The 288358-nt window shown below is 37.9% G+C and overlaps 6 protein-coding genes and 1 non-coding gene across 15 annotated transcripts; 3 read left to right on the top strand and 4 right to left on the bottom strand.

The window, feature by feature from the left end:
- The first annotated feature begins 10595 nt into the window (after positions 1-10595).
- On the top strand, positions 10596-36262 carry TMEM165 (transmembrane protein 165). Its single transcript, XM_041724397.1, has 6 exons — positions 10596-11040; positions 22294-22519; positions 30185-30360; positions 30899-31081; positions 34324-34429; positions 35286-36262. The coding sequence occupies exons 1-6, from the start codon at positions 10831-10833 to the stop codon at positions 35360-35362; spliced, it is 978 nt and encodes a 325-aa protein (XP_041580331.1). The 5' UTR covers positions 10596-10830; the 3' UTR covers positions 35363-36262.
- An 891-nt stretch (positions 36263-37153) lies between these two features.
- Positions 37154-170135, bottom strand: CLOCK (clock circadian regulator). Of its 9 annotated transcripts, XM_041724389.1 has the most exons (25): positions 169983-170135; positions 168731-168809; positions 141892-141978; positions 137607-137748; positions 117587-117679; positions 110869-110958; positions 108244-108303; positions 104499-104647; positions 101088-101179; positions 87643-87732; positions 81485-81605; positions 78210-78323; positions 77961-78079; positions 75716-75798; positions 74894-75000; positions 69250-69397; positions 68638-68713; positions 63188-63329; positions 60686-60786; positions 60073-60162; positions 56699-56851; positions 55653-55862; positions 54735-54940; positions 47872-48127; positions 37154-44964 (listed from the first exon to the last, which is right to left on the bottom strand). In XM_041724389.1, exons 6-25 carry the CDS (start codon positions 110913-110915, stop codon positions 44785-44787), a joined length of 2544 nt encoding a protein of 847 aa, XP_041580323.1. In that variant the 5' UTR covers positions 110916-110958; positions 117587-117679; positions 137607-137748; positions 141892-141978; positions 168731-168809; positions 169983-170135; the 3' UTR covers positions 37154-44784. The 9 variants fall into 9 exon arrangements, with proteins under 9 accessions (XP_041580323.1, XP_041580329.1, XP_041580322.1 ...); XM_041724395.1 differs by lacking the exon at positions 137607-137748 and having other exon boundaries at positions 54735-54937; XM_041724388.1 differs by lacking the exon at positions 137607-137748.
- LOC121474398 lies at positions 156538-156673 on the bottom strand. The gene has a single exon (XR_005983392.1). It is a non-coding gene; the product is annotated as a U4 spliceosomal RNA (small nuclear RNA).
- A 6408-nt stretch (positions 170136-176543) lies between the features above and the next one.
- PDCL2 (phosducin like 2) lies at positions 176544-205576 on the bottom strand. The gene is made up of 6 exons (XM_041723976.1): positions 205439-205576; positions 200120-200240; positions 199485-199575; positions 186153-186296; positions 180024-180232; positions 176544-176701 (listed from the first exon to the last, which is right to left on the bottom strand). The coding sequence occupies exons 1-6, from the start codon at positions 205442-205444 to the stop codon at positions 176544-176546; spliced, it is 729 nt and encodes a 242-aa protein (XP_041579910.1). The 5' UTR covers positions 205445-205576.
- A 3584-nt stretch (positions 205577-209160) lies between these two features.
- Positions 209161-236915, bottom strand: NMU (neuromedin U). Its single transcript, XM_041726664.1, has 10 exons — positions 236656-236915; positions 230198-230256; positions 222749-222796; positions 219364-219423; positions 218380-218409; positions 218236-218286; positions 216534-216608; positions 212828-212881; positions 211749-211788; positions 209161-209453 (listed from the first exon to the last, which is right to left on the bottom strand). The coding sequence occupies exons 1-9, from the start codon at positions 236744-236746 to the stop codon at positions 211753-211755; spliced, it is 504 nt and encodes a 167-aa protein (XP_041582598.1). The 5' UTR covers positions 236747-236915; the 3' UTR covers positions 209161-209453; positions 211749-211752.
- A 22431-nt stretch (positions 236916-259346) lies between these two features.
- On the top strand, positions 259347-259865 carry LOC121474051 (teratocarcinoma-derived growth factor 1-like). Its single transcript, XM_041726873.1, has one exon. It carries the CDS (start codon positions 259347-259349, stop codon positions 259863-259865), a length of 519 nt encoding a protein of 172 aa, XP_041582807.1.
- Positions 259866-273051: 13186 nt separating this feature from the next.
- Positions 273052-273456, top strand: LOC121473883 (histone H2B type 2-E1-like). The gene has a single exon (XM_041726665.1). It carries the CDS (start codon positions 273052-273054, stop codon positions 273418-273420), a length of 369 nt encoding a protein of 122 aa, XP_041582599.1. The 3' UTR covers positions 273421-273456.
- Positions 273457-288358: the final 14902 nt, after the last annotated feature.

Genomic DNA, 288358 nt, shown 5'->3' on the forward strand with positions numbered 1-288358 from the left:
CGTATACCCAGTTGTCTACTTAAGAACTCTATCTGATGTATAACAGATATCTCAAGTTTTGACATGATTTAAAGTTAGGTTCTGACTTTCCATCTCCCGCACCTGATCCACCTACAGTCTTAGGTGGATCTTAGTCTTACTTTCTCAAAGCAAAAATGGTAATGTCTTCCTTGCTTTTTCCCCTTCCTTCACACTCCACTAGCCAGTCTGTGGTTCTACCTTCAGAATACCTCCAGAATCATCCCTGTTATAATAACTCTACTCAAAAAATAAAATAATAAAATAAAATAAAATAACTCTACTCACTGCCATCTTGATCTGAGCTGCCCATCATTTCTTACCTAATTTACTGCAATAAACTCCTAATCTTTTCCCCTGCTTTCTCCCCTTATCCCTTATGGCTGATTTTCCACACGAGCCAGAGTGATCTTTCAAAAACCTATGCCAGATCTTTCAAAAACTTGTATTATCTCATACTCTTTGCAACAGCTCCCACTTTCTCTCAGATAAAAGCCTAAGTTCCTATAATAACCTCCTACCACCACCCCCCAACATGATCTGGCCTCCAGTCACCTCTTTCCTCATCTCCTATTTTTGCCCTCATCCACTTCCCATCCAGTGGCCTCCTTGCCGTTCCTTACACATCAGTCCTGTCCCTCTGTTAGGCCTTTGCACTGGCTGAGCCCTCAGCCTAGAATGCTTGTCCCTGAGATGGCTGCCATATAGCTAACTCCCTCATGTCCTTCAGGTTGCTGTATTAGTTATCTATTGCTGTGTAACAAAGGACTCCAAATTTTAGCAGCTGAAAACAGCAAATATCTGATAGTTTCTGCGCATCGGGATTTCAAGTGCAAATGAGCAGAGGGCCTTCACCCCAAGGATTCACTGCAGTCAAGGTGGCACCAGGGCTGAGATCTCATCTGTAGGCTCCCCCGAGGCAGGACCCACCTCCCAACTTGCTCGCCTGGTTGTTAGCAGGATTCAGTTCCTTGTGAGCTATTGAACTAAGGGCTCATGGCACAGTACCCAGGTCCCATCAGAGCAAGCAAGCAAGCAAGCAAGGGCATGCAAGACAGGAAACACCATACCTTTGTAACCTGTTCTTGGAAGTGACATCCCATTGCCTTTGCCATATTCTGCTTGTAAGAAGGCAGTCACCAGACCGGTCCACACTCAAAGGAAGGGGATTGTACAAAGGCAGGATGATTGGGAGGTGTGGATAAAGGGGCGCCATCCAAGGGTCTGTTTACCACAGTCACCTTCTCAATGAGGTGACCTCCTTACTTAAAGTTGCAACCTAGCCTCTCTCATTCCCACCCCCCTTTGCTATTATAAGCAATAACAAATATTTATTGCTTTGAGTCACTTCATTTTGAGGTGGTTCTATAGCAGTAGCCATCTGATGCACTCTTTTCTAAGAAAAAAAAACTCTACAATGTGCTTTTTCACTTATGCTTATTATTTTATTGTCTGTCTCTCCTTGTTAGAATGTAAAATATTGTTTTGTTTTGTTTTGTTTTGTTTTGCTTGCAGATATATCCCCAGCACCAGAAGAGGGTCTGGTACATAACAGACACTCAATAAATATTCATCCAAAGAATGCTTCTACTGTCACTGTTTTCTGCATAACCACTAATCTCCTGCTGTGACTTTGTTGCAGAATTGCAATAATATCTACCTTATGAACACCAAGCACAGTTTATATTCACACGTGGGAAAAGCAATGATCCAATTGTGTATTATATGACCCAGAAATCAGTAACAATTATGGTAAAGAGAAAATAAAATGAAGTTCGAGCAAAAGAAATGCTTAGTTATCCATAAGTTATTACAATCCCACCCACATATTTTTATCAGGTTTTATAAGAGAAATGCAGCATTTATGGGAAATTGGAATAAATACATTTGTTCTTCAAAATACTAAGATTAAAGCCCGTTAGTGAAGAGGAAAGTGGTTACTCTTCAACTTGAAGCCTGTATCTCTAACTCTTGTTTCTCCCTTACACTTAAAAAAAGTCAGCACTTTGAGATTTCTCACTTCTTGACTTCTAGACCTATTACTCTGTGGCCTGCTATAACTATGACCACCATTTTTTGACATGTGTTATAGATAAAATCTTTGAGGTTTATAGAAAAACAAGAGCCCACGCCAGAGGAAGTATATAATCCAATAAATTGGAAAGAACTTAATCTGTTTCTCTGTAATACTCCCTCAGTTCTGTGCTTTTTTTTTTTCCCCCTAAGATTTTATTTTTGAGTAATGTCTACACCCAATGTGGGGCTCAAACTTACAACTCTGAGATCAAGAGTTGCATGCTCCACAGACTGATCCAGCTGGGTGCCTCCAATTCTATGCTTATGAAATGGTGAGAATAAGTCATTTTTAGCGCAAAATATGCCCATGTTAATGATTGAAAAGGGTAGGTGTTAGTTCAATATTCCACTTCTCATTCTCACCTAATTGTTGTGGCCAAGTTGCATTTCTAATTCATCTTTCTCCCTTCCCATCTAAAATTGTCTACTTGGGATCCCTGGGTGGCGCAGCGGTTTGGCGCCTGCCTTTGGCCCAGGGCGCGATCCTGGAGACCCGGGATTGAATCCCACGTCGGGCTCCCGGTGCATGGAGCCTGCTTTTCCCTCTGCCTGTGTCTCTGCCTCTCTCTCTCTCTGTGTATGTGACTATCATAAATAAAAAAAAATAAATAAATAAAAAATAAATAAAATAAAATTGTCTACTGGAGTCTCCTTCCATGATTTTGCTTTTAAGACATGGAAGAAAACTTTAGATTTCAGAGTAATCATGCAATTCAGGACTACCTCAATTGGTGAGGGGCAATGAAATAGAAATGGATTCCTTTTCTTCTCTTCCATACGTTGGGGACTACAGTTCCGAAAGTAGAATTTATTAGTGGATGAGTGCCTTCCATGAAATCAAGCTCATAAACTTGGAGATGGAAGAGACATCAAAATTCTTGATTTTTCTAAATAATGTATTAATCTATTATAAATTTACCTGAGTCCATTTTGGGCCCCTTTTTCAGTAATATCTTTGGTGATCTTGTATCTTCAAAGTTTCTTATACAACTTCTGTCTTTTATAAAACTCTTTCATTCTTCAAAAGTTTTATTTTCCATTCCAGAATTCCAAAATGTGTAAAACAAATCAGTTTACCCTATCCACAATGATGATATTATATGCTTTAATATTCTTCCCTTCTCAGAACAACTTTCCAGATTGTCAAGTCGTTAAATTTTGTGGTTGTTCTTACTGTTGTTTGTTCAAATATTTTATTTATTTATTCATGAGAGACACAGAGAGAGAGGCATAGGCAGAGGGAGAAGCAGGCTCTTCACAGGGAGCCCGATCCTGGGACCAGGATCACACCTTGAGCCCAAGGCAGATGCTCAACTGCTGAGCCCAGGTGCCCCCTTAGTGTTGTTTTAGATCAGAGGGTCATGGGCTTTTAACTCAGATGAATTTTATTTGCATTCACTGGATTGCATCTTTATTGGGGTGTGGTAATTCAGATGCAGAAGCGCCGGATAGCCTGAGGATATGTCAGAAGTGAATAAGCATCTGAGTATGTCATTTTGGGCATGCGTGCTAATAAATTTTACTCATTCATAGGGTGTATTAGGATGAAAAGACCTATTAGGATGAAAAGGCAGTTGGGTATACGGATGGACCTTAAAACTGTTAGAAGAGGTTCACAAGGGAATGGTTACCTACAGGTGGGGCACTCCTTGTAACTTGCCCTACAATATCGAGGCCTACCTTTTGTTTTCATGGCCTGACAAGGTAAGTCTTCATTACCATAAAATTCAAACTCTTTTATAGTAAGTGAAACAAGAAAGACCTCAAGGCAAATCCTTCTACTACCTCACGGACCAATAGCACCCTGATTTGCCTATTAAAGGAGACAGTATTCAATTAAAAGTTCTGGGTGTAGTTAGAAACGTGGCTCCTTCCTTCATGTCCCACTTGCATAAACAGGTCCTTTGAATTATAGTCAAATCATGAGGCCACCTCAGCTGCTAGTACAACTTCCACAAGGTTTCAGGAAATGTTTTGCCTCATGTGTGAGGAAATATTAAAATGCCATTATATAAATTTATACTTCCAGTTAAATTCAGATTTACATAAAACTAATTTGTATGAGGAATTAAATCTGCTTAGAGATAAACTGTTCCACAAGAATCAACACTCTAGAAATACTAAAGTTTAATTTTGAAATAATTTATTAGAAAGTTATCTTAATGTTGTCACAGCCTATAAATCATTCTTAATGGTTGCATCAACAAAAAAGGTCTTTTCCAGAATGAAAATGATCTGTTTGAGATCTTGCATTTGCCGAGAGTGAATGTGAATCTTGCTTTCATTTATATCAGCTGAAAAAGAAACTGCATGAAATGAATTTATCTATTGAAAATGAAAATAAAATGACAGGATAAATTGTGGGTAACTTGCAGGCAAGCCAGAAAAATTTCACAATCAATCAAGATATCACATTAATGAACTATTATTATTTACTGTGTTACATAAAATTATGACACTGAAACTATTATTTTGCAATTTTTAAGTTCATATAGTTACTCATGTATCACTATTACCCCTATTGCATTAGTATCTTTAATTAACTGCGCTCTTTTCTCTGCCTTTTTTTTTTTTAATTTGAGGAGGGGGGAGGGCAGAGGGAGAGGGAGAGAAAGAACCTTAGGTAGGCTCCATACCCAGCACGGAGCCTGATGCCGGGCTCCAACTCACAACCCTGTGATCATGACATGAACCGAAATCAAGAGTCGGCCACCTAACCAACTGAGCCACCCAGGCCCCTCTTTCCCTATATTTTGAACAGAGGTCCCACATATTCATTTTGCCCTGGGCCCAGCATGTTTTGTAGCCAGCCCTGACCACAGGTAAGAGCATGACTGGTTTTTGTCATCAGCCATTATTGAAGGCAGTTTGTGGCTATGAATACTTAAGAAGTGTAGAAAAGAGCACAAAATACAAGAAAATGCATATTGTTAATGTGTTCTGTACAAAATCAGCTAGTAGACATTTAATCTATGTTAAGAGTAAAACAGTGTCATGGTATGAGCTGGAATGCAGAATTTTGCATAAGAAGAAATGTTCGTATTTCATGTACTTTTCATGGCATAGCTTTTGAGCTCTGCTGTCAAGGCATGGCAGGAGGGAAATAGAGGGTCTTCCATTCCATGGCTATGACTTCTCATTTTAAAGCCCTTCAGCTAGTCAAATAAATTTGTATTCCTCTATCCACAGGATTTTGACCTAACATCTTACTAATACTCAAATCTTATTTTAGTGAAACAGCATTGCCCCCACCCAATTTCCAACCAGCTCTCCATCCTGGATAGGATCACCAAACTTCTTGCATTAACTTGACAATGGAGGGAGCTGGGCCTGAGAGGATGTCCCCTAATCTGGGGGAAGGGTTGACGGGATGAAGGTTGGAGTCTCAGTCGCTATCAGGCTTCAATGGACCAGGCAATCACTTGCAGAGAGGAGAGGTATTCTGGGTTGAAGAGTTCTTGGTGAGTTAAAGACTGATTCTTGTCTTTGGCTGTGAATGAACTCAAGGCCACTAGGATGTGAGCAGAAAGTAGGACAAACTCTGTCTCTCAGAATTGGGCCAAAGACAAAGAAGGCATAGAAGACCCTTCAGAGCCACTCAGGCCAGGTGGGAGGAATGTACGAGTCTGGAATGAGGCTGATCTTCAAAGATGAAGCTATGACAGGATCAGAAATCTGTGGTTTTGAGCCAGACTATGTCTACGTCTATATCTCGATTTGTCTTTGTCTTTTCTTTTCATCCTCATAATTTCATTAAACTAATGCTTCATTCATATCAGACTGTGTTCTATGGCCAGGCACTATTTTAGACCTTGGGGATACTGTGAGCAAAACAGGTAGGACTCCTGCCCTGACCAAGCTTACATTTCAGTTGAAGAATATAGATAATAAATATAATGAGTAAACAATTAGAAAATCAAGATAAGTTCAGATAGTGATAAGTACTATGAAAAAATGAAAAAAACTAAAAAAAAAAAAAAAAAAAAAGGTGAGATAGAGTGACCAGGGTGAGGGGAGGGAGGGGTCTACCTATTTTAGATGGATGTGCAGGAAGGTCTCCCTCAAGGAGGTGTTATTTACACTATGGGAACAGAATATCTGAAGAAAGAGTGAGCCAAGAAGAGTAACAAGCACTGTACAAAGGTCTTGAGGGCAGAAACAAGCTTGGTTGGGCATGGCACATGAGGTAGAGAAAAGCCAAGGGATGAAATCACCCAGAAGGCAGGGGTTAGATGACACAGAACTTTAATTCAGAGATAGGGACTTTGGACTTTATTCTAAGGGCATTGAGAGCCATTAGATAATGTTAAGCACAGGAATGGAATGATTTATTTTCATTTTGCAAGTTCACCTGACTGCTGGTTAGATTACAGATGGGCAAGAGTGGAAGCAGGAAGACTATGACATTAGAAGCCTCTCTAAAGAGTCTAGGTGAGAAATAACACCTACCTTGGACAAGGTAGTTACTGTGGACAAGGAGATGGAAGGAAGTGAAGAGATTCAGACTCTATTTTAGAGGCAGAGACAACAGAACTTGCTGGTAGATTGGATGTGGGTAGGAAGAAATTAGTGGAGTCTAACAGGGAGGTGCTGGTTCCATTTACTGAGATAGGAGGACTGGGAAAGGAACAGGTTTTTGGAGGGAAACCAAGAGACCTGTTTTGCTCCAGCTTTGAAATGCCTGTGAAATCCTCAGATGGAGACAGCAAGCAGCCAGCTTGAGAAGTGGGAATGAAGCGGGTCGTTAACAGTCTTCCTGAATTGTCAGCCTGTTTGTGAAAATCTAGGGAAGTCTAAGAGTGGGCCTAGAAGGGCAGCCCCCTTTCCTCTGGATCAGCAGAGGTCCCCCTACAAGGCCCAGATCCCCATTATCTGAAGGTATTGTTGGTGGGCCTGTGGGTAGCAGTGCGCTTTCATTTCACATAGAGGAAGTTCTTCAGGAGTCCAGAAGGTCAAGCAAGTTGTTAATTACTATTTGTCATTTATCTACACATCAATTTGCCAGAGCCTTCTCTTTAATTTTGAATGATCTTCAGCTGACTCTTGGCATGAAGTTTCTGGTTTCTGTTTCTCATCATTCCCTGTCCTGGCTTCTCTAACCAGCCCTTCCTCTGTGGACTGTTCAAAGTAAAGTAATCCACTCCTTGATGATTTGGGGGTGCAGGAGAGCTCTCTAGGGAGCTCAGGAAATAGCTTGCCTCTTCACTCCTTCTGAAAAGTTGAGGAGGAAAACAAAGAGTGAGACAGGTGGTAGGGTTGGAGGAAAGGACTATAGGTCTGGTAGCCAGGGGTGCGGGGCTAATACTGAATTCCAGACTCAAGAGCTGTCTCTAGCCTCTCACAAGCAGCACTGGGCTCAGAGCAGCAGGGATTAATTCACCCTGTGGGCTGCATCTCCCGAGAGGAGTAAAGTGGCAGAGTTCCGCCCAGTATGCTAGGTTACTCTAGTCAAATAGGCCTTACAACATCAGTGTTAAAATGGTTACATCTCTGAGAGAGCCAGGAAACAGTCCTCCCCCTGGGAACCTGGAGTGGAGAAAGAGCATTTTCCTCTAATAAATAATGGAAATGTTCACCATTAATTGGCTGGTTTTATCTATTTCAATTTTCAGTAAGTAGGGCACAGTTAAATTCAACCAGCAGGTATCAAGCCCAATTCTGTCCCTCAATAGCTGCGTAATTTTGGGAAAGCCTTGTGACCTAAGTCTCAGATTTCTCATTTGTAAAAATGAGGATGCTGGTACCTCCCTTGGAAGATCATTCACTTAACATCTTCCATTCACTGCCTGGATCAGAATAAACACTCGACAGTGACTTACTACTAGTAGTGCTGTAATGATGGCCACAATTACCACGTTGGGAAGTCTGCTGGGTTCTAGGCATATAGAGAGAAAAGACATAATCTTACCATCTAGAACCTCAAGACTCAGTAAGGAGGTAGGAATCAAAAAGCATTAAAAGACAGTGTGACACATACGTGGTAGGGTAGGGTTTCTTAAGCAGAAGGGCGCCTGTCAGTGATTCACTGTAGTGAGACTCTGTCTATATAGGCTGAGACCAAAAAAAAAAAAAAAACCCAAAATACAAAAAAACATCTTGGAATTGTTAAGCCTCTCACATCCTTACTGGATAGGGGTCAAGTAAGTAGCTCCAGTTGTTTGCCAAGAAATGTACCAGGAAATCTATTTTTTAGACTTTTTTTTTTTTTTTTAAGGGAGATTGTCATCAGTGAAGTTAGAATAACAATGGCTTTAAATTCTCAGAGCGGTGAAGCCAGGGCTCTGATTAGCCCTCCTGATGGGGCAAAGAAGTCATTACTTTGGAATCTGACACCTGGGGCCTAACTGTAGAGCCTTAGGTCCTATGGGATCAAGGCGACACTGGGACAGGCTGCAGGGGCCCCTACTCAGGCCCAGTTCTGACACGGCACTGACCCTACTGTCGGGACAAGGCTTTGTCTGTTTGCTTTACTTTACTTCTGCTAAACAGCTTTGCTGCCTTAGCCCTGAGCCACCTCACATGCAACAGCCAGTGCCTTGGCATCTTGTAGCTGTAATCCATTAACCTCATTGCCTTGGCTCACTGGGAATTTGGCCAGGAGCACTTCCTGTTAAGAGTTCTGGAGGGTGGGTGGCCCACCCCAGAAAATAAGCCCAGCACTTTCCAGGAATCAGGGACACATGGCTAATTTTGCCACCTTTATTTACCCTTCCACTTCAGCCATCAGGCTGTCACTAGACTCCCTTTGGGGTACCTCTCAAGCACAGAGAAGGAGAGGATGTTAGAGGCCAGATAGTTTGGACTTCTGGGCTGCCTATGACTGGTGTGTCAGGGCTCAAGCATCTGCACTCTAGGGATGAAGTGGGAGGCACAACATTTGTACCCCAAACCGTGTAGGAGGCATCCTGGCTGCTTATACAACAAGAGAGGCATACGTGAGCTATGCAGTAGCGCGAAGCCAGGGGGAACGAATTCTGTAAGACGGCTGTCGGAGGAAGACTTCTGAGAGGTCAGGCCTGAGCAGGTTTTAGAAATAGGAGTAGGAGTTTACAGTAGTGGAATGGAGGAAGGTAATTACAGACGGGAGGAGCAGCACCCACCGCAGCTTTACCACCCGACGACACAAAGTAGTATCTTCAGGGAACTCAAAGTAGGTTTGCTCATTTTGCCACAGATTGTTTTGGTGGATTCATTTCTTGTCCCACTATTCAAGAGATAACTTCCATCGCTCTTCACAAAGTACAGCTTGAATCACTGTACGTGCATACATGTTAAATAGATATTGCTTGGCATGCGGTTAGCACTTCTCTTAGTGGAAGTTCTGGTAACTCAATAGCTCAACTTTTTTTTTTATAGATTAGCATTTCTCTTAGTTGAAGTTCTGGTAACTCAATAGCTCAACTTTTTTTTTTTATAGATTAGCATTTCTCTTAGTTGAAGTTCTGGTAACTCAACAGCTCAACTTTTTTTTTTTTTTATAGAAGATTAGCACTTAGTAGAAGTTCTGATAACTCAATAGCTCAACTTTTTTTTTTTATAGATTAGCATTTCTCTTAGTTGAAGTTCTGGTAACTCAACAGCTCAACTTTTTTTTTTTTTTATAGAAGATTAGCCCTTAGTAGAAGTTCTGATAACTCAATAGCTCAACTTTTTTTTTTGATAGAAGATGTACAACTCCTTTCAAGCCCAACCAATGATCATCCTTTCCTGCTTTCTACTCTTGCCCGCCGCAATGCCCATCTTTCAAAAGTCCTGAACAATTTCCTTTGTTTTGTTTTTAAAATTATTTTTAGAGAGAGAGAGAGAGAGAGAGAGAGAGGGAGGGGGGAGGGGGGGAAGAGGGGGAGGGAGCGAGGGGCTGGGGAGGGGGCGGGGCGGGCGGGGGCGAAGGGAGCAGAGAGGCCCCCACGCAGCGTGGAGCGTCACGCGAGGCTGGATCTCAGGGCCCAGGGGTCAGGACCCGAGCGTAAACCTCGTTGGAGGCTTATCCTGAGCCGCGGGCGCCCGGGGCAGCCGGCGGCAAGGGCCAGACCCGGCCCGGGAGCCGCCGAGGACGGGCGCTGTACGCAGCCTCCCAGATGCAGAGGCCGCCGAGGGCTTCCGGCCTGGGGACGCCTCGCGGGCGGACCGACGCCGCGCGAAGCCCGCCGTGCGGGGATCCGGCCGTGCCCCCGGCCCGCTGCAGAGGCGCGCTCACCGCGGCCGGCTGGCGGGGCGGACGCGGGCAGGTGTGGCGGTGCCCGCCGCGAGCGCCACGTAGCCCGGGCGCGCCGACGGGCCGGCCCCCTGGGACCCGCCGCGGAGGGAGGCCCCGCGTGGGGCGCGAGGGGGCGGCGAGGCGCGGGGCGTCACGCGGCCGGGGCCTCCCGGGCGCGCGGGGCCCAATGGGAGGAGGGCGCGGGCCGCACCTCAACCTGCCCGGTGACGTCACGACGCCGCGGCGGACGCCGGGCCAATGGGAGGCCGTCACGGGCAGGGGCGGGGCCCCGCGGACCGGGCCGGGCGGCGCCGAGGCAGTTGGAGTCCTGAGGCCGCGCCGCGGGAGCGGGGGAGGGCCGCGCGGACGGCGGCCTGCGCTGAGCCTCTCGCCGGGCCTCGCCGGGCCTCGCCGCTTCCCGCATGCTGCCGGCTGCTCGCTAAGCGGCGGCGGCGACGCGTGAGGGGCGCACGGCGGCGGGGCTCCGGCGCCCGCACTTCCTCCTGCGGCGCCGGTGCGTGGCGGCGGCGGCCGGCGGGATGGCGGCGGCGGCGGCCCGGGGGAGTGGCCGCGCATCTGCGGCGCGGCTGCCTCTGCTCCTGCTGCTCGCGCTGCTCTGGGCCCCGAGCGGCGGCCGCGCAGCCCCCGACGGAGAGCTCAGCCACCGGAACAAGGAACCGCCGGCGCCCGCCCAGCAGCTGCAGCCGCAGCCCGCGGCGGCGCAGGGCCCCGAGCCCGCCCGGGCCGAGGTGAGCAGGACGGGCCGGGGGGCGGCGGGCGGCGGCGGGCGGCGGCGGGCGGCGGCGGGCGCTTCCCCGGGTCGGCCCGGCCGCGCCCGCTCCCGTGGGGGAGGGGGAGGCGGAGGGAGCGCGAGCGCCGGGATGCCGCGGACGCGCCCCGGGGACCGAGTCTGGACCGCGGACAGCGGGCGGCTCCCCGTGTTCCCCGCGGGCAGCGGCGTCGGGCGTGGCGTGGCTGGGCCCGCTCGCCCCTCGCTCACCGCTTAGCCGCGTGCGGCTTTGCGGGCGCGTGCGTGGGCCACACGTGCCTGGGTCGCGAGGCGTGACTCTCCCCTCTTAGGGGCGTGCCCGGGTCGCGGGAGGGCGGAGCGCCGCGGCGGGGGGGATGCCGGAGCCGGGTTCGGGCGCGCCCCCTGCCCCCTCGGTACGATCGTCCTAAGTTACGTGCAGAGTCGCTCGGTCACTCGTACGCGGAACCCGGCGGGCGTTTTCAGATGCCGGTACCGGGAAGCTGGAGGCCGCGGTGGGAGAGGCTTGGCGCCCAGCCTCCCCGCCCCCCAGGCCTCCACTCCCGCCCAGGCTGCGTGTAGACCGTCGCCACCTGACTCATGTTTCTGAAATTGAAATCTGTTTCACTTCTCGGAAATCCTCAGGGGGTTGCCCCTGCCTACTGCCTTGAGCCCATCCTCTCGCAGGATGTGGAGATTTCTTCCCGATTTGGCCCCGAGTCAGCCTCCAGGCTCTTTAGACGCCACTCCCTTGCTCCTACGCAATATCCAAACCCCTCGGACTGGAGGTGTGCCATGTGCCCTGCGGCTGGTCTCCCCAGCAGACAGCCTCCCTGAAAAGGCTTTGGTGGGCTTGGGGCCCACGGGTCAGAACCGCACCCATCTTTTTTCTTTTTTCTTTTAATATTTCATTTATTTATTCATGAGAGACGCACAGAGAGAGAGGCAGAGACACAGGCAGAGGGAGAAGCAGGCTCCATGCAGGGAGCCCGACGCAGGACTCATCCAGGGTCTCCAGGGTCATGCCCTGGGCCGAAGGCGGCGCCAAACCTCTAAACCACCAGGACTGCCCTTTTTTTTTTTTTTAATTTTTTTTTAAAGATTTCATTTATTTATTCATGAGAGACAGAGAGAAAGAGAGGCAGCACACCCATCTTTCAAGAACCAGCAGATCCCTCCTCTCTGAAGACTTCCCTAAAACTTCGTGGTAATTTCTCTCTCCCGGTCACTCCTGGGCTCAGCTGCCCCTCTAGCTATTTCCACTTCTGAAGTTGAACTGAAATGCTGATTGGTGAAATGTATTCTTAGTGTTTATCTTCTGGCCCTCTGTCATTTAAACTCATTATCTATCATTAACTCAGTTTTCAATCGCAGTTACTGTGGGTTAAGTAACTCTGTGAGTGAGAGAGATTTTGAATGTAACATTCCAGGCCTTTCATCAGAGTTTTAGTCCTATAGTGATTTTTGGGATATAAATAGTGGTAGGTGTGGTTATTAATAATACCCTCCTAGACAGGAAAAAGGTCTAGCCTTGTAAAATAACGGCAGCAGTGTGTAGTGACTGTATTTAGGTGGTCTTAAGGATCCTTGCCTGTAAAACTGGAGATGGGACAGAAGGGACAGGCACGGTATAATATGATTTTTGTCTTTAATATTTTGAAATGCAGTTGACCCTTGTACAATGGGTTTGAAGTGCATGGGTCCACTTATACGTGAATTTTTTTTTTTTTCAGTGAAGTACTGTAAATGTATTTTCTTTTTTTTTTCTCCCCCCCCCCTGTAAATGTATTTTCTTTATGATTTTATCATTTTCTTTTTGCTAGCTTATTTTATTATGAGAACACAGTATGTGGTACATATAAGACAAAATATGTTACTCAATATCTGTGTATGTTATCAATAAGCCTTCCTGTCAGCAGTAGGCTATTAATAGTTAAGTTTTGGGGACCCCAAAGTCAAATGCAGTTTTCCCACTGTGCAGGGGCTCCATGCCCCTAACCCTTCACTGTTCAAGGGTCAGCTGGTGGTTCTTTTAAGAGTAATTTATTCTAAATTGTTCTATATTGTAGTAGAATCTAAGTCTCTTGTTTTAATTATATTTTCACCTAACATTTTGATACAGTTCTGGCTTTTTTCTCTGCAGTACTATAGCATGGTGGAAGAGATTTTTCTTTCATGTTTTCTAAACCATGTAATATAAGTTTGCTTTGCTTTTTTTATTGAGTTGGTAGAGGTAAGATATGGTCAGAGTTCAATTTAATAACTGGATAAGCAAGGGCTGAACATTGCTAGATATCTCTATGTTGCAACCGATTTGCTTTGCAGCTGCATCCAGTAGATCTTATTAAAGGGTAGGATATTTAAATTTACTTTTCTCATGCTACTGTGTGAGACTGGACTTCTGAAAATGGAGAGGGAAGAGTCTCTCCTTCACCATCCTGGTAGACATTCACGTGTAAGATGCATTATAAAAATGTTATATCTCAGGGTGCTTTGAAGCAAGACAACTGAACTTCTGACAGGGCTTTCTACACTGGGTTGGTTTGTTTTTCTATAATCAGGTAAAAGGAAGTTGGGGGAGTTCACGCTCTACTTTGAGTTACAAATAAATTACCAATAAACCCCAGTGTACAAACCCATGGAAGAGTAGTTGTTGACCGCTTGGATCTTTTCATTTATGCAGTTCATGCTTCTAGTGACTTTTTTTTTTTTTTCTTATTCCTTCCCTGAGCGGAGCATGTAATACAAGAAGCAATAAGTCCATTTAGTTGGGGGAGATCAGACAGATTTAATAAAAGTGGTTTATAATTTGCTGCATATTCTGGAAGTCCAAAGAACTGCTCTGGTTGCACAGCATGGTTGATAAAGCCACAAAAGCCTATTGCCTCGCCCAATACAAATTCTTGTTATTTTACTTCTGCTTTACTGTTTCTTGACATTTCTTTTAGTTATTATCTTTGAACTGTGAGAAGGCCTTCCGTGCAGTATTTTAAACTTTTTTTTCCATTTTCATGAGGTTGTACTCCTGCTCCATACAGCCCGGCCTTGCAATTCTAGCCCTTTTAAAAGAAGCAAAGAGAGAGGCTCTTCGGTGATTCCTGTCTTACTCATGATTGCTGTGTCAGAATGAAGTGATCATGATGTTACTGAGTTTATTTGGTGGTATTCTCCCATCAAAGAAATTAAAAAAAAAAAAATCGGTGAGGCTAAATACATTGAGTACATTTCAAATTTCTATTTATGAATACATTACAACACAGTATCATTTATAAAAATAAAGTTAAACTTATTAAAACAAGATGTATTTATAAAAATCTTCTAAATATATAGTATTCTAATGTGAACTCATGATAACAGAAAATAAAATACTAGCAAACCTAACCATTTACAAATAAAAAGACATGATAGTGAAAATTTATAATAAAATACAATCTTATCTTTTAATAGTCTCTTATTTTTTATTTTCTTAAAGATTTTATTTAGAGAGATTGCGTGGGCAAGGGAAGAGGCAGAGGGAGAGGGAGAGAGAGCATTTCAGGCAGATTCCCTGCTGAGCCTGGAGCCAGACACAGGGTGGGTGGATCTTGGGACCCTGAGACCATCACCTGAGCCGAAATCAAGAGTCAGTTGCTTAACTGACTGGACCACCCAGGAACCCTTCCAGTCTCTTAAAACTGGGTTTATCCGTGGTGTCAGTCACACATATATTTTTATGCACATTTCCCACCTTGTGGGAAAGGTAAAGTAATGGGGAGGGGACAGTTCAAAGCCAACTCTAAGCATTTTCCTCTAGATTCCTTTATCTCCAAGTAATTTCACCTCTTGTATGATGACTTGTTGAGTGGCTTTATTGCTGTTTTCTTGCAGGGAGACCCGTCCTTTTCCGGGTAGCTGGTCGTAGCTCCTGTTTTGCAGGAACATCTGCATCTTCCCTGGCTCGTGCAGCTGCCTGGCTGGGGTTCCCACGCAGGTTTCATTCAGGTCACTGCCGCCACGTGCCCATCTGAACTCTAGGGCTCTTGTTTGCCTTGTTGGCATTTTCATCCTTCTCCTGAAGATCATGAAAGCCCAGAAGAATACTTTCTAAAATGAGGGACTTTTCCCCTCCACCATTTTTCAATTTGGAACTAATTTTATGAGTAAAGATGAGTTTTATTCAGCAATTTTTTTTTCTTTAAATGAGCCCTGCTCTCAAGATGTAAATACTTTGTACCTGAAACCCACCATTTCAAATGAAAATACTGAAATGGTGGTATTTGCACGAAGGAGCACTGGTGTTTCATGACTGATAACACTGTGTCGCTGGATGGTGGGATACTGGACTTTCTAGCCCCTGTCCGTGGCTCGCCTGTGACATCTACACTTTCTGCCTTTCTCCACACGTGGGACGTGACCGCCATCCTCTCCGTGCCTCTCCCCTGTGACCCTGTGCCTGTCCTCTTCCCACCTCCGCTACTTCCCCCCTCCTCAGGGTCTTTATTCAATACTCACTTTCTGTCTGTTGACACATGCCCGCAGACTTCTCCTTTTTGGGAAAGATGGGAAAAAGACCATTAAATTTAACTACTTGACTGTATTTGTTCCTATTTTTCAGTTTTATAGACCAGATTTCTAACTAGGGAATGAGCTGCTCTTTCACTTCAGTTTAGTCTTCCAGTGTCTGGCTTCAGTCCCTATCTTTTCATTGAAATTCTGGGTTTGAAGGATTCCTACAACCTACCTACAACCTACCTACTCGCTACGGCCTGGGGTCTTTTTCAGATCTCATTTCACACTGTTCATCCTCCTTTAAGAACCCTACCCCATCTTGGCTGGATGACCCTCTGTCTTAGTAAGCTTACACCTCTCCTCTTCTGTTAAGTGGAGATAACAGCTCTCAGGTTGTTGAGTAGCAGGGTAAACCGTATATGTGAAAGTATTTGGCGGCTAGTTAGTAGCTCAGCGAATGGTGCCTTCCCTGACTTGACCATCTGCGGTGCTGTCCTCCCTGACACTGAATATCCACGATGGGTTGTGTTGTGTTCTGTTTATCCCCTACGTCCCCCTTCCCTAGGTAAAGACCTTCTCTAGGGCTTATTCTTTTTCCACTTAATCCCATCCCCCCTTCCGTTGAAAATCTCATCTACTTGCAGAGCATCTGGCTGATGGCCTCTTGGAAACCTTCACTTGAAATGCTTTTTACGGCCTCACAGTGAACCTGTCTGGAACCTTATCTTTTTTCCTCTTGCCCACATACTTTGTAGGAATATAAATAATTCTCCCAGTAAACTCAGCAGAAAAGCTTACAATCATCTTTGATCCCTACATCCCCCTCCTCAGCTTTTTAAAGTCCTCTTGATATCTTTCCTTTCCATCCTGCGCAGTTTTCCCTTCTTTAAATTGTCTTCAACATTGGTCTTACTTAATGCAGCCGCCCTCCTCATTAATTGGTCCAGTGGGTGGCCTTCTCTACTTCCTACCGTGATCTATTAGTCATATTTGTGGCTTCTCAGAAACTTTGAAGGGCTTCTTGCTTGCCTCTGAGCTGGTCTAACTAAACACAGGATTTTCAGTCTGAGTTCAATTTATCTTTCTCATCTTACCCCAGCCATTCATCTGAAGGTTTACTCCCTGTTCTCTGAGCATGCCTGTAACCTTTCAAATAGTCCTGGGAATGAGCTAAGGGCACATACCCCGATGCATCTTGAAGTTAGTCACTCTGTGAGTGACTGGTACCAAATCCTGCTGTGGCTTCAGGGAGGCTGATGAAATGAATTTCAGGGTCGCCCCCCGCTACACCCCCGTGGGCCAAAGGTTGCCCCACAGGTTGTTAATTCCTCCATACTTCCACGTAGTAAATAAGTACAGAGCCCTTACTTTCTGGTTGGACCTGCCTGTGGCCAGATATATCCTTCAAGGAATTAGTTCTCCATAAGCAGAGCAAGAGATTGGGTCAAGAAATTTTTGAAGCAGTGGACAACAGGTGTCTGTCGTGTGCATGAGAAGTACAGAGAATGTAGAGTGAAAAAGTATGCCTCTTCTTCCTCCTATATTCTAGTTCAGGGGTCAGCAAACTGCATTTTACCGCTGGCTCTTTGTTTTTATAAATAAAGTCTTTTATTAGAACAGAGCCATGCCCATTCATTAAAGTATTATCTATGGCTGTACTCAAGCTATAGCATGAGTTGGGTAGTTATTTGAAGAGACCATGTGGCCCATGAGGCTAAATATTTATGCTTTAAGAAAAAGTTTGTGGACCCCTGTTCTAGTCATTGTGGTTTCTTCCCTGTAAACACCCAGGGCTGAGATTTGGCATGCGTTAACAACTGTAATAAACTATATACCTACTTCCTATATGCATAATATGTGCTTTTTTTCCAATTTAGAAATACCCTACTGACTTCTCTTCATTGGCATAAATAAAACGTTCTAATTTTTACTTACATTTTATTTTATTTTATTTTAATTTTTTTTTAAATTTTTATTTATTTATGATAGTCACAGAGAGAGAGAGAGAGAGGGGGGCAGAGACACAGGCAGAGGGAGAAGCAGGCTCCATGCACCGGGGGCCCGACGTGGGATTCGATCTCGGGTCTCCAGGATCGCGCCCTGGGCCAAAGGCAGGCGCCAAACCGCTGCGCCATTCTGAGACATGGAGCGACCATCTATGTAACCAGTTCCCTGTTGATGGACATTTAGTTATTTTGTCTTTTATTATTACAGATGATAATATTACAGTTATAGATGTTACTAATACAAAAAGATTAAATCCTTGAGTGTTCCTACCTTAAACTTTGTTTCAGTCATGTATCTGCCATGACTGGTATGCATTCACTTTCACTTGAAGATAGTAGGATCATTGGACTGGAGTCGTTGGGGTAGGCCTTGCTTCTGAGGTTCTGTGTAAGTTGGAACTTGAGCAATCAAGGTAAATAATGAAAAGGAGGTAGGAAGGGGCAGTAGGACTGCACGATTGAAGGCTTGTGGTTACCAAGAGCTCCCCAGGCCCTTGTGTTGCACTGCTCAGAACTATAGCCCTGAGCCATGTGGTGCTTCTTAGGCACTTGAAATGTGTCTAGTCCAAATGGAGATGTGCATGAGATGTGTGTGTTAAGTAGACAGATGCCAGTGTGAAAAAAACGCTGTGTTTCCAGAGTAGTATTTCGGATGTATCAGGTTAAATAAGATATTATTACAAATAATTTCGTCTGCTTTTACTTTTTAAAATGGGGCAATAGAGAATTTAAATTACGTGGCCTGCATTATTTTTTACTGGGCAGCACTGCTCTGGCTCATCCTTCAATATGGAATCTGAGGCTTGTTGTTAAACAGTGAGTTAACATGACAAACTTACTTTAACAAAGATTAAACTGGTCATGTTGTGGTGTGCTATGGTAACTCCTTATAACCGAGTGCTAGGCATCACTCTCACAGCTTTACATGTAGTGGCCGTTTAATCTTCACCGTGACCGTGTCTGTGGAGCTACTACTCTTACCCGGCAGCTTGAGTCGCAGGGAGGTAAACTTCCGGGCCCGAGGGCAACCGGTAACTGGTAAAGCCTTGGCTCGGGCCCAGGCAGCCTGATACCAGAGCCACGTATTAAACCACTGCAGGTCACCCTGAAGGTGAGTTAGAAAAAAAAGGAGATGCTCCTGCTCCTGCGCAGTGAGCACTTAGGCATTTGACAGCAAATGAATAGAGGCTGATCGTTTCCTGGCTCTGTTATTAGCATTTTAAGTTTTAAATTGATCTCTGTAATACCTGGTGGCTTTAGCTTTACGTTCTTGTCACAATGGTGGTTGGTGTTTTAACACTATCTTTTTGGATATCCCAGATCAGCCTTATGTATAATAAAAGTTGCAAGTCAGTTTTCCTGTGTTCTGTATATAGCAAGTTCTTAAGAATATGTAGTTTTTTGTTTTGTCCTCATAAGGCAAGTTTTATTTTGTCCTTATTTCACAGAAAAACAGAGAGGCTAAGTAATGTGGCCGGGGTTTTATGGCTGCGAATTATAAAGCCACAGGAATATGTAGTTTTGATCACTGTTGTGTTTTTAAAAGCAAGCATTTCTGTTTGAGTTTAGAGCTAATTGGTCATAAACTGTGTATATTTTTTCCTAAACATTTTCTTGGAAAATGGTTGCACTAACAAGAACCGGAGTTGAAATGCGTTTTTTGTTTTTTGTTTTTGTTTTTGTTTTTGTTTTTTTAATGATGGCTTAATGATCCTTTGAAGAGAAAGGAAGCTCATTCTTAAAGGAACATCAGCATAGATGGAACTAAAGTAGTGATGGACAGAAAGCAAGAATTCCTTAAAAGGGTACTTGCTTCATCAAGAGCTAGCTTCCACAGCTGTCCTTTTGGTTTAGTCCTAACACCAAATATTTTCTCAAATGTTAAATCTCCCCAATTTTTAGCTGAGAGGTCTAGTTTGATAAATGCTTACATCTTGCTGATATTTACTGTGGAACTGGGACTCAAGTTTATGTCCCGAGTTGAGGAATGACATGCGGACTAAGAATGTAGGATTTGATTCTTTAACATCTCTGACGAGGACTTTTGTAAATAAAAGTACTTCTGTTTTTTTCTTTTTCTTTTTTTTTTTTTTTTTTACGATTTTATTTATTTATTTGACAGAGAGAGCACAAATGGGGGATCAGCAGGCAGAGGGAGAGGGAGAAGCAGGCTCCCTGCTGAACAGAGAGCCTGATGCAGGATTCCATCCCAGGACCCCCAACCAAGATCATGTGAGGCTCCAGGCACCCCAAAAGTTATTTTTTTACCCTATTAAATATCACGTGTTCTTGGGGTGGTTTTTTTTTTTCTTCTCTTTTTTTTATGTCTTAGGTTTGTAGAGATTCATAGACTTTAAAAATTAATTACAGATGGGCTGTTAGGATTGGAGATGTTTATTTTTTTTTTATTTTTTTTTTTATTTTATTTTTATTTTTTTTTTAAGAGCATTTTTTTTTAATTTTTTTTTTTTTTAATTTTTATTTATTTATGATAGTCACAGAATGAGAGAGGCAGAGACACAGGCAAAGGGAGAAGCAGGCTCCATGCACCGGGAGCCTGATGTGGGATTCGATCCCGGGTCTCCAGGATCGCGCCCTGGGCCAAAGTCAGGCGCTAAACTGCTGCGCCACCCAGGGATCCCGGATTGGAGATGTTTAGAAGGGATTTATCTAGTCCACAGTTTCTCAGCCTGGGAACTGTTGACATGTTGGAGAGATCATTTTTGTTGTGGGAGTTGGGGGTTGTCCTGTGCATTATGTCCCATCCATAGCAGCATCTGTGGCTTCCACCCGCCACATGCCAGTAGTTCCCCTTGAGCTGTGACAACCAAAGTGTCCCTGGACATGACCGAAAGACCCCTGAGAGACAAAGTGGCCCAGTTGCAGACATCGTGCACTCCCTGTGTGAGGAGGGTCTCTGGAACACTCTGCTGTAAGGAGGGAGCTTGCCGCTTCACCAGCCATCCAGTTCAGCCTCCCCGGGCAGAAATCTTTTCTCTGGTAAACTGAAACTGGCCTCCTAAGACTCCGCCTGTGCCTGTTTTCGTTCTCCCTCTTTGCTCCCCAGCAGAGATGACTTCTGCAGGCATGGAAGGTGGGCCCCAGTCCTTCCTAGTCCCTAATTTGATTGTTTTAGAACGGTGTTGGCAAGCTGGTTTTTTTTTTTGATGGACCAGATAGTATTTTAGGTTTTTAATTTAAGGTCTCTGTTGCATAATTTTCCCTTCCTTCTTTCATCCCTCCCCATTCCAGTCCCTCTTTCTTTTTTTTGCAACCCCTTAAAAATGTTAAACATTCTTACATGAGTTTCAGGTGTACAGCGTGGTGATGCGACAACTCTCTCCATTCTGCTCCCTCTGGAGTGTGGCTACTGCTGTCACTGCACGCCTACAGTCCCACTGACTGCATTCCCTGCGCTGTTCTTTCATCCTCGTGACTTATTCCAGAACTGGAAGCCTGTAGCTCCCACTCCCCTTCACCCATTTTGCCCATCACCTTACCTACATCGCTCTGGCAGCCATCAGTTATCTGTAATTCTGAGCTTGCTCTGCCTTTTATTTCTTTGTTTATTCATTTGTTTTGTTATTTTAGATTTCACATATGAGTGAAACCATACGTAATTATCTTTTTCTGATTTCACTTAGCAAATAGCCTCTCGGTCCATCCATGTTGCACATGGCAAAACTCACATCTTTTCTATGGTTGAGTAATATTCCAGTGTGTGCATGTGTGTGCGCGCGCGTGTGTATACACACTGTTATATCTTTATCCATCCTTCTATTGATGGACACTCAAGTTGCTTCCCGATTTGGCTATTATAAATAATGGTGCAATAAAGATAGGAGTGCATATATCTTTTCTAATTAGTGTTTTTGTTTTCTTTGGGTAAATACCCAGTAGTGGCATTACTGGATCATAGGGTAGTTCTATTTTAAGTTTTTGAGGAACCACCATGTGGTTTTCCACAGTGGTTGCACCAGTTTGCATTCCCACCAGGTTCATGAGGGTTTCTTTTTCTCCACATCCTCACCAACACTTGTTGTCTCTTATCTTTTTGATTGTAGCCATCCTGACAGATTTAAGGTGATACCTCATTATGGTTTTGATTTGCATTTCCCTGATGATTAGTGATGTGGAGCATATTTCCATGTGTCTGCTGGCTATCTGGATGTCTTTGGAAAGATAACTGTTCAGATCCTCTGCCCATTTTTAATCAGATTATTGAGGTTTCTTGGTGTGGTATAAATTCTTTATATATTTTTATATCCTCATATATACTAAACTTCATCTTAGCTAGAGCCATTTCTTGCTCTAGCCTGTTGAGAGCTTTCTGGATTCTGTTTTGTCCTATAAAATGTTAAAGGGATTTCTCTCAGGTTTCTGTTGGTTGAACGTTTGACAAACGTACCTGGCTCTCCTCCACTCAAGGTACAAATAAAAATTTGAATGAGATGTATCTAAGAATCTCAAATCACAAATATGTAGAAAATAAGGTAGTTTCAATATGTGGCTATTGCTGGTCTCTATTTCTTTTTAAAAAATTATTTTGTAGAATTATACTTGGACCTGCCTTGTAACATCCATCGGTTGGCGGTTGGAGGTTTGGGTCATTACAAATGGCTTTCAAGAATCCTTAGACAGTAAGTCAGTCCAATGACCACAACAGAAAGACTTTAATTCACATTCAAAAATAAAAGAATTTTAAGTAATGATTTTTTCCCCAAAACTAGCTGATACATATGTATGTTTTTTTATTTCAGAAAGGATTTACACCAGCTGCCCCGGTTCATAGCAATAAAGAAGATCCAGCTACCCAAACGAATTTGGGATTTATCCATGCATTTGTCGCTGCTATATCAGTTATCATTGTATCTGAACTGGGTGATAAGACATTTTTTATAGCAGCCATCATGGCAATGCGCTATAACCGTCTGACTGTGTTGGCTGGGGCCATGCTTGCCTTGGGCCTAATGACGTGCTTATCAGGTGAGTGTGTTTTTTCCTCCTAATGACTTTATTGAATTAAGGAGAAAGCATGGTGCCAGGGCATTGAGTCATTGACTCATTCGGCTGGTTAGGTGCACTTGGGTTGACAGCATTCCAGAATTTAGTCAAGAGAAAATGGTGTCGGTTACATAAATTACTAAAAACCATGTGGTACTTTTGAAATTGACTTTTTCAGCGTTTCACAGCCAAGGTCTGTACTCCTCATTTATTCACAAGTTTTTTTTTATCCTGGCTTTGGCTGTGTGTACCCTGGCTTTTTTCTTTTCAGTCCAGATAAGCTTATAGCTGATTATATCCTAGAAATAGGACTCAAGTCACAACAGAGGATTGCCGATCGAAGGACATTTCAAGAACATGTTGGAAACCAAGAACTGTCGAAGGACATTTGGTAATCAGGAACTGAGGAGTCACTTTAGGTTTATTGTGTTTGATTAAGCTGTTCTTACCCATTCTAGTAAAGGGATGAATTTGTTCTTAGATTTCCAGTTTGTGTTACTCTTGCATGGGCTTCAGTTTTTCAAAGAATTAGACCATGAGAAAGTAAACTTAACGCTAAATAGTGAAGCATGGTTGAGTCTCTGGTTCAGAAGCCACCCCAAGCCACCAAGCTGGGTGGAAAACCCTGACCTTGCCCCTGAGAGTCAGACTTGGGTTGGAACCTGACTGCTGTGTAGTGGCCTACTGGTAAGTTCCTTCACCTGTGAGCCTCACGTCCCCGTCTGTGGAATGGGCATGTTAATGCCTGCCTCGCCCATGGGACTGTGGCCTGGGTGTCGGGTGCTCAGTCCTACCCTCTCCACCTCTCAGACCTTGCAGGCCTCTCACGGAAGCTGCTCCTTCAAGTATGGCACAGATTCTCCTAATGGCTGCTTGGACGCCTGTTAAAGTTTATGTCGTTTTAATTCTGTCACAAATAAATATTTTACTGATTAAAATAACTTCACTACTTTTCACATTTTATGAGCTCATTTTAGCTTTATTCATATTTTCTAATAAACAATTTTTTCTTCAAAAGTACATTTTGATAGAGGAAATAGGAAGAGTGGAGCGAGTTGTTGGTGAAGTCCTGTGTTTAGAATGAGTTTGAATGATACCAGAGAATTTTGTTTTTGAAGCTTTGGCTTTGAGGGGAACTGGAAAGCTGGCCTTTCTGCCGGTCCCCACCTCAGAACCTGGTGCTCTGGGTCCCCACCGCTCCCCGAAGTGATAGGTTCCTTTTCCACAGCCCTCAGCTGTGCCTGCCCTGACTGAGTGCCCGCCCTGCCCTCCCTCGCCCGCCTGCCACTGGGGCTGCTGCTGGGCGCTTTCTCCCTGGCGCTGCCGGAAATAGGCTGGAGCCGTGGTCTGCCCACCTTCTCCTTGGGTTTCCAGAACCCTTTGGAAAAACTGTGTACCCTCTTTCACGTGGAAGTTATTAAAAACTTTTTACCATAGTTTAAGGAGTCGCAGAGATCTAATTTTTGGCATATTGTGTTAAGTAGAACTGTTAAGGTAGTCTTTTAAAATATATCAGGTGGGATCTAAATACCTTTAGCAATTTGATAACCACTGTCACCTTCGTTCCTTTAAAAATACCTGAATAAACTCTTCCTTAACATTTGTTCTTTCTTCCCATTTAATTCTAGAGAGAGAGAGAGAGAGAGAGAGAGAGAGAGAGAGAGACACAGGCAGAGGGAGAAGCAGGCTCCATGCAGGAAGCCTGATGTGGGACTTGATTCTGGGTCTCCAGGATCACACCCTGGGCTGAAGGCAGCTCTAAACCGCTGAGCCACCTGGGCTGCCTTCCCCTTTAATTCTTATTTTTCTTTCCTTTCCTCATAGAATTTTACCCTAAAGGTGATAACTTTCTCCTTCAAAATCTTTTACGGCTTTTGTTCCTTCAGATTTAGCTTGTTCAACACTGTCATTTACCTGCAGCACAAAAATGCGCATATCACTTGAAATTTTTTTTAAAGATTTATTTATTTTAGAGAGAGAGTGCATGTATGAGGGGAGAGAGAGGGAGAGAGAGAGAGAATCTCAAGCAGAAGCCCTGCTGAGTGTGGAGCCTGACACAGTGCTTGATCTCATGACCCTGAGATCACGACCAGAGCCAAAATCAAGAGTCGGAATGCTTAACCAACCGAACCACCCAAGTGCCCCATATTTTATTTTTCTTTATAAATTGAGTTTAAAAAGATACTGATGGTTTCCTTTAAGTCTCCAATGTTAGTGTTTTTACAGATTAAGTCATAGTTATTAATAGTAAACAGTTGATAAAAGCAAAATATATCACAAACCAAAAACATTTATATATATTTAGCTAATACATCACGCTACCTGAAACATTTTTAAAAGTTTGGAAGTGCATCTCTTAATGAAATGATAGAACTGTTTTTTCTTTCTTTCTTTTCTTTCTTCCTTTCTTTCCTTTCTTTCCTCTCTTTCCTTTCTTTCTTTCCTTTATTTTTAAGTAGGCTCCATGCCCAGCGTGGAGCCCGATGTGGGGCTTGTACTTATCCCTGGGGTTGAGAACTGAGCTGAGATGGAGAGTCAGATGCTTAACCGACAGCCACCTATGTGCCCCAGAACTGTGCTTTTTACATTAGTTCATATGAAGTAAGGTTTATCCTGCAGTCTAATCTTTATTTATTTTTAATAATAGAGGTAAAGGTGGAGAAGTTTTATTCACATAAATAAGTAGATAGTAAGGAATTTTGTTGTAACTGATACTTCGTTTATTGGACTCCTGAGTTTTTTTTTTTTTTTTTTTTTTTTTTTTTTTTTTTAAGATTTTATTTATTTATTCATGATAGACATAGAGAGAGAGAAGCAGAGACACAGGCAGAGGGAGAAGCAGGCTCCATGCACCGGGAGCCTGATGTGGGATTCGATCCCGGGTCTCCAGGATCGCGCCCTGGGCCAAAGGCAGGTGCCAAACCACTGCGCCACCCAGGGATCCCTGGACTCCTGAGTTTTAAGCTAAAATGATATACTAGTCTGTCATCAAAAATGTTTTTTAATGGTTTACCAGCTGAACAATTAATAACGCTCAATAAGATTACTGTTGATTTTGTTGAAAGCAGAGAATTGGAAGCCATCAAGTATACCAAAAAGTTTCTCTGAAATTTATCAAATGACTGTTCTTACGCGTTACTCCTTTACTTAGAAGGACCATGTTTAATTGGCTCTGTTTAGAACCGATTGAGAATATTGGGATACTGTTCATTTCATTGTACTTTTGCCAGTAAAGGATTTTGTTTAAAAATCGTATCACATCACATCTTTTCAGTACATTTTCGGCAGCGCTTGGCACTGCAGATTTAGCTCGCTCCGTTTGTGGAAGAATGCCTGCCACCCTCCCTGATTGCCGCAGCAGTTCTAGGAGGTCCCTAGTAAATCATCCGAGTCAGGCTGGCTTTCTGTCAGAAATCATCTGACTTGGTTTTTGAATTTAGGTGAACATGACCTATACGTCCCCATGACAACCATCTGCTTTGGCATTCCTCTGAAGGGGGTGATGGGTGGCTGGATTAGGCAGGGCAGCTGCTTTGAGAGTGGCTGGAGGATGAAAGAAGACCCCTCGGGCTTTAGGATTTCCTCTGATGCTCTCTCTGTCTTGGGGGAAATGCATTTGTTTACATTGGTTGGGGAGAGAAAAGAGACCTGATCTCTTAGTGAAAACTCACTCCTGCCAAGGCCAAAAAACCCCATTCTCATGCCGTGACCATCAGTTCCAAGGAACATAATGCCATTATTTCTGATGTCAGGACCTTAGCAGAAACTTGCCTAAGCCGGGGCAGGCCCGAAGCCCTGCGTCTGGTTTATGACGCCTTGACTGAGGACACCGGTCTTTTAGATGGCCTCTGCTGCCCGAGGATGTATATGCTCATCCTGTGAGGGAAACGCGCCACAGCCCGGGTAAAAGGCATCCTTGTAAAGGGAGCAGATGGCAGCTGGAGAAGGGACGTGAGGAAGGGGAGCCTGCCTGACTCCTTAGCGTCGAGCACGTTTGCAGGCAGAGGAGTCCCTTAGGAAGGAGCACCTATGCAACTTCAGCATCAGGAAATAGATTGCTCTCCGAAGTTTCATCCGCATCCCCCTGTGAAGTCTCTGCATCCTGGGAGCAGCTCGGTCCCAGGTTGGAGGTCATGCACTTGCGGGTCTCGAGTCTTCTGTCCACTGGTGGAGGGCTCGGCTGCCTGCGGGGGTGCTGGCCCTCGGTACCCCTGGGCTTCGTTACTGCTGCCCTTCGCCCCCACGCTGCCCTTCTCCCATTTCACTCTTTCTCCACCTGTAATCTGATGTCTGCTTCTGGCACTTTTTTGTAAAGATCACTTCAGTGATCGGCTTCCTCTCTAGAGTTCAGGTTCATTTCAGCGAGCCCCACAGACCACATTCACGGCCATTCCCACCTTTTTATTCTCTTGGCTTCTATGACGCTGTGTGTCTATAGTTCGATTTCTGTCCCTCCTGGAGAAAATTTCACGTCACCAAAGATTCATATGCCCCACACTTTTATCCCATTTTCCCCCCTTCACACTAATGTCCTTTCGCTGAGCTTCTCAGTGAATCCCACATCTCTCTCTTCACCCCACGTGAGTTTTCTTGGAATCTCAACATTGCCAAGATGTAGAAGGACCAGTACCTTTGTAGCTCTGTTCCGACCAGTTGCAAAGCCCTCACTTACGGAGAAGTAACATCTCACTGTGCCCAGAGCAAAAGTGCTTGGGTGTCCGAGGCAACATTTCCAAAGAGAGAAAATAGAGGGACAGTAACCTGGAGAAGAAAAATTATAAAGCCACATAGTTTCTCCTTGTAGAGATGTCAGGCAGAAAAGATGGCATGGGAGGTATCTGTAAGTATCCGTATCTGAAGATAGAAGGGAAACTGAGTTAGGAGACTTAGGATTGCTAGATTCCATTTTTGAATTTTAAAACCTTTTATGGAAAATATTTTACATTTACAAAGTGGCAAAAATAAAAGAGTGCAAAGAACACCTGTATACTTTTTATCTAGATTCACTGTTAACATTTTACTTCACTTGCTTTAGTGTTTGTGAACTGTCCGGCTATATCCAAGTAAAATTGTGCACATGTATGTACATAAGTGATTTATGTGTTTATAGATATATGTAACATATACATACTGTATCTATAGATACATAACGCATGTACATATACACATATTTTATATGTATATGCACACATGGACACTTGATAGGAGCTTTACCATCCCTGTTTTAGTTTTTTTTTTTTTTTTTTAAGATTTTATTTATTTATTCATGAGAGACAGAGAGAGAGGCAGAGACACAGGCAGAGGGAGAAGCAGGCTCCATGCAGGGAGCCCGACATGGGACTCTATCCGGGGACTCCAGGATCACATCCTAGGCGGAAGGCAGGCGCTAAACTGCTGAGCCACCCAGGGATCCCCCTGTTTTAGTTTTGTCAGTAGACCTGACACCTTCTCTGGCAGCTCTTCCCCTCCCGTAGAGAAGCGAGTCCAGGTTAGGTATTACATCTGGTTCTTAGTCTCTTAATCTGGAATTTCTGCACCCTTTTCTTGTGTTTTACGATGTTAACATTTTTTAAAGATTCCAACCCCCCCCCCCCCGCCCGCCCCTTTTAATGGATCACTCCTCATTTTGTGTTTGTCTGCTGTTACCTTGTGATTAGATTAACATTGTGCATTCTCGACCAGAATACTGTGTAGGTGTTTGTCCCTTTGAGAGTGTCCCGTCTGATAGAACAGGACGTCCATCTGTCCCTCACTGATGTCAAGATTTCTCTTGTATATGGTCTTTGTCTCTTTCCCTGCAACTAATATGCAGTCTTTAGGGAGAGTCTTTAAGACAATATAAATACTCTGTCCCCATGTTTAGAGTGGATGATCCTCATGTGATCTCTGCGTTCCCTTGGTGGCTGCACCACAGTGGCACTCGGGGTCTCATGCCCCATCCTTGTTCCCCATGGGCCCTGATGTGCTGCACTAATAAGAGCTCTCCTTCCCATCCCATTGGCTGGTCTATGTATTGTCAGTATAACCTGAGCAATTTATTTTTTCAGTGGGTTTTAGTTACTTAACTATATTGCTTCAATTGTCCCAGATTTGGCTGGAGGGTGCCCTTGCAAGCTGGCTCCTGGTCCTTGTATCCTGCTCCTGTCATCGTTTTTGCTCTGGCTTACTTTCCAGTCTAACAAGATAGTGCAGGTTCATCTTGTATCCTGAGTGTCGAGCCCTGGAATTAGCCGTTTTCCTGACAAGCCTTTTAGGGGGAAATGCTATTTGAAACCAGGGTCTGTGAGTAGAGTGGACTCGTTACTGAGATGTCTTTGCTTCGTTGGCCTTTTCAGTGGAGAGAGCTAGAAAATACATGTCTGTGTCGTGTGTTCATATGCAGATTTGCAGATATACATATTCATACATACAATTAAAACATACGTGTATACATAAGCATAGATTTGATGTATTTCTAACCATGATTTTAAAACCTTCAATTTTGTAATACAGTGAACTGGGAACATTTTACCTATGTGGTTGTACATTTGATGTTCAGGCAGATTTTAAGTGCTGTGTCCATTTTATTAAAAGAACATGTTAAATGAAGAGTAGTTGCGTTTATTATGTATGTGGAATCATCCTCTGGCCCTTCTATAGCTTTTAAATTTTAAACACTGCACTGATAATACTAGTGTAATTTATGTTTCACAATTAGGATTTGGAATCTTGATATGATTCCAAGTATAGTTTTTTGTATGAGTTACACATTTGTCCTCTTTTTTTTAATGATAGGAAAGAATGAGTACATTTTTTTTTTAAGAATGAGTAAATTTGAATAAATTTTAAAGCAGAGTAAGTTTGAGTCTGTCATAAATGTTATTTTAATATATGCATAGGAGTTATTTTCTTTTACAAGATACACTTAAAATAGGAGCAGAGTTTGGGTCATACCTATCATTTGAGAATCTTGTCATGATTGTTTACTTATAGAAGTTTGTAATTTAAAGATTTGTGATGAAGTATCACTTACATATGAAAGTGGTATAGCATCCAAGTTGTAAGACCTCAGGATCTTTAGAGGGCGTCAAAGTTAACTTTCTACCTGAAGTTCTGTGCCCGGCATGACATGTGGCAAGCCAGGCCCTGGCTGAACGTGTCTGGAGAGGAGTTCATTATCTCCCTGTGGAACACATGCCGTCTTCATCTGGACCATTGGTTTCATTGTGTTAGCTAACACTGGCTTGATCCAAGGTTCCAACATTGGTAAAGGGAAAGAAGTGGAATTATTTAAGGTTATTATGTGTTGGACTAGCTTCTTACGTAAAGATTAGCTTCGAGGTGGCTTCAGAACAGTGTTTTTTCTTTTTTTTTTTTTTAAGATTTATTTATTTTAGAGCGAGTGAGTGCGCTTGAATTGGGGAGGAGCAGAGGGAGAGAGATAATCTGAAGCAGACTCTGCAGTGAGCATGGAACCGGATGCAGGGCTTGATCCCAGGACCCTGAGATCACGACCCAAGGCGAAATCAAGAGCCTCCCCCTCTACCGACTGAGCCACCAAGGCATCCCGAGAACAATGTTAAATTATGATTTCTAAAGTTAACTGTTCTGTTGCTTGGTTTGCGATACGTGCTAAGTAACAGGACATACTGTTGCATTTTCTTCCAGTTTTGTTCGGCTATGCCACCACAGTCATCCCCAGGGTGTATACATACTATGTTTCAACCGCATTATTTGCCATTTTTGGCATTAGAATGCTTCGAGAAGGCTTGAAGATGAGTCCAGATGAAGGTCAAGAGGAACTGGAAGAAGTTCAAGCAGAGTTAAAGAAAAAAGATGAAGAAGTAAGTCATGGCAGTGTTAGATACCGGGACCAGAGAAGCACCCAGCTAAGAGCCAGCACTCCGAGCTCGTGGGCGGTGCACCCTCTCTGTGTCACAGGTGTGGGCTACACAAAAGGAGCTTGTGCCGGGTTTGCCTCCTAGAGCTGCCTGTGGTGGGACCCGGGGTGAGGTGGCCGGGAGGGAGGGACGCTGGGCTGATGCTGACCTCCAGGGATCAGGCTCCTCAGTCAGGGATTAGGAGCTCCCGCAAAGCAGGAACCATAGTTTATATTTGACATGTTTTCTCCCGCAGCATTTAGGATAGTAAGTGAGCAGTAAATACTGATTTATTTGTTGCGGAAGAATGGAAGAATCGAGAACATAGTGCTTGTTGTTGTGTGACATGGTTCAAAAGAAAAGTGTGAGGTCACGTAATTTTAGTTTCTTGGAGCAAATTCCAGAGGATATAAACCCTTTTTAAAAGAAAGATTAAGTGATTTTGTACTATTTTGATTTTTTTCCTGGGGTTAATGTTTCGCTTGCTCTCTTTTTAATTTAGTTTCAACGAACCAAACTCTTAAATGGACCAGGCGATGTTGAAACGGGTGCCAGCACAGCGATCCCTCAGAAAAGATGGCTGCATTTTATCTCCCCCATCTTTGTCCAAGCTCTTACATTAACGTTCTTAGCAGAATGGGGTGATCGCTCACAACTAACTACGATTGTTTTGGCAGCTAGAGAGGTGGGTAGTACTTGAGAAGCAGCTGCTTCTGTGTCCATGACGCTTAAGCACGGCAGTGTTACTTTGCTCCACAGGACCCTGGGCCGAGGGCCTGCTTCACACGCCAGACGACGTTAGACCTGAATATCCTGGTTCTCTTTAAGATGGCCCATCTCCGGTTTCGACAGTCAGATGGCATTCTGCGTCCCAGCGGAATTGCCATCTTTGGGCTTCTCCCTGACTCCTCCTCTTTCAGTTTTGCCACAATGATACCGTGGCCGTTGTCTTGACTTGGTTTTCTGTGTGTTTTCTTAGAGCTTTAGCGTTGCACAGGTTACGTTACAAACTGTCATTCGGTGGAACATTAAACAGCCCAACTGTCCAGCACATGAGAAATTAGTTCGTTTATTTACCAGTTTCTATGTACCCCTGGGAATACTCAGTCCTCGGTGAACAGAAACCTCAGGACATCAGATGGTCACAGTCCCTATCTCTGGGTAGGGCGGTTACAGTTGACTTGTTCCTGTATATCCAGTTTCGCTCCTCTTAGACCTGGAATGCTAAGGCCTAGGATGGTGAGCTAGAAGAGGTTTCCGGTCACTCTGTCCTCTCCTTTGCTCGAAAGATATGGAACCTGCGGCGCAGACACTGGGTATCTTATCCGAAGCCAAGCTCGTTGGTAGCCGGGGGCAAGGACTAGAAGCTGGAGCGCTCTCCCTTCGAACATTTTCTTGTTTTGGCTGTCAGATGTCACCTATTTAAAGGAGACCTTTGCGGGGGGTGGGGGGTGGGTTGTTTTTTCAAAATGTTAATCTTTTGAGAAAGATTAGTTTCCCGTGGGGCATCTTATGGCTCACGCAGGAAGGTGAGCCGAGGAGATGGTGGCGGAAAGCAGTGCTGCGGTTACTTCGCGGCTCTCCTTGAGCGGAGCCGACACCGTAACTGTGTCTTTTTTGTATGTTAGGTTGCGTCGGTTTTCAGTCCAGCGGTAGGATTCAGATAACACGCTCGATCTGAATTAGTCCTTAGCCCCCGGGAGACGCCTGCCGTGAAGGAACAAGTTCCTGAACACAGGCCCCAGTTTCAAACAAGAGTTGAGGGCCGGGCCGGACGGCTGGGCCGGGGCTGCTTTGTCGGACAAGCATCAAAACTGCTGTAAGGAAAATAATGGAGGTCAGGTTTTCACTCGGGCCCTGCATTTTAACACTTTCCTTGAAAATGCCACCGTGGTGGCCGTGCCCTACATCTCTCTCGATTTCTGGCCTTTTTTACTGGCTTTCGGGTTGCCAGGGTTGGGACCTGGAAGTACGGGACCTTTCGATGGTGGGGTGGCTGTGTGGGGTGCTGACCGGACGGCAGAGGTCCTGGCGTCTGGCCTGCTGCCGCCCGCGTGGGGCACTGCCTCGTGAAGGGCCCCTCGGCGGCCTGCACGTGCCCCCACGGCCCCGCGGGCAGAAGTGCCGGCCGGCCTGACGTGTCTTGCCAGTTGTTTGTATAAACCGTGCTGAAGCGCGTTGGCTTTAGTCTGAACGTCATTCCTGCTTCCAACACAGGGGCCTTTGAGAGGTTAATGAGGGATTAAGCCAAAAAACAAAACAAAAAACGAAAGGAGAAAAAAGTAGGGGTGAGGTTCCAGGATCAAATAAACTTTGCAAATAACAGACTTAAAACTTTGGTATTAAAGGAACTGTTTAATTTTACTTAATCCAGTGACTTTTCAGGCGTCAGTTTCAAACACGGTGACCCCGCCCTTGCAGGCGCCAGCTGAGGCCTCGGGGCCCCGGGGCCCCGAGTTGGTTGACGGCGCTGCGTGTGTCCCCCCCCCCAGCAGGTCCCCACTCCCCCAGGGCCCCCCCCCCTCAGGGCCTCACCTCCCGGCCCCTGGTTGCTGGGACCTCTGCCCTTCTCCCAGCCCAGTCGGCACGCAGGGGGGTTTGCTCTTGTAAGAGTGTCACCCCTTCCTCATTTCCGCCTCTCTTCTGGGTGCCCCCCACCCTGCCTCGAAGTGGCCCCTCTGCCTCGGCCACCCCTTCAGGGCTGCTTTCCTTCGGCCGCCTTCTCAGGTCCTTCCGCTGCTTTCCTCACCACAGAACTCAACGGGCTCAACTTCCCCACTTTTAACTCCTGTCCACACCTGCTAACCTTGCTTCACTCCTCCCACTGAAGTCCTGTTGGTATTATCCTCACCCAGAGAACCATGGGCAGAACTAGGGGTGTCGTGCCTGTACTTTCTCTTCCCTAACACCTAGCTCTCCCTCATCACTAAGGCCCATCAACTACACCGCCTCAGTTTCTCACATCTGCCCACTTTTCTGTGCCTCCAGGCTTCCACCCCAATCCAGGCAGTAGCCTCCCCCGTTGACCACCTTGCCTTTAGTCTTGTTCCCTTCCCTTCCAGTTCATTCTCTTCTGGGCCTGGCCACCGAAAACCAACCAGTGTCTTAAGCCTAAATTCTAAGCAGATAGATCAGGTCCTTCGCGAGCTGACCTGGACCTCTACCGGGTTTTGTTAGATGGTCACATATTCTGCAGCTGTCTCTTACTGGTGGCCTGTTGTCTTCTAGTGTGTTCTCTCCCCCACACAACAAAGTCAAATCTTCCTGTTTTGCAGGCCTGCCTTTTTTTTTTTTTTAATTTTATTTATTCATGAGAGAGAGAGCGCGCGAGAGAGGCAGAGACACAGGCAGAGGGAGAAGCAGGCTCCATGCAGGGAGCCCGACATGGGACCAGGATCAGGCCCTGGGCTGAAGGCGGCGCTAGACCACCGAGCTACCTGGGCTGCCCAGGGCTTGCTCTTCTGGGAAACCTTCACTGGTCTTCCCCACGGGAGGCACCTCCACTTTGCTGTGGTAGCAAGCGTTTACTGGAGGAATACTGTGTCCCTGGCGCAGAGTTAAAGCACCGAGGGTGAGGACGCGGTGAAGGGAGGCGGGAGGCGGGGTCTGTACTCAAAGGCTGGCCTCCTTTCCTCAGGATAGCAGACCCTGCCCGAGGCGAGGTCTAGGTGGAGTCTCCTCAGCACTTGTCCCTTGAGAGCTAAATACCACCTGTGGGTGGAGTGCACCAACTGCTTTTGAGCTTAGACATTTTTCTTCTACTTTCAGCTCTATTCCTAGAGCTAGAACACGTTCCATAGATTACACACTTGGATTTTCAGAGCTCGGTAGGCTTTGTTGTTGTTGATCTCCATTTGCAGTGGCTAATAGTTCTCAGGTAACCATTTCAACCGCTTTTAAATTAACGGTAGTTATACTTGCTTCTAGGACCCGTATGGCGTAGCAGTGGGTGGCACGGTGGGCCACTGCTTATGCACTGGATTGGCAGTGATCGGAGGAAGAATGATCGCACAAAAAATCTCTGTCAGGACTGGTAAGTCTTTGGTTTTGTATTTTTATTTTTAAAATTTTACTATTTCTTAAAGTAGGCTCCACATGGGGCTTGAACTCACTACCCTGATGCTTGAGCCATCCAGGTGCCCCTTTTGTTTTTTAAATTACAAAGAAAATACCATTTGTTTTACCTCTTAGAATTACTAAGAGATGAGAGAAAGAGGAGTTGGTTCTAAATTTTTACTTCTGGAGTTCGCTCTGTCTCTACAACAAACGGTGACCTCTTGGAGGTCTAGGTCATTGCCTCTGCTATTGCAAACATGGGCTGTTTTTCACATACATAGATGCTGGTAAAATACAAATTCATCTAAAAGCCTTACTGGAAAAAAAAATAAAAGCCTTACTGGATTTATTGTCGCTTTTTATCAGTATATTTAAGTAAAAAAATCAAGTTGGAAATAAAACTTCTTGGCCTTAAAAGTATGTCTTACAAGATTGGGATTCGTAGGTGGAGACCGCTTACAGATTCCACTGAAAAGCTCCTGTGTAGCTGGAGGCTCTGTTGCTCTGGAGCAATAAAAAAATCTCTTTGCTTGTTGGGAGGTTGTTGAAAGTTCCTTTTAATAACAGTTTTTTAAGAGGAGTTGGGGTTCCATTGTTGCTTGTCAGCACGGTCTCAGTTTTAACACAATTGTCATTTCTGGAAACCGCGCTGGAGCAGCACTGGGTTACTCCTGCCCATTCAGGCATAGGAAGTATTCTTTGCTGTAGAAGTGGGGTTTGGGTGTTTCTAATGATTTATTTTCACGGTTAGTTCACCAGATTAGAATAATGGGCAACAGCTCCCTCATAGAGGAATTTTGCCTTATTTCGTTTTTTTTTCTCTTCTCTTACAGTGACAATCATAGGAGGCATCGTATTTTTGGCATTTGCATTTTCTGCACTGTTTATAAGTCCTGATTCTGGTTTTTAACAAGCCGTTTGTTCATTTGTATTTCGTTTAAGATAGGTAACTCTTATGTTTATGTACATAGTGTACATTATAACTAAAAGTGACAGAAGACTGTATTTTGTAGCATTGATTTGTGAGTTTGACCTATTTAAATGAAAGTATTATGTCAAAAAAAAAATCATTGATTCTATTTGCAACATGGATTTTTAAAAGAAACCTGACCTCTAAGTGTGGATTTTTTTCTTCAGTACAATTATGTTAATAATATGGTCACTTTCTCTTTTAGCGTTTGTGGGTTTTTAGGTGGGAGATGGTATACACAGAACCACTGTGCAATGAGGTCTACCCTTGGTTTTCTTTCAGCACTGACCATATTTTCTCCTGGATCACTGAGGTGTTTTATGATATTTGCCTTAAACTTTTCCTTGGGAGGAATGAATTTTAGCTTTTAAAATACTTCCTTACGGGCAGCCCCCGTAGCTTAGCGCTGCCTTTAGCTCAGGGCCTGATCCTGGAGACCCGGGATCGAGTCCCACGTCGGGCTCCCTGCATGGAGCCTGCTTCTCTCTTCTCTGCCTGTGTCTCTGCCTCTCTCTCTCTCTGTCTCTCTCATGAATAAATAAAATCTTAAAAAAAAATACTTCCTTAAGCCAGAAAGCAGTGTAATCACAAGCCTTTTAAAAATTAGTTTTTTTCTTTTTTAAGGTAACGTGTCACTGTAACAGGATGAGAATTGTTTGCCAGGTCCATTCTCCCCCCCCCCATTTTTTTAAATTGGGTGAGAAACCCAATATGAAAACAGTCAATATTTGACAATGTGGAATTACTAAATTACAAGAGAATACTATGAGTGTATTCATATTTTTTCTATATTGAATAAACAATGTAACATACAGTGTAAATAAAAGCCATATGACCAGAGCTTGTTTTCCCTTGTGTGTTATATAAGTGAGCCTGTAACAATAATTTACCAAAGCAGTATTAACAGTTATAGACCAGCTTCTAAAGTTGATGTTACAAAAGCAGGAGCGAAGCCTCTTCTAAAGCGCTGTCTCACTTTATCCTCATACAGCTCTGGGACACAGTAGGTTCTAACAAGATTAAAGAAAAAAAGTTGTATAGTAGAGCGGTATATCAGCCACCCGGTTTCGTTCTAGGGCTTGTGACCACCAGGGGAAGGCGACCTCCTCACACCAGCGTTAGTGACACGCTTACGTCAGTGTAGTCTAACGATTACTGTTCTCTGCAAACAGCAGCGCTGCGTCTCCCGGCGGCTGTGTGCGGTTCCCCCGTGCAGCAGCCCTGCCAGGGAGTAAACAGCCTCTTACAAGTAGCAGTAGCACACACTGAGGAGTTGCTTTTGGAAACTTCTAAGGAGTTCTCCAGCCATCGTAACAAGGGCCGTTACAGGGTAGTAAACACGATGCCTGTGTGTGAAAATAAAACTCTTCAGAGAAATTTCAGGTTAAGTCCCCAGACTATACCGTTAGTCCCTCCCCTACTACTGCTTTCCATTGTTATACACACAGCAGCCAAGTAGTTACATTCTACCTTCTTCCTGGAACAAAAAGGATAATTTCTTGTTAGAAAGTAGCTGGGACCATCCCAGCCTGGGCCTAGTAGCAGTGGTCCGGCGGGAGAACCAGCTAGATACTTGAATAACAGCGTAGCTTTCTGAGGCACCACAATCTTGTAACAGGACAGAACTACTCAAAGAATTTGGTAGCTCAGACTTGAAGCTACAAGATACAAATGGCTAATACTGTTATACTCTACTGCTGAATAAAAGAAAAGAAAATGTCATTGGTATTGATTTTAAAATATTTAATAGTCTTCCTTTAAAATCCAAAATAACGTGATTCTTACAAGTTATGTGCCACATAAAGCAGGTGTTATTTTTTGAGAAATGCAGGTGATACTGAAAAACATAGCACTGAGGTATTTTTTATTTTTAAAATTGAATAAGGAAACAAAGTCTGGATCTAATTATTTTTACATTTACCAAAAGAAAACAAAACAAACAACAAAAAAACAACCAATGCTACTGCTTGGCTCTTTTGCTAGGATTTTAGGTTCTGAATACATTACAAAAGTCTATGGGAAAGCATTATAATAATAGTACATGTGGTTTTAAAAAACTATGCACATCATAACCTGGAGAAATGATCATACACCAAGAGGCCTGAGTGGAGGTAGGCTAATAAAAACATTTTACCTCTTCTCAAAGGACAGCTCTGAAAAACAAGTGCAACCAATTGTAACACCAAATTGAAATGGCAATCAATATTAAGTTGGTAACAAAATGATCCACATTTTATATAATATTGTATTTCTAAACACAGCTCATGAAAATCATCAGAAAACCTAATGTAGCACCATTGAAACCATTCGCTATCCCTTCTTGCTTCTGTGCAATTTAGGATTTGGGCAGAAGACAATACCTACCTAGGAAATGTCAGTCTCGTTTTTGTAAATCAATATGGATTTCAGTTAAATGTTTGCTTTAGGAAAAGTGTAGGTATTCTTAAGATCGGCTAGCCACTTATAACTCTACTCTTCTGGAAGTTAAGAACAATGGGCTACATCTAATTTTTATTTAAAACCAAGAACCAAGCAGTAAGGACAGAAATGTCAAGAGTCGCACACCAAGAACCACACAGAACATTAGAAAGAGTTTGGTGTATGTTTTTACAGCCACTAACTGATGTTAACAATTAAAAATTTACAAAGATAAAACTTTTTTTTGCACTAACTGGTTTCAGTACAGCACTGAATGTGACTCATCTTTGGGCTTCAATCTCTACATAGAGTGAATGTGCAAGTGCCATACCGAGGCCCTTCCCCAACTTACGCCATACTAAAATAGATCTCAAAATAATTCTAGAATGGTCTGAGAATTACAGCTGTTCTGGCTGACATGAAAAAAAAGAAAAAAAAAAAAAAAAACCAAAGGACATTTCCTGGCCAACTTTTTTTGCTTCATGATGATTGTCTAGTTACATAGAATACATCAGTCTAAGCATAATAGAGTTTTCCTTCCATTTTAACGCAAGTACTGGCACAACCCTTCCCAGCAGTGAATTTGCACCAGTTACAGACCAACTCAAAACACACATAAAACATTTGTCATTTTTAAAGCGATGTCACAGTTTGTTTCCTCAAAAATTTAAAAAGCATACATTTGAAAAATCACATTTTCAATGTAACCCTCAGAGTTAAACATTTTTTACAATACTAAATCCAACTTGTGGTTGACGTGCTTTAATTACCATTCTCTAAGGGGTTCGTTCCAACAGCTAGACAGTATGCCCTGTACCTGGCCTGTGAGATTCAGGAGCTGCTCGGGGAGCCCTGGCGTGGAGAATTCTGTTCCAACACTACTAGGTAAGGAAGTATCCTCAAATTTCTAGGCTTCAAACGGTCAGACACTACTGTAGTGGACAGTGCTGTGTATGGAGGACTTTTGTTCTTAAAGGACCAAGCAAACAGTATAGTGAGCATGTAACAGTATGCTATATAAAGACAGCAAACATTTTTTTGTAGAGAGTACAGTGCACATACATTTTTCCAACTATATTTAAGGACTTTAAATGGATTTTTGTATGGACATGATAGTGATGGCCATTAGAAGATGCTGATCGTCTTACTAACATTTTCCCAAATGGGCAAAACAGAGGCGATGTGTGCCATCAGTTCCATCATACTGGCCTTTGGCTGCGTTGGGGAAGCGATCATATAAAAAGTACCCATAAAATAGAAAAGGCAGCAAGTGAAACTAGAAAAAGGCTGGAGCTATACAAAGCAGATTTGGAAGGAGTTACCTTTATTTTTTCATTATTTAATTGAGAACAGGAAGGAAGTGCAAGGACCATCTGGCTTTGTCCCTCCACTGCCGTCCCGAAGTAAAACAGTTTTGGATTGGCCCAGGGAGAGTCCTCATGAAGGCTAGAGACTGAGCCCCAGATAAGAAGAGTCAGTTCTTTAAAAGATTACAAAGCAAACAAAACAAACCACAAATTAAATACATGACAATGTGAAATCACTTTGATGAGAAAACAACACGAAGATATTTTAAAATATAAATAAATACATTTAGCCATTTTCATTCAAGAAACCCAGAGAACTGCTTTCAAAGCAATTGCATCTTTAAAAATCACTTTCTAAATTCTTCCATAAATACTCACTATTTTGATTGTCACTTAATGCAGCACCTCAGTGTTTGCTGGTGGTGGTGATGGAATTCCACTTAAACAGTCTCTTCATAAACTATATCCTATTTCACTAAAGACTGTTTCCCTAGGAAAACCCAGGCAACTTACAAAATATTGTTAAATACTCAAAGCAGAACCTGCAAAGTATTATTTTATTTACGAAAAACAAGGAATGTAGTGTTAAATTACGACAAGGGGAAAAATATGCAAAAACAGTCACATGGAAAGAAAGTTTTAATTTTTAAATGTCCACGTTGGCTTAACTTCTTGTGAGCTGTTCAATACTGTTTTAAATATCCTGAATTAATAACTATACCAACGAAATTCATCCCCACAGTTTCCACAGGGGACATTTTAAAAATAAGACCAAATTATACTTTTCTTCAACCGAAGTAGTCTTTTTCTCAGTCCTTTTTGTGCAAAAATATTACAAGAGCAATTCAAATGGAAACACTGAAATGACATGCCAACATTTCAGAGCACATTTAAAACACCCAGAATAATTCGTGAAAGTATCGTATTCTAAAATATTACTACCAATCACTTTTAGGTTAGTTCTACACATCTATTCACACTGTTGCAATTTTCCTAGACCTCTGAAAATAAACAGGCTCATTGGTCTCTTTTGGTGTCCACACAATAGGCAAGATAGGTTTACAATAGTGTCGAAATGGAACTAGGCATCTACTATCTCCTGACTCCACCACATTCAAAACCAAAGTCAAAATTCATTTGGCTACCTTGAAATCACTCCCATAAACCTGCTACGGTTCACTGGATCTAAACATTTCTCAGAAATGTGTCATTTTAAAATTTCACCTAAGTGATGATTTGGGGATCCTTTAGAAATGGTAATGCCTAAGATAATAAACTTTATCAAAATGAATAGTTGCAATAAAGTGCTTGTTACATTTCAAAATGATGCTTTCAGACTGTGGTATGTTGTTTGAAGAGTGTGTGCTATTCCTACAGAAAGGATCCCCGGGCATGAGAGTTGGGTCCTCTCACCTGTCTCAGAAAGCAGCAGCACTATCTTTTGGTAGGCTGACGATAGGCACGTTACCCATGCGGATGAGGCTATGCTAGTGCTATGGCAAAAGGGGGAGTAAATTAGAAAAGTGGGAGGCATGTGGAGGGTTCCTACTATATTCATAGTTATATACAAATATATTAAATATGCTATAAAAATAGTCGACTCTTTTCCTTTGCATTTATTTCAGAAGCTCCTTTCAGAGGAATGCTCACCCAACCCAAACAAACTTAAAAGGGTCTCTTTTCTAATCACTATTAAAATGGCAAGTGCCTTTGTGCTGTTTCTTTTCCACTATTTGAAAATTCCAATCCACTTACTCCTGGCTAGACTCACTCAGCAATAGTAATATCCAGTGTTTATACCTTCCAACACTGACTCCCAAGGACTAAGAGTAGTAGGGTCACAGATATTGGAGAGGTTATAGACTTGAATGAGTTTTACACAAATGTTCACCAACAAACTTTCAATCATCAAAGAAATAGAGGAAAAAAAGGTAGAAATGAGCAATACTAGAGTAAAATGCTATTTGCATTCCACTTTAAATAAAAGGTTCACCTCACTGTAGTGGAAACATCAGAAAACAAATCGAGTAATATCCAGTTTACAATAATTTCACCTGTGTGGAGCCAGAGAAAGTACTATTTTAAGGGGCCCCTTCCTAAGGCTTCTTGAACAGACTCCTCTCCCTCTAGCACGATGCCCTGCACTGAGCTGCGTCCCTCCGTGCCCTGAACTAACTGCAAGCAAACAGCTTTAAGGCAATGACCAGAAGACTCTAGCACTTCTGAAACCAAAAACAGCATTTTCACTATTCTGCACTGAGGATTCTATAACATAAAACTATTCAGTCACTGGCATCCTTTTATTTCTAGTACATTCCTGAACCAGATTTAAGTGACAATGCAGAGCACAGGGCTCAAATCACCCCCTCAGCTTAGGACACAGTTCAGAGACTGAACGGTGGTATTTGCTCTTGTGCAATCCCCATCCCTCCTATTTGCTTTTTCTCCAATACATTCTACCCCAAAACCGGAGTAACTTTTGAGTGTCTAGGTTTGACACCACTCTTAGCAGCACTTTGATCCTCGCAGTCCTCACTCGAGTTGCTGAACAACATGACAGCAGTGCCACAGCCGTCCAAAGCAGGGTGACGGCAGAGCAGCAGACCTTTTCCCATTGCATCAAGAGAATTTCTTACCTAAAAAGTGCCACTCAGAATAAAATTATTTTCAGGAAAAAACGAATCTCCGTGAGAGTAAAGCAGAGGGAAGGTAAGGACTTTTAAGTAGCTGCAAAGTGTCTCTATTTGGTATTCATTACAGAGATTTGGGATTTTAAGGAACAACTTTGGCTACAGACATGAAGAACAGGCGAAGGCCGAGTCTTCATCAGAACACTCAAGTCTCAATGATGGCAGAGGGCGGGAGGGGTAGGGACAGCTCTGGGCCCAAGTGCAAGGAAAGCGGGAGGAAAGCACAAAAGGAAAGGAAGCAGCTGGTGCTTACTAGCTCTTCGACTTCGTACGGACAAGCAGAGGGAAAGCAGCCAGCTGTTCCTCTCTATTCAGCAATCAATTCTAAGCAGGGTGAAAATGAGCTGTGAGGAACAACAGGAATTATAAAACAACATTTTATCTAACTCTCCTTTCCAAATATTTATGAGGATGGAAGATACTTGAAGGAACTGTTGAGAATGTGAATAGTCTACCTACAGATTGGCCTTGTGGCTTGCCTTACGCTTTGCCTTCGTTAACCTAAGTACACAGTACTCACAGTTGACCATCTTTCCTTGTAAATATGGTATTTAGAGGATAAATCTTAATATAACAGTTCTTCAGATCTTCTGTGATCCATACCACTAGATATTGCCAATAAACAAATGAGGCACAACTCAGATATATATATGGAATGGCATGATAAGGTTGAGAAAGGCAATTTGAAAGGGGAGAAAATTAATACTGTTGCCATATTCTACTGTTGTCAATTCTGTCTATGTGCACCTATGCTCAAGTTACACACACAAACACACACTGACAACTATTCTTGACATTCATGAGAAAGTCAGAAATCTCTTCATCCAGATCATTTAGCTAGAAGAGGAGCTTCTTGATATGTTAATTATTGATTGGTATCTAGTGACACTTCCTTTGTAGAAGGGTAGGTACCAACTTTCTTTGGTTATTTTCTTTTTCACTCTAACTTCCTAATTTAAGTGTGGCCAGGTACAGTTGTCTATAGAAAGACAAAGTACATCCCTTCGGGAGGAGAGCAAAGTGGAGGACAGGAAAGTCTTAAGAACTGAGCTTAAGAGCAATTCTGTAGTAGGTTATTTTCATTGCTCAAAACCTTTTTCTGTTTAACAACCATAGTTCTGTTATACATACTCTTTTTAAGATCAATTTTGATTCATTACAGCTTGCTATTCTCCCTTTCCTCAATAATAATCTTTGATATTCTAATACGGTATTTCCATGAATCTTCCTTTGCTCTATAGTTGTAAATTTAATTATTAGTACCATAAAAATCTATAAAATGCTTTTTAAATGTAATTTATGTTGGAATTTATTACCTTTAGAATCTAATATTGCCAAATGAAATCTTAGTGCATGTTTAGAAAGCATGTGAGTTACAATATTCTAGTGTTATGGTGAAGGCAAAGCCAATTCCCACTCCTTTTTTCTTTGTGGACTATCAAGATCATATTGAGAAAATATTTACAGGTAGTTCTTAACCGTCTGTTTAGCTTGGAAGGAAGATGTTGATTTAGGAAAAACAGTTGTGTGATCACATCAATGACTCTGATAGTGTTAGGATGTCACCTTTTATTTCTAAGTTACTTCTACTTCCAGTCCAAGAGACTCAAAGCAGTCTTCATAGGAACTTAGGAGAATCATAATGGCACTGACACCCACATGCTGTTAAAAATGTACTAAGGTTTCAAAACTGCTACTGAAACTAGACAATGAGTTCAAGATGGTGAATTATCACCTGAATCAAAATCAAGGCACTATGGGTTTTTTTTTCCCTCAAATAACCCTGAATCATTTCTGACTAAAAGAAGCATTGAAATTGTGAAGGATAATAAAAAGATCCCAACAAATCCTAAAAGTTAAAATTCCCACCAGTGAGAATGTTAAAAAGTGCCTAAAATCTTTTGTGTGCAAATTTTACTCCTATAACTGGAACATTCTTGAAATGACTTTCAGGCTTATTGAAAGCCGTTTACACAACTATTTCCAACTATGAACTATATCAAAATATGTGACCAAAACTTCCAACCACCTAAAATCAGTGCAAATCCTATTTTCAAACATAAATGAAAATTAATGAAATGAGGGATATTTCTGAGTAACTTGGAAATCCTGTTGTTTCAATAATTTAACCTAGAAAAAAATATCCATTCCCAGCAGCACATCATACCTCACTGAACAAACTGTGACATCACAGCCAAAGTATGAACAAAAAGCCTTGTGCCCCGGAAAAGTGAGTAGAACACTATTGTGTTGTAAACATAAGGGGAAACAGAGAACCTACTAGTTTGCACATGGTGTCAGAATCTAAGGAAATATACCTAAGAGGAGATAATGCTTTCATGCAGCTTACAAAATGTTTTGCTTTCTCTCCTTTTATCCAGACACATACATAATTTTTTTTACAGCATCTGTACATAGAGAATTTGAACCACACAGCATTCTGAAATTACTATCCAATCATTATCTGAAAAGGGAGAGGAAAGGGGAAAGGGGGGAGGGGGCCTACTGAGTCTACTGGACCATTGTAGCATCATTGTAAGCAACCCCTGACATGACAGTGGTGTGTCCTCTGTAACACTCGAAAACAGGCACAGAACCACTAAAAGTTACTAACATTGTTAGTGCCTTTCTCATTGACTGGAGGTCATGTTTCATAGCTGAGCTTCTTAACATTTGGCAATATACTCTTTCCATCAAAAAAATAACTGGGCAAGTAAAACACTGTCAGAATTGGCTATGGCCCCATGGTCATCTCCTGCTGGCTGGTATTTAATATACATCTGTAGCACTAGGCAGCATTTTCCCTGCTAACGAATTCCAGAAACTACAACATTCAATACTGCATCTTGTGAAACTGCTGGAACTTTTCCTTCTAGCCTCAGATCATCTGAGCAACTGTTATGGGACAAGCCCTTCCTCCCCCGAGGTCCGAGAGGAGGAGTGTGCGCTACTGTGGCGGAACCTTGGAAGGATCGGTCACACTGTCAGTCCTGTGCCGGCTCAGCTGCTGCTGTTGCTGAGACTGGTGCTGCTGGTGATGCGACTGAGGGAAAGTGCTCTGTTGTAGTGGAAACGCAGCAGAGAGGATAAGCTGAGTTGAAGGATTCCCGTGGAGCAACCTTGAAGTCTAAAAGACAAACGCATTATACAATATGGCTTTACCCCAGTCACACTGATTACATTAAGATTTACTCAAGTTTTTTTTACCCTAGATAGGGACAGAATCCTTAAATTCCACATAACCTACATCCTTTTTGACCTCTTATTTAAAAACAATAGTTTGGAAAAGATTTATGAGGCTTCCCTTCTTTTTGAAAATACAGAATTTTTTATTTTTTAAGGAATCTGAGCTAGAGATCTTTTGTTGTAGAAATAAATCTACGTCTTGAGACAAACCACAGTTTTTCCCTTTATAGATCTTAAAGACCACAATTTTAAACACAGATTAAAATGTAAGCAGAGCCAAGAACACATGAAACAAATACTGAGGTCAAATGACAATACCTTCTGCACAGGCTTGTTCAGAGGTCAGAGCAGCACTTCAGTAGCTGAGAGCACTGGCCCCTGGGTTCAAACTCTGGCTAACCCATTTCCTAGACAGGGGACTTGCTCAAACTATTCTCTGGGGCTCAGTTTCTTGATTTAAAAAATAAACACAGTGCCTCCACATTGGGTTTATATGAAGATTAAATGTTAACATCACTATTATTTAGAAGTACCACAAAAATGAGGGCAAAGTTAGAGCCTTAAGTCCTATATGTAGGAGTGTGGTATTAAAAAAAAAAAACAAAAAACAAAAAAAAACAAGCCAAACAAGGACACAGGATCTTCAGATCAGAAGGTCTGGATGTGAATTGTGCTCTGCCATTTATTAACTGTGTAACCCTGGGCCAAGTCTCAACTCCTTGAACCTGTTTCATCTGATTACTATTTCTGGTGATACAAAGAAAATTAGCCCAAAGAAAGTGGATTTTTATAACGAATGTCCTTCCTTCCCACTGACAACACGACTTGATGCAGGGCTCCTAATCTAAACATAGGACTGTGATGGGAGATTTTTGCAAATATATATAAATGACATGTGTGCACCCACGCCCACATATAAGCATACACACAGAAGGACAGATCCTTGAACCTTAATCTTTGCCAAGGACCTAGAAAAGCTTTTTTTATTCTGGACTTCTGTGATTTAGGAGAAGTTTTTGTAACATAAAGAACTCAGGATATTTGTGAGCCTTACAGGATTACAACAGAGGCATATTTTGGAGCCGGAGGTTACATGATCAAAGACAAACTGTGTATTTACTATCTACACAGAAGCGTATTCTAAATGGTGCTGCTCATCTTATTTCTTTAGGGGGGTCCCATGTCTTTGGAATTCTTTCTTCAGAAGTGAGGGAGAAAAGAGTGTTCTTTCAAGGGCCTTTGTTCCCTGATAGATTTAGAAGACTTGATCTTAAGCAACTTCTTTAAGCTTTTGCTCAATTCTGAGTATTATTTCCTCTAGATAATAGTTTATAACTTGTTATAAATTATTGTCATTAATTCATTTGTAACAATAGCTAACCTTGTCATTAATAGCTGCAATACAGTCTTAAGGTCTAAGGGACTGTCAGTACGACTCAGAGATATTTAGGCAACTAATCTGTTTTAATTTTCTGTTATCACCAAGTTAAGAACTCTATTAGCACCATAATACGAAGGGTGATAAATCAATGACATATGTATGCCCCCGTATACAGTATAATACTGAATCTTCTAATCACACCGTATGTTGTGTAACTCTAAAACTCCCATAGTATGTATGTGGCTGGCCTGCATGGAATCATCTCCAGCACATATCTGGGCTAGCCTTTATTCAAAATTGCTCTCCGTAGGCCAGAAGGGAAAAAGCTGGGTTTCAGATGTCATAATCTGCTACTGTGTACTCCAGGGAGGGTACTAAGGTCCAGAAATGTATCCTGCTGAATTCCTAGCTGAGGATCACAACGTAGGTAACTTTCTTCCATTTCTTTATTTTTTTTATTTTTTTTTAATTTTTTTAAAAAATTTTTATTTATTTATGATAGTCACAGAGAGAGAGAGAGAGAGAGGCAGAGACACAGGCCGAGGGAGAAGCAGGCTCCATGCACCAGGAGCCTGATGTGGGATTCGATCCCGGGTCTCCAGGATCGCGCCCTGGGCCAAAGGCAGGCACCAAACCGCTGCGCCACCCAGGGATCCCTCTTCCATTTCTTTAGATAAGTAGATCTAGTCTACTGATACATGGGATATGTGATGAAATATGTGTCTACATATTTAATCTGGGTGTTTACTACATTAATCAAAACACTGCTCATAAATGACAGCTAGTTTTGTACCTTGTAACTATCTTCAGTGATTTACATGTATTGTTTACCCATGAGGTATGAACTATTAGCATCTCCATATTATAGATAAAGAAACTGAATTTTAGTAAGTAACCTGCCAAAGGTCACACAGTATGTAGCATAGCAGTGACTCAACCTCAGGGCAGCCTGACTTGAGAGCCCACACTCTCAATCATGATATACAGCCTGCCACAGTATTTCTCCTCTGACATTAACTTATAACCAAAATCATTATAAAATTTAATCCAACATAGTAATTTAAGATAATGCCTATAACTAATTCTTCTAAAATCCCTTTTGATACCTTTGCCATGTAGAAGTGGTGTGTGATGGGCCACTAAAAGGAGGAAAGAGTCTGAATTCCAGAAACTCTAGCTAGACAGAGTGCTATATACAGTGCTTTGATGTGGACAGCAAGTAGCTACTTATTCTATCTAGTAGTTCAGACAATTGGGTATGTCCAAGCAGAGCTAAAAGTCTTCCAAAGACCAAACAAGGGAAGAAAAAACAGCTAATTGGGACAAGCTTTCTCCCCTTCCAGAAATTTAACTTGTACAATAAGCTTTTATGGATTTTCAGATGACTTCCAAAACTGTTTTTTTAATGTCTAATTCCACTATACAGAAGTAAATGGGTTCAGGAGAGTTCCCCATGGGGAGAGTTACCTGTAAAAACTGCTGCGGTGGTTGGGTCAGCTGAGCCTGAGACGGTTGCTGAACTGAAGCGAGCTGCTGTTCCTGGGAGCTCTGCTGCTGCTGCTGTTGTGTGACTGACAGTGTCTGTGACTGCTGCTGTTGTGTAGCAAAAGTAGGGTAGGCGGTCACGACCTGACCCATGAGCATTGTGCTAGGTACCATCACTGCCCCACAAGCTACAGGTGCAGTTACTAATTTGGTCACGAGCTGCTGACCTTGAGAAAATCTGTTAATAGGAAAGAAAGGGAGTCAGAAGTATAAGGCATAGGTTATAAAAGGCAGCGGGCTGAACACTAAGATATATCCAATGATATTGTCAGTTTAGTTTTTAAAAGCTGTAGATTCCAATTTTGCTTCATATTTGTTTTTAAGGATTCCTCTGGGAATACCAGTAAAACAAAAATGTATATAGCAAAATGAAATGATCACAAAATATAAATTTTTTGGATATCCACATGCAAAAGAATGAAGTTGGACCTTTACCTTACACCACATCAAAAATTCACTCAGAATGGATTAAAGCACTAAACTTAACAGCTACAACTATGAAACTCTTAGGAAAAAAGGGGTAAAGTTTCATGACACTGGATTGGGCAGTGATTTCTTGGACAGGATGCTAACAGCACAAACAAAAGAAAAAAATAGATAAACTGGACATCAAAATTAAAAACTTTTGTGTATCAAAGGGAAAGAGAAACCCTTTGAGAATGGGAGAGTGGGAGAAATTATCTACAAATCATATATCCAATAAGGTGTTAATAACTAGAATATATAAAGCAACCTATAACTCACCAACAATGTGATTAAAAAATGGGCAAGGGTCTTCAATAGATGTTTTTCTAAATAAGATACACAAATGGTCAACAAGCAAATCAAAAGGTGTTCAACAGCACCTATCATTAGGGAAATGCAAATCAAAACAACAACGAGATACTATATCACATCCATCAGATGGCTATTATAAAACAAACAGGAAGTAACTAGTGTTGGTGTAGATATGGAGAAACTGGAACATGCACTGCTGGTGGAACATTACAATAGTGCTATTATGGAAAATGGTAGGACTGTTCCTTAAAAAATTATATACAGAATTACCACGATCCAGCAATTCCATTTCTAGATATATACGCAAAAATAACTGAAAGCAGGATCTCAGATATTTGTACACTCATGTTCATAGCAGTATGATTCACAATAGCAAAACAATGGATGCAGCCCAACTGACCATCAGATGAACAAATAAACAAAACATGGTACAGTCACAAAATGAAATATTATTTAGCCTTAAAAAGGAATAAAATTAGGACCCCTGGGTGGCTTAGTAGGTTAGGTGGGCAATTCTTGACTTCAGCTCAGGTCATGATCTCAGGGTCCTGAGATCAAGCCCCCCACAGGGCTCTGAATGTGGAGCCTGCTTAAGATTCTCTCCCTCCCCCTGTCCCTCTCCATTCTCACTCACTAAATCAATCTCTCTCTTTTTTTTTAAAGACGCTATTTATTCATTTATGAGAGACACAGAGAGGCAGAGACACAGGCAGAGGGAGAAGCAGGCTCCATGCGGGGAGCCTGACATGGGACCCGATCCCAGGACCCAAGGATCATGCCCTGGGCTGAAGGCGGCACTAAACCACTGAGCCACCTGGGCTGCCCAATCAATCAATCTCTTAAAAAAAATAATAATAAAAGGAATAAAATTCAGGCACATGCTACAACATGGATGAACCTTGAAGACACTGTGCCAAGTGAAATAAGCCAGTCACAAAAGACACACATATTGTACAATTCCATTTGATCTAGAGTACCTAGAGTAGTCAAACTCAAAGACTTATGTGTTTAGAAAGCAGAATGGTGGAGGAGGACTAGGGACTTATTGTTTAATGGATATAGTGTCTCAGTTTGGGAAGAAGAAAAAAGTTCTGGAGATTGATGGTAATGATGGTCACAAATGTATGAATGTACTCAATACCAATGAACTGTACATGTTAACATGGTAAACTTCATGTATATTTTACCACAATGAAAAAAAGTTTTAAACTTGTTAAAAAAAACATCTTTTTCCTTTTTATAAAATTACTAGGTACTTGGGAGTCATGTATGTGGCATGTGTCCATTTTGCTAATCATGAATAAACTTAGAGCTATCATAAGGGATTTTTATTTTTTATTTTTTTTAATTTATTTTTTATTGGTGTTCAACTTGCCAACATAAAGAATAACACCCAGTGCTCATCCCATCAAGTGTCCCCCCTCAGTGCCCGTCACCCAGTCACCCCCCGCCCCCCGCCCACTTCCCTTGCTACCACCCCTAGTTCGTTTCCCAGAGTTAGAAGTCTCTCATGTTCTGTCTCCCTCATAAGGAATTTTTAAAAACCTCTCTAGGCTTACAGATGATACTTATACTGCAAGTTGTATCTTATAAACACAATTCAAAATTAAATGATGTTCTAACAATGAATAAAAGTACCCTCAATTTATAAATTCATCAATGCAGCATAGTACCCATTGTGTTAGACTTCACTAATATTTGCTCCCTCCCCACCTTCCTTCTTCTATTTTAATAAAAAAGCAACAACAAAAAATGATGCCTGTTCAGGGAACAATATTATTTCTATTTGCCCCTTCTGTGCAATGAAGTTAGTTTCTAACATTGGCCATTACAGAGCTATGACTCCACTGTGAATGGACCAGGACATAACTGCAGTGATAAACTGTGTAAAGTATATAATGGTATTACAGTTAGCAGAAATGTACTTTATTATTTATGTGGTCTATAAAACAAAATAAATCTATTTTTGAATCCATACCAAATCTTTTTTTTCCCAGTTTTTAAAATTCATTCATTCACTCATTCATTTATGTAATCTATACAACCAAACATGGTGCTTGAAATCACAATCCCAAGATCAAGAGTTCCAGGCTCTTCTGAATGAGCCAGCCAGGCAGTCCACTGTTATCTAATATTCTGTTGAAGATTTTTACATCTAAATTCATGAGTGAAATTAGCCTGTAGTTTTTCTGATTTTGTATGGTCTTTGTCTAGTTTTTCAAACCTATCAGGGGAATTCATACCAAATCCTGAAAATAAAATACTCTATTTCATATACACTTCAGGACCAAATGAGTTACTTAATGCAAAAAAATATGTATAAAAGAATAAAAAATTCATATATGAAGAATTATGCCCAAAGATAAAGTAACATTTACAAAGTGGCTTAGGCACAGAAATACTAAATGCTCATTTCTTTGTAATCTTAAAAAAAATTGTCCAAACTGCTCTCTGATAAAATGTGATGAGACTATTTCATCCATCTCCAGCGCCAAGAGACATTCTTCAAACTACTTAATTCTCACTTCTGTGGCTTTGTTTAGAACACCTTTTGTTTAGAAAACTCTTCTGAGACTCCCTGACACACAAACACCCAAAGCCTACTCTTTAAGACTCAGGCCAACTAGATGGCTTCCCTGGGGAATTCTATCAAACGTTTAAAGAAGAAACCATACCTATTCTACTAAAGCTGTTCGGAAAGACAGAAAGAGATGGAGTAATTCCAAACTCGTTCTATGAAGCCAGCATCACCTTAATTCCAAAACCAAAGACCCCACACCAAAAAGGAGAATTATATAGACCAATATCCCTGATAAACATGGATGCAAAAATTCTCAACAAGATACTAGCTAATTGGATCCAACAATACATTAAGAAGATTATTCACCATGACCAAGTAGGGTTTATCCCCGGGATGCAAGGCTGGTTCAACGCTCATAAAACAATCAATGTGATTCATCATATCAGCAAGAGAAAAACCAAGAACCATATGATTCTCTCAATAGATGCAGAGAAAGCATTTGACAAAATACAGCATCCATTCCTGACCAAAACTCTTCAGAGTGTAGGGATAGAGGGAACATTCCTCAACATCTTAAAAGCCATCTACGAAAAGCCCACAGCAAATATCATTCTCAATGGGGAAGCACTGGGAGCCTTTCCCCTAAGATCAGGAACATGACAGGGATGTCCACTCTCACCACTGCTATTCAACATAGTACTGGAAGTCCTCGCCTCAGCAATCAGACAACAAAAAGAAATAAAAGGCATTCAAATTGTAAAAGAAGTCAAACTCTCCTTCTTCGCCGATGACATGATACTCTACATAGAAAACCCAAAAGACTCCACCCTACGATTGCTAAAACTCATACAGCAATTTGGCAGCGTGGCAGGATACAAAATCAATGCCCAGAAGTCAGTGGCATTTCTATACACTAACAATGAGACGGAAGAAAGAGAGATTAAGGAGTCAGTCCCATTTATAATTGCACCCAAAAGCATAAAATACACCTAGGAATAAACCTAACCAAAGAGGTAAAGGATCTATACCCTAAAAACTACAGAATACTTCTGAAAGAAATTGAGGAAGACACAAAGAGATGGAAAAATATTCCATGCTCATGGACTGGAAGAATTAATACTGTGAAAATGTCAATGTTACCCAGGGCAATTTACACGTTTAATGCAATCCCTATCAAAATACCATGGACTTTCTTCAGAGTTGGAACAAATTACTTTAAGATTTGTGTGGAATCAGGAAAGACCCCGAATAGCCAGGGGAATTTTAAAAAAGAAAACCATAGCTGGGGGTATCACAATGCCAGATTTGAGGCTGTACTACAAAGCTGTGGTCATCAAGACAGTGTGGTACTGGCACAAAAACAGACACATAGATCAATGGAACAGAATAGAGAATCCAGAAGTGGACCCTCAACTTTATGGTCAACTAATATTCGACAAAGGAGAAAAGACTATCCACTGGAAAAAAGACAGTCTCTTCAATAAATGGTGCTGGGAAAATTGGACATCCACATGCAGAAGAATGAAACTAGACCACTCTCTTGCACCATACACAAAGATGAACTCAAAATGGATGAAAGATCTAAATGTGAGACAAGATTCCATCAAAATATTAGAGGAGAACACAGGCAACACCCTTTTTGAACTCGGCCACAGTAACTTCTTGCAAGATTCATCCATGAAGGCAAGAGAAACAAAAGCAAAAATGAACTATTGGGACTTCATCAAGATAAGAAGCTTTTGCACAGCAAAGATACCGTCAACAAAACTCAAAGACAACCTACAGAATGGGAAAAGATATTTGCAAATGACGTATCAGATAAAGGGCTAGTTTCCAAAATCTATAAAGAACTTATTAAACTCAACAGCAAAGAAACAAACAATCCGATCATGAAATGGGCAAAAGACATGAACAGAAATCTCATAGAGGAAGACATAGACATGGCCAACAAGCACATGAGGAAATGCTCTGCATCACCTGCCATCAGGGAAATACAAATCAAAACCACAATGAGATACCACCTCACACCAGTGAGAATGGGGAAAATTAGCAAAGCAGGAAACCACAAATGTTGGAGAGGATGTGGAGAAAGGGGAACCCTCCTGCACTGTTGGTGAGAATGTGAACTGGTGCAGCCACTCTGGAAAACTGTGTGGAGGTTCCTCAAAGAGTTAAAAATAGACCTGCCCTACGACCCAGCAATTGCACTGCTGGTGATTTACCCCAAAGATACAGATGCAGTGAAATGCCAGGACACCTGCACCCCGATGTTTATAGCAGCAATGTCCACAATAGCCAAACTGTGGAAGGAGCCTCAGATGGATAAAGAAGATGTGGTTTATGTATATAATGGAGTATGACTCAGCCATTAGAAACGACAAATATCCACCATTTGCTTCAACGTGGATGGAACTGGAGGGTATTATGCTGAGTGAAGTAAGTCAATCGGAGAAGGACAAACCGTGTATGTTCTCATTCATTTGGGGAATATAAATAATAGTGAAAGGGAATATAAAGGAAGGGAGAAGAAATGTTGGGAAATATCAGGAAGGGAGACAGAACATAAAGACTCCTAACTCTGGGAAACGAACTAGGGGTGGTGGAAGGGGGGAGGAGGGCGGGTGTTGGAGGGGAATGGGTGACGGGCACTCAGGTGGACACTTGACGGGATGAGCACTGGGTGTTTTTCTGTACGTTGGTAAATTGAACACCAATAAAAATTAATTAAAAAAAAAAAAAAAAAAAAAAAAGACAGATTCCCAATATATGAAATAACTTCTTCAAAATATTTGTTTCCAGGTCAGCTATTTGGACTACCCACTAAAATAAGTCATAAATGGGTTTTTTTCTAGAATGGCTCACAAAATAGTGTATTATATAAATGTAAGCACTTGAGTTTTGAAATCAGATACCCAGGCTTAAATTAGAAACTACTCATTGCCCCCTTAACTACCTATAAGCCCCTGACCAAATTACTATAAACTCACTTTTTTCTTATCCTGGAAATAAAAGATCCAATACATACTTTTTTAAAAATGTGAGAGAGCGTATTTTGAGCACCTAGTAGAGTACCCAACAAACTCAAGAAAGTCAGCTACTTTTATTCCATAACATATATAAGCTATGGTAGTATAAACGTTAACCACTGTTACTGCATGAAAACTCATCAACATTTGTATTCAAATGATGAAAGTGTCATAATCATACATATATAGCACACATAGGCCATAAAACTCAAATAACTGTGTTATGGAGATTGGATTCTAAAATATTGGTGGAACATTTCTGGACAGGAAACAAATTTGTTGTTATTCTTTTATTACTATGTCCTTAAACAATGGACATATTCTGCATTTTTATTTCTAATTCAAGAACGCTGGCAGGAGTTAGCTACAAACTAAAATCATGTCTTTATAAATCAAATTAACTATTTTTTAACCAATCAGTTTCTACAAATTTGGAATGACTAACGCAATATGACAACCACCTGATCTGTCTGTCCTGAGTGAATGTAGTTACTGCGGCGCTCTGGGTACTGTTCTGCGGCATGCTGGATGGAATCTGGACCATGCCTCCGGCTGCCGGCTGAGAGATCACCATAGTGTTATAGAGCGGCGCTGTGAGAGTGCTCTGCGTCTGACTGGGAAGAGAAGTTTGCTGACTGTGCCCACTCAGTACATTTTGTTGACTCTGCTAGAAAATAGAAGACATTACAGATGAATTAAACAAAAAAATTTTTTTAGGAAATACACCACCACTATTCATCATTCCAACAATAGTTGACATGACCGAAAAAGAAGAGGCAGGACATATTACTCTGGGAGAAATCTAACTACAAAGGACCAAGACTTATAGTAACTGAGAATGAATTAGTCTTCAATATCTTGTTGGAATAGAAGCTATGAACTTGAGAATTTCTGTTAATGCCCAAAGTGAGTGACTGACATTAGACATCCTTTACAGATTTCATTTACCCTTGGGATTTACAGCCACAGATGTATACCAATTCCCTGCATCAAATTTCCTGAATTTTTATGAAATTCCCTAGAATACTGATTACATTATTACTACTCTAACAGTATATACTTCACCTGTAGTAACTTGTTTCCTGGTCAGCCTCTTTTGTAAGTTCAAACTTTTTAACATACAGAAGTAGTCTGCATGTGCATTTTAAATGAACTACAAAATTCTTAAATGTCAAAATACTGAAAACATTGATAATATCAGCAATTTAACAATTTTTCACAAAATATGTTAATGATCACCCTCAAAACTAAGCTTTCTAATTATTACTATTAAAGGTTAAAGTACGGAATGATTCCAGACAGATTTCATTTTTGTTTCCACAATAGTATACATTTCAACCACTGAACATTCCATACCCCACTGCACTTGATAACGTTACCTGACTTGATGTACTCTGTAAAGTCTGCTGTGGTATCATATGTTGAGTTGTGCCAATGTGTCCAGTATTCATTCCACTTTGAATTTGGTTAGTTTGAACGACCTGGCCCTGCATATTTATAGGTGCGAGTTGCTGGATGTTAGATGAACTTCCAGAAGAAAGTTGAACAGAACCAAAATTCAAACCAGGGGTTGACTGTTGTAAAAACATCTTTAAAAATAAAGATTACATTAAAGTGAACTTTGTAGATTAAAAACAAAGAAGAATGAGAGCAATTTAAAAAAAAATAGGAAGCAAAAACAAGCTATGAATTAAGTTTTTAAAAAGCAAATAAGAGGATGGCTAAGTCACTTTGAGTGAACAATTAGCAACAATAAACAATTACTGAATAAAACATAATTCATATTTGTTCTTCCAGTCATCCTAACCCTATTGTGTTTCCAATTGTCAGAAAAAGGCGTATAAACTTCAAAACCTCCACTTGTTTGAACATCTTACATATTGGGCATTGTCTGTTCTACTAGCTACCCAAAAGGTCTACGGACCTGCGGTTCTGCATCACTCACTGTTTATAATGTATGGCATTAGATAGAAGTAGTTTTAACTTAAAATTTCCCTACCCCAAAATCTAAGTCTCCTCTGAGAGATACAACTTTATAGTGGCCCTGTCCTTTGACCAAGTAAGACTAGTTCAAATCATATCTTCTAGTATTTTACTAAAATAATGACTGATGACTGATTTATAAACTCTGTACCTAAAAGTCTATATAAAATATTATTTTTCTATTACGGGTTTAAGCTTACTAAAAGTTAGACTGCTAAAGGAGACTCCAATCTGGAGAAACAAGGATGTTGATGGAAATACTCTTAGGAATGAATCTGACTGTAAATGCAATCATACTGAGTAGGTAACCACTGAGTATTTACTCAACTAAATTGATGAACTGTATCTCTTACTTATTTTTAATTAAGAAAAGTCAACTTGCCTAAGAAACTAAAATATAAATGGCTTGCTTTGCTTGTATTCAAATGTAATAACAACTTACTTGCAGCCCTTGACCATGGACCATTTGAAGTTGTTCCTGAATTTTTCTTAGTTCTTCTTGTTGTCGATGAATATTTGCTTCTATCATCCGTGTTCGTTGCTCTAATTGGTCTTTGAGATGCTGCATGGCTCCTAGTTGAGCTGAAAACTGAAACTGAAGTACCATGTATGGGAAAAGTGTAACATATTTTAGAATCACTTACTCTTCATAATTGGGAAAAATAAGTAGAATAAATAAATATATCATGAGATAAGAATGTTATGCCAGTTATCAATGTATTACCTAATTCACCCACCTTTGCTTGGCTGGACCTATAAATATTTGTCAGCAGACACAAACTTAGTCATGTCAGTAGATGGAGCTAGAGGGATACTGCAAAGGGAGTAATTATTACTGAAAAGGGAGATGACTTTCCAGCAACTCTTACTGGCCTCCTAATGGGATGCTCCCTTGCAAATTTTGCTAGTATCCCATCAGGTGGCTTCCTACTCTCCAGCCCTGGTCTGTGGCACCTCAGTGAACCGTTCTTCCATCAAGTGGCTGCTGCAGCCATATCAACCCCAATGGAAAGTGAGTTTCAACCTGGCTGGAGAAGAGTTTAGGAGGTTGGGAGAGTTTTCCAACTTGTTCCTTCTTTGCATAGTCTCCGTCTCACTAACTGCTCTTTACATCCATTTTCCTATATTCTTTAGAATTCTGTTACTAGTTAATAATTTTTAAAATTATTATCCCTATTTCAAATTTCTGGTATGGCTTCTGCCTTCTGACCGGATCTTGACTGATTAGAAGTACACACTGGCATTAGAAGACCAGAGCTCACGAATGCCTCGGTGGCTCAATTGGTTAAGCCTGCAACTCTTGATTTTGGCTCAGGTCATGATCGCAGGGTTCTGAGATTGAGCCCTGACTGCGTCTGGCTCTGAGCTCAGCATGAAGTCTGCTTGAGATTTTCTCTTTCTCCCTCTCCTTTTGCCCCTTCCCTCTCACACACGGTGCATGTGCTGTTTCTCTCTCTCTAAAATAACTAACAACAAAAAAAAAGACCAGAGCTCATATTGTGGCTCTACCATTTCCTAGAACAAGTTGCTTAATTTCTACCATTTAACAAATGAAAAAGTAGCCTGCTCCTAGAATTATTTATATCAAATTCTGTTATCCCTAGAATGTCCTCTTTGTATACACCATTAGGTTATAAAAATCTAACAGATAACTAACCATATTTTTACTCATATTTTCAACTGAAGCTGTTCTCAGACAAGTATGAAATGTAGGCTTACAAACTAAGTAATTATGAATGAAAAAATGCATACAAGAATGAAAACAGTTATCCTACTTCCAGGATTTTCAATTTTATTTCACTGTTTCACTTGAGTCATAAGCAGCTTCTATTTACTAGCTTGAAATTTAGCCACACTTAGTGATTCATCACTTAAGTGTATACATGCTCATTTAATTATTTCCATGAATATTTAGTTTAGAACATAGTTTAGCAGAAAGAATTCCAATTTATTGGAAAAGCATCTTAATCTTAAAATAGTCTCCTACAGGGGCACCTGGGTAGCTTAGTCAATTAAGTATCTGCCTTCGGCTCAGGTCACGATCCTGGGGTCCTGGGATTGAGCCCTACACTTTGGGCTCCCTGCTCAGCGGGGAGCCTCTGCTTCTCCTTCTGCTCCTCCCTCCATGTACTCTCTTGCACATGCTCTCTCTCTCGAATAAATGAAATCATAAAAAAGAAAGTCTCCTTGAGTGAACTGCATCTAAAAGTGAGAAATGCCCTCCCACCAAAAGATTTTTTCTCTATCTTCAAAAGTTTGTGTTGAGGATACTGAATATTACTCTTCAAAAGGTATACAACTCTGACTTCTGAGGTTGACAATCATCAGCTCATATCCTACATTTGATTACACTATGACAAAATATTTCAAATTTTGTACCTCAGCTCCCTCATGCCTTAAAAAAATATTATCCAAAATGTTATATTTATATCATATGATGTATTTTATCTTAAAAATTATTTACACCTTTGGGTAAACATTATATTGTCATCACTTAAAGGATTTCTATTAAATGCAAACAAAAGATACAAACAGAAGGCACAGTAACAGGAAATAAAAAATAAAAGGAACTAAGAGGTAAAGTGGCTTTCTCACTGAACAAAATATGAGATCTGACACTTATTAACATTTTTGACATAGTAGACATTATTAATTTCATGAAAATATCCCTTAAAATGTTAAGAAATAGTCATTCAGTATCTTGAGATGAGTGAACAAATAATATTGAAAGTACATCTAAATATTTACATAAAAAATCTGTTAACCTTCAGAACAAAAAGCATTTGAGGACTCAATGTTGATAAAAACTATTATGACTACAGATAATACTTAAGCACCTTACATGATCATGTTGCTGTAAGTCAAGATTATGATGTTTAGGTAATTTACAACACTGTCAATATATTTGTACAGGTCTCATATAATGGCTATAATTATGTACATATAATTTAAATAATAACCATATAAGATAAAGGTATTTTTAGAAAACCATTTTTACCTATTGTTAACTATCATCATTTGAAATACTAAGTGAAGATATATTTAAGCAAATAAAACAGTTTGGATTATTTTTACCACTACCTAGTATTTTTAATGTGTTTGAGGCACTGAACGAATGCAGAGTCATAAATTACAAGTTGGGAAGTTATAATCAGAAGTAACTTCGTGTCCCTTTTGTAATACCTCTCCTCTGTCTTGCTATAGGCCCCTTCAGGACTCAGCCCAAGCAACAATTCTTCCAGAAAGTTTTCTTTCACTTCCTCAGGCTGCATTAGGAGTCCATCTAATGCACTCACATATCAGCCTATACACCTTAAGCACAGACTACATAACATTTGCAATGCAGTTCTATGTCATTGCTTCTAAATGTTTAACAGTATACTCGTATTTGTACTGCCGGCACCTGCAATAACTCAAGGAACTCAATAAATGTCCCATATACAAATGAATGGATACATGAATAAAATTACTCGATTCTTCCAATATCCATAGGAATAACAAAATCGACAGCTATATTTCATCTTTAATATCTTTCTGTCTGTACTCTCAGTGGGGGTGTTATAGCATATAAACCAGGATAATTTTTTGTTGTGCAAAACTGTCATGCATACTGAAAGACAACTAGCATCCCTAGCCCCTGCCTATTATGGGTCAGTGGTACTCCACAATCACTGACAATCAGAAATATCCCCCAGACATAAATGCCCACAGGTGAGATTCACTGCACTAAAAATATATAGATTTTTAAAATCTTTATTAGCTTAAAAACAACTTATCATTTTAAAATACTTAACTCAAACAAATAAACAAAAATACCTGGGACATGCCTTGTGGAATTGGTAAATTTGCAGCTTGAGACATCGCTGGCTGTGTTAACGACTGACCAACAGACTGGGAATTTATGGACTAGGAAGCAAAATAAAAAATAATACTAGAGTGACAATTACTCCCCTCCATAAGTACTTCCACAGAAATACCACATGGCATCTTTATAACTGAACTACAATTTGCCTCATAACATTTTTAGCTGAGTACAGGTATGCACATCTTCCCCTCTACACTGGACATGCCTATTCCCTATTTATCCTTTTATCTTCTAAGACATCTGCCACATTATTTTGCATGGGCTTTCAAGAAAAGTCAAATGGACATAAAAGTGATTAGTATTCAAAACTGGATATAAAATGGTTTAATTATTAACTTTTCTTAATTAAAAGAAATGTCTAACATTATACCTGGAAAACAAGCAAAAGGAGTATGTTTGAGAACTATTTCACAAAAAGGGAAAGATTGCAAGTGTTATTTATCAACAGCTATTTTGATCTTTATAGAAAAGGATAATGAATTAATGAATTTCTAAAGATTTACATGACTTCCCCCTCCTTCTAATAAATCTTTATTCAGAAGAATATTAAGTAGGAAAGTTTACCTGACTACTAAATGATGCCCTCCTTGGCGCCATCTTTTCATGAGATGGTAAATGTGGTCTGGGAGGAGTGCTAGTGTCCGTTGGGATCTTTGTTGGTGTTGCTGAGGTTAGTCAACAAAAATGAAATAGTGTTAGTACTTTATAAAATGTAATTCCCAAGGATTAATCTCAAAATGGATTTTGGTGAATAAAAATAATATTTCAATTATTTTTCTAAATTATTTTATAAAAGGGAAGTCTGACAATAAGAGGATTCATTTTGATTACTTCTTTCTTAAGGACAAAGAAAATCTTTGAAATAGGCAAACTTTAAGCTTAAAAATGGTTACTAGTCGGGCAGCCTGGGTGGCTCAGCGGTTTAGTGCCGCCTTCAGCCCAGGGCCTGATCCTGGAGTCCTGGGATCGAGTCCCGAGTCAGGCTCCCTGCATGGAGCCTGCTTCTCCCTCTGCCTGTCTCTCTCTCTCTCTCTCTCTCTCATGAATAAATAAAATCTTAAAAAAAAAAAAAGGTTACTAGTCCCCAAACTCAATAGTAAAAAAACCTAGTAACTCAATTAAAAAATGGCCTAATGACTTGAATAGACATTTCTTCAAGAAGATACACAAATGGCCAACCAGAATATGAAAAAATGTTAAAGGTCACTCATCATCAGGGAAACACAAATCAAAATCACAATGAGATACTACTTCACACCTGACAAGATGGCTATTATCAAAAAAAACAAGAAGTGTTGCTGAGAATGTAAAGAAATTGGAACCCTTACACACTTAAAATTGGTGGGGGATATGAAACGGTACAGTCACCGTGGGAAACAATAATGGAAGTTTCTCAAAAAATTAAAAATAGAACTATTTTTAGAACAAATATATGTGATCCAGCAATTTCACTTCTGAGTATTTATCCAAGAGAACTGAAATCAGATCTCGAAGAGATACTAGCACTCCTATGTTCACTCACTGTAGCACTATTCTTTATAGCTAAGATGTGGAAACAATCTGTCTACTGACAGATGAATGGAAAAACAAAATGTGGTAATATACGTACAATGAAATACTATTCAACCTTTAAAAAGAATGAAATTTTGCAAGTTATGACAACTTGGATGAATCTTGAGGACATTATGCTAATAAGCACAAAAACCCAAAGATGAAAAGACAAGTACTACATGACTCCATTATATGAGGCATCTAAAATACAGAAATTCATTGAATCAAAGAGTAGAATGGTGATTGCCAAGGGCCGTGGGGGATAAAAGAAAATAAGGAGTTATTAATGAATGGGTAAACTGTTTCCGTTAAGTACAATGAATAAGCTCTAGAGATCTGCACTACAACCTACAGTCAACAATAATGCATTGTATGTTTAAAAATTTAAGAGGGTAGACTTCACTTTAAGCATTCTTATCACAGTAAAATAAGTAAAACAAAATATATAAAAAGAGAAAAACAGCTTCAAAGGGGAAACTTTTTTCTCCAACATTTCAGAAACTCCATGTTTAACACCTCTAATGGTCTACTCACAGTGTTGAGTGGTTCCAACAACCTTTTTCCTTACATAGTTTTAATACCCTGGGAAATAAAAGTGCTAAACTCTTTAAACAAAAAAAGGTCACTAATTCAATGATAATTATACAAGTCTTCATTAAAAATAAGAACTAAAAATAACTTTCAAAAAGCAGGCTTAAAAAAAAAAAAAGAGTGGCTGGGTGGCTCTGTCAGTTTAATCATCAGCTTAGGTCATGATCTCAGGGTCCTGGCTTTGAGCCATACATAGGTCAGACTGTCTGCTGGGTGGGGAACCTGCTTCTCCCACTCCTTCTGCTCCTCTTGCAACTTGTGCATTTGCACTCTTCCTCTCAAATAAAAAAAAATCTTAAGAAAAAAAAAAGCAAACTTAAAGAACACTGGCTGGTTCTACCAGTAAATAAAGGAATAAACAGTTTTGCTTTTTTATTTTTAAGGGATGGTTAAAAGCAACTTAACAATACCAACACTACTACCTAAACATTTTATAGGCTTCTTTATAAACTTAATTCTTTGTTAAATGTGAGTGACATGCTTTTTGCTCACTGGAAGGTTAGTATATTTCAGAGAGGCAAAAATTTATCATTTTGAAGTAGCATTTCACCCACCTTCCCACTTGTCTCCCCTCTGGCAAGCAACCAGTCTGTTTTCTATATTTAAGAATCTGGTTTTTTGTTTTTTCTTTGTTCATTTGTTTTGTTTCTTAAATTGGTGAAGTGGATCAAGATCTTATCATCATGATGAGCACTATTCATAGAATTGTTAAGTCATCATATTGTACACCTGAAGCTAATATGACACCATGTGTTAATTATAATTCAACTAAAAAGAAAAAGATTTTAAAAGAGTACTTCAATCAATACTACAGTAAACCTTTCCATATAAAAAATAAAGTAGCATTTGATGAAAAATGCTGATACTAGTAACACATTAGAAGTACTCTCTTGAGAGAAAGTGCTTTCAAGCTAGGATACTTACAGGAAGGGTCTGAGACTGCTGTGTGAGATGATTTTCTTGAACTCCGGGAGGAAGCAGACGGGGTTGGGCTGTGATCAAACCTTTCCAAGGCTTCCTTGAGACTGACTGTGTTTATACGATTATCAGACCCAGAATCTTGGCTCTAAAGAGACAGAGTAAAATAAATGTATTCTTGAGATTCAGTTCAGAGATTCCAAATTAATGATACAGCCTGCTACCCCTTCCTCCCCAAAATCAGTTTTTACCCACAACAAGGCAAAGGGACCTGTGTAATATTAGGTAAGGAAATAAAAGTTTCTTTTCTATAGCCAGAAAATTTTGGCTTTATTCTCTATTTACAGAAACAGATGTGAAAGAATGAAGCTATAGTCTTTCTCAATTTATACCATATATAAAAATTAACTCAAATAGATCAAAGACCTAAGCATAAGAACTAAAACTATAAAACTTGTAGAAGAAAAGGGGAAAAGCTTTATGACCCTGGATTGGGCAGACTTCTTGGATGTGACACTAAAAGCATAGGAAACAAATGTGCATCAAATGACACTATAAATAGAGTGGAAAGGCAGCCCATGGGATGGGAGAAAACACTTGCAAACCACTTATCTGATAAGGGATTAACACCCAGAATATATAAAGAACCTTACAATTAAACAGCAACCTTCCCCCAAAGAATCCAATTTAAAAACAAAGGTCTTACAAAGATATTTCTCAAAAGAAGATACATAAATGGCCAATAAAACACATGAAAAGATGATTAATGTCACTAATCATTTGGGAAATGCGTATCAAAGCCGTGAGATAACCACTTAAAACCCATCAGGATGACTATTATTTAAAATAAAAAAACACAAAATCACCAGGTTTGACAAGGATAAGCCGGAAACTTTGTACACTGCTGGTGGGAATATAAAATAGTGCAGCCACTATAGAAAACAGTATGACAATTCCTCAAAACTTACATATAAAATTACTACATAGTAATTCCATTTCTAGGTATATACTCAAAAGAATTGAAAGCAGACTCAAACAAATATTTGTACACTCATGTTCACAGCAGCATGATTCACAGTACCCAAAAGACAGGTGCAGCCCAAGTGTGCATTGCTAGATGAATAAACAAAATGTGGTATATATCCATACAATGGAATATTACCAGAGTACCCATAATCAGCCGAATCTATCCCCAACCTCACCTCTGAACATCCATTTGCTGGCCTGCTCTAACTAAAACCCAGATGTCTCTAGAAAATACTGCGTTCTTAAAGATCTTTTAAGTGGTGCCTATTTTCTATCCATTTGCTGGCCTGCTCTAACTAAAACCCAGATGTCTCTAGAAAATACTGCGTTCTTAAAGATCTTTTAAGTGGTGCCTATTTTCTATCTCCTAACCTTCAGAACCCTGCTCTGGAGGGGAACAAAAGTCCTCCTACTGCTCTTCCCAGAACTTCTCCCTTTTCTTCTTTCTCAAAACTCATAGCCAGAATCTCACATTATCACTATATGACTACCTCTTATTGCTGCAGTCATTTACTGACCTTAAGGTCACTCCTCACTAAGTACCTGAATTCAAATTTCTGCTCCTGGCTTAGTCTTTTCCTCACTCATTCTTACTTCCACAGTTACCAATATCAATTCACATGTTCAACATTATGACTTCTCTCTTCCTCAATGTCTTGATCTTGATTTCTACCTGTCCTTAGTCACTCATTCTTAGTCATAACCTAGACCTTGTCATTACCAGTAAGAATAAACTTTCCACAATTTCAGTTTCAAACATCCTCCTCTTTGATCAGCATTTTCCATATTTCCTATTCATTTCTCCTTAGTATCCCAACTCCAGTAATCCTTTAGTGGAAGATAAAATACATTGATTGTACCATATTTTCACAATCACTCTCTCATTTTATGTCTTTTCTCCCTTCTTCACCCAGCTTAAATTCATGGTTAATTATCAGAATCACACCCTTACAGTTGTCATCAACTCTCTTACTCCCACCTCCCTTCACACCACACTCCCATGGAAAAATCCCAATGCTTATTAGTCTATTCTGAACCTGGCTGAAGAAATACAACATGGCAACTGTTTTCTCTAAATTAATGGCCAAGAACCTCAAGCAGGTCCTTAATCCTGCCTGCCAAACAGACTAAAATTACCTTGTCTGTTCACTTTCCTACTCCTAGAAAACAATTTAATCCTTGCTCCTCTCTTCTCAAACCTCCAACAAGTTTTCTCCTAACCTCACTCTTAGCTGGTTACTCTACTTCCTAGTTCACTGAAGAGTACTGCGATAAGCTATTATTATATCAATCTGTCTAGCAGCACCTGTACTCATATGTATTTTGCCTTTCTTCATGTCACTACAGATCAGGGATCAGCAAACACTCTCTGTGAGAGTCAGAGTCAAGTACCATAGGCTTTGAGGGCCACACAGTCTGCTCCAACCATTCAACTCTGCTGTTAACAGCACAAAGCAGCCACAGGCAATATATAAACAACTGAGTGTGGCTGTGGAATCAGGATATAATTTTCATGTGTCACAAACATTATTCTTCTCTTGATTTATTTCAATCACTTAAAAACATCTGGAAAACACATTTTTAGCTTATGGGTGTTACAAAACCAGGCAGAGGACTAGATGTGGCCTAAAGGTCATAGTTTGCCCAAAACCCTTCTTGTCACTGAATAGTTTTTCCACTAGCTAAGCCCAATCTGTCCACTTGTGGACTGGATCCCATCTTCTCATCTACTCAAGAACACACTGCTCTAGCATTTCTTTTTTTTTTTTTTTTAAGATTTTATTTTTTATTTATTCATGAGAGACGGGGGGGGGGGGGGGGGGGGCAGAGACACAGGCAGAGGGAGAAGCAGGCTCCATGCAGGGAGCCTGATGTGGGACTCAATCCTGGGACTCCAGGATCAGGCCCTGGGCTGAAGGTGGCCCTAAACCACTCAGCCACTCGGGCTGCCCTGCTCTAGCATTTCTCTCTCTCTCTCTCTCTCTCTCTCTCTAATTCTTCTCTCCCCAACAGACCATTCTCACCAGTATGTAAACATGCTATTATTTCTCCCACCTTAAAAAGCAAAAACTTCTTTTAAGCCTACTTCTTCTACTTACTACTGTGCCACTCCTCTCTTTGTAGGAAAACTTTCCCCACTCACTGTCTCTAACTCCCCTTGTCCTAGAAAATTCTCTCTTATGCCCACCCTAATCAGGCTTTCACTCATATTCCTATTCCACTCAATCTGCTCTTACTGATCAACGAATACATGTTGTTAAACTCAGTGCTCAGCTAATTTAACCTCTTGCAGCTGAATCTGAGAAAGCTGATTGTTCTCTCTTCATAGACATGCTTCTAAGCTTCTAAGATAACTCAGTTTCCTGGTTTTATTCGTACCTCCCTGGATATTCCCTTCAGTCTCCTCTGTGATTGTTCTTGTCTCCTTCACTCTTAAGGATGGAGTGCCCCAGTACTTAGCCCTTGATCATTCTCTCTCTCTCTCTCTCTCTCCCTTCATTCCCTTGGTGATATTTAGATTCATGACCTTAAAATCCATACACACATTAAAGTTTCTCAAAAATATATGTCAAGGGGTGCCTGGGTGGCTCAGTCAGTTAAGTGTCTGCTTTCAGCTCAGGTCGTGATCCTGGGGTCCTGGGATTGAGATCCGTATCAGGCTCCCCACTCAGCAGGGAGTCTGCTTCTCTCTCTCCCTCTGCCTCAACTCATGCTTGCTCGCTCTCTCTCTAGTGCTCACTTTCTCTCTCTTGAACAAATAAATAAGATCTTTAAAATATATGTGTGTGTGTGTGTATCAAATGGACCTCTTCCCTAATCTCCAGGAGGACTGTGGAGGTAAAGAGTAAACACAGTTAAAATAGACAAAGGCACAGTATATTTTGGAAGTAGGGCTAATTGAATTTACTAAGGGTTGGATACTGGCATAAGAGAAAACAAAGCAAGGAGGAACAACCTCTGTATTACTTTAGTTTCTATAACTGTCTTCCCTCATTTCAAAGAACCCTAGATTTAAGCGCTTTTCTCAGAAAATGTATCTTCCTAAAACATACTAGATCTTCTTCCTCTAAGCATACAAAGCCTCTTTGACAAAATTCTTTCATGTGGGATCCATCATTGCAGAGAACTTCTCAGGGTTATTCACTGCTGTATTCTCAGCATCTCAAGCCATGTCCAGTACTTTGGAACATGGAAAGAGTACTTAATAAAGTTTGTTAAAAAAACTGAATGGTATCTCCCATACTGACCCTGGCAATGCCTTATTTAACTCACTTTTTACACAGATTCTTGATTCTTTTCATTCCACTTATTTTCTGCACATCAAAAATAACTTGTAGGCAACTTCTGACATAGCTCACCATGATCCCCCCACCCCCTGGTATTCACCACCTTGTATAATCCCTCCCCTACAGTATAGGCTGGACCTAGTGATTTGCTTCTAATGAACAGAACAGACAAAAGTGATGGGATATTACTTCTCTGAATAGGTTACAAAAGACTCTCTCATTCTGCTGTTGTTCTCTCCCTGGATATTCTTATCTACTTGCTCTGATGGAAATGGCTACCTGGAAAGGAACTGAAGGCTGTATCTGGCCATTAGCCAGCAAGAAACCAAGTCTTCAGTCCAACTGCCATTGAGGAACCCCATCCTTCCAACAAGCGTTGAGTGAGCCTGGAAACAGATTCTGCCCCTAGCAGAACCTTGAGATGACTATGGTCCCCACTGACACTGTGATTACATCCGTGTGAGAGACCCTGGGCTGACACCTTGATTTCAGTCAATAACCAATTCTAAGCAAAGGGCCCATCTAAACTGTACCCAGATCTCTCACAGAAACCAGGAGATAATAAATGTATTATTCTATATTTTACATCATTAAGTTCTGTACACAGCAATAGGTAACAATATACTGTACTTCTACCTGATGTAATGAAAAGAGAAACCAGAGATCAAATTCTGACTATAACTTCCAGCCATGCATCGTTAGGGTTAATTGAATTTACTAAGGGTTGGCAGAGGAGGTACCTTTAGGGGAGGTACCCCCAACCTCCTGTCAAAGCCTCAGTTTCAACATTTTCAAAATGAGGATATTACCTATGAGATAAGGGTATCTGAGGAATAAATGACACTCCATGCTTCATATAAAGAACTAGCCAGAGCTTTGCACACTGTAGGCAATTAGTTAATGGCAGTTTATATCTGAGACCATATATGTCTCTCACTATATAGGAGGTCCTTCAAATCTTTTTTAGAAAAAGGTAAGGTTTTAAAGTACTATATTTAAAATAAAAATAAATAGTAAAATATAATTTATAACCCTGTCACAAGTGAGGAAATGAAATATTTGAAAAATACTTTTCCTATAAATTACTGAGTTTTGTCTTTCATTGGGAAGAAAAAAAATTTTTTTAAACTCTAAGATACATACTTTGTCAGCAGCTGTCTCAGGAAGAGACTCTTCAATGCCAAGTTCTCGTCGTCTTTCAGCCCTAACTTCTGCATAACTACAAATGGAAAAAAATAGAATTTTGGTGCTTAATCATTCATTTAAAATACTGCAGAGGTGCATTCCATATTTGTTATGTGTTTTACTTGTTCATTACAGATTCCAGACTATTTGCTACGCACTACACGAACCTAGAACACATCTATAGTGTTCTATCTTAATCTAGGTATCTCAAAAGTTTTATACGCTACTGTAAATGATTTGTAACTACATCGTACTGAAGAGGAATTAAATAAAGGAAGAGTATGCTTATCTACTCCAGTTCTCCTTTTATATGACTGGCTTTGGTACATAAAAGACAGTTACAATTTCTGTTCTAAACCATGATGTTTATGTCAAGAACTATATATATGTGCGTGTACTTGCACTCTATTTCTACATAATGCCTAAGAGAATTTAATAATGCACTGAAAACATGTGTCAAAAATTAGGAAAAAGATCATGTGTCTCTTAACAAGTCATGCCTAAAAATTACATTGCCAATACCATTATCAGTGTTTCTATAATTCAGAAATGCTATAAAAGAATTATTACCTTACTACGGTGTGAGTACAAACAATAAACTCTGGCCTTGAATTCCACTGATGATAAGTGATGTAATAATGAGTCTGAAGCCAAATCCACTGCTGTCCCTTGGTGAGGAACCTATAATAACATGATTTGCCTTTCCCATATTGCATTACTAAAAAGAAAAGAGAAAAATATTTATTGATTTATATCATTAGTTATGAATATGGTTTTTAGTCAAAGCTATCACTTACAATTAAACCCATATACACAATTCTTCTGGCTTTTCAATAACATATGTATCAGTTACAAGAAAATGTTATTCTATAGAGATAGCTTATGGTCCCAAGCAACTAACGTATCTTCCACAGTGCCCAACTTAGAGCCAGTTATTGCTGATCTCAGATACTTTTCACACACATTAGGTTTCCAAATACTTAAGAATGACGAATTTACGTACTGACTTCCTTCTATCAACACAAACTGAAGATAACAGCAATAAATAATCACATTTGAGGGATTTTTTTCCCCACAGGTACCCTGGCAGGTACAGCAACTTTGGGGCATTTAATTCAAAACTTTAACCAAAATCAGAGTAACATAATTGTTTAAAATAACTGATGAGAGAGAGGTCCAAGATGGTGGAGGAGCAGCAGACCTTAGTTTCATCTGGTCCCAGGAATTCAGCTTGATAGCTATTAAATCATTTTGAACACCTGCGAACTCAACCGGAGATCTAAGAATAGCTACAACTCTACAAATAGAAAAGCAACCACTTTCTGTAAGGTAGGAAGTGCAGAGAAGTGAATCCAAGGTGATATACGGGAACATAAAATGCAAGGGGAGGGAGCCTCCACAAGCCAGCTATGGAAAGTGATAGAACAGTGAAGTGCAAAATCGGTACTTCCAGAAGTCTGCTCCACTGAGGGACGCCCCTGCCTGAAAGATGCTCAGGTGGCCAAGCAAGGCATAATCCTAGGTGGGACAGTGTGGTCTCAGGATTCTCAGGGTCTCAAGAAAACCAGGGGTGCCTGAGTGCAGCACAGTTCCCAGACATCAGAGCAGGGAAGCCAAATTCTATTAATGAGCCCGTGAGTGGGCTCTCAGCTCCAGGTTGTCATAAACAGCAAACTGTGGCACAGTCTGCATGACCACTCTCTGAGCAAGGGACCAGCAAGCGGGAGAACCTGTGAGATCCTTGCTTCCTCCCTTGGGAAGAGCTACATGGGAGCACCCCTAGGAGCCTGGGAGGGGGGTAAATTCTCACCAATATACTAGATTGAAATGGTCAGGCATAGGCTGGGTGAGCACGGAGTGTGGACAGGCGACCAGGGAGACCAACTGCTTTTCCATGAGGGTGCACTGAAGAGTGGGGCCCTGAGCTTTTGGCTCTGGGGCTGGAGATTGGGAGGCTGCCACCTTCACTCTCATCCTCTAAAGCAGCATGGAAGCCTTCAGGAAACAAAGAGCCACCACCAACAGCAATCTGGAGCAGATTAGTAAACCTGGTCTCCTGGCAAGGGCAGTGCAGTTCCTCCAAGGGTAAAGACACTTGAGAATCAGCACAACAGGCCCCTCCCCCAGAGGATCAACCTAAACATCCTGCAAAGACCAAATCGTTCCAACACTGAGAACCGCAAAATTCCAGCACTGGGAGAATACAGCATACAGAATTTATGGGGTTTTTCCCCCCACGATTCTTTAGTCTTCCAATTTTAATTTTTTTCTCTTTACTTTTTCAACCAATTTCTTATTTTATCCAATTTTTAAAAAATCTTCTTTAATTTTCATTTTTACAGTTAAACATTCTACACTTTCATTGTATTTAATTTTATCTTGTTTATGTTTTTCTTTCTTTACTGTTTTGGGATGCAATTTCTTCTAAGAGACCAAAATACACCCAGAATCCAGTGTATGGCTCTATTCTCTTTACCGGTTTGTTTCAGGTTTCTTCTTCTTCTTCATTTTTTTCTTTTTGTCAAAATCTTTAATTTTCATCCTTACAGTTACCGTCTATCCTTTCATACATTTAATCTTATTCGTGTATATATAGGTTTTTCTGTCCTCACAATTCTGAGATGTAGTTTAACAAACCAACCAAAATACACTCAGGATATAGTGCTCTGTTTTATTCACCTTTGTTTATATTCCTTCTTTTTCTTTTTTTCTCTTTTAATTTTCATTTTTACAGTTACATTCTATCCTTTCATTGTATTTAATGATTTTTTTTGCACATGTAAGTTTTTCTTTTGTTACAATTTTGGGATCTAGTTTTCTAACAAATGGACCAAAATGCACACAGGATCCAGTGGACTGCTCTATTCTGTTTACTTGTTTGATTATATATATATTTTTTTTCTTCCAGTTTTAGGTCTCTTCTGATTTGTTTAGTGTATATTTCTCTGGGGTTGTTGTGGTCATTTCAGTACTTTATTCCCTCGTCCATCCATACTTCTCTGGGTAGAATGACAATTCTACCTCAAAAACTAACTTCAAAGAAGAGAATACCCCATTCACTGCAATAGACAGATCATCTAAGCAGAAGATCAACAAAGAAACAAGCTTTCTTTGCTTGTTTCTTCTGCTTTGAATGACACACTGGACCAAACAGACTTCACAGATATATTCAGAACATTACATATTCTTCTCAAATACACATGGAACCCCCAGAATGGATCACATACTGGATCAGAAATCAGGTCTCAACCAGTACCAAAAGAATGGGATCATTATCTCCATATTTTTAGACCATAATGCTTTGAAACTGGAACTCAATCACAAGAGGACATTTGGAAAGAACTCAAATACATGGAAGCTAAGGAGCATCCTACTAAAAAATGAATGGGTCAATCAGGAAACTAAAGAATTAAAAAAATTCATGGAAACAAATGAAAATGAAAGCACAACTGTTCAAAACCCTTGGGATACTGCAAAGGCGATCCTTAGTGGGAAGTATATAGCAATACAAGCCTTTCTCAAAAAAACAAGAAAGGTCTTAACTATACCACCTAACCTTATACCTAAAGGAGCTGGAGAAAGAACAGCAAATAAAGCCTAAACCCAGCAGGAGAAGACAAAGAATAAAGATTAGAGCAGAAATCAAGGACCCAAGTAAATAAAATCATGAATGAAAGAGGAGATATCACAACCAACACTGAATACAAACAATTATAAGGACATACTATGAACTACTATATGCTAATAAGGCAACCTGGAAGAAATGGATGCATTCCTAGATATGTATAAACTACCAAAATTGAAATAGAAATAGAAAATCTGAACAGACCCATGACCAGCAAGGAAATTTAAGCAAAAATCAAAAACCTCCCAACAGAGAGTCCAGGGCCAGATGGCTTCCCAGGGGAATTCTACCAAACATTTAAAGAAGAATTAATACCTCTTCTTCTAAAGCTGTTTCAAAAAATAGAAATGGAAGAAAAACTTCCAAACTCTCTATGAGGCCAGCATTATCTTGATCCCAAAACCAGACAAAGACCTCACCAAAAAGGAGAACTACAATCCAATATCCCTGATAAGCATAGATGCCAAAATTCTCACCAATATACTAGCCAATAGGATCCAATAGTACATTAAAAGGATTATTCACCACAACCAAGTGGGATTTATTCCTAGGGTGGTTCAACATCTGCAAATCAGTGCAATATACTATACATTAATAAAAGAAAGGACAAGAACTGTATGATCATCTCAATAGAAAAAGAAAATGCATTTGACAAAGTACAGCATCCTTTCTTGATTAAAACTCTTCGCAGAGTAGGGATAAACATTCCTCAATATCATAAAAGTCCTATGCACAAAGCCCACAGTGAATATCATTCTCAATGGGGGAAAACTGAGAGCTTTCCCCCTAAGGTCAGGAAGACAGCAGGGATGTTCACTCTCACTACTGCTGTTCAACATAGTACTAGAAGTCCTAGCCTCAGTAGTCAGACAACAAAAAGAAATAAAAGGCATCCAAATCAGCAAAGAAGCCAAACTCTCCCTCTTTGCAGATGATGACATGATACTCTATATGGAAAACCCAAAAGACTTGACCCCAAAATCGATACAATGCATACAGGAATTTAGCCAAGTGGCAGGATATAAAATCAATGCCCAGAAATCAGTTGCATTTTTATACACTAACAATGAGACAGAAGAAAGAAATAAAGGAGTCAATCCCATTTACAATTACACCCAAAACCATAAGATACCTAAAGAATAAACCTAACCAAAGAGGCAAAAGATCTGTACTTAGAAAACTATAGAGGGACGCCTGGGTGGCTCAGTCATTGAGCATCTGCCTTCCACCTGGCATGATCCCGGGGTCCTGGGATCGAGTCCCACATCAGGCTCCACACAGGGGGCCTGTTTCTCCCTCCCTCTGCCTGTGTCTCTGCCTCTCTCTGTCTCTCTCACAAATACATAAAATCTAAAAAAACAAAAACAAACAAAAAAACAAACAAGCCAAAATTATAGAACACTCATGAAAGAAACTGAGGAAGACACAAAGAAATGGAAAAACATTCCATGCTCATGGGTTAGAAGAATATTGTTAAAATGTCTATGCTACATAGAGCAATCTCTACACTCAATGCAATCCCTATCAAAATACCATCAGCTTATTTCACAGGGTTGGAACATACAATCCTAAAATTTGTATGAACCAGAAGAGACCCAAATAGCCAAAAGATTGTTGAAAAAGAAAGCCAAAATACCTGGGGTGAATAATGTTGTTTTTTGTTTGTTGTTGTTGTTGTTGTGTTTTTTTGTGCTGAAAAACTTTACTCTGAAATCTTCCACTTAGTTGATTGATGCTGTTATGTAACATGATTTATTTTCATACAGAGGCTTACTACACCAACCTAAGGCATCATGGTATTATCTTAAACATCTAATTATAAGCTTTAGAGGACAGTTAAAGAGGGTAGGATTTGGGGGGGAGAATCAGAGAAGCAAATAAAACATCATTAAAGCAAACTTCTGAAACAAAGAAGGAACAGCATGTGGTAAACAGTCTAGACTCTAATCCTGTTTCTGCCACCAATGGATTGTGGGAATTTGAGTAAATTACCTGGTTTTACTGTGCCTTAGTCTACTCATGGAGGTGATAATAATATGTACTTTCTAGAACTCTGGTGATGAATAATGGAGATAATGTATATAAATTGTTTAGAATAATGTCAGCCAGGCACGAGATGCTAATGTTCCTGCTACTAATAACCATAATGGCAGGTAACATTAAGCACTATGTGCTTTCTAAGAGTTTTTTTTAATGTGTACCTGCCTCCTGCAAACTTACATGACTGGATATCAAAACTAAGAAACAGTGTTATAATATTTTGACATATATTACAGTTTCCAAAGGAATCTACTTCTCTTACTCCAGTTGTAGAACTTATTTCAAAAACAAGGTTTATTAGATGCCAAATTATAAACTTGTACTTACTATTATAGATTAAAATATGTAAAACAGGAACAAGTTTAAGTTTGATCTAGGATTCCTACTGGATTGGTTATAAAGTCAAATCTTCAATAAAAATAAAATCTTCCAGTACTTTTCAAAAATAAAAAAATGGTTACAAGTCTGCATTTTACCACCTTCTATTAATAATACTATTTACTTGACTAAAAGCAGTAATTATCACCAGAAATATTAAAATCTACTTACAGTGCTCATGACACTTTGCCAAATTTTCTAGGTCATCCACATGATAGTAATCATAGCCTGATGTTCCCAGAACTTCAAATGGCAAATATCCTATTATAGGTGGTGCCCTAAATTACATATAAAACAATCAGTATTAAAACTTTTTCCATAGTAAGAAATTCCTCAACTAGAAATCAGTTTTTGGGGGTTGCCTAGGTGGGTCAGTTGGCTGAGCATAAGACTCTTGGTTTCAGCTCTGGTCACAATCTCAGGGTGGTGGGATGGAGTCCTATGTCATTGGGCTCCACACTTTGTGGGGTGTCTGCTTGATATTCTTTCTCTCCCTCTCCTTCTACACAGACACCTCACCCTCCTGGCTGTACACATGTGCACTCTCTCTCTCTCTTAAACAAGTTAAATATCTATCTATTTATCTATCTATCTATCCATATATATATCTATCTTGGGGTGCCTGGGTGGCTCAGTCAGTTAAGCACCTGAATTCGGCCCAGGTCATGATTCTAGGGTCCGGGGATCAAGCAGGAGTTGGTCTCTCTGCTCAGCAGGGAGTCTGCTTTTCCCTCTCCCTCTGACAGCCCCACTCACTCCTTGTCTTTTCACTCACTCACTCACTCGCTCTCTCTCAAACGAATAAATAATCTTTTAAAAATAAAAACTAAAAAAAAAAATCTTTAAAAAAAGAAATCAGTGTTAGCAGAATCTTTAGTTTTTGAAAAATGGATGATGGATTTGAACACTGGATTAGAAAAAGTTTGTCCTTGAAACCCATTAATTTCAAGTTATATGACTTTTAGCTTTTTATTGAATTTAAAATGAAATTACCTGTGATCTAGAAATAGGAACTTCCATTCTAAACTATGTCTAGATGTAAACTCTTCATTAGGTTCTTCAACAGTGCACATTTCCTACAAGCAAATTAATAATTAAAATTTAGAAGTACTGTTCTGTGCCCTTTGGAAGAATCCTAAATATTGTTAGCTATGAAAGTCATCATTAGATAATTTTCCCCTAAATTATTTTTTAATCACATTTTAAATTTCTAGTATTAAAGACTGTAGCAGGGCGCTTGGGTGGCTCAGTTGGTTAAACATTTGCCTTCTGCAGGGGTCATGATCCCGCGGTCCTGGGATCGAGCCTCACATCAGACTCCCTGCTCAAAGAGGAGTCTGCTTCTCCCTGTGCCTGTCACTCCCCCTGCTTGTGCTCTGTCAAAGAAAAAAAAAAAAGAATGTGGCAATAAACAGATGTAGACTTCTGGGGGAGTATTTCTCACTCAACATATTTCTCTATTCACTCACATGCCTTTAAAACCCTAATTTTAAATTCAGATCTCACTCCTTAACTACAGTTCTGTATTTCTATCTAGGTGTCTCCACGCATCACAAACTCAACATGTCCTAAAATGAACTAACTGCCTTACTCCTCATACTCACACAGTTTTGCATCTCATTACTGGAGGCATACCTGTGTTGTGCCATCAGTCTAGAAATCTGATAGTCACAACACACTCTCATTTTCCCCTTTTAAAAATCACCTTAATGGCTCTTAACAAACTCTTTCAATTTTACGTTCTAAATTGAAAAAAAGAAATGTTTGATACCATCTATCTTCATGGTCTTACTATACTTGCCATCACTTACTTACTAGACTTGCCATCACTGGCTCATATTATTGCCAATGCTTCTCCCCAGACAAGTCTCCTTGTTTTATAACTCATCTTCTTTTCTGGCCATAATTACCTTCTAATACTCAAGTATGATTATAACTTCTCTGCTTAAAAACTTTCATATTTCCTTTGGTTAGGATAAAGTTTAAAATCTTTATCATGGAGAAACAATAATGAAGCACTTCATTTCTGGACTCTGCTTGCTTTTCTAATCTCATCTCCTAATATCCCTACCCTCTCCACACACAGTAACCTTAGACCCTAGTCATACTCAGCATTGTATTCAAACCTTCTCTGTGTCCTTGAATGACCTTCTGTAGCACAATGTAGTGAATTAAGAGCTTAGGCCTTGAAAGAATGGGAATTAGAATCAATCTCAGTTCTGCCACTTATCAGCTGCAACTCTGAACAAGTAACATAACTTCCTCAAGCCTCAGTTTCTTTATATATAAAATGAGGACCATACTAGCATCTTATAAAGTTGCTACAAGAGTTAAATAATACACGTGAAGTATGCAGCACTCACCAAATGTTAGCCATTGCTATTAAATCCTAAGAACAGAACAAGCAGAGCAAGACTAGATTAAGATTCTCTAACTGCTATTTCAGCGTTCTGTCCTAGAATATGGTATCTCCCTAAATTTAAAATCTTAGCATGGCTTATTTCAAGCCACTTTCTAGGGGTTGAACTCTTTCATTTTCCCACTCATTTAATCATCTACTTCTTGGGCCCCAGGGAGTAAAATAAATTTAACTGAATTTTAAAACTGAAAAGGTAAATTATATCCAGTAAAAGGCCACTTACATTTTTCAAAAGAGAATTTCAAAAGCAATCCTTAAAAATTACTTAGATTTTTGGCCTTTCCCCTTTAATGCAGATTGTGAACTATTCAAAAAGTACCCTGAAATTTTGTACAAAAGCAGGATGGTGGTGATACATAACCACTGGTTAACTGCAAGGAGATATATTTTTAAATTAGTTACAATTTAATGAGTGCCTTGATAACCCAAAATAAAGATGAAATGAGAGAAGGAGATAAACCATAAGAGATTCTTAACTCTAGGAACTCTTAACCCTCAGCAAACTGAGGGTTGCTGGAGGTGAAGTGAGTGGGGGAATGGGGTAACTGGGTGATGGGCATTAAGGAGGGCACTTGATGTAATGAACCCTGGGTGTTATATTCAAATTATGAATCACTAAACTCTACCTGCAAAACTAATATGTTGTATGTTCATTAATTTTAAATTAAACAAAAGAAAAAAATTATCATGACCATGTATATTTAAGGAGTCATGATCACTACCACTTCAATGTAAGAAATTTCAGTTATTTTGGAAACAACAAAGATAGTTTTTATATTATGAAGTGGAATCCTCTTCAGAAAACAATCAGAAACATACCTTGATGAACTGAGGTGTAGCTAATCTCACAGTAGCTACAAAACAAACTCTATCATCGTAAGATGGCCTGTGTGTGCGTTGTATAGTTCCTTCAAAACCATTGTGTGCTGAAGTGGATACTAAAACAATAAGAAATAGATATCATCAGTTACTCCAGTAAAATCTAGTTTTTACTGATGTTCAAAACATCTGCATCTTTAAAAGCTTAAAAGAAATACCAAGTTAAAATTCACTATATTTTTAACTTACCACTGTTTAAGGATTTAAAATTTCCTATAAATTTCACATATTCATAGGTAGATGGCTCCTTTGGGTCTATTGTTCCTCGAAGCATATGACAACAGAATTCTAATTGATTTTTTGCTGAAATGAGAAAAAATGTGATATATTTGTGACTTATCATGATTATAAGATGATAAAATTTGTGTAAGTTTATAATCACTCTTTTCTCCACCATAAGTCCTCAATGACATTTTATTTAGTCCATAAAAGTAGAATATCTTTAGAAGATGATGGAACCTTATTTTTTTAATTTTTATTTTTTTTAATTCATAGAGATGCAGAGAGAGAAAGAGAGGCAGAGACACAGGCAGAGGGAGAAGCAGGCTCCATGCAGAGAGCCTGACGTGGGACTCGATCCAGGGTCTCCAGATCATGCCCCGGGCTGCAGGCGGCGCTAAACCACTGTGCCACTGGGGCTGCCCTGGAACCTCGTTCTTAATAGAGAAGACAGATTTCCTGATATAAGCAACTGTTTCCCCACTTTTATCTGTCCTTCCTTCTCATTCCTCACTCATATCAAAGAAAGGTTTTGCTTCCCATTACAAAACTAATGCTTCTCTCTACCTTGAATAGTCTTTTCTACCTTCTCTAGGACACCATTGTCATTCATTCCTTTAGCATCCTTCTCTTCTCTTCTCTGGCTCCTTACTTTCACTTTTAAATTTGTCCAGGTCTTTCCATCTTGAACAAAGCGTTTTTCATGCTATTCTTTTTAGATCATAGATCTTCCTTTTTATTATGTGCTCTAGTTTCCATGTGCTCTAGTTTTCCTCATGAAATTTGGTTTAAGTCCTTACACCTCTGAAGAAATTGCTCTTCTGAAGATCACCAACATTTATATTGTTAACTTCAATGATCTTTCCTCATTGTTTCTAAAACTGTTGATTTCAATGATCTTTCCTTGTTTCTACCTCTTTTAAAACTCATTAGGTCTTCATCCCCATAACACGAAACTTATCTTCCTACAATAATTGCATCTATAAACCCTCTGTCAATCTATTTTCAAACTATGGGCATTCACAAAAGTTCTATTTATCTTTATCTTTCACTATCTCTTATAAACTTATTGGCTTTGGTAAAATTTATTGTCTCCTAAATCTCTCTTCCTAATTCTAACATTTTATGTAAGACCAAGTCTCGTATCACTATTGCTTTAGGACATTTCTACTTGACTGTCCCACCAAGTAGCTTAAACTCAAAATATCTGGAAGTTAATTTATTCCTCTTTCTTCTAAACCAGCTGTTCTCCTTTGTCCTATGTATGTTATCTTCCCAGTTAGAAACCCTATCAATTTGGTCTCTTCTCCACCTATCCCATGTCCCCAAACTAATTTGTCACCAGGACCTGCTATTTATTTCACCAATGAAGCTCTCATTAGTCATTTTTTCCAATATCCAGTACCACCAATTTAGTAGACAAATTACTCTCCACCCAGGTAACTGCAGAATGTATTCTTTAAGCTTCTACACCCTTGCCACTCAAATTCAATCTTGCCTACTACTCTTAGACTAATATTACCTTCATCGTCATTCTAGCATTCAAGGACTAGTAATGCCTATTTCTGTTCACAGCATTTAATTCATACCCTTCTGTCAGTACCATGAATGGTTTTATTATCAAACTCAACAGATTCAAAATCTAACTACTTTCTTCCTAAAACCTTCCCCACTGATGATCCCTAGCCACGTGGTTACCTGTGTCTAATAACAAGTCCTCTTGAGTTTATCTACTCAACACTCATATATAGGCTTTCCTTTCCACTCTTACTTCTATTGCTGTTTTTTTTTTTTTTAAAGATTTTATTTATTTATTCATGAGAGAGAGAGAGGCACAGACACAGGCAGAAGGACAAGCAGGCTCCCTTTGGGGAGCCTGACATGGGACTCGATCCCGGGTCTCCAGGATTATGCCCTGGGCCAAAGGTGGCGCTAAACCGCTGAGCTATCCGGGCTGCTCTCTTTTGCTATTCTTACCTCCAGTCTGGTACTTTCAAAATTTTCCAGCTGAGATATATATTTTCAGACCACTTTTTTACAAATCCCCTTTCACTGGCTCCTTGCTATATAAAAAGTAAAAATCAAATTCCTTAGGATGAACTATTAATATTAAGCTTTATTTCCTTCTCTGAACACAAATCATACCACTTGTACCACCCCACCTTCATTATGGCCCAAACGAACAGCTTGCAGAATCCTTTATTTTCTAATCAATTTCCCATTTTATATCACATTTCTCCTCTGGCATGAATACTTTTTTTTGTGTATCAACTGTTTAACTAGAGAATCAGGAAGTCATTTAATTAAAGCTTTTCTCTATCAAAAAGTACTGTTGGAAGCAGAAATCTAAGCACTATCTTTCTGCCAAAGGCTTGCTTGCATTCAGTTCTCTAGCCAATTCTGCCCTTAGGAAGGTCTCTAAAGTAGACCTTTTCTCCTCTGTCCACCTATTGCTAGGTCCCAGAGTTCCAGCTTTCTTCTCTCTTTGCTCTATGTATTTACTTCAAGTAATGCCATGCAATCCATGAAGTCAAACACTATTTATAGACCTATAACTGGCCTCTATAGCTGGCCTCTATAGTGATTAAACACTAAACTGTTTTCTAACAATTTCAGATAAACAAGGTGTAATTTAGTGAAGAAAATGAGATATTCTGATCAAATTAGTCAAATGAACCTACAAGAGGTATATGATTATACCACAGTATTTTGTACTTCTTAAAGGTAAGAACTATTATTCACATTCTTGGCAATTTTATGATACAGCACAAATTCCAGGCACGTTAAATACATCCAATAAATAACTTAATTCTGTTTAGTTAATAAACCAATTTCCCTTACTTAATAATATTCTGAAACAGGGAAGTTATTTTTTCCACAGTTTTGATGTTCAACTGATTAGTGATGAAAATGAGAATATTTTAATTTTTTTCTCATTACATACAAAAAGATTTTTTAAAATTTATTGCCAAGTTCTATTTTTGTGTAAAGTATACTTTTATATTAAACTACTGTAACAAAAAAGATGAGATTTCAATATACCTGGAAAGAGATTTCAGATTTTTAATATAGTCATAATTCTATTATATATGTATATATTAATACTTAAAAAGGATCTAATGTGGTATATGGAATAATGCTATGTGTTAATTTGGTTAGACATGTCTGTGTTAGTTAAAACTTACAAAAGTAAAGGAAAATGCAAACAAATACATTTAACTTTTTGCTTGATAGCTACTACTTACATTTTAAATATTCAGGGGTTAAGGAATCACTTTCCAGCAGATGAGTAGAGAGCATTTTATAAACTTCTGAATGTTCCCCTTCTGGGATAAAATTAAATATGCTTTGATCCACAAGATCAGACTGAAAAAGAAATTTTTAAAAAATAAAATAATTTTAGTCATTCAAGGTATATTTATTTTAAAAGTGTATCATCATTCTTAAAATATCACATGAGCATATGGCTAACTTTCAAATATCCATAAAAAGTGACAATGCCAAGTTATAGAGCACAACTCAAAAAACAATAGAAGGTGGAATGAAGGTTAACATGACCTCCAATCCTGATATTAGTGTCATCAGATCTATGATCAATATGACTTTGAAAATCTGATAAATTATTTCCAAAGATGAGTTTCACCAAATTTAATATATAACAGGATTCAGAAAGTTTATTAGAAAAAATCTTTGGCTATAAGAAACAGCCTTACCATATGTCTAAACCTCTCCTAAATTATGGTGGTGTACACTATACAAAGTACCAAAGCACTAGCCACTGCCTAAGTGAAGAAGAGGTTTGATTCTAGTGTTTGTTATTTCAACTGTCTAGTGTGTCCTTTCTTTTTTACCTCACTTTTTCCAGTCATATATCCTGTATCTTGTTGTCAAAAGTCCTGCTTTTAGATAACAAAAAAGGCAAGTAGTATTTTAAGCATTACAATTCTTGCTAAAAATATGGCTTTAACCATGATTTAGTAACCAACAATGATGTGCCATGGCTGTGGAATCAAAAATGATTAAGATAGTTCCTATACCTAAGAAAACTGACAAAGGGCTCCTGGGTAGCTCGGTTGGTTAAGTGTCTACCTTTGGCTCAGGTCATGATCCCAAGGTCCTGGGATCCAGCCCTATATCAGGCTCCCTGCTCAGCAGGGAGTTTGCTTCTCCCTCTCCCTTTGCCCTTTCCCCCTGACTCATGCACACACCTACATTCCCTCTCTCTCACATAAATATATAAAAATAATAATAATAAAAAAAACACCACTGACAAAACTTCAGTGACTTCACACCTCCTATCAAAGCTAGTCCACTCTACTTGGTTTTTCTACATTTTCAAACTGCCTCATGGAATCCTGGGGAGAGTGAAGTGGTATCTTAAGAACTATGGAGGAAGGGGTGAAGGGCAAGGGAAATGAGAGGACTTGTATAGGTTGGGCTAAGGGTCTATCCACTTACATTCAACCAAAGCACTTCCACTGTTTCTATTTTAAACCCTATAAAGATTTTGTTAAAAACAAAAGTAAAAAAACAAAACCAAACCTTCAAACGACAATAAGAAACAAACATAGGGGTTAGTGGGAGGTAAGGAAGGGGTGTTTTATTACTCTTCATACAAGCCATACATTCATATTCTTTTTCTTGTCTTTTCTCTAGCCCTCAACATTCACCCCATGAAGTAGAATATCCCTCCCCCATCTTTCAACAGGTTTGTACCCTCTCAAAGATCAGCTCAAACTATTTCCTTCAAAAAACCATTCTCTTCTTGCCATTTGCAATGATATGGATGGAACTAGAGAGTATTATGCTAATTGAAGTAAGTCAGAGAAAGGCAAATACTATACGATTTCACTCATGTGGAATTTAAGAAACAAAACAGATGGACATAGGGGAAGGGAAGGAAAAATACAGTAAGATGAAAATTGAAAAGAAGGCAAACCATTAGAGATGCTGAACTTTAGGAAACAGTTGCTGGAGGGGAGGTAGGTGGGGGATGGGGTAACCGGGTAATGGGCATTAAGTAGAGTACTTGATGTAATGAGCATTGGGTGTTAAATGCAACTGATGAATCACTAAATTCTACCTCTGAAACTGATTTTTTAAAAAATCATTCTCTTAACACCATAATCCACAGTAAAAATATTGGAATTCTTTTAGATTTATTACCCATATCATTCATTTTCCATAAAAATATTTGTTATATTTTAATGTCTATGCCCTGCTAACCCGTAGGTGAACAAAAAGGGCCTTATCTCGGGACACCTGGGTGGCTCAGTGGTTGAATGTCTGCCTTCAGTTCAGGGCGTGATCCTGGGTCTGGGGATCGAGTCTCACATCAGATTCCCTGTGAGGAGGCTGCTTCTCCCTCTGTCTATGTCTCTGCCTCTCTCTGTGTGTCTGTCATGAATAAATAAATAAAATCTTGAAAAAAAAAAAAAGAGGGGCCTTATCTCTTACACCTTCATCTTCTGCCCTTCAAATTAAGGCACATTAGCACTATGCTCTGCATGTAACAGTTATTAGTACAGTAAAATATTTTGGTTTAAGGAATTATTTGATGAAGGCTTTGGAATAACCATATCAAAAATAAATCTATATTTTGAGATTTTTCTGATAGTCTGAAAAACCTTAGTAATAATGAACTAAAAATTCAAGCATGAGTAAGAACAAAAGCTAGAAAATTGCTTTTTATTGACAAAATAAAATATCAGTAATACAAGCATTGATACTAATATAAAAAATTAACAGAAAAATAAGACGCCAATTTGAAAAACTGAAACTTTCATTTTGGAAAATAATCATTTTGGAAAGGATTATAGTTTTCTACTATTATTTATTCTTATCTATAATTTTTTTCTACTATTTCAGTAAATTATGATTGGAGCCACATTACCCCTGCTTTTCCATCTATAAACTTATAGGAAGTTTCATATTCACAGAGAAAATATGAATGACTATTATACAGTGGTACGGTCACAAGCGATGCTTCCTCACCATTTTGCTTCCTCTGATACTTAATAATATGAAATGTCAGAGTCAGCAGGCAACTAATTAATGTGTCAAACTTTTCCTTGAACCACTACATTTAAAATCTCTAAATGAAGCTGATCATACTTGATGCTGGCAAACCATCCACTTAGTTCCCAAACACAATTCAAAGGAAAGAAAATAAAATGGTAGCTATCTGGATCCTTCTATCTCTCTTAATCATTTTCATGAAGAAATATAAAACCTACTTATTATAATGTGACATAAATCAACAGCCTATTTCTTTTCTTTTTCTTAAACTAGAAGTTTGTGCCTCTTAATCTCCTTCTCCTATTTCATCCATCCTCCCCTTCCCCCATCTCCTTGGAAGTTACTAGTTTGTTCTGTGTATTTAACAGTCTGTTGAGTTTTTAAAATTCATTTGTTTTATTTTTCAGATTCCACATATAAGTGAAACTATTTGGTATTTATCTGACTTATTTTGCTTCGTATAATACCCTCTAGATCCATTTATGTTTTTGCAAATGGCAAGAGTTCATTCTTTTTTATGGCTGAGTAGTATTCCATTGTGTGTGTGTGTGTGTGTGTGTGTGTGTGTGTGTGTGTGTATCTCACACTTTCTTTATCTATTTATCTATTGATGAACACTTGGGATGCTTCCATAGCTTGGCTATTATAAATAATGCTGCAATAAACACAGGGGTACCTATATCTTTCTGAATTAATGTTTGTGTTTTCTTTGGGTAAATAAACAAGAGTGGAATTACTGGATCATACAGGCCTTTCTGTTCTTTTCTACAATAGGTCAATGTGACCATTTAGTAGAAACTATTCACTATTACCAATTTCTTTTTCTTTCAAGTAGACAACCAACAGTTAGATAATTGCTTTAGTTTGGAAATATAAACACAAGTTGCTTACAAGGGACTAAAAGCTCCTCTTTAAAAAAATGGCAAATGTGTGTTGGATACAACTGTGTTCCTTAGGTACAGGTATAAGGAACAACAATTCTAGCCCTATCAAGTAAGTTCTCAAAATCATTACATAACTATTCAAAAAAATTCTAAATTGTATTTTTGCATACTGTTTATGCCAAAGTCTGTACTGATTTTATTAAAAAAATACTGTGTTTATATTTCCAAACTAACACCTTAAGGACAGCAGAAAAGGACAAGAAAAGTATCTTAAAAGCAGCACTTTTACTCCTGGACTCTGTAACATGGTTAATCATCCCCGCTGATATTACATGTGATTACAAGTTTAATATGTTCTCTCTTAGGAACATATTTAAACAAGTGTGAGGAAATTAATCTTCACTTGTAAAGTGTTACCAATTTTAAGTTCCCAGTAAAGAGACCTGACTTTTTGTGTTGGCACTTTCACTAAATTCTTACATAATTAAGTCCAGTTTCTCTGGGTACGTGTCTGCTGATAACATAAAGGGAGACTGGGCTAAGGAGGTCTAAAATCCCTTCTGACACTAAGGTTGTATGATCCTATGACTTTGTCACAGAATGTCAGACCAAGAGGGGAAAAAAACCCAGTAAAATTCCTTCTGATTATTAGCCATAAGTAGGTTAAAATGTGCCTAAATTAATTTCATAAGTATGAAGTTAAGAAAAATATTTTTTGTAGGACCTAAAGTATCAGTTTTATAATTCTATAGTCAGAATTTAAAAATTTTAAGTCATATTGATCACTAAGATGGCAAATTTTAATTTCTCAACAGAATTAAATTATAAACAGTAAAGCCTAACTTGGGGATTTGCTAATGTTTCTTTCCTCTCAGGCAACAGCAAAAATTCTATTTTTTTATTTTTTATTTTTTATTTATGATAGTCACACAGAGAGAGAGAGAGAGAGAGAGAGAGAGAGAGAGAGGCAGAGACACAGGCAGAGGGAGAAGCGGGCTCCATGCACCGGGAGCCCGACGTGGGATTCGATCCCAGGTCTCCAGGATCGCGCCCTGGGCCAAAGGCAGGCACTAAACCGCTGCACCACCCAGGGATCCCCAAAAATTCTATTTTAGAGAAAAAGGTTGCATATTAAAACAAAAAGAAATTATTTAAAACTATTTGTTAATATTTAATGACAACTAAAACTAGGAAAGCACATATTTTCTCTTATTATGTTTAATCCTAAATAAGTATTTCATTTTCTCAAAAGATACTGTGACAGTAATGTCAATGATATGAGGGAAAGTATCCACAGTAACTGGAGAAAAGCACTGTTTTAATAAAGGCTACTATTAAAGAAGAAGGAAATGAAATGGGTTTACTGGATCAGCAACAATCTCCTCTGCCCAAAAATTCACCTGCCAGTCTATAAGCTTTGGCTGACACAAACAACTAAAAATATCCAGAATATATGAGTAACAGAGGAAATTGGGTATGAAGCATATGGGAACTCTCTGTACTATATTCATTTTTCTGTAAATCTAAAAACAGTTATAAAATTAAAAGTTAAAAAAAACAACAACAAAATAAAACAAGAGAGAATGTGAAGGCAAAGAGGGTTTTCATTGATGGGGAAAACATTAATGACCAGGCACTTCAATCTCAACTAGCCCTGCTGGAGAATCTGGTCTTTTAAAGTGTGGAGTCTGTTGTTTTGATAACCTAAGAGGTAGAGAATAATCACTGGGAGGGAGATACTGCTCTTCATCTCTTGAAAGAGACCTTTACAGAAGTTTACTTTGTACTGTTAGAAATCTTCAAGAGATGGGCAATTTAAGAGTAATTTATAAGTAATTTCAGAATATTTATACTACAAGTTCTATCTTAGATAAAAACAATTACATTTTATTTTTTTAAACAATTACATTTCAAATAAAAACAGAATTGTAGCACAGTACCTAATATAGAGTGTGACACAGAGGAGATGTTCAATAAATATATGCTTGATAAAATAGCAGACATCAAAATATAACTCAGGTATTCACCATCCTAATCAAAATTATACAATATGATTCTTTTCTAATTCTGTACTCTTTCAATCATATTGAATACAAATTGAATATGGCCATTATTAAATTCTCAATTCAAGCACAGAGCACAAAAATTCTGTAACTCTTACTTTTAGTGTGTTATTCTAAGTTATTCTTTTGAGAAAATTATTTGAGTTCCTCCAGTGGGAATAAATACCTCTAGAAAATTAGTTATTCTCAAGATATTTCCAGTGGTTTAGCAACACTGTCACCAGGCTGATTAAAAAGGAAACACGCCATGCTGATCAAAAAGGAAAACGACGAAAACAGCATTAGAATAAGGAGGGCAGAGGTCAGAATATAGTGGCATGGTTAGAGCTCTCATCCCCAGTCTAACCACTGTTCAACACTGCTCTAGAGGTCCTCTTCCTTGTGCTTTAGAACATTTAAAACAGGCATTAAGTAAGAAAGACATCACAAGATACTTACTGGTAAATGTTCAAGTAATGAAGTTATACTCTCAGACACATATATTATGCTTCCATCTGTCATGATTGCTAAAAAAAAACCATCAAGAGCCTGAAATTAAACATAATGGTCAGTTAAGTGAAAAGAAAAAAAATATTTCACAGGATAGAAAAAAAAAATCTAATTAAAAGACAAAGGACTTAATGTGCAATTTCCAGAGTACTGCCAAATGCTAGCTTTTCCCTTTACAATACACCTTATTACATATTTTTATGCATTTTTAAATGTTTCTGGAAAAAAATCATCATACTATGGTGATATATGTGAGAACTGGCTTCTAAAAAACATAGATACTTAATGTTCTACCATTATTATATGTATATTATATGAAAATTGCCTTATCTGAAGATACTGGTATCTGAAGCACACATGATCAATGATAGATCTTTGACACACAAAAGAACACATTACCACCTTTTGGATATGTTAATAAAAAGATGTTTGATTGAAGCTTAAGGAGATATACTAGGGATAAAGTAAAAGGGAAATTAAGCTGAAAAAGTAGGCTAACGTCAGATCATGAAAGGCCTTGAATACCAGGTCAAAGACATAAGGATTTTGTTCAAAAGTAGTCTAGAAGCAGTATGTACCTGGATTTAGAAGAAACAATTAAGATAGGAAAATCTCAGCGGCTTTTGGAAGAATCAGTTAAGTTTAAGTTAATGAAAATCTGAATGACATTAGTAGCAGTAAGAACAGAGGACTTGGGCAAGCATTGAGAAATGGGAAGTTAGAGTTCAGGAGAGAAGGTGGTACAGGGGATACAATACCTAATAATAAAGCAATCCTGTACTTTATGTTTTATAAAGTATTTTCACTTGAAAATCCCAGACACAGCTGAAGAAATGCAATCTGCAAAAGACAGAAACATGCCAAAGACAAATCCTTGGGGTAATTATCTATGCACAGGGATGAGGAGGAGGACAAGTGCCAGAGAAAATGACAGAGAACACAGAAGACACTGTCGTCAAGGAAGAGGAAATGACAAGGTGAGTGAGCAGGAAGAGGGATAGTTCACTGTAAAATGAGATCCAATAGGATAAGGACTAAGAAAATGAGAAATGAATTTTGGTGACTTTCAAGAGTTGTTGTGTTGGTAGTAAGGTGAATCAGACTATAAGGAGTTTAGAGACAAGTGGATAATCAGATAATTATAAACTACTCCTTTATGAACTTTAGAGGGAAGAAAGGAGAAAGGACAAATTCTGAGGGGACCAAGTATCAAGGAAAGTAACTGAAGTATATACACAGGCTCAAGGAGAGGAAGATCCAGTGAAAAATACTGAAGATATACAGTAGAAAAGATATACCGTAAGAGGAGTTCCTCTTTGCTTATCAAAACAGTTACCATGGGACACGTGGGTGACTCAGAGGTTGAGAGTCTGCCTTTGGCCCAGGGTGATCCTGGGATCTGGATGGAGTCCCACATCAGGCTCCCCGCAGGGAGTCTGCTTCTGCCTCTGCCTGTGTCTCTGCCTCTTTCCCCCTGTCTCTCATGAATAAATAAAATCTTAAAAAAAAAAAAAAGTTACCATGATAAATTCAAATTTCTTTGTAATTATAGGGCTCTCTCAAAGGATAGCAATTGCTCATAAGAACCATATATATCTTCTTCAATACTGTATCTGTAAGCACCTAGCAGATGTGTGGGACACAGTGGATAAAAAAATACCTATAGTATAAATGTATGGACCTGGGAGTTAGAGCAATCTCCCTCTACTTCTAAGTAACTGTTGAAGAATTGCTGACTCTATGGAAAAAGGCACCCTCCACTTCCCCTTACCTTCTACTGGGGGACAGATCTGGGTTTCAGAAAGAACTTATTTTGATAGATGTTTATCTTCTAGAATGGCTCAGAAAAACCCATTCTTGGCCAAGGGTGTGTGCGTGTGCGCGCGCACGTGTGTGTGTGTGTGTGTGTGTGTGTGTGTGTGAGAAAGAGAGAGAGAGAGAAACACCTGGTAATTTAAGAAATTTCAAGGGGTGCCTGGGTAGCTCAGTCTTGATGTCAGTTCAGGTCATGATCTCTGGGACGGGAGATTGAGCCCTACATCAAGCTCTGCACTCAGTGGGGAGTCTGTGTGAGGTTCTCTCTCTTCCTCTTGCCCCCACCCCACGCACGTGTGCTGGTTTTCTCTCTCTAAAGTAAATAAATAAAACTTAAAAAAAAAAAAAAGAAAATTAATGAAATTATTTTTACAAAAACTCCTTACAATAATGCCAGTATTATTATTTCATAACGAATGGAGTCAAAACATATTAAGAACATGCTTCATGTGAAGCTAGCTTGTGCTATCTTTGAAAGTAAATTAGTAGTTACTATGGTGATCTGTATTTGCTCTTGGGATATTTGCTAGAAATTGATACGGCTCTCTTCTGTGAAGAGAATGAACTGAAATCAGAACTCTTAATGAAATAAGCCCACTGCTAGAATCAGAGCCTGCCCTTTCATCTTCAACACAGGCAAAGCCTAGGCAGAGAAAAGCCTGAGCCAACATATCACAAAAGTCTTAACACAAGAAGGACCCAGGGCCCAGACTTCTTGTGAGTGGAGGGATGCAATTTCTGAGCACAATGGATGAGTACAGCAAAAGCTAAAGGGGTCTTGAAGAGGGCCTTAAGGAGGAAGATTAGAGAGAGAGAACATAAAGTAAGGCAGGGAAGGACATCCTACTCCCAAGACAGGAGCTGGTGAAACTTAGTCCTTTCCCCAGTACTAGATGATGTAATGGAAAGAGTTCATTAGTTAAAACTGTCTTCAAAGATGATGACAGAGTAGGAGGACCCTAGGCTCAACCTTGTCCCACAAATACAATTAGTTAACTATCAAATCATCCTAAGTACCCCAGAAATTCATCTAAAGACTGGGACAGCAAACTCCATAACTAAACGTAGAGAAGACACCATAATGAAGAAGGTAGGAAGTGCTGAGGGGCAGTGAAAAAGATGGGCTGCTGCTGTAGGGAGAGAGCCCCAGTAGCAGAGACTGGCAAAAGACAGACCAGCACACAGGTGAGTGCATGGGAAAAATAAATCCCCATAGCAACTGGCTTAGAAAGTGAGAGGGGCCAAATTTCATGAGTTCTGGCAACCAGCAGGGCTTAACACCTGATTAGCAGGTTTGGCTCGGGGAGAGTCCTAGGACATTAGGGAAAATAGCAGGGCAAACAGCCTGTGGACACATAGTGTGGAAACATTGACCTGATGAGCACCTGGGGCACACAGTGGGGAGCTTATTTGTTCATTTCAGAGTGTGTCCCAGAGAGCATTCACAGAAAGACCCCACCAGGAACAAAGGACTGGCAGGCACCATCTTCCTCTCCCACCCCTCAGTCTAAGCACACAGCCACCTGTGGGAATCAGTGCAGCCCAACACTCGCTACCTAACTTGCTTACACCAAACCCCACCTTCCTGTGCTCCAGAAAAACTGCTTTTCCCAGACATGCCTGCATCAGTCCCAGTGTGATGGCCCCCCTCCCACAGAAAACCAGCCCAAACTCTTGTCCACACCACATCTCCCTATCCAGGAGTCTTGCAGGGCCTCAGTTCCACTGGTGGTAGTAACAGATTTCATTTCACAACAGGTAAAGAAAATCTCTGCAGACGACTGGCCTGAAGGATAAAGCAGCCAGGACACAACAGCAGAGCATACAAAGCACACACTGGAGATACTCCTTGAAGGGCCAGCCTCTGGGGAAGAGGTGTTACTACCCAGCAGGGCCCGACAAGACCTCTTCTTCATAAGGCCATTACCCTCAAGAACAGGAGACAAAGCTGACTTTGCTAACACAGAGAAGCAGGCAGAGATTTATACAAAATAAGGCGGCAGAGGAATTTTTCCAAATGAAAGAAAAGGACAAGGCCACAGCCAGAGATCTAAGTAAAACTGATATAAGTAACATGACTGATAGAAAATTTAAAGTTGATCCTAAATATATTCACCAGACTTTAGAAAAGTGTGGAAGACATCAGCGAGACCCTCAACACAGAGATAAGAAATAACAGAGCAGAGATAAAGAGCTCAATAAATGAAGCAAGAAATACACTTGGTGCAATGAACAGCAGGACTGCAGAAGCAGAGGAATAAACGAAGGACCTAGACTAGAATACAGAGTAATGGAAAGTACTCAAGCTGAACAAAAGAGAGAAAAAAGAATTACATAAAATGAAAATAGACTTATGGAATTCAGTGACTCCATCAAACACAGTAACATTTGTATTATAGGAGTCCCAGAAGAGAGAAAGGGGGCAGAAAATTTATTTGAAGAGATAATAGCTGAAAATTTCCCAAATCTGGGGAAGAAAACAGATATCCAGATCCAAGAGGCAGAGAGAATCTTCAACAAAATCAACAAAAGCAGATCCACACCAAGGCATACTGTAATTAAAATGGCAAAATATAGTGATAAAGAAAAAATTTTTAAAGCAGCAAGATAAAAGGTTTTTTTTTCTTTTTTTTACATTCAAAGGAAGCCCCCTAAAGCCAGCAAAGTATTTTCAACAGAAACTTTCCAAGCCAGAAGGGAGTGGGCATGATACATTCAAAGTAATGAATGGGAAAAATCTGCAGCCAAGAATACTCTATTCAAGATGGCTAGAGAACAGAACAGAAGAAGAGATAAAGAGTTTCCCAGGGGGAAAATAAAAAGTTTTCCCAGACAAATAAAAACTAAAGGAGTTCATGACCAGTAAACCAGCCTTGCAAGAAATATTAAAGGGAAAACTGAGTGGAAAAGAAAGACCAAAAGTGACAAGTGTGAAGGTAGGAAACTCAGTAAAAATGAGTATTTCTATAAAATATCAGTCAAGGAACTCACACAATAAAAGGATGTAAAATATGATACCATATACCTAGAACATGGGGAGGAGAGGTATAAAGAATTGGTTCAAACTTAAACAACCATCAACTTAATATAAACTGCTATATGCAGATGTTATATACAAACCTAATGACAACCACAGATCAAAAGCCACTAATAAACATGCATAGAATAAAGAGAAATACAACCAAAGATATCACTAGAGAAAACCAGCAAACTATCAGAGAGAAAGGATCGGAGAAAATCTTCAGAAACAATCACTAAACAGGTAATAAAATAACAACAAATACATATCTATTGATAATTACTTTGAAAGTTAATGGACTAAAGGATCCAATCAGAAGATTTTAGACCTGAAGACACCTGTAGATTTAAAGTGAGGGGATGGAGAAATACTTATCAAGCAAATGGATGTCAAGAAAGAGGCAAACCAAGAAACAGACTCTTAACTATAAAGAACAAACTGACAGTTATTGGAGGGGAAGGTACTAAACACATAATGGGCATTAAGGAGGGCACTCACTGTCATGACCACTGGGTGTTGTATGTAGGTTATGAGTTACTAAAATCTAAAAATTGAAACTAACTATATGTTAACTAGCAGGAATTTAAATAAAAATTTGGAGAAAAAAAAAAAGAATAGAAAGCCAGAAGAGCAATACTATTATAAGACAAATTAGACTTTAAAATAAAGACTGGACCACTTGGTTGGCTCAGTCAGTGAAGCATGTGACTCTTGATCTTGGAGTTGTGAGTTTGAGCCCCATGCTGGATGTAGAGAATACTTAAAAATAAAATCTTTATTTTTTTAAACAAGAACATTTATTTTCCTGGAACAACAGGCAAAGAAAGAAAGACACTATATAATAAAAAAGGGGACAATCCAACAAAAAGATGTAACAATTGTGAATATTTATGCACTCAAATACATAAAACAATAACAAACATAAAGGGGCGCCTGGGTGACTCAGGAAGTTAAGTGTCCAACTTGATTTCAGCTCAGGTCTCGATCTCAGGGTCATGAGTTGAAGCACCACGTTGGGCTCCACGCTGGGCATGGAGCCTACTTTAAAAAAAAAAACAAATATAAAGGAACTAATCGATAATAATACAACAATAGTAGGGGACTTTAACACCCCACTTACATTGATACACAGATCATTTAAACAAAATATCAACAAGGAAACGATGGCTATGAATGAGCACTGGGTGAGATGGATTTTATAGACATATTTGGAACATTCCATCCTAAAACAGCAGAATACACATTCTTTTTATATGCACACAGAACATTTTCCAGAACAGATCACATATTAAGTCAAAAACAATACTCAACAAATTAAAAAAGACTGAAGTCATGCCATGCATTTTTCTTTTTTTTTTTTTTTTACCACAACTCTATGAAACTAGAAGTCAACCACAAGAAAAAAATCTGGAAAGACCACAAACACATAGAGGTTAAATAACATGTTACTAAACAATGAATGGGTCAATTAGGAAATAAGAGAAATTTAAAAAGACATGAAAACAAATGAAAATGAAATCCTTCAGGACATGGCAAAAGCAGTTCTAAGAGGGAAGTTTTATAGCAATATAGGCCTACCTCAAGAAGAAAAATCTCATAAACAAAGTAAACTTACACCTAAATGAGCTAGAAAAAGAATAAACAAAACTGAAAACCAGCAGAAAGAAGGAAATAATAAAGATAAGAACAGAAATAAATGATACAGAAACTAAAAAAACAAAAGTGCAGATCAATGAAATCAGTGTTGGTTCTTTGAAAACAGTAAAACTGATAAACCTCTAGCCAACTTATTAAGAAAAAAGAGAAGCACCCAAATAAATAAAATCACAAATGAGAGGAGAGAAATAACAAATACTACAGAAATACAATTGCGACAGATCATTAAAAAACTATATGCCAACAAATTGGACAACACAGAAGAAATGGATAAATTCCTGAAACACATAACCTACCAAAACTGAAACAGGAAAATAGAAAATTTGAACAGACCAATAACCAGCAAAGAAATAAAATCAGTAATCAAAAAACTCCCAACAAACAGAAGCACAGACCTAGATGGCCTCATAGGCAAATTCTACCAAATATTTAAAGAAGGGTTAATACCTATTCTTGTCAAACTATCCCAAAAAATAGAAGAGGAAGGAAACCTTCCAAATTCATTCTGTGAAGCCAGCATTTACCCTGATATGAAAACCAACTAAAAAACCACAAAAAAAAAAAAAAAAGAACGACAGAAGACTATCTCTGATGAACATAGATGCAAAAATCTTCAACAAAATATAAGCAAACCAAATCCAACAATACATTTTAAAAAGCATTCATCACAATCAAGTGGGATTTATTTCTAGGGTGCAAGGGTGGTTCAGTATTCACAAATCAGTGTGACACAACGAGTCAATAAGACAAAGGATAAAACCCATATGATCATCTCAATAGATGCAGAAAAAGCATTTGACAAAGTACAACATCCATTCATGAAATCTCAAAAAGTGGGTTTAGAAGTAATATACCTCAACCTAATAAAGACCTTATATGAAAAACACACAGCTAACATCATACTTAATGGTGAAAAACTAAGAGCTTTTCCCCTAAGATCAGGAACAAGACTCTCCACTCTCACCACTTTTATTCAGCATAGTACTGGAAGTCCTAGCCATAGCAATGAGCCAAGAAAAAGAAATAAAAGGCATTCAATTTGGCAAAGAAGAAGTTAAACTTTGACTATTTTCAGTTGACATGATACTATATATATATAGAAAACCCAAAAGACTTATCCTTAATGAGGAAAAACAAAGTTTTTCCCCTAAGGTCAGGAACAACACAAGGCTACTTACTCTCACCACTTTTATTCAACATAGTACTGGAAGTCCTAGCCACAGCAATCAGACAACAAAAAGAAATATAATGCATTCAAATCTGTAAGGAAGAAGTAAAGCTTTCATTATTTGCATAGGACATGATACTGTAGACAGAAAACCCAAAAGGCTCCACCAACATTTTGCTAGACCTGATACACAAGTTCAGTAAAGTCACAAGATACAGAATCAATCTACAGAAATCTGTTGCATTTCTAGATATCAATAATGAATCAGCAGAATGAGAAATTAAGAAAACAATCTTGTTTAAAATTGCACCAAAAATAATAAGATACCTAGGAATAAAGTTAACCAAGAGATGAAAGACCTATGCTCTGAAAACTATAAGACATTTATGAAAGAAATGGAAAATGACACAAAGAAATGGAAAGACATGCCATAATCATGGATTAGAAGAGTAAATATTGTTTAAAATGTCCATACTACCCAAAGCAGTCTACACATTTAATGCAATCCCTATCAAAATACCAATAGCATTTTTTTTTTACAGAACTAGAACAAACAATCTTAAAGTTTGTATGGAACAAAAGACCTTGTATAACCAAAGTAATCCTGAAAAAGAAAAGCAAAGCTGGAGGCATCACAATTCTGGACTTCAAGTTATATTACAAACCTGTAGTAATCAAAACAGTATGGTAATGGCACAAAAATAGACATACAGATTAACAGAACAGAAAACCCTAAAATAAACCAAAATTATATTGTCAATTTTCGTCAAAGCCAGAAAGATGGGAAACAGTCTCTTCAACAGATGCTGTTGGAAAAACTGGACAACATGCAAAAGAATGAAACTGGACCAGTATGTTATACCATATACAAAAATAAATTAGAAATAGATTAAAGATTAAATATAAGACCTTCTAAAAATCTTAGAAGAGAGCATGGGTATTTAACTTCTCTGACATCAGCCATAGCAATTTTTTCTAGATAGGTCCCCTGAGGCAAGAGAAACAAAAGCAAAAATAATCAACAAAACTATTAAAAGGAAACTGATGGAATGAGAGAAGATATTTACAATGATGTATCTGATAAAGGGTTAGCACCCAAAATACATAAAAAATTTATAAAACCAAATAATCCAATTAAACAATGGGCAGAAGACAAGAACAGACATTTCTCCAAAGACATACAGATGACCAATAGACACATGAAAAGATGCTCATCATCACTTACCATCAGGGAAATGCAAATCAATACTAGAATGAGCTATCACCTCACACCTGTCAGAACGGCTAAAACCAACAACACAAGAAACAACTGGTGATGGTGAGGATGTGGAGAAAAAAAGAAACTTCCTGTACTGTTGGTGGGAATGCACAGTGGAAAACAGTATGAGAGTTCCTCAGAAAGTTAAAAATAGAACTACCCCATGATCCAGCAATCACACTACTGGCTATCTATCCACAAAATTCAAAAACGCTAATTCAAAGGGTTATGTGTGCCCTGATGTTTATAGCAGCATTATTTACAACAGCCAAGATAGGGAAGTAGGCCAAGTGTCCATCGACTGATGAATGGGTACGGTGTGGTGTGTGTGTGTGTGTGTGTGTGTGTATATATATATATATGAGGAAATATATATATATATATATATATGCATATACATAGGCATACACATATATATCATGAAATATTATTCAGCCATAAAAAATGAATTTTTGCCATTTGCAACAACATGGATAAAGCTAGAGAGTATAATGCTAAGTGAAATAAGTCAGTCAGAGAAAGATAAATACCAAATGACTTCACTGATACGTGGAATTTAAGAAACAAAACAAATGAGCAAAGGGAAAAAAGAGAGACAAACCAAGAAACAGAGTCTTAACTATCGAAAACTGATGGTTACCAGAGGAGAAGTGGGTAAGGGGATGGGTTAAACAGGTGACAAAGACTAAGGAGTGCACTTTTAATGAGCACCAGGTAATGTACAGAATTGCTGAATCACTATATTGTACACCTGTGACTAATATAACACTATATGTTAACTGGAATTAAAATGAAAACTTAAAAAAAACTCCTTGCCTTCCTATTTGACATCTACTTGGCCCACAATAAAAGAACTGTGTAAATCCTTATTATTTATTCAATGTTTGACCTGGGGAAGACTGGGATGGAAGTTCTAGGGAAGAGGACAGTACTTCCTTGTGCATCTGTATCTAAGATGAGGCTGACAGGGCACTAGCCCTTCCCTTGTAAATTACTGGAGAGAATGGCCAGCTGCCAAGGGGAATGAGCTTCATACACAGAGATTACTTCACATAGATAGGACTTTGTAGAAAGATCTAATCAAGCTAAATTGTCCTGAATTCCTTGACTACCCCTCAAACCAACTTCCTCCCTCCCAAGGATAAAAAGGAATATTCCACAGGCAACAAAGATAAAAGGGAGAGGGACAGATAGCATGGAGAATAGGTGAGAAACAGCCAACACATAAGTTATGTTTCCCAGTTCTTTCATTAATTAGCTACATGACCTTGGACAAATTACAACTTCTCTGGGCCTCATAAATAAAATGAGCTGAATGATTTAATCTCTTCTACTAGCAATTCTAATATTCCAAGATAATGCCTATATTTAAAATTCTGCTGAAAATGATATCAAGACTGCTGATCTATAATCTGATCAACACAAATAGCCAACTGTAACACAAGTAGGTTAGTTAGACCACGGTTGTAATATATGTACACATTTATACATATTCTCCTAGTATCTCATACATATCTTGGCATAGTAATGTTGGGATATAAATATGCTACATATACAGCAGTTAATGAATAGTAGATATATAGTGTACAGTTAATATGCAGAATATATAGTTAATACTAAAAAGCAAAAATGTCTTTAACACATTAATAAACAAATGTAACACTTTTTAGGAATGTAATCTAAAAAGCTGTGAGTATAAGACAATTTATATTTTCAAAATTTTTAATATGTTGAAGTTTTCTCGGTTGCATATTACAATGTTATAATCTCTAGATTTATTTATTAGATAAATCTAATAGTATGTAGTACCTATGTAGATAGTTATCTACATAGGTACTACATGTGTCTTGGCAAATAAAAAAAACCTGACCAGTGTAAAGAAAATTTAGAGACAGTGCCTCACTGTTTAGCCTATTAGTGAATTTATCTTAAGGTATTAAGAAATAAATGAAGATACTATTTTTTTTTTAATTTTTATTTATTTATGATAGTCACACAGAGAGAGAGAGAGAGAGAGGCAGAGACACAGGCAGAGGGAGAAGCAGGCTCCATGCACTGGGAGCCCGACGTGGGACTCGATCCCGGGTCTCCAGGATCACGCCCTGGGCCAAAGGCAGGCGCCAAACCGCTGCGCCACCCAGGGATCCCAAATGAAGATATTATATATAAATTTATGAATTTATAAGAAATTTTTCATACCAATAAAAAAGAATGGGTATTTTATGATTAACAGAGAAGATCTTATTAAATCACTGCATTGAGTTTATAAAATAAAAATTAAGAAGCAATTAAATGAGCTATTTCCTTTCTCTGTTTAAACATTAGTTTAGGGCAGCCCCAGTGGCACAGCGGTTTAGCGCCACCTTCAGCTTGGGGTGTGATCCTGGAGACGGGGGATCGAGTCCCATGTCAGGCTCCCTGCATGGAGCCTGCTTCTCCCTCTGCCTGTGTTTCTGCCTCCCTCTCTCTCTCTCTCTGTGTCTGTCATGAATAAATAAATAAAATATCTAAAAAAATAAAAAATAAACATTAATTTGTGTGCATGTACTCTTCATAAGCATGTTACTTATATCTAACAAAGTAATTTTGGACAATGTTAATGAGTTTAGTGATGAGTAAATGATCAGAAGGCTATTACAGACCACTTTTTTATGAACTTTAGAATAAAATATTTTTGTTATAGCAGAACACTTACCTTTTAGAGGAAAAAAAAATCTTAATATTAGAAACTATTATTTGGTTTATAAATTAAGTGTCCACTAATTTAAAGAGCTAATTGCTGGTTTTTAAGCTAAAAGGTCTGTTCTTTGGCTAGCTTTCACTGAAAGTAAGTTTCAGTGTGCACAGAGGCTCAGGCCATGAAGATCAGAGGCTGCAGTGAATCCTAGCTGAGCTACTTACTGAGCTACTGAGCTACTTACTAACTCTGTTACTTTGGGTAACATAATCCCTTTGTTCATCAACTTCCAAATGAGGAAAGTAAGAAAGAATACTAACAGACTATTTAGATTATTGTGAATATTCATTGAGTTAATATGTGAAAAGTGCTCAGTTATTTTCAGATGTTAAGCACAGCTACAAGTATATATACAGTCCAACAAATTTTCAGATAGTAACATTTCTGCTGAATATATATTAATCTGGTAATTAACTGTTCCATTTAAGGTATAAACAGAAAAATAACATTAATTTGCAATATACTTGATGTTGCTTCATACTTTAGTGAATATGGTCATTACACATACATACATAACATAGATAAATGCTTAAGGTCTAAAATAATATATCTAAACAAGGGATCCCCGGGTGGCTCAGCAGTTGAGTGACTCCCTTCGGCCCAGGGCATGATCCTTGAGGTCCAGGATCGAGTCCCACATTGGACTCCCTGTATGGAGCCTGCTTCTCTCTCTGCTTATGTCTCTGCCCCTCATTGTGTCTCTTATAAATAAATAAAATCTTAAAATTATATATATATAATATATATATAAAAACAAACAGGGTAAGAGATGTAAATTATTTGACAACCTCTACATCCCTACCTTGATTGCTTTCCTCAACTCTATGTCTAGTTTGCTTATTTTTCTTGTCCTTAACGGTTATTGCCAAAGTATACCACCTTTCCTATCTTAAGTTTCCATGGAAATTTGATACAGAACTCTGTGTATTTTGTGTGCAAAGATGACATCTATATAGAAATTGTTTCCTATATAGAAAACGATTAAAAAGTAGAAAAGTAAAATTGATGGATAGGATTCAAAACTTTTTGTGGATTTTATAAATGACTTATGAGGTATTAAGGGTTTTCAATTATAAGCAAATATGTTCTGAATGGTTTTCAAAAATAATTTTTTTACAGAACATTTACTTATTTCCTTTTAAACATTTCTACTTGAATTAAGAAGGGTTGCCTTTCAATGTATATTGCAATGTTTTAATATTTTCAAAATACTCCATTTATTATTTTATATTATATTTAGGTGAACTTCAATTTGTTAAAAAAGATCCTTAGTCCAGTAGTATACATTTCATAATAATATTTAAAGATTTTATTTTTAAGTAATCTTTACACCTAACATGGGGCTTGAACTCATGACTCTGAGATCAAGAGTCACATGCTTTACTGAGCCAGCCAGGCACCCCTCATAAGTAATAGTTAACATGCGATGAATAAAATACATTATTTGTCATTTGAATGTTGTTAGTGTGGCCTCAGGTAAAGAACTTGATAGCTATAGGTTTCTGACTTTTATTAAGCCTCTCAAAAATCATGTACTATAAAAAAAAATATGAAAATTTAATACTACCTTACCACATAGTACTATTTACTTATACTTACATTGATTAATTTTAATTGAAGACATAGTTTACTGATTTATGATGAATTAAGGCTTTTCAATATTAGTATACTAAAATTCATCACCTCAATGATTTATTTTTTGAGGAAAATAGAACTTTTCAAAAATTAAATCTAGACATACCTCTAACATTAATTGTGTAAATTCTTCATTACTAAGGAATGTAGGTTTCCAGTCCTGTCGGATTTCACTGGCATCTGACTGTGCAGTGATTTCTGTAAAGATTATTTGACACATTAGTGGCATACTCCAAACACACGGTAGGGGTATAGGGTGGTACAAAAGTCCAGCAAGTTGCCTTCTCTCCTCCCTAAGATAAGAACCACAGGCAATAACATTTACTGGTTTAGGTAGGTATCAGGAGGCCCAGGCATGAGTATGATGAAACACATGGGCTAATGTGGCAAGTTATCTACTTGGATTTGGTCTCTTGGAAATACCAGTCTCCGGTTTTTCTCTGGGGAGCTTTAACAGCCTGTAATCCTGAAGGCCTGAGACTGCTTCCTGCTTGATATAATGACCACATAGGAATCAGAACAAGCATATCAGAATCAAGCATTAGAAGGAAATTCTTTCTCCTTCCTTCTCTTGACATTCAAATGGTGGAACTTAACTAGAGCAGTCCTAAGGACCTGAGCCTAGAGGAAAGGCGCCAAGGAAGTCAGTCAGTCAGTCTGCTTTTAACTAAGACGACTTTATGTTTACCTATTGCCAGGCAGAAAGGTTCCTTCCAATTTGAGATGTTCTATTCTGAATTCATCAAGAAGACTAAATTAAGATTTGGGGCAAAAACTTTAAATTAATAATCCCAGACTGATTTTTGGTTAGTGCCTACTTGAATGTTTTCTTAGTGGTAGGAAACTGGTCAAAAATCTGTAGATCCCTGGTTTGGGGGGCACACATTTTAACAAAATTAGTGGTTTACCTTGCAACATTTTTCTAATGGATTTAGTTATGAGAAAGCTATTTATAAAGAATGAAACCTGAAATATTTAGGGAATACGTATTTTTGTTTCTAAATGCAGACAAATTAAACAACCAGGCAAAATAAAAACCTATGTCATAGATTTCACACTACAAAATATATTCTACTTTGCAGTGAAAAGTAGAAACTAAGGTGTTCTGATTATGTATTACCAGACATACTGGAAATGCCTGTACTACAATATGAAGAGTAACTAAGAAGTCTGGCTACTAATTCTGTGGAATATAGTCATGCTTTTCAAATTCACATCCATTGTATACTTCCAGAAAAAGGATTTGAATCCACAAGCAAATCCATCAAGTTCAGTTAAACACAAGCTTAGAGTACTAATAATAAGTATAATAGAATTCCCGGGCAGCCTGCGTGGCTCAGTGGTTTAGTGTCTGCCTTCAGCCTAGGTCGTGACCCTAGAGACCCAGGATCGAGTCCCACATCGGGCTCCCTGCATGGAGCCTGCTTCTCCCTCTGCCTGTGTCTCTGCCTCTCTCTCTCTGTCTCTCTCTGTATGTCTCCATGAATAAATAAAATCTTAAAAAAAAAAAAAAAAGAATTCCCTTTCAATTTAAGGTAAATTTTATTTTTGTGAGAATTATATACCCAATTTTGAAAAAAAAAAGATCTACATAATGTGAGAATTAATCTTCTATTATCAGGGGCAAATGCATTTCTATGATTTTATTTCATTCAGCAATCATTTATTGAACTGCAATGTCCGAGGGGACTGAGTATGCCAACAAGGGGCACAAAGGTGAGAATACTATCTGTAGAGGTAAAATGTAACAATAATGGTGACAATAAAAATGAATACAAGCAATTTTGACACATTTACACAAGAATCAACAGAATTTGGCAACTGTGATAAGGTACTAAGGAAGATGAAAAAAAATCCAAATCTTTTCAGGCTTGAGTCCTAAAATCTGAAAGGGTAGTATTTTAAAAATGTAAAAAGGAAAGTTGAGAGAAAGAGGTGATTTGACAAAATGAAAACGAATGTACAGTGTCTGAGCACATGCAAAAGAAAGAACTAGAAGTTATCTGGAAACAAAAGACTGAAAATTTACACCTAAAAATACAGATACGGTAGCTTAATAAAGAGGCCAATAGTTGAAGCTATGGAATGAAATAACCACAGGAAACACTATAGAGAAAGCAAGAACACAAAAGACAAGACATTTAAAGGGCAAAAAAAGAAAGTTTCAGTTAGGAAGGGGAGGTGAATGAAGAAGTGCAGTACAGTATAACACAGGCCAAGGGAGGGGGGCGGGAAACAGGAGGATGGATTAAAATTTCCAGTGCGCCTGGATGGCTCAGTGGGTTAAGCTTCTAACTAACTCTTGATTCCTGCTAAGGTCATGATCTCAGGGTCCTAGGATCATGCCCCACGTCAGGCTCTGCACTGAGCATGAAGCCTGCTTGGGATTCTCTCTCTCCCTCTGCTCCTCCCCCTGCTCACACACTCCTACTCTCTCTATATAATAAATAAATAAATCTTTAAAAAAAATTCCCGTGCATTAAGGTGTATTCAAAAGCTACTGCTATTGTCTGGTTGGTGGCAGAAGGCATGGGGCTGCTTGCATCTGTGAAATTAAGAAAAATAATTTCAAAGAGTGGTGGAGCATAAATCAGTCTGGTAATGCATGACTGAGTGAGCCCAGGAGGAGTGAATAAAAGGTACTAGTCACAAATTCTCCTTTTGAGAAGTTTTACTATTTCATTTACATTTGGAAAAGGAAAAGTCCTTCTGTAAGTTTTTCACCTATTATCTCTGTTACCAAAACATTCAATGTTAACTTTTTCACTTCATGACTCAATTAGTCTAAATGATTTTCTTTGATTAATAATCATACCTTATTTCATACACTGTTTATTTCCTAAACATACACTGAAATCATCTTTTAAAATGGTGCATAAGGCCCTCATGATGTGGTTCTTGCCTCTTTGAAATATGCCCATAATTTTCCAATTCAACTATACTCCAATTCCACTGACCCTCATGATGTGGTTCTTGCCTCTTTGAAATATGCCCATAATTTTCCAATTCAACTATACTCCAATTCCACTGAACTCTGCTTCTCTGCTTTTGCATATGCTATTTCCTATTTCCTCCAGATGAAATGCTATTCTCTCTACTTAATCTAAAATGAAGACTCAGTTGAAAGTTCAACTATTTTTAAGCCTTTTCTGACACATTTTCCCCCCTGTGTTCTCAGAGAAAGTTTATGGTTTACAAACACTACTCACATTCTAAGTATCTTCGTTGTAAATTAGCTGTCTATATGTTTGTCTTCCTTGGCTTAGGTTAACTGAGGGCCAGGACTGTTACTCTGCACCCCAAAAATCTAGGATATAGTAGGCACTAAATAAATGTTTGTTGAATGAAATAAAGAACATACCAGGAAATCTTTAAAAAAGCAATTGATTTCTTTCTCTCAAAAAAAGGTGAGGACACACATCCAATTTTAAGAATCACTGTCAAGATTCTATCATATTATGCTTTAAGGAAGAATCTGTTATTTTAAAAAATCCATCTTATAAAGTTAAAATTTTACCTTTATGTTTTCGTAAAAAATCAATGCTCTTCTGCAGAACAGTAGATTTGTCCATCTTCCTAGCATTACCAGGAAGCATGGATCCCAGTTCTTTAATGAGAACATTAAATTGATCTCTACGTTTCTTTTCAGATTTGTTTCTAGATACTCTGATGGAAAAAAAAAAAATTAAGCAGCTTTCAAACAATCCATTTGATTACACACACAGTTTAATACAATGCTTATTCTGGACATAACTACGCACCATGTACTTCTATCAATATGGGTGGTAATAAGTATCCACAAGTTACCAACAATGTACAGTTAATTGGGGCAATAATTTTCTTATCACTGAAGAACTTACATATTAAGCATTTGGCAAACATGTTCTTAGGAAAACGCCAGTAAGAACAAACTTCATTCAAATTTCAGGTTTTATTTAATCTAGTGTTTACCAAGAATTTATATTTTTCCTTATTAGAAGCAGCCATCTCTTATAAGTTTTATATTACAAACAAATCTAAAAATGAAAATCTCTCTACCCTCAGGCTTATCCATACAGTCTTCCTCTTTATTCCTGTATGCCAGGCTGCTCCAGCACAGAGCAATAACCATTTGTTTGCATTTCTTTCTCTCCATTAGGTTGTGTACACCCTAATAACAGAGCCCTAATTTTTTCATCTAAGCACTTAAGCGTAACAACTAACAAACAGTAAGCACTCAAAATATGCATGCCAAATGAATAATTAGTACTTTTGCATGTGAAGCAGTTAACCAGTAAACAAATACCAAGCGGCACCAAGACCTTCAGACAAGTAAATACAATTATTTATAGAGCAATTAATCATTCTATAATACCTCTAATTGTCTACTTTGTGAACTTTGATTTTCTAATTTAGTTTTTGCCTAAGCAAAGTATAATCATATCCCAGAAGGTCAGAAGATAATCTTATTTTATTTTTTTTCAGTAACAAAGAAGCATTTATTCTGTTAGTACTGGGAAAAAATAAAATGGTTCAAACCTCTTAATAAACTTAATAGATATTAAATGACTCCATCAAACTGAGTGCTTGCTATAATAAGAGAGACTGAGCTAATAAAGGCTAAGAATACTGGGGAAATACAAGCTCTTTCAAGAAGTTTAGCCAATTCCTATGGAAATTCAGAGGAAGCAGGATGGCATCCTCACATACTGAAGTAAGTCATGAAGGCTAAGTGAGCTAAGTGAGAAAAGGATGGCAGTGGGGTATATGCAAGGCATTGCAGGTACAGGAAACTTCTGCATGAACAAAAACCTGTCAAAAGTAGTTCAATCTGGCTAACATGGTCAATGAACAGGTTGTCTGTGCTTCGGTAGGCTAGAGCTAGGGGGTAGGGGGGAGAAATAAATGCTTGGAAAAAACATGAAGTCTTTAGGTTACATAAAAGGATTTTAATTTAATCCTGAAAGTCATGGGAAGGTACTGAAATGTTTTCCAGCAAAGAAATATGAACAGACCTGCTTGTTAATAAGACCATTCTGCCATCAGAATGATAAGAGTGATAAAAAGGATCAACACTTGGTGAAACAAATTAATTTGGCAAATACTCTTGAAATCTTACTGTATGGCAAATACACCTGGACACTAGATGACCATTTAGGAGGCAAACGCTGTTAATAGAGGTAGTGTGGATTTGAGGCTTAAGAGGCAGAACTTATCCATTCTAGGTAAATCAGACCTGGTTTGCAGTGGGAAGCAGAACAGAAACCTAAGAGGATTCCCATGTTACTAATAACTGTTTATTAATGTGAAATATAATATGTAATGCTGGTCTTGGTGGACAGATGGTTTGGAGAGAATTCAAATACAACGAAATTGCCTGTTTCACGTTTTAAAAGATATATACAAGAGGCTTAGATATACAAATCTAGCTATACTCCTTTAGAAAAAATAAATAAGCATCTGAGAATTAGCATATGTATCTGAACACATGAATCGGGATAAAAATAAAAGCCAATATTCATTGCATATTTATGTGTCAGGCATTACTATAAATACTTGTGAAATCTCATTTATTCCTGTGAGGTAGACTTTATTACCACTTTTCAAGTTACAGATGACAACTTAGGCACAGAGGAGGACAAGCCCAGTGCCATACAGCTACCATGAAGCTGTAATTCAAATCAGCCATTTTTATTCCAGGAGAAGAACACGTACAGAGATCAAATATTGCCAACTCTATGACTGGATCATAACCACTAAAGTAAACTTCACTCCATATTCCATTTAGGCTGGAAGTTCCTAGCCCTTGTGATAATTTCCCTGATGACAGGTCACAGATGTTTCATTTTCCGGGTGGGTATAAAACTCCCTTTGTTCTTGGTTCCAAACTAAGATACTTGAACTCATAATTGTTTCAGTCACTGTTCAGTGTGGTCCTGCTTATTTCTGACAGTATTGTGAGGTTCTCTGTCTTTTTCCAATGTCTTCCAAAGCCACAGTATTTTTGGTTCCCTAAAAACATTCTCAAAGTCTTCAAAAATAGAATACCCTTAGCTTACCTTATCCATCTATAAACTTGGCCTTTAAGACTGTCCGAGTCAATTCCTTACAGATCTACCTCTTCATTTAGGCATGACTGAAGAACTTCCCTTCACCAGACTGAGGTTAAGGGATAGGGATTGTCCTATATACTTTTAGCTTCAAATCCAAGCCTTTTTATTTCCTTGAATACACCATATAGTTTCCTCAAAATCTTCTTCTGAGATATATTTTATCATTCATTAAAGTATTCAGCAACTTACCTGGTTACTGTGAATATTTTCCAAATCCCAGTAACTCCCCTCTTTTTTTTTTTTTTTTTTTTTTGCTAAATGCAGACATGTAAGATTACTTATTACATGTTTATCTTTTGTATCTGTCTATAATACAACATTTACCCTTGTCTAAGCAACCATATAGTTCAACACAGAAAAAAAAATAAAGTGTTTACTACTCACTCTGAGGGACTACAAACTTTGCTGTAATGCTACCTGGGCCTTTTTCCTCCTGATTATAATTAACTGCCTACTTTAGGTGGAAGCCCCCATCAATACCACGATGGCTTTAGGTCCCATTCCCTCACCTACTTGAAGATACCTCTCCAACAATTCTTCCCTCCCTTTCCCCACTGTCTACTTTCCCTCCTACTGGGAAAATGGAGACATGTGGAGACCATAGAAGCCTACCCAGAAAGAACTCTCAATTGCCAAAGCTGAAACAATTTGAGCAACAAAATAGAACAGCACTGGAGTATAACCTAAAGTATAAAAACACGAGTCCATACAGATATTAAAAAAAAAAGGGGGAAACATTTTTTTTACACAAGTATTCCAAATGTGTGTAGATATCCCCTCCTACGGGAGATGGAGTTTAATTCCTTCCATCCCTACTCTGAAGATAGGCTGCACTTACTGACTTGTTACCAAAGAACAGAGCAAGTTAAGGGGAAAACAGTAACTATAATGGTGAATCTGGTAAACCCTACCTTAGCAAAGGGATGAAGGTTAACATTCCTAGTGATGTCTTATAGATATTATATACTCATAATATGATGTGATGAGATGAGCACTTTTACAGGATAACTTTATTTAAATTACAAACTGCATACTGATATTCTAAGCATTTCCAACTTGCCAATATATCTAAGTTGTTAAGGCAGAGAGCTTCTGGAAATCACTGTTTTACTATTTACTCTTACATTTGCTTATTATTCATTTATTATTTAACATCTTAAATTGAACTACCTTTTTGCTTTGTCCTTGTCATCTTCTTCCACCAACCCATCAAAAATACTACCATCTTCTCTAAAAGAAAAAAGAAAGTAGATAGAGAAAATAAGAGCAGACTCACTAAGCAAGAGCAATACCAACATGACATGTGAATCAAATCAGTTATATCCTAGGATTTTTGTAGAGTAAAAAATTGTACAAATTCAAACTCAATTAACTAAGTTGTTTTCTAATAAATATTAAAAAATTAAAGTTTACCCATGTTTAATTGTATTTTTTAAAAGCTTATCATAAATGTGAACTGTAAAACTTCTTATGTACTATATATACATGCTTAAAAAAAACAAAAACAGAATTTAATCTAATCAGAGGTTAATATCGTTTCAAACTGTTAGTATTCAGTGAAAATCCAGAAAGTCAGCATATTTACCATTATATAAAATGATTCATTTGAAATTATTTTTAATTATAAGAGCATAGCTTAAAAATTTATTGAGACATTCATGTTATAAAATCACAAATCACTCACTCATAAACATCATAATATCTAGCTTTAACTTATATTAATACATTTCATTCATTACTGATTCATTTGACAAATATTTATTAGTACTCATGTGCCAGGCTCTATTCTGGACATGATTACAGAGCAGTTAATCAAACACGGAGATCCCTGCTCTCTTACAGCTTATTTTCTAGTAGAATGAAACAAATCAAGAAAGGAATATACAATGACAAGTTTTAGATTTTTTTAAAAAGGGGTGATTGTTTAGGTACTATGATGCTACCTTAATCTGAGTGGTTAGGGAAAGATGTGCTGAGGGTCGGACTTTAAGCCCAGATCTAAGTGACAAGAAGGGGCTGGTAATGGAAAGATCTAGGGGAACAGCATTCTAAAAACGAAATCAAGAGCACTGGAGGCTAATTCCTTAACCTTAAGTAGCAATATTAAATAATTTCATATGAGCTTTACATGAATTCACAATTCACTATTTTAACCACCTTCCCATGGCCTATAAAGCACATATAGTGCCTGCTGGATCCACTGTTGAGAACATCTACCAATCTTGTATCATAGAGCTCCATGTCTGGACTTTCAGGGTTCCAAGTACGCATTGCAATTTATGAAAACTTCTGTATGTATATGCACTTTACTGAGGAGAGTGTCCATAACTTCCATGATATTCCCAGATATAATGAACTCATATTAAGAATCACTGCTTTGGGCAACCCGGGTGGCTCAGCGGTTAGCGCCGCCCTCAGCCCAGGGCGTGATCCTGGAGTCCCAGGATCGAGTCCCACATCAGGTTCCCTGCATGGAGTCTGCTTCTCCCTCTGCCTGTGTCTCTGCCTCTCTCTCTGTGTGTGTCTCTCATGAATAAATAAACAAAATCTTAAAAAAAAAAAAGCATCACTGCTTTATGTCTGAACACAGAGGTTATCTCTAGATATCATACTGTCTAGAATGGGAACTGGCAATCACCAAGAAGCATAATACCATAATTATATTTAATTTCTCAGGAGCACTGAAAGAACATCCCTTCTGAGGGACAACTACACTTACAGTCCACCTGAAAATATGGCAGGGCTGCAGGTAGGCCTCTCTAAGCAAACTCCTTGCCCCTTAGGTCTTAAGTTCTGGTAGAGTACATATCTTCACTGTTTATCTCACAGGAAAGGGAGACAGGCTGGCCCCAGATGTCAAAATTCACACTTCTGTATACAACTCTAGCTACAAAACTCTTAAAGAATCCCCTATAATAAAAATACAAGAACTTCAGTGTCAGACAGACCAACACAAGTCATAATTCCAGCTCAGCACTTAACTATGTGACCTTAAACAAATTATTCAACCTCCCTGACCTATCCTTTCCTCAGCTGTAAAGTCTAATGGCATTATTATGAGGCTAAGAAGTAACATATAAAAAGTACTCAACAACAAAGAGCTGTCAAAGAGTAAGAGCTTAAAATATGTTACTGTATTTCATCAAATTAAAAACACCACTGATTTTTATAAAGATTTATCAGTATTTCATGTGACACCAAGAAGGAAACAAATGCTACCAATTAAACTATGGATAAGGCAGTTGTAAAATGAATCTCAGTGTCAGAGGTGTTAAATGTTAAAAAAAAAAAAAAAAAAGGTTTTAAGATCAAAGAAACAAGGTTTCTCCTCCTGGCAGGAGTATGATTTAAGGATTTTAAATTTTAACTAATAAAATCCTAATTATAGTTACCACTTATCAATCACAAATGCTAAGATGCTTAAAGGGATGGAGTTAGCACCAACAGATAAGGAGAAAAAGAACAAGACATAAAAAGATTCCATAAGGTGCCAAGGAAACATCTGCAGCTGTCAGTTTCTTTCAGAGTAGCTCTGACCACTCAAAATTACAATTCAAGATCTGTTTAGGACACAACCATATGCTGCTGACTTTGGCTATAGACAGTTATTAATATGTCATATTATTACACTATGTTCACTCAATACAGAAATTGAATGTAACAGGAATTATGTTTAAACATGAAACATGTTCAAAGGAATTCTGTTTAAACATGAAATGGTATAGACCATCACTCTAATAATAAAATTTTAAATAGTTTGATAGGATTCAAAACAAAGAGTTTCTAAAAACATACCTGTCAACAATCGAGCTCATTTTACTACAGCTTACGGTAAACAACATAACATATTACGTTTTCGTCTTGTGGTAGACATTTGTACTTCTCCTTGGGTGGAAGGAAAAATAAAAAGTCATTAGTTTGCAAAAAAAAAAGTTATTTCTACAAATACAGTAATGTTGAGAAACACTGTATGTTATCACAGAGAATATAAATGTTTTGGTCTGTACCCAAGTTGAAACATTATTTTTAAATAAATACCTTTAGCTAGGGCACAGGTGAGTCATTTTTCCTTCTAAAAAAGGAATACAGGGGGAAAAAATTTACGGATTCATTTTCTATTATAAAGTAATAAAAAATGCTCCTCTTTTTAGTATATATATCTTTTTAAGATTTAAAAAAAATTATTTATTCATGAGAGACACAGAGAGAGAGGCAGAGACATAGACAAAGGGGAGAAGCAGGTCCCTTGCAGGGAACCCAATATGGAACTCAATTCCAGGACTCTGGGATCATGTCCTGGGCTGAAGGCAGACACGCAACCACTGAGCTACCCAGGCATCCCAGTATATGTATTAATTAGAGTATATAATTATGAATAGGCTATAATTCAAAAAGATATATACACCCCTATATTCATGCATCAATATTTACAACAGCCAAGATATGGAAACAATCTAGGTTGCCCATCAACAGAATGGATAAAGATGTGGTGTGGGTGTTGGGGGAATATACAGTGGAATATTACTCAGCCTTAAAAAAATAATGAACTCTTGCCAATCTTGACAACATAAACGAAACTAGAAGGTATCATGCTGGGTGAAATAAGTCAGACAGAGAAAGACAAATTTCCTATGATTTCACTTATATGTAAAATCTAAAACACAAAACAAAACAGAAAGAGATTCATAAATATAAATACAACTGGTAGTTGCCAGAGGGGAGGGGACTGGGAGAATGAGTAAAACAGGTGAAGAGAAGTAAGGTGTACAAACTGTCAATTACAAAATAAATCCATCATGGGAATAAAAAGTATAGTATAGGGAATATAGTCAATAATATTATAATAACACTCTATGGTGACATGGTGAGCACTGTATCATGTACAGAATTGTTCAATCACTGTTTATACCTGAAACTAATATAGCAATGTATGTCACCTATTCTTTAATTTAAAAAAATCTAATCAACAACAAACATTTGTTGAAAGCCTATCTTCTATTAAATAGTAGGCTAAGCTTTAGGGATACAAGGATAAAAGATACATTTGCTGTAGGCAAAAATATGCAAGGGAACAGGGAGACAGAGGAAATTTTCTTGACGACAATGAGTTTGTCAGGTAGTCTAGATTGCTGTCACTAAAAATATGGTTCAGAGACCATCAGCACTAGCATTATCTGAGACCTTGTTAAAAGACAGTCCTACTGAATCAGAATCTACATTTTAACAAGGTCCCCATGTAATTTGTATGACCATTTGAAAGAAAGCCACAAGAATGGCAATTTGCAAAGGTATAGGCCTTTATGAGACAAGGGAGCATCCTATTTGAGAAACTTAAGAGGTTTATTAGCATTTTCTTTAGAGAAATATCTAGTCATGTTACAACCTGAAGTTTAATTACTAGACCATAAAGTGAGAATAAGAGTGGATAGAAGGGTGAAGGCAAGGTAAGTAGAAAAGAGCCTTACTGGGTGGCTGGCTGGCTCAATCAGTATAGCATGTGACTCCTGATCTCAGGGTTGTAGGTTTGAGCCCCACACTGGGTGCAGAGATATGGAAGTGGGGGCGGGGGGGGGGGAGGGACGGATGAAGGGAGGGAAGAAGGAGGGAAGGAAGGGGGAGGGAGGGCAGAAGGAGAGGCCTTATTATAAAAAGTCTCATGCCCACACTGAAAGAATTAACTACTTTAAAATGGAATCATAAGCCTAAAATCTGTCACCCTATATCTGAAATATAAAGCAGATTTTATTCACACAAGATACTTATATCCTATAGTTGTGAGTTAAATATTGAACCACTTTAATGCTAATAAAATCCCTAACAGTTTTGAGGCATAAGAAATTCTACTTTAACTATTATATCTTTTATTTGAAATTTAGAAAACAGTGTAAATTAATGTGTAACTCTGAGAAAAGATGAAAGATGTCCCAAGAGCATGGGATTCTGAACTATTCTATCACTGTTTTCAAACGTACAGGCATGAAGGAGCAAGTGAATGGTCCTTGCTCAAGGATGCTGCAGTGCCCATGTGGTTATGGCTGCAGAAGTGAAACTGCGAAGGGCTAAGAACTCTTAAAAGAAAATGAGTGAGGAGTCAGAGGTAAAAATAAAAACTAGCACTCAATAAAATACTGGTTTTAAGTGTCTGGGTCAACATTAGCAGATGAAACATGGAATTACACAATCTGAGAGCTAGATTTTATTTTATTTTTTTTTTAAGATTTTATTTATTTATTCATGATAGAGAGAGAGAAAGAGAGGCAGAAACACAGGCAGAGGGAGAAGCAGGCTCCATGCCGGGAGCCTGATATGGGACTCAATCCTGGGACTCCAGGATCGCGCCCTGGGCCAAAGGCAGGCGCCAAACCACTGAGCTATTCAGGGATCTCCTGAGAGCTAGATTTTAAAGATGACCTAAGTACAACCCCCACCTCCCCATGGCCTAAGAAACATACCGTGTTACCATCACGGTAATAACAGAGGCTGATTCTATCACTAGTAAAAAAAGAACAATGCAAAAGTAACACCCAAGTTGGATGAATTTAAAAAGGTCAGTTTCACTTTAAAGTAAGAAGGCCAGATCTGAGCCTTATGTGGCACCAAGTATATGTTTTTTTAATTATCAAAAGATAGAAAATAGGGCAAACTAGAAAAGGAAAAAAAAGACCCCAAGAATTAGAGCCATCCTGACTGAACCCAAAATGATTTAGAGCATACAGGCTGATGCTTTATTAAGCTATTTTACTAAAGTTGATTAACAATATTCTTCCAAACATTTATTGTGCTGCAAAGTGAACAACATAAGACTACTATATGTATCTTGGGACGCCTGGGTGGCTCAGCGGTTGAGCGTCTGCCTTCGGCTCTGGGAGTGATCCCAGAGAACTGGGATTGAGTCCTGCATTGGGCTTCCTACATGGAGCCTGCTTCTTCCTCTGTCTTCTGTCTCTGCCTCTCTCTCAGTGGCTCTCATGAATAAATAAATAAAATCTTAAAAAAAAAAGAAGACTGTATCTCTAACAGTCTAGTCCAAGATCTTTTCTCTCCTTGTCTAGCCACCAACTGAAAAACAAGCTATATTTAAGGGAAAGGTATGTGAAGAAGTAAAACAGGCCCAACTAAGTACTCTAAAGCCAACTGTGAGAAGACTTCTCTTAACTTCTTTAAATGGTGTCAAATTAATTGTATCAAACCACAGTGGTAATGCAGGAACAGCCAAAAGGTCTTGTTTTGGAAGTACTCTAGGCCTCACATTTTCAGTACCAAAAAAAAAAAAAAAAAAAAAAAAAAGAACTGTCCAGAATCACATTGCCCATGCTATGGATTCTAAGGATTCAGCTTTTTTAAAAAATATTTTATTTATTTATTCATGAGACAGAGAGAGAGAGAGAGAGAGAGAGAGAGGCAGAGACACAGGAAGAGGGAGCAGGCTCCATGCAGGGAGCCTGACATGGGACTCGATCCCAGGTCTCCAGGATCAGGCCCTGGGCTGAAGGTGGCGCTAAACCCCTGAGCCACCTGGGCTGCCCTAAGGATTCAGTTTTAAATAACTAAGTGATGTCTCTACACACAGCAAAGGATTTCAAGTATATAATCTAATACAGATCAAATTTTATCATTAAAAGTCTTCCTTCTTGGGGCGCCTGGGTTGAACATCCAACTCTTGATTTCGACTCAAGTCATGATCTGAGTCTTGGGACAGAGCCCTGCATTAGGCGCCATGCTGGGCGCAGAGTCCACTTGTTCCTCTGCCCCTCCCCCTGCTCATGTGTTCTTTCTCTCAAATAAATAAGTAAAATCTTTAAAAGTCTTCTTTCTTAAATACTGACATTACTATGCCACCATGGTATGCAGTAATGTCTTTGAAAGGATCAGTTACAGTTACTAGAATCCAAATTTCACAAATTAAATTACCAAGAATCAAATTTCAACTAGGAAGGAATCAAATGCTCCTTTACTTAAGCAACTTGAGCTCAACTTCACTAAGTGATGACTTCCCAGCTTTCCAGTGATGATATTATTTTATGATGATAAAGGGCAAGGATGGTATAAGTCTTTTAAAATATCACTTTAAAAACAAGCTTTAAAAAAATATTCATGAAATGAGGAGATATTAAAAACTAAGACATTTTATAAAACTTTCAAACTTTGCCAAGTATAGAAGCAAATATGTTTTTAATTCAGCATGCAACATTAAACATAATTAACAGAAAATCTCAGTGCCTAGAAATCTATCTTTGGAAAAGAATCCTTATACATAAAACAACATATTCTATATTAAACTGTGTAGTATCTAATGACATGATACTGTCCTCTGAATCCCATTTGTTGTCACTTCTCAAGGCTTTCTATTCCTACATCACAAATCCCTCTCTTGATAATTGGATTTTTCTGATCAACATCTTAGTATTTTAACCTTAAAAAACAAATCAAAAACAAATCTTGACCCATCAACCCCCTTCAGGTACTGTCTCTCCTTTTCTGCTCCCTCTCACAGGAAAACTGCATGGCAGAGGACAATTGTTGTTTCAACATCTTTAATTCCATTCTCTCCCTTACTTTAAAACTTAGTGTTTATTTTCACCAATGAATACATGTTCAGAGTCTAAAGTGTCCCCATAGTTTTAGAAGACTTATTAAAAAATCAGAAGTCTTCTGTCCTCTGATCTCCATTTCCCAATTTTCCACCTCTTGAACCATTTCTTCTGGCAGTCTATGCTCTGATATCCTTTGTCACTTCTTGATTCCTTCTGTTTTAAGTGGGGATGCCTACACAGTACCAATTTATTCAAGCTGTGCCAATGTAATTATTAAAATGTCTCCTTCTGTTCAAGTCTTATTTTTCAGGCATAATCCCCCTAAGAAAAATAAGAATTCAGTTCTCTTTGACATCTCATGTTTACCTCATATACATGCACTCTTGCCCAAATTCTCAGTATCATAATTTTGGCGAGGTGGTTATATTCAGAGTTAACATTATTATATGGCTCTCCAAATGCAATTCACAGCTGAGCCATACAGCATACTACAATTGCTTCCCTTTTCTAAAATAAGCTTTCCTAGAGTTAATCATTGTTTTTTACTGACTTAGACTGGCAACAAATCGGCCTGTGTTTAGTCTCACTTTTACTCCTGTTTGCAGAAGTAGAGTGCTCTAATTCCTAACATTTTAGAGGCTCTATAGTGTCATAAGTTTGTTCTTCAGCATTCTCACAGCTGGCTTAGATTCTTAGATCTAGAAGATAGATATCATATTTCCATTCATTTTTCAGCTTCCAAAATTCTGTTGTAATTGTTTCCCATTCTCTTTATTTTTGCACTATCTTTTGTTTAAAAAAAACAAACAAACAAACAAAAAACACCCTACTTTAGCTTTAGTGGAGTTTCAAGAAGAAATAGAACTTAATCACATTTTTTTTGCCATCTTTAACTGGAAATTCCCCATTTTCTCTTCATCAATTTTAATCAAGCATTCACCCTCACCCACTCCCACTGAGACTGTTCTCTCTTATTAGTCATAAATGACATTCATGTTGCCAAATCTAATGACTGCTTTACTCTACTATTTTACCTCTGAGTAACATGTGATGTAACTTATAACTGATCACTTCTGCATTTATTAAATATTTTTCTTGTTTTGCCTTCTGTGACAGAACACTTTCTTAATTTTTCACCCATCTCACTGGCTGTTTCTTCTTCTCTAATACTGGCATGTCCCAAGGCTAACTCCATCTCAATCTATGTATACTCTCTAGATAATTTCATCCAGACATATTCCTCTAAGTATCTCTCTATGCCAATAACTTCCAAATCCACACCCATAGAACAGAATCTAAACTTCAGAGTTATCTATCCAACTACTTTTTTGATATTTCTACAGATTTTACAAGTGTCTAAAATATTATGCAACAAAACAGAATACTTGACCTTCTCTAGAAATTTGCTCCTCTCCCAATTTTCTTCTCCAACCTGAATTCCATATACTCTTTCCCTCATTTATACTCTAGTCACATTTTCCCTTTCTGTTCTTCAAGCATTCCATGGTCATTTTTGTTTACTGCCTATAAATCTCCTCTCTCAGATCTTCACAGGACTGACACATTCTTGCCATTCAGATCTTAACTGAAATATCCTTCTTCAATGAGGGCATTTAAATATTTCACTATTTCTTTCAATAATGAAAGTAGTCACTAGTCTCTATTATCCATTTTAATTTGGGGCATTGCACTAACAACAAATGTTTCATTGGTTTACTATTTGTCCTCCCTCCCTTTAGAATGCAACCCTAATGAGAGCAGGGACAGCTTCTGTCTTACTCATCACTGTATTCTCAGTTTCTAAAATAGTAACTGAATATAGCTGATACAATAAGCATTTGGAATAAAATACAACAGGAAAAATTTTTAAATAAAACATTCCCCAAATTAGTGTGTCAAAATAACTTATGGATTCATTTATGTACTTTGCTGGAAAGTGTCATTCCAAAGTACATTCTAAGATATAACTTTTCCATTACCTTTTGTATTTTTTTGGCTCTTTTGAACTGATTCTTCAGAAAACTATAGGTTCAACGTATTCTTCTATATGGCTGACCATCAGTCTCAGAATTCTGTTTAAACAACAAAAAAATTTATTAGATTTACTCAATTTACATAGAAATTTATCATGAAAAATTTTAAGGTAATTTTTAAACATAAAATTTGAACTTAAAAAAAAATTTGAACTTAGTCACAAAAGTGTACATAACAAATGTTAAACTCTACAAATTGTTTCTAATTGTTTCTAAAACTTAAGGAATAAACGAAAACAATAACTTAATCCTAGTACAGAAATTAAAATGCAAAAGTATGAAAATAACTATACTTACAAAAATACATTAAGAAGACACACAATAAAAAGATATAACTTGTGATGTTGAAAACCAAGTGTGGAAAGGAGAGACAAGTAAAAGAGTTAAAATTCTAAAGTGCCATCAGTTTAATATAATTGTCAAGATTATAAAATGTTTTATGTAAGACCCATGGCTAAGCACCAAGAAGATACCTATAGAGGATACACAAAAGGAAATGAGAAAGGAATCAAGCATGTAACTAAAAGAAAAAACCAGAACAACAAAAACAAAGAAACAAAGGAAGGCAACAGGAGGAACAAAGTAACAAAAAACTACAAGACAGTCAAAATAAGTAACAAAATGGACACAGTAAGTCTACCTTATCAATAATTACTTTAAGTGTAAATGGACGAAAGTCAGCAATCAAAAGAGTAGCTAAATGGCTCAGAAAAAGTAAGATTCAACCATTTGTTGTCTACAACAGACTCTCTAGATTTAAGGACATACAGCAAATAAAAGTAAAAGTGAAAAAAGATATTCCATGCAAATGTAACCAAAAGAGCACAGGAGGGGCCATACTTATATCAAACAAAAGAAACTTTAAGTCAAAAACTGACAAGAGGCAAAAAAATGACGTTATATAATGATAAAAGAGTCAATTCATCAGGAAGATGAATATACGTAGAATATAAGTATATACCAATAATATATACACCCAACATGAGAACACCCAAGTATTTGAAACAAACACAGATGGAACTGAAGAGAGCGCAACACAATACAGTAAGAGATTTCAATATCCCAGCGTCAACAAGGATAAAACATCCAGACAGAATATCAATAAGGAAACAGGCAACCTGAATAACATTACAGACCGAATCAACTTGACAGACACATACAGAACATTTGGCCCAACAGCAGCACAATACAAATTCTTCTCAACTGCATATGGAACATTCTCCAGGACAGATCACATATTGGGTCACAAAATAAGTCTTAACAAATTTAAGAAGACTGAAATCATACAACTATCTTTTCTGCTGACAATGGAATGAAACTAGCAATTACACAAGGAGAACTGGGAAAATTCACAAATGTATGAAAACAATATACTCTTAAGCAGTGGATCAAAGAAAAAAATCAAAAGGGAAATTAGAAAATACCTGGAGACAAAAGCATAACACATCAAAACTTATGGGATGCAGCAAAAGCAGTAGTAACAGGGAAGTTTATAGTGGTAAATACTACATTAAAAAAGAAAAAAAAATTTGGGGAGCACCTGGGTGGCACAATTAAGTGTCCAACGCTTGGTTTTGATTGAGGTCATTATCTCAGGATCATGAAAATCAAGCCTGGTGACCAGCTCCATGCTCTGCAGGGAGTCTGCTTCAGATTCTCTCTAACCCTCTGCCCTTTCCCCTTGCACTCTCTCTCTAAAATAAATAAATATATCTCATAAATAAATAAAACAGACTCCAGCTTGTTTTTTTTTAAAGATTTTATTTATTTATTCATGATAGTCACACAGAGAGAAAGAGAGGCAGAGACACAGGCAGAGGGAGAAGCAGGCTCCATGCACCGGGAGCCCGACGTGGGATTCGATCCCGGGTCTCCAGGATCGCGCCCCGGGCCAAAGGCAGGCGCCAAACCGCTGCGCCACCCAGGGATCCCAGACTCCAGCTTTTTTAAAAAAGGAAAAGAGTATCTCAAAACTGAACTCTAAATTTACACTTCAAAGAATGAGAAAAACAAGTCCAAAGTTAGTAGAAAGAAGTAAATAATAAAGACTAAAGCAGATGTAAACAAAATAGGATAAACAATAGGAAAAAGTGAAAAGAGAACTTTTTAGAAAAGATGAACAAAATTGAGAAAACTTTACCTAGAATAAGAAAACATAGGAGAGAAAACTCAAAATCAGAAGTGAAAGATGTAGTACTACAACTGACACCACAGACATACAAAGGATCCTGAGACTACAATGAACAATTAGACACCAGCAAACTAGGTAACTTAGAAGAAATAGATAAATTCTTAAAAATATACAACCTACCAAGACTGAGTCATGAATAAAATAATTAGGACAATCCTAACCAAAAAGGCAAAAGACCTGTACAAAGAAAACTACAAAACACTAATGAAAGAAATTAAAACACAAATAAATGGAGGCAAGTCTACAGCGGACATACACAGGACGGTTACAGAAGATTTAATATCATTAAAATGTCCACATTACCCAATGTCACCTACATACAGATTCAATGCCATCTCTATTATCAAAATCCCAATGGCATTCTTTGCAGAAATTGAAAAAAAAATCCTAAAATTCATATGGAACAACAATAGATCTCAACTAGTCAAAACAATCTTGAGAAAAAAGAACAAAGCTGAATGCCTCACACTTCCTGACCTGTAAACATATTACAAAGCTAATCAAATGGTATGGCAGTGGCATAAAGATGAACACACAGACCAAAGGTAAAGAAGAGAACACCCAAAGATAAACCTAGGCATATAAGGTCAAATGATCTTCAACATGTGTGCCAAGACCACAACACTGGAAAGCATAGTGTCCTTAACAAATGGTGCTGGGAAAACAGTATACCCACATGCAAAAGACTGAAACTGAATGGACACTATCTTTTTTTTTTTTTTTTAAGATTTTATTTATTTATTCATGAGACACAGAGAGAGAGAGAGAGGCAGAGACACAGGCAAAAGGAGAAGCAGGCTCCATGCAGGGAGCCTGACGTGGGACTCGATCCCGGGTCTCCAGGATCAGGCCTGGACTGAAGGCGGCACTAAACTGCTGAGCCACCTGGGCTGCCCGAATGGACACTATCTTATACTGTACACAAAAATCAAATCAATATATATTAAAGACTTAAATGTCAGACTTGAAATATAAACTCCTAGAGGAAAACAAAGGGGAAGGTTTCAGGACACTGGATTTGGAAACGAAGTCTTGGGTATGAACACCAAAAGCAAAGGAAACAAAAGCAAAAACTGACAAGTAAGACTCCAAGTTAACTTCTGCACAGCAAAAGAAACAACAGCGTTAAAAGGTAATCTATGGAATGGGAGAAAGTATCTGATTATCTGATGAGGAGTTAATACCCAAAACACAAACAGAACTACAACTCAGCAAAACATCAAAACCCACAAATAACCCAATTTAAAAAATAAGCAAATGACTTAAACATTTCTTCTACGACATATCAATGGCCAATAGATATGAAAAGATGTTCAAAATCCGTAATCAAAAGAGAAATGCAAATCATAACCACAATGAGATATCATCACATCCCTGTTAGAATGGCCATTATAAAACAACAAAAACACAGAGAGAACAAATAATTTTGGCAAGGATGTGGAAAAATTGGTTTGTTCACTGTGGGTGGGAAGGTAAAATAGTACTGCTGTGGAAAACAGAAAAAAAATTCCTCAAAAAACTAATAATACAAGTATCATATGATCCAGGAATTCTGCTTCTGGGTATTTATGCAAAAGGAACAAGAGGATCTTAAAGAGATCACTGTACTCCTAGGACCTCGAAGTGAACATTGCAGCATATGCACAAAAGCCAACAGGTGGAAACAGCCTAAACGGTCCATGGACAGACGAATGGATAGAGAAAATGTGGTATATATACACACACCAGAATATTATTCAATCTCAAAAAGAAAGAAATCCTTTCATACTTAACATGGATGAATCTTGAGGACATTACGCTAAGTAAAATAAGCCAATCACACAAGAACAAATAAGGCATGATTTCACTTACATAAGGTGTCTAAAATAGCCAAACTCAGTTTGGAAGCAGAAGGCAGAATGGTGGTTGTGAGGGGCTTGGGGAAGGGGGAAATCAGGAATTGCTGATTCAGAAAATCAGGATATAGAGCTTCACAATCATACAGGATGAAAAAGTGTGAGATCTGCTACACAACAATGTATAGAGTTAACAATACTGCATGCACTTAAATTTTTAAGAGAGCAGATTTCATATTATATGGTCTTTTCACACCATCCATTTAATCTATATATGCCTTTATATTTACAGTGAGTTTCTTGTAGACAACACATAGTTGGATCTTGTTTTTTAATCCACTCTGACAATCTGTCATTCAAAGTGATTATTGATACAGCTGGACTAATATCTACCATATTTATTATTGTTTCTATTTATTGCTCTTGTTCTTTGCTCCCACCTTTGTCTTTCACCCTGCTTTTTGCCATTTTCAGCATCTTACATGATTTTCTGAGCAGTTTACAGGATTCCTATTCTTTCCTTTCTTAACATATTGGTTAGGTTTCTTATTCTTTACCCTTTTTTTAGTGGTTTAGTGGTTTTTACTTTTTTATTCTTTAGGTGGTACCCTAGAGTTTACAACATACATTTTTAAAGTTTCTTTCTTTTACACATAGATATATTTTTTAAGTAAACTCTACCCTCAACATGAGGCTTGAACTCATGACCCTGAGATCAAGTCACATGCTCTACCAAATGAGTCAGCCAGGTACCCCTACAGTATACGTTTACAACTAATCCAAGTTCACTTTCAAATAAACACTATGCCACTTGACAAGTAGTATACCTTAGAATAACCAAATAATCCTTATTCCTCTTATCCCTTATAATATTGTCATTCATTTCACTTATATATAAGCATACGTTCATGTTTGTATACACAATCAAATTCATTTTTGCTACTATTATTTTGAACTGTTATGTGAGGTCAATTAAGAATAAAAATAAGTTTGTTGTTTTTTTTTTAGCTTTACCTACTCCTTCGTCAATGCTCTTTCTTACTTTACAAACTTCCAAGTTTCTGACCTATACCATCTTCCTTCTCTCTAAAGAAATTCTTTTAATATCTCCGGCAAGGTAGGTCTACCACCAATAAATTCCCTCAATTTGCTTGAGAAAGTATTTCTTCTTCATTTTGGAAGAATAATTTCTTCTTCTTTTGGAAGAAAATGAATCCTAGGTTGGTGAATTTTTCTCTCAATGATTTAAGTATGTTATTCTACTTTCTTCTTATTTGCACCACTTCTGAGGAGAAGTCAAATGTAATTCTTTGTTCTTCTCTAGGTAAGGTGTTTCTCTCCTCTGGCTTCTTTTAGGATTTTTTTCTTTATATCTCATTTTCTATAGTTTGAAAATGATACACCTAGGTATTGTTTGGGGGGGGTATTTATCCTTCTTGATGGTCTCTAAATTTCTGGGTCTGTGATTTGGGGTCTGACATTAACTTGGGGAAATTGTTATTATTATTATTTCAAATCTTTCCTTTTTCCTGATATTCCCATTACATCCATATTACAACTTTTGTAGTTGTCACACAATCCCTAGATATTTTCTTTTCAGTCTTTGTCCTTGTTTTTCATTTTTGAGGATTCTAAGATATTCTCTAGCTCAGAGGTACCTGACTCACATGTCTAGTTTACTAATAAGCCTGTCAAAGGTATTCTTCATTTCTGGTACAATGTTTAACTCCTTATCTACCTTCATTCTTAGGCTTTCCATCTCCCCACTTACACTTCCCACCTAGTTCCTGCATACTATTTTATCCATTAGATCCCTGAGCATATTAATCATAGTTAAATTCCTTATCTGGTAACTCCAACATCCTTGTGCCATGTCTGGCTCTGATATTCGCTCTGTCTCTTCAAATCGTGTTGTCTTTTTGGTATGCCTTATAACTTTTTCTTGATTGCTGGACATGAGGTACTAGGTAAAAGGAATTGCTATAAACAGGCCATTAGTAATGTGGTGGTGAGGTGTGGGGGAGTGGAGCATTCTACAGTCCAGGATTAGGTCTCAGTCTTTTAGTGAGCGTGTGCAGCTGGACTGTGAACTTCATCAATGTTTCTTGGGGTTTTTTCTCCCTCTTTAGGTAAACTAAGATGGTTAGAGTAGGCAGGCATTTGGTACTTCCTTGCCTCCAGATCAGTTAGACTCTGGTTAACTAGTTTTTCCTAAGGGTAGGTCATGTTAAGAACAGAGTGCTCTGGTATATTTCAAAATGGTTCTTTTCTCTCTACACCAGCTGGAAGCAAGTGGAGATTTTTCTGATATTCACTGTTGGAACCTGGTTAAGCTCCCAGAGGTAAATCTTATGCTACTGTTGAAGTCTCCCTATGACTAGGTCCCCTTGGGAGTTTTTAAGTTGTCAAAGTTACCCATAGTGAGTCTCCGGCAATTTGTCAATTACAGTGCTGATTCTGCACTGGTTTTTCAGGTAGTTTCAGCTTGTAAAGTCTATGACTTTCTGTGTTTGCCTGACTCTCCAATCTTGGGGAGATTACCCTGTGATCAGGTTTTCCCTGTGGCCCCCCTCTCTTTTATGCATCCAAGGATTGTTGATTTTTCAGACCATTCCCTTTTTTGTTTGTTGTGAGGACTCTGTTACTTGTTTTCATTTTCCCATAATTTTTTTTTAAATTAAAAGTGACTAAAAGTGTCACTTTAATTTTTAAAATTGTAATGTTTAAATTACAAGTGTATTTTTACCTAGTAACTTTATTTTTTTATTTTTTTTACCTAGGAACTTTAAAGTAAAAAAAAAAAAGGTAGGATAATTTTTTTCAATTAGAGTTTTTATTACAGTAAAAAAATTACAGAAAAATAAAGGTACAATAAATTAGATTAAGGCTGTCAATTATTCATTTTAAGTCAGTAAGTATTTAAGGATCAACAGAAGTTCAAGCTCTGTGTTAGAGATTATAGGTACTTAATAAATTGAAGAAACTAGTTAACAACAAAGAATTTCTTAGGTCTTTTCCTGTAACAAACCATAGTACAGATTAATGACATGATCTAAAGCATTATAACACCAACTATACAGAGGTTGCCACAGTATTTACTATTTAATAGTTTTCCTGTGAATTAGTTCTCAATAGTTCCAAACCTAGGTTCTTTATACAAAAGCACTCAAAGTCTGATGAAAGTTTAAATCAAATGCTTGCTTTAAGAATGAACATATATGAATTACCTTCACTGAAGTCTCTACATCAGCTAATATAAAAAAGGCATGACCCAAAAGTGACTGATATTCATCTTTACATATATTTATTGAAGAGACAACTATTCACATATGGCTGATTCATATTTGGTTTCTCCACTGTCTCCCTACTTTCTGTGTGTGTGTGTACATGCATGCATACTTTAGTTTTCATTTTCACCTTCAAGAAGGTAATTAGGATAAATTTTACTTAAAATTTTTGGTGTGGTAAACTTCATAAACCTGTCGGTTTCAGTTATCAATATTCTTTCACTGACAAGGAAAATTAGGAATTACTATGTTCTAACTAGTTTTCATTGCAGAAGTGGAATGTCACTTTAACATTCTTATTGGCAATATTCTTCTAAATCATGAGTTCCTTCAAAATAGGAGTAATAGCGATGCCTGGGTGGCTCAGCAGTTGAGCATCTTGCCTTCGGCTCAGGGACTGATCCCAGGATCCAAGATTGAGTCCTGCATGGGGCTCCTTTAGGGGAACCTGCTTCTACCCTCTGCCTGTGTCTCTGCCTCTCTCTCTCTCTCTCTCTCTCTCTCTCTGTGACTATCATAAATAAATAAATAAATAAATAAATAAATAAATAAATAAATAAATGAAGTTATTGAGAAAAAGGTTAAAATCCAACCCCCTAAAATGAGCAAAAAGTATAACTAAATGAAGCACAAAGAAGACAAATGGGTAATAAATGTAAAATTATTCCTGGCTAGAAATCAAACAACTTAAACTAAAAACTTGTTATGAATACTAGTGATTCCTTAAAAATTATATTTCATATATTTATCATCCAGCAAATATTTACTGAGCATGAATACAATTGTCTAACACTACGCTAATGGTAGTTTTAAATGACAAAACAGATACAGCAACTGCATTTGAGGTACTTTCCAGAGGTACACACAAAACACTCTGAATACATACAGTTATTAGACACAGAGTTATTAAGGAAGCCTCCTAGAAGAAGTAGTCCCTAAATTGAGATTCGAAGGATAAATAAATTCACCAGGCCAAGAGACAAAGAACTTTGTTTTTGTTTTTTTGTCTTTTTTTTTTTTTTTTTTTTGAGACAAAGAACTTTGATGCCAAAAGAACGGTATATGCAAAGGTCTGGAGACACAAGAAAGAACTAAGATTTTAGGGTACTGCAAGTAGTTCAAGATTACACAGCAAAAACCTAGGGACAGGGTGTGGTAAAAACTGGTGGTAAGAGACAAGAATGATAGGTAGTATATATCATGAAAGGCCACATGAAGGTTAAAAAAAAAATCATCTGGGCCTCAATGGCAACATGAAAACACTGAAGTAGTTTTTAGCAGGGAAGTGATATTAATAGATTTGTTCTTCTGAAATATCATTCTGGCTACAATATAGAGAATGGAGAAAATCAGGCAAAACTACAGTTAAGACTAATAGAAGTAAGGTATTATAGGTTCAGGCAAAATAATATAGAGGCAGAGGCAGAGGTTATATAAAGAAATATAAGAATTTTAGTAAGTGGGGGCATTGAGCATTGAGAACTAATGCTCAATTAGTTAAGCATCTGACTTTGGCCAAAGTCATGATCCCGGGGTCCTAGAATGGAGCCCCAATAGGGCTCCTCATTCAGTAGGGAGTCTACTTGTCCCTCTCCCTCTGCCCCAGCCCCCACTTGAGTGCTCTGTCTCTTTCTAAATAAATAAAATATTTTTTAAAAGAATTTTAATAGATACTAAGATGACTAGACAGAATTTGGTGATTAATAATCAGAAGGGGGGGGGGTCAGGAAGCAGTTGAGAGTATCACCCAAATTTTGGCTTGGACCTCTCTGTAGGCTCATAGGAAACATACAGGAAACCTAGAAGGGAAGTGGGAGGTAATGACGTTGAAAGCAGCGGCCACCATTTATTGAACACTTACTATGTGTCCGGCATTCCTCAAAGTTTTCTCTCATTTAAGACTCTCAACAATCATATGAGGTTACCTATTATTATCTCCATTTTACTGATGAGGAAACTGAAACACAAAGACTGTAAGTAAGCCAAGTAAGGTCAGCAATAAAGCTGAGTTATGAACGCTGATAGTTTAGCTTGAACTGTGCTCTTAATCACCGTTACAGATACCTCACATATACTTTAGATGATGGATTCAGTTTTAGACATGTAGTGTTTAAGATGTCTAAGGGATATGCAAGAGGAGAAACATCCATTTGGTGGTTAGAAGTGAGCCTGGCATTCAAGAACACAGGATGAAAATGTAAATCGGAAGTCATCAACATAAATATATAAACTAAAGACAGTGATGGGATTTTCTAGAAAAAACATAAAATAAGAAAAAGACAGACTAAGATTGAAACTTGATTAAAAATTAGTATTTTAGGGATCCCTGGGTGGCGCAGCGGTTTGGCGCCTGCCTTTGGCCCAGGGCGCGATCCTGGAGACCCGGGATCGAATCCCACATCGGGCTCCCGGTGCATGGAGCCTGCTTCTCCCTCTGCCTGTGTCTCTGCCTCTCTCTCTCTCTCTCTGTGACTATCATAAATAAATAAAAATTAAAAAAAAATTAGTATTTTAGAAACCGGAAGAAGATTAAGAAAATAGGAAGGGGGCAGAGCAAGTAACTTAAAAAAAGGAGCTCTGTGAATACTCTGAAAACTTTATTAATGAAAGAAATTGAAAATGACACAAACAAATGGAAAGATATTCATGATCATGAATTGGAAGAATTAATATTGTTAAAATGTATGTACTGCCCAAAGCAATCTACAGATTCAGTGTAAGCAAAATACCAGTGGTATTTTTCACAGTCCTAGAATAAATAACACCAACATTTGTTCCACAAAAGACTACAAAGAGCCACAGCAATCTGAGAAAAGAATAAAACTGAAAATATCATAATCACAGATTTCAAGAGATAGTACAAAGCTATAGTTATTCAAACAATATGGTACTGGCACAAAGATCAATGGAAAAGAATGGAGAACACAGAAATAAATCCATGCATATATGGTCAATTAACCTAAAACAAAGGGGGACAGGTTATAGACAGTCTCTTCAATAGATGGTGCTGGGAAATGGAACAGTACTTAGCATAAGTATTGCTATTTGTGACAACATGGATGGACCAAGAGGGCATTAAACTAAGTGAAATAAGTCAGAGAAAGACAAGTACCATATGATTTCACTTACATCTGAAATTTTTTTTTTAAAGATTTTATTTATTTGACAAAGTGAACACAAGCAGGGGGAGTAGCAGAGGGAGAGGGAGAAGCAGGCTCCCCACTGAGCAGGGTGCCTACGTGGGTCTCCATCCCAGAAACCTGGGATCATGACCTCAGCCAAAGGCAGATGCGCAACTGAGTGAGCCACCCAGGTGCTCCTCCTCTTTTGGTCAGTGTCGTCGTCCCCCTCCCCCCCTTCCCCCTTTGGTCTTAATTTTTTTATTTATTTATGATAGTCACAGAGAGAGAGAGAGAGAGAGAGAGAGAGGCAGAGACATAGGCAGAGGGAGAAGCAGGCTCCATGCACCGGGAGCCCGATGTGGGATTCGATCCCGGGTCTCCAGGATCGCGCCCTGGGCCAAAGGCAGGCACTAAACCACTGCGCCACCAGGGATCCCTTACATCTGAAATTTTAAAAACCAAAACAAATGAACAAATAAGAACAGAAACAGACCCATAAAAACAAAGAACAAACTGGTGATTGCCAGAGGTGGAGGTCAAGGGATGGGCAAAATGGGGGAAGGGAAGGAGAAGATACAGGCATCTGGTTATAGAGTGAATACGAGTCACGGAAATAAAAGGCACAGCACAAAGAATATAGTCAGTGGTACTGGAATAGTGTCATATGGTGAAAGATGGGAGCTACTCTTAGGGTGAGCACAGCATAATATATAGAGTTGGCCAAGCACTATGATGAACACCTGACACTAATGTAACATTGTGTCAACTATACTTCAATAAAACAAAAAAATTTTAAGTAATTTACATAAGAATCAAACAAAAAAAGAACTGGGCTGTGAAAACAGATTTCCTGGGTACACATTACAGCTCAGTCCCTTTATTAACTGTGGGTCTCAGACTAATCACTTCATCTCTACGCATTACTTCTTTCATTTTTAAAATGGAGAAAATAATAGGTACATGCAGTTCCAAGGATTAAATATGTTACATGTTTGGGACAGTACACAGAAAACAGCAAATGAATTTTAAATATGATTAGTGTTAAAAGTATCAACTAGATGGCAAAGGATCAAAGGGACAGAAGAAAGCCAAGAAAGATTAGCTGTCATTAAAATGAAAGGAAAAGAGGTTTTGAGAAGTTGACAATGCTGATATTGCAGTGCAGACAAGATAAGTCTAAAATAACCATTATATTTAAATAATAAAGAGTTTGATACCTTTGGTGAAGGAGATAAAAAACAGCATTGCTTTAAGAAAGTAAATTGGATATCCCTTTCTTTAAAAAAGCTTGTGAGAAAAAGTTTGGTGAAGGGCACCTGGGTGGCTCAGTTGGTTAAGCGTCTGCCTTGGGCTTAAGTCATGATCCCAGAGTCCTGCCTGGGCTCCCTGCTCAGTGGGGAATCTGCTTCTCCCTTAGCCCCTGCCCCAACTTGTGCTCGTTCTTTCTCTCCCTCTCATAAAAATAAATGAAATCTTAAAAAAAAAAAAAAAAAGTTTGGCAAGATGTATCAATTGCTTGAAAATATTTATATTCTTTGACCCAGTAATTTTACTTTGAGAAAAAAAGGGAACAGGAACAATCAGAGGTGTTTCCAAAGTTTTATATTCATTATACTATTATGCACAATCTAGTAAAGCTAGAAAGAATTCAAGCATCTAATAGCAGTATCAGTGGCATTAAGATATATCAAACATAAATCCAAATGAGCCAAAGGTAGAACTGTGGTTATTCCTAAGTAGCTTATGAATTTTAAAATTTTTTCTTTAGTACGTTCTAAAATTTCTCCCATGAACATGCACTATTATTATAACCAAAAAACTTAAGTGCTGCCTTTCTCTATTTTAATTGTCCAACATAAAATACATGTTTATCCATTCCAGAAAACAAAATAGGAGTAACAAAATAACATGTTACTGTTTCAAAGTAAGAGTAATAGAGACTATTTTTCCATGTTCTGTGCACATAATTTAAAGAAAACACTTTTAATTTCATCTAATTATTAAAAATCTTTAAATTATTAATTTAAAATGATTAACTCAGGAACCTGAGTTTAAAAAATGGAGACTACAATAAATCTTTTTTTAATCTAATAACCTACTGACCCACTGACCTACTTTGGAATTTAGGTTAGTTAAAACTGATATCCCAGATATTTCTGGGACTGAAGGATCTATTAACATTAATTAAAAGTAGTGCTGAAATTTGACTGGTATAACACAAAATCCAAGCATCAATCTTCAACTACGTTTATCAACATTTATGAAAAATTCTAACTTGCTTCTGCAGAGTGCTCAATGTTTGTATTACAGCTAAAAAGATAATTATTCCTCAGAGAACAATTTTAACTTGTAAAGAAAGATTCAAATACTTTTTAAATTAACTGTTTAATGTATGAGTAAAGATGAAATTAAATAGTTCTTAACTTAGTACTAAATGGGAACATTATCCTACCTCTACAATGGATGTAAAATATTAGCAAAATGAAAACATTCTTAACTCTATATAGCAGTCTCGGAGACCAACTTAACTGAGCATTGACAGTAAGAACAAGAAACACACCCCAAACCAAATTTTTATGAATCAGACAAGATTCTGGCTCAAGACAAATAACAAACGATACCAGAACTCTCATCTTTCAAAGGCCTAAATGTGAAGTATTTTTGAAGTCTCATTAAATAAACAAACACTAAAAAATTAGTTAACTTTCTTAGTAGGACCCAAGACTATTCTAATGATTCAACTAATGTATTTCTTCAAATAATGCCTGAGCTCCCTATTCATGTGATGGACTGATATGGTCCACAGAATATAGGAGCATCTTATTCCTTTTTCAGAGATCAGACTGAGGCCTACTTGGGTACATTTATCATATGGATAAGCCACTCCATGAGACATTCTGTGGCAAAATGCAATGATTGCTTACAACTCTACATAGCTCAAGTCATACTAATAAACACTTCTTATAATTCCAACTTACAGCATTTATTAATACTTTAGGCACTAATACAAATATTACAGAACATGTGGAAGGGAACCAAGGTCAGTTCTCTTGCCACACTGCATAGTACCTATTTTCCCTTCTAGCTTCATTCTATTTCTCTGTTTTCAGCCCCCATTTCACCTTCACTCTATGCACTCCCTATTCTCCAGCCACAATCAACTTCTCACCATTCCCATGAGGTAGTTTACCCCTGGGTAAACAAAGGTCCATTCATCAATGCCAACAAATTATCAACACAAAAAACTTCTTAATAAACTAGAATTGACATTCACAGGAAATCTTATTGTTATACCAGGATTCAACTAATCAGTATGTAAAATTCACATTGGTGGAAAATTAAATGGACATACCATGTATTAATTTCCTATGGTTTCTATAACACATTACCACAAACTTAATGGAATGAAAAAACAAACATATTCTCTCCCCGTTCTGCAGATCTGAGTCCAATACAGGTCTCACTGGGCTAAACTCAAGGTGTCAGCAGGGCTATGGCTGCTAAAGGTGACCTTTCTGGCACCTTTAGCAAAAAATGTTTCCTTGCCTTAACAACTTCTCAAAGCTGCTCACTTTCCTTGGCTTATGGCTCTCCTGCTCAATCTTCAAAGCCAGCAGCAGGCATATCCTCAAGCTGCCATCTCTTCTGCCACCCTCTTATCATACAGACTGTAGTGACGGATTACACTGGGCTCACCCAGATAATCCAAGATAACTTTCTCAACCCTATTTCCTCTTTGCCATTTAACCTAACATAGTCACAGGTTCTGGGAATTACGGCATGGACATCTTTGAAGGATCATTATTCTGCCTACCACATTCCATGACCCAAGAAGTCTCTCTTTGGTGAAGACAAAATTAAGTATCTTTGAGGAAGACAACACATTAGTGAATATTATTTGATCACTGGATAAAAGACTACACCACCATGCTAGGTAGTTTGTAACTTTTTTTTTCTATTATATTATTGAAGTATTGTAACTTCTGAGCTATCTTTTTCTTTCATGTTTCTTCAAGGGAACTGAAAAATAACATGGATAATAATTGATAACTCGTGTTCCAGGATTTCAACTGCAACTTTCAAGCCTAACTTTTTTGTTATATGGCAGCAAGAGGCTCTATGTCTGTTTTTTCTGGATGGCAAAAGTTAATGTCCAAATGAATATGAAAGTATACTTTCCCTTTTGGATGACTATGTCATGTGCTATATACTGCACTAAAACAAAACAAAACATAATTTATTAAGTGTCAAACAGGTGTCCAAAGAAGACTGATCAAATCCAAGCCTTTGTGGAGTGGCCTGTTTTAAAAAGAAAAGTGGGGCAGCCCCGGTGGCACAGTGATTTAGCGCCGCCTGCAGCCTGGGGTGTGATCCTAGAGACCTGGGATCGGGTCCCGCGTCTGGCTCCCTGCGTGGAGCCTGCTTCTCCCTCTGCCTGTGACTTTGCCTGTGTGTGTGTGTGTGTGTGTGTGTGTGTGTGTGTGTGTGTCAATAAATAAATAAAATCTTAAAAATAAAAGTGTATGTTAATGTTTTTTCTCCTCAAATTTTATTTAATTGAGATAGAGAGAGAAGAGGCAGAGAGAGAATATCCAGACAGACTCCTATGAGCATGGAGCCTGATGCAAGGCTCAATCCCACAACCCATGAGATCAGGACCTGAGCTGAAACCAAGAGTCAGTTGCTTAACCAACTGAGCCACCCAGGTGCCCCTGGGTGTATGCACATTTCTGAGATGCATAGGAGTGGTAGGGAAGGAAGAGAGAGAGGGAGAGGGATAGAGAAGAAAGGGAGGGCAAGAATGAATTAATAAATTATATCAACCTAGAAGAAGTACAGAATTTCATTAGTGCTAAAAAAATCTCCAGGAACCTGTTAGGAAATTTGATTATTGGGATCCCTGGGTGGCACAGCAGTTTGGCACCTGCCTTTGGCCCGGGGCACGATCCTGGAGACCCGGGATCGAATCCCACGTCGGGCTCCCTGCATGGAGCCTGCTTCTCCCTCTGCCTGTGTCTCTGCCTCTCTGTCTCTCTCTGTGTGACTATCATGAATAAATATATAAAATCTTTAAAAAAAAAAAAAAAGGAAATTTGATTATTAAGTAGGATTATGAAAATACTAGGTTTAGGGCTACCTCGTAAGAGATTTAGTAACTTAAAACTAATATGTACAAATACGATGACAATGTCTTAACATTTTATATACTTCACTAATGAGGCCACCAGACCCATTTAAAATGCCACTAAAAATAAAATATATCAACTCTTAAGGCCACATGTATTCCTCTAACTTTTTGCAGTATAATCACTTTATAAAATAGGCAGTTGTTTTGATGTATTAAAACTTGGGTAAACTGCCAGGTTGCTTTTGTGTAGCCAAGTAGGCCAAGCAAGTTCACAACCATCTGAAACCTAGTTCAAGTATATTTAGATGCATCCTGAACTACAGAATATTCAGAACTACCATACAGTATTTCGTCACTAAAATAATCATTTTATCTACACTTCAAGATAAAATTTACTCCTTTACCTTGTAAGATTTTGCCGTATGAATCATATATATGCTACCCATTGCACTTTTCTCTCTATCCCTTATTTACCTTCAAAGTTTTGAAATAAATATATAAATAAACAATTTTGAAATAAATGTAATAGTTGGCTATTATTTTTTAAATCGGATTAAACTGATTGCTGGATCCTCACTTGAAATGCTAAGGTCTTAGAAAATAGCAGATCAAGACACCACCTGAATCTGTGGAGTATGAAGGGAGATAGGGCTCACACTGCACAGACAAATCGTCTCAGTAGCATGAATAGGAGTAATTAATGACAAAAGAGGATGTGTGCGTGGCATACTAATTCAGAGCCAGAAGGCCTATGACCAGGTTTCTCAAGGTGCAACCTGGACCTGACAAGTGTTACAGCACAGAGATATACCCTTGATAAAGAAGACACAGGATTTGAGATTTCTATTGATTTATCTTTCTATCTGCTGAGCCGAGACAGTGAATTCTGTATTTTTTTTTAAAGATCTTATTTATTTATTCATGAGAGACAGAGAGAGAGAGGCAGAGATACAAGCAGATGGAGAAGCAGGCTCCCTCTGGGGAGACTGGTGGGACTCGATCCCAGGACTCCAGGATCACAACCTGAGCCAAAGGCAGATGCTCAATCACTGAGCCACCCAGGTGCCCCTTAAATTTTGTATTTCATATATTGTATTTTTTGGTTCTGAAATTTCCATTTCATTCTTTTACGTGATTTCTATTTTTCAAAGAACTATGCTTCCATTCATTTCAAGAGTATTCACTTTTACCTCAAGGAGCACAGATATAACAGGTGCTTTAAAGCCTTTTTTTAATAATTCCATCACTGTGTCATCCCAGGTTTGGCATCTATTTACTGTATTTTCCCTTACAAAGTGGTCAGATTTTCCTATTTCTTGGTATGTCAAAAATTTGGATTATATCTTAGACCTGAATATTAGGTTATAAAACTCCAGATGCTATTGACCCCTTCAGGATAATTTGATTTTTTTATTGAAGTTTAGACTGTAAGTTCTGTATTGCCTTCTGGGGTAGCAGTTCGAATGTCAGTTTGGTTTTTAAAGCCTTTACTTTTACTGTGTTATTTGGGTCTATCCTTTGCATGCAACACTCAAATGCAAGTCTGGATCTGAACAGTGGTTTGTATCATAGTTCAAATTCTCTAAGTCCTTCTTGTGTTTCTTTAAGTATGTTCTGTGCATGATCATAAGTAAGGTAGGACCGTTGTGGGTTCATATTCACAATCAGAGAATCTCCTCTCAACTCTCTTCTCCTGGATTTTCCCAGCTTGCTGCAGTTTTCAGCAGTCCCTTTCTCAATTTCTCCCGTGAGAGAAATTATTTTTCTTTCAGTTTTAAGTGCTAGTGCCACAACGACAGCACAATTTAGAAGTGGAGATAATCTTAGGGCAGGCTTAAGAGAGAAAAAGGAAAAAAAAAAAGCGGATCCCCTTCTTCCTTACCCTCTGCTAGAAATGAGGGGTTTCTCTCAAAGTTTTTGCTAACTGCTACACCCACTGTGCAGTTCCACAATTCCGCCTACCACTTGGTCAAAGCTGGATCATGGAAAGAGTAAAATGGTACACTCACAATTATACAGGCTACACTTCAAATTATGACTTTCCTTCTCAATTTGCCTATTATTAATTTCCAGTCTTCAAAGAGTCGGGGTTTTTATTCCAATAGGAGTTTCTAGTTCTAATCAAAGAATTAGGCTTACTCCATCTTGGTCTATCCAATTGTATTATACCCATGTCCCAACAGACCTTTCACCTAGTGACTTTAGTAGTTATTGACTGATCATCATCTAGATCTATTCTTTCATTAGAAGTTGCACTGTGGTGAGTTTTCTAAATCTATTATTTTCTCAGCATTTCTTATCAGCTGTGATTCTTCTATAAAGGTAAACTTTCCCTCTTAACTATTTGGTTTTCCTGAAATATAATCGGGCACCTAGGTGGCTCCGTTGGTTAAGCATCTATCTGTCTTGGGCTAAAGTTATGATCCCAGGCGGGGAGGGAGTCCACATCAGGCTCCCTTCTCAGTGGGGAGTCTGCTACTTCCTCTGCCCCTCCCCCTACTCATGTGCCAGTAGCTCTCTCACACACATAAAAATAAAATCTTGAAATATAATCTGTGCAGAAAAACATTAAATGGTTGATTCTTTCATTTCCATGACTTGATTGATGCCTGTGAGAATTTTTTTTAGTATTTTAATGAACTTCTAAAGTCTTATATATTTGTTTTTCAACCTGCTATAGTCATTACTTTTTTTAACCTGGTTTTATGAAAAATTTCAAACGTATACAAAAGTAAAAAGAATAATATAACTATTAACCCAAATACCATCCATTTTCAACAATTATCAAATGATGGTAAATCTGGTTACATCTATTCTGGTCCTTCTCTGTTCCTTCCCACCCTCCTTTGCATTATTAAAAGTAAACCCCCAAACTGTATCACTGCATCTGTAAACACCCTAGTGTAAATCTATAAATTTCAAAGACTAACAAAAACATATAACCACAATATCATTATGATATCTAAAAAGTTAACAGAGATGTATACGACCTCCACACCCAAAATAAAATTCTGAGAGAAATTTTAAAAGGCTTAAATACATGGAGGTACTGTAGTAGTTAAGGTGCTGAAACTCTCAATATTGAAAGATGTCCAATATATTCAACTTGCTCTGTAGATTTGATATTAAGCTAGTCAATAATAATATTAAGTAACACTATTAAATGCGCTTACCATTTTTTTAAAACTTGCTTACTATAAGGCAGGTTATATATTTATTAGGAAACTGACAGGTCGAGTATAAAATTTTTATTGAAATTCAAAGGACCAAAAAAACCAAGTAATTGTGAAGAACATAATTGGAGGATTTAAAGTTATAGCAATTAGAAGAATATAAAACCAGCACAATAGACGGGGAACAGAAGAGTCCAAAAACAGACCCATGAACGAATAAACACTCACCTGAATTACAACAAAGGCACTAGTGCATTACTATAGGGAAAGGATAGTCTTTTCAATAAATAATATTTGACAAAATGGGTTTCCAATATGGAAAATAAAATGAACCAGGAATCCTATCATATACCATGCATAAACCTAAATGTAAAGATTAAAACAATCAAGTTTATAGGAGAAAACATACAAGAATAACTTCTTGGCTTTGGGATGGACAAAGTTACTTAAAACCATAAAGGAACAGTTTGACAAGATAGACTATTGAAATTAAGAAATTTTCTTAATAAATGTACACTATTAAAATAGTAAAGAAGTAGGATAGATACCTTCAATATTTAATCCAATAAAAAACTTATCCTAGAAATAAAGAACTCGTACCAATCCATAAGACAGACAAGTCAACAGAAAAATGGTCAAATGACATGAATAGGTATTTCTCAAAAGAGGATATTCAAATGGTCAATAGCATATAAACATGTGCTAATACATCTTTAAAGTCAGCAGGGAATTACAAATTAAAATTCCAGTAACTTCTTACCACATATGTAGCAAAGGAGCTAATATTTAAAAAAAAAACAAAACATAATTTTAAGCATTGGTGAGGATGTAGAAAATAGTATAAATTGATTCAATCACTTTCAAAAACTAGAAGCATCTACTAAAGCTAAAGAGTTTCATGATCAACAACTTCACCCTTGGATATTTACTCAAAAGAATGCATGCATATGTGCACCAAAAGACATGGTCAAGAATATTCACAGTAGCACTGTTCATAATAGCCAAAAACTGATAATGATCCAAATGTTCATCAACAGGATAATGGATAAAACTGTGACATATACAATGAAGGATTCAAAACAATGAAAAAGAATAAATTAACGTTACAACGTTTTATGAATCAACATGTGTGACTCACATAAACAAGATATTGATCCAAAAAAATAGTCAAAAGATGTTAAAAAATAGACAATACTAATGAATAGTAAATGAAGTCAGAATAATAGTTACCTTCAGAAATGTGTGTTGACTGTCAGGGGGCATGAAGGAGGCTCCTAGGTTGATGAAAGTATTCTATATCTTGATCTTGGTATTGGTTAAACGAGCATTGACTTCATAAAATTTCATCAAAAGGATACTCAAGATTTATCCACTTTATAAAAAGCATGGTTTAATTCAATGCAAAAAAGTTTTAAAAGTTAGCAAGACTGTATCGGTCGCTTAACTTTTAAATTTTTAACTTTTTAGTTATTTTACTTGGTAAAATTCAAGCCTAGGAAAACTAGGTTTCTACATCAGTTTGCTTCTTAATCGGATACTTTCTTTTACTTCCTTTTTCAGTACAATTACTGAAGAATTATCTTGATATCTGGATCCTTCCCAAATTATGAAGGAAAGAGAAAGTCTAGGGTGAAGTTAGACTGAACCCACTATTTACATCCTGAAATTCTAAAATGGCTTTTTTCCTTAATGTACATATAATCAATACATTTTCCTTTTCTTTTTTTCTAAAGATTTATTTCAGAGACACTGAGCACATGCAAGCGGAGGGAGGGGCAAGGAAGATGGAGAGAGAATCCTCAAGCAGACAAACTCCATGGAGCAAGGAGCCTGAGGTTAGGCTCAATCCCAGGACCCTGAGACCATGATTCACCCTGAAACCAAGAGTTGGACGCCCAACTGACTGAGCCACTCAGGCGCCTCTTTTGATCAGTTTTCTATACTTAGTTCCAGATCCCTACTTCTTATAATTCATATCTGGCAAAAAAAAAAAAAAAAAAAAAAGAAGAAAACATAAGCCTTCTGAGGCTTAGCAGCAGTTTTAGCTAGAACTGAATAGCAAATCAAGGCAAGGTGTTAGCATAAGGCTTTTGTGAAAATGAAATTACTAAATGTAGAGTGCTGAAAATATAAAGCTCAAAAAGGTAATCAATTATTAACATTTTGAGAAACACTATAATAGATCCCTACTCCTGAATTTCCTTCAAAATATAATAAATTTAAGGTCAAAATATAAATTTAAGATAGTAAAATCAGATGTACTTTTAAAAGTAAAGCATACTTATGGAGCTAAAGGAACACAATAGATTTTTTATAACACAAGCTAAAGTGGACATTAAAGAAAGATATCAGGCAGAAGAAAATTTAACATTATACCTAAGATTCTTTCAAGTTCTAAATTCTACGAATTGGTATTTAACTATTATCTTATGATTTAAAAATTGATAAGATAATCAGCAAGAATACTGCTAATATAAAGACTTTCTTTGCATACCAGTTTTTACATTTGCAAAGTTCTATTTCATTTCATCTTCATATTACTATAAGTTTTATAAACTATTTGTAAGTCAAACTTGTTAAATCGAGTAAAGAATCAAAGAACAGGGTATCTGCATTGATGACCACATAATTAACCATAAACCACTCAACAAAAAATTACTGTTTGGAACAGTACCACATGTAAACAGAGTATGTGTGAAAGCACTTTGAAAAAAGGACAAGGACTATAAGTGTATTCTAATAAAAGTTAATAATAATTTAAAAGCAACAGTATTTGGATATAATCTCTAGGTTTTCTGATAATTGCTAATGGCATTTCTTTAAACTTTTTACTTGGAAATACTTTCAAACTTTCAGAAAAGTGTACAAATAGTTCAAAGAACTCCTATGTATACTCTGTCCATATTTATCAATTAATTAACATTCTCATTTTTAAATCTTGTATGGATAAACATTTGCTGAGCTATTGGAGAATAAGATATATATATATATATATCAGATCTTTCATCCCTAAATACATCAACATATGCCTCTTAAGAACAAAGACATTCTCTTAAATAGCCATAATATAGTTACTAACTTCAAAAAATTTAACAATCATACAAAATTTTAACTTAATATCTATTTTCCAATTTTTTTTTTTTTTAACTGAGCAAATGAAGTCCTCTAGGGCTTTCTTCCTCCACCAATACAGGATCCAGTCCAGAATCATGTACAGCATTTAACTATCTGATCTCTCCAGACTTATTTAATCTGGAACGGCTTTTCTCAACTAAATGTCATTTAAACTATCTGATTTTTTTTTTTTTAAGATTTTATTTATTTATTCATAGAGACACAGAGAGAGAGAAGGAGAGAGAGAGAGAGACAGGCAGAGGGAGAAGCAGGCTCCACTCAGGGATCACACCCGGGGCTGCAGGCGGCACCAAACCGCTGTGCCACTGGGGCTGCCCTAAACTATCTGATCTTTACAAAGTGTTCTGCAGCATAAAATTTTAAAATTAGGTTCTTGACCAAACTATACAGGGAAGGTTCATTAAAAAAAGAGAGAGAGAGAGAGAGAGAGAGAGAGATTCATGTGGTGCCTACATGGCTCAGTCCATTAAACATCTGCCTTTGGCCCAGGGGTCCTGGGATAGAGCCCTGAGTCAGGCTCCAGCCTGTGGAGGTCTCCCTGCTCAGTAGGGAGCCTGCTTCTTCCTCTCCCTGCCACTCCCCCTACTTGTTCATTCTCTCTCTGTCAAATAAATAAACCAAATCTTTAGAAAAAGGAAAAGAGAGATTCAGTAGATAAGCTGGGGAAGTTTCAGAAGACTTAAATGAGAATATATGAATCTTTCCGTTCAACAGTTTTTAGTGTGTGTGTGTGTGTGTGTGTGTGTGTGTGTATTATAACAAGGAGGCTTCTAAGTTCCTTTGAGATTCGTAATTTTGGGATGAGTGGTTTATCTTGCCTCTTAAGATTTCAAAAAGTAACAATATATATATATAATCAACTTAGACAAATAAATCTGGCCAATGATCTGATGGCTCTCTGGAAAGAAAAAATCCAGAGAAAATTACTGTTTCCATCAAAACTCGTTCCTACAGTTTTTTTATTTTTTGGTGTGTGTTTTCTTAATTCACTCCTATACTTAACAAAAAACACCCATACCAATACACAAACCTTCAAAACCACTGGAATTATTCTGATCATAATAATAATAGATATAATAGGTACTAGAGCTACAACAGATCTTGTTCTTTTACTCAACATTGTGTGTCAACCATGTGTCAGGCCTACAATAGCTATGGCGGCATCTACTGTTTAAAAAACAGGCATGATATCTACCCTTAGGGAACCTGTAATTTAGTAAACCCAAGATCCTCGCTTTCAGATAGGAAAGGTATTATTTTTCCCTATTTTGAAAATGAAGCAACTAACACTCAACCTATAAATGCTTCTCCAATCATGAAGAGTATAGGCCAGCTACTTATCTTAAAGGGTCATATAGTAAATATTTTTGGCTTTCCAGACTGTAAGGTCTCTGATCCAACTACTGTATTTAAATTAACTCTGCCACTAAACATGAAACAGCCATATACAATATGTAAAATAAGAGTGGCTGTGTTCCAATAAAGCTTTATTCATAGATGCTGAAATTTGAATTTCGTATCATTTTCACATCACAAAATAGTATTCGTTTGAGATTTTTTTTCCCCTGTAATCATTTAAAAATATAAACACTATTCTTAGCTCATAGGTCATACAAAAAAAAGCAGCAGGCTAAATCTAGTATTTTGCAGACTACTTACTGATAGACTTGCTTATAAGCTGGAGCTGCACTGGGTGACTGGCCCTTTTTTACCTCAGTCAACTAATTCTTTATTACTAGACTTAAAATATAACATGAAACAATTCTTATTTTGCTTTTCAGTCATTTACAAATCGCCTTCCTTATCTCAGAAAAAGATGTTATAAATCTTACTTCTTAGTAACTAAAAAATTTCAAGAACTGATGAAAATACTTTATATCTGCATATCAATTATCTTTCCAATCAGTAACTTTTTTTTAATTGGCATTCAATTTGCCAACATACAGCATATCACCAAGTGCTCATCCCATCAAGTGCCCCCCCCCAGTGCCCGTCACCCAGTCACCCCAACCCCCTCACCCACCTCCCTTTCCACTACCCCTTGTTTGTTTCCCAGAGTTAGGAGTCTCTCATGTTCTGTCTCCCTCACTGATATTTCCCACTCATTTTCTCTCCTTTCCCCTTTATTCCCTTTGACTATTTTTTATCAGTAACTTTTTACTCCTCAAAAAATTAAAATTCAAAGATAAATTAAGGCTATCACAGCAAGTAGAAGATCATGCTCTAAATATTTTTATAATACTTTGTCCTATGCTTCTTGCTAGGATATTGCAAACCTCACTGTATCCAATAATTATGAATTATGCAGAAAAAAAGAAAAAGAAAAAGCACGCATACCTCTGAGCTCAAAATGAAAACTGAAGGATCTAGTGAAACTCACCAAGTTCTAAAGATTCATCTAGGAAGAATGCAGAATTTTCCAAAGGCATCTTAAACTGTGACAGAATCAGCTTCTAAGTTTCAGCGGCTTTACAGGAAAAAAAATAAAATAAAAATTCTGTAAAACAAGGGCAGCTGTGGAGATAATGTTAGCCAAAGCCTAAGCAACAGTATCTCTGGTATTTTTTTTCCCATCCATGTATACAGCATTAATTGGAACTGGAGATGCAGCAATGAACATGTCAGATCCCATCAAACTCTGTGGGAGCTCACTATGTAGGGCAACTCCAAATGGGATGAAAGGCTTTAAGAATCATGATGTTGTGAGGGGAAATCATGGCAGAAATACACACCAGTGTGGTGGGAATTGGTTAGAAATGGCCTCCCCTAAAGGAGGGGCATTTAATGCAAACATGAATAGGATCTGGCCAAATGAATACAAGGCAGGAGGGAAGAGAAAGTGTTTCATCCAAAGTGAATAGCATGTTCAAAGGGCCAGAGAGAATATGGTATTTGTGTAAATTAAGTGCAGTGTGGCTGTTCAGAGTAAGAAAAGAGATAAAAAGAATATTTTCTGAGGTGAGATGGATAAGGAAGGAAATAAGAGGTGAAGCAATTTGCCCTGAGTCAAAGACTCACACAGGGCTTTGTAAAAGGCAGAGCCCATTTTAAACCCTCACCACCTGACTGCAATGTACTAGCCATTCTGAAGTTCTTTCCAGCCCACAAGCCTCAAAGGTCTGGGGGGTGGGGAGGTCCTTGGGAAGGAAGCTGAGGAAAAATGTTTGTGGAGGATGATCCTTTTAGGGAGCTTTTGCAAGGGCCTGAGGGACAACTTCCTTGGGCCAATAGCCAGCCTCTCAATGAATGAACAGATCAACTAACCATCAAGAAACTGCCTGCAGAATGATGGGAAAGAAGTCAGTCTCAGCATTATTCTCATTTGCTAATAGTTACCAAGCACTTAGCTATGTGTGAAGCCCTGTTGTAAGTGCTTTACACATGTGTTGACTAGATCCTCACAACCTCCCTATGAGGGAAGTACTTTTATTACCCTGTATTTCCAGTGTGATTTTATGAAACTATCCAATCATGGCCAGTAATTCTTATTACCAAGTAAAGTTAAAATGATCAGAAACATTGACATTTCTCACCACAATATTAAATGCATTTTTGTTACTCTTCTACCAGAAAAGTACTATTTTAAATATCAATCAACAAAAATAAAAGACAACAACATTAATTTGGTTAAATTTTTCTTAAACTAGCAGTTGTATTAAGGACAGTGTTTGGGAAATTCTAGTCTCCTTATTCATTCACTCACTATGGTATGTCCTACATATCCAAATTCCTGCCCTCATGGAGTTTTAGTCATTGAAATGCAACAATGTTTGACGCTCCTGGGCAATTACATTTTTGCAGCACATCCCAAGTTATCTTTGAATGAATGAAGAACCAACAATCACACAGACAAAATGTGATGCAACAGAAAAGAATCAAAACCTGAGGAAAGTCATTTGTTAGTAAAAATATACACATGCTAAAAGAGGAAGAGAGAGTAAATAACTGTTTCACTGAGGAAAATACTCAGGAAAAATGAAAAAATTCTCAAAGAGAACGCAGAGAAAAAGCAGCAATCAGTGCACAGTGATGAAGGTCCTTAAGGAAATTAACAATAATGAAAATAAAAAGTGGGTGAATTTTATGCAGTAGCCTTAGATTCAAGACTATAATCTAGTGATGAAAGATTAAACCTTAAATCAGCAGTCTTCACACTGGGGACCAAATGGTTTTAAGGGAATCAATTTCCAGATTCTTAATTTACACAGTTACTAACCAGTTACTAGAATTGAAATCAAGGTTAGAACATTATACTGGCTTCTCCTTTCCTACACTCTACATTTTCTACACTTCATTTTATAATCCTCCTTCTTCTACTTTACAAGAGAAAGATCTATCTCTCACACATCTAACACCTCACTATAATGCATTACCTTGAATTGTAAAAACATCCAAAACACCGAAGAAGTAATTTGAAATACTGATATCAGGGGAATACCCTTAATGGAAGCACTGCATCTCTAGTGTGGTATTGTCTTTCCCTATCCCCTTCACTTATGTTAATTATAATACCTAACATTAGAAAGGAGATATTTTGACCCAAATGGGCTGCTACAACTTTTGGAACTGAGAATAATAAAAAACTTTTGATTTAAAAGCTCACACAAGGGACGCCTGGGTGGCTCAGTGGTTTAGCGGCTGCCTTCCTTCACCCACAGGCGTGATCCTGGAATCCCAAGATCGAGGTCCGCGTCGGGCTCCCTGCATGGAGCCTGCTTCTCTCTCTGCCTCTCTCTCCATGTCTCTCATGAATAAATAAATAAAATCTTAAAAAAATAATAATAAAAGCTCACACGAGAGAATCCAATGAAAACAATGATGATAAATATTGAAGAGTGCTATAATTTAGTTTATCCAGGTAAAAAGCTTAAGACTAGACTCCTTACATGACTTATCTAGAATTACTTAGAGTTCAAGATCTGTATTTTCTCCATTCTTCAAAAATCAACAAAGAAATTAGTACATTCTGTCAGCCACCTATGTCTTGTGTCCATGAATTGAAGATACTTTATATGGGTTTAAGGAGTTGAGAAAAGCCTTTACCAAAAAAAAAAAAAAAAAAAGAGAGAGAGAGCTTTTACTTCAGTCAAATCAATAGCATGTCTTCAAGTAAAAGTAGGACATACCAAAGTTAGTGTTTTAAATTTTTTATTGAGAAACACTTTTTCCCCCATATTCTATCATCTTATGAGATTCCATCATTCTTCTATTTTCATATCATCTCTTTAGAAGATATGGAAATAACTAATGAGTCATGATGAAATAAGACAATGTTTAAATAAAAATGAATATAATGTAAGTTAGAATAACTTTTACTAAACTTAAAAACAGCTAATTTTACCTTTGTTCTTTGGAAGACCTCAAAGAAAGAATAACACTCATGAAATACTAGCCCTTAGAAAGAGCTAGAAATGCTACAAATACATAAATAAAAATTAAAAAGTATAAAATTAAAGCCAATGGATATTGATGGTATACTAAGGGCTAATCAAAAATTGGTAAATAAAAGAATATTAATCACATACTTTTTTGCCTATCCTGCCAAACTGTATCTTAAGGTCAAAGAGACCTGGTGAGAGCCAGTCCTTCAAAGAATCTCGGCTGGTAAGAACAGAAGAAATGACATAAAAAGATGGCCAATAATCATTAATAGATTTTAAATGATTAGGAGAAAAAGGGATAGTAAATTTCACAATGGATCATACTGCCACCAACTGTATGCACTAATCAATCTTAGCATCTCCAAAAGTGAGACAACCTGGTAGTAAGTACCTCCTCATGTAACATGTAATACATACTACTACTTATATTCTTGTTGAAACGAGTCAAAATGGGATCAAACTTTTAGATCATATATTCTTTTTTTTTTTTTTTTAATTTATTTATTTACTCATGAGAGACAGAGAGAGAGAGAGAGAGAGAGAGTCAGAGACACAGGAAGAGGGAGAAGCAGGCTACATGCAGAGAGCCTGATGTGGAACTCGATCCTGGGTCTCCAGGATCACACCCTGGGCTGAAGGCGGCACTAAACCACTGAGCCACCTGGGCCGCCCTAGGTCATATATTCTTAACTGGAACAATGTCACACCCAAGGGGTAAAAGGATCTTAAATAATAAAAGTTTCTTAATCTCCAAAGCACAACACTATGATCTATCCCCCTGGGTCTCAGGAGGTAGACAATAAAGTAAAATAAGAAAATATTCTAAAAAGGCCCTTTAAGGGGACAATAATGAAAAAAGAAAACAAAAAGTTTATAAACACTGATTTAGATCAAACTTCCAGTTTACATTACTACCAGAAGAGAATAAATGACATCAAGAAAAAGCAATCAGACAAATCCAGAATGTGAAATACTCTATAGAACATCTGATCCAGTTCCTTCAACATGCAGGAGGAAAAAGATAAAGGCAGAAGGAGGGGAGCATCAACTATTCTAAAATTTAAAAAGACTCAAGGTCTTTAGTTTTAGAAATATACTAAAAATAATTATAGATCAGTGACATGTGGAATAATGGGAAACAGTATTAGGAAAGGATAAATGAATGATGATACAGATGAAAAAAGACCCAATTATTAAAGATGAGTGACAGAATTTCATTATTCTATTCTGTATATTGTTGTATAGTTTAAAATATTCCATTAAAACAAAATCATGAGTTGACGAAGATTTTGCTTTCTTAGGAAATTAGAGGACTATATACATACAATAAAAAACAGCAGTTAAAAAAAGAACAAAATAAATAAATATATCAGTTAACCCTGGAAGGATTAGATTATTTAGGGTACAGAAAACTCAAAAACAAAACAAAATATCCTCAAGACATTCCTGAAGAAACTGTCGTGCATGAAACAAAACCAGGATGTTATTATTTAACAAACAATAATACTGATTTCACTACACCAAGAAATGTTATAAATGCTTTACAAATATAAACTCCTTTATCCACAAACTAGATTATCTTAATTTTGGTCACATTAAGTGACCTAAGATTATTAAGTGGTAGAGCTGGGGATCTAAACCCACACAGTCTAGCAGTCTGGTTCTATTGCTTAAGCTTGTAACTACTAACACTATACCATGTTGCCTTTCAAAATGATACAAGCAGACAATAAATAAAGCTACTGGGGTATTAACAATGTGTTCACAGACATTCAGAGAAAGGCAGAAAGATATAGTTGAAGGACTCTGTCAGAATACATTAAAAAAAACACAGAGAGAGAGACAGCAAACATGAGAAGAGATAAAAGACATAAAATCAATCCAGAAAACCAACATTCTGCTGGTGAGCATTTCAAAATGGGAGAACATAGAAAACCACAAAATATTACCAAATAAATAATAAAAGAAAATTTCCCATACCTGAAGGAAGACACGTGCATTTACCACAAAGGGCCTATTAACTCCAGAGAGTCCAGTTAGAAGGGCAAAAATAATTCACACCTCGACAAATACCTTTAAGATTCCAGAACTACAAAGACACTAAAACTTCCAAAGAGAGAGAAGTCATTTAGAAAGTAACAAGTCTCAGAGTAAGGTCAGACTTCTCACCATCTTGACCCAGAAAAAATAGAGCAAAACCCTAATATCTGAGGGAAAATTAATCTGAATCTAAATTTCTACACACAGCTGAACTATCAATTATGAGCCAGGCCAAAGCCATCTGAAGATAGCAAGAATTTATTTTAGAACCTTGCACACTAAATTATAAATACCTTGTATACTAAAGTTAATTTAGGATGAGGGAGAATGCCATGAAAGAGACCTATGTGGGACCAAGAAACAGTAAATCTAACCCAGAAATGCAGGAATATCTCTGAATGGCAGATATACAGACTTCCAAATCTATCAAGACTAAAACAGGCAGGAAAAGGGCTCTAAAAGAGAGGTCGTCTAGAAAACTAGAGATTCTATTCAACAAACAATAGAGATTATCATTCAAGCAGGAAACATGTGAGGATATGGTAAAGGTATCTTTTTATCTATCAAGAAAAAATGCAACTAAAGGTCATAATGGCAAGAAGATGAACAACATAAAGCAAACTAGTAAGAATATAAAGCAAACTAGTAGTATAATGGTGAAAAACATTGATACCAAATATTTTTTTGGAGCTCCATTAGTATTGCTATCTTGGACCTACTGAAAATAAAACTTAACACTAATTCAATACAGTTTACTGTATTTAGCTTTTCAAATCAACCTGATAAACCCAAATTCTTCTCATTACAGAACATAAATGTTACATTATAAACCTACTTAAATACTGAAGAGAAGACAGGAATGGAAATGAAAGAGTAGAAGACACATGATGAAGAAAATGATAAAAGTCTTGGTGTTCTTTTTTACCATTATCTAAAGATTTTATTTTTATGGAATCTCTACACCCAATGTGGGGCTCAAAATTACAGCCCCAAGATCTAAAGTTACACGCTCTACCAACTGAGCCAGCCAGGTACCCAAAACGTCATAGTGTTATCTTACATGGTAGGGATTTAAAATACAATTATCTAAGGAATCTAAATATTTACAATTTCAAAAATATTAATAAAATAACACAGTAACTTTTAAACTTGGAATGCAGAGAGAAAAGAGGAGATTAAAAACAGAATAGGTAAGCTAAATTTTCATCTTTTTCAGTAGGAAGTGAAGAGACATAATTGAAACTGAATTAATCAAGAAATTAAAGCAGATCCCAAAGGAAGAAAAAACCTTGGCACTATATGGTTTCACAGGAAAATTCTCTAAAGCATTTAAAGTTCCTCAAACTCTTCCAAAGAATTAAAGAGAACATTTCCAAACTCCTTCTATAAGGCCAACATTATCCTGGTATCAGAAGAAGACACAAGAAAACTACAGAGTAATATCCCTGATGAAGACGGACACAAAAATTCTCAACAAAATACTAAGAAACCAAATTCAACAGTACATTAAAAAGATTATGAACTATGATCAAGTGGTATGTATACCTAGAATGCAAGGATGGTTCAACATATGAAAATCTATCAGTATAATACACCACATTAAGAGAATGAAGGGAAAAAACACATGAACATTTCAATTGATGCCGAAAAAGCATCAAACAAAATTAAACACCCTTTCTTAATAAACATACTCAATAAGCCAAATAGAACTACCTCAAAATAAGATGACTGGGTGTCTCTGTGATTGAGCATCTGCCTTTGGCTCAGGGCATGATCCCAGGGTCCTGGGATCAAGTCCTGCATTGGGTTCTCCACAGGGAGCCTCCTTCTCCCTCTGCCTATGTCTCTGCCTCTGTGTCTCTTTAACGAAGAAATAAATAAAATCTTTAAAAATTAAAAAAAGAACTGCCTCAATATAATAAAGGCCTTATATATGAAATGCCCATAGCTAACATCATACTCAACAATGAAAAACTGAAAGCTAAAAAAAGAAAAAGAAAAAAGAAAAACTAAAAGCTTTTCCTCTAAGATTAGGAAAAAGGCAAAGATGCCCACTTTCATCACTTCTATTCAACAGAGTGCTAGAAGTCCTAGCTAGAGCAATTATCAGGCAAGACAAAGAAATAAAAGGCATCTAAACAGGGAAGGAAGAAGTAAAAATTTATCTTTTCATAGATGACATGTATGTATAAAACCTTAATGATTCTATATCCATCAAAAAATGTTAAAACCAATAAATGATTTCAGCAAAACTGTATAATATAAAACTAACAAAAATCAGGGTTTTTTCTACACACTAATAATGAGTAATTTGAAAAGGAAATTAAGAAAACTGTGTTTATAATAGCAGCAAAACATAAAACACTTAGAAATAAACCAAAAAAAAAAAAAAAGAAAAAGAAAGAAACTTAACCAACTTGGTGAAAAACTTGTACACTGACAACTACAAAACACAGCTAAAGGAAATCAAAGGCACAAACAGATATTCTGTATGCATGAATTGCTTCCTATGGCTAGTGGCTTCTATTGCTCAGCAGTTGGAATACTTCTATCACCAGAGAAAGTGCCGTAAAACAATCCTGGTAGAAATTACAGTGTAACAAAACTAGAAAATTAACAATTAAAATGTTTAAAAGGCTACCTTGTAAATAATTGTGTGCCTGTTTTTACTTCTTTGTGTTCTATTTTTCACAACCCTTGCTATTTCTTTGTTGCTATACTGTTTGTGCTTCTTTTGTCTATAAAGTTTCTTTCCATTTACTAAAATAAGTTTTATTTGGACTCATTTGCTTTTTTGCATGTTACTCTTCTAACCATTTCTCTTTTTTTTGGCGTAAGTTTTACTTAGAGCCTGTGCCAATTTTTTTTTTAATTTTAATTTCACATTACTTTAAAAAAAAAATAGGAACTTGCATTAGTTTTCTACGGCTGCCAAAATAAAGGACTACAAACTGGGTGGCTTAAAAGAACAAATATATATTCCCTCACAGGTGAGGTATGTGCCTTCTATACCTAATTTAAGAGTTTTTATCATGAAAGAATAACTTTATAAAATGCTTTTTCTGAAACTATTCAATAATCAATTATTTTTATTTTTCATTCTATTAATGTTGTGTATCACATTCACTGACTTGTGTATGTTGAAGCATCCTTGTACCCCAAGGATGTATCACACTTGATCATTGTGTATGAACCTCTTAATATGCCACTGGATTCAGTTTGCTAGGATTCTGTTGAGAATTTCTGCATCTATATTCTTCAGGAATACTGGCCTCCAATTATCTTATAGTATCCTAATCTGGCTATGGTATCAGGATAATGACTATCTTATAAAATGAGTTTGGGAGTGCTCCCTCCTCTTTTATTTTTTTGGAAAAGTGTAAGACTGGTGTTAATTATTCTTCAGATGTTTGATAAAACTCACCAGTGGAACCTGATGCTGTGCTTTTCTTTATTGGCAGGTTTTTGATTACTATTTCAGTCTCCTTACTTTCTACTTCATTATTCAATCCTTGGTATGTCTTATCTTTCTAGGAACTTACCCATTTCTTTTAGGCTAATTTGTTGGCATATAATTGTTTATAGTAGGCTCATGATCCTTTCCATTTCTGTTCTCTCAGGTGTAATACTCCTTTCATTTCTGATTTTGAGTCTTTTTATTCTTAGTCTAGCTAAGGGCCTGTCAAGTCTATCTTTTTCAAAAAACCAATTATTCAGGGCACCTGGTTGGCCCAGTCAGTTAAGCATCTGCCTTTGGCTCAAGTCATAATCCCAGAGTGCTAGGATGGAGCCCCACATCAGGCTCCCTGCTCCGCAGGGAGTCTGCTTCTCCCTCAACCCCTCACCCCACTCTTGTGCTCCCTCTCTCTCAAATAAATAAAATCTTTTAAAAAAATAGCTATTTTTTTTGAAGAAGGAAGCTAATTCCTTCATCTTTTACATTGCTGTCCCAGTCTCTATTTCATTTAGCTCTGCTCTCATCTTCCTTCTGCTAACTTTGAGTGTGTTCTTTTTCTAGTTCCTTAACATGTAGTGTAGTTCCTTAACCTAAGGTATTTATCACTATGAACTTCCCTCTAAAAACTGCTTTTGCTACATCCACGTGTTTTGGTATCTTGGGTCTCCACTTTTAAGTAATAGTTTATTCTTGAGGGCAGCCCCGGTGGCTCAGGGGTTTAGTGCTGCCTTCGGCCCAGGGTGTAATCCTGGAGACCCAGGATCAAGTTCCACGTCGGGCTCCCAGCATGGAGCCTGCTTCTCCCTCTGCCTATGCCTGTGTGTGTGTGTGTGTGTGTGTCTTTCATTACTAAATAAATCTTAAAAAAAAAAAAAAAAAAGTTTATTCTTGAACACCACAGATTTGAACTGCACAGGTCTATTTACACATGGGTTATTTTTAAATATATACAGTACTATAAATTTTCCCTATAATTTTCTTAATGTTTTTTTCTCTAGTTTATTATAACAATATAAACGTGTATGTATGTAACACATGTAACACACAAAATATGTTTTAATCAATGGCTTATGTTGACCAAAAAGCCTTCCAGTCAACAGTAGACTTAGTAATGGTTTTAGGAAGCCAAAATTTATACACAGATTTTTGACTATGTGACTACATGGAATTTTCAACCCTACATTGTTCAAGGATCAACTGTATTTTCACTATCCTTTCACTTGCTTCAACCCACTGATTGTTCAGGTGGGTATTATTACCACACCACTGAGAATTTTCCAGTTTTTCTCCTATTGTTTCTAGTTTCATACCACCATGGTTGGAAAAGATACTTGATATAAAATCAATCTTCCTACATTTGCTAAGGCAATTGTGACTTAAGATATGCTCTATCCTATAGAGTGTTCCATGTACACTTGAGAAAAATGTATTCTGCTGCTGCTGGGTAGAATGTTCTCTTCTATGTATAGGTATATTTCATGTCCAGTGTTTCCTTATTTTCTGTCAAGATGATCTATCTACTGTTGAAAATGGGATATTCAAGTCCCCTACTATTATTGTATTGTGGTCTATTTCTCCCCTGATCATGTTATATCCTCTTAATGAGTTGACTCCTTTTTCATTTTATAATGACTTTGTGTCTTGATACAGTTTTTAACTTAAAATCTATTTTTTACTTAAAATCTATATTTGGTATAGCTACCACTGCTCTCTTTGGTTTCCATTTGCATAGATTATCTTTTTCCATCCCTTAATTTGAACCTATACGTGTCCTTAAAGCCAAAATGAGTCTCTGGTGGGCAGCCTATATATAGTTGGTTCTTGTTTTTTAATCTAGTCAGCCACTCTAGGACTTTTGATTGGAAAATTTAACCCATTTGCATTAATGTAATTACTGATAGGTAAAAACTTACTAATGCCATCTTACTGTTTTATTTCATGTAGTCCCCTCATTCCTTTCTTCCACTTTTGTGGTCTTTGTGAACTAATTTTCTGTAGTACTACGTTTTGATTCCCTTCTCTATCTTCTGTGAATGTACTGCAGGTTTTGCTCTGTGGTTGCCACAAGGCTTACATAAAATATCTTATAAGAGACTGTTACTAAGCTAACAACTTTGATCACATTCAAAAACTCCATTCTTTTGTGGACATTGCTGCTATGAACATCGGGGTGCAAGTATCCCGGCATTTCACTACATCAGTATCTTTGCGGTAAATACCCAGTAGTACAACTGCTGGATCATAGGGTAGCTCTATTTTTAACTTCTTGAGGAACCTCCACACTGTTTTCCAAAGTGGCTGTACCAGTTTGCATTCCGACCAACAGTGCAAAAGGGTTCCCCTTTCTCAACATCCTCTCCAACATTTGTTGTTTCCTGTCTTGTTAATTTAAGCCATTCTCATTGGTGTGAGGTGGTATCTCATTGTGGTTTTGATTTGTATTTCCCTGATGGCAAGTGATGCAGAGCAATTTTTCAGTGCTTGTTGGCCATGTGTAGGTCTTCTCTGGAGCAACTTCTGTTCATGTCTTCTCCCATTTCATGATTGGATTCTTTGTTTCTTGGGTGTTGAATTTGGTAAATTCTTTATAGATCTTGGATATTGGATACTAGCCCTTTATCTAATTATCTAATTTGCAAATATCTTCTCCCATTCTGTAGGTTGTCTTTTAGTTGTGTTGACTATTTTGCCATGCAGAAGCTCTTTATCTTAAGTCCCAATAGTTCATTTTTGCTTTTGTTTCCCTTGCCTCCATAGATGTATCTTGCAAGAACTTGCTGCAATGTCCATAACAGCCAAACTGTGAAAGGAGCCACAATGTCCTTCTACAGATGAATGGATAAAGAATATGTGGCATGCATATATATACATATATACACACACACACACATATATATATGTACATACAATATATACACAATAGAATATTATTCAGCCATTAGAAGAGATAAATACCCACCATTTGCTTCAACGTGGATGGAACTGGAGGGTATTATGCTGAGTGAATTAAGTCAATCGGAGGACAATCATCATATGGCTTCACTCAAACGTGGAATATAAGAAATAGTGAAAGGAATTATAAGGGAAAGGAGGGGAAATGAATGGGAAAAATTGGAGAGGGAGACTAACCATGAGAGACTCCTCTCATAAACAAAGGAAGGGGAGGTGGGTGGGGGGAATAGGGTAACTGGGTGACAGGTACTGAGGAGGGCACTTGATAGGATGAGCACTGGGTATTATACTATATGGTGGCAAACTGAATTTAAATTAAAAAATGTAAAAATTAAAAAACTATAAAAAGTTAAAAAAAAAACTCCATTCTTTCATGCCCCTCTCCCATATTTTGTTTTTGATACTGAATTTACTTTTTATATGTGTCCTTATAAACTACTGCAGCTATGGTTTTTTTTTTTTTTAATTTTTTTTAAATTTATTTATGATAGTCACAGAGAGAAAGAGGCAGAGACACAGGCAGAGGGAGAAGCAGGCTCCATGCACCGGGAGCCCGACGTGGGATTCGATCCCGGGTCTCCAGGATCGCGCCCTGGGCCAAAGGCAGGCGCCAAACCGTTGCGCCACCCAGGGATCCCCATGCAGCTATGGTTTTTAATAATTTTGCCTTCTAACTAAACCTTTATATCACTAGTTAAATGATTATCACATTATATTGTAAAGAATACTCTGAATTTGATTTTATACTTACCTTTACCAACATGTTCTGTAATTTTATAAGGTTTTACATTACTAAGTAGCATCTTTTCATTTCAGCTTGAAGAACTCTCAGCACTTCTTATACGTCAGGTCTAGTGGTGACACTCTCAACTTTTTGTCTATTTGGGAAAGTCTTTAGCTCTCCTACAATCTCGGACAATTTTTCTGGTAGAATTTTCCTGGTTGGCAGGCTTTTCCTTTTGGGACTGAATAGATCATCCCACTTTCACCTGGCTCAAAGTTTCTGCTGAGAAATCTGCTGATAACCTTACAGGGGCTCCCTTATATGGGAGCAATTTTTCCCCCCTTGATGCTTCTAAATTTTATGTTTGACTTTAGACAGTCTTAGTACAATGTCTTGGAGAAGATTTTGGTTTGAAATTTGGGAGGACCTATTTGTTTCATGAACTTAGATGGCCAAATCTCTCCCTAGATTTGGGAAGTACTTAGCCATTATTCCTTTAAAAATTAGCATTGTGTTCCTTTCTTCCTCTCTTCCTCCAGGATTTCAATAACACATAGCTTAATCGCATCTCATGAACATTTCATGAGCATTCTTCACTCTTTTTCATTCCCTTTTACTATTGCTCTGATTACATATTAAATGACCTTTGGTCTTCTTCTAATTCTTTTTTCTCCTTGGTGAAATCTACTGTTGAATCTATGGGAATCTTCAGTTCAATCACTATATTCTTTAACTCTAGGATTTCTGTTTATTTTAATGGTTTCTATTTATTTTTTGATTTTTGAGAATTTGCTGTGTAATGCTACCCCTCCCAGCTAAGTGTTTATACTTAATCCCAATATGTTTAATTTTCTTATTTATATGTAAAGCTTACTTGAATGTCAAACTACAGTATATTGGTAATTTCAGAGTGTCAAGTTCTAAAAACTAGCATAGCCAGTCTATCTGGGAAACAAATACGGTATCCATCCAACAAGTGACACTGTCTTGATTTAGTATGCCTAAATGTTTTCAAGTAATATTCTCAGATTACAGGGCAAAACTTCTTTTATTTTTCACCCTGACCCTTACCTATATTTCCTAATAGTGACTTTATAGAAAAGAGGTAATAATATATTTTGAAAAAATGTAACTACAGTTTTGAATAAATTATGTTCTACAAAGTGGTACCTTAAATAGTAACCAATATTTTCTTTATACTAGTAAAAATTTCATAATTATTTGTCTTATGTCCTTATTAAAGATGTCATTCCTATATTCAAAATATTCCTAGAAATTCCAAAAGAGAAAATGCCTTGAAATATTTCATAAACCTTTAAAGGCTATGAGTACACATTTTGACTTTTATTTCCTGACCCACTTAAATGTGCTTTTGTTGTTAAATAAATTTAATGTATTTAAATTAAAATCTTAAAGTGTTCTCAATCTTTTATTGACTACTGAAATCAAAATTAAGTATTTTTGTCAAGTAAAGATAAGCAGTATATGCCCATCACAGAACTATTTGCTATCTTCATGACCAGAAGAGACAACTAGGTTACTGATGCCCCCCCCCAAATTTATACTTTCAGTATAAACTGTAATTAAATCTTAAGAGAACTAGAGTGTTTTTCACTTTATACAAAGAAATGAAATCATACTTATTATTTACTGGAAAAGAAACTATTGTACAAGACAGTTTTTAGGGTGCTTTTATTTATCCTACCAGTTTCTTAAAACTTACATATTATTGATGTAATACATATACTTGGTTTAAAAAAAAAAAAGTACAAAAAGGCTTATAATGGGAAGGCAGCCTGCCTAACTGCTACAAAAGAACAATCACTTTCACCTATTTTTTGTACTTCACTTATTTTTATATTTATCTTCATAATTATAGATAACAACCCTGTCTTTATTATTAACATCAAAATTACATCTATTGACTCCGTGTTATGAAAGAGAACGATTTAGTTCACTTATATTATCTTCAATCTGCATTCTTTTCTCCTCATTCCAAAATCAACCAATCCTATTGAGGCATGTGAGAGTAAATGCTGAATTTAACTTTTATTACATGTTAATTGCTAGATGTAGCTACTAGCTACCATAATAGATTGGCACCTCTATATTACTCCTATATTTTGGCATGTATTAAGGTTTTCTTTATAATCTAGTATTATAATCAAGTTTTGTATATGTTCAATAGGCGCTTGAGAAGAAGGTACTGTGTCTGTTTTCAAGGTAGAATTCAGTTTGTCCATCAAATTCTGCTTAGTAATTGGGGTATTTAGGTGTTCTATTGCCTTAAGGTTTTGTTCATTTTATACACTATGGTCTGTCTACCATTTATGGTTTTTGTGAATAAATCTCTGGTATGTTTTTTGCCTTTTGAATATTAATGTTTTAATTATGATTTTTACAGATATTTAGTACTTCATCATAAAATAAATGTTAAATTCAGAGTACTCATCTTTGTGTTGCTTAATTTCACCCTCTTTATATTTTACAGAATGCCTGTTACTTTTAACAAGGTTTCGATTATTATACTAATGGACATCTTTATAATCAGCAATAACCGTACCTTGGATAAACCTCATTGGCTACGATACTGCCACTGCACAAAGCTACATCTTTAAAATTCTACTCATGTAAAACAAACTTAGTCCTCTATTTCTTCACATTACCTTTTAGTTCTCTACTATGAGATATGATACAATGTCTTTATTTTTCCTCCTCCCTTTCTCATCCTAGATTTCAACCAACCACATTATCTTTCTTACTGTTTACCTCTCTACTGTAAGGTATACTTCTATGACTACATTTATTGATTCTAAGTGCTATCGACTCCTAGTTATTTCACAGGGGTTAATTAGCATACTTAGCACACCTACTTAAGCTACCCCATTCTTTCCCCTTTTCCTTCTGAAATTGTTAGTTGTTTCATTATTCATGTATGTAGCAGACTAAGGGCTGCTCAAATACAGACTTCTCAATGAAGACTTCTCTGTTCACCCTATTTAAAATTGTAAACCCTGTCCTACCTCCCTCACATTCATATACTACAACCCCCTACAGCCTGATGGGTTTTTCTCCAATAGTACTAATGACCATCTAATATACTTACTGGTTTCTCATCTAGCTTCCTCCAGTTGGAATATTAAGCTCCTCAAGGGCAGGACTTTTTGCCTACTTTGTTCAACTGCTGTCACACCAGCAACTAGAATGGTATCTGGCACACACTAGATGCTCAATAAGGCTTGCTGAATGAGCAAGATAAAGTACACTACTAAGAGGATATTAAAAAACTATAAAAGCAATGCTGAGAGAAACTACAGGCCTAAATGAATGGAGAGATTATACTGTGTTTGTGGATCAAAACACTCAGTAGTAAGATGTCATTTCTTTCTAAATTGATCTATAGAGTCAATATATCACAATGAACCGTAGACTTAAACACAAAAGCTAAAACTATAAAACTTCTGTAAGAAACATGAGAAAAATCTCTAGAGGTAGATAAATATTTCTTTGAAGACAAAAAACTTAAAGCATAAAAGAACTGATATATCGTATTTCATCAAAATTTAAGACTTTTCAAAGACACCATTAAGAAAATAAAGGAAAGCACAGATTGGGAGGGAACTTTCACAATTCTAACATCTGATAAGGACTTCATATCAGAATATATTAGAGAAAAACAATCTTTTAGGTCTCCATAAGGAACCCATTTTTCTAAATGGTCAAAATATTTGAGCAGACACTTCACAAAATATAGGAATGACCAATAAGCACATGAAAACATGCTCAATATCATTAGTCATTAGAAAAATGCTAATTGAGAGACACCTGGGTCTCTCAGTAGTTGAACATCTGCCTCTGGCTCAGGGCATGATCCCGAGGTCCCAAATCAAGTCCCGCATCATGTTCCCCACAGGAAGCCTGCTTCTCCTTCTGTCTGTGTCTCTGCCTCCCTATCTCTCGTGAATAAATAAATTAAAATCTTTAAAAAAAAAAAAAAAAGAAAAATGCAAATTGAAACCACAATGAGATATACAATTACACAACCACTAAAATGGCTGGAACTTAAGACAGTGACAATACCAAGTGTTGACAAAAATGTAGCAATGGAAACTCATACATTTCTGAGGAGGATGTAAGTATACAGCCATCTGAGAAAAGTTTGATGGTATCTTATAAAGCTAAACATGCAACCCAGCAATTCCATTCCTAGATGTCTGCCCAGGTGAAAACCCATGTCCAAAATGTTTAGCAGTTTTGTTCATCAAGGCCAGAAGTTGGAAGCAATTCAAATGTCCACCAACTGATAATTATAAAAAAATTATTTCATATTCCATAAAATGAAATAGTATTCAGCCATAAAAAGAAATAAACTATTGACAAAGAATTATCAAAAGCATTACAATAAATGCAGGCCAGACCCAGAAGACAACATATAGTATGATTCCTTTTATATCACATTTGCAGAAAAGGCAAAACTATATCAATAGAAAACAGATTAGTGGTTGCCAGGGGAGAGAGAATTTTTCAGGATAAGAATTTTCTGTATCTTGATTGTGGTGATAGGTACAAGAATGCATCTGTGAAAACTCAATCACGTGTATACTTAACATTGAGTGAATTTTAACATATATAAATAAAGCTGAGTTTTAAGGAGTAACCTAGGTCAGGAACTAAAATCCAACTACCTTATAATAAAATACTTAACACAAGGGGCAGCCTGGGTGGCGCAGTGGTTTAGCGCCGCCTGCAGCCCGGGCTGTGATTCTGGAGACCCGGGGTCGAGTCCCACATCAGGCTCCCTGAGTGGAGCCTGCTTCTCCCTCTGCCTGTGTTTCTGCCTGCCTCTCTCTCTCTCTCTCTCTCTCTCTCTGTCTGTGTGTGTGTGTCTCTCTCTCATGAATAAATAAATAAAATCTTAAAAAAATAAAATAAAATACTTAACACAAAATAGCTCATGAAAATTAAGTATTCTGTGTAGCTTTAAAAAATAAGTTGTCCACATCCAGGTAAGATAGAATAGCTTACAGAAGGCCAATATTCTTGCTGAGAACTAGAAAAGCTAAATAAGTTACAAAAATCCTATTCTTATAAGGCAGAAGATGTGGAAAGATGGAGGACAAGAAGATGTGGAAAGATGGAAAACAAGAGAATCTGGGTATTTCCTGATTATGAGAATGGGCTGGAGGCTGAAAACAAATTTCTGTGCAGAACACTGATGCTAAAGGATCGAGAACTCCAAAGAGCTTTTGGTGTTCACACAGGGCTGGAGTAACAAAACTGGAAGACTGCAGTGACTTTTAAGATCAAAGCTACTATCTCTGCCAGGACATCAGCTTAATTTTAAAACTATATAGAGTAAAAAGACTAAATAGTTAACTGAAAAACTGAAAAGCAAAGTGAAATTTCCCACCTTTGGCACTGCTAAGAGGACAAAGACCACCAGGCTTTGAAGTGAAAGTCCTGGAAGTCCACACTGTACAAAACAGGCAAATAAGAAGAAGAGTATCATCAAATTACTAAAATAGCAATCTAGCCTCCATATAAATTAAGATGACTGGCTCCCTACTCTACCTGCCTAGGAGAAAAAGTGAACTCTGCCTGACAAAACATACTCAGTAATGTTTATTTTGTTTTTAATCACAATGTCTGGCATTCAAGAAAAACTTATAAATCAACCAACTTGACCTAATTGACATTTATATAACATCAGCCAGTAACAGCAGGATATATATTCATTTTCAAATGCACATGGAACATTTACCAAGATAGACTAACTGAGCCATAAAACGAATCTCAATATAACTAAAAGTTCCAAGTCATATAAAGTATGTCCTCTCGGATCCCTGGGTGGCTCAGTGGTTTAGCGCCTGCCTTTGGCCCAGGGCATGATCCTGGAGACCTGGGATTGAGTCCCACATCGGGCTCCCTGCATGGAGCCTGCTTCTCCCTCTGTGTCTCTGCCTCTCTCTGTGTCTCTCATGAATAAATAAATAAACAATCTTTTAAAAAAATAAAGTATGTCCTCTCATCACAATGAAACTAACTTAAAAACAGAAAGTTTTTAAGTTAAATTCTGGAAAACCCTCAAATATCTAAAAACTAACACCCTTCTAAATAATTTATTGGTCAAAGAGGACATCAAAAAGCAGATCAGAGACTATTTTGAGCTGAATGAAAATGGAAAAAATATATATATATATAAAATTTGTAAGCAATATTTAGAGGGAAGTTTATACCACACCTGGGGATGGACAGGGGAGGAATGCAGACAGGGAATCGATGACCTCAGCTTGTACCCGAAGAAACTGGAAACAGAAAACAAACTAAAACTAAAAAACTAAACTTTAACTAAAAAGTTAAAGAAAATAATAAAGTTCAGAACAGAGGTAGGAAATAAACAAACCGAGAAAATTGGCTAAACCTAAAGCAATTTCTTTGAGAACCTTAATAAAATTAATAAATCTCTAGCCAGACTGATCAAGTGAAAAAAAGATACAGATTACCCAAGTCAAAAATGATACTGAATCTCTACAGATTGCAGATTTAACTATAAATCTTAAATATATAAATTTTAATATATATAAAAAATATATATTTAAAATCTTATAAATTTTAAATACAGAACTGTAGGTTCTGTATTTAAAAGATAATAAGATTACCAACAAATTCTACAACATAGATGAAATGGACAAGTTCCTTCAGAAACTCAGCATGCATATGAAGAGCTGGAAACATACAACCACACAACCAATAACCAACAGAAAAACAAATCCTATAAGCAGAGCAGATGATGCAGATATTGGAATCAACAAACATTTAAATAACTAATCAGTATATTCAAGAGAACTCAAGTATTAGAAATCTATAAAATAGAATTAAATTGTTCTAACACTCAAAATTACAATGTAAAATTAAGAATACAATAAATCAGTTTCAACAAAAGAGAAACTAGTTTTACTAATGGAAGAAGGGTGAACAGAAGATATCAAGTGAAACACTGAGAAAAATTTTAAGAGATGTGTGGAACATTATCATTGACTTATATCATGTCTAAATGAGAATCTGAAAAAGAGGGAAGGAAACAGAAGCAATATTTGAAGAGGAATAACAGAATATCCTCAAATTAAAAGACATCAAACTACGAATTCAAATAGCTGAATGAACATAAAGCAAAACACAAAGAAAACCACACCTCAACACATCACAGTCAAAAAGCTAAAATACTAAAAAGAGAAAGTCTTAAAAGTAGTCAAAGAAAAATAAAAGATTATCAGCAAGATTATAAGGTAATAATTACCTTCAATAAGACTAGAAGTGGACTTCAATAAAAAGCCAGAAGACAACAAAACATTTTTTAATAAAGAAAAAAAATAACTACCAACTTAGATTTCTATATTCAGTAAAAAAAAAAAAAAAATCTTCAAAAAAGAATGTGAAATTAAGACTATCTCAAAAAAAAAAAAATCATTGTAGGTAGATTAGTATTAAATATACTAAAGGAAGCTATTCAAACAAAAGGAAAATGATCCCAGAAAGAAGCACACAAAGACAGGAAGGAAGAAACCTAGAAAGAGTAAGTATTAACAAAAATTGGCTGTCTAAAATATGGAGTTTAAAATCTGCACAAATTATAGAACAATAATAATACAAAAAGGTTGGAGGAGGAGTTAAAAATTAAACTCGCATTATTGCAGAATGGTAGAAGCAGTCATTTGTACTATAATATTAAGTATACTAGTTATAATCTCTGGAACAACCACTAAAAATATAAGAATATATAACTCACAACCAAATAGTAGGAAAAACAGAATAAAAATAACTTATTAACTCAAAAGAAAGCAAAACAGAGAGATAAAAAGGAATGCAAAGCAGATGATTCAAAGAAGTCAAAGTTGATGGTAGTAGCAAACTTAGAAAAAAAAAGAATTAACTAAATACTCAAAGTAAAAGACTAACACTTGATTAAAATAATGATAATCTGTATTTATTCACAAAGACATCCAGTACACATAAAAAAAAAGTTTACAGAACTACAAATATTCCACTTACTATAAAATTGCAACACACACACACAAATGCCTCAGAAAATACTGGAAAAAAAAAGTTTTTAATTGGGCTCATCCCTGAGATTTTAGGTGGTTTTTTTCATCATAGATTTTCTTTGTAATTTTTGGCACTTAATTCTTTTCTAAGGAACAAGACTCATTTTTACAAAAACCACAACACTTTTCAAAAGAAAAATTAGTTTACAAATTTTATTTCAAAAGAAAAATTAGTTTACAAATTTTAATGATCAGTTCCAACAAGATTACAGACTTACAGAAAAAGAATGATCAAGTCTAAAAAGAAGTTAATATAAACTTACTTCACGCAATAAAAGTCTAATCTTGAAACTAAGAAATCTTTATAATTATAAATACATTATTATATTATCACCATTTCTGATGGAGACAAAAATTATCAGGTAAGAGTTGGAAACAGATTTTCCCACTAATGGTTTGCTCACTTCACTTCTTGCTTCTAATAAAAATCTTTGATATTTCTATTGTATTATAAAGTTGTAAAACAAAATTTAAGTACTAACATTTTTCATTTTAATCTGTGAGTTTCCTAAATAACTTTTTCTAATATTACCTCAACTAAAATCTAAGTTTCAACACAGAAGAAAACCAGTTACCAGTTTTCATGAATCAAAACTTGACAAAGGACTTCAAAGAAATAGAAAATACCATGCATCTTGGAAATATGTTCTAGTAACTTTATTATTCTAAGTCACATAAAAAGAGAAGCACTCCAAACTCTACATAAAAACTAAACTCTAAGGGCAGCCTGGGTGGCTCAGCAGTTTAGCGCCGCCTTCAGCCCAGGGTGTGTTCCTGGAGACCTGGGATCTAGTCCCTTGTCAGGCTCCCTACAAGGAGCCTGCTTCTCCCCCTGCCTCTCTTCCTGTGTCTCTCATAAATAAATAAAATCTTTAAAAACAAAACAAAACAAAAAACTAAACTCTAAGCAACTTCTTTAAATATATTTCAATTGGGAGTGGGGGGGTGGAGGGGTTAAGAGCCCTGTCTGGTATACACTTTGAAAATAACAAAACCGGAATAACCACTAACATTTATTGACCACTTAACTATGTAATATAATGCTCTTTGTTCTAAGTAATTTCCATGTGTTGTCTCATTTAATCTTCAAATCACATTATAAACTAGTATTATCTTCCTTTTATAAATGAGAAATTGAGGTAACATTTGTCCAAGGTCCTACAGCCATCTAGCAGTAAAGCCAGGATCTGAATGCCCCAAGCAGGCTAGCTCTAGAACCTTGCTCTCGTGATCACCACACCACGCTATCAATGTAAGTCATTAAGGCCTTGTTAAAGTAGTGCTGTCTTTGTCATTAAGTTTCAGGCAATAAACAAGCTTTACTTAGAATAAAACCAGATATTTTAATTATCTGGTCACATCACTGAGAAAATAAAACTAAAAACTTCTACTCATGCTAGAGAAAAAAGTAAAAAGGAGTCACTATCAAAAGTATATTCATCAAACCTGAGAAACTTCCAAAAATAGACCAGAGAAGACATACTAAAAATTGAACTTTAAGTAAGAGCTCACCTATTTTCTCTTAAAAGTAATTTAACTTAGTTTATCCCCCAACTTAAACTGGAAGATACAGATATACCTAGGAGTAGAATAAAATGTCACAGAAATCCTATACAAAGCTAATGTCAATTTGGGGGTGATGAAGGATTCTTTCTTGGTATTTAGATTTTCCTTTTAAGGAAGTGTTTTGGAGCAATCAAAAAAACCTCTCTGTTGAACTTCATTTTAATGTGTACAGACTACTTCCCCACCCTACTTAGAAAGCCTATTCTAGAATACTGTTATTCAAAAGATTTACGCTCATAAAATGCAAAGTTAGATTAATACAATTCAAAGCAAAACATACTTTAGGAATAAAATAACATTATAAAAATCTTGGGTTCACTTTATTATGGATCATTATTAAATAATTTATTATATACTTATGGTGTATTTTTTCAACACAAAGCACAAAAGCTCAGTTTAATCTGGGTAGTAATACAAATTCAATATTAGTCTACTTAAATTCTAATTCAAAAGTGACACTATTATTTTAAAAATTAGTAACTTAAATGTCCAACTGAAAAAGATCAGTTAGTAAATTATCACACAAAAAGAGTAGTCTACAACCATTAAATATAACGTTGTAGAAAAATCTGACATTAAGATGTTCACGATTTATTGGTAAGTGAATAGAATAATTTGCACTACAGTAGGTGCATTATGAGCCCATTTTGTAAACATCATTAAGCCTCTACTAAGTACACATATATTTATATAATGGCTAAACAAAATGCTGGAAGATATTCCAGAAGGTTAATAATGGCACTTCTTTGTGGTGGGATTTCCAACGATACATTAAAAATTTAACTCATGCTTTTTTGTGTTTCCCAAATTTTCTGTTAGGGATGTGCTATTTTTATAACTAGGAGAAAGAGATTAAGAAAGAGACAAAGATATTATTTACGTTAAAGTCATATTTTAATGCAAATAACAAATTCTTAACTAGGGATATGGTTTAGTCTTTACTAGTAAAACCCCCATCTGTCATTTGTTTTGTTTTGTCTTTAAATACAAAACCCCTTAACATGAACTAACCTGTATTTTTGTTTTCCACTATTCTAGTTGAGAATTAAAAATTTAAGTACCTGATTAAATGTGAACTCTGAAAAAGTGGGAATTTCTGTATTACTATTTGACCTCATAAATGTAGAAATTAAAATGTTTCTGAAAAATAAAGGTAAGTCACATCCTAAGCAGTATACCACAGGTCAAAGGCAATTCATAAAGATTTGCAGCCCAGTGGCTCAGCAGTTTAGCACTGCCTTCGGCCCAGGGTGTGATCCTGGAGTCCCAGGGTCGAGTCCCACATTGGGCTCCCTGCATGGAGCCTGCTTCTCCGTCTGCCTCTCTTCTCTGTGTATTTTTTAAGAATAAATAATAAAATAAAAAAAATTTTTTTTACAAGTGATTTCTGTTGACTTAGTCTAAGACTTAAAATAGCAGAATTACATCTCTGTGAAATACACACCTAAAACACATTAATAAAAAAAGACAACACTATACTTATGAGGATGGGTTTAGGTAATTTAAAATTTGCATAACCAAAAACATGAAGAAAAACAGGAATCTTTTATCCATCTAATTCATAGAAGTTACACTAACAGAGCTGTACACTATCCATCTAATTCACAGAAGTTACACTAACAGACTGACAAACGGTTGAAAAGCAACCTATAAATATAAATGCCATTACAGTAATTATAGTCAATTAGTAAGAAATAAATCACTCTGACACTTTATTCTAAAAGTAATTCATACAACTTCATCTAGCATGTTAGACTTGGTAAAAGGGAAAATGCAATCTTTACTGGTACAATGCCTTATAAGAAGAAATTTATGCATCTGCAAAGAATTGGACGGAAACACACAAAACAATAAAAGGTAATTTTGGTGTAATATAGAACTTCGATTTTTCACAATGTTATTTGCTTTCATTGTTTTCATTGTTTAAGATATTTGCAGCCAACATGTATTTTAATTGACACAGCACAAGAAGTAGAACTGTGGGGGAAGAACACATTAAATATGTGCTTTCAGGAAAGGAAAAAAGAATTTAGTTTTAATACTGACACTGCCTGACATATCAGATGGTAGATAACAACTGACAGAATTAAATTTCCTAATATTCCTAACAATCCTGAAATCTAATGTAGGCTGTATCATAATTATCAAGCTAAACATCAAATGGCTCTTTCCTGTGTATTACTATTAAAAAAAAAAAAGCAAGTATCAATAAGTCTTATAAACGTCTGCTATAACAATGCAACTAAACTCCTTACTTCCTTATTCATTGAAGGCTAAGACTGGAGCTTTCTAAGTTTGCTCTATCCTTTCTTAACTATTTAAAAGGTTGAATATAAATTATTTCTCCAAACCCCATCCTGTAAAAATAAAAGGCTGGAAACAGTCTCATCCTTATATAAATCTTACGTATATTTTTCTTCTGGAATTGATCGTTTCCTATCTTGTGTAATAATCATTATATATGTGCTCTTTTAATTACACTTGGTTCCAAACCCATAGAGGGCAGGGTCGATGGTACTTCATCTATGTGTCTCACATAGCTAAGTAAAGATTTAGTTTTGGTTAATCCTCTTAACTTTCTGCACTCTTTCACCTGAAAAGGATTATTAGAAAAGTAGTATTCTCTTGCAGGGGGAGATAGGAGGTGGGTGGAGGTGTGCATATTGCCTGTCAGGCGACATGTCTGCTGTCAGGCTAAGCACAAATCAGACCAAAAAGCCTCTTCTGCTCCTTTCCCCTTCACAGGCTAGATTTCATTCAAGACAATCAGCGTCTCTTATTTAAGAGTCTGCCTACATTCACTTCAGAAGACCCAAAGAAACTCATCATGTAATCTAAGGAGTTCCTAGTGGTCTGCAAGAACAGGAGAAAAAGTTTAACCTGTGAACTACTGACCAGGTCAAAGCCCAAAGAAAACCCTAGAATCCAAGGAATCCAACTCTTTCAGCTGAATCCAACCTACACCAGAGAAAGCTCACACCAGTATGATCTAACTGCCAGTTGTAAATGCACTCCAGGCCGACTGGCCCCTCACAAGTGAAAAGAGTATGTTCTAAGGAGTAAACCATATGTTAAACTTTCTGAAATACTCCAAGTTGTCTCCCTGCCCTGTTGGTAGTAAAAGAGCCCACAGCAGAGGCAAACGGACAGAAGAGATAATTCAATTTTCGGTATGAAAAAGTCATGTTTATAAACACACAGAAGATCTAGGTGGTTATACAACAGTGTTAACAGCAGTTATCTCTGGGGAGGGATGTGAAATAAAAGTCTAGGTATGCAAAGGAAGTTTTCACTTAGATACAAATTGTGTTGTTTTCATCTTTCATCAGCATCAATTTACTTCTATAATCTTAAAAATAATATTAAGTAAAATTCTGAAATATGATTCTATTTTTAAAATGGATTAATAAACCCACACGGTATTCAAATGAAAAATAAATGCCATTTTTCAGAAGCTTGGCTACTACAGACCTACAGATCAAACAGAAATAATGCAATTATCCTATCCTGCAAAATAAAAAGGAATACTGGTAACAAAAATGCCCAAAGCAATTGTCACCCACTACTCAAGGTTCACTACTTTGATTATACGGTATTAGCCACCAGAGGGAGTTTCAGTACCCTCCCCTCAAAATTATATCCACTCTAACAAAGCCCTTTTCCAATTTTAACCTAATTAAAAAGGTTAGGCTGGCAGAGCTTTAAAAAAAAAAAAAATTTACAGCAATCCATAAATCATAAAAAGTTTTTCACATTATTGCACCAATAGAAGGACACTGCATCTCAACTTTAATTTTTCATAAGAACTATCTTCACAAATTTTCATTGAGGTTCATACGTGATTTCTTTAAGAGAAAAAAGTTTCCCAGTCTGAAAAGCAAACTACTAGACAATCAGGTCTATTATCATTGTAATGGAGTGTTCATATTCTCCAATTATCACAACTCTGTGGTTAAGAAAAGCAAAATTTCATATGACTATGACTCCTGAAAAAAGAGGAAGGGGACACAAAACCATCCTTTGAAAACTGCATAATCCAGCCATAATGCCCCATGTAAACAATGCCATTATATATTTAAGCAAAACAAAATACAACTAAGCGTCTGCAGGAGTTAGTCGGTGACATTTAGCATCTTAAAAATTAAAGGAGAAAGAGCCAAGCTTATTCTAAACTTTCAATGTCATTTTTCTAAAAAACAGTAAGAGAAATCATACTGAAAATGGCCCAAATCAACACAAGTAATGGAACAGAGACAGGCAAACAGACAAAACCCACAGAGCAAGTCATTTTGAAGAGGATTTTTGTTTAACCTAGTTTATGAATCTGTTACATCATCACAAAAATTTGTGAATACCAAGACACACGCAGTATACATCTCACTTCCCACCCCCCTTCATCGACACTACAGTTTCTCCCTCTCTCCCACTGGTACTACTTCCCCAGTATCCTCCCAGAGTTTATGATTGAAGAGCAAACGCAAGTTCATATTCTTATTCCTCCCCCACATCTTTACACATAAAGTAGCACATTATTCACACTGTCCTACACCTTGTTGGAGTTGCTTCCCCCCCCCCCCCACTTTATAACATATTTTGGAGAGAGCTCTCCATGCCAGTGCACAAAAAGCTTCCTCATTCTTCTCGTGGCTGATCGAGACTAGCTCCACCACAGCATTCATCTGCCTTCTCCTGCCTAACCTTTAATGACATCTTGTCCTTCCAACTACATAACTACCTGAGTTAGTTTCCTTTGCCTCTCTTGCCCCCCCACCTAAGATCTTAAAATACAAACCAGATTTGAGGTGTCCCAAGGGATGACTTTCAAGAAAGCAACTCATTAGCTAAGTTTTATCATTTTCGGGACGTTTGTTTCGTGAAGCAGGTGAAGAAGGCGCAAAACACAAAACCAAACAAAACCAAACCAAAACAAAAAAACCCAAAACACTCTTACTACAAAAAACAAAAGCCACCAGTTAGAATGCAATAAGTGAAGTTACCTTTTCTTTGATTTGGGGGATCAGCGTAATAGTCATATCACCAATGACTGCAAAACTTTCTTCTTGTGCTCTGCTTTCACTGTAAAAGAAAACATCGGATTTTTATTATTATTATTTTTTTAAAGACTGGTAAGCCCTAAAGTCCTCCTCCTGCGTGGCATCCCCAGAGCGAGGCAACGACCACCTGATCCGAGCTGTCGGATGCGCCAGGTCAGAGGCGGACGCGTGGATGTTTCGGGGGCTCCGCGTCACCAACGGGACCTCTACCCGCCGCGGAAACACCCCGGAGCGTCCTCAGCTCTGCGGCGCTGCGTGCAGGAAGGACCCGCCGGGCGCCGGAGCGCCGGGACCGGGCGGGCGCAGAGGCCCGGGGCGCCCCGCCGCAGCGGGCACGGCGGGGACAGCGGGGGCAGCGGGGGCAGCGGGCACAGCGGGGCGCCCCGCCGCCCGCAGCCCCGGAACCCGACCCCTCACGGAACCAGCCCCCGGGCGGCGGCCGCCCGCTCCGACTGCGGGCCGGGCGCCGGGAGGGCGGGGGTTCCCCGGAGGAGCTGGCCGCCCCGCCGCCCCATTGGGCGCCGCGCCAAACGTGCCCGAGTTGTGACAGGAATAAAGTGGGTCACAAGGCCTAGCGGGTCCCCGGCGAAAGCCCTCCCGGCCCCGCGCCCGCGGCTTTCCCGGCCGCGCCGCCGCGGGAACCGGCCCCAGCGCCGCCGCGCGCTCCGGCCCCCGGCCCCGGCCCCCCGCCCCCGGCCCCGGCCCCGGCCCCGGGCCCGCCGCCGCCCCGCAGGTAACCCCAGCGGCCCCGGAGGGCCCCGCAACCAGAGCGCGGCTCCACCCCGACTCCCGGGAAAGCGCACAGCAGGGCCACCCGCAGGGAACTTGGGCTCCGGCTCCCGCCCGGCTCCCGCCCGGCGCCCCCTCCCCCCGCCCTCCCTTCCCCGCGCCCTCACCGTGTGGCTGGCGGCGGCTCCGGCTCCCTCCCCCACCCACCCCGGACTCCGGCTGCGGCGACTCGGAGCCGCGACCCCGCGGCGGCCCGCACACGCAGCACCTGGGCCCGCGGGCGGCGCTCCCCCCACCCCACCCACCCCCGCCCACCTACCTCCAAAAAAATGCACCGCTACGGCCGCCCGCTCCTCCCCCTCCCTTCCCTTCCCCTCCTCCCCCGGCCCCGGGAGCGCGCATGCGCCGGCGAGGCGGGCGGCCGGCGGACGCGAGGCCCGGGCCCACCCGGTGGGGCGCCTCTCACCGGGAGCGCGCACGCGTCGGCGGCCAGATTTCCTCCGCGCTCTCGCCCGCGGGGTTTCCTCTCGGCGCCGGCAGCCGCGAGCGCGGCCCGTGATTGCGCTCCCTGGCGGCGCATGCGTCGTCCGCGGCCCCCGCGGGCTCGGGCGGCCGCCGCTCGCCGCTCGCCCCTCCCCTCACTCTCCCTTTCCCCGGCGCAGCGCGGCGCGCATGCGACTTGGCCCGTTAGGCGGCGCGGGGCCGCGGAGGGGATCCCGGGTGCCGGGGAGACTCCGGCGCCCTCGGGCCGTGGGTCTGCGCCGTCGGCGGAGGGAAACCGGGAGCTCCCCGGCGCCCACTTCCTCGCGCTCAGTCCTGGGAGGCCGGGGGGGGGGGGGGGGCGGCCTTGGGTCCGGGCGGCTTCGGCCTGCGGGGAGCGCGGCGGCGGCGGGAGGGCTTCTGGCCGGAGGCGCCCGGGGCCCGAAGGGGGACCCTCGCTCTCGTAGCCAGCGCACCAGGGAAGATTTTTTTATGTTTTTTTCCCCCGGGTGTTGGCTGGCGGGGGGCTTTTTTTTTTTTTTTTTTTCTCTTCCCCGGCGGCATCCCCCGTGTTTGCTCTCTCGGGGCGGGGCGAGCTGGTGGGCGAAGGTGGATGCGCTCCCGGGTGGGCGGGCCTGCGGCCACCGGATGTGGCCCCGGGGCGGGGGCGGGGGCCGGGGCGGCGGGGTCGCGAGGTCAGCGTGTGTCCCCCGGGGCTCCGCGCCTGGTGGTGAGGCCTGGGACCGCCTGGGGACCGCCGGGCGGAAGGTGGCGGAGGAAGCATGGGCGAACGCCAGGGACCAGGTTTGCAAGGCTTCCCTTTCTAGAAAAACGTGAGAATCCTTGCTACCTGACGTTGGGGGAAGTGACTTCCCCTGATGCTTACACACACAGTCGGTGCACGTGGGAAAGCACGTCTCCGCAGCTGTAGATGATTGGGAAAGAGGGCTGCACAGGCCGCATTTCTAGCCGTTCTCGTGTTCTAAGTGAACGTCCTTTGGATGTGACGTAGAAGCCACTTTTCTTGTTTCCAAAAATAAAAAGTACACAACCCTTTCAGCTATAAACTGCACCTTTCAAGGTAACATTCACCCCAGTAAGCATTTTAAATTCTCGCTGTATGCCCAGAGGAGAAAACATCATAATTAAGGAACTTGGCCCTCATCCCTCATCTGAGGATTTTTCTTGTCAAGAGTGGGAAAAGAAGGATGTATTGACCTACTCCATTATATAGCAGAAGGGATTTTTTTTTTTTAGTAGATATTTTTGTCTGTTCGGCGTTCATTCCCTAATTCTGATCATTGCCTTTGGGGAACTGTTCACTCAGTCCGCGTGGCTGGGGTAGGTAGGACTCCACAGGGACAGCATATTTGAGTTAATCCTCTGCCTTAGGCTGGGGTTACCAGGAAGGGTGCTCTCTGCCAATGGACTTAAATCTGAGAAAATGAAGGCCTGAAGCCATCCTTCCACTTAGGGATTATTCTGAGAAAGAAGACAACGTGGAAAAAAAGCAGATTGAAAGATGGAGATGCGGCCTGCAAATACGTTTGATGCCCAGAATTCAATGTGGACTAAATAACTGGAAATTTCAGTTAAATTAGTTCTTTCATATTTGTGTTTTATTGCTTAAACTAATGAGAAGTTTTCTGTCACTTGCTATCCTGAATCCTAAGGGATGCTGGTAGCAGGAGAGGAAGCAAAGTTAATACCAGTAAGGTAGGTTGCAGCCAAACCAGAGGGTTTGAGTGCTTCACCTTATGACATGGATGTTTATATTCTCTTCTAGAGAAAGTGATCCCTCCTCACTTCTACATCATCTAGAGTTCATATCTTCAAAAATACCTTTGCCCCTTTTAATGGTTCCATTGTCCTCTTAGTTGCTACTATCAACTCATGTTCATCTTTGACTCCTTCCTCTCTCTTTCTGTATTTAATCATTTACCAAGACCTGTTGATAATCCTCTGTTTTTCTGCTCAGCCACTTCTTGAACATTTCCCACAATTCAGTTCACATTTTATCTGTTCTAAGAAAGCTATCAGATATTTCTTTTTTTTTTAATTTTTTTTTATTTTTATTTATTTATGATAGAGAGAGAGAGAGAGAGAGAGGCAGAGACATAGACAGAAGGGAGAAGCAGGCTCCATGCACCAGGAGCCCAATGTGGGATTCCATCCCGAGTCTCCAGGATCGCACCCCGGGCCAAAGGCAGGCACTAAACCGCTGCGCCACCCAGGGATCCCCCTATCAGATGTTTCTAATAACTTCCAACTTCCCAATTCTACTTTTCCCTAAAACATTTTGCCTCATAGTTTCACAGATTTAGGGCTCCAGCCTAAACACAATTTATATATATGATTTAAATATTCTGTTAATTCCTTCTCATACACTATGCTGTTTTATTTCCAACTGATTCCCCTAGTTGATGTCTTGATAGAGACAATACAGCTGAGTTAAGTGTACAAAGTCGGAAACTAAACTGCCTGTTTAAAATCCCACCACTTAATATCTGCGTGACTTTGAGCAAGTTATTTCCCTGTTCTTCAGTTTTCTCATCTATAAAATGAGGATAATAGAAAACCTGTCTCGTGGGATAATTGAGATATAGAGATACAGATCTATATAGATATATAGTTGTAGTTATGTATGTGTGTGTGTAATAATACCTGGTACATAAGAGATCTCTCTTGGCTAGTATTTTTTTTAATTAGGTTCCACACCCAATATGGGGCTCCAACTTATGATTCTGAGATCCAGTCACATGCTCCAACTACTCAGCCAGCCAGGCACCCCTAAGTGTTGGTTATTATTAGTGATATCTCCTTTTGTGTAATACTTACATCTCTTGCTCAAAATCTTCCCTTAGTTCTTGGGTCCCATCAGTTACAAAGTCCTTTCATAGTCTGTCCTTTCATAATACCTCTCTCATCCAGCCATTCATTGGCATTACTAGTTTCTCTACTATAGTTTAAAGTGAATTGGAACATAGGAAATCTAAGATATGTGTAATAGGGAATATAAGGACAGTTTGTGGGGATTTTTTGTTTTAAGAAATCTCCATGGTTTAGCTAATTACTAATACTGTTTCTAGAACCTTTAAAATAGAGGGAAGTACAATAATATGAGGTTGTATTACGGACTTTGGAGTCAAAGGTCTGGGCTTAAATCCTGAGTAATACTAAACTAAGAGACGCTGAACAAGTTAATTTTCTGAGCTTCAGAGCACTTATCTGTAAAGATAGAGGAATCTCAGAATTAGGATGATCAAATGTAACTTATAAAGTGCTACATAAAGGTTGAGTAGTAAGGATGGTGGTTTTAGATGTTTACAATTTGTTGTTGGGCCCCTAGGAGTGGTTGAAACAACTTCAAAATTTTTACTCCAGCCTACACCTCTCCTTTGGGCTCCATACACATATGTCCAATTGTCTCCTCTTGGGTATCTCAAATGCCCTTTCAATCTATTCTTTAAAGAGCAGCATGAATATTCTTTTGGAAATATGAATGAAATCATGTTCCTACTTGAAAACCTTTGCTTCCCATTTCATGCAAATTCCTAATCACGATCATTATCCCCTGTTTGATCTAGCCCTTGCTACCTCTCCCACCTCATGTTCTCCATTTTCTCCTTTTCCCATAACACTCCCACATAGAAACTTGCCTCAGTTCCTTGCTAATCTATCTCTGTTCTCTGACTTTGGCACATACTGTGTCCTTGCTTGGATCACCCTCCTACCTTTTCCCATGGCTGTCTCCTCAGTCCTCATGTCTCAAAATTCTACCTACCTCATTTTTAAGTAGAGGTTTCTCCTACCTCTCAGCTACACCCCCGCCCCCTGGGACTCACAGTTACTATTTTGCCCACTGTTTCCTCCATAATACCACGTTTAAGTTACATGTATATTTGTTTGATATTTGTTTTCTTATTTATTAACTAACATCCTCACCAGCATGTGGCAAACTCCAAGAGGCAAGAACTATGTTTTGTCCACCACTGAATTTGCAGTATGTGTTTCAGTGCCTGAGGTGAATGAATGAATGGATGAATGAATACATGAGATAAAAGGTAAAACATGCTAAAAAGAAGATTTTTAGGATTATCTGTATATCCTAGATGATGAATGCAGGCAGCAGATTATAATCCTGTCAAGCATTAGCCTTAGTGTGTTTTAAAGTACAAAAGGGAGACAAGCTGAAATCAAATAGTGAAATATGATCACTCTTAATAACCAAGAATGTAGAGGAAAAGTTAAAGAATGCACTGAAGATGTATTTAAGGGGTTTGATACCAAGTGCTGCTCAATCACCTAAGGATCTCGTTAAAACAAAAATTCCAATTCAGTTAGTCTGGGATGGGTCTTGAGATTCTGATTTCTAACTAGCCTCTGGGAATGCTGCAAATTCCAGGACTACGCTTTGACAAATAAGGCACTGTCAAGTAGGGAAGGGAATTGCATGGTTGGCAGCAAGGAATAGAGAAAAATATTAGGTTGAGATATATGAAATCATCCCTTTTTTGTAGGTCGAAAACAATTGAATATTGGCAATTTCAAAAAAGAGAATTTTAAACATATCCCATTAAATAAGAATCACTCAATAAAACGGAAAACAAATATTAATTTCTCAGCATTCTGACAAGTATTTATACCCTACTCTCACTATAAGTGAGAATGTCTAAATGAAATAGCATATGGAAGTAGAACTGACCTGCAATGGCAGGCACGAACTTGCCAGAATAATGTGTATGGGGGGTGGGGGTGGGAATGTCCGCATGGACACATAATTTGAAAAAGACCAACTGGAATCACAACCAGCCTAATTATGATATGCTATAATTTTGTGATTTTTATAAATATTAGTCTTCGTTAACTGTTCTTGTGAATAAAAACTTACTGCCACCTGGTGGATCTGAGTTAAGAGTTAGAAGGGAAATACATATCTTTTCATTCAGGTAGCTTAAATACTATTAATACTTCCTCTGTTAATTTTAACTTGAAAAATAGACAAATATGTATTTACTTTAAAAAAAAGATTACACTTGGAACTTTTTGCATTTGGTTTTAACTGGAGATGCAATAATGTTGTTACTTATGTACATTACATGGTATTAAAGTTATATTTTAACTTTATAATATGGCTTTCCATTTCCACAACTTTTATTGTAGCTAGAAACATGTCCATCCATTTGTTAAAGAGAATTTCAGGAGTTGAACCAGTATAGATTATTATTTCTCTTATGTATGCATAATGCTATCAAAAAAAAAATCTGTGCAACTCAATTTTCCATCCTTTCATCCCAAGATGTAGGTTTTCAAAAGCCCTTAGCCATCTCAGAAGAAAGACATCTTCCTAATCCTTTGCCAAGTTAGATCATTTGATTTTTACCTTACCTGTTACCATATTCAAATCTGTATTTAACTTTCCTCCCACTTCCTCATTGTCCAAAGCCTCTGATTCCTATTCCCCCATCCAACCCCCGACAAGAACAGCAGTCTTTTCTTGACTCCACGTCAAATGTCTCAATTCTCGCCAATTTACTGTTGTAATTTAATCATTTAAACTTAGTATGGATTCTCACAAATATCAGTGAACATCCACAATCCGAATGATAATGAGTCATCATGTATATACAAAGTAGAAGAATAAAACCTGTTACTGAACTATTTCATGCTGGATTTACCATCTTTAAGAGTGCTGCTCATTACTAAGCTAAGATAAAACAGCCTGTAGGTCTTCTTCAGTGTCCTAATATTGTATACTTTTTCATAATGATGTCTTCTGTGATTAGTATTAAAACATGGGGAAGCCTTACAATATATTTGTCTCACTTCTCCTAATTTCGAAACTTTACATGTCATACACTTCTGATTCTATAGTCATCAGTGAGAGTACTTAGTAATTTTCTGCTTTATAACAGAACTATTAAAAACAATGAGTACAGATGTTTCCTATGTACTTTTCAGAATCCTTAAATTGCGTTTTTCCAATGAGTGGTTAATCTTTTTTGTAACAAGAGATTAAAAAAAAAAAAGCATGGTCATAAATTTAAGTATTTTCACTCAAGGCCCCTAAATAATAGATTTAAAAAAAAATCTATCGATATAGGGGTGGCTCAGTCAGTAGAGCATGTGACTCAATCTCAGGATCATGAGTTCAAACCCCATGTTGGGTGTAGAGCCTACTTAAAAAATAATGATAATAAAAATATCTATTGATGTAACTGAAGTGAAATTTCATGGTCATCTTTCATTATTTTCATTCATAGGCCTCTTTGGGAGTAAGCAACACAGAGGATTTGTAATATTTTGTGCTTTTATCCAACATGAGTCAAAAAAGGATAAACCACAGAAAAATATTAAGGGCTCAATACAAATTCTGGCTTTGTTGGAGGCAATAAATATTCTGAAATACCTGAAAGTTTTTGAAATGATGTATAACCATACTTCTAATATAAAAATGAAAATCTAAAAATTTTCTGATCTCTGATTATAATAAAGAATGACAAAACATTCAGTATATAAATACTTTGAAGCTATTTATTAAATATTTCTATTTGGTATCATCATTATCACTGTTTGAACTATTAGTGTCATCATAAATAGAAGTGTTTCTAATTGAAGATACCATCACATCTACAATGCTTTTTTTGGGGTTTTCTTCTAAATCAGTCTGTATTGCTCCAACTTCTGCTAGTTTCCATTCAAGTTCTGCAATAAATAACCCATCATTAAATCAGATAAAAATCTTGGAAAATGAAAATAACTTCTCATCTATATGAAACAATAGTTGATGCTAATAAAATTAATGTGTAATAAGTGAGGATATATTTAGAGCTTGAGTGACAATGAAAATGTTACAGTATCAAAATACACATTGGATACAGCAAAGTTATACTTAAAGGGAGAAATTATGGCTAAAATGTTTATTTTAAATTGACTGAAAATAAGTGTCTTAAAAGTTCAAATGAAGCAGCCAGAAAAAAAAACAATAAAATAAATTCAGGAAAAGCTGAAAGAGAAATATAATGAAGAAAAGACTTAGCAAAAGTAGGAAAACAAAATCAGTTTAGGTGACCAATAAAATTAAAAGGTTGTTCTTGGGATCCCTGGGTGGCGCAGCGGTTTGGCGCCTGCCTTTGGCCCAGGGCGCGATCCTGGAGACCCGGAATCGAATCCCACATCAGGCTCCCGGTGCATGGAGCCTGCTTCTCCCTCCGCCTGTGTCTCTGCCTCTCTCTCTCTCTCTGTGACTATCATAAATAAATTAAAAAATTTTAAAAAAAAAGATTAAAAGGTTGTTCTTTGAAGAAACTAATAGATATACCTCAGGCAAAAACGATCACAAAAGGAAAGAAATCAATTCATATAAATAACTCAAATGGGGCATAGCCAAGGTAGATTCTAATATGGCTATGAGACTATGAAAAACTTATGCCGAGACATTTGAAAACTTTAATGGGAAAATTTTAACAAACATATAAATTACCAAAATATACCCGAGGGAGAAACCAAAAGAATTGAACTGATAATCAAAAATTCCAATTGAACTGATAACCAAAAATTCCAATCCCTACAAATTCATCATTTTGTTAAATTTATTCCTAAGTGCAGTATAGATGAACAGAACATTTATGAGGCAAATTACAAAACACACGTTTGAGGAAAATTATAAAATATGTTACAAAATGTAATCTATAGGGATGCCTGGGTGGCTTAGAGGTTGGGTGTCTGCCTTCGACTCAGGGTGTGATCCCGAAGTCCTGGATCGAGTCCTACATGGGGTTCCCTGCATGGAGCCTGCTTCTCCCTCTGCCTATGTCTCTGCTCTCTGTGTGTCTCTCATGAAGAAACAAATAACATCTTTTAAAAAAATGTAATCTGTACATCTATGAGGAAAATCACAAAATACATAAAAGACCAAGCTAAATGATGAGATACAGCTCATTCATGGATAGGAGCATCCACTGTTATTGCATATCAAGTCTCCAACAATTCATCTATAAAAATTATTCTAATAACTGGATTTTTCATATAAGCCAACTAATTCTAACATTTATGTGAAATGTTGGAAAAGATTTGCCCTACTGAAGACTACTAGCTTGTTATAAAGCTATAGGAATAAACATTGATTCAGGGATAGACAATAGAAACTTCAAAAATAAATTGAAGCAGTTTTGGAACCATGAAAAATGACATTAGGAAACATTAAAAATCAGTGGGGAAAATACCTCACATACATTAGGATTGTTACTACAACACACACACATATACACAGAAAACAAGTATTGATGAGGATGTGGAGAAATTGGAATTCCTGTGCACTGTTGATGGAAGCATAAAATGGGGCAGCCACTATGCAAAACAGAATGCTGTCTCTCAAAAACTTAAAATAGAATTATTATATGATCCAGCAATTCTACTTCCAAATATATACCCAAAAGAATTGAAAACTGGGACTAGAACAGATTATTTGTACATCTATGTTCATAGCATCATGATTCACAAAAGCCAAAAGGTAGAAGCAACCCAAGTGTCCATGGACAGATGAATGGATACAGAAAATATGGCCTAAACATAAAATGGAATATTATTCAGCCTTAAAAAGTAAGGATATTCTGACAAATGCCATAAAATGAATGAACCTTGAGGACATTGTGCTAAATGAAATAAGCCAGTCACAAAAGGACAAATACTGTATGTTTCATTCATATGAGGTATTGAAAGTAGTCCATTCATGGAGTCAGAAAGTAGAATGGTAGTTACCAAGACTGGAGGAGGAGAGGGGAATAGGGAGCTATTGGTCAGTAGGTATAGAGTGCAGTTATGTAAGATGAAAGAGTTCTAGAGGTGGATAGTGGTGATGGCTGCACAACAGTGTGAATTTACTTAATGCTGCTGAACTGTATACTTAAAAATGGTCAAATAAGTCCTGAGTATGTAATGTACAGCATGTTACAGTTTGGTTAATAATACTGTATTATATATTTTTAAATGGTTAAGATGGTAAATTTCATGTTATGTGTATTTTACAACAATTTAAAAAATTGTTTATACCAAAAAATGCCCAAAAAACCCACAAAAAAACATGGACCAGATAACACAATATTCATGATCATGATGGCCTGCTGAGAGATAGGAAGGGGAATGGGACTAGGAAGAAAATATAGGTAACTTTATATCTGTAATGTTTATTTGAACAACAAACAAATAGCTCAAGCAAACATGAAGAAATGTTCACATTTGTTATTTTTGGCAGTAATCGATAACATAAATGTTTGCTATATTATTATTTGTACTCTTACATACTAATTCTTTTAATTAAAAGGATGAGGCTCAATGGCTTTAACATGGTGTGAGAAAAAGATTTTAATAATATAGATTAAAGCAGTTCCAAGAAATGACTAGATCAAGGATATGGCCTTGGAAGGAGGTCAGGAAATAAAAATTACTAAAATTAAAATTATAAAGTATTGTGCTGCATACTGTGAAAAAGAAAATAAAGGGAATTAATTAACTGATAAAATCAGATAGTATGTGGATAAGTGAAAAATGAATTTTATAGAGAAAATATGCTACAGAAATTTAGGAGAGAAGAGGAAGATTATGAACTGGTCCAAAGTCACGTAATGAGAGAAATGGAAACCTAGGAGAACCACAAAGGAACAGGATATGGAGGAACAATAAAGAATGGTAGGGTATTTAGGGTCCAGGGCATGAGTATGAGACCAAGAATAAAGGCACAAATGAGTAAGATGTCTCTGCAGTAATACAGTTGGATCGGTAGGCTGAAATTCTTAAGCAGAAGATTCTGTATTTTTAACTTATTTGACACAAGGAACTTAAGGATTTAAGCAAGTAGATGTTGTAAGAAGCATATTACTATAGGAAAATTAATCGGAAGGCCTACAAGAAGAGATTAGAAGGGAGGGGGAAAATACCTTATGTTTTATGGAGATAAACTTTCATGATATTTGTAAATTTTTGGAAGTTTTCACCTGTTTAATAAACATTTTAAAAATAGTATCATTACCTTCTAGCTTGAGATTTATCCCTCCACATTCTATAATTCCAATGAATTTGCCTTCTATCTGACCGTTTTTATAAACAAAAATTGTTGGTAGACAATTGTCATGGTAGTGTTGAATACAGCTGTTCACGATGGCTTTAACAAACTTAGTTTCCGGAAACTTTCTTGCTAGGAGACTAAGATGCTGGTTAACCAACAAACACATTGGGATGCTAAAAAGAGAAACAGTACAAAACATCTTTAAAAACACACTACTTATCTCTAATGAACTAAGTGAAATATCTACATGACAAAAATACATCTTTAGATATTCTTTTTTTAATTAATTAATTGGGGGGGGGGCTAAGTGGGGGGAGGGGCAGAGAGAGAGCATCTTCAAGCCAACTCCCAGCTGAGCACAGAGCCCTATCTGAGGACCCATGAGACCAAGACCTGGGTAGAAACCAAGAGTCAGTACTTAACCGACTAAGCCACCCAGGGTCACCTCTTTGGATATTCTTTTAATATAACAGCATATCAACTCTTATCTTCTATTTTTACCTTTAGTAATGATAAACTGCAGATCCCTACCATATATATTGTAAACACAATTATAGCCTGGGAGTGAAGCTTGCTACCATGGGAATTTGATGCATGACTAAGGCTAACCACATCTGACTTAGCGTCAATTTAATCAAGTTAGTTCCTAGTTTACAGGACTAAGGGAAAACAAAACAAGACAGGACACTTCTAGGGAATCCTTAGTAGTTCTGAGTTGAAACAAAGGATTCCAACTCTTTTCACCACCTTGGGCTTATTTTTACATGAGATTATGACATCCAAAGTGTCTTATCTCAAATTTCTTTTCTTTTTTTTAATCTCAAATTTCCTTGAATTTCTTGACCTCATCCACACTTTTCTTTGACATCCCACTCCATGAAGCATCCTATTTCCCATTATCTAGAACTATTCGCTATCAGATCTTTAAGGGGCACCTGGTTGGCTCAGTTGGAAGAACATGCGACTCTTGATCTTGGGATCATGAATTCAAACCTCACGTTGGGTAGAGAGATTAATAAATTTTTTAAAAATTGATTGGAAGTGTGACCAGAACCTGCAATTCTTCTGCTATCATTTGACTCCCAATATACCCACTCTTCAATTAGTCCCTTTTCTCTCTCACTCATTCACAGCCTTATCAAACTGTTTCAGAGCCAATCCTTTACTTTATCCCATACACATTTCCCATGGGACCTTTCTCTGCTTGTTATTTTGCTCTCCCTCTTGTTTCCTCCACTTTCTATAAATATACTTAAGTTACTAAATTTTTAAGAGTTACTTACAACTCTGTGTCTCCTTCAAATAACCACTCTCTCTTGTTCATAGCCCCAAAAGAAAGGAAAATAATAATCTCTATGTTCTGTTCACTTCCTTTCTTGAAAGGTTTTCCCTTTTATTGGCTTTTGTGATAACACTTTTTTTCCCCAGGGGGGAAAAAAAAGGTGGTTTTATTAAAGCACGGGGACAGGACCCGTGGGCAAGAAAAGCTGCTGTGATAACACTTTCTATTAATTTCCTTTTTACTTTTTTGACTTCCTTCTTCTATGACTCAAATGTGGATGTTCTTTGTGATTGTGTCCTGGACTCTCTTATACTGGACACATTTCACTGTGCCATCTTACCCATTCTGATATAAACACTGATGAACTAAAAAAACAAAACAAAACAAAAAACACTGATGAACTTCATGTCCCCACCTCCCTTAAAGAAAAAAAAGTATATATGTATATATTATACATTTCTTCTGTATTTTCTTAGTTTGGCACAGAGGCCAAAAATCTCCCTTTTCTCTACATCTAATCGGTAATCAAATCATGTTGCTCCTACTTCCTTGTCTCATACCTAACTAACCTCTCCTCTTTTTCTCCATTATCTTACTCCTTTCCTTTCTCAACTGAGCTTCATCAGATTGTCCTAAATGACCTGTTTCCAGGCTTAGTTTCCCAAATTCATCCTTGACCCTTGCTGACAAAGGGAGCTCAGCATGAAAATCTCACCATGTAACAACTGCCCTGCTCTCAAGCTTATAGTCCCTCCCTAAGTGGCTTTCCACTGTCTTTGGGATAAAGTCTGGGCTCCTCTGTGTAGCTTTCAAGGTTCTCTGTGGTCTCTTTGTCTGCTACCACATTACTTAAAGCAAGATGCTGTCTTATTTCTGTAATCTTTCTTTAAGCTGTACACTCTAACACATCCCACTTCATCCTGTCTACTTCCTTTGGGGAATCTTATTTTTTGAGGCCAAGACCAGGAATTACATACTCTGTAGAAAGTTCCAGACTTCCTTCCTCCAAGGATAAAACGTACTACCCCTTCTTCAGGACTATATAAAATTCAACTCTAGGACCTAAAAGACTGTATTGTTATGTTTAATTGTCTCTCTCTGCTATAGTGATGGCTTTGTATCTCCACCATCTACAAAATCTTCAGAAATCCTCTTAATACTAGATGATGTTATATATATCAATTTATGGTGCAAGAAACTAAGAAAAACAAATTAAATGCATTATATGTTTAACTTACATTTCAAAATATAGAATGTCATTTATTTTGATAACTACAACCTGCTACAAATCTAGAGTCTGTTTTATTTTAGTGGGTGAAAAAGCATGAGCCACCTAACACAAATATCAATTTTCCACACAAAGCAACAATGTAAATTGCCTTTGTAAGTTTCAGTTTTCCTCAAATAGGTGAAATTAATCCACTAATACCTAATTTAATGGAATCGTATCATTACTGTCAGAAGGAGAGCTAGATCAGTGGTAATGACAAACACTTATGGGGTAGGTGGGGTGAATGGCAGGTGGGTGGACATTGGTGGTGATAGTGAAAAGTGTAAAGTTAAGAGAGTGTGGTGTAACAGATTATGTGCAGGGAGAAGATGGTTTGCCTGAAAACAGTTTTGACAGCAAGCAGTAAGGGAACACATTTAGTAAGGGGCTCAGGGGCCAGAATATACCCCCAGAAGAACTGTAAACTGTAAGGGAGACCTTTGACATAGAACATAAGATAAGGGCCTAGTTATGGTATTTGAGGTTCAAAATATGCATTTGGCATAAGAATGATGTAAAAGCCAAAATTGGAATTTGGGCACAGGGGTAAGATAGAATAAAATCAGAATCAAGGCTGACCTGAAGCTCAGCCACTAAGCTCACTGGCCCAGGATGATTAGATCCCCCTAGGGGACACTAGGCAAGCTGAGCCTTCACTTGGATAAAGAGTCAGCCCAGTTCTAGAATTTTAATGGCAAAAAGACATTAAAATTACAGAACAGAGGAACCTAGTTCAAAAACAGACTCTTGGAGCATCTGGCTCAGTCAGTTAAGTGTCTGCCTTTGGCTCAGGTCATGATCCCAGGGTCCTGGGATGGAGCTCCGCTGAGTCAGGCTTCCTGCACAGTGGGAAGTCTGCTTCTCCCTCTTCATTTCCCACTGCTTGGGCTCTTTCTCTCTCTTTCTCTCAGATAAATAAACAAAATCTTTTAAAAAGTGTTCCTATAAGTTTATAGAAGGCAGCTAAACATACAAATGTGTTAAACAGTTATACTCCATTTTGCAATATGAAAAGTTATGAGTCAACCCATTATTAAAAACTAGGTTTTTCTAAGGACCATTGTCACACAAATAATTATTTTCCGTTTTTCAAATTTGATTTCAGATTAGTTTTCTTCAACAGGGTGTTTTAAGGCAGCCCGAGTGGCTCAGCAGTTTAGCACCGCCTTCAGCCCAGGGCATAATCCTGGAGATCCAGGATCGAGTCCCACATTGGGCTCCCTGCATGGAGCCTGCTTCTCCCTCTGCCTGTGTCTCTGCCTCTGTCTCTGTATCTCTCATGAATAAGTAAATAAAATCTTAAAAAAAAACCCAAAAAACAAAAAACCCCACAAATGGGTGTTTTATATCAATACATGAATACATTTTCCTAATGTCAAGAAAATGATTATTGTATATAATTATCTTAGACTGGTTGCCTCTCAAAATATCTTCTGAGAAGGTCACAAATACTTAAAATATTATTTAAAAAGATATTTATTCCTTGAGTCCATCAAAGGAAATGAAAAAGCCTGGCTGAAACTATAACACATTCAATCTCTCTCATGAATTTTTGAAAATTATTTGTCAAATCTAATAATTCTTCTAGAATTAAAGTAAGTAATTTTATGCCCTGGTATGGGCACTCAGATCCAACATTTATTCTGCTAATCATACTGAGTCCCAGAAAAGATATTCAGTGAACCACTTTAGTACATAACATTTCTCACACACGGATTCTATTATTGTAAACGTCAGTGTCTCTCATACTTCTTTGTGAGAAACCAAATCAGCAGCATTTACAGATTGGTTTCACCAGATAAGTGGTAAAGGAACAATGGGAAGCAATTCTTTTTAAGGCTTTAAGCTACTCAAAAAATAATTACCAAGCATTTTAGTAACAATAACAGTAATGTCTTCTTTTACAGGACATGGTGTCCTCTCAAAATTTGTGTGAGGAATTGATGAGCTGGTAAACAGCAGGGCTCTAATTTGCATAATTTGCTCTGTACAGAGTTTCTGTGAGCACCTGAAGAGAGAAGACATTTTTTCTTCAGAGAATGAGATGAAGACGATGAGGGCCCCCCGGGATGGCCTCTGTTCCTGGACTGGCTTAGAGCCCGGGCAGCGTAGCTGGGACCTAATGCTAGAGAGATTTGTGAAACTGTGGGAGCTTGCAGTGTCTCTGGGGCTTGGACTTGGGGGAATGTCCACTCAACCCAGTTATCATATACCAGGCAGGTAAGGCCTGGGGACATTTGGGTTATACTTAGTACAAGTAGGCACTATAAATTAACTGTTTGGGGAGCATAGGGGAGTACCAGGGAATTGTTCTGTTAAAAGAGACTTAAGAGACATGATATATCCAAATGCACTGCGTGACCCTTGACTGGATCCTTCACCAATTATTATTAAGTTTGGAATTATTACTAATTTTGTTAGGTGAGGAAACAGTATTGTGGTTATATAAAAAATACCCTTATATTTTGAAGATGTGGGCCGAAGTTCTTACGAATAGAGCTTTATGCTGTGTGTAATTTACTTTGAAATGATTCTGCAAATATATACACATTTATGTATCTACAAATGAAAACATAACATGGAGCCCCTGGGTGGCTCAGTCAGTTAAGCGTCTGCCTTTGGCTTAGGTCATGATCCCAGGGTCCTGGGATGGAGCCCCCTGTCAGGCTCTCTGCTCAGTGGGAAGTCTGCTTCTCCCTCTTCCTCTCCCTCTCCTTTTGTGTTCTCTCTCTTCCAAATAAACAAATAAATCTTAAAACAAAACAAAACAAAACATAAAAATGGCAAAATGTTCATTGTTGAAACTACCTGGTTGGCATTTAGGGTGTTCATTTTTATTATTCTTTCTACTTTTCTGTATGTTTGAAATTTTTTTGTAAGTTAAAAAAAAATTAACCGCCAAAGAGTGTTATTTTTCAATTTTCTTTTTAAAGTTTATTTATTTATTTAAGTAATCTCTATATTCAACATGGGGCTCAAACTCACAACCCTGAAATCAAGAGTTGAATGCTCTTCTGACTGAGCCAGCCAGTCAATCTGGAATTTCTGGTTAGTACCAAATAAGGTAATCTGTCACATGGGCTCTCCATTCCCCAGAGGAAGATGAGGTGATAGGATCCATCTAATAAGAAACACCCCCCACCCACCCCTGGCATTCCCCCTAAAAGAAGGTGACCTTGCCTGAAATAATCCTTTCTTTTCTTTTACTAATGACTTCCTGTCTCATCCTCCTTGGTATAAAAACCTCCAATTTTGTACAACTCCTTGGAGCTCCCCTCTACCTGCCAAATAGAATGCTGCCTGATTCATTAATCACTGGATAAAGCCAATTAGATCTTCAAATTTACTTGGTTGATTTCTGTTTTTTGATATATTATATATATCTTGATATATATTTGATATATTATATATATATGTTGTATACATAATATGTCCTTTTCTTCAATAGTCTTTGTTATATGCTTGTAAAATCTCAAAACCAGACATAAGTATCTTAAAACATTAGTATATTAACATTTTACAAAAATACTATGGTAATTACCTTGATCTGTATAAATGAATTACAACTGATACATCTTTTTCTGCGTTTGTGACTTCATTCACATACTGATTTCCAGATATTTCTCTTAATTCCCCAAATTTTTGTTTTTTCCTAAGAGCTTTCCATTCCTGTAACCGCTTTTCTCTAATTAAAAAAATGATATGAAAAAAAGAAAATTGTCATAGTCTTCAGGTCATTCCAATTTATAGTAACAATTTAGGGCAATGAAGGTAATGCTAGTACATATCAAACACTTTCAAGAATGACAATAACTATTAATAGTCTTATAATGCCAATTTCTCTTTTGATAAAAGGCATTTGTGTTACAGGTATTACAAAGAATAAAGAGTTAACTATTGACTTTTAAATTTATTTTTATTTAAGACTAGGTCTTAATCATAGCTTTAGAGAGTTTATTTAGACATTGAGCCAACAGATTCTCATACACAGGTTAAAAACTTACTAAGGAAGTAATAATAATAGCTAATATCTATTCAGTGCTTACTATGTTGCCAAGCACTGGAAGTGCATTATATTAACTAATTTAACTTTATGAAGTTAGTACTATTATTATCCTTTTTGCATGCTCTTAACTATCATGCTGAGCTGACCTTCAGTCCAAAGCCTTTGCAAATATATGTAATTACTTGTTATAAATTTATTGCAGGAAGAGAAGTGGTAGAGTGAGAAGAGTGATTACTCTAAGGTCAGACTAAACTGGGTTTAAATGCCAACACCCACTTACGAGCAGCATGATCGCAGGCAAGTATTTAATTTCTCTAAGCTTCAGTTCCCCAAGTGCAAATGGGAATGATATTAATACCTACTTGCATAGGATTGTTGGGATTAAATGAGATAATACATGTAGATTTCTTTGGATGGTGCCTAGAACACCTTGAGCATTTAATAAATGTTACTTCATTATTTATCCATAGAGAACATTGAAATTTTGTTAAACAACTCAGAATTTGCATGCTTTTAGTTGTCAAATGCTTGGATTCATGAAGCAAATTCAAATGGTTTCTGACACATTTGCTTTCTTAAAAGTTACTGATCCCTATCTCTAAGTTATCTGGGAGTATGTACTCCTTTCTTTCTCTGTGTATTAGCTATATTTTCTTATTTTCTGCATAATTAAAAAAAATTTTTTAAGTAGTCTCCATACCCAACATGGGGCTCAAACTCACAACCCCAAAATCAAGAATCATGTGCTCTACCAACTGAGCCAGCCAGGCCCTGTTTTCTTATTTTCTGTATTGATGCTCTGGCATCTGGGACCTTGCCAATCCTGGAGCGACTGCCTTGCCCAGGGCTAGGTAATTTCTAAAGATAGCAAATACCCACTGCAGAGAACATTGCTTAAAAGCAAACCAACCAATCCAGAGCTCAGTTCCTCAACCACCTCCTTTAGTGGCCAGAGTCACTAATCCTATTCCCTAACCATTCCTGTGCCAGGAATCAGACAACTGGAGACAGCTCCTACAGTCCAGAGCCTGCCAAAATTATTCAAACGAGCCAATCCTAAATCTGCTCACTCTGTGTAACTTGCCTTTTCCATGGAAATCACAATGAGGAGTCGTGTCCATACTATCACCTCACTTTTTCTGCCTCTTAGCCAACTCTGGTGCTTCCTTCTATGGCCTTGCATTGTAGCACAAGCCAGCTACTCTTGAGAACTGAATGATAAACTATCTTTGAAATGGCAAATATCTCCTATTCTGTTGGCATAACCATACCTGAATTTAATATAAAATCCTGGGTATATTTTAGAACACCCTGTCCTTACTTCATGTATTAGAAACATGTTAGGTAAAACCACTCACTTTACATAACAAGTAAACCAAGCAAAATGAAGCCTAGAGGAAATTGCCAAGAATAGGAATCCAAATCTAAGGTTTTTTTCACAAGTTTCAAACTGAAGTCCTTCAATTTTCCCTCTACTGGTCCAGACATCCATAATTTATGGTTACTCCAAAAATCTTTTGGGAGCTCTATTTTGTTTGCAATGAATATTTAGCATCACTATCATTAATTGCTTCAATTTTATGTCACTGGCTATAGCTACCAAAAATGTCAAAAAGTTTTTGTCCCAATGATGGTACCACACCTACTTAATGGTGTGACTGTCAACTATTTCACTTCTTCCTCTACTCCTGCACCTTCTCCTCCTCATTTTTCCTTGTCATTTCAGTGGAAGTGGGCAGGGAGAGTCACAGAAATCTGGTTTGGTTTTGCCATAGAAAGGGACATAGTGTTCAATGGCCTGCAGTCTTCACCTAACATATCTATTAGGATTCAGTCACAAAAACAGAAAGCCCTCCAGCTACTTTTAAATAGCAGGAAGCTTAATCTGGGGGATTAAGTGTTTTACACACTTGATGTAAAGATGAAGACTTTAGGCTGAGTTACCAGGAATGACTCCAAAAACAACCTTGAAAACTGGCCTGCCAAGGAAAGAGCTTTCTCTGCTGCAATCCAGAAACTGGGAAATCTGGAACTACTGTTTCAATTGTGTCCTACTATCAACCTACACTGGAGATCAGAAAGCTACTGCAGCAACTGTTGTCTACTGGGACCTATCCCCTTTGCAAAGACTGGAAGAAAATATTTGTGGAAGACACATCTGATGAAAGACTATTATCCAAAATATACACAGAACTCTAAAACCTCAATGATAAAAAAAAAAAAAAAAAAAAAAAAACCTGATTTGAAAGTGGGCCAAGGACCTTAACAGACAACCCACGAAAGAATATATTGATGACAAAGAAGCATATGAAAAGGTGCCCTACAACTATGTCATCAGGGAAATATGAATTGAAACAAGAGACGACTATGTATCTATGAAAAGGGTCAAAATCCAGAACACTGACATCAAATCATTGAGAGGATGTGAAATCATGGGAACTCTCATTCATTGCCAGTGGGAATGCAAAATGTATACTTTTTGGAAGACAGTTTGGAGGTTTCTAATATAATTAAACACCATATGACCCAGCTATCATGCTCCTAGGTAGGTACCCAAAGGAGTGAAAACTGCGTCCACACAGAAGCCTGCACACAGGTGTTTATAGCAGCTCTAATATTATTTATCATCGCCGAAACTTGGAAGCAATAAACATATACTTCAATAAGTGAATGGATACGCTGCGGTATAACCAGATACTGTATTATTAGTCAGTGCTAAAAAGAAATGAGCTATCAAGCCATAAGACACGGAGGAATCTTAAATGCATATTACTAAGTCAAAGAAGCCAATTTGAGAAGGCTACATGCTGTGTGACCCCAACTATATGACAATCTGGAAAAGGCAAGACTATGGAGACAATAAAGATATCAGTGGTTGCCAAGGATTGGTAAACCGGGGAGGGGGTGGGGGGTTGGAGGGAGGAGGGGAAGGCTGGTAAATAGGCAGACCATGGAGAATTTTTAGGGCGGTGAAAATACTTTGTATGATCCCATAATGATGGATATATGTCATTATGCATTTGTCCAAGCTCATAGAAAATACAACACTAAGAATGAACTGTAATGTACACTCTGGACTTTGGGTGATTATGGTGTATTGATGTGGCTTCATCAATTATAGTAAATCTAGTACTCTGGTGGGAGATGTTGATAATGGAGGGAGGCATGTGCTGGGCAGGAGGTATATTGGTATATTGGTGTGTATATACATATATATTTTGTGTGTATATACATATATATTTTTTTAGGGAGGGATGGGGAATGAACACTAACAAGTTCAGAATTTCTTTTGGGTTGATGAAAATGTCCTAGAATTAGATGGTAGTGAAAGTTTCATAACTCCATGAATATACTAAAAATCACTGAATTGTATGATTTAAATGTTAAAGTGTATAGAACTAAATACACACACACATTAGTAGAAGCAAAACTGGGCAACTGAATAAGTAGATTCTATCAGTGTCAACATCTTAGTTGTGCTATTATACTACCATCTTGCAAAACAGTACCATTGGAAGAAATGATAAAATGTATACAAGATTTCTCTGTATTATTTCCTACAACTGCATGTGAATCTACAGAAGCTGCTTCAAAATTTCACATTCACCTACATATACTTGCTGTACCTTCATACACCTTCATACACCCATGTACATCTCTGTACCTTCCACTCAGTTTTTCTATGAATGTAAAACTGCTTTAAAAAAAAAAAAGTCTTAAAATTTTTTGTTTTGGCTTTAAATGAGGAAATTGCTTTAAGTCACCACCATCAGGATGACTATGGACCTTTTCCTTGTTAATCACAACTTTTGAAAGGCTATAGGTTCCTTTTTTCCTTAGATCCAAAGTGACAGCAGAGATATGAAAGTAATGCTGTAATTTGGGGGCAATTAGAATTGGACTTTTGATATGGAATATGCAAATGAGAGAACTTCCACATTTAGTGCCTCTCTTTAATCTCTGTGGCAGAGATTGGTTAGGTGCTTCCTCTTCCAGGGCTCACGGGAAAACTACATTTGCCAGCTTCCCTTGCAGTTAGGTTAGGCCCAGGAGCCTGGATTATGTCCAATAAAACAAGAGTGAAAGTGATATGTGCATTTCTGTGACTCACCCCTGAAATGTCCTATGCTATCAGTTACACTATCTCCCTAGTCTCAAAGCCTGGAGGGAAAGGATTCTGACATGACAAAAAGAACCTGATGAAAAGAGCCCAGATCCCTAATCATCACCCAGAGGAGACTTGTTCAGGGGAACTGTAGGACATGCACCACCTGTGAATGAGGAACTCTGAAACCATTGAGATTGTTTAGCTGCTGGTTACAGCAGGATTAATCACCTCCATAAATTCTGCTGACACAAATTATTACATTAGTAGGATTGCTATCCTTGAATAAACTTTGCATTCCTTGAATAAACTCTATTTACTATATATGATTATTTTAATATACTGTTTTATTTGCCAATACGGTATTTAAGATTTTGGAATCTATGTTTCAAAAGTGAGACTGGTCTAAAGCAATGTTTTTCAAGTTAAGGCATGTGGACATTCTATATGAGAATCCTTTAGGTATAGCAGGTTCTACAGATGGGCATATTCCTGAGATCCAACCCAAATTTACTGAATATTACCCCTTGGTGTTGCTCCCAGGAACACATATCATTAACATGTACAAAGGTAAAGAGACCCCAGATATATATGTGGCCAATTCTCTTGCATTTCTACCCCCATTAACTTCCCATCTCAAGGGCTATTCTGAAGCAAATATAAGACATCATGTAATTTCACCTGTAAATATTTCATTACATAGCTCCAAAGGACAAGGCTTTAAAACATTTAATTCACGTGGCTCAATCACACCTAAAACAGTGATAATTCCTTAATATATTTAGATATTGTTCAAATAATCATATTCTAATATACATAAAATTTACCAAATTAACCATTTTCAAATGTTCAGTGGCATTGAGTACTGTCTCCATTTTTAAGTCTGTTCAAATGAGGATCCAAATTAGATTTATACAAATGTTGTTAATATCTCTTAAATCTCATTTAATCTACAGATTCCTTTTCATCTCTTTTTTTCCCTAGCAATTTCTTTGTTGAAGGAAACCAGATTGTTTGTCCAAGATTTCCCACAGTCTGAATTTTGCTGGTTGCATTATCATTAAGTCAATTCACACGAGAAATATAATTTTTTATTAAAAGTGTTGGATGGTTATTTTGCCCTACCAACCTAAGAATCATGAGTCTTACTTCATTTCTGAATGAGCCTTGTCTAATTGTGACAATCAGGGTTATATTGTCAATTAATATAACAATGTTTTATGCAATAAGTTAGTAAGCTCTCCATCCTTATAAAAACAGAGATTATCTGTGCCTTGAAAATAGAGAAAAATCAGCTAGAAAGCAAATTTTAGGAAGCAGTCTACCTTCTGTCTTATGCTTCTCTATCACTTGTATCAATTTTAGAAATTTATAATTTCATCAAAATCATATTTTTAAATGATGCATATGATCATATGTCAAATATTTTCCTGGTTCAGCTTCTTTCATTTAGTATAATACTTGTGAATCTCACTAAAGTTATTGGGCCCATCAGTAGTTTGCTTTCCATTCTTACAGAGTAGTATTCCATTTCATGAATACACTACAATTTGCTTTTTCATTTACTTTACATGCATCATATTGATGAACTGTTAGGTTGTCTTGTTTTTAGCTATTGTGAATATTCATGTACAATTCTTTATATTGATATATATCTTCCATTCCCTCAGGAATGTGATTGCTGATTTATATGTTAAATGTAGGGGGATCCCTGAGTGGCTCAGTGGTTTGACGCCTGCCTTTGGCCCAGGGCATGATCCTGGAGTCCCTGGATAGGGTCCCGCGTCCCGTGTCGGGCTCCCTGCATGAAGCCTGCTTCTCCCTCTGCCTGTGTCTCTGCCTCTCTCTCTCTCTCTCTCATGAATAAATAAATAAAATCTTTAAAAATAAAAAAATAAATGTATGTGTGGCTTTGTAAGAAATTGCCAAACTGTTTTCCAGAGTGGTCATATGAAGATTTCAGCTCCTCCTTGATCTTTACATTTTAATTGTAATATAATTCATATATTAGCATATCTTAAAGATATTGTGAGTTTGGTTCTAGACCATTGCAATAAAGCGAATATCATAATAAAGCGAGTCAAAGGAATTTTTTTATTTCCCACTGTGTATAAGTTATGTTTACACTATACTGTAGTCTATTGAGTGTAATAGTATTATGTCAAAAAACCCCAATATATATACCTTCATAAAGTAAAAATAAATAGCAAATAAAAAATACTTTATTGCTAAAAAATGCTAATCGTCATCCAAGCTTTCGGAGTCTTAATCACTGATCACAGATCACCATAACAAATTTAATAATAAAAAAAAGTTTGAAATACTGCAAGAATTATGAAAATGTGACAGTCCTGAAGTAAGCAAATGCTTTAGAAAACTGGCACCAAAACCTTGCTCAAGGCAGGGTTGCTACAAACTTCCAATTTGTAAAAAATACAAATCTGCAAAATGCATTAAAGTGAAGTACAAGAAAGTGAGGTATGCATGTGCAATAAAATTCAACTATTTAAAGTATACAATTCAGTGATTTTGTTAAAAAAGAGTTATTTATTTATTTTAGAGAGAGAGAGGGAAAGCATGAGCAGGGGGAGGGGTGGAAGGAGAGAGAAAAGCAGACTTCTTGCTGAACACAGAGCAGAGCCTGATGCCGGGCTCCCTCCCACAACCCTGAGACCCTGACCTGAGCAGAAAACAAGAGTCAGATGCTCAACCAACTGAGCAACCCAGGCACCCACAGTTCAGTAATTTTTAAAATATTCACAAAGTCGTGCATCCATCATCACTACCTAATTCTAGAATATTTTTGCTGCCCTAAAGAAATTCCATCTGTAGTTATTCCCTATTCCCCCATTATAGGCCCTATTAATTAATCTACTTTCTGTCTCTATGGATTTTCTTATCCTGGGATACTTCATATAAATGGAATCATAAAAAATGTGGCCTGTCACTGGTTGCTTTTACTTATTTTCAGGGTTCAATCATGTAGCATGTATCAGTACCACATTTCTTTACATGGCTGAATAACATTCCATAGTACAGATGAAGCACGCTTTGTTTATCTAACACCCAGTTAGTTGATGGACATTCACGTTCTTATTGGGCTATTATATGATAGTCATATCATATTATATATATATATACATATATATATACACAGTAATTTCTGGATCATATGGTAATTCTATGTTTAATATTTGAGGAAATTCCATTCTATTTTTCAAAGCAGTGCACCATTTTACATTCCCACCAACAATGTATGAGGGTTCCAATTTCTCCACGTACTCATCAACTCTTGTCTGTCTTATTATAACCACCCTAGTACGAATGAAGTGGAATCTTACGTTTTTGATTTGCATCTCCCTAGTGATTAATTAAGTTGATCATCTTTTCATGCACTTATTTTCCATTTGCATATCTGCTTTGGAGAAATTCAAGTCCTTTGCATGTTTTTTTAATGGGTTGTCTTTTGTTGTTGAGTTCTAGGAATTCTTTATACATTCTGGTTAGTAATCCCATATCATATATATAATTTGCAAATATTTTCTCCTATTTCGTGGGTTTTCTTTTCACTCTCTTGATAGTGCCTTTTGCACAAAAATTTTAAATTTTGATACTGTCCAATTTTCCTATTTTTTCTTTTGTTGCCTATGCTTTTGGTGTCATTTCCAGGAAATCATTGCCAATTCCAGTGTCATGGACATTCCCTCTCTCCATGTTTTCTTCAAAAAGCTTTAGAGTTTTAGTTCTTACATTTAGGTCTGATATACTTTGAGTCATTTTTTGTTTATGATATGAGATAGGAGTCCAACTTTATTCTTCTACATATAGAAATCCAGTTTTTCCAGTACCATTTGTTGAAAACATTGAAAGGGTTTGGGATCTTGTTGAAAATCATTTGACTATACATGTGAGGGTTTCTTTCTAGGCTCTCTATTCTATTCTATTGGTCTGTATGTCTATTCTCATGTCACTGTCACATTGCTTTGATTACTGTCACTTTGTAGTACATTTTAATATCAGGAAGTTTGAATCCTCCAACTTTGTTCTTTCTCAAGATTTCTTTGGTTTTCAGGACATGGCTTGTGTTTCTTCGTATTCATTTTGCCAATTTCTGTCATTGGCAGATCAACTGGATTAATTTAAAATACATTCAAACTAGGCAATATTAAGTGCCTGACGTGAAGCTTTTTAATTGTAGTGTAAATGCCTGACATTAAGCTTTTGATTGCTGAGGCATCCATTTCAAAAGATATACATCTTGAAAAACATATTGCCAGCTGTATGACACAGCTACTAGCAAAACAACCAGATAAGGAATTAGGCTGCCCCCACCCATGAAGAGCTCTCTTTCAGAAAACCTTGGATAACCTGGACTGCTTGAGTGACCAGCTTTCCCTTCCCATGCTCTAATTCCAGCTCTTATGCTCTAAATTAGCCAGTAAAGAGTGAACCTGTGAAACCTAAACATGCTACCATTTGATCCTAATAAAGGCAGAGGCCTAGCTCTGCATTCTCTCTCCCTACCTATGATCTGGCTCTGTGGCCCACAGGCATGCCACATATTTTCCAGGACCTATGAGTAATACATCTTTTTCCTTACTGCTTTCTGATGGGATTTTTGCTTAAGTGCACTCTAAAATAATAATAAGGACCACAAGGCTGGTCTAGCCAAAAAATATGAATAATACAGGCCCAGATGAATGCCTCAGACATTCCTAGCCAACAGCATCACTATCAACAGGCTGGGACCAACACGACAAAGCAATTACTAATAAAGGACTTACTTTTGTCATTTAGCTCATTTCTGTGTTTCTCGTTTGCATTTTCCCCTCAATTCTCCTATCACTGTTTCTTTTTGTATTTACTTGATTTTTATAATGTGCCATTTTAATTTGCTTCTTTTCTGTATTCTTTTAGTTTTTTTTCTCAGTGGTTACCTTAAGGATTAAAATTAATGTCTTATAATGACCTACCGTGAATAATTCCAACTTAGTTTCAAACACTCTGCTGGTATACACCTCCATCCCTCCTCTTTTTTACTGTTACTGTTACAGACTACATTTTATATATTGTCTGTTCATTAACATCAACTTATAATTTTTGGTTGTTTTATATACTTGCCTTTTAAATCATACCGGAAAAAATAGAATTAAGAACCAAAATTTGAGCAACTCTTTTATATTTACTTATGTAGTAAGTAAGTAAGTATCTTTGTAAGTATCTGGTAAGTATCTTTACCAGAAGGCTTTGAGTTACTGTCTAGAGCCCTTTAATTCCAGCAGGAAGGACCCTTTTAGCTAATTTCTTAGGGCAGTTCTAGTAGGAAAAAATTCACTTATCTTTTATCTAGGAATGTCTTCATTTCTCCTTCATTCTTGTAGCATACTTTTGTCAAATGAATAATTCCCATTTGACAGTTTTATGTGTTGTTGCTGTTGTTTTGCAGAACTCTAAATATATCAACTCATTGCCTTCTGGCCTCCAACGTTTCTGATGAGAAATTGACAGTTTTATTAAATGTCCCTTGTATGTGACAAGTCACTTCCTCTCACTGATTTCAAGATTCTGTTATTTTTTCATAGTTGATTATGATGTGTCTCTGTGTGGTTTTATCGTACCTGAAATTCATAGAGTATCTTGGATTTATAAATTTATGATTCTCCTCAAATTTGGTAAGTTTGCAGGCATTACTTCTTCAAATATTTTCTCAACTCCTTTTTTCTTCTGTTGAGATTTTTATAAGTTGGCTCACTTAGTGTATCACATGTTCACTTCTATTCATTCTTTTATCCTTCTGTTCCTCAGATTCATTAATTTCAATAGTCTTATCTTCAAATTTGCTGATTTTTTTCTTCAGCTTGTTCAAATCTGCTTTTGAAGTCCTCTATATTTCACTTCAATTTTTATTGTACTTTTTAAGTTTCAGAATATCTTTTTCATTCTTTTTTTATAATTTCTATCTCCCTTTATAGCTATTTTCACTTTGTTCATATGATCCTTTCCTGTCTTTGTCCATGTCTTCCTTTAGCTCTTTAAGCAACTTTAACTTAGTTGGTTCTATGTCATTGTCTAAGAAGTCTGACATCTGGGCTTCCTCAGGTGTCTTTTGTATCTATTTAGCTTGTTCTTTGAATAGGCCATACTTTTCTGTTCTTCCATGTGTCTTGTGATTTTTTTTTGACAAGAACACTGGATTCTTCTAATGTGGTAACTCTGGAAATCAGACCCCCACCTCCAATGATATCTTCTATTGTTTTATTATTATATGTCTTTGTGTCAGGGATCAGCCTGAGGTAAAAGCATTAAAGTTGTTTCAGGTCTTTTCTGAGTTTTCATCTTTCCCAAGTCTTTCTAAATTCCTCATTTATATAGTTGTTTTTGAATGTCCAAAATAACAAACAAACAAACAAACAGATGTGGCTCCTTTAAATCTTCTGGAAGCCATCTGAGCCAGTGAAAGTTGACATCATGGAAACCACTCTTTGTGCCTATTACCTTCCACCTTCAGAAGCAACAATTCATAATCAGAACACAGAACCTTGATATTGAGGACAAAGTCTTTATTGTCCACTCTCCAACAAGCTGTGCCAGAAACACAGGCTGCTGTCCAAGCAGTTGCCTACCATGGGGCTGGGTTTAAGGGATGTATAGCTCTTACCACTCTAAGGACTGAAATCAATCAATACTAACTACAACTTACTGCTAAACTTTATCTTGGAAGCTGCAAGTGTTCAAACCGACTTCAGAGTTCCAAAGCTGTCACTTGAGACAGTCTCTGCCAGTACAATAGTTATCTAGGTGGACATATAGATTCCTGGTGCTTTCTACTCTTGCCATCTTTCCTGATGTCAACCTAGTCAGTTGTTTTTCGAAAGTCTCTCAAATTTGGGTTTTTCTCATGTATTTTTATAATTGGCCAGAGGTTATGAATTACCGACAAGGATATTATGTGGGTAATATATCTTTCTCAGTGCATGATATTAAGAGTTACTTGATGTCAATATAAATTATTGGTGATGTTAACCTTGATCACTTCTATAAGATGGGATTTGCCAAAACTACATCGTAGACTTACTATTTCCTCCATTATAATTACTAAATATTTTGGGGGAGATAACTTTCAGATTATGAAAATATCCTGTTTCTATTTAAACTTTCCCACTCATTTCAGCATCTGTCAGCAGAGCTGGCCAATGGGGGATTATTATTCTGGTCTTCCAATGGTGAATTTTTCTTTTTTAAGATTTTATTTATGTGCGTGTGTGTGTGTGTGTGTGTGTGTGAGAGAGAGAGAGGGGGGGGGTGGAGAGAGAGAATGAGCCAGGGGAAGGGGCAGTGGGAGAGGGAGATGCAGACTCCCTGCAGGGGAGCCTGATGCGAGGCTAGATCTCAGGACTCTGGGATCATGACCTAAGCTGAATGTAGACACTTAACTGACTGAGCCACCCAGGCACACCTGATGGTGATTTTCTATTTTCTTTATTCTACCTAACATTTATATATTGGAATTTTCAGTGAGGAAGAGGTGTGACTTTCTCTGAATTTGTTCATGTATTATTTATTTATATCAGTATTATGAGTATTTATTTTGTTGTTCAAGTTGTTCTAACACTGGCTATTTTCAGGTCTTTAGTTTGGTTCCTATATCTTTATAAAACAATTTTTCTTTAGCACTTCTTTACTTTCTGGTACAAGATGCTCCAGACTCACATTGTGCTTTCTCAACTCATACTGCAGAATGAAGCAGTTTTCCAAGGAACACTGGTTCCTGATATTAAAGAATAGCATGTATAAACCAAGAGCTAAGAGCTAGGTGTATTCATTGCTACCAGACTATTGCTGCTTCTAACTCAATTCGCTGTTGGTTTTTTTCCCATTTTTATGTTAAAACAAAGCATTCTTGGGGCCAAACCCACTTGATCAGGATGTATATGTCTTCTTTTTAAATCACTGGACCTAACTTGCTAATATTTTGTTTAAAAATTTTGTGCCTATGTTCATAAGAGGTATTTTTCTATGACATTGTTTTAAAATTTTTTTATTTGGCTTTAGTATCAGGATAAGTTGGAAAATATATGCACCTGTTCTAATTTCTGAAATAATTTATTTATGACTGGTAACTAATTGTTTATTAAAGGATAGACATCATCCTAGAAGGAAAACTGTGGCTTTTTTTTTGGTCTTTTATTGATGTTTTCCACTTTACTTAAATGTAATCTGATGAAGTTCTATTGTATATTATTGAATAGTTTTTTACTTAAGTAAAGATAAAAATATTCCAGAAAATAATTTCCATCTTATATAAAGTGAATTGGTTTTAAAATGTTCTTAAATGGGGCACCTGGCTGGCTCAGTTGGTAGACCACGTGACTCTTGATCTCAGGGTTGTGAGTTCAAGCTTCATGTTGGGTATAGAGGTTACTTTAAAAACAAAAACTAGAACTAAAATGTTCTTGGAGCACCTAGGTGGCTCAATCAATTAAGCTTCTGCCTTTGGCTCAGGTTATGAACCCAGGGTCCTGGGACTGAGTAACATATCAGGCTCCCTGCTCAGCAGGGAGTTTGCTTCTCCCTCTTCCTCTGTCCCCCACCCCTGCTCATAATCTCTCGAATGTATAAAATATTTAAAAAAGACTAAAATGTTCTAAAAATTAGTTTTTTTCTTTTAAAAATCTATAGGGCTTTTTCTTGCTTCATTCTTCATTCATTTATTCTATTTCTCTATTCAAAAACTCATAAGTTGTCCAAATAAATCACTGTACCTATATATTTCAATAGCTCTCATATCCTCTTCATCAAATTCATCTTCAGCTTCCTTCAACTGTGCAAGAGTCATTTTTTCATATGGTTTAACTAAAACAAAATACATTTTAGATAATTGAATTATTTAAAAACCATTTTTTTACTTTATAGAAAAAACAATATATAGATAAATGGAAATAAAGAATATCTTTAATGTTGCAGGTTCTCCAATATATAACTGTATTTTGTGGCTGACTGCTTCAGATTTGTTTAAAGTGAGTCTCCCTCCAAGTTCACAGAATTACCAAGTTACATTTAAAGTAGATGTGAACATCAGTTAGACTCCATAAATTCAGATTTCCCAAGTGCTTGAAAATCTTGACAAATCAAACATATTATATACATGATCAAAATGGAAGATAACCATGGCATAGAGGAATATGGTAGAGAAAAGGCTCACTAGGTTAGATACCAGGACATTTCAGCTGTTACTAACCAGCTTGTGACATGTGACACATGAATTTAAAATTTTAGGTATTAGCATCCTCATTTCAAAAGTATAGGTAGGATTTCTAATATCCTTTCTCTCAGTTTATGAAATACATTTTCGCTATCATTATCTCCTTCATCCAGCCCACTAACTGCATAACTGTACCCATTGCTTCTTTCTGTAAACGTAAAACCATTTCTTCAATTTCATCTTTTGGTTCTTCTTTTGGAGGAAGAATGCCAAAATCTCTTAAAATTTCATTCCATTCTGTATCTTCATTTGGATCCTATGAAAAAAATAGAAAATCTATTAATATAGCTGTGCATTTTAATATGTATATACAAAACTGATATATAATAGCATTTTCAACTATGTAATTGTTCATGAGCTCTATAGATAACTAGATAATTAGTTTCAAAGAATAGAACAAAGTGGCCTACTTTTCCCTCACTTCCCAGCACTAGTGGTAACATACTTTGATAAATAGGATACATCCTCTACCCTCAAAGTTACCCTGAGATGTTTAATAAAAAATCAATTTGGAACACATATATCAAATATTAATGAAGTAAACTCATAAATCATGGAAAATTCTCTGATGACTATAGAATTCACATCATGCACACAAATACTGTTCCATTTTTCTACATAGGCATTTAAGACCTCCAGGTGAACATGTTTCTCTTTTCAACTATACAGCTTTGAGGGGCTCTTATTCTCAGGTTAAATGTTAGAAGAGGCTGGGAGGTTTTCCATAGTTTAAATTATGTCTAATCATAGTTTCTTTCTATGAAAGTTAATCTTGTTTTCTTTGTAACTTAGGCTTTGATATTTTATTTGCTGCTTTTCCAGAAGTTGTAATATATTAACTCTTATCTTTCTAGTTTGATGTCCATTTTCACTGATATTTCCTTCCAGGAGAAGAGAGAACTTTACATACATGAAGGAATTCTGTGGCAAAGTATTTGATGACTTTGAATGATCTCCACATTCTGGTATTCACATCCCTCCATAGCCCTCTCTCCTTGATTATGGGTGGGAACTGTGACATGCTTCTAACCAACAGAACATGGCAAAGATGAAGAAATGTCATTTCTGTGATTATACTCCATAATATTGTAGCTTCCGTCTTGCCAGCACTCTTCTCATTGGCTGGCTTTGATAAAGCAAGCTGCCATATTGTGAGGCGCTCCATGGAGAGAACTATGGGAATAACCCACAATCAGCTAGAAATTGAGGTCTTTAGTCATATAGCCTCAAAAGAACTGAATTCTGCCAAATACCATGTAAGTGAATTTAGAAGTAGATCCTTTCTCTGCTGTACCTTCAAATGAGACTGCAGCTTTGGCTAACACTTCCATTGCAACCTTGTGGGAGACTCTGGAGAAGAGGTCCAGCTAAGCAATGACTGGATCCTTGACCCATAAAAAATCTGAGACAATAAATATGTTGTTTTAAGACACCATGTTTGTGGTACTTCGTTATGCAACAATAAATAACAAATACAAGTACCATCTTATTTCTCCTCTTCATTCTATTCTTTGGCCAAAGTTTTGTTTTTCTATCCACACTTTGTCTTTTACCAGTCTCCCTATCCATGAGATCTTCCTTTCTATTCTTTCTTTTCAATCCCTATTTTTCTATATGTCTTATAACAAGAAAAAATCAGTATCAGTAGGAGTTCTGCACTAGTAGACTACACAATTTGAATATAAGCCTTTTGCTGAGAACATCTAGTAAAATTTGAAAGCATTGGAGAATCAACAAGGCAGTGAAGAGAATTATCAGGAGAAGATCTTGGATAAGAAAGAGGCCCAGAGAGGAGTTCTATGTTTGTAGCCTTTCCCTACGGATCAACTATCAATTTTTGGAAGAGGGCAAGAAGCTGAGAAATTGAATAAAGCCTCACAGATTTGAGCACAGTGACCAAGGAGAGAAATCACTAAGAGATCATTATATATTTGGAATTTAAGAAAACACTTTGGTTCTTAAAGAAGATTAATGAAATTGATAAATATTTGCCAAGACTGATTATCTACATACATATATTTGAATATCTATAATACAATGTTACAATTTCTGCCTTAAAGAATTATAATATCTTTTAAGGAAATTAAGAGAAAAAATATATTTAGTTTTTAATGTTTATCCATCCCCTACCACAGTGGTACCTTTGTTTAAAGCAAATTCTTCATTAAAGCCAAAATAAGGGGTGCCTGGGTGGCTCAGTCAGTTGGATATCTGCCCGAGGTCCTGGGATCAAGCCCCTGCATCAGGGTCCCTGCTCAGTGGGGTTTGTCTTTTTGATATTGAATTTTAAGAGCTCTTTATAAATTATGAATATTAATCTTTTGTCAATTATATAATTTACAAATATTTTCTCCCATTTTGTGGTTTGTATTTTTGCTCGATTGATACAGCAATGTCCTCTGATGCATAAAAGTTTTAAGCTTTGATGAAGTCCAATTTATCTATTTTTAACTTGTTTTGCCTATATTTTTGGTGTTATATCCAAGAAATCATTGCCAATCCTATGCCATGGTGATTTTCCCCTATGTTTTTTTCTAAGTATTCTATAGTTTTAGTTCTTACATCTACGTCTTTGATCCTTTTTCAGTTAATTTTTCTTTATTCATTGGATGTGGATACCCAGTTTTCCCACCACCATTTGTCAAAAGACTATCCTTTCGCTTAAATAGTCTTAGCATGCTTGTTGCAAATTATTTGGCCAGTGTGTAAGGGTTTCTTTCTGGGCTCTCTGTTTTGTTCCATTTTTCTTTATTATGTCTGTCTTTCTATCAGTACCACATGGTTTTACTGCTGCTTTGTAATATATTTTGAAATCAGAAATTGGGTCCTCCAATTTTGTTCACCGTTTAAAAGACTTTCAGGTATGTTGGGTCTCCTAAGATTTATATGAATTTTAAGATGGGTTTTTCTATTTTTACAAAAAAGTCATTTGCATTTTGGTAGGGATTACACAGAATCTGTAGACTGTTTTGGGAAGTATTGACATATTGACAATTTAAGTCTTCCAATCCACAGACATGGGTTGTTCTCTACTTATTTATGTCTTCTTTAATTTCTTTCAGCAGTATTTTGTAGTTTTCAGCGTACAAGTCTTTTGCCTTTTTGGTTACATTGATTCCTAAGTATCTGATTCTTTTTGATGCAAATATACAGGGAATTGCTTTCTTAATTTTCTTTTGGATTATCCATTGTAATGTATAAATATGTCTTCATCAATTTTTTTGGCTCACTATTCCCTGCAGATAATTTCAATCTAGTCTTACTTTTTTAAACTAATAAACATAATTGTTTTATAACCTGTTTCTGATCATTCTAACAAAGTCTCTTGTTGGTTCACATTCATAGTGACCTGTTTCCTTGTGTGCTTGGTTACTTTTCATTGATTTCTGTTTGCTATCCTTGGGAACTTACCTAAGGCAATTCTTTGAGCCCTAAGATAAAGATATCTTCCAACACCGAGAATTTTTAAACTTCTTCCTGGCATTTATGGGCACTAAATCTATAACTAATATATATCAAATTCATAATTTAAGGCTTGCTGGACCCCAGACAATATGCCCTAGGTCATAATCTATATGAGAGTTGCCTTGGGCCACAACTTCTTGGGGATAGGTATTATTATTTTTCTTTTTCTCCCCTATTCCACTAGCATCAAGACACCCTTCCCTGAATTCCCCTAGACATGAAGTTATCTTTTGTTCCTACTCCTATTAACCTTCCATCGTTTGGTGGACCATACCCCTTTGGTTCCTTTCACCCTGTGATTATACCCAGGACCAAAACACAGACTGCTAATGCCTTCAGGGTAACAGTGGCTTTGGAATTGTGGAAATCCATTTATGTGGTTTTCCAATTTCCCTTCAATTTTGGTCTCATAGTTTCTTACTATCAAGTCATCCCTTTGATGCTTTTAAAGAAATGTGTTTTACATGTTAGCCAGCATTTTTACTTGTATGCAGCAGGAGAGTAGTTCACTATCTCAGAAATCCAGCACTACCTTTTTAAAAAAACTCCTTCTGCACTTGACATCCCCTACAATCTTCTCTTTTCTCCTCCATAGTTAAACTTCTTGAAACAATTATCTACCTAAGCTGTAAGTACTCCCACCTCCCATTAACTCTTCAATCCACTCCCAAGTTGCTTCCAATACTTTCAAAAATGTTCTAGCTAATGTCACCTATGAGCTCCATGTTGTTCATTTCAGTGGATATTCATTGTATTTGATCTCTTAAGCAGAATGGGAGAGACTTTGTCATTCTTTCTTGTTAAAATGGTCCTTCTTGATATTCATGATACCACATTCTTATGGTTTTATTTATACCTCCTCTGTTCTTCCTTAACTGATGTAGGAGTTCATTGCAATGGAATATAACAGTAAATGCTCTACAGTCTATGCCTTCCTTCATTTTTAGAAATTACTATGAAATTTTATCTACTAGAAATAGGTACTAAGATCTATTTGCTAAAACTATTATGGCATTTATCATGCCACAAATAGTTACCACTCTCTTTCTCTCCCTCATAGTAAGCTCTTTTAGAAGAAATTGGTAACTAAACATAAACACTGAATAAACTGGCTGTTGAATAAATCAATGAATAAATGAACAAAGGTTAATGTGCCGTTAACATCACTCTCAATTATATTTTGACCTATTTCTTAAAGAGGAGGCATAAATCCAGACAAATTTGCAATGTTTTTACAGATGGGAGAAAATGTACTTGCTAGGAATCTATAATTGACACACAAAGACTATCCATTAAAAATTACATGTAATTTATGTTCAAAATATCCTAGTAAATTATACAGTATATGTAGTAAAAAATAAATATGTAAAACAAGGAAAAAATCACAGTTTTCATTTGGGGGAGCAGGTGGAAAGCAGCAGTTTCTGAAAGTCAGAAAGTGAGAATTTTACTCTGATAAAAGAAGAAACAGAGGCACAGGCTTCCGGCTAGTAAGGAAGCTTTAGGCAGGAGCAGGCCTCTAAGGAACACCTGGAAGACTAGCTGAGCTTTCGCAGTCAGGTGGGAGAAACTCCAGGGACAGCTGGTCTCCCTCAAGACAGATGCAGCTCCTGGGTGTCCGTTCTGATATTTTTTTAATTTTTAATTTTATCATTATTTTTTAAAGCAGGAAAGCAGAATACTGCAATTGAATGACACCCGGGCTACCGTCGCTGGCCTGTTTTCTCAAGTCAGAAGTAGGGCAGCAGTAAGGCTTCCAGGGCGCAGGTGTGAAACCCGGCCCTCCACCCTCCGAACGCTTCCCCAGGCCCAGCCGAAGTCTTGCGTGTGGATTTGGTGTTTGGGGGGGAGGGGGGGGTCAGGTCGGACAGCCCCAAACCTCGACGGAGCCGCACGCAACACTGAGCTCGTAGGAGAACAAATGTGGGCTGCGCACGCCCTGGGTGCCCCCCGCTCCAGGCCCAGCCGGCCGTTCCCCAGGGTGCCCACCTGCATGGTGCTCCCCCTCGCCCTCGCGAGCCAGCGTCGTCCAGCGGCCGGGGGAGGACGCCTGACCCGCACCCCGAAGTCGGCCTCCAGGCGGAGGCGAGCGGGCCGCGGGCCCAGCGGTTTCCACCGCCCGCGGGGAGCGCGAGCGGAGAACCCGGCCTCGGCCCCCGCACCTGGCGCGACGCTGTTGCCAGGCAACGTGGAGGCGTGGCCTGGGGTTGCCGCGGTGCTGCCGCCGGCGTCCGTCCCTTCTAGGGGGTGCAGCACCTGCCGGCGTCCAGGGCAGGTGCTCCTGTTCCGCCCAGCCTTCCCTCCGGCAGCACGTTGTTTCAGAGCCTCTGGCACCCTTCGACCCCTGAGTCCTGTCTTCACGGAGAAATAACACAATCCAGGGCAGAGAACCCTCCAGGGGAGGATGCTTTTTTCTTTTTCTTTCTTTAAGATTTATTTTATTTTATTTTATTTTATTTTATTTTATTTTATTTTATTTTATTTTATTTATTTTATTTATTTTATTTTATTTTATTTTATTTTATTTTATTTTATTTTATTTTATTTTTTATTCATGAAAGACATGGAGAGAGAGGCAGGCTCCCTGTGGGGAGCCCGGTGGGGGACTCGATCCCAGGACCCCGGGATCACGCCCTGAGCCAAAGGCAGACGCTCAACCACTGAGCCATCCAGGTGCCCCTAAGATCTTTAATATATTGGTTCACTTTGAGGTACGTTACTTATCAGTGTCCTTGAATTCTCAGGTAATTATACAAATATTTATAGTAAAAAAATTTACAGTCTCCTTAAACTATTAAGTGTCACATAAAAATATCTAAAAAGGCCTCCCTCTTTTTTTTTTTTTGGTAGGAGTCCCCAGTGTGGGACTGGATCCCAATACCCGGATCCCAACACCTAGGGATCAGGACTTGAGCCAAAGGCAGACACTCAACCACTGAGCCATCCAGGTGTCCCCAGAGGATGGCTTCTTAACCTGGAGCCCATAGCCTATATTTGGATGGATTTTAGGGAATCTTCCACCCAAAGCTCCCCAGTTGTACATGTTTTTGTTGTATGTGTACATTTGTTGGTTGGGGGTTTAGGACAGAGCTTTCATCAGATTGTCAAAAAGTGCTCCACCCCCATCTTAAAAACCCACTGCCTTAGAAGATAAGAGCTCTGGCTTTAGGTAGGAAACCTAGACAGTCTTGTTCCTTGGTAGTTAGGTTAAGGAAAGGATGTTTACTGGGAGCTTGCCAGGAACCTGAAGAAAACATTTGATATTATCACCAAGTAAGGTTATACATGGTCACAGAGATATACTGATAGAATTTGGAAAAGAAGAAAAAAAAATGTTTTTAGTGACACAATTTTATTTATTTTTTAAGGGTTTTATTTCAGAAAGAGAGAGTGTGCAAGCATGAGCAGGGGGAGGGGCAGAGGGAGAAGCAGCACCGCCCCCCCCCAGCAGGGAGCCTGATGGGAGGCTATTATTTCCAAGGGCCCAGAGATCATGATCTGACCCAAAGGCAGATGCTTAATTAATTGACTGAACCACCCAGGTGTCCCAAGTGACACAATTTTAAACTTGGGTTCAGTGTTGGACCACTTCATGTGTAATGCCCATTTATTTTTTTTTAACTTTTTAAAAAATTTTTATTTATTTATGATAGTCACAGAGAGAGAAAGAGAGAGAGGCAGAGACACAGGCAGAGGGAGAAGCAGGCTCCTTGCACTGGGAGCCCGATGTGGGATTCGATCCCGGGTCTCCAGGATCGCGCCCTGGGCCAAAGGCAGGCGCCAAACTGCTGCGCCACCCAGGGATCCCTGTAATGCCCATTTAATATTTAATACAAATCTTGTACTCCTGGCAACCTATATATTTTGTTGTGTTGGTATATAGAGTATTAACTAACTTATTAAATATAAAATATTTTTAAACATCCCACAATTTTTGTAACCATGTTTTGGTCTTTTTCTTCTTCTTCTTCTCCTTCTCCTTCTTCTTTTCTTCTTCTTCTTTCTTCTTTTTTTTCTTCTTTTTAATATCCTGGGAACCCTGAAAAATGTACATGACCTAAGACTGACTCTCTGTATTTCTGAGAAGCCCTGGAAATTACTTCTTAAATTAATATTTGACTCCTTTTTATTTTGACAATCTAAAACCTAAGCTAGTTGAATTACTACTGTGTGTAGCACTAGCTAATGTTGCCCTATGTATTTGCAGCTTTAGAGCAGAAGGCCCTCAATTCTCTCAAGCCCCCCATCTTTCAAAGCAATTCATTTTTAAAATTATTTATTTATTTATTTATTTTTTGGTCTTCTTCTGTTCCTTCTTATGTTCTTTGTGCAGGTTGACAAGAAGTGAAATTCAGGGATTTTGTTAGTAAAAGGCATAATTTAAGCTATAATTATTAGTTGGCATCAGTAAGATAAAGCTTTGTGAGGTACTCTACCCTGAAGAATTTAAGACCCAAACCTACTCATTCTAGAGCCAACCTCTTCTAATCAGCCAGCCTGCTTGCTGGTGGAGATTATCCAGGAAGGGCATCAGAAGGGAAAAACGCCGGGGAACCTGAAGGGAGATGATCTCAGTATCCATCTGAGATTAATTCTGTGTCCTATAAACACTGATTTGATGTAAAAAGTTTTCCAAGTGTGTTCGTGAGATTTTCTTTCTGGTAATGGACGAGACTAGTTGCCTTTCAGATGTTCAGTGAAACGACTTATTTTAAGATAAATTGAACACTTCTAGTCGGTAGAAAAAGCTAACCCCTTGATATGTTTGTAGCAGTTGGACATGTCTTTTATGGTAGATAAATCAGAGCTTGCTTATTGGACTATTTGGATGGATCATGGCCGAAGGTAGTTAGCTACTGGACTCTATGGTATTCATAAGAGCTGGTGATTTTGTCATTGATGAAATCCAAATAGGGTGAACTAAAATATTTTTATTAAAGTCACTCAGAAGAGAGTTGAGTTTTAATAAACTATTTTAGTTAGACTTTGGAGCATGTGTGTCAGTATGGTTGATCCTGAACAACACAGGGGTTAAGGGGATCCCCTACACAGTCAAAATTTCCCAAACTTAACTGCTAATAGCCCATGATTGATCAGAAGCCTTACCAATAACATAGTTGATGAGCACATATTTTGTATTTTATGTGTGTTATATGCTGTATTCTTACAATAAGGTAAGCTAAAAAGAATAAAATGTTATTTAAAAAATAACAAGAAGAAATAAAGGTGCCTGGGTGGCTCAGTCAGTTGAGTGTTCCTTCAATTCTTGATTTTGGCTCAGGTCATGATCTTGTGGTTATGGGTTTGAGCCCCAACTTGGGGCTCTGCAGGGAGTCTGGGAGTCTGCTTGAGATTCTCTCTCTCCCTCTGCCCCTGTCCCTGATTGTGTGTGTGTGCTCTATATCTGAAAATACATAAATAACATAAATAAAATCTTTAAAAAAAATAAGAGAAAATACATTTACAGTGCTGTACTGTATTTTTTGAAAAAAGTTCATGCATAAGTGAATCTTGCAGTTCAAACCTGTGTTGTTCAAGGGTCAACTGTATTGTCGAAAGCTACAGGGATCTAAGGAACATCATTATTTACAGCTTTATTATATAAGAAAAAATATTTTAAGATGCTTTTATTTTTTTTTTATTTTTATTTTTTATTTATTTATGATAGGCACACAGTGAGAGAGAGAGGCAGAGACACAGGCAGAGGACGAAGCAGGCTCCATGCACCGGGAGCCTGACGTGGGATTCGATCCCGAGTCTCCAGGATCGCGCCCTGGGCCAAAGGCAGGCGCCAAACCGCTGCGCCACCCAGGGATCCCTTAAGATGCTTTTAAAACCGTCAACAAATTAAGCATTTATAATCTCAACCAGCTTTTATTGGGAATGTTTACAACACATGGATTCTCAAACATGGTAAGTTTAGCAAGGATCATTTCTGAGAAGAAAACAGAATGTCAACATTTTGCATTCCCTGGTGCCGCTTCTGCAGAAAATAGTTGGTATCCTGTATAAAAAGAAAAATTAAAGTTAGAGTCAAGTGTAAGTAAGTATGTGAAGGTTCATATGTAATGTTGGTATATAGACATTCCTATAAATATTTCTCCATGTATGATAAAACTGACATCAGAGATATTTCTCAGCTATTCTTCAGTCTGTATATTTTCAGCTATTCATCTCTCCCCGATAGAACACTTATTTTATATGTCCATATTTTCCAAAATTTTACAGTATTTAACTATATAAAAGTGGTTTCCTAGAATTCATTGATGCCAATAAGATCTATGAATAAAATATTTCAAAAGTTGCAGTTACTCCTCATGCATTTATTTCCTTTTATATCTGCAATTAAATCATCCTATTTTATGTCTAACCATTTTCCAAGTAAATATAAGTCATCAGGACAGAGTAAGACCTCAGATAATCAGATGAGAAAAACAAAGAAAAAAATGATTATTGAACCATTTCACAATTGACAAAATAAAATGAAATCCTGAGTGAGTTAGTCTGTGTAAGCCTCAATCTTGAAAACCATCCAAATAAAGATATTTCCCTCAATCAGAGAGAAAGTTTTACTAAATTAACAAAAGTCACAGATTAAATTCCATTTCACATTTGTGAGCACTCTACCACTTGGTTTGGTGTTACAAGCACAGACATTTTTTTCATCTAGTGTTAAGCTGTTTTTTGTCCACTTTTGTAAATGTCTCTACATTTGTAATAGTATAAAAGATAGCTTCTTTTCCATTGTCCTTCTGTCCTTAGTTCCTCCTAATGTTGAACCATCCTGAGCTGCTGGAACAAACTTCACTTCTATGGAGTTACGTAATTTTAAAAATATGCTGCTGAATACAATTTATTATTTCTTTAACATCTTTGCATTGATATTTATAAACAGAATTGACCTACAGTTTCCTTTCTTATATCACTTTTATAAGGTTTTGGTATTAGTATTTTCTGGCTTCATAAAAAATACTTTGAGATTTTCTTCCATCTCTGAGCTGTAAAAATTCAGTCTATTGGTCTAGTACTTTTTTTTCAGTCTATAGGTCTAGTTCTAGGTAATGTTTTCCTTTTTTTTTCCCCATGGCTATTATTCTATTCAGAGGATTATTTTTTTTTATTTCTTCTGATGTCCATTTTGGTAGTACCTACTTTACTAGACAATCCTCCATTTTATCCAGATTTTCAAACTGATAGACACAGAGATTTGCAAAGTACTGTCTTAGGATTTCCATTTTTTCTATATCTGTTTTAATTTCCTTATTTTCATTTGTATGTTTATATATTTTTATGTTTAAATATATGTATTCAAACATATATATGTGTGTTTGTATATCTCTTTTTTTTCTTAATTAGGGTAGGCTAATTATGTTATGTTATTTTATTTTTATTTTCCATTATCTTTTTGTTCTCAGTTCCTCCTAATGTTGAACCATTTATTTATTATCTCTTTATTTTCTAGATATTGTATAATTTTTGGTATTTTCTTCATTAGTTAGAAATAGTGCTCTTTGATTTTTGTTTCTATGAGAAAATACTAAGAATTTTAATATTCTTAAGCTAACTATGTATTTAAGGGTTGAGGTAGTGATATGAAAAAATCTACAAAAATATGTTAAGCATAGAGTCTGCATTTATGATCATATAACATTAATAGAATATACTCTTATTTGTGTGGTATAGATTTATCAATCTGCATTTGGGGTTCTAGACATATATTTCAAAATTCACAGCCCAATAAGATATCAGGATTAACATATTATTAAATATGTAGGGTCAGCCATGCATCTACTATATCTCCAGCCTTGCTGTGGAAACTCTGTGAGTCCCAAAGTAGAAGTCATGTTCTCATATCTTCCCACATTTTCTTAGTTCTTTAGAAGTGGTAAACCACAGCTCTTATAAGGAATCTTCAAATACAGGTTACTTGGGAGGCAGAAATACATTCAGTCTGTAAGTTCTGGCCCATTATTGTGGACACTGATTACCACGAGAAGGACACAATCCCTGACATATTACTTGCCCAATAAATGATAAGGCAGGCCAATGTCTATAAAACCAATGGGACTCTTGTGGCATAGTCTGAGGAACACATGACATGGGCAAGGCAAATCTGGCTCTAAAATACTGATGTTTTCCATGATATAAGCCCCCCACTGCCCCTATAATGGTAATATGTATAGACAATATTAATGTACACAGGCAATCAAGTGATAGGAATATACTGAGCTTAGTTTAATTTGTGAATATCTGAAAATGACAGAAATTTTCAAACTGGATTGAATTGGGAAGTACATACCGTTTTAAATGTAACCTTCTGACCTCCTTCCGTTGCGTGGCTAGAAAATAATAAATAAGAAATAAATCAGGATTAATGAAATTAATTTTCATACAAAGCAACCTAATGATTTCGATGGGAGTTATTATTTCTTTTATCTAGTTTTGCTCTTCCATCCATTCTCCAACTTGTTGTTAGAATTAGTTTCCAAAATGCAAATCTTAACATAGGGCTCTTCTTAGCCAAACAATAAAGTTGAAATTCCTCAGTTAACTATTTCACTGGCTAATTCCTGCTGATTCTTCAAATTCAACCCTTAAAACCTTCTCTGGACCTCTTCCACTCTCTGGCCTGAGCTCAGTGCCTTTCTTTTAGAAACCACAGCCCCTGGTTTGAGGGTGTATGTAACACAGTATTTTGTATTTGTTTATTTATGTTTTCTGCTTTAAGCTGTGAACTCTTAGAGCCTAAGAATGGAATCCTATCTATCTGTATACTTCTAGCCTTTGCAACACTGCCCAGCACCAGTAGAAATTAAAAAAATAGTTGCTAAATGAGTGTATAAAAAATTTCTGGTAATATAGTACGGATACAAACATTTTAGAAAGTGAGGCTGCTTAGAAAGAAACACATTTCGTACACAATTTGGACATACAAAATGCAAAATGTAATTACAAAGTTTTGTCTACTTACAGCCTCTAGTATAGTTGATTCTTTTTCTTTTTTAAAACTTATGAAAATAGTCATAACTCTTCCAGTCTCCTGAAGCAAATACTTAGTAAATGATTCTTTGGAACTTAAAGAGTAATGCATCTTTAAGACATTCATTACCTGCGCATGAAATTTCATAGAACTAAAGTGTTTACTAGGTGAATGTCATTTGGGGCATTTACAAACATGAGTGGATTAGAGAAAAGGTCAGAGATACCGTAATATTAAAACAATACGGTGGAGGAAGAAGTGAATCTCTGACTCTAAATCTATAAATAAACTTAAATATGTACAAACAAACTTAAAAACTTCATGTAAATAAATGCACACTCAGAGTATTTTTCAATTTTAACGTTGAGTGATTTTTTAAAAATACAGGACTTTCATACCCTGAACAAAAACTGTCTTCGAACTTGGCTTGCGATAGGACCTTGGAATTCTTCCTGGAAGAGAAAATGAAGCCATTGCAGATCAACTAACAGTAAAAGTAAGTGCAAATTCTTAGTGAATTCTTAGAGAAGCTCCAAGATTTTCAACTACCATAATTAAACAAGGAAGGAATCAAGGACTTGAGTATACAATTCCCATCAATGAGTAATCTTTGAATGTATACTTGGGGAATTTTCACCTAGCAGTATCACCAGAATGTTGTATTTTAAAATAATTTCCTAGGGGCATCTGGCTGGCTCAGTCGGAGGAGAATGCAACTCTTGATCTCAGAGTCATTGAGTTTGAGTGCCATTTTGGGGGTAGAGATTACTTTAAAAAATTTTTTAAATAAAATAATAAAATAATTTCCTTATCAACATAACAGCATCTAGGAAGTTTGTCAGTTGTATGTATATTCATTAGTAAGTAGAATGAAAATGACAGTTCATAGATTAACTAGATTTAAAATTTCCTCTCAGCATTTTGTTACAATGAAATAGTTTCTTTAAAATACATATTGTATGTGCTAACACACGAACAGGGAAAAATATAGAATTGTGTCAGAGCTAAGATACACTATATTTCTATAGGAATCAAAATTGAAATTGAAGGACAACTTTGGTAACCTATATTTATTCAATGAGACTTGAGTTGATATTCTCAATATAATCATATTCACAGAAATGATAATGAAAAAAAATACCAAATACGAACAAACCAGTTTTTCATAATAGGTATATTTTGAAGTGCTTCTTTTCTTGTAAAAACGTTTTATGGTTTCCATAAAATAGGTTCTTGTAGCTTCCTATTTTCAACAACTACTTCTTATAGAAATATCAGAATGGCAATCACTATGAAATTTGTCATTAAGGCCTTTTAAAATTATTCCATAAGTATAATCGTATTTTTTTAATTCTAAGAATTGGCTCTGACATCCATTACAATTCTGAAATCCCATATTAATTTGGGGTGCCTGATTGGCTCAGTTGGAAGACTATGTGACTCCTGATCTCAGGGTCATGAGTTCAAGCCTCACATTGGGTATAGAGATTACCTAAATAAACAAATAAATCTAAAAAAAACCCTTTGAAATCTTTGCCTTACAACAAACATACCTTAAATTCTCAATATTTTATATCTACTTCTCATCCTGACTATACAGTCCTCAAATTATTTAATATTTTATTCTTAATTATTTTAAATATTTTATTTATTTATTTGAGATAAAATGAGCAAAAGTGAGAGACAAAGAGAGCACGAGCAGGGGGAGGGGGGCAGAGGGAGAGAGGGTAAACAGGCTCTCCACTGAGCAGAGAGCCCAATGCAGGGCTCACTCCCAGGACCCCGGGATCATGACCTGAGCTGAAGGCAGACACTTAACCGACTGAGCCCCTATTTAATATTTTTAAATGGACACATGGACACTATATATTTCTATGCTTATGTAAGAAAAGTTATGTGTGTTATATTAAACAGAAAAAAAAAAGGGCAGGGAAAAATGTAACTTAAATAATGTCAAATTTTAAAACTTACAAGCCCTAAACATACAGATCCTTTTAGCCTTATTGGAGAAAGAATTTGGGAAGTAGAGATAAAAAAGATGTGGGGATGGAAGTAAGGATGTCTAGCAAACAACATTTAGGAAAAAATGTTCAAATGCACTAAGATCTGAAAACTCATTTTCTTTAAGAACACAAAACATTTCACTATCAAAAATCTGTTTTAAAATTAGGTAACTTAGGCCCAGCAAAGCTAACACTCTATTAAAATTTTTTCTATGCATCAGTTCGTATGAAACTTGCTTGGCTTGTTGAAAAAGACTTTTAGGAGTTAATTGTTCAACAGTATATATTGCTAAGTCAGAGGTCCCGTATTCAGCTAGTTTTCTGGAAATAAAGTCTCACTTAAGGTGGAACATTCAGACAAAGTATCAAACTGGTCATAATACTGAGGGTTTAGCTCTGGTAAACAATGATACTGAAGTGATATAGTAAAGTAATAATTTGTAGGTGTATTTTAAGAAACTGGATCTTTAAATTGAAATCTTATACAATTTATGAGTCAAGCAGTCTTCAGAAAGTAAAAGTTAATTCAAACAAGCATATATTACTTCTAGGAAGTTTGTTGACAATGGATTTTATTTTTTTTTTTTCATACTGGAAATCCTAACTTTTAAGAGACTACTACAGTTCTTATATTTCCTTTCTTTTCTTTTCTTTTTTTTAAAGATTTTATTTATAAATAAGAGACACAGAGAGGCAGAGACATAGGCAGAGGGAGAAGCAGGCTCCCTAGGGGGAGCCTGATAATGGGATTTGATTCTAGGACCCTGGGACCACAACCAGAGCCAAAGGCTCAACCACTGAGCCACCCAGGTGCCCATCCTCTTATATTTCTTATTCAAGTAGGCAGCAGATTTTGTCTTCCCTGATGGAAGCTTAGTTTAAGAATGTGAAGAATTTAGGAAGGAAATAGTGACCATAAAAATAAATTTTGAGGAATTTATTTGCCTAAACCATATGCATTTTTAAAAGTACTTGAGGACTTTTGGTAGTATTTTAAGAACAAAATTAACATGGTACTTAAATTAAGGGAAAAATCTAACAATAAAATAATAGAAGTGAGGCGCCTGGCTGGCTCAGTTGGTAGAGTACGCGACTCTTGATTTCAGGGTTGTAAGTTCTTGAGCCCCATGTTGAGTGTAGAGGTTACCTCAATGCCTCTGAAGAAATCATAGAAGTATCCCAGATTAGACAACAAAAAGACAGCATAGTGAAAAAAAATATTTGCCTAGACTAGAAGTCAGAAAACTCTGCTGTAATCTCTAATCTCACTTACTAGCACAATCTTGGGAAACATCTCTATTCTGAGTTGTTTTCCTTTTAGTAACCTGGAGACACCAATACTTGTATAAATCCTAACAGAGCCGCCAAAAGAATAAACTGAGGTAATAGAAGACTTAAAACGATAAATGCATGACAATAATGTAAGGCATTCACTTCAAAATAATACCTAGAATCTTTCATCATTGAAAGAGTTAAACGTTTTTTTTTAAATGACAATAAAGACTCCACAATCTCTAGCCAAAAACATGTTCAAACTCCATTGTATTCCTCTTCAACGTAGATACTGGATTCGGGCCATATTTTTGTTTAATTGTGCAAAACCCCAAATGCCTGCATTTAGTTTCTCATATATTTATCAGATATATGTATATATATTCGGATATATATACTTCATGAGCCTTACTCTTGCTAACATTTTAATACTTGGATAGAAAGCTTACCATCCTAGCCAACTGCCAACCTGTGTGGTGAGGGGCGGGAAATTGTCCTTCATCTTTTCTCCAGGCCCCACCTAAGGACTGGGCCCTCTGCCCTTTCCTTTCCTTAAACTAAGCATAGTCCTCACTGGGAGGGCCACGACCCTTGGAAGGGAATGTCACCCCAGCTTCCCTCAACTGCCCCCAGCTTGAATCCAAAGGGACAGAAATACGGGGAGGAGGCACAGTGTTCCTCAGGGGAAACACTTCCGCAAACACATGCTCTTCCACAGGGCGTTTATGTCGGGCTTATCCTGAAAAAGAGCGTCTTATAAATCCCCAGCACTGGGAATTAACGGCCCCACAGAGAGCGGCAAGGCAAGCATGCAGTTTGTGTTACATACGTCCAGTCTGAATCTCTTCATTCTTCTCTCATGCAGTTGAGGGACAAGCTGCAGTAACGGATGCAGGACAGACGACTGAGAGACATGAATACACACACGTGATGAGCACAGAAGCTTCTCAGCATTGGGCATAAAGACGGTCTCCTATTTGTTTAGTTTTGGTTTTGGTTTGACCCCCTCTACTTGCTCCAGCCCCCAAAAAGGGACAAGAAGGATGTGTTATGTAAGGTAGCCCGTTGAGAGCGCTCCAAAGAATGTGGGGACTAAGCCATGAGACTGAATAAAATGTGGTAGCTCCGCACTAGGCTCCTTGTCATTATGCTGAAGAAACACTATTCTTAGGGCCTCGGCTCCATCAGCAGCTGCCGGCGAGGAAATCATCCGCCTGCATCTCCGAGAGGCAAAAAGCTGCTGCTTCCAGACTTATGCAAAACGGTGTGGACAGACGAAGCCAACTCTGTGAGGATCGGTTTTTCCACTACAAAAATGTTTGTCTGGGACATTATCCCCGTACACGCATCTAGTAGTCTCCTTCATAGAATATGTATTTTGTTTAAAACTGAACGTATGGAACAAGACAACAGGGGACACAAAAAAGTGACAAATGTGTCATCGATAGTGAAAAAAATGTGACTTAGGTATATCTTCTCAAAATGTAAAGATGTCAAGCAGAAGAAAATGAAAGTACACTTGAGACATGTGGTTACCTGATACAGTTTCATTTTAAAGGCAGGGCTTGAATTGAACTTTCTCACAGATATTTGATTCATTTATCAAATGGATTACTTTAAGCCTTATGTAACGGTTATCTGTTAACCAGTTCAATTTGTATCTGGTTTAAAGCCAGTATAACCCACCATGCATCTCCTGAGACATAAGAATATTCACCAGGATAAACATTTAAAAACTGACTTTAGATCACAGTTATCTTTTCGCAGGTACACACATGTTTAAAATACACTATGCTCCTCATTCCCTAAATTGGTCCATGGAAGTGACTCACAAGCAGAGAAGGAATACTACAGTCGAATAATTACTAAGCATTCCAGATTGAAGCACCAGAATAGCTTTTTAAAAAATCCATTCATATAAAAAGAAAAACTACCACTAAAACCACACAATTTAGAAGTAAACTGAATTCACGTTACTGGTGTCTGGCTAATCTTAGTAAATTCTCACATTAAAAGCCTAATTACAAATAAGGAGATCTGAGGAATAGAAGTGGATATTTCTAGTTATATTTAATGACATTTTTGGCAGTCATCTTTTAAAATCATTCTTAAAATGACTTTGGATAAATCTGTTTTTTTCCTTGTACTAATTGGTATCTAAAACAGGATATTTTACTTGATCATATGCTTTATTTTTTTTTATATCTAGAATGTAAATTTCATGACAGGAGGGATTTCTTTTTTGAATTTTCTATTTTATTTACTGCTATATTTCTAGTACCTAGAATTGTGCTTGGCACATAATAGATACTCGGTAAATAATTGTTGAATGAATGAATAAACTTAATGTACATGTAGCTGGGAAGATATAAAAGAAACGTGTAATAAATATTGAATTCCATTTGTTTATCCACATATAAACTTTTAAAGAAAAAAACATGAATCCTGATCTAGCTGTATTAGGTAAACTGCAAAAACAGATTGAAGAAAAATACTAGTGATTCCTAATAAGAAGTAATTCTACAACTTACCACAACATTTGAATTGCCCAACTTCCGTGTCTTCGAATAATGAAATAAAAACTGTAAAAAAAAAAAGTAGTGAGATTTACTATAGGTGGCTATTGGTTTCTTTTACTATTTTTTTAGTGTATATATTTATGGAAATCACCTTACCCTTTTGGTATTATCTTTTTCATCAGTTTCCTGTTGGAAAAAAGAGAAAAATCATATTATATATAACATATTATAAAATTATAATATATAATATAAAACACTATCTTACCATATTATTATAGTGTATTATAATCATATACTATAGTATATGTAGGGTAAAATTTATAATATTATAAATTATATATAATTTTTAAAAACATGACACATATGTTATATATAAAATATAAGACTGAAATTGGTTAGGCACATATTGCTCTAAAAATAAATGAGGAATTAATTAAATATTGTTTTTAAGTAAATAAACAATAAAATTGGAAACATCCTAATAGTTCAACAGTGGTAAAATGGGAAATTAATTTTCTTTCTTTTTTAGGGAGCATGAGGAAGGGGCAGGACGGGCAGAGGGCGAGAGAGAATCTTAAGCAGGCTCTACACCCAGCGCAGAGCCCAACTAGGGGCTTGATCCCCTGACCCTGAGATCATGACCTGAGCTGAAATCAAGAGTCTGACACTTAACCGACTGAGCCACCCAGGTGCCCCAGTAAGAATATAATTTTCACAGTGGTGTTGACAATATAGTTTGCTTTTTTCATATTTTTAACGTCCTCCTCTCTAACAAAGCACAATGTTCTAACCTCTAAGCTGAGACACATCTGTTCTCCAATTATAGTATAAGTTAGGAAGAGAAAAAGCCAAAATGACTCCAAGTTTCTCTCATCAGAACTAGAACACATCTTATGAGGAAGGCATATAATTTTCCAATTAGATGACTGTAAACTCCGTTATGGTTGACACTGAATTCCCAGACAACTGAAAAGCTGAAGTATCTGTTTCTTATCCCAAATTGACTTATGCTCTCCTGGCTCTTCATGACATGCTTCCTAAATGGGGCATATTTTCTTCCGGAAGGAATTCCCAGGCATCACTGGGCAATTTTTTATGTTTTTATTTTTGCCTACAAATAAAACACTATTTCAGCCTTACCTGGGGCTTTGGTAGAGTCCCCATAATTGTGATGCAAAGCTCCTCCAATGCATTGGGTGCCTAGTGAAAAGAAGAAGGTTCATAGGCCCAGCTTCTGCTTTTACATTTGTGTAGAAGATAGAACTGCTGAATGTTAGAAGCGCAAGGATATTCCAAATGCCCAGAATAGAATCCTTCTTGTGTCCCATTAAAACTCTGCAGGAATCCCTTGGTTTCTCCCATGACAAAAACTTGGCTCCTACAAGTAAAACCCTCCTTCCAAGCAGTGGGGGAGAATGTTATACACTGTACATATGCAAGGATTCAGGCTTGCACTGTGGTCCAGATACAGATTCTCAGGGCTTGCTAAGTGTTCACGAAATTCTATGACTGAGAGAAAGGAGAACGGTGCCAAAAAGAGGGATTATTCTTCCCAGCTTGTAGCAAAGTCTGAATCTACGTGCCAAAGCTGTGAGCCTCGCTGAATATTACTCATTATTGGCTAATTTGAAAATCCTGCAATTGCTCGCAAACAATGGGAGTTGGAGGGGGAAGAAGGAGCATACGGTGCACCTCATCTGAGTTACCACCCTGCCAGGCTGCTGACTGCACACCCCGGGATCAGGTTTTACAAAGCATCTGAGCACAGAAAAATAGGGCAGGGCTCCCTGTGGTTAGGAGCCAGCTGGGTGTGGTGAGGAGCAACACAAATGGACAAGCAGGGGCGAAACCTGCTTTGCACAGAACTCAGCACACTAGTACCATGAACAATTGATTACTTAATAAATGCACATTAGAAGCGCTGAGGAGCTGGAAAGGGGCTGGGGGGAACAATATAATTAGCAGATAAAAACACAGGCTATGGAGCTGAGCAGCCTGCAACCCTAAAGCACCGCAAGTTCCATTTCTGCTCCTCAGCTGTGTCATCTTGGGCTGGTTACCTAAAGTCTCTAACCTTCAGTTTCTTCAGCTATAAATCGGGGATGACAACATCGCTGCAGAGAGTTCTTGGAAGGATTAAACGTAGGTAGAGCTCTTAGCACAGTGCCAGGTACATAGCAATTAGTTAACAATAATAGCCTGAAAGAATGTGTGGCCTGTAAAGCTGGATTTACAACTGTAGTTACTCCTAATTTAGAAGACATGCCATAAAGGATTGTTTGGGGGCCACCGATATTCTCACCCTAGAGGTCTGCTTTGTTCTCTTCCATTTGTTTGCCTGCTATGCAGACTGTGGGGATATTTAGGAATAAGATGAAATGGTTCACATTTACGAAGTGCTTCAATATACTGCAAAAACACTTCCATACACCTAATTCATATTCTGTCCTTAAAACACAGCTGTGAGAGACACAGGACAGCAAGAGTTCTTCTCGTGTGTAAAGGGAGTGAGGTTCCAAAAGACCGTGGGTTGCTCGATACCACATGTGGCTCGTAGTTGGTCCAGTGTGGCCTGGGAGCTCGGCCATCTGACCTGCAGGCATTCGTGGGTTTCCCTGGCATTGACTGTTAAGCCTATGGCTGGGGGTTGGATGAGGGAAAGAGTACCACTGGTCCGTTCCTTCCCACTTTTTCCCTTCAGGGTTGGGTACATAGGTCACCCCATAAAAATCTGGAAACACATTCCTGAAGCCTCCTTTTATGGCCTATCTAGAAATGCTGTAAAACACAAAACAATAAAAAGAAAATATCTAGTGATGTCATGTGTCTCTTAACACGCAGAAGAATAAATTCAGTGTCTCCTGAGAACGTAGTTTTGAAGCCAGATGAGGCTTGGCAACAAGACTGAAGTTTGACGGAAAAAAGTTTCAAAACAAATTGCATTTTCTCCGGCCACTCTTCTCATAAAGCCATTATTCTCTGAGCTACCACTATTCTTCAAGGATTTTTCTCACACTAGGTTTTTAAGATTTTATTTTTTATTTGTGGACCTTGAAGATCCCTTCTTTTCTATTTGGTTAAAAGTGTTCTGAAGCCCCGTTCAGATAATCACATGAATAATACAATTATAGTTCATGCAAAAAGTAGTGAATTTTAAAAATTGTATCAGTAAACATAAACAATTCCATGGTAAATTTACGAAGCTCTCATCCAAAGGTGCACAGTCTCCAAATCCAGTAAAAGCTTCATTTAGCTTCCTGGTGTCTAGGGAGTGTTTTAAATTCATCCTTTTAGTACTGAAGACATAAAATGATTCTGAGGGTGTTTCTGAATTTAAAATCAATGCAGAAGCTTACACACTGATTAACATCCAGCCCATGTCATATATCCATCAGTACTCCTTGAGCAATTTGAAATGTCATTCATAAATGTCATGTAGTGTGATCCTGGTCTTGCTTTTCCATCTAATGCCACTAGCTCCCTGCACATACTCGTCTGCAGATGGGGAATGGGTTGAGGCAGGAGAAAACAGCCACTGCACAAGGCTGCTTCTTACATGATGGCACTCTGGAAGGACACTATGACCTTGGCATAGCATGGCACCTCAGCCAGACCACAGAGGGGTTATGCCCCATGCACACCACTGATTGCTCTGAAAGAACTTGAGCCAAGATCCTCTCCTGAGAATCTCCTCTGCATCCGGGACACTAGTGATACTGGTGAAGAAAGGCAACACTCTGAAGTTACCTGGGAAATAGAGCTGCAGATAGAAAGCAGCAGCACCCAGTTGAGATGGTGTAAGGAGGACACGCTTATTTTCAGCTCCTCCCACTTCCACCTACAGGAGCTGGACTCGCACCCCTCACTCCCCAACCCTCTCTGAACCCTTGCCTGTGGGAAGAGGACAGGCTCACCTGATGGATGACTGGGAGGAGGAAACTGGGAATGCTCCATTCAGCCCTTTCTTCCCAGGGAACCAGCTTTCTGGCTGGCTGTTCTTGTCGGGTGTCTGCCCGGTGCCAGAAAACCTGACTGGCGGGGAGGCTTTGAATCACTGTGCAACCCCAGTTTCATTCTGGGAGTAGTTTTAGCAGACACACTTGGCATCAGATCGAAGGCCACATTTATAAATTGACTTTTCAGTTGCAATGATACTTGATCTCTGAGTCTGACTCCATGTTTCTCTCTCCATGGGTTTCAAACTCAATTGAGGGAGGGGATATTAGCCTCCAAATGCAGCAACAGACACATTATTTTTAATCTAACACAGAATTTGATTTTGAAATTAGCATTTTCATTTCCAAAATATGTGCATATTACCTGCAAATCTATTTCACTTAGAGATAAAGGCCCCAGCATGACCTTACAACATAAACTCATAGCACTGATTATTACCTGCAGATGATGTAATCATTTCTAATGTGTTGACATGTTTTAATGAGTCCATAAAGTAATGACAGGTCCACAGGGAGAAATGGAGCGACACCTACTTAAGTCACTACAAAACACCGCCAACTGGAATTACCTGAGGCTGATAGTCAAGGGACAGGAAAGCGGAACATGCATCCCTTATCTGTAGAAAATAAAAAAATGCCAGTTACAATTCGGAAACAGAAAGAATGGCCTCAAAATCAAGGAGCACCCTGTTATCATGTGGTTCTTTATGACATAAATCGAATCACATCAACTAAGTTAACATGATAATAGCAAAGGTGCAAAACTGATAAGTAGCACACAGGAAAAATTATTATTATTTTTTTTTTTAGGAAAAATTCTTTATCAGTGGCAGTCTATCAGTTCCCCAGCAAGGAACCAGCATTAGGAAAAGGTTCTATTTCAGTGAAGGTTTACTGGGGAATCAATAAAGAGCCACACTCTTTACATTTGTAAGCTTTCCCTCCAGCTTGAATTCTGTGATGTTGAGTAAGGGGGGCCACTTAAGAGCCTCGCCAGATTCCCCACATTTGTAAGTTTTCTCTCCAGTTTACATTGTCTTCTGTCTATTTAGACTTGATGACTGACTAAAGACTTTCCCAGATTTATTACATCTACGTGGGTTTTTCCAACATGAATTCTCTGACCAGAGGAAAAAGCTTTCTTACATTCATTACATGTCTAAAGATTCTCTCCAATATGAACACTCATATGTATAATAATGTCTGAGCTTTCAGAAAAGACCCTCACACATTTATTTTATTTATAACAGTTCTCTGGAAAGTGAGTCCTCAGATGTTTATTACCATTTGAGCCTTGCTTAAACTTTTTCTCAGGTTCACTGCATTGATCTATTCTCTTTCCATTACAAAGGCCTCTGGTAGGTTTTTAAATTTTTAAATTTAAATTCAATTTAATTAACATATAATGTATTATTAGTTTCAGAAGTAGAATTAAGAGATTCATCAGTTGCATATGACACCCAGTGCTCATCACATCACGTGTCCTCTTTCATGCCCAACCCGTTACCCTATTCCCCACCCTTCTCCCCTCCACAGGCCCTCAGTTTGTTTCCTAGAGTTAGGAGTCTCTTCTGGTTTGCTTCCTTCTCTGTTTCCCTCTTATTTTATTTTTCCTTCCCTTCCCCTACAGGCTTTGTAGTTTTTTTATGTTTGACTCCTATGTAAAGGCCTTTCTAATTTTACTACACATGTAAAGGTCTTCCTGATGATCGATACTGATACTTATTGAGCACTATGGATGGTTAAGTATCGCCCTACATTTGTCAAGTTTATAGATTTCTGAATTCTGTGATGTTGAGTAAGGCTTGATTGCCAGTTAAAGAATGTGGCAAGATTTCATTTATTTTTTATATCAGTATTTTTCTCAGAACACCTTTTTAAAAAGATTTTATTTATTTATTCATGAGAGACACACAGAGAGAGGCAGAGACATAGACAGAGGGAGAAGCAGGCTCCTTGCAGGAAGCCTGATACGAGAGACTTGATCTGCGGACCTGAGATCACACCCTGAGCAGAAGGCAGATGCTCAATCGCTGAGTCACCCAGGCATCCCTGTGGCAAGCTTTTCAATGATGCTAATCCCTGACTCAATATCAGAGAATTTATATTGGAGAGAAATTTTACAAACAAAGAATTTGGAAGCCCTTTATTCAGTGCTGAAACCTTATTCAATATCATGGAATTCATACTGAAGAGAAACTTTGTCAATGTAAAGAATATGGTAAATTCTTTAAGGACTTCTCAACCCTTACTCATCATTACAGAGTTCACATTGAGGGCAAACCTTACAAATATAAAGAATGTAGCAAGTCTCTCACTGGAGCTCACAATTTACTACTCATCATCATAGATATCATGCAGGAGAGAAACCATAACATATCAAGAAAGTGGTAAAGCCTTTAACTGGAATTCAATCATTACTCAGTATCCCCAAAGTCACCCTAGATTCGAACCCTAGAAATGTAACGAAAGGGGGAAGACCTTTGTTTAAAAAAAATACACCTTAGAAAACACCAGGGAGTGCATAAAGGAAAATAACTTTACAGACATAAAAATTTAGAAAAGTATGTCATGAAACATCAAATGTCAGTAGATGTCACAATTCACAGTAGAAAGCAGTAAGTCAGTCACTCTTTTCAGACATTAAGTCAGAATATTACAGGGAATATGAGTAATACAGGGAATATTATAGGGAATATGAGTAATACAGGAAATATTATAGGAAATATGAGTTAAACGCTTAGATACTGTACTTGCTAGTATGCTTCAAAAAATAATGGAGATGGAATTTTGGACAGATATAGTTAATTACAACATGCTTTTTATACTGACCCTATCTGACATTTGTAACTAGCAAATTTTCATGTATTTCTATTCTCTAATCACTTCATGATACCTGTATTCCTGGTGGGTGTGTGAAATTGTGTGGATTGTAGTTGTGGCTGCATCAAAGGTAATGTGATGCCCTTCTTCATTCAGTGGGATTCACGTATTAATATCTAATTTCCTTTTGAAGATTAATGACAATATAAGATAGAATATATGATGGAAATCTAAATGGAGGGGAAACTGAATGGGAAAAATCAGAGAGGAAGACAAACCATGGAAGACACTTAGCTCTAAGAAAGAAACAGAGTTACTGGAGGGGAGGGAGATGGGGGTAACTGGGTGATGGGCATTAAGAAGAGCACATGATGTGATGAGCACTGGGTGTTATACGCAACTGATGAGTTATTGAAAACTACATCTGAAACTAATGATGCACTATATGTTGGCCAGTTGGATTTAAATAAAAAAAATAAATGGAGATACTGTGTATCTGACTTATAACATGAATGTATGTTATCATGAAATAGATGTTCAGGGAATCACCTGTGTTTTGTATTACTAAGGAGCATTTTAAATTGTGTAAACAAAATGTGATATCAACTGGTCTTTATGAAAAAGGAGGTGGTGATACAATAAAATATTGTGTTTTTGTAATGGCAATAGTTAGAAGCAGGGAATATCAGCTGTTGTGGTTGAGAGAAAGAAATCTTTACAGACTAAAAAAGTTTATTGAACAGTTAACAGCTGTTCTCAGTCTTTATCTTAAAGAGAAAAACGGAAAGACTTCAAACTGTAGTATAGGAGATTTATATTAATCATTAAAAAACTGCTGCAAAGTTAAGCACTAAAGCTGGATGTCTGGAGTAGTTTATGGCATTTATTTCTTTGGTGGCCTTTTAAAATGGGGCTGGAAAAAAACAGTACTGATTCTTGTCTGGGATGATTTAAGTTGAGTCCTGTTTATGGCATGACATCTCAGAATTCTTTGTTGATCAGTTTAATTTAGTTTCCATTCTTACACTATACCAAAGAGGGAATAATCATACTCTTTGGTCATAAGTCCTCATGCTCCTTATTGCTTCCAAGTTAAACATGTACTATAATATACGATTCTCTAATTTAGAGAATAACGAAGAAGACCAAAGTCTTCATGTCTCTCTCCTTTTTATCCCCATAGAGCCTCTCATGTCCTCTATATGTCACAAATATTTAGGGAATTTTTTATTCCACTCATCCCTGTGTCTACCCACCTGCCCCTTTTCCACGCCATACAAATCTAGAATCATGACTGCAAAGATACACACACATGCATACAGGGATAAACTTCTTGAGGACAGGGGCTATGCCATATCTAATTTGCCCGGAATAAATGTTCAATAAATATTCTTTAATTAAATTGCATTGAACTTATGGAGAGAAAATTAAAAGTCAATTGAGGGGGTTTGAAAGGCAAAAAGATACCTTTCTAAAGCTGTGAATTGTGATCAATGCTTCAATATATCACCTCCACTTAGTTTGCTTAGTTTGCTTCAGGATGGTTAGAGGAACAGATTCCTCCCATAACACTTTTGTGGTACTTAGGTATCTGAAGATATCACATGCTCCAAGGCAAAGCTGTCCACCTGCAGACTAAGCTGCCTGCCTGGGCGAGGTGGCTGTGTCCAAAAATAGTGAATCCTTGAACCTAAGGGCTAATGAATTAGTGCATTCATATTGTTTGAATAAAAGTAGCAGAATAAGAAAAATGCCAATTAATCAAATTGGGAGATAATTGCAAAGCTTTGCAGTCTTTGTTCTTTTTCCTTTAAAAGGCACAGCAACATTGTTCACCCACTTTCCATTTGGATAAGCATTTGTTCAGTTTACTCAGCTTGTGGCCCTAATGGTTTTAAACGCCACTAATTGCTTTTGAGAACTCTGTAGAGTCCACTGATGAATCTGCTTGAAAATGGTTAGATCTCTGTATAAGGTTTGAAAAAATGTGTTTCTAGTGTCTGAATAGCTCAGTAATTTCTAAAACCTCCAGGAGAAAAGTACATGTTCTAGTACCTTAGTATCTTCTTCTGTAAAAGAACGTAGTATTTTAAAACACTGTTTTTTCCCCAATGTTATCATCTAAAATATTTTTTCAAAGATTTTCCACAGAAATATAATTTCAAGCTAAAATAAATGTTTCTGTATTATACGTTAATGTCTGTTGTCTGAATTATTCTTCATCTTGTTTATCTGCCTCTAGCATGTATTTTGATAGATGACCAAGGCAGAGAACCTTATCATAAACTTTATGAATTTCTATGTTATTAGAACTTGTGTAGTACTTGGCACTTACTTTCCAACTTACCTCTTCCTTTATGTATTTTGTTTGGGGTGGCTTAGGTACACAGAATATTCTCCTCAGCTCATAGTTTATGATCATCACTGAACTCGCTTTATTTATTTATTCTTTATGTTTCAGTTTCCTATTCCTATTCCATCCTCCCTTCCCATTCCATGGCAACTCTTCTTAATGTATTTGATGTGTATTTCCCTTTTATTTATGTTCTTGTAAAATTTGTATTGCTATTTGGTGTGCATGTATGGCATTTTCTTACTTTTTTTCACTCAAAACTATATTTTGAGGTCTATCCACATTACTGGGGACATCTAGTTTGTTGCTCCTAACTGCTATAGAATACTCTATAATGCGCCTACCATATGACTGTTGCCTACCCACTCCCCAATGATAGAGAGCTGGGTTTCCTCCAGTTCTATTTTAATATAAGCAAAGCTGTAATCCACCTCCTTGTATCTGTTTTCCACTTATGGCTCTAAAGGAGGATATTTTTGAGCTATATACCCAGGAGGGGGAATGCTAGATTATGGGGATATCTAGGTTGCTTTCCAGATAGCTCCAGTTTACACTCTCACCAGCAAAGTGTGAGATTTGTACATTCCACGTTCTTGCCAACTCTTGCCATTACCTAGATTCCAATTTTTTGCTAGTCTAATGGGTAGAGAGTGACACTTTGTTGTTGTTGTCTTAATTTTCATTTCTTTTTTTACTAATGAATCTGAGCCTCTCTTTATATACTTGTTGGTCTTCAGGTTTCTTCTTTGTAAATTGTTCTGTCTTTGACTACTTTTACCTTGGATTTCTATCTTTTATCCAATTGGTTTGATAGAGTATCTTAGAGATTCTAGAAATTAATCCTTTGTCAGTCTTATATGTAGCCAACATCTTTCAAAGGCTCTTACTTTTTAAATATAGTCTTTTTGATAGAAATATTTACTTTTAATGTAATTCAATCTATCATCTTTTTGGCCTTATGATCTATATTTGAAATTTTGTTTTAGAAGTCATTCCCTCCTCCAAGCTCACAAAGATATTTTCCTAATAGAAAAGATAGATTCTATTAACTAGCATTTACCATTTGTATTTAGATCTTTAATCCACTTGGAGCCCACTTGTTAGTTTTTTATTGAAAAATAATTGGCATATATTAGTTTCAGGTGCACAACATAGTGATTTGATATTTATATACATTGCAAAATGTTCAATGAGGTGTTAGTTTTATTTTTCTCTATACAGCGAGCCAGTTTCTCAGCCTTCACTTGCCAAACTATCTGTGCTTTCCCCTCTGATTTTTAATGTTGCTTTCATTGTAAGTTGTGCATTTCTGCCTTTGTTTGGGTTCTCCCAGAAACAGACCTTGAGATAGTGATGTGGATATGACTAGATTATTCGAGAGATGACCCAAGAAGCGCTGGTAGGATAATGAAGACAGAGAGGAAAGAGAAGGAATCCAGTAAAGAGGATGTTTTCAAAGTAGATTACCACCATGGATAACTGGGATCAGTCTGTCTGGGGAACTCTAGGAACCAATGCAGAATACATCTGGTATCTCAACTGAAGAGGGATAGAGGGAAGAGGCAGCTAAGGTACTTATTCAGCAATAAGTGACCCTTGGGTCACCAACTGAGGGGTATCCTCAGTGACGGGGGGCATTTACTCTCAGGCACTTCTAGTTCAACTACACTCCACATGGGGCTTGAACTCATGACCCTGAGGTCAAGAGTTGCATGCTCTACCTACTGAACCAGCCAGGTGCCCCCACATTTTGACTTACAGTGTTTTTATGTGATTTAATTCTCACCATTTTGTAATTTTCTCTTTAGCCTGGGGTTATTTACCAAAATGTTGCATATTTTCTAAACAGATGGGATATTGAAGTTGTACTTTCATTGCTGTTTATTTCTAATTCTTTTGTGTTATGATTGGAAAACATTTAAAATGCTTCCTTTTTAACTTACGGAAGTTTTCTTTATGTCCTCACACATGGTCTATTTTTGTGTAATGTTCCAATTATACTCAGAAAGAATGTGTATACTATCTAGTGTAGGTTTTAAAAAGTATTTCTAATAGTTCAAATTTATTAATGGAATGGTTAAATCTTTGCTGTATCAGTTATCAGTTATGAGAGAGGTGTACTAAATGTTATCAGTTTTGAGAGAGGTGTACTAAAATCTCTAACTGTTCATTGGTCTATTTTTCCATGATTTCTACCAGTTATTAAGTAAATTTTGAGTTTTTAAAAATACATATTAATAATGGCTATATCTTTTGCTCTCCTGTTCTTTTATCAGCATAAAAACACTGAGCATAATTTAAGATCTGAGCATATGGAGATACTGAGCATTATGTAATTAAAGCATAAAATAAGGTTCCCTCTTTTCTATGATGGTTTATTTGAATTCTATTTTATCAGATGTTAAGATCACTACTCTAATTTTCTTGCAATTCATATTTCTTGGTAGGTCCTTTCCCAGACTTTTTGGATAGCCTTTTTTTCTTTTTTTAGTGCAACTTTTATAGACAACATATTGTTGGATCCTTATTTTAAAAATCCAATCTGAAAAAAAAATCCAATCTGAGGATCTCTGTCTTTAAGTGTTATTTTTGGTACATTCACATTATTGTAATTACTCTATTATTTGGGCTTATTTCTGTCATGTTACTTTACCATTTACTGTAATTGTTTTTGTTTCTTTTCATTTTCCTTCCTTCATTTCAAGAGAATAATAATTCCGAATATTATCATATCAGAATGTTAGTAAAATCATAGTTGTCTCAAAACTCAATTATCTTATTTCATTTGATAATTTCAAATAAGGTAAAATTTCCACTAATTTGCATAAGAACAATTCTTTACCTCATTCCACAGCTGTGGTTCTTGTTCAGGCTGTAATCCTTGAGATAATACTGGAGCACCTAAAAATAAAGTTATGCTTACATGTTACTTTTATAGTATTTCTTTTATTTCTTTTATTTTATTTTATTTTTTTAGTATTTCTTTTAAAGTTAAACATTTATATATAATTCAGTTTCAGATGACATTTTTCATTTTCACTGTACATCATTACCCTCCTATTTCAGCTAGATATTTCAGCATTAGACTTAGTATAAGGATACATAATTATTAAATAAACCTTAGTAGCATTTCAAAAATATTACTCTAAGAATGAATTTGTTTTCATCTACACAAAAACATGTATACATAAATGTGCATAGCAGTATATCATAATAGCCTCAGAGTGGAAATGATCCAAATATCTGTTATTTGATAAGAGATAAACAAAAGGTGGTGTATGCACATAATGGAATACTATTTGGCAATAAAAAGGAATGAAGTACTGATATATACTTCATCAAAAAGGAATCTCAGACATACTATGCTAAATCGAATAAGCCAGATGCAAAAGATCAAGATTATATGATTCCATTTATACGGAATGTCCAGAAAAGGCAAATCTATAATAATAGAAAGATTAGTGGTTGCCTGCAGCTGGGAGTAGGAATGGAGATTGACTGCAAATGGACATAACAGATTTTTTTTTGGGGGGGGGGAGTGGAAAATTGTATTATTGTGATAGCTGCACAGTTCTTTTTTTTTTTTATTAATTTTTATTGGTGTTCAATTTACCAACATACAGAAAAACACCCAGTGCTCATCCCATCAAGTGTCCACCTCAGTGTCCGTCACCCATTCCCCTCCAACACCCGCCCTCCTCCCCTTCCACCACCCCTAGTTCGTTTCCCCGAGTTAGGAGTCTTTATGTTCTGTCTCCCTTCCTGATATTTCCCAACATTTCTTTTCCCTTCCTTTATATTCCCTTTCACTATTATTCATATTCCCCAAATGAATGAGAACATACACTGTTTGTCCTTCTCCGATTGACTTATTTCACTCAGCATAATACCCTCCAGTTCCATCCACGTTGAAGCAAATGGTGGGTAATTGTCGTTTCTAATTGCTGAGTAATATTCCATTGTATACATAAACCACATCTTCTTTATCCATTTCATCTTTCGATGGACACCGAGGCTCTTTCCACAGTTTGGCTATTGTGGCCATTGCTGATAGAAACATCGGGGTGCAGGTGTCCCGACGTTTCATAGCTGCACAGTTCTTAAAGTCTATGTAAAACCCACTGAGTTGGGGCACCTGGGTGGTTCAGTTGGTTAACTGTCCAACTCTTGGTTTTCACTCAGGTCATGATCTCAGAGTCCTGGGATTGAGCCCCGAGTTGGGCTTTGCACTCAGTGTGGAGACTCCTGGAGATCTCTCTCTTTCTCCTCCTGCTTGTGTGCTCTCCTTCTCTTTTTAAAATAATTAAATAAAATCTTTTTAAAAACCCCTACTGAGTTGTATATAAAGTATATTTCAATAAAGGTCTTTTAAAGAATAATTATTTGTTAGGCCCTTAATTATTATTGAAATAAAATGTTAGCTAGCTTACATCCACTAAAATAATATTTTCTCCATAGATTCAATTTTCTAATTCATGCTATGTAAATTATTTCAGCAAAAATACTGAAATAATATTTATTAATATTAAATGTGATTACTATTTATTTTCTTATCTATGTACATTTATCTTTAATAAAATCAAGAAAATGTCCTGTAATAAAAGACTAAGTTTTTCTAAGATCTCAAATGTAGCAAAATTAAATACTTAAAAGAATAGGCTTAAAGAAAATAACTTTTTAAAAATAAGATAGCACCTACTAACACTGAGCATTTATTGATGCCAGGCACTATCCTGGACATTTGAAGTGTATTATAGCCTTTTAACAGACTTTTGAAATAGCTCTTATACCTGTTCTCACTTTAAGATGAGGAAACTGGGGCACCTGGGTGACTCAGTGGTTGAGCATCCGTCTTTGGCTCAGGTGGTGATCCCGGGGTCCTGGGATCGAGTCTTGCATCAGGCTCCCCACAGGGAACCTGCTTCTCCCTCTGCCTATGTGTCTGCCTCTCTTTCTGTGTCTCTCATGAATAAATAAATAAAGTCTCTAAAACAAACAAAAAATACCTGGTGATCTTACTCAATGAGATTCTAATTCAGGCAGTCAGAGACCAGCCCAAGCGTCTGCTTTTCTATCAAGCTCCCTGATGATACTGATGCTACTGGTTCTTGGATACCACTGAACATCCAGGAGGATAGAGCATTGCATCGTAGGAAGAAATGGAGGATACCTCTTTGTTCAACACAACTAAGCAGCTCAAAGAGACATTTTAGGTCCAAGCTTCTCTCTAACAGGTCTGAACACTTCCAAAATGGGGTATGGATGTTCTCTCGAAAACCACCTAAAAGGCCATCGGCCCATTCCTTACAACTTGGACGCCCTGCTTATCTGCAGTTACTAAGACTGAATAATAGGAAGGTGGAATGGAGAAGAATGGAAGGCGAGGGCACGATTTGATGGAAAAGAACAGAACCAGAGGCAGGTACAGATGCAAAGGGAAAACACAAAGATTTCCACTCTTTGGATTCAGTCTTCACCAGCATGTACTTCTGATTTCTCCACTCACTATACCACTGTTCATCTCTCTTTGACAGGAGCTCCTGTTTAAAGAATACAATTTTATACTCTTTTTGTTTTAAATTTTATTTATTTGAGACAGAGATAGAGAGAGAGAACATGAGCAGGGGGAGAGGGAGAGGGAGAAGCAGGCTCCCCTCTGAGCAGGGAGCCCAACACGGGATCATGACCTGAGCCAAAAGCAGATGCTTAACCAACTGAGCCACCCAGGCACCTCACAATTTTATATTCTTCCTTCACCTGCCTGTCTCCCACCCTTCGGTAAAAGTGGAAGCTCCCAGCTCCATGCTGCCTCCTGGTGAGCTTGCCTCCTTCCACATCCCAAGCTTGCATGGGCCACACAGAAATTGCCATGATATCTTAGTCACAAGCACTTATATAATCAAAAAGGGGTACTTTGTGGTTCTTACACAACACGTGTAAACAGTCTCAGGGTAAAAAGGTTAGAGGAGCCAAAATTTCAAAATGTTTTTAATTTATAGAAACTCACTAATATCCGAGTACCAGACCCAAACATAAAAAGGAAATATTTTTCTTCCCTTTGTGTACTCGTTAACCAAAGTTGATGTGATTTTTCCCCCCAAGATACCCTAGGTAGGGCTTTATATAGTCAAATAGTAGTACTAGATACTTTCTTAAGTATAGTCAAAGTGCCGTTATCTCGTAGATTACAAAAACTGCACTGTTTTTGATCAGCTTTAAGATACTTATATACTGTCTAGTAAAGTGAAACCTTTAGTCTTATAGTGTACAGTCTAACTAATGCAAATAATACGGATAGACAACTTTTGCATCTGCAAATACACCATCTGTAAGAGAAAGAAGAACTGACCTTTAGATTGGGGTATAACCGACATACATTATGCTAGTTGCAGCTGCACAACATAACAATCCTAAATTTGTATATATTGTGAAATGGTCACCACAATAAGTCTCATTAACATCTATCGCCAACGTAGCTACAGAGTTTTTTTTTTTCTTGTGATGAGAACTTTTAAGATTTACTCTTAGCAGCTTTCAAATACACCATGTAGTCACCATGCTTTACATTACATCCTCATGGCTTATTTATTTTATAAATGGAAGTTTGTACCTTTTGACTCCCTTTACCCTTTTCAAACCTCCACCTCCTACCTCTGTGAACCCCTATTCTGTTCTCTGTATCCACATGCTTGGTTTGATTTTGTTTTGCTGGGGTTTTTTAGATTCCATATACAAGTCAGATCATATAGTACCTGTCTTTCTCTGAAAAACAGAGATAATTACTTTTCTTAAAGATTTTATTTATTTATTCATGAGAGACACACACACACACACAGAGGCAAAGACACAGGCAGAGGGAGAAGCAGGCTCCCTGTAGGGAGCCCAATGCTGAGGGGGGGGAGGACCCAATCTGGGATCCCAGGATCACACCCTCAGCCAAAGGCAGACGCGCTCAACCACTCAACCGCTGAGCCACCCAGCATCCCCAGACTTAATTATTCTAAAAGTGGTGCTAATTTTCTTTCCTTGTTGCTAGCACTTAGCTAGTGTAGGGTTCCAAAGTGAGAAATTGTTACTACTGACTGAATTTTAAGACATAGTCAATGAGCAGGAGTCTGAATTTTAAGACATATTCAATGAGCAAGGGTCTGAGTAGGAAAAAACCCTTCTTAATTTAGTCTTGGGCACTTTGATCACTTACTGTCACAAGCCAAATCAAGGTTTGTTGCAGTTATCCAAAATGTTCCCTCTTTTAGAAAATTTCTTTCTTTCTTTTAATGATGTTCTTTGAATTGTAAACTGTTTCCATCCACCAGACTTGTGACTGGCTCTTTATCTTCTCACTGCTGTTGCATGCTCTGCTAACTCATTTTGCCAAGGATACTCCACTTTTTGACACTATTTTATATTCCTACGGCTTTGTGACATTTGTTTTGTTGTTTTTAGATACATCCAGTTACATCCTGCATAATGATTAATCTTCGTAGATTATCTCCCCGTTTTGATTATGTATGTCATGCTTCCCCTCCAATGCCATTTTTAGGGACTCAGGACTAGGGAAGATGATACTATGTTCACTCATTCCCCTCTCCCTCACATCTTTAGAGAGATAAAATTATTTTTTTTCAATATCAAGAGCAGGTCTAAAGGGGAAAAAGATACAAAATGATAGTCCAGGGGGTTTCTGTGCAGTGGAAAAGGCATCTTGTCCGTTTGCTTGAGAAATACTGGGAATGTTTATGAGATGATTGGTCAGCCAGCAGAAACATTCTTTCTCAACATAAAACCCAAGACTTGTCTTTTGCCAAAAAAAAAAAAAAAAAAAAAAAAAAAAAAGGCCTTCTACAGTTTCTGCTTAATCACCAGCAGCCTGAAAATTCCCCCATTTCTCAAAAAAGCAGTTATCTCCCACCGATCCAAATATCACTGTAAGCATATAGCATGTAACACGTATAGCAAGTACATTTGCTATACAGAGAAAAGGACACTTTTAAAACTATAATCATCTTCTTCTTTAACAAGGTAGATAAAGACTGCCATCCTAATTCTACCAAAAACAAATTTAAAACATTAAAATATTAAAAAAAATTAAAATATTAACACTACTTTGTGATGGAGAGGGTTTAGGTCTAGCTTCGGACTGCTAAGATTCCATAGCCAAATGACCTCATTTTGCAAGCAGGAGAGCTCCTCCCCACCTCCTTCTCCAATGCCCCCAGGAAAGGGGCCAAAGAACCAAAAATGATAAAAGGACAGCAATAAAAATAAATATATTGGAAAAGAAGAATAGCTTCAGTTTCTCCACCTCTAATTGAGGGCTGGCCTGCAAGCTCTGAAAGGCTCCTGCAGTTATGGTTTCAAGTCCCCAGTGCTCTCAACAGTGATGACATGGTCTGCGCACCTCTGCCTCACTGCCAGGAGGGCAGAGGGAAGCTAAGGGAACCTGCTGTGGAGTTAGAAGATTCAGTCTTGGCAGGATAGTGGCTGGCCCTGGAGGGGACCCTGGATCAGAGGTGGGGGGCAAAGGATGGATCCCTCCAGGTAATCTTTGGGGAATAGGGGAGTGATCTCCCCGCTGGAACATGCTGGGCTTCCTTCTACCTCGTCTCCCAAGCTGCAGACATCCCTCCCGGACCTCGCTTTTGCTTTTTCCAGTTCTTTCTCTGAGCCAAGCACTGGAAATCCCTATTTTATCAGATGGCATCTGCCTTCACCGGCTTTCGCTGGGCACTGACTGAAAGCCCGGCTTGCGCACTTGCCTCTCCAACTCTGTGACAAAAAGAAAGTCTCCGTTCTGTTTCCTGACCTGGTGCGTCAGAACCTCAAAAGGCACCGAGCGCACCCCCGTCCCCCTAAAGGGCCAGGCGGGGGCCTGTTCCGTCGCGCGGGGCTATCTGGGCGCAACAGGAGCTCCCTCGCTCGAGGAGAGCGGCGCTCCCCCAAGGCCCCGGCAGCAGCGCCAGGTGATCAGCAGGTACCGGGTCCACTTTGGCTGTAGCCCTCAATCCGGCTAGTGGTTGCAACGAAAGGGAACGCACTTTAATTTTCGGCCTGTTGGTTCGCTCGAGTTTTCCCGGGTCCGCGGGCCAGGGCCGTCCCGCGCGTGAGGGGGGCCCGGGAGCCAGTTGCGCGGGACCTGCGGGGCCTGGGGCCGGGGCGCGGCGCCGCGCGAGGGTCGTCGAAGGCGGGAAGCCGGGAGCCCCCCCCCCCCCCCAAGCCGACAGCAGAAAGGGAGGAAGAGAGCGAGGCAGGTGGCCCGGGGAAGGCGCCAGGACGGCGGGCGCGGGCGCGGGCGCTCACCTGGGCAGGTGCCCGCGCAGCAGGCGAGCAGCAGCAGCAGCAGCAGCGGCGGCGGCGGGGGCGGCGCGGGCATCGCGGCCGCTGCGGGCATCTCGGGGCTCAGCGCGGCACGCGGGGCCCTGGCAGTGCCTCCGGGTCCCGGACGCGCGGCTCGCGGGGCTCCGCCGCCAAGTTTTAAATCTGGCGGACACGTGGGCTGGGGCGGCGCGGTCCCCACGCGCGTCAGCTCGCCGCCCACGCCCCCGGGCTCCGCCGCGTCACCCGCGACCCGCCGCCCGCCCCCGGCCCCCCACCCGCGGCGGGACCCGCCCCCGGCCGCTGTCGTGACTCAGGGCGCCTCTCGCTCCGGCCGCCCCGGGGCTCGGGGATGAGCCTGGAAACGACCCAGTGCACGTCCGTTCCCAGCTCGGGGAGGGTCTGAGCGGGGGCTGGAGGAGGAGCGCGACCCGGAGGCCCGAGGAGGCCGGGATCGGGGTTCTAACGCCGGGGGGGGGGGGCTGGGACGCCCCTGGCGCACCTCTCGGCAAGGCCTCCTCTGCCGCACCCACTGCGCGCACCTGCACCTCCGCAGAAGCACCTCTGTCCCGCTCGCTCCCTCGTCCCCAGCTCCCAGCTCAAGCCCGGAGCGTCCCGGAGGACCGGTGGTGACCCTGGTGTTCCCCCAATTCCTGCAAGATCTGAGATCATTTAGGGGAATGCAGTTATCCGTTGAAGAAGCTCGAGGAGAAAGGATTGCTGGGATTTGACCACACATACATTTCCAATAGGTCTGGAAGGTCTCTGGCTATCCTATGAGTTCCCAAGGTTGCTCGTTTTTCCATGCGTTTCTCCCGCGGTCACTCCCCCTAGCTGTTGCTTTCTGATTTCTAGGGTGATGGGACCTCTGCCATCCCCCTCCATACTTTCCGTTACTTCCTAAGTGGAAATGTCCAGGAAGCAGCCTCTTCTAGGACACTGGCTGATCCTGTTTTAATTTCCTTCTACAGAAAGAGGGAAGACTGAGCTCATTTGACCTCCTTACGAAAGCAACACAGAGGAAAGGGTAGAAAGGAAGTACATTAACATTTCCTAAGGGACATCTTCCCCTGCTATTTAATTTAACACTCATGTCATCTCTGGGAGGTAAAACTATTATGACGCTTATTTGATGATACTGATGATACTTGGAGATATTAAACTGTCTGCCCAAGGATATCAGCCTGTGGGAGAGGCCCCTCTGCGAAGACCTTTCTTCTCTAAGCTGGGGATTTTAATGCACTAGAAATGCACTGTGCAAAGCACTATAGGCAAAGTGGGGCCTTAAAGACTAGAATCTTTAGTAACAGGAGGAACTTCCCTAAAGGAAATTAGAACTTGGTGAAGGGCCCCAAATCCATACTGAAATAGCTGTCTTACAAGAGCATCTGTCTTACAAGTGCTCATCCTGACAGGTAATAAGAAAAAAAATAGTCATTCCTGTTTTTAAGTTTTCATGCAGCATATGAGCAAGGCCAGATGAGAGTCATGGTCCGAACCAGGAATCAAGGATGGATGAGAATAGATTTGATCAGTATTGCTTAAGCTTTGATTTATTCCCAAAGTAGTAAAAGGGTAGTGCAGAGGATTTTGATGGGTGGAGGTGGCTCTGATTCCCCATTGCCTTCCTGTGTTTCCTGGAGGTGCACTGAAGGATGTGTAGCTTCAGCAGCTTGTGTGGGGTGAGATGTCAGTGAGAACAGAGAAGCCTGCAAAGAGCGGCCTCAAGGCTTTTTATACCCCAGCAGGACAACTCATGCATTACAATTTTTTTTTTTTCTGCATGAACCTGGTGGCTCTGAATGTCCTTGTACATGTCCCTTGGTGCACATGTGCAGGAGTTTTCAGAGGTCTGTACTTGGAAGTAGACTTATCATGGGAGAAAATCTCATTAAACTCTACTTTAAATTGTTTTCCAATGTGTTATACCAATCTCCACACCACCAGCAATGCATGAAATTTCCATTGCTGCACACCCTTGCAGAAAGCTTTGCCAGTCTGGTGGGTGTGGCATCTCATTATGGATTTAATTTACAATTTCCAGCATTAATAATAAGGGTGAGTATCTTTTCACAAATATATTGGCCATTGCTCTTTTCTCAACAGTGAAATGCCCATTTGTTTCTTGCCCCCATTGGGTTGTTAGGCTTTTTTTTTTTTAACCCATTATAGGAATGCTTTATGTATTCTGGAACTTTTATTGGTTAAATGTTTGGCAGATATTTTCTCCTCACTTGTGGCTTGTGTTCTACTCTCATATACTGTATATGAGTTATTTTTGAAAAATTGCTTAAGAAAAGATGTGCCGACTAATGGTCATGCTGTTGTGTGACTTGGATGATAAGAGAAGATGGATGGGAGAATGAGGGAAGATAGGCACTTTAGTTACCCATAAGCAGACTGTGCATTCCACAACTGACTGAATGAAGCTGATTCCAGAGGTCCCCTTTTGTCCAAATACTTCAAGGAAATTAGATCCCAGATTTCTGCAGGGGAGGCTTAACAATTCTCTTACAAACATTGCAGTCTGTACCTAGAAGTTCTTATTTATTTATTTATTTATTTATTTATTTATTTATTTATTTTTCTAAGTGATTATTTATTTATTTATTCATGAGAGACACAGAGAAAGAGGCAGAGACATAGGCAGAGGGAGAAGCAGGCTCCCTGTGGGGAGCCTGATGCGGGACTTAATCCCAGGACCCCAGGGATGGATCATACCCTGAGCCAAAGGCAGATGCTCAACCGCTGAGCTCCCCAAGTGTCCCCATGTCCATTTAAACTGAGTTTGTGGGCATCCCCGGTGGCCCAGCGGTTTAGCACCACTTTCAGCCCGGGGTGTGATCCTGGGGACCTGGGATCAAGTCCCATGTTGGGCTCCCTGCATGGAGTCTGCTTCTCCCTCTGCCTCTCTCTCTCTCTCTCTCTCTCTCTCTCTCTGTCATGAATAAATAAATAAAATATTTTAAAAAATAAATAAATAAACTGAGCTTGTACATCAGTATGCACCATCATATGTGGTATAGAATCTAAAGCACTCCCACTTACTTTGTTCAACACTGAAAGTTTGAATTGGGTACCATGCTGATTCCTCTTACCCATTATCTCTTGCATTCCTGATTGCAAATGGGCAACTGAACTTTGCTTTCTGCCTACATCCTGTAAGTATGAAGGCTCCGTTCGATCATGGACCTACAGATTAACAAGACCTGCTAGCCTGTGATAGGGACATTCAGAAGACTCATCATGGAGGGTGTTAGGGAAGGGTTGCATGTCAGACAGTGAAAAAGTCAGCAATAGAGAGAAATCCAGTCAAACAGTAGTTGGCAATAGCAAAGTCTAGTAGCAGGCAAAGAGATCCAGGTTTAGGAATTGAGAATAGGGGCAAGATCTAGAAGCTTTAGAAATTCTAGGCACAATAGTCATACAATCCTTCAAATATGAACTGAGCACCTTCTAGGCTCCCTTGTAGAAGCTTGGGATACAGCAGTGACCAAGTCAGCTAAAGTCCCTGCCTTTGTGGAGTTGACAGATTTTCAAGGAGAAAATGATGATAATAATATGACAAAACAAAGCAATTTCACATAGTAGTAAATACTACAAAGAAATTAAAACAGGATAATGCAGGGATGTTTAGGTGGCTCAGTGGTTGAGCATCTGCCTTTGGCTCAGGTAGGGAGCCTGCCTCTCCCTCTGCCTATGTCTCTGCCTCTCTTTGTGTGTCTCTCATTAATAAATAAATAAATAAATAATCTTAAAATAAAATAAAACAGGATAATGCAATAATAGAAGGTGAATGGGAGTTGGGGGAAAGATACTTGAGACAGGCTTATCTAGCCTGGCTTCTCTGGGGAGATGCTGTGGGAGGCCTTAAGGATAAGAAGAAACCAGTCATGGGAAGGACTACGAATGAAGGGCCCCTGGTGAAGGGACCATCAAGTACAAAGACTCAGAGACAGAAACAAGCCAGAAAGCTTAAAGAAGCAGAAGTCACTAGCATAGAGTGAAAAACAGGGTGAAGCTGAGGTTGGAGAAGTAGACAAGGTCAAATCCTGGTCATTGAAGGCCATTAGAGGCCATGGCAAGGAGATCAAATTTTTCTCTAAGTAAAATAGAAAGCCTTTGGAGGATTTTGAGTTAAAGAGTGAGGTGATGTGACTGACATTTGAAAAAGCTCATCCTGGCTTCCATGGTGAGCAGGTTCCCAAGGACCCTAGTAGATGCAGGCAGGGTGACCACAGTGGGAGGACATTGCAGAAGTCTACAGCAGAGCCAGAGAAAGAGATGAAGGAATGATAACTTGCTATCGCCTGGATGAACCTGTTTTTAAGTTTTGCTAAGTCAAAGAAGCCAATGACAAAAGGCTACATATTGTATGAGGCATTGCACAGAGAGAGAAAATAGATAAGTAGTGTCCAGGGCCTGGGGAGAAACAGACATGATATGATGGCTAATCAGTAAGGGGGGTCCCTTTCAGGGTAATGAAAATGTTCTGGAATTAGACAATAGTGATGGCTGCTCAATCTTGTAAATACTAAAATCCCTTGAATTCCATACCTTAAAAGGATTATACGATATGTGAATTACCTCAATTTTCAAAGAAGAAAGAAGCCCAGGTCAGATACAATCATGGTGACTGTTTTTTGTTTTTTCTTTCTTTCTTTCTTTCTTTCTTTCTTTCTTTCTTTCTTTCTTTCTTTCTTTCTTTCTTTCTTTTTTTTCATGGTGACTGTTGGACTAGATGGTGGCAGTGTTTGCTAAACATTTAGTACAGGTAAGTTTTACCCGTTTTTGGCATGAAATATCCAAAATTCGCTATTTAATTTCTGTATGTTCTTGGCAACCATGAGATCCTCCTCTCCCACTTTGTGAAGACATCCACCTGAGCCGTGGTTGTATCAATGACTCTGCTAGAGGCACAGCTTTGATTTTTTTCAGGTCAGAAAAGACTTCATTACACCCAGATGGAGAACCTTGGTCTTTATGGTCACTTTGATATAACTGTTACCTAGGAATATCATCATTATCTAAAACATGGAAAGTGGATAGTATTTGTGAAACAATGATAACTCGAATGCTTTTAGGATGCTCATTTGTTCATTCATTCAGTGAGCATTTATTAAGTCAGCATCAGCTATAAGAGCTATAGATGCACAAAATGCTGAAAAGTCTGTGTCCTATTTTGCTTCTCTAAGACCACTTGCACCCTACCATCCACGCTCTTTACTTCCTGTATTTTACGGCCTATACTCATGCAGGATGAACCTTTTAGAAATACCAACCTGATATCAAATTTGAAATGTAGAGAAAAGTTTTTGCTTAAGAGTTTCTAATATCTAAGAGTCAACGTTCTATAGAGGTTATGGAAGTTGAAAGCCAACAATTCCTGAGTGAGGAATTGAGGAATTGAGTGAGTCAGCACTTGACTGATTCATTTGGTAGAGCATGTGACTCTTGATCTTGGGTTGGTGAATTCAGTACTCCTTTTGGGTGTTAGAGCTTACTTAAAAATAAAGAAATAGAAATTTTTAAAAAGAAAATAAATAGGGACACCTGGGTGGCTCAGTCAGTTAGGCATCCAACTCTTGATCTCGATGCAGGTCTCAGTCTCAGGGTCATGAGTTCTAGCCTTGTGTTGAAAAGAGAAAAAATAAATAAGAAGTTCACTAAAATTTTTTTTCAATTAATAAATAAAACAGCCAATGGAAAAAAAAACCAGCCAATGACTCCAAAGACCCAATTTAGCCTATGGTCTCCAAGTAGGATTCAGGGAAAAAGCCAGTTGTGGACCTACAGAGCTGAGGCGCAAGAAGAGGTGGTCATTTGTGGCTGGAAAAATGACCAAGTGACTGTGGGTCTATTTGGTTCAGAAGATGGGTAGCTATTATTTAGTGACAAGGATACCTTTCAGCTCTCTCCACAAACATCTTTGGCATCTAGATGAAATTCCCATTTTATAGCTGAGTTTGCCTTCTCTTTGAGCACTAATATTTCATAAGTTTTATAGTAGTTCCAATAATCCTAAATATCCCTTTTCCCATCCATGTCTTCAAACTATGTAGATATCAACCTTTCTGCTTCCCAGAAAATCTCTTGACTCAGAAGGACTTTTGGATGAACCACATTGTACTGAGAAATCACTCTAGGAGAAACTCTTCTAAAAGACAGCAGAAGAAGAATGAATACAAGAAATGGAGGATCAGAGACCAAATATATCTACCTTTCTTAAGACTTTCTGTTGTAGGATAATTAGCTGACCTAATAATGACACAGTAGCTCACATAATTGTAAGAAATACAACATCTTTTATAAGAGGAGGAAGCTTTAAATTTTTCTCTAATTACTTGGTAAAATTAATTTTTTTGATAAAATTAATTTTGAATAGTTTCAGGAATAACAACCATCATTATTGTAATCCTTCCCCTTAAGGGTTTTCCAATGCACATAGTGACTGTGATATGGACTTATGGCCAACAAGAAATTTGTATGTCCAAGAGACACTCTTGCTAATGTTTTGGGATTTTGGTTTTTTTTTTTTTTAAACTGTTTTTGTGTTTTGCAAAAGAAGCTACGTTTCATCTCTTCAACTCTTGAGATCAGGAGGCACTGTGGGTGGAAACATTGTCTGTGAATTCTCTCAGCACAGTCCAGGGAAGGTTAACATGCAGACACAGGTTTATCTCAAAGCCTTTAGAGATAAATTCCTTTTGAGAAAAGTAATAAGAGAATTTTTTAAAAGGCAAAAGTCAATAACTTTTTGCAGTTACATCAATGCCCACAGGGCTAGATTTTTCATGATAGATGTTCTGAGGGCAAAGCCATTACAGAAAAGCAGAACTGTTACTTCTAATTTGAAACATGATGATAAAAAAATTTTAGTCAGTTGAGGGCAGACTCTTTTCTTTGTTCCTTAAATTGCAATTAAAATATTAATACAGACTAATGAAAGATTTATTAGATTTTCTTGACATATTTATGAATCACATCAGGGCAAAGCTGGCGGAAAAGCAAACGCTTCCTGACATACGAGGTTTTATAAAAACAGAACCTAAAATTAAATGATAGCTATAAAAATAACAGGGCAGACAAAGTAAATTTTATTATTTCTACACAGTAAAACTGTAAAACCATTTTTAGTCACCAGATGGTTTTCAATCTATTTAAAAATGAATTAAAACATTATTGTATTTTCAAAAGATATCTGGTACTTATGAAAAATACACAATTTCCTTACATAGACATATTCAAATAAAAAATATTATTGCATTTGGTCAAAGGTAATTGGAAGAAATAAAGAGAAGAAAATGGTATGATTTTATCTTTTTAAAAAATGTTGACATGATCAAAAGAGACCTGGAGTAAGTTTCTGAATATAAAAATAAGTGACATTTCAGTTAGTATCATAAAAGGAATAATCACTACTCCTTTTATCTCTAGTGTCTCAAATAATTTTAGGTCTGATTTTTTTAAGTGGACCATGCAGATATGAAATGCTGCAAGTTATATATATGTGTATGTCATACTGCTTTAAATACTAGTTGATATTGTTTTAAGAAATTTCTGAAAAGAATAAAATTAGCCAATGCCACATCTTCGTTCATTTGTAAAGTAATCAAATCCATTTTTCTCATAAATTAATCACAGATCCTCTTCCTATGTTTTCACTCATTAGTATGATTTCAGAGATAAGTTACTTTCAATCTTACTGAGTTTCAACCCTAATTTAAGAATTTTTAAACAGTGTAAGGGAAAAACAGAAATAGACAAGATAACATACTTCTCAGAGAAAACTGAAAAATAAAGTTAAGGCAATTACTGCTTTACCTGAGTAGGTTTCCAAGCAGGTCACCCTGGGATTCTCTGTCATGACATCTATATGTTTAATGTCTTTTGTTTCAATTGCCAACAGCCAACTGTTGATTTGTGGCAATTGTCATTGGTCAATCAAAATCAACCTGAACTTCTTTTTCTCACCCTTTTATCTCCTTGTACTTTCATTCTCTTAAATATATGTCAAGGAATTGCCTCCAACTCCTGTTCTATCCCACCACATCATTAATTCTATACTGGACAAAGCATTGGAGGCAGATAAGATGCTGCCTTATTGATGATGTCTTCCTTCCCTGATCACCTGAGAATAAATAGCACTCTTTCTCTCAGCACTTCGTCCCTCCTGTACTTTACACAGCTTTACTTTTTCCCTAGCATTTACTATTATACTACCACCCGGTAGACCATACCCAATAACTCAATAGAGTTGTTGTTTGTTTATTATCTGTCTCTCTTTGCGGGACAGAGAACTCCAAGTCAGGGTTTTAATCTCCTTTATCATTTTGAAAACACTTATTTTAGGGGCGCCTGGGTGGCTCAGTTGGCTAAGCATCCAACTCTTGATCTCAATGCAGGTCTTGATCTTAGGGTCATGAGTTTAAGCTCCATGTTGGGCATGGAGCCTACTTTAAAAAAAAAAGGCAACTGCTTACTTAATATTCACTTTCATATTATTCTATTGTCTTTAGTTCTTGGTGCTAAGAGTGGTTGGCATATAGTGGACACTAAATATATATATTTATACATATATATGAATAAGGAAAATAATCTAATTCATAAAACTTTATAATATTATATGATCTTTAAGCATATATCTACTCTAGATGGTGATACACCCTTAAATCATATGGGAATAATGAAGACATCTTTTAATGTATAAAGCATTGCTTAGAATCTTCCCTGGTTCTATTTCCTATTCTCTTCTACTCAGTTTGGGAGACTTCAGAACCTGGAATTTAAAAAAAAAAATTTTAAATTTATTTATTCATGAGAGACACACAACAGAGAGAGAGAGAAAGAGGCAGAGACAAAGGCAGAGGGAGAAGCAGGGTCCATGTAGGGAGCCTGACGTGGGACTTGATCCCAGGTCCCCAGGATCACACCCCAGTCTGAAGGTGGCGCTAAACTGCTGGGCCACCAGGGCTGCCCTGGAATTTTTTTTTTTTTAAGTCAATAAACATATGGTAGAAAATAAAAATAGGTGTAGAAATCTTGTTTGGAATTGGGATTATCTAACCAGAAGAGCAAGAATTCTTAGAGGCAATATGACCTCAGGATTGAGAACCAGAGCAGTGAAGCTGGACAAACCAGCTTTGAGTCACAGCAACACCACCTGTTAGCTGGGAGGCCTGGGATAATAACTGACCTTTGAAAAGTCCAGTCTTTATTATTCATGAGAGTGTATAAATTTTGTCCGCACAACATCCCTTCCTTTGGAAAATCAGCTCTCCCTCTTCTCTCCCTCTCCCTCTTCCCTCCTCTCTGAGTCTTATAAGATTCAAGGGCAATCCCTGGATTAGCACAGGGGCTATGGCAAAGGCTCTCTTTTTCCTGACATATAAAGACCATGTGAGTTACATGAAGAGAGGCTATCTTAGAATGATACCAAGTAGTGAGGAGAAATGGAGAAAGAAAAAAAGAGATTGAAATTGTTATACATGCCTTAAGTCAGGTCCATCCTTTGGAGTTCAGAATTAGGCAAATCAAAAATTTCCATTTTTATTTTGTTTAGTTTGGGTTTCTAAACATTTCAAGTGTTTGACACAAAATAAGTTCACAGTAAGTTTTACTGTATGGGTGATGATAAGCAAATGGAGAAGGAAGAGAAGTCTTCAAATAGAAGAGAGGGTTTTGAAAACTTCTAAAATTTTGCTCCACATTTTAAAAATTTCACAACGAGGGACACCTGGGTGGCTCAGTGGTTGAGTGTCTGTCTTCAGCTCAGGGCTTGATCCCGGGATCCGGGATTAAGTCCCACATCGAGCTCCTTGCATGGAGCCTGCTTCTCCCTCTGCCTATGTCTCTGCCTCTCTCTCTCTGAGTCTCTCATGAATAAATAAAATCTTTTTAAAAATAAATAAAAGTTTCACAACGAGGTGTGGCAATGTTGAGCCTAGGAATAACAGACATTAAAAAAAAAAAGAAAAGAAAAGAAAAGAAAAGAAAAGAAAAGAAAAGAAAAAAAGAAAAGAAAAGAAAGGGACGCCTGGGTGGCTCAGCAGTTGAGCATCTGCCTCCAGCTCAGAGCATGATCTGTCGATCTGGGATCGAGTCCCACATTGGGCTTCTTGCATGGAGCCTGCTTCTGCCTCTCTCCTCTGTGTCTCTCATGAATAAATAAATAAAATCTTTTTTTTTAAAGGAGAATTTATTTTCTTTTGTGAAACTTTCAAGACCTAGACCCACCAGCTCCCCTGGAAGGCAGAAGGAGATGGGACAAACTACTACAATGATCTTTTACCAACCAGACTTCTCAATAAACATACAACTCAAGCCCCTGCAATTTTTCTAAACTTCCTATTTTGAAAGAATTTTGGATTCGCAAGAAGTTTTTACAAAAAAGTATACAGACAGGTCCTATGTGTCTTTTATTTAGTGTTCTCCAAAAGTAACATCTTTCATAATTATAGGACAATATTAAAATCAGGTAAGTGACATTAATACATTCCATAGAGCTTATTCAGATAGTGCCAATTTTACATGTGCTCGTGTGTGTGTTTTTATGCAATTTTATAAATGCATAAATTCTTGTAACCACCACCAGAATCAAGACAGAACAATTCCATCACCACAAGACTCCCTATGCTAACCTTGTGTAGGCAATACCAAGCCCCCCATCCTCATTCTTAATCCTAGCAACCATCTGTTCTTCCTCTATATTATTTTGTTATTTTAAAAATGTTATTTAAGTGGAATCATAGTACGTTACCTTTGGAGAATGGCTTTTTAAAAACTCTTAATTTTAATTCCCTTGAGACCCTTCCAAATTGTATCATTAGATTTTCCTTCTATTATATTCTATTTAACCATTCAACTGTTGAATGGCATCCAGTTTTTGTTATTATGAATAGAGCTGCTCTGAACAACTGTGTACAGGTTTCTGCATTGACATAATTTTTCCCTTCTCTGGGATAAATGCTCAAGAATGCAACTGCTGGGTCATATGCTAAGTGCTTATTTAACTTTGTAAGAGATTGACAAACTATTTTCTAGAATAGCTATGCCATATTACTTTCCCATCAGCAGTTGGTGATCGTTTCTCTGTACCCCTTCTAGCATTTGGTGTTTCATTATGTTTTATTTTAGCTATTCTGTTGGTGTATAGTGATATCTTCTTGTGTGTGTGTGTTTTTTTTTAAAGATTTTATTTGTTTATTCATGAGAGACACAGAGAGAGAGAAGTAGAGACATAGGCAGAGGGAGAAGCAGGCTCCCCACATAGATCCTGGGATCACACGCCCTGAGCCGAAGGCAGACGCTCAACCACTGAGCTACTCAGGTGTCCCCATCTTCTTGAGGTTTTGATGTGCACTTCCCTAAGAGCTATTGATATTATCTTTGCAAATATGCCATCTCTATGTTCTCTTCAATGAAATGTATGTTCAAGTCTAAAAATTAGATTTTATTATTATTTTTTAATTGTTGGTCTCTAAGTGTTCTTAATATATTCTAAATACAGAACCTTATATTGAATATATGATTCACAAATATTTTCTTTCAGTCTGTAGCTTGGCTTTTCATCCTCTTCACAAGATCTTTCACAGAACAAGTTTTAATTTTAATTTTTTTTTTATTTTAAGTAAACTCCACGCCATATGTGGAGCTCAAACTCACAATCCCAAGATCAAGAGTTGCATGCTTTACTGAGTACACCAGCCAGTTGCCCTACAAAAGTTTTAATTTTGATGAGGTGCAATTTATCACATTTTTCCTTTCATGGATGCTTCTGGTATCACATCTGAAAGAAAGTTTTTCACCTAGTCTAGGTTCTAAATGTTTTCTCCTATGTTTTTTCTAAAAGTTTTGTATTTTTATGTTTCATACTTAAGTCTGTGATTAATTTTAAGTTAAATTTTACATAAGGTATAAGGTTTAAGTCAAGGTTTTGTCCAATTGGATGGACCGGTGATGTCCAATTGCTCCTGCACATTTTATGAAAAGGCTCTCATAAACTTTTATCTTATTTATTTTTTAAAAGGTTTTATTTATTTATGTAAGATAAAGAGAGTGAGAGAGACTGAGCATGAGTTTGTGGGGTGTGGAGAAGGGGAGGTAGATTCCTTGCTGAGTAGAGAGCCCAACACAGGACTCAATCCCAGGACCCGGGGATTATGGCCTGAGCCAAATGCAGACACTTAACAGACTGAGCATCCAGTTTTTGGATTCCCAGCTCTCATCAACTTTTAAAAACATTAAGTTACCTTTGAACTTGTTTCCATCCTTTTGGTATTATTTTCAGAGCTATTTAGAAAACAGGATAACCACTTTTATTCAAAAGTCACTTTAGGCGGTACCTGCATGGCTCAGTGGTTGAGTGTCTGCCTTTGGCTCAGGTTGTGATCCCAGCGTCCTGGGATTGAGTCCTGCATCAGGCTCCCAGTGGGGAGCCTGCTTCTCCCTCTGCCTATGTCTCTGCCTCTCTCTCTCTGTCTCTCATGAATAAATAAATAAAATCTTAACAAAAAAACCCAAAGTCACTTTAGGATAATCTTGTTTGTGTTGATTTGATTTTACTGTAGCCTCCGAAAGTCATTTTTGTTGACAGATCAATTACATCTCATTACATTTCAGGAAAAGGAACAGCAGCACCCAGCATTCCCTTCCCACTGCCTGCCACAACAGCACACTTAGAAAAGCTATGACCTTTTCCAAACCAGAAAGAAATTGCTGCGTGTAAAAGTAATACCCAAACCTCAAGGTTCCCATCATTTAACATAGTTTATTCTTCCTCAGTTAAACCTGGCATTTACATGGGAGTTAATGAGATTGCAGAAAGATCAATGCTTCAAGTGCTACATGAAAACTATTTTCAAAAAGCCCATGTATGGAGTAAGTCAGCTTATGATAAGAATAGATCAAAACATATGCTGGGACATGACTTCATTTTCAAGAAAACATACTCAGTTGAGAACCTGAAAATGTCAAAGGAAAGACCTATGCAATCCTTCTGTTAAATGGAAAACTACTGGAAAGTGAATATGGGCCACTGTGTACGGAATAATTCAGTATCTTTTCCCCTGAAACAAACACAAAGACCTCTGCAATCCTCAGGAAAATTTCTGCACATTTATGTATATGTTTGCGTTTATGTCAAAGTTCTCGGATCTTGAACCTTCCATACCTGTGGCCTATATTGTCCCTCAGCATCCAGCTCCTATAAGAATAACCACAGGAAGTGATGCAAATAAACAAGGTGGCCTCAAGAGAAGCCCAGGAACAGCAAACTTATACATTGGAGAGATTGTCAACAGGAAAGAGAAGACAGCCAAGAAGGAAAATTCTGAATACATACAATTATATGTGTTACACACTGAAATGTTGCTCTCCCTAAATGGAAAGAGCTGCACGCTGGAGATGAACAACTACGTTAATGTGCAGGTTTCTACTTAAAAAATCATATGGCTTGTCCTTCTTCACCTGAGAATTTGGAAAGCGGATGTAAATCCCTATAGCTGTGACGGGGGAACTGTGTGTTAGTAGCTGGAATGCTGACTGAGGATCCTGTGTATTACCTTACATTTTTAAATGTTTTAGAAGGCTTGATTTTAAATGGAATGGTCCTTTGTTGTTTTATGATCCCTTATTTAAAAGGGTCCGCCTCTGTTTTTAACTTCATAAGGAATTATAATAAAATGTATTTTCTTTTAAAAAATAAATAAATCCATCAGAAGACAGGTGATTGTACACAACGCTGCTGCACATGTGTGTAGCCTTTTCCTAATTACCTTGGATATGACCATGATAGAGTAGTATCAGATACCATGCCTGTGGCTTCAGAATTCAGTATGGTTGCATTACTAAGATTTATAGCTACAAATTTGACCATTTCCTCAGGAATATATGCCTGTGAAAGGAATAATAATAATAGATACTATATTTTATACATATCATTTCACAGGAGAGGCCATTGCATAAAAAGATAAAAAGAAATATACCAAAATGGTAATCATAGTTGTTTTTATTTTATTTCCCCTCATTTTCATATATTGTACAATGTGGTTAAATTACTTTCCTAATTAGAAATACATGTACACATTATAAGATTATCAAGCTATGTACACTGAACACTTTGCGTTTTACTATAGAAAAATTATTTTTCAAAAGTTACTAAAAATGGAATGAAATGTATGTGCAAAACACATACCAAGAAATCAATTTTGTTATATTTCTTTTTCTTTTCAAGATTTTATTTTCAAGTAATCTTTATACTCAATGTGGGGCTTAAAGTTACTACCCTGAGATTGAAAGCCTCATGCTCTGGCAAGGCACCTCTTGTTATTTTTCTTGAGGCAAAAAAAAGTAAAAAGACTTGAGAGACATACCAATTAAGTTCAATGTGTGGAATTTGTTTAGACACTAATTTAAACAAATCACCTTTGTATAAATAATTAGGGGATTCAAAACTGAATTTTTGGTAATATTAAGGAATTATTGTTATATTTTTAATGGATATAAAATTTGCATACAACAAAATACACAGATCTTAAGTGCTCAGTGTGTCAAGTTTTAACAATTGTATCCCATTTAGCAATTTGGGTATCTACCTCAAAAAACAAGATGTAGATGTAGAACATTCTTGTCACCCCAGAAAGTTCCCTGTGGTTCCTTTCCTGTCAATAATCCTCCACTCTCAGGGAGTGGAGGATTAGGGCACTAATCTCAGGGCAACCAATATCTGGCTCCTAACACCATTGACTAATTTTGCCTATTTTTAAACTTTATCTAAAAGGAACCATGCATGAATATACTCTTTTGTGTCTGGCTTCTTTCACATATCATTACATTCACCCATTCTGAGTGTACAGTTGGATGACTTTAATAAATTTTTCCAGATGAGCAATTATGTAATCTAGTTTTAGAATATTTTCATCATCTCAGTAAGATCCTTAATTTTTGTTTTCAAGTATTTCCCAAACCCACACCCAAACCAGGCAACTACTAATCTATTTTCTGTCTTTACACATTTGCCCATGTAAATTAAATCATGCAATATGTGACCCTTTGTGTCTGGCTTCTTTCACTTAGTACAGTATTTCGAATTTCATTAATATTGTACCCCCTTCACTTTTCTGGCTAAATAATATTCCATAGTGTGGACATACTTTATTTTTGTTTATCCATTCATTTTTTCAATCCTTTCGTCTGTTGATGAGTATTTTGGGTTGTTTCAGTTTTTTGACTGCATGAAAAATGCTGCTATGAATACTCATTTGTAAATCTTTGTTTTCACATATGTTTTCATTTATTTTGGGTTGTAGAGAAGTAGAATATGAATTACTGGCTCATCTGGTACATTTATGTTTAACTTTTTAAGAAACAGCCAAACTATTTTCCAGAATGGTTACATAATTTTAAATTCCCACCAGCAATATATGAGGGTTTTAGTTTCTTCATATCCTTGCCAACATTTGTTATTGTCTTTTTGACTACAGCCATTCTAGTGGGTATAGATGAAAATGTTTTTGAGAGCTATTCATGTTGTACTTATATTTAGTAGTTAATTCTTATTTGTTGCTCAGTAGCATTTTATTGAATGAATATTCCACTTTTTAAAAAATTCATTCTCCTGTTTATGGGCAGTTGGATGGTTTCAAGTTTGGGACTTTATGAATAAAACATTAATCTTCCTTAGGTATTACTTAGCAAAAAAAAAAAAAAAAAGCCTCAGGCCTAAAAGATAATAAGGTATCAATGCCTAATACACAATGTCTCCTTAAAAACTATCCTTTATGTGTATGGTATAAAAACAAAGAAAAACACTATCCTTCTGGTAGCAGAGAATATTATTGTTACAGTTAGTAATATGACCAAATTATTGTCCTACAATTTGATTATTTCAGAGAGAAATAAGTCTTAAAAGTAAGGAAATGTTGCCAGTTAGAGCTTTTTCTCCCTAAGTTGGGTAATTCTGATACAGGCTAATTCTTGTGAGATTCTGATGGTAACAGTTGTACCATCTAAGAAAAATGGAGAATCCATTGGAGAGGAAATAGAATTCATAAAGAACTCAACTTTTTTTTTTTCTCCTCTGAGCACTTTGATTATCCCAGGAGCATGAAAAACTAGTTAAAGACACTGTAATCAAATTTTATTAAATCATTAGCATTATTTTCAATCTCTTAAGGAGACTTAATAACTTGCCCAGATAATGGATGAATAAATGAGAAACATTATTTTTAGATACAGACTTCGAATGTATTATTTTTGTTCTCATTTGTTAGAAATTCATTTTTATATTTATTAGTGATACCACAACTGCCAACTATTAGCATTCTCATCTATGATGGATGCCAATTGTAAAAACCAAAGTAAGGACACTCCAGAAAGGACATAATCTAGACTCAGTCACATAAGATCATTCTTATGTCAGAGGACAGTCTAGAGAAAATAGTTCATTCTAAATATCATCTCTAAGAATTATTAACATTCTCTTGGGGTAGAGAAGGATGCCATTGCCTGTCAGCGGCTTTGATAGCCAGACTTTCATTTCCAGGCGCACATAGTACTCATTTAAAACTTACGAAGATATCAAGTAGATAATATCTCTTTTCTTCCCAAGGCTTGATTGATTATTTAATTCTGGTGACTTTCTACTTTGTGAAGATGTGATTTCATAAGAGTCATTTTAATTCCCTAAGTCTGAATTAGAATTGAAGTGTCCCTTATTTTGTTATTAAATGTGAAATCTTGAGATTCATTTGACTCATTTTTGAATCTTATATACCAAAAATGACACACTCCAGACATCCTGAATTGTTTAACTTTATCCTGTACAACTCTAGATTTGTGAATTGTACTTAAGCTCAGCTGAATTGTTAGTGATTATGGTAAAGGTAAATGGCTCTAGACAGTCCCCAAATCCTGTATCTCCTTAAATGAAGGATTTTTAAACATCACAAAAGTACCTGAAATTAGGTGTTTGCCATGCATTATATTAAAAATAATAACATCAGTGAAATGTCTATTTCCAAATGCTCTTTTTGTACAAAAAATACAAGAACTTAAAAAAAAAAATACAAGAACTTAAAAGTGAAAATTTTAAGTTTTTGAAAGTTTGTTTTATGAATAAGATTTCAGTGGATTTAAGTATTTAAATTTTCCTTGTTTTGGTAGCCATTATCTAAAAATTATTTACTATTTTTCCTCAATCTCTTTGGGGAAAATTAAGTTCAAATTATTGAATTACTGCATATAAATGACTATTCTTTGCGAAACTTACCATACCTTTTTTTTTTTTTTTTTTTTTTTTTTAAGTAGAGACCTTCAAAAGCACTTTCTTTGCATGGTATCAAAAAATTCCAGCTGGGGTGCTTGGGTGGCTCAGTTGGCTCTTGATTTCAGCTCAGGTCATGATCTCAGGGTCATGAGATTGAGCCCCACATAGAGCTTCATACGTAGTATCTACTTAAAATTATCTCTCCCTTTTTGCCCCTATCCCCGCTCACATGTACTCTCTCTCTCAAAATAAAATAAAAGGAAACATTTTTTTAAAAAGTCCTAGTTAAGTCTCTTATTTTCATATTTGGATGTTTCTCATGGATGTGTCAATGTCCAAAGCAAGGTTCAACTACATATAAAGAATAAAACATGTCTCCACATAAGTGATTATGAGATGTTGTATGTGAGATAGTGAAACAAACCAACAACAGCTTTTGAATATTCATTTTTTATAAGCTCTATTTAGACTGTCTCACTATTTGTAAAGGGCAACAGATGAGCTATTGTGGATAAGCAACTGGGTTCACTAAAAATATATTGAATTTTGTGGGGGAACTATCTTACCTAATGAGATTCACAAGTTTGTAGTTTTATAAGATCTCAAGATACATCCTGTGGAATATTGACGGTTCACAGAGTTACTGTACACATTTTGTAGATGAGAAAAATGAAGTTCAGGGAAGGTAAGTGACTTTCTCAAGTCTGATTCAAACCAGGTCTGTCTAACAAAAAAACCTATTTCCTTTCTGCCATATGTGGGGCTTTGAGCACTGACAGTGAGCAAACATTCTGGGTGCAGGTGATATTTGCCCTTTTTAATCCAAGCCTGAGCTATAAAATGAAAATAATGAAAGAGTCCACAAACTCATAACAGCAATTTTAAAATCCAAAAAGCCCCAAGCTAGGTTTCATAACTCATTTGGCAGTGAAACCTGACATAAGCTAAATTAATTTGGTAACAAAACTTGGCCTGAAATGTAAAGACTACTCATAGCCATTTATTTATATCATTTATGCCATTTAGTGTGGATTTCCAACATTTTGTGGCATAAATATTTATTTGTTCACTACAGGATTCTTTCCCAGACCAAATGGCAGTTGTTCTGTAATACACTGTAAATACACGGTATTACTTTTCAAAAGCCTAAAAAATTTTGAACTAACATACATCTAGCTCCAAGGGTTTTAGACAAGGAATTATAGACCTGAATAATGAATGAGGATAATGATAATAATAACAATGATAGTAATGGTTAAGTTCTATAGTTTTATCTCACTTTGTCTTTTTTTATTTTATTTTTTAAAGGTTTTATTTATTTATTCATGAGAGACACGGAGAGAGAGGCAGAGACACAGGCAGAGGGAGAAGCAGGCTCTCTGCAGGGAGCCCGATGTGGGGCTCGATCCCAGGTCTCCAGGATCACGCCCTGGGCCAAAGGCAGATGCTAAACCGCTGAGCCACCCAGGGATCCCCTGTCTTTTTTATTTTATTTTATTTTATTTATTTATTGTTTAAGTAATCTCTATACCCATTACAGGGTTTTAACTTACAACTCTGAGATCAGGAGTCGCATGCTCTAACAAATGAGCCAGCAGGGCACCACTTACCTTATATTTTTTTACAAAATTGAATATATAGATATATGTGAGTACGTGTAATTTTATATATAAGATTATATGTATAATCTTATATATAGCATTTGTCATCATAATGTGAATACTTTCTGACTTCTTTAAATAGGTTTGCCATGATTATCTGTTTAGAAGGAAGGAAAAAAATGAGTGAACTCTTTACTTCATGATGTTTTTTGGATAAATGTATATCTGACATCATGAGTTTTGACTTCTTAAATAGGAAATGAGTTAAAACAGAAATAGAGAATGCTGTTTTGTATATATGGGTGTATGTATCTGTGTTTCTTTTTTCTGAGTTTTTCTTAAATCCAAGCCCCTCTGGTGAATTGATTTAAATAGGGATGGCATTAAATTTTTATTTTGTTGTCTTAATATAGTTAAATTACTCTAATAAATGAAGGGCCTTAGTGATCAGTGTTATGAAACAGAATTCCAGCAGATACTAAGAAAATGACAGGGTATAATTCTCATAAAAGCATAAAAAGTGTTTCTTTGTCTCATAAATTATGGATGATCAGTTGTACATATTTAATCACAGTATTTCTTTACTCTCTAGAAAATTTTAAATTTAAATCAAGTTTTCAAATACTAGCTGTTTTCTAGATCAGTAGTTTTCAATCTCCATTTTCCGCCTCAGAACACATTGAGGATACAGCATATTCCCTTCAGTAACAGCAATTCACACAATAAATTACTATTTATATAACCAGCAACCATGCCCATGTTTGGGGTCCAGCAGAACCAGACAGTGTCTCAACTTGAGTTTTAAAAATCACCCCACACATTTTATATATTTCCTTTTCAATGTTCTGGATGCTTACTTCCTACAAGCTTGCACTCTGCTGACCTAGCTTGCAGGCCTAGGGTGAAGGGAATCTAGAATGGACAACAGAAAAGGTGGATCATAAATATCAGCAGTAGCCTTGAGACCATTTGCAGCAGTACTGACTGTAGTTTGTTCTGAACTGAATCTTTTATAGAGATTGTGGCCAACCACTATCTTGAGGGTTCTGGACTGGACCTAATGCAGGGCAACAAGTTGTGGTACAAGGGTGTAGACTGTCATAAACAGTTCTTTTCTTTTTTTAAGATTTTATTTATTTATTCATGAGAAAGAGAGAAAGAGAGAAAGAGAGAGAGAGAGAGAGAAAAGCAGAGACAGGCAGAGGGAGAAGCAGGCTCCATGCAGGGAGCTCAACACAGGACTCGATCCCGGGTCTCCAGGATCACGCCCTGGGCCGAAGGCAGCATTAAACCGCTGAGCCACCTGGGCTGCCCATGTCATAAATAGTTCTTATGCTCAGCCTCACATGCTTTCAGCCATCTCCTACTCCAGCCATTACCATGGCAACCAGCCTTTGCACAGCTCCGACAACACGCTGCCTAGGCTCTGCCAACTACCTCCTGCTTTCTGCCCTGGAGCGTCTTTGATGCCTCAGGGTGGGACATACCCAGGAGTTTATAATCAAAGTGATCAGAATTTAAAGGAGCCAATATCTTTTTTTTTTTTTTTTAATTAACTTTTATTGGTGTTTAATTTACCAACATACAGAAAAACACCCAGTGCTCATCCCGTCAAGTGTCCACCTCAGTGCCCGTCACCCATTCCCCTCCAACACCCGCCCTCCTCCCCTTCCACTACCCCTAGTTCGTTTCCCCGAGTTAGGAGTCTTTATGTTCTGTCTCCCTTCCTGATATTTCCCAACATTTCTTTTCCCTTCCTTTATATTCCCTTTCACTATTATTCATATTCCCCAAATGAATGAGAACATACACTGTTTGTCCTTCTCCGATTGACTTATTTCACTCAGCATAATACCCTCCAGTTCCATCCACGTTGAAGCAAATGGTGGGTATTTGTCGTTTCTAATTGCTGAGTAATATTCCATTGTATACATAAACCACATCTTCTTTATCCATTCATCTTTCGATGGACACCGAGGCTCCTTCCACAGTTTGGCTATTGTGGCCATTGCTGATAGAAACATCGGGGTGCAGGTGTCCCGACGTTTCATTGCATCTGAATCTTTGGGGTAAATCCCCAACAGTGCAATTGCTGGGTCGTAGGGCAGGTCTATTTTTAACTCTTTGAGGAACCTCCACACAGTTTTCCAGAGTGGCTGCACCAGTTCACATTCCCACCAACAGTGTAAGAGGGTTCCCTTTTCTCCGCATCTTTTTGAAAAAAAATAATTAATGGGAAGTGGGGCAGATAAATGCTGCCACCACACTTTAGGAAGACAGTTCTGAGAGATATTTTATAGCTCCTCAGAATGTCCCAGGAACATCAAGCCTTGGGCACTTACGATGATGATCAATGCGGTAACGTGTGCTTTATTTCCTTCTTTCTCTTCTGTTTTCTGGATCACCTCCCAAATAAACTTCCTGGGCAGGGGGCGGGAACAGTCTTGCCCGTTCCATGTTTTATCAATGGTTTCTAAGACCACACTCAGGCTTGATGATTTGCAAGAAAGGCTCAACAGAACTCAGTAAAACTGTTATCCCATGGTTACAGTTACTACAATGAGAGGATACAGATTAAAATCAGCAAATGAGTAAGGTGCATTGGAAAAATCAGGAGAAATCAGGCACAAGTTTTCAGGTGTTTCTTCCTAATGGAGTTGCACAGGGATGTACTTCATTCTCTATGTAATGATACATGACAACACATGTGAAGTATTGCCAGCTAGAGAAACCCACTCAAGCCTTCTTAGCCATGATGATTATTGCAAATCAGTCATGTATGCATGCAGTGCCCACATGATGAACATTAACTACTCACATTGCAGCTCTCCAGAGGTCAAACTGATACAACATGGTCCAGGGCCTCAGTCATACAAAAACATGCTTAACAGGCAGGATATTCCAAAGGCTCAGAGATTATCATCCAGGAGCTAGGCCAGTCCTATAAAGAGAGGCTTTCTTTGGAATATACAGGGTTTGAGCAACCCAGACCTGCTGAGTTAACCCTTTAGTATATCATGTAGGTTTTGTTTATTTTATTTTTTTAAAAGAGGTTTATTCATTCATTCATTCATTCATTCATTCATTCATTCATTCATGAGAGACACAGAGAGAGGCAGAGACACAGGCAGAGGGAGAAGCAGGCTCCATGCAGGGATTCTGACGTGGGACTTGATCCCAGGTCCCCAGGATCAGGCCCTGGGCTGAAGGCGGTGCTAAACTGCTGAGCCACCTGGGCTGCCCCAACACGCAGGTTTTATTTCCCAAACTAGAGCACTAGAGCATAAAGTCCTCAAAAAAAGGATTAAATATATATATTAATATATATATTTATATACCCCACCACCACTAAGTGAATATATGATTTCTTGTCCCTTTGCCAGAGTCTGAGAAAATTAGCATTCCTGAATTCCTGGACCTAGTTTTTTTTCACAAGAACATGTTTTAGGAGCCCAGGAGAGGCCGTGCCTGGTGATGGGCGTGGGTCTCAGCCTCCGCACCCACCTGCAGGTCCTCCCTGCCTCCCTCGTGGTTGCTGAGGAAGGTGAGGCCACTGGCTGGGCTCGCTCCCCGGCTAAGGTCAAAGCATCCCTTAGGACCCAGCTCGGTGATGAGCCCCCCCATCTCTCGGGACATCCTGCTCCCGCTCCTCCTAAGACCTTCTGGGGAAAGCATCCTTCACTGAGATATTCTTCTTGCTAAATCCCCATTTTTCATTTCATGAAATTCATGTTTTCCTTTGGGTATTTTAGCAACGACCATGAATAAAAGCCATGCTGACATTCTTTCCCCCTGACTCGTTAGAAGCTATGGGCCTCAGAAAGATGGAGCGCTTCTCTTGCAGGGTGATTTTGATTATGACCATTTCCAAAGCGTTTGAACTGGAATTAGTTGCTGGGTTGGGCCACCGTGAACTTTCGAGGAGAGAGGAGACTGCATTTCATCACCGGGCTTCCCACTTTGTGCCCTCCATAGGGATCCAGGACAGTAAGGAATTAAACAAAACTTGCTGTCTGAATGGGGGAACCTGCATGCTGGGATCCTTCTGTGCCTCCCCCCCCCCCTTCTATGGTCGCAACTGTGAGCACGATTCTCGAAAAGAGAACTGTGAGTCTGTGCCCCATGACACCTGGCTGCCCAAGAGATGTTCCATGTGTAAATGCTGGTGCGGCCGGCTACACTGCTTTCCGCGTACATTTCTACCAGGGTGTGATGGCCACGTGATGGATGAGCACTTCCTGGTTTCCAGTACTCCAAGATTAACACTGTCTTCGGGCACCACTTTTTTGCTAGCTGGCATCTGCCTTGCTCTACAAAGTTACTGTTAGTGGACACTTGCATATGCAGTATTTGTTATGCAAATTTCATAACCTATAAAGGCTGTCACTCCAGTGTCTTAACTACAGATGATCATTTGGTCATTGCCTTGAAATAGTGAATAGACTTTCATCATGGTCCCTAATGTTACCTTAAGGTACCAACTACTTTCTTCTGCCCTACCCTCCAAAAACGTCAGCCATAGAGGCAGCTGGGTGGTTCAGTCGGTTAAGCGTCTGCCTTTGGCCTGGGTCATGATCTCAGGGTCCTGGAATTGAGACCCGCATTAGGCTCCCTGCTCAGTGGGGTGTCTGCCTCTCCTCCAACTCTCTCTCTCAAATAAATAAATAGAATCTATTTTTTTTTTAAAAAGAACATGTTTTAGTATTATATTTTAAAGAACATTCTAGGGCTGCTGTATTAAAATGGTTTGACATCCATGTTGACTGCATGCAGTTATTATTCACCTCCATGAAAAGCTCAAGGGTTTCCACTCTTGTTGACTCTCTACTCAAATCTGGGTCAGAGTCAAGGGCAAGGTTATTTTATTAGATCACAGTGCCAAAGAAGAATTTCATTATTAAAGCAGATGGACGAAAACTCCAACCTTTCCCAGGTTGGGAGAAAAAAAGAATCATTTCTTTTTGACTCTTCCTTTTTGGCTCTCTTCCACTCATGGACCCCAGAACAATTAAATTAGAACATCTGGAGTTGGGGATGAGGGTCTTAGATGGTTTGTAATGCACAAATGGGACTGAGAACCACAATATAGAGTCAAGATTTGGGTGGGGTTCAGGCAGGCCGTTGCAGAAGAATCGTTTTGACTTACTTAGGTGTAACCAGTTATAGCCTAATCCTCACTCAAAGTGTGGTCCATAGACCAGCAGCATTGATTTCCCCTGGGAGCTTGTTAGAAATGCAGAATCTCAGGCCCTCTTCCACTATCTCAGGCTCCACTCAGAATCTGCATTCTAACAAGATGATTTATTTGTATATTTTCAGAATCAGTGACCCAGGCAATAGGATTTCTCCTTGTACTCTAGGGCTCCATGTCAGGGTTACAGCCCAAATCTCTGGCTGGTAGGTGTTCCTTGGCCTGGGACATTTCTTTTTTTTTTTTTTAAGATTTTATTTATTTATTCATGAGAGACACACACACAGAGAGAGAGGCAGAGACACAGGCAGAGGGAGAAGCAGGCTCCATGCAGGGAGCCCTACGTGGGACTCCATCAGTGGTCTCCAGGATCAGGACCTGGACTGAAGGCGGCGCTAAACCGCTGAGCCACCCGGGCTGCCCAAGGGACATTTCTTTCTTAGAGATGACTGGTGATGGATGGAATTAGGTTACTGTCATTTTCATTTCACTCAGTCTCGCATCTTTACTTGAGTTATTTGCAGCAAAGAGAGGAATGGAAAATCGCCAGAATTGATTCCATCAATGACATCAATTTATATAAGAAGAAGATATATTAACAGTGGCTTTTCATTATACTCAAGAAGTTCGTTTTCTTACAAAGTAGAGATAAGATTTCAGGGAATTGGCTAAAAATTTTTCAATGACTTTTAGTGAATGGAATTGAGGGAAAGAGAGGTTAGTCTAGTAATTAATATCCCATGATCATTACACTGGGGCACTAAGCTAACTGAGACTAAATGGTAGTCTCATGCCAGAGCTAGACCTGTCCTAAAGTGGTTACAGACAAACCTGCTTATCTCAGGTTCTCTGAGCTGACCAGCCTTGTCTCTGGACCATTCGGCCAGCAGCAACCTTAAAGTAGGACATGAGATTCTAGGATAATGGCTTACAAAACTCAGACCTTGATAATGATGCTAATGAATCTTTTTTGAATACTTACTATGTGCTAAGCACTGTTCTAAGAGTTTTTTATTTATTTATTTATTTATTTATTTATTTATTTATTTATTTATTTATTTATAAGTAGGCTCCAGATCCAGCCTAGCCCAATGCAGGGCTTGAACTCACAACCCTGAGATCAAGATCTGAGCTGAGGGCAGCCCCGGTGGTACAGCGGTTTAGCGCCGCCTGTGGCCCAGGGTGTGATCCTGGAGACCCAGGATCGAGTCCCACATCAGGCTCCTTGCATGGAGCCTGCTTCTCCCTCTGCCTGTGTCTCTGCCTCTCTCTCTCTTTCTCTCTGTGTGTGTCTCTCATGAATAAATAAATAAAATCTTAAAAAAAAAAAAAAAGGATCTGAGCTGAGAGCAAGAGTCATACAGTTAACCAATTGAGCCACCCAGGCCTCCCATTAGAGTTTAAAAAGTATTAACTCGTTAATCCTCACAACTCTTTGAGATACTATTATTATTCCTTTTGTACAGGTAGAAAAACTGAGGAGCAGTGAGGTTATACAAATGGTAAAGGCAGGATTCAACCAGAGTGGTCTGGATCTTCTACATGAAACACTAGATCTCACTGCATAGAGAATCAATATGGAAAAGGAAAAGAGACCATCTGACGGTCTCTCTTGTCCATCTGGGGAGCATTTGTAAGTTCCACAATTAGATGAGAGAAAAAATATTCTTTAGTATATCTTTTACCTCCCAATGCAATGCCTTTAAAACTTTAATGTGCATACAAATGAGTCAAGGATCTTGTTAAAATACAGATTTGGACTTGAAGATCTAGAGTAGAGCCCAATATTCTGAATTTCTAACTAGCTCCCAGGTAATACTAATGATACTGGTCCAGATTCACACCTTGAGTAGCAAGGCCAAAGGATGCATAAATAGTTTTTAATGCATAAACTTAGGCTCACCTCTTGTTGAATAGATTTTGTAAGAAGCATTTCACTCCAGAGGCCTGTGAGGCTGCTCCTAATTGTTTAGAGGATTTAGAAATGCTCTCCAGATGGGCAGAGGGAGAGTCAGATGGTTCCTGATGCTGAGTGGTGATAATTGGAATATTTTTTATTCTTGTAATTTAGTGTTGCTGATATGTTTAGGATAGAGAATACCTCCAAAGTATGTTTCTTACCTCACTGACGATAATAGTTGTTAATATTATTTCCTTAGTTGGTACCTAACTGCTTATTTCAATCTGCTTTTTCAACTCTTATTTTCAATCTGCTTCATGTTTCGGATTTTACCAAAATAATAAACATATTAACCAAATGGGTAGTAAAGAATAGTAATTTAATTTGATTTCATTGTAGACACAAATTTTATTGTTGTGTTATAAGGAAAACAAGGATAATAATGCTTTATAAGATTATTTGGAAAAGATGCTGAAGCATGTAGATTAAATACCATTTATTACCTGCATGGCACAAGGAAGCACAGGTTGCAAAATAATATCCCTTTCAAATTTAAAAGTTAGGTATTTTTGTATCTGATGTTTTATTTAAAAAAAGAGGAGCAACCTGGGTGGCTCAGTTGGTTAAATGTCTGGTTCTTGATTTCTACTCAGGTCATGATTTCAGGGTCATGGGATCGAGGCCCAAGTCAAGCTCTGCACTGGGCATGATACCTGCTTAAGATTCTCTCTCTCCCTCTCTCACCATCCTCAGCTCCCTGTTCATGCTCTCTCTCTCTTAAAAAAAAAAATGAGGTTTCATACCAGTATATATAATATGATGTCAATAATACACACACACACACACACACACACACACACACACCCCCCAAAAGAAAGAGACAAGGATATGTACTGAGATTATCAATAGTTATATATGGGTGGTAGGATTATGGATGGTGGATTTCTATAATGTATTTGTAGAAACTTTTTTCTATAATGAACGTATAATCAAGGAAAATTATTAAATTTATTTTTAAAGAAAATAATGTGATCTATAATCTCTTCATTTTAGTTAAGCCAATAAAATATATGTATATTCTGGCCAGTAAGACTAACTTATTTAACACTAGCAAATCAGGAGAGTTTTTTTTCTCCCAATTATAATTCATTTATCATCAAGCTAAAGATTTTCAAATTGTTCTTAGCAAATTTGTAGCACCTCAAAATTATTTTCAAATTCCCAACAGTTTATTCCATGCTGCCATATTTTGCTTTTATTATGAAGCTTAAAAATTCCCTAACATCTTCCCTGGGAAGGAGGGGAACGTTTTGATGTAGATACAAACCAAACTATTAGCTGATTAACTTTCTTACTCTCCAATAGGAAGTTGTGAACATGAAATAGAAAATATTTATAATCAGTTTTCTTACTTGTGAGAGGAAGGATTTTGAAGCCAACATAAAATAAACACTTTTTTACATACTTCTGGAAATAAGCATTGACCCATTGTGTGTGAGTGGTAAACATTTATTTTTTTAATTAGAATGTTTAGCCCACTTATTTAATGTAATTACTGAATTTTGTTTTTTTGGGAGGGGGGAGTTTGCACTCTTTTTTCCCCAAATTTTTATTCAAATTCTAGTTAGTTAATATATAGTATAATATTAGTTTCAGGAGTAGGATTTAGTGATTCATCACTTATCTATAATACCCAGTGCTCATCATAACAAGAGTTCTCCATAATATCCATCTGGATGCTAAACATTTAAAATTAAGTGAGGATTCCACTTTGTTCCAACTGTTTTTTTTTGAGAACTGGGAAAAGCCTAGATTGATATGAAAAGGTGGTCATGAGTTCTTGATCTCCTTTCAATATTTATTCCTAGTGGAAACTGCATAGGTCAGAGTCCATTTGTAGACACAGAATCCACTCTAGGTAGTGTAAGTGGAATGAGATATATTACAAGGTATTTAGTAGCTCATGGAATTGTTGGGAGGGCTGAAATAACAGACTTCAATAGCATTCTTGGGTCATCTCCTGAAGGCACATCATCACAAGAACTGGGTTGTCAGGGCAGCCGCTGCCCCTGACACAATCAGGGAGCTGCCTGTTGAACTGGGAAGCTGGATCCACGCTTCTCTAATACAGTACACCCTGCCTTTCTCTCTCCCTACTTATCTCCATTGCAATTCAAGTCTCCTTGAAAATTCATCCAACTTAGCAGACTCCAGCTCAAACCCAAATTCTTAGATGCAAGGAACTCTCAGAAATGTAGTTCAAAACTTCTGAGCCTCTTAAGGGTGGGAAGACACATTAAAAATATGTCAGAATGGATGGTGAGTTAGCCAATTGGGCTCCATTACAGTATTTATATAATCATCTATGGTTGCATTATACATGGTAATGAGACATCAAATGTATTTGCTTTTGGCTACAATGGTATCAATTCTGTCTCCTTCTCTTTAGATTTCTTTCCCCTGATCGATCTAGTAGGAATTCAACTTCATTTTCCCTATTTCTAAATTCTTTAATCCCCTATTTTAATTCTCATGAACCAACAATTACTTCTCAGTTGAAGTTGTTTGTTTCATAGGCAAAATCTTTAAAAACATGGAATTTATGTGGAGGAAGGACGATACATTTTCCTTGATCTAAATTAAGGAACTATTGGTATAAACACACCCAAAAAAATACATAAATGGCCCAATTGATGGTAAATGGTTTTCTCCCATTGTTTTAAAGAAACCAGAAAATGGCCCAAGAGTTCCTTATGAACATGAGAATTCCTTTTTTTTTTTAAGAGAGAGAGAAGACTTGGGGGGGGGCGAGGAGCAGAGGGAGAGGGAGAGAGAGAATCTTAAGCAGGATCCATGCCCAGCATGGACCCTGATGCAGAGTCCAATGTGGGGCATGTTGCGGGGCTTGATCTCAGCCCCACAACGACCTGGAGATCATGACCTTAGCTGAAATCAAGAATCAGACACTTAACTGACTGAGCCACTCAGGCACCTCATGAACATGAAATGTCTGAAGATTCAAGCCAACCCTTCTATTCACCTCAAGATGGAAGAGTTTAGTGAAAGGAACAAAATTAGGAAGGATACATACAATCAATCAACATGGTCATGCAATGTTTTTCCAAGAAAGCTAAAATTAGTTCAACTTCTAAATATATAAAGCCTAAATCACAATATCAGTGCACCTGTTTTTGTAAACCTCATTTGTTTCTAGAAATTTGAAAGCCAAGCTCTAATCCAAAATTATTGTCGGTACCTAGAGCCCACATTCATAATTACAACTTTCAAATTTCATAAGATGTCTGGGTAAGAAGCTTAATAACTTGTCACTCCATAGTCTCCATTGTCCCTCAAGGTGTCATGATCGGGACATTTAGAATTATAACTTACTTGAAGCTTCAGGAGTAAGGTCATCCCACAAGGAAAGTATAGCCCTTTCCACAGTCAAAACCATGTGAATCTTCTCTGTGGGGTGAGCCGCTTACTAGTTCTTCACTGGAGGCTCTACAGACAGCTCCACAGACAATGTGCAGAAGCTCCTTAAAATCAAATGTGCCAGACGGACACTGCTCCAGATTCTGATCCTAGAACTGACTTCCAATTTCATGCTTCTTTTATCTCCTAGATTCTAAGACCTAGAACACTGCTCAGGTGCCTTGGCTGTTGAAAAACTTACTCTAACTCCTTCAGCACCTCCACTAATGGACAGCTCTCCAAAGTCTCTGTTCTGGGAGGTATGCTGCTTTTTCAGTGGACAAAAATTCTTGGAACTATATAAGGAAAGTAAGGCTATGTGAGATTGTACCATATAACCCTCCACTCGTTCTTTAAGTGGAAGCATGTGCCTACCAGGGATACTGTTCAGTAATGAATGTCGGAACTCACATGTGGGGGAACTTAGCAAAGCCATGAATTCCCCTTAATATGAGCTCTTTTGAGAGCAGAGGGGTGCATATAATAATAACAATAGTATATATTAATCACCTGCTATCTGCTATATACCAGGCATTGCTCTAAGAGTTTCACACAAGTAAATTTATTTATGTAACTACTCAGCCAGACAGTTACATACCATATTGTTATTAAAATATCTTCATCGAAGGGCAGCCCCAGTGGCTCCGAGGTTTAGTGCCACCTTCAGTCCAGGGCCTGATCCTGGGGTCCTGGGATCGAGTCCCATGTTGGGCTCCTTGCATGGAGCCTGCTTCTCCCTCTGCCTGTGTCTCTGCCTCTCTCTGTCTCTCATTAATAAATAAATAAAATCTTTTTTAAAAATCTCCATTGTATAGGTAAGGAATCTGAAGGAAAAATGACTTAATAATTTAGTTTATGTAAAGTACCTATAACTGCACCATGAACACAGTAAAATCAATAAAAATTAGTTATTTTTTAAAAATATATTAGTTATTTATTCATGAGAGAAACACAGAGAAAAGCAGAGACAGAGGGAGAAGCAGGCTCCTGACAGGGAGCCTGATGTGGGACTCGATCCCTGGACCTGGGATCAAACCCTGAGCCAAAGGCAGATGCTCAACCGCTGAGCCACCCAGTTGTCTCAAGATTAGTTATTTTATCACACAATTAGCAAGAGGCAGGGCTGGGATTCAAATAAAAACATCCCATGTGTTTAATAACCCCTTACCTTCTACTGTCCCATCTAAGTAAAAAGAGCACTAAGAACAGTTTTAAGTCCCATATTACTCCATAGATATCTGGAAGTCAGATTTTCTAATGTAAAGATCTGATCATAGTGCTCCTTCACTTCATAGCCTCTGATGTCTCACTATCACTTTCAGAAAGAGGCTGACTCCCCTTCACATGACATTTAAGGCCTCTCATGATTTCATCTCACTCGTTACGCCCTAATGCCCCATGTTGGAGCCCACCGTTCCCTTCACCTTGTCAGTACTCCCAGCTTGTTCAAATCTCTGTTCATGCTCTTCCTTTTGAAATGCTCTTTTCCAGCTTCCCTACCTGTCACTCCATCAATAAAACTTTCTCTGAAACCCCTTCTCCAGTTCCAATCCCAGCCTGCTGAACTATTGATTCATCTTTATTCTCCCACAGGAGGTTTCTAATACCTCCCTTATAGCACTAATTATACTGTATTAAAGTCGCAGAGTTTATAAGTCAACCACTTCTTTTTTAAAAAAAGATTTTATTTATTCATGAGAGACACAGAGAAAGAGAGGCAGGGACATAGGCAGAGGGAGAAGCAGGCTCCCTGCAGGGAACCCGATGTGGGACTTGATCCTAGACCCCGGGATCACACCATGAGCCAAAGGCAGACCTTCAGCTGCTGAGCCACCCAGGCATTCCATATGTCAACCACTTCCAATGGTTTGGGAGCTCCTTGAAGGAAGACCTCAAGCAATGATTGTTTGAAAAGTATGAATAAAACAATTATTATTATATACCAGGCACTATGTCCATTATAGTTCATCAGCTGTGACTCTACGACTATTGATTTTATTGGTCCTACAGCTTGGGAGTTTCCTTTTCTCCATTATATCATGCCTCAGTTTGGGCTCAGAAGCAAACCCTGAGACAATGATTCAAGTGAAAGTAGTTTATATGTATGGCACAGGAAGCACAGGTAGGGAATGAGGAAGTGAGACAGGGAAAGGAAGGAAGCAATAAAGGGCATGTAATCAAGCTATCTATCATTGTGGGCAACTGAGCTTTGTGCTGCTAGGAACTTGGAGAAATCGTATAATATATACCTCAAAGGTGTCCACTCTAGAGTGGGTTATGTTGAGTATTTGTACACCATGTCCTAACAGTCCTTGGTTGAGGAAGCTCAGGTATTTTAATTCCCCATTCCTTCTTTCTAGCCTGCCCCTTTGTATCCGGGCAGAGCACGTGGTTTCAAGAAAAACCCTCAGGCAAAGAGATGGAGCTACCAGCAGCTGGAAGTAGGCTAGGGCATGCTGAAGTGGCAGGAGGAGGAATCTGGGCAAGACATTGACAGACTGACAGCATGTGCTGCAGTGCCACTCTGAAATTCTCCAGGGTTGGGGAGGGGGAACATGAGTTAGCATTTTGGAAGGTTTTAAGTCTTCTCACGTGATAGTAAGTTTCTTAACTCCTAGACCAGAACACAAATTTCCGGTCTATGGAGCTAGAGAACATAGGTGTTTAGAAGCCTGAAAATAATATGAGATGGAACCAGTGGATAGAATCTAATATAAATTGGTACTGGTATTATGTTTGCTTTATAGATAAAGTTATAACTTTAAGGAACAGGTGAATATTCACTGTCACATAAGAAATTTTAAACAAAGTCTTAAAGAGCACAAACTGCATTTGGAGAACATGGCTTTTACTCATAGATATAAGCCAAATAAATATAAAGACATCTAAAGATCAAGTTAATAAAGGAGTTAGCAGATAGGATCTGGGGAGTCCACTCCAAAAGAAAAAAGTATTAAGACCTTGAAGGGCCATCTAACACAGCTGTGCTTGTGGTCTAAATATCCCTTCTGGGTTTTCATAAGGGAGTTTTATGGAGAACAAACCAATATAAAAGCAAAATATAAATGGCTGGAATCTACAATAATAGCTTAGGGGGAATAGCAGTGCTATGCTATTTCTTTAATGTTCCCCAGCAGTGTTCTTACAGGTATTTCACTAGGCAAAATGCAAGTTTTAAAAATAACTTCTCGCATGGAGCTGTCTGATTTACTTCGTTTAGAGCATGTCATGTCTGTGCAGGCAGTACAGTGTAGTCAGGTAGAGAGGGTAAAGAATGGAGTTGATTGAAAATATCAACACATATGTAAAAGGCAGCCAAATTAAAAAAAAAAAAGGATTCAAGCCCCCACACAGTATTGTATGAAATAAATATCTCATAATAAAGAATGTTGCAGGGCAGCCCGGGTGGCTCAGTGGCTTAGCGCTGCCTTCAGCCCAGGGTGTGATCCTGGAGATCTAGGATTGAGTCCCGCATTGGGCTCCCTGCGTGGAGCCTGCTTCTCCCTCTGCCTGTGTCTCTGCCTCTCTCTCTCTCTCTCTCTCTCTCTCTCTCTCTTTCTCTTTCTCTCTCTCATGAATAAATAAAATCTTTAAAAAAATAAAGAATATTGCAGCAAGAGAGAGTAGTCTACATGAAAATATGAAAACGGGGATCAGAACAACTAAAGGTGGCAGTGTCCTTCTATCTAACATTGTCCAGGGGAACAAACACTGACCCTAAAGAAAGTAAATATGCTTACTAAAGGCAATACTGTGCTCTGAGTCAGAAATGACTCATTTAGCTTCCTGATATATCTGGCTATACTATCAACCTCCCTTTGTTTTGGCTTTGTGCTCACAAAGCAACCAACTGATTTATATCCACACAGGCTTTGAGATATCTTGAAACCAGGAAGAGCTTCCTGGAGGACAGATGTGATGTGTTGTTCCAAAAGAACAGCCCCCAGCATGAAATGATAATTTGGTAAGCATCGTGGTTAGTCTAAGCCAGATCACTTGCGTCAGCTGACTTTTTTGGTAGGCTGGGAAAGTGAAGTTCCTGGGTCACAAAGCTAAGAACCAGACTTGAAAGACTGGTGAATTCATCAAGGTAGGGCCAGTCTTCGAGGTCTTGTCTCACAGATTGAAAAATCAGCCAGTCAATCCCTACCCAGATGACCTCCGTATCTTTGAACTGGACAATATTACCCACATGAGCAATAAGTGTAAAAAAAAAATATATAAAAGAAAACTTTCTCAAAACACAGAGGCAAAGAAGGCCAGTACAGTATGAAGAGCTCACACTTTGGAGGGAAGTTACCAGGATACTCTATACCTCTACCTTTACTGTAGAATGGAAATAATTACAGTATCTGCTCTTGCCAGGGCAGCAGAATTTATACAGACAAATAAACATTGTCTTCTAAGGGCATCCTAAGAATCTATATATTCTTTCCAAAAAAAAAAAAAAGTTACTGTTCAAATATTTGGGGGGAGGGTACTTGGGTGGTTCAGTCGGTTAAGCATCCAACTCTTGATTTCAGCTCAGGTCTTGAACTCAGGGTTTTGAGTTCAAGCCCCGCAGCCTAATATGCTTAACATGAAGCCTACTTAACAACAACAACAAATTTTTTGGAACTTTACTTTGGGAATTTCCCTCAGAATCATGTTCCAGGCCACAAAACAAAATTTGTCTCACTTACCAGGATTCTACCTTAGTTTGCAGCAAGAAATAAACTTTCCCTGGCTAGTCACCCACTTTTGCTGTAAATGACAACTTTGTATGATTTATAACTGTACAATGAATCTCCCCAACTCATGGGTCCTTTTCTACAGCCCATGAGCATAGTTGGAGTCTCTGAATTTCATTGCACCTAGCTTTATTATTTTTTTAAAAGATTTTATTTATTTATTCATGAGAGACACAGAGAGAGAGAGAGAGAGAGAGAGGCAGAGACACAGGCAGAGGGAGAAGCAGGCTCCATGTAGGGAGTCCGACTTGGGACTCTATTCCAGATCTCCAGGATCAGGCCCTGGGCTGAAGGTGGCGCTAAACCGCTGAGCCACGGGGGCTGCCCTGCACCTAGCTTTAGCTCTATTATCTCTACACTGCCACAAATCCTAGAAAGAGTAGTTTGCACTTCTGCTTCTTTCTTCCTCCTTAATAATACTCACTATCTGCAACCTGACTTCCAATTCCTCTATTCTACTAAATTCCTTTGTCAAAATTCACCAATGGCTTTCTAAGAGTTACACCCAATATCCTCTTCTCATGTCTCATTCTTCATCTCTAGAGCATTCGATCCAATGACCAGCCCCTCCCTTTCTTGGTGCGTCTCTGCCAACCATTTCTTCTGATTCTCCTCCTGTTTCTCTGATTACACCTTGATCTGTTCTTTTTTCCTCGAATGCATGCTTCCTCAGAGTTCTGATTTGGGGTCTCTCCTCACTTTTATACTCTTCCTGGGGATATTCAATCATCCCATGGCTTAACATAATTGCCTCTTGAATCACAATCTCTGTAGCCCTAATTCCTCTGGGTTTGAGAGTCAACAGATTGCAGGACATCTAAATGTAGCTGTCCTTAGACATTTCAAATACCATATGTCAAAACCTAAACCTATTGTCTCATCTCTCTACCCAGACTTTTGCCAGGGCTATTGGCTAGAACGTCTACATGTGGCCTCTCCATGTGATAACTCTTCTTCTTCCTGGTTCCAAGAGGGAATGTCCAAAGAGTACCGGGCGGAAGCTGTATCCCTTTTATGACCCAGGTTTGAAAATCAGATAGTTACCTCTGGTATTCACAGGCCCACCAATATTCTAAGGGAAGGGAATACAGGGCCTACCATTGAATGGGAGAAACATCACCATCACATTCAGAGAAGAGCGCTGGGTATGAGTGATCTTGTCATAGCCATCTCAAAAAATGCAATTTGCCCTATTAATTATTTTGCTCCTTCCATAGTCCTATATGGCTCTCAAGGATACCATTTTCCTGGTACGGCATTGTGTTTTGGAGAGCTGCTCACATAAAATACATTTGTGTGGCTCAGGCCCCCTTCTGGATATCTCATCTGGATATTGTTTTCTATGCTTTTGCTTTGTCATTTCTAATCCACCCTTCTTACCATTCTCAACCTAAAATTCTTCCTAAAATCAAATCAACAACATAATTATAACTAACTTTTATTGAATACTTACTGAGTATCAGATGCTATGTTCAATTCCACATAAGCCTTAACTCATCTAATCTTTAGAGCAATACTAAAATCTAGGCCCTATTATCACTCTGTTGCACAAACAAGGAAAATAAGACCTTGAAAGTTAAGGTAACTTGGTTAAGAGCCTATACCTAAAGAATGGTGGAGCTAGGGTTGGGAGCAGAAAATCTAACATCAGGATATAAAATCTTAGCACCAGTACTAGCTCTCTAATTCCAATTATGTAATTTCTCTGATTAAGGGACAGCCCGGGTGGCTCAGCGGTTTACCGTCGCCTTTAGCCCAGGGTGTGATCCTGGAGACCCGGGATCAAGTCCCACGTCAGGCTCCCCGCATGGAGCCTGCTTCTCCCTCTGCCTGTGTCTCTGCCTCTCTCTCTCTCTCTCTCTCTCTCTCTCTCTCTCTCTGGGTCTCTCATGAATAAATACATAAAATCTTTTAAAAAATGGAGAAAAATGTCAAATAAACAATCTAACCATATACCTAAAGAAACAAGAAAAAGAAGAACAAATGAAAACCCAAAACCAATAGAAGGAAGGAAATAAGAAAGATCAGAGCTGAACTAAATGAAATAGAGATTAATAACAGAAAAATACCAATGAAACCAAGAGCTGCTTCTTTGAGAAGATAAATAAAGTTGATAAGCCTTTAGCTGGACTCATCAAAAAGAGAATACTCAAATGAACAAAATAGGAAATGAAACATAAATAAAAACTGACACGTCAAAAATACAAAAATGCAGGAGGATGGGCGCTGAGCATGGGCAGCAGCTGCAGTCCAGGGGCCGCAGGGGCCGTGGTTCTGGCGATAAGAAGTCCAAAAAGCGTAGCCGGCGCAAGGAAACCTACTCGATGTATATCTACAAGGTGCTAAAGCAGGTGCACCCGGCCATCGGCATCTCTTCCAAGGCCATGAGCATCATGAAATCATTTGTGAACGATGTGTTTGAACGGCTGGCTGGCGAGGCTGCCCGGCTGGCCCAGTACTCAGGCCGGACCACACTGACATCCCGGGAGGTCCAGACAGTGGTGCATCTGCTGCTGCCCGGAGAGCTGGCCAAGCATGCTGTATCTGAGGGCACCAAGGCCGTCACCAAGTACACCAGCTCCAAGTGACCCAGGGCCTTCCATTAATAAAGAGTGAGCTGCTCCCCCCCCCCAAAAAAAAGTTGTAAGAGACTACTACAAAAAATTACATGCCAGAAAACTATTGAAAACCTAGAAGAAATGAATAAACTTCAAGAAACACACAATCTTTCAAAACTGAATCAGGAAGAAATAACAAAGCTGAACAGACTGACTACTAGTAATAAATATTGAATGAGTAATAAAAAAAATTCCTTAAAACAAAAGTTTAGGATCCAGATCAGATGGATTCTCAGATGAATACTACCAAACATTTAAAAAAGAGGTAATACCTATTCTCAAACTATTCCAAAAAATAGAAAAGGAAGGAAAACTTCCAAATTCATTCTAGGAGGGCAGCATTACCCTGATTCTAAGCCATCTAACGGTACTACAAAAAAGAAAAACTACAGGCCAATATTCCTAATGAATATAGATTTAAAAATCCTCAAACAAAATATTAGCAAACTGAATTTAATAATACATTAAAAGTGTCAGTCACCAAGACCAAGTGAGATTTATTTCAGGGATATAAGAATGGTTTGATATCTGCAAATCAATCAATGTGATATACCACATCAAAAAAATGAAGAATAAAAAATCATATGATCATCTCAGGAGATGAAGAAAAAGCATTTGACAAAATTTAATATCTGATATGATAAAAAAAAAACTCAGCAAAGTTGGTTTAGAGAGAACATACCTCAACATAACTAAGGCCATATCTGACAAACCCACAGCTAAACTAACATACTCAATGGAGAAAAACAGCTATTTTTCCTCTAATATCAGGGACAAGACAAGGATGTCTGTTCTTGCCACTTTTATTCAACATAGTACTGGAAGTCCTAATCACAGCAATCAGGTAACAAAAGAAAAAAAAGGCATCCATATTGCTAAAAAAGAAGTAAAACTGTCACTATTTGCATATGATATGATACCATATACAGAAAACTGTAGACTCCACCAAAAAATAATTAGAACTAATAAATGAATGAAGTAAAGTCAGAAGACACAAAAGTAATATACAGAAATCTGCTGCATTTCTGTACATTAATAACAAAGTAGCAGAAAGAAAAATTAAGAAACCAATTCCATTTACAACTGCACCAAAAAGAATACCTAGGTATTTCTTAATTTATACGTAGGTATTAAACTTAACCAAAGAGATGTAAGACCTGTACTCTGAAAACTATAAAATATTAGTGAAAGAAACTGAAGAGAACACAAACAAATGACAAGATATTTTATGCTCATGGGTTGGAAGAATTAATATTGTCAAAATGTCTATACTACTCACAGAAATCTACAGATTCAACGAATCCCTATCAAAATATCAAAATAGTATTTTTTATAGAACTAGAACAAATAATCCTCAAATTTGTACAAAACCACAAAAGATCCCAAATACCTAAAGAAACCTTGAGAAAAAGAACAAAGAGGTATCACAATCCCAGATTTGAAGATATACTGAAAGCTATAGTAATCAAAATAGTATTACACTGGCAAAAAATAGGCACATAAATCAATGGAATGGGAGAGAAAAACCAGAAATAAACCCACACTTATATGGCCAATTAATCTATGACAAAGGACGAAAAAGATAGTCTCTTCAAAAAGTGGTATTGGGGAAACTACATAGTGACATGCAAAATAATGAAACTGGATCACTTTCTTAAACCACACAAAAATGAACTCAAAATTAATTAAAGACCTAAATATGAGACCTGAACCACAAAACTCTTAGAAAAAAAACATAACCAGTAATCTCTTGGACATCAGCTTTAAGCAACATTTTTCTAGCTATGTCTCCTAAGGCAAGGGAAACAAAAGAAAAAATAAACTATTGGGACTATATCAAAATAAAATCTTCCATACATTGAAGGAAACAGTCAACAAAACTAAAAGGCAATCTACTGAATGAGAAAAGATTTTCTCAAATGATATGACTGATAAGGGGTTAGTATAAAAATATATAAAGAATGTATATAAAAAAAGAATGTATATAACTCAACACACACACAAACCAATCTGATTTAAAAAGGGGCAGAGGACCTGAATAGACATTTTTCTAGAGAAGACATCCAGATAGCCAACAGACAAGTGAAAAGTGTTCAACATTACTTATCCCCAGGGCAATGCAAATCAAAACCACAATGAGATACCATCTCCCACCTGTCAGAATGGCTAATATTAAAAAGACAAGAAATAACAAGTGTTGGTGAGAATGTGAAGAAAAGGAACCTTCATGCACTGTTGGTAGGAATGTGAATTGGTATAGCCATTGTGGAAAATAGCATGGAGATTCCTCAAAAACAGAATTACCACACAACCCAGTAATTCCAGGACTGGGTATTTATCCAAAGAAAATGAAAACACTAATTCAAAAACATATATGCATTCCTATTATATCACTGTATACAATAGCCAAGATATGGAAGCAATCCAAGTGTGAAAATCTATAGAGGAGTGGATATATATATATATATATCTTGCAATATTATTCAGCCATAAAAAAGAATAAGATCTGACTATTTGCAACAACATGGATGGATCTAGAGAATAAAATGCTAAATGAAGTAAGTCAGTCAGAGAAAGACAAATACCATGTGATTCCAATCATACATGGAATCTAAAAAAACAAAATGAATGAATAAACAAACAAAAAAACCCAGAATAATACAGAGAACAAACTAGTGGTTTCCAGAGGGGAGGGCGTTGGGAAGATGGGAGAAATAGGTGAAGGGGATTAAGAGGTACAAACTTTCAGTTATAAAATAAATAAATCAGTAGGATGAAAAATACAGCATGGGGTATGTAATCAGTCTTGTTGTAATAATGTCAGAGAAAAATGAAGAAAATACCAAATGCAGATTAACATAATTGGATCTCCAAAACATAAGACCTCTGAAATATGAAGATCATATGGATTAAATCTTTCATGAATTACTAAAATTAAGTGAGCACATGGCATATGCCCACACAGGCACACACACACACACTCCTTGGATTTCTGTATGCCTATAAGTTTATTCCTTTTAATTATATGGTGACAGACATTCAGGATCATCATTTGCATCATTTGGGAGGGATGGAGACAATAACTTTAGGGTCTACTCTCAACTAATGGGTGGGTGGAGTTGGAATCAGTAGGTAAATGCACCAGTGTCCCCATCTTGTGATGAGACAGTTCTATATAGGTCCTCAGGTCTCCAGGACAAGTGAGTCTTATTTGCCCATAACAGCAGCCAAATCATTTATATACTGCTTATTGGTTTTTCTTCTTTCCAAATCTCAATTTCCCCACCTTTGCTTCCTGAGATCACTTCTGAAGTAAATTATCTTCACCCAAGTTCATGTTTCAAGCTCTGCTTTCAGGAGAATGCAAAAAAAAAGGGGGGGGGGCAAGTTGATTAAATAACTTGCCCTAAACCAAGCAGCAATTGGCAGAGCCAGGAATGGAAGCTATGTAGTCTGTTTCTAATACCTATGGTCTTAGAGCCCTTTCTGCTATGCATTAATATTGTATCTATAAAACCAAGTAAAGAGAGAAAAAAGAGAAGATGGATATCAAACACATTCTCCATTCTCTTTTAAAAATCAAGTATGGTTTTGCCATTCCACATTAAATGTGGTGCTGAGAAAACAGCATGCACTTGGCCCCTAACCTGAGGAAGCTGGGACCTATTGCCCACAAGACGTGTGTTATAGACACAACAGTGAACAACATGAAGAGGCAATTTACTAGGGGCACTGAGTCTAGTGATGAACGTGTGATATTCACGTCTATATCAGAGTTGTAAGTAAGAACGAATTCAGGGTGGAAGATAATACATAATTGGAGTGGCCATAGGATTAGAGGCAAATTTCAGACAACATTTGCAAGCCTTATGTTCTGGTTCTGACTCCACTACTAAATATACTGTGTGGTTTGAGACACATTTTTGAACACCTCTGAGCCAGTTTCCTCATTTGCAAAATGAAGACTATACTTCTTACTCTGTTGCACAGGGTTGCTGGGAAACCCAAGTGAGATACTGTACCTGAAAGTTCTTTGAATCACGTAAAGCAGTTGGCAAATACTACTACTACTACTAACAATTTGACACACCACCATCACCAATGTGTGTGATTAGTTCTGCATTTGTTGCACGACAGGCACCATGGACAAACTTTTCAGGGGATATGTCAAATGTGTAACATATGACCTCCTATGACATTAGTTACAGTAGAGTGGAAATAAATACAGAGCGTATCTGATTTTAAGCCTCCCAAAGAAATGGCATTTTACTGCTGGAGCTTCCATATTATTGTACGATGGTGTTGAGAATAATACTATGGCAACACTTCAGTATACTGCATTCTTTTTCTTGAATGTATTCCATGGTCAGCATCACTTAGAGCTAGCTAATTGGTTAAGAACATGAGTTAACTCCTCCAGACCACTGGGTACCAATTAGTGCTAATACTGGCTGTAGTGAAGAACAGGCTGGAACCAACCTAAAGACATTTAATGGGATAAATGCAAAGTCCTGTTTTTTTTTTTAAGATTTTATTTATTTATTCATGAGAGACAGAGAGAGAGAGAGAGAGAGGGAGAGAGAGAGAGAGGCTGAGACACAGGCAGAGGGAGAAGCAGGCTCCATGCAGGGAACACGACTCGGGACTCGATCCCGGGACTCCAGGACCACGTCCTGAGCCAAAGGCAGACGCTAAACTGCCAAGCCACCCAGGGATCCCAAGTCCTGTTTTTAAAGACAGGAATTTTAGAAAATGAACATTGGTTATCCCTTCATTGTTTGAGAGAGCCCAAAAATAGTATTGTATCTGAATCAACTGAGAAATAGGACAATGATATAAGGCAGTTGAGGATAGAACTATTATTTTATTACAGTTGAAGTTAATAATGAAGAAACTGCTTAAATCTGCACATAAGTGGGCCTCCCAATTCAGAAACCCACTGGAATGCTGCACGCCTATCTGGAGACTCACACTCCTTGGAAAACTTTCAGCACAGGGGAACAGACGAGGGCACATCCTTTCTGTGTGCTGGCTTGCTCCTAAAGAAAAGGGAGAGAGGAAGGCATGAGCTATGGGTGTCCATGTTCTCCTTCCAAATTCACCCATCAGATCAGTCACTCCTCTGGGGATATTGAGTGAGAGGGATGGAGACAATCCAAGACTTGTTCAGGAATGGGGTTCCTACCACACAGAATGATACACCAGAATTGGAGAAAGAAATTCTCCCCTCTCTAAAGCACAAAGGCCTGGAGAGAATATGTGACCTTTACAGAATTATACAGCAAGCTGATGGCAATGTCGGGGCTGAACCCCAGAGCCATTGTATTTACATGTGCTTAAAAAATGGAGCAAAAACAAAATGAGAGAGACCCTATGAATTTTAGCTTTGCATCTCAAAAGGCTGGGTGGGTTGGGGTTACTTGATAAACTACAAACTTAATAGGAAACAGTTGGTGTTGCATGTGTCTCTAGAATATGTCCAAACCACAGAAAATAATATATCCGTTATTCTCCAAAACTTTCTGGAGAATTATACTCAACTTCATGAGCCATGTTTCATTAGGAAGATTGATTATAAAGAAAGTACAGAAGAATGTGATTAGGATAGTAAGAAGCTGAAACAGAACTTATGTTTGAAAAGGCATCACTGAGAAAAGGGAGTGGATTTGTTTCTGGAGAGCTCCAGAAGAGAGACAGAACAAGACAAGGTGAGGCAAAGTCATAGGGAGGCAGTCTGAAGTCAGTAGAGGGAAGAACTTTGTAACATACACACACACACACACACACACACACACACACACACACACACGCATGCACAACTTGCAGTGAATGGGATGCCAACTTGATCATATCATCCCCTTGTAAAAACCACTGGATGGTTTCCCAGTGCTCTTAAGATGAAGTCCAAGTTCCTTAGCAGAGTTTACAAGACCCTGTGTGGCAGGCCTTCCTGTTGGTGCCCAGCCCCAGCTTTTCCCCACTCCCCACTTACTCAGCTGACTGCAGTCCCTGGTGCACACTCAGGTCCTCCCCATATTCCAGTCTTGAGCACCCAGGTCTTTCTGCCTGGGTGGTCTTCCTTCTTTTTTACACCAAACCAACTGCCATTCATCCTTCAGGTCTCAGTTCTCCCCTCTTCACAGAATCCTTCTTGACCTCCCAGAGGAGGCCACCTTGCCCTCTGTGCTCTCCACCTTAGCATTTATCTTTACTTTTCTTGCTTGACCTTTTAATAGACGTTTGTCTTCCCTACTCATCTGTGAATTCCACAAGGGCAGGAAGCATATTTTCACCATTAATATTCCAGAGCCCAGCACAGTGCCCAGCATAGATTTACTTAATATAGATCTACAGAAAGAGAAGGGAGAAAAGATGGGAAGGAAGAAGAAAGAAAGAGACTCCCTGGAAACAGAAAGGTTCAAGCAGAAGGAAAATAGTTGAAAAGATTCCTGCACTGAGTGGGACGACAGACCCAAACAAAGCTACTGAGCAAATATTTGCTAAGCACATATGGTGTTCCAGATGCTCCATGCAGATGATACAGTACTGAATAAATCCCAACTCTGATGTATAAGAAAGCTTTAGATTCTAAGAGCTGGTGATTCAATGAAGCAAATTCATTTAGTACAGTAAGATGGAAAAAAAGCAGGGAAAAAATGAAAATGTATGACATTCTGCACCAGGTTCCCATTCCAAACTACAGTCATATCTAATTTCATTAAATTCATGTGATTGACTTTGAATATTGTAGTAATTCATTTCCGGCAAGCCATAGCTATAATTAACAGAGAATGGTAGAAGGAGAATTAAGTTAATTATCTTGTGGAAAATAACTGTGAGAATGAAAATAAGGAACCATCCTAAGGATTCAAACTAACCTTTCTTAGTAAGCACTGAGTACACACTTAAACAAAGCCCAACTGAGTTTGTTTCCACTGAGTCCTTCCAGAGAGTTCAAATATGTAAGGACACAGATGAGAAAAATTTAAATTCTCCTTTTCCAGGATGTTACCAAGCAGTGAAAATCTTAATTTAGAATCCATTGCTCTTTATTTTTTTGTAAAAACCCAATTTAGTTAACATATACTGTATTATTAGTCTCAGAGGTAGAATTTAGCAATTCATCCATTGCATACAACACCCAGTACTCATCACATCAAGTGCCCTCCTTAATGCCCATCATCCAATTACCTCATCCCCTACCTTTCAGCAACCCTGTTTATTCTCTGAGTTAGGAGTCTCTCATGGTTTGTCTCCTTCTCTGATCTCTTCCCAGTTTTCTCTCCCTTCCCTTATAGTCCTTTGCATGGTTTCTTATATTCCACATGAGTAAAACCATATGATAATTGTCTTTCTCTAATTGACTTATTTCACTTAACATACTACCCTCTAGTTCCATCCACATCAATGTAAATAGTAGGTATGCATCCTTTCTAATGGCTGGCTATATTTCATTGTGTGTGTGTGTGTGTGTGTGTGTGTATACAGTGTGTGTGTATATACATACACACACAATCGTGTGCAATTGCTGGGTTGTAGGGTAGCTCTATTTTCAACTTCTTGAGGAACCTTCATTCTGTTTTCCAGAGTAGCTATACTAGCTTGTATTCCCACCAACAGTGTAAGAGGGTTGCCCTTTCTCTACATCCTCACCAAAATGCTCCAATCAAAAGACACAGGGTATCAGATTGGATAAAAAAGCAAGACCTGGGTAGCCCCAGTTGCTCAGTGGTTTAGTGCTGCCTTCAGTCCAGGGTGTGACCCTGGAGACCCAGGATCGAGTCCCACATCAGGCTCCCTGCATGGAGCCTGCTTCTCCCTTTGCCTGTGTCTGTGTCTCTGCCTTTCTCTCTCTCTCTCTCTCTCATAAATAAATAAAATCTTAAAAAAAAAAAGCAAGACCCATCCATATGCTGTCTACAAAGATACCTCCAGACTGAAAATGAGGAGATGGAGAACCATTTACCATGCAAATGGATTTCAAAAGAAAGCTGGGGTAGCAATATTCATATCAGATAAATTAGATTTTATTTTTTTAAAAAGATTTATTTATTTATTCATGAGAGACAAACAGAGAGAGAGAGAGGCAGAGACAGGCAGAGGGAGAAGTAGGCTCCTCACAGGGAGCCCAATGCCACACTCAATCTCGGGACTCCAGGATCCTGCCCTGAGCCAAGGGCAAACATTCAACCACTGAGCCACCCAGGCATTCCCCAAGCCCTCTTTTGATTGTAAAACTATACAGCATCCCAATAAATTATATTTTAAACCACAGACCAGTAAGAGATGAAGAGGGACACTATATTATACTTAAAGGGTCTATCTGACAAGAAGATCTAACAATTATAAATATTTAGGCTCCTAATTTGGGAGCAGCTAATTATATAAACCAATCAATAACCAAAGTAAAGAAATACACAGATAATAAGACATTAATAGTAGGGGAGTTCAACACCTCACTCACAGCAAAGGACATATAATCTAAGCAGAGGATCAACAAAGAAACAAGGGCTTTGAATGATACACTGGACCAGATGGCCTTCACAGATGTATACAGAACATTCAATCCTAAAGCAACAGAATACACATTCTTCTCAAATACACATGAAATTTTCTCCAGAACAGATCACATACTGGTCACAAATCAGGTCTCAACTGATACTAAAAGATTGGGATTATTCCCTGCATATTTTCAGACCACAATGTTTTGAAACTAGAACTTAATCACAAAAGGAAATTTGAAGGAACTTAAACACTTGGAAGTTAAAGAGCATCCTATTGAAGAATAAATGGGTCAACCAGGAAATTAAAGAAGAATTAAAAACATTCATGCAAACTAATGAAAGTGAAAACACAACTGTTTAACACCTTTGGGATACAGCAAAGGCAGTCCTAAGAGGAAAGTACATTTTAATACAAGCCTCCCTCAAAAAATTAGAAAAATCTCAAATACACAAGCGAACCTTACACCTAAATGAGCTGGAGAAAGAATGGCAAATAAAGCCTAAGCCAAGCAGGAGAAGATAAATAATAAGGATGAGAGCAGAAATCAATGAAATACAAACCAGAAGAACTGTAGAACAGATCAACAAAACTAGAAGCTGGTTCTTTGAAAGAATTAATAAGATTAAAAGCGCCTAGTCAGGCTTATCTTTTTCTTTTTTAAGATTTTATTTATTTTCTCACAGAGAGAGAGGCAGAGGGAGAAGCAGGCTCTATGCAGGGAGTCCAACGTGGGACTTGATCCTGGATCCCAGAATCACAATCTGAGCCAAAGGTAGACGCTCAACCACTGAGCCACCCAGGCATCCCTAACCAGGCTTATCAAAAAGAAAAGAGAAAGGACCCAAATTAATAAAAACATAAATGAAAGTGGAGTGATCACACCAACACCATGGAAATACAAAAGATTTTAAGAACATATTATGAGCAACTATATGCCAACAAATTAGGCAATCTGGAAGAAATGGATGCATTCTTGGAAACTTTTAAAAATCCATTGTTTTTTAAGGCAGCCCAGGTGGCTCAGCAGTTTAGCACCGCCTTCAGCCAGATCCTGGAGATCCGGGATCAAGTCCCACATTGAGTCCCACATCGGGTTCCCTGCATGGAGCCTGCTTTGCCCTCTGCTTGTGTCTCTGCCTGTGTGTGTGTGTGTGTGTGTGTGTGTGTGTGTGTGTGTGATGAATAAATAAATAAAATCTTTTAAAAAATAAAATCCATTGCTTTTTTTAAATGTCACTTTCTTATTCTTCTGATGAAAGAATGAAGTCAGACATGCAGCTCCTTTTGTGAGGAGGTATAGGCAGAGTAGATCATGAAGGTTGAGGCCAGAGCTGATTCTGGGCTTAGAAAGGAAAAATTGAACCCTTTGCTGCTACTTCTTTGTGCAATTTTTTCTGTTATTCTTTACTTGCTAGCCTATTCAGAGGTAGTTGCTTGGGAGCCTCACATGTTATGAAACACATATCTGCTCTTATTTACATCGGAACAATCTGCCCAAAGATGGCCTTGTGAGGAGCAGCTTGAAGGAAATCAGTGCCATAATTCATGTCCTCTACCCTTGGAACACAGAGCAGCCACTGCTTCCTTTGTCCACAATGTCTTTATACCTATAGCATATACTCTTGTCCTCTTCCTGTGTATCAGTGAGAGTTTGGCATCTGGGCAGAGTCTTGCTGAATTTTAAGATAAGGAATACTGGACCAGACTAGTCCACACAACCATAAGTGAGAACATGGAGAGAGATTGAAGAATCAGTTTGGGGAGGAGATAATTAATGGAGCAAGATTTTGGAGAAGGAGGGAAGGGTGGAACACACGTTTTCATCTGGAAAGTCATTTTCAGACGGAGTTCAAGAGGTTCACAAAAAATGCTCAGGGATCTCGAACGAAGAAATTATTCAAGTTTACAACTCCTCTCTTGCTTATATTTGTTTCTTATCAAAGTAAGAATGATGATTCAAGAAAATTTTGCTGTTTGGCTTTCAGAATATAGCCATTCACAATACAAATTTAAACTATACCAGCTTTTGTTGCATGGAAAATGTTTGGGCTCCCATTGGTTAGGGCCTAAATTGATTAGTAGATTTAAGAATCACATTTATAGGGGCACCTGCATGGCTCAGTCAGTTCAGCATCTGCCTTTGGCTCGGGTCATGATCTCAGGGTCCTGGGATCAAGTCCCACTTCAGGCTCCTTGCTCAGCTGGGAGTCTGCTTCTCCCTCTCCCTTTGCCTGCCACTCCTCCTGCTTGTGCTCTCGCTCTCTCTCTCTCAAATAAATAAATACAATCTTAAAAAAAGAATCACATTTATAAATATAATCTTATGAATGCCTATGTAATGAAATACACCTGAAATAAGTAAACAATTTATTATTCAGGCATAGCCTATGGGTAAAATACTTGGACATAATTTGTGTCAAAGCCCAATACTAAAATAATATGGAAAAGTAGCTGTCAAATTAATGGTGCAGGTACATGAAGCCAACTTTTGTGGCTGTCAGAAGCTTAAGAATCATTGTCTCATTTTACTATTTTTCAAACTAATTAAATGACCCATCTCTGAGAAAATGTGACATTTACTAGGCATTTGAGAGTGGTTAATTTGATTTGTATGTCTGTATCTTTGTACTTTTTTTCTAACTTTGTATTATGGAAAATTTCAAACACATTCAAAAAAGAAGATAATATAATGAAACCTTATGTTCCCATCATCCAGCTTCAAAGTCTTGTTTCATCTACATCCCTAGCCATTCCTCTTGCAAATTATTTTGAAGCAAACTTCAATATCAATTTATTTAATCTTTGTCAACGTACTATAATTTTAACTCTCATTACCAGTGCTTACCTCCTGGAATTGAATTATTTATAAGTCATCAAAGATCCACAATACGAGGGCACCTAGGTGGCTCAGTTGGTTATGTATCTGCCCTCAGCTCAGGTCATAATCCTAGGGTCCTGGGATAGAACCCCTCATCAAGCCCCCTCATGGAGCTCTGCACTCAGCAGCAAGCCTACTTCTCCCTCTCCCTCTGACTGCCACTGGGCCTGCTTGTGTGCTGTCAAACAAATAAAATTTTTTAAAATATATATATAATAAGAATAAAAGCAAGAACCTTCTTAATAAATATTTGTTAATAAAAATGAATGAATGGCTAATATTTGTTGAGTGCTCACTGTGTGCTAGGCCATGTGCTGAGTGTCTTATGTGCACTAGCTCACTCAACCTTTATAACACACCTAACCCGTAAATGTTATTATCTTCACATTTCAGATGAGAAAAACAAATGTAAGGAGAAGAAGGGACTTCCCCTGAGAAAAATACAAATTAAGTGAAAATGAAATAAAATTATGTCATATTTTAAATATAGAATAAAAGCAAAGCATGAGTGATATTTGATATTTTATTTGGGTTTCAAATGCAGGCCTTTTGAGAATAAAAGTAAATGTGGCAAAACATTAAAAACTGGTGAATCTTGGTGAATATATATGGGGGCTCATTCTACTATTATTGCAACTTGATGTTTTATATTATTTTCAAATAAAAAGTTAAAAACTTGAAGTGAGGCCATTTTTTTGGTAAACTAACAAAATTCAAGGAAGACCTTAACTGACATTTTGCATATGAACCAAGATTTCTCTTATTTGGGGTCCCTCTGAAATGAGAATCTAAGTCAGACTTCGGTTTAGGTCAGTTTTCGGGAGGGTTTTCATTGGGGTGAAGGTGATCTCAGGAAGCAGAAGGGAGGGAATGAGGAGGATGTCATGGAAGAAGAAAAAGACAACCTAGCAATGCCTTATCTATTGATTTCTCAGTCCTGCTGGGACCTGTTTTAGCCAGCCTCCAAGATGGCCCCTGACAACACCTACTTCTTTGTAGTCACACCTGTGTATGTCCTCCCAGACTCTACCAGCCTTGGTCGGAGTAACCATTGTAGCAAACAATGGAAGTGATGGTATGTCACTTCTGAGATTAGGTCATAAAAAAAGACTATGGCTTCCTTTTTGGACACTGGAAAGTGCCCATTCTTTCAGACTACTCACTATGGGGGAAGCCATGTGGTAAGGAGCCCCAGGAATAGGTCCAGAGGGTGAAGTTAAGCCTCCTACCAACAGTCACATAAGTGTGTTGGAAGTGAATGTTTCTGACCCAGTCACGCCCCAGATGACTGCGTCCTTGTGAGAGACTCTGAGCCAGCACAACCCAGCAAAATGCTCCCTGATTCCTGACCTAGAGAAACTATGGAACAAGAAATGTTTGTTATTTTAAACTAAATTTAAGGCATTTTGTCACACCACAACAGGTAACTAATACAGGACCCTTTGAGGAATACCTCAAAAACCTCCCACCAAAGATCAGGAGGCTGAGGCATTTACCCACAAAATCTTATTCCTAGAGTGGGCACTGGAGGTGGGATGCTGTCAACATCAGAGCTAAAAGTCGAAAATGGAGGTGGGCTAAGGTATATGAGGTGGGGGCCAATAAGCATCTACTAATGTCTTATGATAGTAACATTTTTAACTTTGCCAGGACAAGATACAGGTCTCATATAACAGGAAGCTTTCCTTTATGAACTTTCCTCTTTATTTACTATGTTAGTCTTTCACAATCTGCAGTTCATCTTACAGAAACATTAACCTAGGCAGAACTGGAATTTTTTAAGTTTCTTTTTCTGATTTAAACAGTAATCCGTTATGAAAATATTTTTGGAAATATAAGTAAGAATAGTCAAAGAATAAAACTTTAAAACACCAAAAAAATACATCATTCCTAGATTATCATTGTTAAAATTTTGTGCCATATACTATACTGTAAAAATGCATATATATATACCTTTATTGAAAACATATTAGTCATAATTTTATAGACTGCTTTTATCACTAACAAATGTATTGAGAACAATTTCTAATGTGCAGCGATACCACTTTACTAATTAAATCTTAAACACACAATTCGAAAAAAACAACAATATGTCTTATCAAGTTTCAATTATATTTTCCAGTATGAGGAAGTTACCAGGTAGAGCTTTGGACAAGTTAGGGAGGGGCATCGTTTAGTTAAGCAAACTAAATAAACCCCATGCCTTGACCCCTACAATGGCACTTCTAAGAGCATGCTGAAATACGTTCTAATTGTGTTTTTCAATCTCTTTTAGGACTTTTCGTTAAAAATAAAAATGACCTGAGCCAGTGAGTCTGCTTCACATCTTCATTTGCTGAGCTAAGAGTGTGGCCTTATACTCATTCCATACTTATTTCTTGACCAGGTACTCCCTAATGGCCACCTCTGTGGGTACGTACATACCAGCTCTAAAGCAGTTCTCCTGAATCAGTACTGGCTTTCACTAGAAACAAATTTGGGGGAATAAAAATGCATTCTAATCCACTAATGTAGATGAGAGGAATAAATACAGGGATGATGTTTAGTTGTTTAATTCACAAAGGAAATATATTTGAGGATCAAACATAATTTTAAAGGATTAGTATGCCCCTTAATCCAAGGGTCTAATCAATCAACATGGATGTGCTGGGTACATGACTGGTCTACCCAATCTGGGAACCAGGATGGCAAGTGTAAAGGTCATTTGGGTCCATCTAGTACTGACATCCCCCTTACCAGTATCTTAAGGGAATCTGCAGAAGACTATCTATGAAAGGGATTAGTTAAGAAAATACAAACTCTAAATGGGACAAACCATACACAACTCATATAAGATAGGTAGTTAAATGACAGTTTTCAATCAGCATAGAGTGTGGGTCTGATGTTAATTGTTGATCTTCCCTCAGTAGGACATAATGCTCTGTGCTTCTGTTCTGGTCCAAGTTCAGATCTTTTTCTACTTGGTCAGGTTCTATGCCTCTGACAACTATTGTACACTCTATGTTCTAGGTGGGTCCATACCATGGATAGAACTGTGAATATTCAAAATATGACTTAATTTATTTTATTTAATTTTCATTTAATTTGTATTTCTCTCAGGGGAAGTCACTTCTTGTCCTTACATTTGTTTTTCTCATCTGCCATTCTCTCTCTGTGTGTCTCTTGAGAAGAAATAAATACAATCTTAAAAAAAAAAATTTAAACTCTGTTTAAATTGCTTCAATAATTCTGAAACTGAAGTTTTTGATTCTCATGAGGTCATCTTCCTCTTTGGATTTCTACATTGTGGAACGCTATGGAGCTCCTATGAGCTGACTACATGGACAAAGCATGTGATTTTTCTAAGAATGATTCAGAGACCATTTAGAAAAAGACACACTCTCACTGAGCCAAATGAAGATGACATGAATTGTCCACTGTTTCTGCCAAGCCCCCAAATTGTAAGAGAACCCAAGTCCCTAAAATTAAAGGTATCTCTTTATCAATTAAATTAAGCAAGAGACAAGGAAAGTCAAATAATAAAAA

The sequence above is a fragment of the Vulpes lagopus genome, chromosome 12 (assembly GCF_018345385.1).
Source record: "Vulpes lagopus strain Blue_001 chromosome 12, ASM1834538v1, whole genome shotgun sequence".
NCBI lineage: Eukaryota > Metazoa > Chordata > Mammalia > Carnivora > Canidae > Vulpes > Vulpes lagopus.

Excerpts from the sequence above, each read along its gene's own strand:
- LOC121474051 (XM_041726873.1), top strand. The coding sequence starts at position 259,347 with ATGGGCCTCAGAAAGATGGAGCGCTTCTCTTGCAGGGTGATTTTGATT.
- TMEM165 (XM_041724397.1), top strand. The coding sequence starts at position 10,831 with ATGGCGGCGGCGGCGGCCCGGGGGAGTGGCCGCGCATCTGCGGCGCGG. Across the intron at positions 22,520-30,184 it reads CCTAATGACGTGCTTATCAG|TTTTGTTCGGCTATGCCACC; the intron begins GTGAGTGTGTTT and ends ATTTTCTTCCAG. Across the intron at positions 31,082-34,323 it reads TTGTTTTGGCAGCTAGAGAG|GACCCGTATGGCGTAGCAGT; the intron begins GTGGGTAGTACT and ends ACTTGCTTCTAG.
- CLOCK (XM_041724391.1), bottom strand. The coding sequence starts at position 110,915 with ATGTTGTTTACCGTAAGCTGTAGTAAAATGAGCTCGATTGTTGACAG. Across the intron at positions 78,080-78,209 it reads TTTTAAATCCTTAAACAGTG|TATCCACTTCAGCACACAAT; the intron begins GTAAGTTAAAAA and ends TTATTGTTTTAG. Across the intron at positions 60,163-60,685 it reads GGGCATCATTTAGTAGTCAG|TCCATAAATTCCCAGTCTGT; the intron begins GTAAACTTTCCT and ends TTTGCTTCCTAG.
- PDCL2 (XM_041723976.1), bottom strand. Across the intron at positions 199,576-200,119 it reads TTTACAGAAAGAAGCAATGG|TTAAACCATATGAAAAAATG; the intron begins GTACAGTTATGC and ends ATTTTGTTTTAG. Across the intron at positions 176,702-180,023 it reads GATAAATCTCAAGCTAGAAG|AACTTGAATGGAAACTAGCA; the intron begins GTAATGATACTA and ends TATTTATTGCAG.
- LOC121473883 (XM_041726665.1), top strand. The coding sequence starts at position 273,052 with ATGGGCGCTGAGCATGGGCAGCAGCTGCAGTCCAGGGGCCGCAGGGGC.
- NMU (XM_041726664.1), bottom strand. The coding sequence starts at position 236,746 with ATGCCCGCAGCGGCCGCGATGCCCGCGCCGCCCCCGCCGCCGCCGCTG. Across the intron at positions 219,424-222,748 it reads CCCTTGACTATCAGCCTCAG|GCACCCAATGCATTGGAGGA; the intron begins GTAATTCCAGTT and ends TCTTTTCACTAG. Across the intron at positions 218,287-218,379 it reads AAAAAGATAATACCAAAAGG|TTTTTATTTCATTATTCGAA; the intron begins GTAAGGTGATTT and ends TTTTTTTTACAG.